A 288358-nucleotide genomic window follows, 5' to 3' on the forward strand; every position below is an offset into this window, starting at 1 on the left:
GTCTTTTTCACGATCGAATGAATTTGTTCTAGCAGACCCATATGACTGTCATTGCAGGAATGGATGATCTTTCTATTGTGTTCGGCCAGAGACTTCAACACATTTCAGGTACATCATTCACATTCAAACATTGACCCTTGATTGTCCCTACACTAATATTAACCTTCGAATTCCTGAGCCAAAGGTAGTTGCAGTTTATCAGTACAGATTATCTCTGATTCCTGATTCGTTTTTGACTGGTTGGTTTCGTTTACAGTGAAACTCCGTAGAGCCATACCGTCCTACACTTCTGAAACAGGAGTCAATCAATTTTCATCATGTGTTTTTTTTTTCCTTCTCTCTGGGTGCGATCAGAATTATTTTCCAACTCCGTCAATCTATGCATCAGGTCTGCTCCTCAGTACGAGTTTGGGTCGTTCTGGCCATGAGTCATTTGGACTGTAAGCACCCTTCCAGGTTTGGCAACTTAACAGTTTATGTGTAAATGGGTGCCGTGTTTAGTACCAACCCCTTGGGGATGTACATAAAACATAAATAATGTTTAGGCAATAAGACATTTCTGCCATTTGCCAGTTTGGAGGTTGGGGCACAGGTGACTTGCGGCTGAGGCAACCAGGACCAGGTACAACAGCCTCTGTGTTCTTTTCTGCAATAATCTTCTTAGCACAAGGATGGAGATTAAATCTTGAAGATGGAAAGTGGAGTCCTGGTCTTCGACAAGGTCAAACCATTCCTTCTCATCCTCCCTCAGAGAGGTGAGAGGACTTAGCCCAATGGTGAGATGACTTCTATCCCCTTAGGGGGTTGTACACTCTTCCCATCCAGAGACACTCCGTGCCACAAAGCATCAACCAAAGGTCATTCACATACACTTCAAGAGGTTAGGTTAAGTTGGGTACCTCACCTAACTTTGCCTAGACTAACTAGTTCTATTCTAACCTTACCAGTCCTGCATTTCAATACTGAACTCCTTGTCTAATGGCATCAACCAGGAGGTAGTCTCCTGCTCTACAATGGACTAGGTTCGGTACTTTGCCTAGCCTAACTAGTTCTATCCTAACCTTACCAAACCTGCACTTCAATATCCTGGTCTTCTTATTTCATGGCACCATCCAGAGGGTAGTTACCTGTTCTTCAAATGTCTAGGTTGAGTTGGGCCTAGGTTGGATACTTAACCATACCTATCCTAGCCTAGACTAGACTAAACCTAGCCTATCCTGTCTTAATCTGCACCTCAAAAATGTGGATCTTTACTCTCCAAGCATCAGGATCCGAGGATAGGCTTTCCGTAGTGTTGTTAAGGAACAGTACCATGGTAGTTCCTTAGTCGACAAAAGGGGGAGGTTAGTGTCCTATCATCTCCTCTATTGGCAATGCGCATTCCTTTGAAGTGTGCATTCCAATGAAGTGTGCACTCCAATGAAGTGTGCATTCCACTGACAGTGAGGGGTGCACAGGTTTGCAGCAGCACACTCAGCACAGCGGTCAACCCAACACATCCCAGGATGATGGATGTATGACAGGCAACTTTGGTCACTAGGGTCAGTGTTAGCAACAATTAAGTCTTAATACCTTGCATTTAGAAGAACTGTTAGATCTAAAAGACGTTCAATTACTCCTTCAGGCTAGACACTCTGAAGATGTTACTATTCGGCTTGGTCTCTACGGACCGTGGGCCTAACAGCCATTGACAATGCTACATTGAAAATATCGCTTCTCATCCGATCAGTGAAGTTAGCAATGATTGGGTCAGGTTGGTACTTGGATAGGTGACCCCCGGGAGCATCAGATTCTGTTGACTTCCAGGAGACGTCTTTCGCATACCTGGTCAGAAACATTGGGATTAGTCAGTACTTGGATAAGTGACCTCCTGGAAACATCAGATGCTGTTGGCGTCTGAGACGTCTTTCTCATCCATGATTCAAGTCTTGGGCTTACAACTTCCCTTCTCATCCATGATTCAAGTCTTGGGCTTACAACTTCCCTTCATTTTACATGATTCATTGGGAGATCAACAACACCTCCAAACCAAGTTCCGACAACTTATTCTGGGTTCTTACTAAGTCAAGAAGTGGTGTCTAGGAGCTCCATTTCTTTTGACGTGATGTAGTTACATTCCTCCTGTGAGGAGAGGGAGATGTAAGCAGTAGCTACTGTTGCGGCATTTACCAATTGATTCACAGCTCAAGGAGAAAATATTGTGTGGATCTTAAGACAGTTTCAGGAGTCTGTGTTCAATTAGGCACTCCTTTGATAACGACGACACCAAGGTAGTAGTAACATGATTACACCATCCTCCTCCAGAGAATTTTCATTCTTCGGAACATTGACCAGGGTGGCAGGCTCCTACACTTCCTTTCTTGGAACTTGAACACGGCTCTTTTTAGACTTTCAAGTCTCAAGATCCAAGACACACTCTCCTCAGTGTAATAGCAATAACCCCACGGTAGTGCCATGGTCACCAAAAGGTCATAGTGCCCTTTCTCCACTCTATGGCAATACAAGTACACAAGCAGACAGAAGAACATACAGGACAGTACCCACCTAGCCATCCCAAGCAAGAAGGATGTAATTACTGTACAACAATTATTCACTGACGTCAAGAGCTAATGACAGCTCATCTTGGCACCTTGACTTCCGGAAATTCGTTAAACCTCTGAAGAAGCTTGAACACAGTCTTTCTTTTCTTGTCTTCCTGAAGTTGGCACTATTCTAATCTGCCTTCTCGCATCTTTGAATAAAGTATGATGTCTTTGGTATCAATTTACTTTTGAAAGCTCCAACCTTTTGTCATTCTACATATTTCGAAGGTGATCAGTGAGATGGATCATTCCCCTTATATGGCCCTGTGGAGCTAATGACAGTATGACATCTGTGTTGCCTCCGTAAAGACTAGACTTTCAACCCAATGCCAACGACTCGTTCGTTGGCTTCGAGTTGCCTGAGAAACATGTCCGAATTGCCTGACTAGTTAGATGATAAAATGAGCGTACCCTGCAACTTCCTGGTGTACACCAGTGCGTTTCAGGCCAGATGTCTTGAGACCAGGGTCATGGGTCTGTCCATTACATTCAGGAAGAACTTGTTGGTTGAATACTACGATGGAATGTAATCATGCAGATCAAATTCATCTCCTTTTACCTTGGGACAGTGCCCATAGGTCCTTGGATCCTATGGTGGATGCTCGACAAGTCATGTAGTTCACCCAGCTCTTGAGGGACAGGTTGCATCTTGTCTAAGGTATGCGGCTGCAAGGATAAGGTGTGTGTTGGACTGGCCTCATCCCTTCTCCTGGCTTCCTTCCTCTTCCAGTCGACAGAGGAACAGTGAACGAGCCGTCACGTGCTGGACTGGCGAAATCTTAGTTTTATAGTCTCAGACGTGGGTTCATCCAAACCTTTCCAAATCTATATATTCCTTGGGTAGTTTATCCTTTATCCAGGTAACCGCGCAACAACCACTCCGCACAGGTAAGTAGTTCGACCCCGACCCAGTGACGACCCAACCCAGCGCAACCATTCTAGCACAGAATTCAAACTGTTAACATGGTGTCTGCTCATCCCTCTCACGTTCAATTTGCCGCTGCAAACCCGGTGACTATTATTGATTTGGTGAAATTATGTGACAATGAAAATGAATTGCGTTTGTTTCTGATGAAAAGTGGCATTTTAGGCGTTTTTAGTGGTCTGTGTGAACAGTGTAAGGAACGAACAGTTAGGGGTACAATCCCCCCCCCCCCCCGTAAACCCTGTGGTTAGTGCACACAGCGCGATATTACCACTTGCCAGAATATACGTGCTTGTCAGGAATCAGTCAAAAAGCGGATAAGGCGTGCAGCGCTGTTCCGCTGCGCCGAAACTGAAAGCAGAAACATGTAAAAATTACCACTAACAAGCACAGGCTCCACAGTTTTTGTCTGTCCGCCACTTTTGTTGTGTATCGTTCCGCCAGTTTTCTTGTCAGAGCTTACCGCCATCTAGTGGTAGGTTCTGACTAGAGAACTGGCTGAACGTAGGGTTGCCCGGGTAAACCATAGCCACTCCCTTTCCTTTAATTTGAAATGCCCAGAAGTCTGATAATTGAACATCTCTCTTGTTCAATAGATCAGAAGTATGGTCTCCTTCCTTTGCTCTTTCATGACCAGGAAGATAGTACCCAGTCAGTCCAGAGAATTACTCAGAATCCTACCTCCAAAAGTAAGTCTCCCATATGTAAAGACCAAGGTTTGTATTAATGTAGGAACAAATGACAAATTTTTAAAATAATATTTTTCGTAACATGCAAACCTGAGGTCTTTACATAAAAGGACCTACCTCTTACCATCCCTCATTCTCCAACCTCGGCCAAAAAGGTAAACTGGGCAGAATTGAGTGCAGACTGACTTGGTGGGCAGTACTTCCGCCCGTACCATCGGTAACTGTTACCATAACCACCTTGAAAAAGTTTTAACAGCCGGATTTCCAGCTCCCTGAAAGGTATCCCGTATGTGAAGACCTCAGGCTTGTATGTTAAGAAAAATACAAATTATTTTAAAAATTTGTCAAATTATACCCATACCTTTTGAGAAATCAAGCCAATTATAACAACACTAACTCGTAGTATATTGACCATACTGACAACAATCTCCATACATCACAATGTTTCTTGGATAAGGGAAAATCACTTTTTAAAATGAATTTCAATGATAATCATTACTTTATGATTACCTCTCTTTTCTAAGGAAATTTTACAGTAATATATAATTGAAAACCATCCACATGAGAGCCCCTGGTCTCAATCCTAGGTGCAATCACTTTTCACTTGCAAGACAACGCAAAGGCTTGTCAATCAGTGCAGATGAAGGATGAAAATAACCGTCAAGAAATTATATTTGTGTGGTACTGTACCTAGGAAACAAAATTTTAAAAATCTATACTTTAAATACTTTTAAAATATTACAAATTACTGCTTTGCAACACCAAGTCTCAAGTCACTAATCTTTAGGGATTACTCCACGCCATAATTGTATCAAAGGAGTAAGTTACCCGCTGCTTCTAGTATTACAGTACACATTGTCTCAGCTCCTTGTTCTGTTCTTATTCCCCTTGTTTCCATTTCTAGTTATACTGCCTCTGCTTTGTATCTCATGTTCTTACAATTTTGTGGCATGACAGTACAGCCTCATAATCTATACAACCTCCATGCACAGTACTTCTTCGACTTACAGCGGGGACCCATTCCAGCACCGCACTGTAAGTTGATTTCTGCCATAAATCAGTGTTTTGCCTTTAACGGCGTCATAACTTGATGTTGCATCAAGTTACAGTGCTGTAATATGATGCTGCATCAAGTTACAGCACAGCTAACTTGATGGCTATTCTTGCTGTTATTGCCGTCAAGGGAGCTTACAGCGCCGTAACAATGCAACATCAAGCTATGGTGGTGTAAAACGGTGATAACAGCACTGAAAAAGCACCATAAGATCAAATCCTCTATAAGTCGTTGATGCACTGTATCGGGGGGAGGAGGGGGGTGGTCTTCAACTGCTCCCATGTACTCGGCTTTTCCAGCTTTTATGTCCCACCTTGTAACTTCAAGCAAAACTTCCTTCTGTGCCACTCTCTTTTGGCATTCCCAGCATCGACCATTCCTTCCACTCCATTGTATCCAGCATCAGTACCCTTACAGACTAGCAGTAATTCCTCTGCACTTCTCTTTCAAAGAGAATCAGTGTCACTGATATCTATGGTAACCATTAATTTCAACCTCCTTGTCAACAGCTGTTCCTCCTCCTCCTGCTGTGGCCCTTGGCTTTCCTGTGATACCTCCATCTGCAGTCTCTACCTGTGCTTCCCAGTGCAGAGGATTCTCAGGGGTCTGCTGTCTAACGTTTATGAGATCGCTTTGCCTAGTGATCATCCTTTGGTGCCTGTGAGGCCCAAGAGCAAAAGTATTCTCAAGCCAGGATGTGTTTTCTTTATTCCCTGAGCCTGCAAATAGTCATTACTGATAAGAATCTTCCTTTCTCTGCATGGGCTTCTTACTCCCAAAGGTGCCCACGTTGATCACAATCTCACTCTAGTTTTTGGTACACCTTCTCCTAGCCAATCTTTCTCTCCAACCAATCCCTTGCTCTCTGCTCATGCCACAAGTTACACACATCCTTTTCACATCCTCAACTGAATCTTCAAATGAATCAGTCCTCAGTACCAAGGTTGTTACTCCACTAGCTGTGTCTGGAACATCTGTTCCCTCTGTGAGGGTTAGGTTTGATTCCTCTCAGGACCTCATTATGGTGATCAAAGATACAGATGAGAATAATGCTAAAGAATTGCAAGCCCTGCAGGACGTTATTTTGTTTGCTGAGGTCCTTCATTGGGTCTGCAGCTTCAATACTGTCTGTTCCTGCTTGACCACCCTTCATCATGGTTAAGCTTCAGGGTCCAAAATATTCAAATTCCCTCTGGGAAAGTCTTTTGAACAACAACCTCAAGGTTGTCATGATGCATGTGGCTCATAAGGGCGTGGGCTGTGGTTACCATAACCCCATGAGCTTGGGGGTCACCTGTCTCTTCTGGGTGAAGTTTAAAAAGTTTAACAGGCTGAAAAGTTATCCTCCTTAGGTTCTACTTCCTTTGCTAGCAATGGAGTCAGTTGCAAAGGAAGCCCTGTCAAGAGTGGGTCATCAGTGCTGTCAGTTGCAGTCTGTCTTTGGGTGGTCCCGCTGAGGACATGACCGGAATTCATGATCTTGTTCTTTCTTTAGGTCATTTCTCAGTGCTTAACAGGCTGTACGCATTGTTTACTCACCAATGTTGTGAAGAAGTAAAAGGACAGCCTAATACAGTATAATCTTTCTACATGAATGTCTTTGGTGGAGTTACACTGTGTCTGGCCTTATGGTTCCCAGCCTGGAGGCCACTGCCATCTCATTAAAATAGTCTACCATAGTGCAATCTGACCAATATCTACTTAATGCCGGCAATCATTTATTTTCCAATCAGCAACATTGTTCTGTGATACCATACTTGCAGCAGGCGTCTTTGCTCCTTAAAGGTCTTGCCCTTTCTCTCTATATTTGCACCCTTCCATTTACAGATCCTAGTTGTCAATCACTTGTTCAAGAAGTCATGTAACGTCTTCCACCACTGCCCTCTCTTCAGGTCAGGGGGATGACTTCAGAATTGGAAGACTTAGGAATCTGTCATACAGAGCCTTGGGTTCTAGAGGTTCAGTGCTTCTGCTACAATTTGCTGTTTCTCAACATTGGTCTTCCAGCACTGAAATGACTTACCCGTGCCTTCCAATCCTGTCGACAAACAAGTTCTCTATACTGTAGAAGAGTGCCACTGGGAAATACAAAGTTGCTGCTTTTCTTCAGTCGACTCTAACTTTGTCCCAAAGTCTTCAAGGGGATAGATACCAATCACTGACTTCAGCCAGATCAATAAATTGATTATCACATGAGTATGTATGGTAATATCAATTTTGTACACTACAGTTGTACTGACAAATGAAGAAAATCTACCAAATTCTTAAATATACAATGGAATGAACGCTAAATAAAACAGCTATATACGAGTAAAAATTTACACTTCAAATAAGAATTAGAATGAAAGCTATTACAGGTGCGTGTACTGTGAATAAAAGTATGAAATTAAAATGCTTCACGCATTAGCTAATAATGTACAATACATATTACACAACCTTGTACAGAAATAATAAAAAATGGTGCATACACTTTATAAAATAGGGTGCATACTCTTTCTACAATAGACTCAAATACCCATAAAAGATAATGCTCATGCAAGCTATTGAAAGATAATTTAATACGTCACATCTGCCTTTATAGGGATACTAAACTAATCACAAACTTTCAAAGACAATGTACCAAATGTGCAGTATACATGCATGTCTCAGAATAACTATGGACTTGCCTTAATAAAAACCAAACTTCTGTTGTATTTCACTGGCAGTTCTTCAAATTACCTTGACTTACAATTACTCCTCAACAGGTTACATACTTGAAGCTTGATGAAGGAAAAGGGGAAAAAAATATGAAAGTTATTATCAATGAAGAGTATACTGATCATGTCATCTTTCTCCCTTCTACAAAGCAAGGACAATGAATGAGTAATCCTGCTTGAAAAGGAAAAAGGATTCAAAAAACTTTACCACAAATACTGTACTTACTGTAATATGCTTGCACTGAAACATATCCCACATGTATCCAAAGGGTAATCAGTGTGCCATACCTACATATTGTTCCTACCTTTATATTCATCTGTCAGGTTCCACAGAAAATAAGAAAAGTCACTGTTATTTTTATCTTTTAACTGGATACCTCATTCACTTATACAGAATGTTCAGCAGCAACATACCAAACCAATGAATGCTGTACTTCTCACAATCAGGGGTTTTGTGTTTTGTCACTTTATTTTAACATTAACCAAAATCAATTATGAAATGAGCTATGTAAGATTCTTTAAAAACAGCAACCCCACCTAGGGATTAAGCAGAAAGAAAAATGAAGTTTTCATAATAAAACTAATATTGTAATACTTACCTGAACACCTGAATTAGTCCTGGTCACCTACCAGCCAGAACTACATCCCCATAGCTTTTACCCACTAAGCGGGTAATTAACTGTCAGCGTTACCAACGCTTACAGGAAAATCTTGTCAAATGAGTTACCTGAAGTACCGTTGGCAACAATGTGGCTCATCGCAGCCTCCCATGACTAGTGGAGAATGACGAACCTCCCATGTGGCTAATCAAAGCACTCTCATTTATGGAGGGTCTGAGTCCAGCTACCTCTCATGTGGTATTCAAACCTCCTCATGGATATAGAGTAGCAAAATATAAAAACCAACCTACCATGTGGCTAATCACAGCCACCCATGATTAGTGGAGAACGACGAACCTCCCATGTGGCTAATCAAAGCACTCTCATGTACGGAGGGGTACGATGAACCTCCCATGTGGCTAATCAAAGCACTCTCATGTATGGAGGGGTACGAAGAAACTCCCATGAGGCTATTGTAGCCTCTCATGTATGGAGGAAAAGTTGAGTGTGCAGGATCTTCGAGTTCTTCGCCGTCCGTTGCCACCGATGTCTGCGCAGAAGAGGTTGAAGAAACCAAACCTGTCCACTGGATCTGCCTATCTTCACAGTACTAACGTCAAACTTAATATTCTCACTATGAACCCCGACTAACAGAGAATCCAAAATTCCAAATTTCCTCAGACTACATTCGTTACCTAGAGTTCCCCCCCCCCCCTTTAACATTACTACATAATTATAAGGTCGAGTTGGTCGTCACAAAGGGACCAAGCAAGAAATTCTTCTTCAAGAAAACTGAATGTCTTTCTGGTAGTCATGAAAACCGACACTGACTTCCAAGTGGCCGCCAATAAGAACCTCCTCCCCTAGCTAAAAGAACGCACCCACGATAGAAGGGTTAGCGGCTACACACGGACTAAGAGAATAACTTTCATGTAAAAAGGAGAACGATGCATCTCCCAAGTGGCTATTCAGAGCCTACCCATTAAGGAGGGAATGAGGCAGTGTGCCAAGCCGATGACCCTCCGCCCTGCAGGTTGCGGCAAAGGCTGATGAGCACAGAAGTATCCCAGCGCCGATGAAACAACCTAGGCTAGCGTACGAGAGCACCTCTTTGGACTCTCGTAGGGAAACTATCGAAGACTAGGATACTTAAGACGTACTAAACTTAAGTTCATGTGATTATACTATCACTGTTGCTTAAGATTCTAAAGCCTAGAAGGAATTTCTCTATCTGGTTAACCTAATAATCACCGCACTACGCGAATACTACCTTAGCTAAATGAGCGCACCCTAGATAATAGACTGCGCCGTTAAACATGGACTACGTGAATAACATTCCAAGTCTTCGCACTAAGAGAATACCACCTCAACTAACTGAACACACCCTAGATAGGAGAATTCGCCACTATACGCGGTGGGGCAAATTGAACGTCTCTTAAGTAAAGGAAGAAAACACAGACTGACTCGCAAGTAAACTACCTCCAGAACAGAAGACTCTGAACCATTCCTTAGAAAGGAAGATGAAGTGGACATACTCCGAATACTGTGCGGTAATAAAAAAAAAAAACTGTTAAATATACTAAATATAATGTCGCGTCAAATTAAAATGTGTTCAAGGGTATGAACCTCGCACAACACGAGAATTGTTAAAGTGTGCCCGCAACTGTGTTTGTGCAGTAAGTGCTTATGAACCCGGAACCCTAACTGTGTTTGTGTAGTGAGCGCTTATAAACCAAAAACCAAGAACACTTTCTCCGAAAGTAACTAATCGCATCCTTGACAGCAGACAGGAAGGATTCCGCGGTGAGACAAGGAGTGTACACAGAAGCGGATGGAGTTTCTCAACCTTTGATAAATATTCGCATCGGACATAAAGACATCCCCGCTGATGCCGGAACCCAAACACTTGCTGATAGAGAACCTTAAACGAACGAAACAGTTTTAGCCTCAGCCACGACTTCCGGAAGAAGAGAAATACTTATCATTTCCTGCCTAGGAAACCAGTCTAGCCTAGGAAACCAGTCTAGCCTAGGAAACTTTCCGAAGCTCACTCACTTTTTATCTGCAGCTACAGCCGAAAGAAAGACACCTAACCAATTATCTTAACATTAGAACTTCCGACATATTTCACGAGGGAGCCCGAGGGAACGTAATAAATCAAAGAAGATCTTACTACTAGAAATTTTCTGGTAGCAAAATGTACTGCAAAGTGCTGAGCGGTAGCCAGCAATAGCCGAAAATGGAAGAATCTTGACTTTCCGAAGGAATATGAGAAAATTCAATTCCCCGGCCGGCTGATGAAGAGTTAGAGGAATTTATTTCTGGTGATAGAAATTCATTTCTCGCTATAATGTGGTTCAGATTCCACAATAAGCTGTAGGTCCCATTGCTAAGTAACCAATTGGTTCTTAGCCACGTACAATAAGTCTAATCCTTCAGGCCAGCCCTAGGAGAGCTGTTAATCAGCTCAGTGGTCTGGTAAAACTAAGGTATACTTAACTTTTTGAAAGAAACAATGTCTAGACATAGCTTTACTGTGTCTGGACTGTCTAGCTGTTAGCTCGGCAGTCACCCGCAACTAGGTTCACCACGCAAGAGTTTGGATGATAATGGTGAAAATGCGATTGTCTAAAAGATCTTCCGCACGAGGAGGAACATCGGAACTTCAGTAAGGAGCATTAGGAATTCCGGAACCGAGGGCGTTAGAGCCAGCAAGGAGCTAGAGTCATAGATGTCTTGACACTACCGCAATTCCTGATTACCTGATGAATGAGACCGAATGGCGGAAAGTATACACCTCTAAGTTCTAATGATCTTGTTCCCCACGAGTTCTCAGATACTACACGGCAGTTATGATGTCGCAAAGCAGACCCACTACTGTGTTGCGCACTAGGACTGAGAAACACCTGAGAGCTTCCTTTACAGCCCTGAGGTTCCCGAAGGTTATGACTCCTCTCGTTCCCGATCCCTCCAGAGGCCCGAAGCCTGGGTTCCTCCAAGGTTGCTCCCCAACCTTGATATGAGGCATCTGAGTACAGATGAACGTCGGGAAGAGGGGGGACTACAGACCTTCCGAATGTCAGATGCGCCTCTTCTGACTATCACAGACGATCCGAAAAGCGAGAATCGTTCCAGATTATACCTGCATTCTCGATGTGGAAGTCCCAGCGATTCCTGAGACATACCTGAACAGAAAGCATGTGGACACAAGACCCTGATATGAGAGAGAGAGAGAGAGAGAGAGAGAGAGAGAGAGAGAGAGAGAGAGAGAGAGAGAGAGAGAGAGAGAGAGAGAGAAGCATGCGGACACAAGACCCTGATATGAGAGAGAGAGAGAGAGAGAGAGAGAGAGAGAGAGAGAGATGCACCCTCAACGATGCATAATTGCGGACACTGGAGACATGAGTTAGAAGCAACAAGTTCGTTATACTGGCCACATCCCTTGAACCCAGAGCAGCCACACTAATCATAGCTTGCTGTGACGCTACTGCTGATGACAGCTACACGAAATTGACCATGGAGGAGATATCCTCCTCCCTAACGGACTGTTGCAGAGTGCAAAAGGCACCCTCAACAGAACCCTCTCCGAATGTACGGAAAGTGAGGCGGAAGCTTTAAAAGAAGTCCCTCCTCTTCTGCCAAAAAACGTTGTACAGTCAGGCGACATGTTAACCTGGTATGCCAGCCCTATTGACACCAAAGTGATGAGGTGTCAGGCAGTACCAGACCGGAGGGAGTATATCCATCTTGTTTGAGAGAACCTTATCAACCCGGACACATCCACATAGAGTGGGACAAGGCCTCCGAATGGCTGCAAAGGTGTCCTCCAAGATACAAGCCTCCCTAGATGAAACTGAGACCAAACAATTGACGAAGGAACCCGAGAGAGAAGAGCCTCAACAGATACGTTGAGAGGAACCCTGACACCCGCAGAAGGGTTAACCGCTACCTTGTTAAAACCCCTCCTGAATACGAAGCAAGGTTGAATCCTGCTCACTCGACCCTATCAAAGCCACTAACCTACGTCTGCCTCCCTCAATGCCTGCCAGACACGGCCAAAGCAGACCAGATTCTTTGATGATTGAGCAACTACCAGTTCTGTCGCATATAGCGACTCAAACATCGTTTGATTCGGTAGTGTAGGCTCCTCCGGAACCTTGGATTGAGGATAAGTGAGGATGAAGTCTACCACCCGCTTATACTCATTCTCATTGGCTGAAGGAGAACTAATATCCAGTACCGGATCCTCTTCTTCGAATAAACAATCCAGTCGGACTGGTCCGACCGAGCCGGAGGATTATCGGACTGGTCCGACCGAGCCGGAACAGGAAAGAGGCAGGCCGACCCCTAGAAAACGCCGAACTCGAAACCCCGGAACTTGCTACACCTGGGTGCGTGAGACGGACACCTGACGTATCAATCACGAACATACTGGAGGCACCCATTAGGGATGGTTCTGGAATAGGCGGGGGCTGAAAAAGAACGATTAGTATCTACAACACTATTACTACTATCCTTATCTCTAGTTTCCGTTAATTTAGTCATAAAGCTAGAAAAATAGACTAGACATACTCAGCTAGTAACTTGTCCTCTAACTTTTTGAATAATTCTTCCATCTGAGCTACCGACCAAGACTCGCCGCCTATCTGACTGATACTACACTGTATCTTCCAACATAAAACCCAAACAGAATATCAATCGTGTTTGAGGGTACTCATCCTACGCTTGCAGGACGTGTTGGGCCGATGAGCGTCAGCATCTCCAGCAGACGAAGGCTCTGTCGTCGAAGATGTAAACAAAGTGGAAGCATCGGCGCTGGCAGACGGCGACGTCCTCTTGTTTGACTTATCCAAACGAGTCCAAAGTCAAAATCGGGAGAGAAGTTCCAAATCCTATCAATAAAGTATCCATCCAGGAGAAAATGTGTTGAAAACAGTCCAAATCGTGATCTGATGTCCAAATTCTCAAATGGGGGTCGGGCTAAATGACCAAAAGTTCACCTGATGTGGGACACACCCACACAGCATGGCGGACAAAAAGCAATTGGGGATCTCGGCCTCACTCGGCCGGGACTTGCAGCATTGTTGCCAACGGTACTGTGGGTAACTCACTTGACTAAGATTTTCCTGTAAGCGTTGGTAACGCTGACAGTTAATTACCCACTTAGTGGGTAAAAGCTATGGGGATGTAGTTCAGGCTGGTAGGTGACCAGGGCTAATTCAGGTGTTCAGTGAGTGTACTGCAATAATGTTTTTTAAGTCTCAGTTAGTACACCTTTTTACTGGCTTGTCCATTTGTTTAGAATACTTTCTTACATTTTGGGAGGTTCTTTCATGTCTTCTCAAACCAGAATGTAGTCAACCAATACTAGGCCTCATAAATTACCTTATCCTTCCTTATTTTAATCATCCTTTTCTCCCCTTTATGGTGATTCTGCTCTTTCTTTCACTAAAGTACTATTTCAGCCACTTCTTCTCTGGCAGCTTCACAGTGATGCAGGTGCCACTTCTTCCCACATTTACTACTGAAGTTTAGCAATCCTTGGACTATGCAATTCTATGGATTCTCCAATATACCATCATAGAATTATGTAATTTTTAGCAGTTCTTGAAGTGATATGGAAAAGCTTCAAAATTATGATCCAAAAATACCCTTGCACAACAAATTAAATTTTTAATTCATAAATTGTGTAGATGATAAAAATGTAGAAGTAAGTTGGATTCCTGCTGATGTAGGCATTAAAGGAAATGAAGAAGCCAATAAATTAACCAAAGCTGCAACAACTGTCAAGATCACAGTGCAGATACAGTACCCCTATTAGAGATTATGTAATATCTTTGGAATCCATTATAATCAATAAATGGCAGAATATCTGAAATAATGAGCATGACAGTAACAAATTACAACAGATCAAACCCAACACTAGAATATGGAATCCATTATGCCAGAAGAAAAGATTCACAAAAGCAATTCTGACTCATCTACTAACTGACCCATAGATATTTGATGAATACCCCACTTGATTTGGAAACAAAATCCGTTGAAGATATTTTGTCAGATTTCTCCACTATTTTCAATCATTGCAATTACAAAAATTGTATTTAAGCAGGATGATAAAGCTAAATCCTTTAGCCCTGCCCCATAAGGGCTAAATACACTGGCTCAGAGGTCTGGTTAAACTACTGTATAGTGCCTAATAATAATGATAATCTCCTGCTCTCCCAGATTCCTAAACTAAATATCATTTACGACAAACTGCCTGTTTTCATCAAGGCTAAACCCACATTCTTCCTTCAGTTTATTTCCATGAACCTTCAGACGAACAGGGCATCTAGTTTATGCATTTTACCAACTTTTGGAAAAAACTAAAAAGTCACCAGACAGTGCGGTAGCAGAACACAATACAGATTCTTCATGACACCAATGGAGAGTGATATATATGCCTGACAATAAAACATTAATGATTAATCAAGACTGCCTTGATCAACAAGAGCAGAACTACTAGAGGCCACAGGAAAGCAAGTACACCTTGGAGGTCTGAGGAACCAGGAACTGACAAGTTTCTATAAGATCACAAGCACAAAACTGGACAAGAGCAACCTGTCACACACGAACCCCATCTGCACATGTGCAACCAAGAGACTGCATGTGCCAAACAAGAAGGTAGCACCGACTCTGTCACACACAGCCTGACACACAGCCTGGGACAGTCATCCTGTCCAAGAAATCAAAAGAACATTTAGTGTATCAAGCACACTTAAGAAACCCTTTGTCAACTCTGCCTATAACATAAGCTCCACATGCAGGCGAGCGAATACAGGCGTCATACCTAGAAGGGGGAGGTGCTCACTTGAAGTCAGTGGGACTGCTTGTGTGAGGGGCTCCTGGAATACCACTACTACTTCCTGCACAAAGAAGTGGGAGGCAGAAGATGAGGAAGTCCACTTGTGCTTCTTTACCTTATTTATACCTTACATGTGTCTTACTCTCCTTTAACAGTGCAGAACAGGTTGAGGTAAGGAAAGCAGATGTTGGCAGAGCAACAGCCAAGGTTGCTATGAGGGTATAACTCAAGTTTTTGTATATACCCATAACCAAAAACTCAAGTGCCCTCCTCCCTTCCCTTTTCTCCTTGGGTCAAGAAGCAGTACTCAGGGTAACAAGATCATGTGTGTAATTTGGGATGCCAGAAAAAACCAAGATGAACAGAAATGGGTAGCACTTGCAGGAACAGCCTGACTAGCACAGCAGGGAACAAACTTCAAAAGGGACATTCAACTCCAGATGATGAACAAGAGTAAGTTACCCAACACAAACAGGAGAATCCCAGGAAGTGGTGGGAGCAGAAGGCGGCATCAAGGCCAAGGGTAAGGTGGCAAAATAGAAAAGCTGGATGAAGGGGTCCTAAAAAAAGGGGGGGGGGTGAACAATAGCAATGACGTGTTGCAAACAACCAGTGTAGACTACAAAATCCCTTCAATTTCCTCTACAGGAGAAGAACACAAGATCTAGCAAAACGCACATCCCAACATTACAGTGATCACAGTCATACAAGACAAGGGGCAAATGTAGAGGACCCAGAAACATCTGAGAGGAAAGGCTTGATGACCCACATCATAACCATGGCTGAAGGTGAGGAAAAAAAAAAAAAAACGATGCAAAGTTCCAAAGTCCCATTCTCCAGCTACTCCAATCATGGTGATATCTCAGTACAGGAAGAGCATAGGCTATCCACACAACAGATGTGGGACCATACAGGTGGGGCAACCAAAAAGAACCTTCATGGTCAGGGGAGTGTGAATTTGGAGATATTTTTTAACCTGAAAACTTCTTGAAACAAGGGCAGGAAGGGGAAGTAGTATCCAGTGCCCACTGAAAACTCCAGCTACAAGAAGAAAGTAATATGACCTGAGATTGCTACAGAAAGATCAACACAACCAATTATACTCAGTAAACTGAGGCGGATTTGCACTCACTTGCAGGGATGTCCTTTTAGCTCAGAAAAGTTTCCTGCTAGCACATTGGTTGCAAGTATTTTGTCCGAATAGCATCATTGTTTTCAAATAATTACCAAGTAATGTGAATCGAAACTTATTTACTAACCTAAATTTCTCCCTCAGATATATGTTTTGTCAATAAATAATGTTAATGAATAAAGAGATTATAAAGTATTGTGATGGTAAGTCTAAATTTAATAACAACACCCGCCGAAGTCAACGACAGGAGCTTGTTTGCGGATGCACGCTGCATAATTTTTTTACTTTTCACATATTTTAACACCAATTGGGATAAATTACACTAAGCATAAGAAAAACATGTTATTATAAACTTTCTTTGAATACCAGAATCTATTAAAAACATGGAATTAATAAAACTTGCTATTGGTGAAAACTTCCGGGGAGATAAAAGGAAGAGCCTGTGGCTTTAGATAAGATTTAGATAAAATTACCTAAATAGGTAGGCCTCGTTATTCATATGGTATCCACTTGCCAGCAAATGTTGATGGGCAAGAAAATTTTTCAGATACATATCATCTTTTATAGGCTTTTGTGCTGAAGCCTTTTGTTATTATGATAAATGTGAAGAGGTTCTTTTTTCTTTTACATAATAATAATGTACTTCCCTTATTATGGCTTTATTTCTTGCTCACATTTCAAACTAGGCTAGCCTATGTCTATGTGTCTTACACCATTTTTTGACAATTGCAATAAATTTTGCTTAACTCTTTAAGGTAAGGAGTAACAGTAAACAGTAGCTGATGCTTGATATAAGTTAGGGTAGGTGTATGTAGGCCTATGATGTAAGTCCGTATAGAAAGGGTTTGCTAATTTTGTTGTAAAGGTATAGATTCTATTAACAGCACTATTTTCGGTTTGAGGATACTGTAGTGTTCCATAAATAGCATAAAAATCACAATTAAACGAATTCATAATTTCACAGGGTTACAAATGTTATAACCCTCCCTCTCCCTTCCAACCCCGCCTCGGTATTTGACAGTAGACGCCTATAGCCTACCAATCCTTAAAATGTATGTGTATAGTACATTTTCTACTCAGTCACATTTTTTATTTTCATTTTCTCGCATTGTCTGCTGTACCTTACATGGAAGAGTAAGTTGTTAATTTCTGCGAAATATATTTTTATTAGTGTGCACCTACAAAAAGAAGCATAGAAACTATTTAATTGCAGAGATAGCCATTAAAGTAGTCTCAATAACATACCACTGATTTCAACACTTAAATAAATCAGGAAAAAGCTGCAATGACATAAATCAGGAAAATGCTGCTATGACAGTCAGCTGTGATAGTTTTCCCGCCAGGCCGCTGCAAGCTGTTCCTTTTACCTCGCCGGAAGTTTTCACCAATAGCGAATTTTATTAATTCCATGTTTTTAGTAGATTCTGGTATTCAAAGAAGGTATTCAAAGAAAGTTTATAATACAGTAACATGTTTTTCTTATGCTTAGTGTAATTTATCCCAATTGGTGTTAAAATATATGAAAAGTAAAAAAATTATGCACCGTGCATCCGAAAACAAGCTCCTGTCGTTGACTTCGGCGGGTGTTGTTATTAAATTTAGACTTACCATCACAATACTTTACAATCTCTTTATTCATTACCATTATTTATTGACAAAACATATATCTGAGGGAGAAATTTAAGTTTGTAAATAAGTTTCGTTTCACATTACTTGGTAATTATTTGAAGACAATGATGCTATTCGGACATAATACTTGCAACCAATCAGCTAGCAGGAAACTTTTCTGAGCTAAAAGGGCATCCCTGCGAGTGAGTGCAAATGAGCCTCGGTGAAAAAAACCCTCGGTAAAAATAACAGTTTACATACTGTACCCTTGTCAAACCAAAGGAGCATGAAAAGCAACTATAGCTGACTACTGGATAACTAAGGATTTAATATGCATATGTGCACTTCTACCTGAGTGTACCTATCTTTCAACTACCTGAGTGTACCTATCTTTCAACTCACATTTTATTTTAAAGGGACTGGGTAGAATATCTAGGAGCAATCATTGACCATAAATTTAGGCTTAAGGGTCATGGGGTTATATAAAATATTTACTTTCCTTTTAAATAATAACATTATTCTAGGTAAATTTGTTTGCTTGGTTATAAAAAGTTTATTATAACTTATCTGTAATTTTCAAATTTTTATTTATTGCATGATTATCTATTTTCAGAAATTATTATACGTGAATCTACCACTGAAGAAAGAGTGCCCATGAAGAACTTTCCTGCAATCAACAAAGTATAATTAAAAAAATGGATTAAAAGTGCATCCTCTTCTCTATATAAGGCATAATGGCTTACTGAAATCTATGCATAAAACAAAAAATTTTCTCATAAAAAGAGAAAAAAATATCTTGAAATTGCATGCCTGACACAGCTATGCTTTAAGCGCAACACAATCTGAACATCATTCAATAGTTGGTGACAAAAGAGTATGGAAGCATCAACAGCTCATAATCAAACACAAATCATTTCACCGACTCATTCACTCATCTCTTTCTCAATTCTTCATCAGTAGCACAGAACTTGACTTATGTTTTTCACTGATCACAGTTCCCATGAATAATGCAGCAATAAATGAGATGTAAATGTCATTATCTAAATTAGATGTTTTCACATACATTAGATATTTTGTTTTCGTATAATATGCTACCACAATAGTAAAAGATTAATTGGGTCATGCCTACTCTGCACTGCAAAATGGCTAGACATAACATCGGGTTACCATCAAAACATTAAAGCTATCATTAGCAAGAGCTTTTAACATGTAATGCAAAAGGGAAAATTATGTAAAAGTAAAATATTTTGTAAATAATTTTATGAAGTAATTAAAAAACTCAAAAAAGCAATCGTAAGAGAAAAAACCAATTAATTTATAGGTCAAATGTATAGATGCACAGTAAAACATACTAGCAAAATACAAGGACAAAGACTTGTATCTTGGGCAGAATTGTGTTTCTGAAGAAAGGAGCAGTCAGTTAATGAAGGACATAAAGACAACTGGAACTTCCCTGATATTATCCTTCAGGGCTCCAAAAAGTTCTAGACAATCCAGAGAAAGGGCATTAAGAGGGACATTAAAAGAATTAATGAGGTCATAAATGCTGTTATAGAAAGCATCAAGCTTCCATAAGCTTTTGGGAGAATAAAAAACTGGCTACCTTCACGGGAGTGTAAAGGCCCATAAAAAAAATTAACTATTTAAGCCCCATATTTAGCCAGATTTTCTACCCTGACACACTACATTGCCAAGGACCTCAACAGGATTTCAACACACCAGTCACTCATCAACCCCGTTCTCCAAAAGGCTGACGTCCCCTTGAATGGGCTCATTACCTCTATGGATCTTTAAAGCTTATTCTCCAGTTTCCCTTTCCCTGAAACCATCGACCCTCAATAGCATATACAGAGATAAGAGTACCCAACAACTGGACATCCCTGAGCAAACTCTGCAAGAATTGCTGGACATCTGTATGATGAGGGGGCCCTATAAGGACCAGAGGGGCAACATGTATGTCCAGGACAATGGTAGGGCAATGGAATCCCTTCCACAGGTCCTACTTCCTAACTTTTACATGGGCGTCATGGAGTAGTCTTCAACCAGTACCTGAAGCATGTCAGTATACTGATGACACCTCCCTAAAAGTGGAAGATGAAACAACTCCAAACGAGGTGGAATCCTTTAAAGCAGCAGTCGGCAACCTTTTGGAGAGAGTGGGCTAGACAGCTATGAAGTGTCTCAGAGGGGTTGCCATGATATCAAGTGTACTATAAGGATCACTTAATGCCTTAAAACTAGGTAACAACTGTTAGATAATTAGGAGTCCAGGTTTTAAGTTGGCAGGCCAGACTGAAATCCCTCGAGGGCTGGAGGTTGCCAACCCCTGCTTTAACGGATCCCCCTTTGATACCTGATGAACATGATTTGGTCTTATATCAGGGGGCCCTTCTCCCATTTGTCCACCACAAAAGTCATTCACTTCATACTAAACAATAGTTTCACCAACAACGATGTCAACCTGTAAGCAAGGCAAAGAGACTATGAACCCATGACTTGAGCAGCAGCAAATAAGCCATGTGCAATTTACTGCAGGATTTTCATTTCTAGTCATTACTGGTGCAGTGGTATTATCAAATTCAAAAGATTCCAAATTTAAAAATATTTAGTAGCCTTTAATGAGAAACATCTTTTATACCATTAACCCAAATACCCCAAAGTGTATGGGTATCATTTTTGAGTCAGAACTTGTAATCCTAAAGGTAAAAAATTGTGTGGCACCTCCCAAGAAGCTTTTAGTAGTGGAATGCTGTAGGTGTATTTTAGGGTAACTTGATTTGTCTTATGAGGTTATGCATTTAAATTTTGTACACTTTTTTGAGCATCTGGAGTACCACTCAATTTCAGCGTTGACAAATGGCCCCAAATCTAGTGCAAGCATTGGATTTGTTGTAGTTTTCAAATTTCATTTGAAAGGGGAGATTTCCCTATCACTTTAATTTTTATTAATGCTAAACAATATGCAATTCTAATACCATTGAAGGAAATTCTGTTACTCTCCAACAGAAATCACCTGTGACTCATGTGTTTTACAGGCAATTGGACAATTCAATCAAACACTTCCAGGAATACAAGAATATTAGTTATGCTTCATTAAAAATCGTGGCCAAGATAAAATTTTGCCAGGGTCATATTTGTGCTGATAAGGCAGGAAATAAACAAGCGGACTTTACAGCTACAGAACCATTCATTACCATAATGAAAAATAACATAACTCACAATGGAAAACAGATGTGGCCCTTAACTCACTCAGTAGTGGCAGATACACTAAACTTTTGTTGGAAACTAGAAATCAGCTTATGGCCAAGATCACACAGAAAGGAAAGTATTAAAAAATTCCTCACATCCTTAGAAATATCTAGATGTGAAAAGATCAAGATGAGTAGTACTTTGCAGAATAGGAATTGGCCACAATAGAGTAACATATTAATTCTGTAACTTGTAACACTGTTAAAAATATTGAATTGATTGGAATTACTGTATGATAAATGAATCCCTCATCCTTAAAATAAAAACAAATTAGATCTCATCAAGATATGAATTTCAGTAAATATGTGGCCATCTTAAACATCAGGGTATGTACACATCATTATACAGTATTATTCTTAAAGATCCAGAAATTCAAATGGTATATAACAAATATTTCATGCCTAATTTATAAAAAAAAAAAAAAAACTGGCTTTTTCTCACTGATTATATTGCAAATGTTGTTGAAGAAGATCAGTATGATGATAATTTCAAGCCCCGCTCAGACTTATAGTAATTTGCTTCCTAAGTCATGACACTGAACAGACTAAAAATGCAAGTATTTTTGCAGGAGACATGGCTTTCCACTTTTAACTACTTCACCACTTTGCTAATTACTGTTTATCTATAACTACAACTAGAAATTAAACTTTCAAATTTATCCTTTGACAAAGAGTAGAGAAATTCATGAAAGCGATGTTTGCAATTCATGCATACTTCAATCTTACAATTTATTTTGTATAGTCATAAGATCCCTGCAAAATGTAATACTGTACAGTACAATTCACAAAAAATGTCCAAACATGGTGCAACTTCAAAATACATTACTGTAAATCTGGAGATACCTATTGGTACCTTCAATAACTGACAGTATTAAGCTTTTTTTCTTTTTTTGCAGCATTCTTTCAGCCTATAGCTGCCTTGCTCTCTGCCTTTTACCTTCCATCCACTCGCCTTAGTCTGGTACCACCTAGCTGTCCAACTACTTTACCTTCACTTGCACTTACTCTTCACCACTTACGAAGCTTCTGGGGGAGACACAGGTGTCTACAATGTGATTCCCTAGTCTTTTCAAGCTTCTATTCCTATACTACTAAATACAAAACTGGTGTCACAAAAAAAAACACTTAAAACAGATATCTTGATACAGCAATCCATTTACCAAATATGTATCTACAGGACAAATTCATATAGAAAAGAAAGCAAAATCATTTTAATTATGTTATAAAATCTATATTGATACAGTATATTCAACTTACTTTCATCATTCTCCATTCTTAGCAAAATTTTAAAACAAATCTGACACGGATGGTATAATGTTGTACAGTACTATTCACACTAGCTAACAATGAATGCCGTAAAAAAAAAAGAAATCACTATCATTAACCATTCTGATAGCATCTGGCAACTATTATTTTGCACTATCTATGTTTCTATTGTACCAGACTTATCATTTTCACATGTAAACTGACACTTTTGGGAAATCATCATCATACAGTTTAATCTACCATTGGCAAATGATAAGATAACCCACTGAGATAAAAAGATGTCATGAAATTCATACCTGGTTTCAAAATCTTCAAGTACTGCTGTAGGTTCTGTATAGTCTTGCACATAAAAATAAATATTTATTTTCAATGGTTCTGCCACCAACCTCTTCTGTTAAGAATGTTAAATGACAAAAATGTCATTCAATTTTTTTCCATCAAGATGAAAAAATTGGCGGTGAAAGTATTTGAAACATGTCTTTATTTCCATATGGGGGTTTAATTTTACAATAGACCAAAAATTGGTGTTATCTAGTTCCCAACTATTTTTTACTCTTGTTACTACATTTTACAAAGGAGCTGGCCATCTCAATGATTAATTAAACATCTTTGCACTTTACTCTATACTGGTACAGTAATAACAATATTTCACAAATTTCAGACAAGTAAATAGATAACGACTATCTAATAAAAAACTGAAACCACCTTGTTTACCTATTACTCAACGCCCTAAAAATCAATCTAATGGAGCTGTCACATTTCTAACTTTAAAACACTATCTGCAAAGGTTTGTTATCAGAGTGGAATAACAGAGCTGTTAACTCACGTTACTGCTGTTTCTATGAAAGAAAACTATACCCGATATCATAAACAACCAACAATTACCTAGGGGATAGATAACATTATCTGTATATAAAATAGGAAAACAGTACTTATTTTATTAACTGTGCACTCCACAGGTTAATTCCTTTCACTCACTGCTTGGTTTGCATTCTTTTTCTAACAAGTTTACACATTTGGTAATAAATGGACAGGCAACTATATGTACTTCAAATTCATTATAGACAATTTTAAATAGGCATTATAAAATATCAGGATACATAAAAGGTTTTAGTTTTATGTGAAAGAAAACTATTGAGATGGCTTTTCATCTGTCCGTTCCCCCTCAGATCTTAAAAACTACTGAGGCTAGAGGGCTGCAAATTGGTATGTTGATCATCCACCCTCCAATCATCAAACATACGAAACTGCAGCCTTTTAGCCTCAGTAGTTTTTATTTTATGTAAGGTTAAATTTAGTCATGACTGTACGCCTGGCACCACTGTAAGTGCCAACAACAAGCCACCACTGGGCTGTGGCTGAAAGTTTCATGGGCCGCAGCTGAGAGTTTCATGGGCCGTGGCCGAGTTTCATACAGCATTATACGCTGTACAGATAACTTAATTTTTACTTGTTAATGTTTAACTTTAATGGTCAGTTTGTATTTCAGGATATATGACAAATTAGTTTTTAAATCTTTCATTCTTGGACAATTCACTTTGTCCACATTTTTAATTTCTTATTTTCCATGATGAAAAAGTACAGAAGCAGCTCATTATATACTCATCTTTGACCTGAGTTAAGCAATCAGAGATGTGGCAATGCATATGCCGTGTTTATTTTTTACGATGACTGAATAATAATCTACAGCAATAACCATCAAAAACTGTATTTATCACAAATTGGCTACTTTCAGTCATTTGACTGAATCTGATCATCAAATAGCTTCATTTTCAAATTTCATTTTCCACTAGAAATATTATGGCACTGCTCATGTATGCCAGTAATCAAGCTCTGACCCTCATGCTACAGCAACCAAAGTACAGACATTGTTTTTTACTTCTTTTTGATATTCTTGGAGGTAAAAAATTAACTACATGCCACTCTATCTATAGAACTGCACTACTGTACTGTACTTTATGGGATACAGCGGGACATTTGCCTGATAAATTTTTCCCTAAAAATGCAAGGTAACCATTTCAAAACAGATAGATCATGATAGTGTGTTAATCACTCTAATTTAACTTTGTGCTGTACTATCTAAAGCCTAAGCTGGTCACAATATGGCTTATCTTATATGACAAAGCTCCCATAGTAGTCAGTGTTGAAACTATATTTCTAGTTGGTTTCCATCTGCAAAATCTAGTTTGGTTACTACTTGGGGTAGACAGATTCATGTAGTCTGTTACTTACATCTTTGAGTATCTAAATGTTTCTATTAACTGACACCTAAATCAAACTGACCCTTCCTAGCCTCCTCTAACAAACAAGATGTCTCATTTTTCATTTTATTGCTCTTATTTTGCTTCTAATCTTTTTATGTGCTTACTCTGGGATGATGATCAGACCTGAGCAGCAAACATGATGTTGGGGTCTAAATTATACATTATACAAGAAGAGTACTACGTTTTTCCTTGTGTATCTTTGCCATTTTAAGTTTTTTTTTTTTTTCATTCTAAACACTATTTAGAAATTGAACTTACTAGTGATAATCAATTTAAGAATCAGCTAACTTACTAGTGATAATGAATTTTAGATCTTTCTCTTGACAAAACCTCTCTATTTCCTTACAAAGCAGGTCAAACTTGGCATTCTTGCTCTTATTACCTATATGCATGACTTTGCACTTATCTAAATTGAAAGGCATCTGCTATTTTACTAACCAGTCACCTACTATGTCCAGGTCTTCATGCAATTGTTTTATTGTATTATCAGTACTGATACCCATTCATGGATTATCAGTAAACCTGCTTATTTTGCAAGCACTATATAGGTAATGAACATTGTCATCATTGAAGTAGATAATGATCAGCATGGGATCAAGCACAAAATGCCAAAATCCTTTAGTGGCATTTTGCCTGATTATGTTAAACCACCGAGTTTGAAATAATTTCCTCAATAAGAAACATTGTACACTGAAATTGATTAAGTTCTGTATTCCATGCTGATAAAAACCCTGTTCAGGTGACATTTTTAAGTCACAACAACTTAAAACATCACACCACCCAAAGGGTAGAAAAAATAAAATAATCAAACTGATCATGAGTGTCTATTACTATCTAATCTAGAGAGAGAGAGAGATTGCTGGACTTCCAGTAAAAAAAAAGTATTCTATATATGGAACTGGGCAAAAAATTGTGACATGTATGACAACTAACACTTAGAAGGAAAATGAAATGCTGAGATTCATGGCTTGCGTATACTGAGGAGCAATATCACAAATGAAGATAGAGCAACAAGCATTGAGTCTGAAATGTAGTGTTAAGTTCTCATAAACACGGAGAGGGAAAAAGCGCAACTACTGTAATTATAGATATATATATATATAAAGTTTGCTGGATGCTAACAAGCAAGAAGGCCCAGAAGATCATTGGTCAAGGACACTAACTGACCTAAAGAGGAATTTAAAAAAAGAATGTGTAAGATGCACAAGTAAAAGGAACTCATACATTGTCTAAACTTGTGAACTGATAACCTGATATTTAAACAGTAATGATGATGATCAACATATTGTCACTGATCCATCAATTTTCTCTCAATTCAAACCAGTCTAGGTTTGGGCCGTGGAAGACGTAAAAAATGGATTTAAAATTAAAAACCAAACTTGAAAGAAAATTTTGCCAGGTATGCTGAGCATGCTTTTTGCAGTACAGGGTAACTTTTATACCTTTACCAAGGGAAACAAAACATCAGAAAATTTGGACATTTCAGATTCCAAAGGTAGACTAAAAACACTAATTCGATATTGGAAACCTGCAAAAGCTATATATGAAAAGAGACAGCTAAATTGATATAAAAGCCCAAATTGGACCCCATCACCCAGCAGTCTTTAAACAGGCTGGGGTTTGAGGTATCTCTACAGAAGGGAAGACAGAAACATGTCAAGTTCATTAAAAATAAGATATATACAGGTTGTCCATCACTAATCCGGCATCATTGGGACCTGGAGGGTGCCAGATTAGCCATTTATTAGGCTAGAATACACGAAACCCAGTAGCTAAGCACCTCATCTTAGAATTAAAATACCCCCTAAATCAGTACCAGCTGGTTGATAAAGAAAAGACAATTATCAAATAAATTCAAGTGAACTTTTATTGAAATAGAGGTACAGGTACAGTAAAATAATTGGTAGAGGTACACTACAAATTAATTGTTTCATATATTTTGGCCTTTCTTTGATTAGTTTATCTTGCAGCATGTAAAGATTCATTATTTCTTGTTCAGTTATAAAACTGCGCTGCTCTAAACCTTTCAGCAGTTCACCTGTCAGCTGAATTAACTGATCAATAGAAACTCTTTCTGCTACCTGTATATCATCCTCACTTTTATCATTACTTTCTCCTTCACTGTCAAGTTTTTTCAAGAGTTCAACATTTTCCGATATGGACAATGTTCAGTGTTTGCGCTTTACACCACGAGAAGCACTTCCATTATTCACTGGAGCCATGGCTGGGGCTAAAATATGGCCAAAAGACAATAATAAACGTAAAAAATGAAACAGCAAAAGCATGCCTGTGTTTACAAACACCTCCAGTTTGTTGATGCAGCACACTGCGCCACCAAATCGAAGTGGCCGGCGAGCGAGTTAGCGCAGCAACCCAAGAAATTTGAAAATTAGTGCGGAAACATTAGAAATTACTCTAGCCGAAATTTGTGCCAGATTACAGATTGTTCCGGACTACTAATTGCCGGATTAGTGATGGACAACCTGTACTGCATGTGAGAGTAATGGTGAGAAAGCCTAGTTAATTTAGTTTAGAGAAAATACAAAGGGCCAAGATATAAGTTGGATCTAGGTTCTTTTCTCTGATGCTCACCACCCAAAGGCAACATGCTAGGTGTACTGTGGGACATTTACCATCAAATACCACAAAGATCTACAATTCTGTTTTGAAAAACACAAGAAACTAAGAGAAATTAAAATAATGTACAGAAACACTATAGTGCAAAGCCTAACATAATAAAAATTCCGTAAAATTTTATAATTCTAAGTTGGCATTTCAAGTAAAATATTTAGGATGTAACATGATAAAAATCATGTTAAAAACTCTTAGAGGAAAAAAAGTTGGCTTAAAATGGAGTGGATAACAAACATTTAAATATATTGCCTGTTCCAAGAAATCAACAGAAAAGGAAAAGCAGAGGTCTTGACAAAAGATAACACAAGAGTAGGTGGAACTTAAGTACATACTTTTTTCCCTCTCTCATGAACAAAAAAATGTTGATTTAAAAAAAAATGTACTGCATCACTTTCATATCAATTTTATCATTTTTAATAACCTCACTGAGGCACCAAAGCAAAAATAATGTTTTGTCTTTTACACAAGTACTGTACAGGTATGCACCACCTCACATCCGTCGGTTCAACATCCTAGTCCCAGAAGTGTACAAGACACTTAAAATAATCTCATTTGGTTGGCAGCTTTCCAACACCTTCCCATTCAGAGACAATAAGAATTAAATCAGTACAATATATATATATGACATGATTATATTGCACATTTCACATTAACCCTTAAACGCCGACTGGACGTATCATATGTCGACTAAAATTGTCTGTTGGGTGCCGAGTATACGTACCATACGTCGACTACAAAAAATTTAAACCTTCGGTCAACTTTGACTCGACCGATATGGTCGAAAAATGCAATTGTAAGCTAAAACTCTTACATTCTAGTAATATTCAATCATTTACCTTCATTTTGCAACAAATTGGAAGTCTCTGGCACAATATTTCGATTTATGGTGAATTTTTGAAAAACTTTTTTCTTACGCCCGCGCGGTAACTCTGCCGAAAATTTCAGAAATTCTTTCGTCATTTTGTCGTAAGTTTTGCACTGTTTTATATTAGCCGTTACATTAAGTTTTATAATTGAAAATGTGCGCAATTTCATGTAAAATACAGCAAAATACAACCCATGGTTGTAGCTTTTATCAGTTTGGAAATATTTTCATATAAACCACGATAACTGCCAAAATTTCAACCTTCGGTCAACTTTGACTCCACCGAAATGGTCGAAAAATGCAATTGTAAGCTAAAACTCTTACATTCTAGTAATATTCAATCATTTACCTTCATTTTGCAACAAATTGGAAGTCTCTAGCATAATATTTCGATTTATGGTGAATTTTTGAAAAAAACTTTTTCCTTATGTCCGCGCCAGAAATTCTTTCGTCACGTTTTCGTAATGTTTGCACCGTTTTATATTAGTCGTTACATTAAGTTTTATATATGGAAATGTGCGCAATTTCATGTAGAATACAACAGAAAATAACTCATGGTTGTAGCTTTTATCAGTTTTGAAATACTTTCATATAAATCACGCTAACTGCCAAAATTTCAACCTTCGGTCAACTTTAACTCGACTGAAATGGTAAAATAACGCAATTGTAAGCTAAAACTCTTACATTCTAGTAATATTCAATCATGTACCTTCCTTCTGTAACAAACTGGAAGTCTCTAGCACAATATTTCGATTTATGGTGAATTTCTGAAAAAAAAAAAACTTTCCTTACGTCTGCGCACGGTAACTCGGCCGAACATCTCGGAAATTCTTTCGTCACGTTGTCGTAATGTTTGCATCGTTTTACATTAAGTCGTTACATAAACTTTTATATATGAAAATGTGTGCAATTTCATGTAGAATACAACAGAAAATAGCTCATGGCTGTAGCTTTTATCAGTTTTGAAATATTTTCACATAAATCACGATAACTGCCAAAATTTCAACCTTCGGTCAACTTCAACTCGACCGAAATGGTCGAAAAATGCAATTGTAAGCTAAAACTCTTACATTCTAGTAATATTCAATCATTTACCTTCATTTTGCAATAAATTGGAAGTCTCTAGCACAATATTTCGATTTATGGTGAATTTTGAAAAGACATTTTCCTTACGTCCGGCGTGGTAACTCGACCAACATCTCAGAAATTCTTTCAATCACGTTGTCGTAATGTTTGCACCGTTTTATATTAGTCATTACATAAAGTTTTATACATGAAAACGTGTGCAATTTCATGTAAAATACAACAGAAAATAACTCATGGTTGTAGCTTTTATCAGTTTTGAAATATTTTCATATAAATCACGATAAATAGAAAAAATTCGACTTTCGGTCAACTTTAACTCGACCGAAATGGTCGAAAACTGCAATTGTAAGCTAAAACACTTAGTCTAGTAATATTTAATCAATTAGCTTCATTTTTCAACAAACGGGAAGTCTCTAGCACAATATTTCGATTTATGGTGAATTTTTTAAAAAAACATTTTTTTACGTCCACGCTGTTACGAATTCATGCATCATTTTGTGATAATATTTTCTCTGTGTTGCTTTGATCGTTTTACAATTTGTTATATACCAAAATCATCGCAATTTAGTGTACAATACAAAGAAAAAAAAATAACCCGTTAGCTTTAACCATTTTGCTCACAGCGCGATTTGTATAAAATCATATATGAAAATATTTTTTTGCGCTGTCATATATTTCAATATTTATATATGATAGATATTTTTTTCATTTCTGATGGTTGCATACTAAACTTCAGGCAATGACAAAAAAAGGAGCCAAAAATGAACTCTTATCTTAAAAACTAAGCGTGCTGTGATTTTTTTGAAAAAAACTTTTTTTCCGCTTCGGCGCTAACTCCCGAACGCCGCCAGCATACGGGAGACGTTTTTGTAAATAGAGGCTCGGCGTTTAAGGGTTAAACAATTGTAAATTTCTGTACCTTTTGAGTTATTGCCAGCACAAAATACATCTTATTTACTTAATATCCTTTGTATCACTCCCTTCTTTTACAACACAATAGGACCGAGTAGGAGAGCGAAGACTTGACCTACTATAAAATATTCGATCCCACAAAACCAACAGCAAACCACAATTCCAATTAAAATGATACTGAGGTTCAAAATAGAAAGACTGAAAAATAATTCCAAGAGAAGCTATGAAGAAAGGACCCTGCCTGAATGAGATCAAGCAGTGAAATTAGAGAGACTGAAGCATATGATAATGATAAGGAGAGACAATCTTACAACCACTTTCCTAGTTTGGAATTAGTTTCCCGAGCTAAGCCTATCCACACAATAAGCAATTATCGTAATACTCAAATAATGTTTGTTCTTTATCGTAATACTCAAATAATGTTTGTTCTTAGACAAATTCATCCCATTTATATACACATTTTCTATACCTTAGCATTACTTAAGAAATGCTAAGGGTCCCCCTTTAACAAATAAATTTTCATACACATACCATGAAAAAGGTTTCTCCAGCATAATTCATGCACCACAATTGTCTCTTGATATTTAATTACAACAATGTGGTACCGGATAATTCAAAGTTTAACAAACTCAAAGTTTTATTTTGGAACATACTGTCATTAACACCAGATAAACAAAAGACTAAGGTGATATAAATCAGTGATTCCACAATAATTACCACCTAAAGCATCAATGCTGTTATTTCTCAACTGAGTAATCAATGTTTTTACACTTTCATTGTACTAGGGTATGACAAAAAAAAATTCTGCTAAAAACAGAAAATTAAACAGAACATACCTTTTACTCTTTCAAGCTCCTCTCCACAACTTGCAAAACCTTTTTTGAATTCCTCATTTCCTGGTTCAAGTTCAACAGCTTTCTTAAAATCACTCATGGCTCTTTCAAGCGATTCTGCAAATAGTAATGGGCAAATTTTGTTAGTATTTACAGATTACAGGATACCAAAACAAATTTGTGTATAAGTATACAGTATTCCTTTTCTTACATTTCAATAATGCATGAAAAATCTACATAAAAAAGCACAGTAAACCATTTAAAAAAAAAGACAGCAAAAGACTTGGTTTACCTAGATGTATACTATAAAAACAGAGTAAATTAAATTTTATTATACAAACACTTAACTCGGTGCCATTTTCTTTATTCAGAAGTGTTTACCAAACAAAAGTCTACATGAAGAAAGACATGCCTCTGACAGATGAGTAGTGTGCTTGCACCACAAGGTCTACAGCTCATTTTTCATGTCATAAACCTTCGATAATTGGAAGTTCTCAAAACCTCAGACTGCTAAATTAAGATACCTGGACCTGACAAGCACATGTGTTAAAGAGCAGCAAACCATGTGTACACCTTGTATACCACTAGTAGTGCTCAAAGTTTATACAACAGTGTAGTACTATCACATCTCCATATGGTTTGAGTGCATTCAGGGATATCAATTAGCCCATCTGCAGAGGCCTGGCAGAGGAATTAGGATGGGCAAAATAAGCACTGGATGGCACTGATAAAGATCTGGATAAAACTGAAGCAAAAGGCATCACTGTATCTTCAGGTAACCTCGACATAGACCCCTCTTCGGACAATGACACTTTCGCAGTATCTTTCACTGCTATAAAATGACCACAGAGCCTAGGACCAATATCTAAACACCTAGCACAAAAGCTCTGGAGAACACACTTGACCTCTGCAAGTACTACACATCATTTGAGGGGTCTTTCTTAACTCTCCATAAAACTATGCCACTGCTAGCCAGGGTTACCAATGCACAAAACTGAGATTTCTCAGAAAATTTCACCAGTAGAAATAAATGAAATCAGTATACTCTGGTCCAACACATCTGTCCCCAAAAAGTTAACATTCACTGACATCACTTCATGGCAACACTGTAGGATGTACTGCCCGTAAACAGGAGAGAGAGAGAGAGAGAGAGAGAGAGAGAGAGAGAGAGAGAGAGAGAGAGAGAGAGAGAGAGAGAGAGAGAGAGAGAGAGAGAGAGAGAGAATAACAAACTAATGGCAAGGGAGAGAGAGAAAAATAACAGCGATCGAAATGTCTTAAAGCATCGTATTATAGGACGAGGCCTAGATTTTTTCAAACTCGATTAACTGAATTCAGTACTTTTTATATGAAAATATTAACATTAAATGATATACCCTACCCATTTACAAGTTAATGCTCATTTGTCGAAAAATGTGTAATATTTTCCATTAGGTTCAGTTTTTCCATATCAATTACTGTATTATCTAACCTACATTACTGTTATCCTAAAATTGGCACACAGTAGAAACATATCTCGACATGCACCTCTAATAATAATTTTTTAATTTCCCTAATTTGGATTAACAAAGACTTTTCAATTATGTTAAGCTTTTGCTGTATTTAGTAACAAAGGAGTAATGCATTCTTGTGCATAGGCCTATGCTGATTTTACCTCACACCAGCCTTGCCCACTCATAATGTCTATCAATGTCAACACAATAATAGACCGATACTCAAAGTCAGAGCCCAACAATGTTGTAAAGCTTTCTGTGTTAGCAGCCAATAAATTGCTGGATGTGACGAAAGGCAGAAACATAGTGCTTCTTTTGGCATCACTGGGAAAGCATTTTGAATGCTTAGCTTCTTAAGCCTCAAATCAGATAAGCACACTGACAATAAATTTTTTACTTTAAAATGATATTTTCATAATAAAATAAATTTTTTAACATACTTACCAGGTAGTTATATATATAGCTTAAGCCATGACGTCACGGCAGAATTTCAAAACTCGCGGCAATCGCCGATGGGTAGTCAGGTGTACCACCTGTGTGCCCTCTACCCAGGTACCTGTAACCATTCCAACTATTCCTCAGATCTTCCACGCCCCTAGTCTCTAGAGGGGAGGAGGGTGGGAATTTAATTGTATATAACTACCAGGTATGTTCAAAAATTTATTTTATTATGAAAATATCATTTTTAAACATCTGACTTACCTGGTAGTTATATATATAGCTGACTGACACCTTTGGTGGAGGGTCAGAGACAGCCAACATCGTTGGAATTTGCTTAAGGATTAATAAACCAACTTAAGGTCCTTACCTGGAATAAGGAAGCTGACTTCAATGAACTCCCCCTCATTATGTCTGTTTTCCTTAAGAGGTCCAGCGATCCACCCAGGGGGCTGACGACCTCTAGGAGCTGCCAACCGGTGTACCAACCTCTATGTGACAGACAACCTATAATACCCTTGTTCCGGGCGCCACCAAGGAACAAAATGACCACCAGACTAAAATCAATGGTTGTGGAAGACTGTGTCCAATCTCCACAAACCACCATAAAATTTCAACCATTCCAAGGCAAGAAAAAAGGGTATTGTTTTATGGGACTGCAGGGGTAGTCCCTTCTCCCACTACTGAGTTAGCTGCTATAAATGGTCCCAGCGTATAGCAGTCGTCATAAAGCGTTTGTACTTGCTTCAAGTAGTGTGAGGCAAACACTGACTTGCTTCTCCAGAAGGTAGAGTCCATGATACTCTGTGGGGACCTATTCTGTCTAAAGGCTACAGAGGTTGCAACTGCCCTGACCTCATGGGTTTTAACCTTTAGAAGCTTGAGGTCCGCCTCACTACATTCTGAATGAGCTTCCCTTATCAACTGTCTTATGAAAAAGGATAACGCATTTTTTGACATTGGCAGAAAGGGCTTCTTAACTGAACACCAAAGCGCCTCTGACTTGCCTCGTAAATCTTTCGTCCTTTGCAGGTAAGATCTCAGAGCTCTTACCGGACACAGGACTCTCTCTAGCTCCTCACCTGCGATATCTGCCAGATTCGTAATCTCGAACGCCTTGGGCCAGGGTTGTGAAGGACGTTCATTCTTAGCTAAAAACCCAAGTTGTAGAGAGCAGATAGCTTTGCCGTTCCTAAAACCGACAGTTTTATTGAAGGCATGTACTTCACTGACTCTTTTCGCTGTTGCTAAACTAACCAAAAACAGAGTCTTCATGGTGAGATCTTTAAACGAAATCTCTTGCAAAGGTTCGAACCTATCAGACATGAGAAACTTTAGAACCACGTCTAGGTTCCACGCTGGTGAGTTCTGCCTTTTCTCCTTAGTGGTCTCAAATGATCTGAGAAGATCTTGGAGATCTTTATTGGCAGATAAATCCAAGTTCCTGTGTCTGAAGACAGCTGCCAACATGCTCCTGTATCCCTTAATGGTCGAGGCTGAAAAGTTACGTCTCCTCTTAAGATAAAGAAGAAAATCCGCTATCTGGGTGACAGAGGTACTGGAAGAGGAAACAGAGTTGTCCTTACACCATCCTCTAAAAATATCCCACTTGGATTGGTACACCTTGATGGTAGATAACCTCCTTGCTCTTGCGATCGCTCTAGCTGCCTCTTTCGAAAAACCTCTAGCTCTTGTGAGTTTTTCGATAGTCTGAAGGCAGTTAGCTGTAGACCTTGGAGGTTTTGGTGATACCTTTCCAAGTGGGGTTGTTTGAGTAGATCTGGTCTTAGAGGCAGACTTCTCGGTGTGTCCACCGTCCATTCCCGTACCTCTGTGAACCATTCTCTTGTCGACCAAAAAGGGACCACTAGAGTCATCCTGGTGCTCTCGTGGGACACGAACGTCTGAATAACTTTGTTTATAATCTTGAACAGGGGAAAAGCGTAAACATCTAGACTGGACCAATCCAAGAGGAACGCATCTATGTACGTTGCCTCGGGATCTGGTACGGGAGAACAGTACGTCTCCATCCTCTTCGTTTGTGCTGTAGTGAAGAGGTCTATGCATGGATGTCCCCAAATCCGCCACAAATCTTTGCAGACGTCTTGATGAAGAGTCCATTCTGTTGCCAGGACTTGACCTTCCCTGCTCAGACTGTCTGCTCTCACATTCCTTTCCCCTTGAATGAATCGTGTCAATAAAATCACATTCTTCTCTTTCGCCCAGAGAAGGAGTTTCCTCGACGTCTCGTACAACGACCTGGAGTGGGTTCCGCCTTGCTTGTTGATGTAGGCCAACGCCGTCGTGTTGTCAGAGTTGACCTGCACGACTTTGTCCTGAACTGAGTGCTTGAACTCTTTGAGGGCTAAAAAGATTGCAGTCAGCTCCTTTTGATTTATGTGGAGCTTCTCTTGCCCTCTGGTCCAGGATCCCGATACCTCCATCTTTCCCAGTGTTGCTCCCACCCGAGTCCGACGCTAGCGTGGAGAACAACACTAGGTCTGGGTTCCTCTGTTTTAATGAAAGGCCTACCTGAAGCTTGACGGGGTCATTCCACCACTGAAGGCATTGTTTCATCGTCTCTGAAATGGGGATACACTCTGTCTCTAACCCCTCTTCTCTGCTCCAATACCGATTGAGGTGGAATTGAAGTGGGCGAAGGTTTAGTTTTCCTAAGGAAACAAACTGTTCTAGCGAGGAAGGGTCCCCAGCAGACTCATCCATTCCCTCGCTGAGCACGTCTCTTTCCTTAGAAAGTCCTGTAGTTTTACCAAGGCCTGTTCCATCCTTGATGGTGACGGAAAAGCCCGAAAATCCCGACACTGAATCCTCATCCCAAGGTACAGGATCTCTTGGGATGGGGTTAGTTGCGACTTCTGTCTGTTTACCAGAAGTCCTAGTTCCTCTGATAAACAGATTGTCGTTTGAAGATCCTCCAGACAGCGATTGAAGGAAGGAGCTCTGAGGAGCCAGTCGTCCAGATACAGAGAGGCCCTGATGCCTCTCGTGTGCAGCATTCCCGCTACATTTGACATCAGTCTCGTGAATATTTGGGGCGCAGTGCTTAGGTAGAAGCAAAGAGCCCGAAACTGGAACACCTCTTCCTTGAAGACGAACCTCAGGTATTTCTTGGAGCCTGGGTGGATAGGGATGTGAAAGTATGCATCCTGAAGATCCATGGAGACCATCCAGTCGTGTTGTCTGACTGCTGCTAACACTGATTTCGTTTGTCTCCAAGGTGAACTTCGTCTTTTACAAAGACGTTGAGGGCACTCACGTCCAGTACTGGTCTCCACCCCCCCGAGCTCTTGGGAACCAGAAAAAGTCGGTTGTATAACCCTGGTGAATCCAGATTTCGTACTCTCTCTATTGCGTTCTTCTGCAATAACATAGACACTTGCTGTTGAATCGCCTGTGCCTTGGATTCGTCTCTGTATCTGGGTGACAGATCTGTCGGTTTGTCTGCTAAAGGGGGCTTTCTTAGGAAAGCGATTTTGTACCCCTCCTTAAGCACTTTAATGGACCAAAGGTCCGCTCCTCTTTTCTCCCACACCTGCCAGAAGTTGGACAGCCTCAGTTTGATACCAAACGCTAGACCTTGAAGCTAGTTTGGCTGGAGGAAAAGCAAAGGCTGTCTTTCCTTGTTCCTTCTTCGAAAGCATCCACTCATTCATAATTTTCAGCGCTCTCTTGGACGAGCGGGACAAAACCATCTTCGTAAATGCTGCCCTCTTAGACGCCTTCCCAAAAGTAAATTCTGAAGGCGGGGAACGAGGGGCAGCTGGGATAAAGTTCTCTGGAAAAACTTCCGAAAATAACTTCATAAGTCTTTTCAGGTCCGATGAAAGGTGATGGCCTTTAAGATTGTCTTCGTCGGAAATCTCTTCAATCGGATCCACAGGAGACTGAGGGATATCATCATTCTCTTCTTCCGATTGTCCGAAGACCGAAGTAGCGACGTCTTTCAAAGTATCATCCTGACGCTCGGCGTCCTGGCGTCCAATCTCTTGACGCCTGGCGTCTTGGCGTCCATCTTCTTGAAGCTTAACGTCTTGGCGTCCAACCTCATGACGCCTGACGTCCTGGCGTCCAACTTCTTGACGCCTGGCATCTTGGCGTCCAAAGTCTTGATGAATTACGTCCTGGCGTCCAGCAACTCGGGCGTCCTGGCGTCCAGACTTCTGACGTTCGCTGTCCCGCCAAACCTTGAGGTCACTTGAGAACTGGCCGCCTGTGCGACATCGGTCAAAAGCTTCCTCAGGCTGACGTACAACGATCGGAACCTCTTGAGCTGGACAAACATTCTTCCTACGTTCGCTGTCCCGCTGAACCCTGAAGTCACTTGCGAACTGGCCGCCTGTGCGACATCGGTCAAAAGCTTCCTCAGGGTGACGTACAGCGATCGGTGGACGAAAATCTGTATCTGTCTTTTCTGCAGGCTGCAAGACTTGTATCAGGGAAGAGAGTTTCTGTTGCATATCTTGAATTAAACTGATTTGCGGAGCTTCCTGCTGTTGAGGTTCGACAGGGGGAACCGCAATATCAGCTAGTAATTTTTTCTCTACGTTGTGATGTTGGAAATGACGTTCCGAGGACGCTTCCGATCTCATTTCGTCTTCAGCGGAAGCAGACAGCCGCCCGTGCGACAATATACGTCTGCTTTTCACCGGAGAGCTATCGTCAGAGCTAAGAGGGGAACGCTCTGGACTGCTCCAATGGCTACATCCTGGAGTAGGAAGCGTCACTTCCCAACGCCGCTCCACAGAAGAAAGTTTCCTCTTGAGGGGTCTTGACTCGGACGTACGACGCCAGCCCCGTCTGGGAACTGCGTCTTCCGACGAGGACGAAAACACTTTAACCTTGCCTTTCCTATGGTGAGGGCGAGGGTCCTGGGAAGCGTCAACAGGTACGCTCGAGGGGACGACTGCTCGGTAGCTAAAGCCTCTCGCCTTCCTTCGTCTGTCGACATTCCTTCTCAGAGGGGTTGGTGAGCTTGGAAGAGGTCTCGGACTAGGAGCACGACAGGACCGAGCAATCGCACCCTCCACAACACTTACACTTTTATTTTTCTCACTAACACTTGAGTTTTTAAGATCTCTCACATTCGACCATAAATCCTCTCTGTCTCTTGCGAGGGATTCTACCCTTTGTCCAAGGGCTTGAATGGCCGTCATCATATCCTTCTTAGTTGGCTTATTATCAGTATCAGTGGGGGGATCTGGAACTACCACTACTGGGGAAGGAATAATAGGATTATTAACAAGAAGAGAATTGTCAACTCCCTGACTATCTCTCGAAGAGCGAGACCTACTACTCCCGGCTCTTCTGATCCTATCCCTTTCAAGCTTAGAAACATAGCGATAGTAATCCATCCACTCTTTCTCTGATAAACCCAAACATTCATCACATCTGTCCTTCAACTCACAACTCTTACCTCTGCAATTCACACAAATTGAGTGGGGATCTAACGCGGCTTTAGCAAGCCAGGTTTTACATCCCCTCACACACATTCTCACACTTGAAGTAGAGTCAGACATCTTGGAAAAAGGAAAATCGTAAAGAGAGATCAAAACAAGCAAGGGTCAAAGCCAACAATATCTAAAAGAGTCAGAAAATCCAAAGCAAATCCAAAAACAAGCAAAAGCCAAAGCCAAAGTGTACTTCACCAAAAACACTGCGAAAACACGGGCCAAACGAGCGAAATTCCTAACGATGCAACTGGTACGGCGGCAGGGAAGCTCTGAGGAATAGTTGGAATGGTTACAGGTACCTGGGTAGAGGGCGCACAGGTGGTACACCTGACTACCCATCGGCGATTGCCGCGAGTTTTGAAATTCTGCCGTGACGTCAGGGCTTAAGCTATATATATAACTACCAGGTAAGTCAGATGTTTAAAATCAGTCTTTTGGCAATGTTTTATGCATCGATAAACTCATGCTCTCCATAAAATACAGCCCGGCTTTGTAGATCCTCGACTTACGCAGGGGGATCCGTTCCAGCGCTGCACTGTAAGTTGATTTCCACCGTAGGTGGTGTTTCGCCATTATCGGTGCTTATGACGCCATAACTTGATGTTGCATCAAGTTACAGTGCCATAAGCACCGTAACTTGATGCAATAAGTTACAGCGCTGCAAAACACCGTTAACGGCACTGAAAAAGTGCCAAAAGATCGAATCCGCCATAAGTCGGTGATGCACTGTAGCCAGTTCTCTAATGTTCTCCCGCCAGAATTTTAAAGAGCTACTGTGACATTACCCTTCCCTCTCAGTGCACTATACGTCTAGCCCACTGTACTCTCATGACTTAATTCCTACTTCATTTTAAACAAAAAGCAATTATGGAAGTTAGTACTGAGATCAGCATAATTGCCAACAACAGGTATGCAAAATTCAGACTAGAAAGGAAATTTGTGAGTTCTGACTGAGCCTGTCATGTATTTTTTAAAATTCTATTCAAGACTTAATGACTTTTACTGATTAAAGAAAAATTTATGAAGAAAAAGACTGAAACAAGTTACACACTATTAGAAATCATAACAAACCTATGCAGTGACTGAGTCTGTAGTACTGTTTCCTATCATATGGGCTGTCAGTTATAAAACAGGTTTTGATGAAGGAAAAACTTATTTTTGGTAGCCACTGTTCATCCTCAAAGGCATTACATAATCCCCCCACAAGGGTTCCATAAGGGAGACCAACCAATTACAAGGAATTAATTCTCTTATAGTTGTCTTGGCCAGAATAGTGCTTGTTGGCATAGTGATAAAATATAAAGGACTCATGACAGGAGGGCTCTAACTTCTGTTCTACAACTACTACCTAGGTTCCACGTCTTACTTGCACAGTTGTGGCAGCAGCCTGTTCCAGCCAACTTCATTACACTCTAGTTTGTCCAAGAGTTCACTAGTCCCCAGGTTGTGCCCCGGAAATTGTGTTCGACCGCGTTTTTTTTTTTTTTTTTTACTCTCATGACATGAGCCCAGCAAGTACTTTCACTATCGAAAAATATAAAATATATATTGTGCAGTCAGGTTGTTTGGCATATTTACAATAGTTTCACATTTTAAAGGATGCTTTCACAATATATATTATTTATTAAAAATAAGAACTTTTACATTAGACAAGTACAGACTGCCACATACTGTACGGATAAAAGTGACAGCAGTTCAGTTTCAGCTGAAGCTCTGAATCTGAAAGTCAGGTTAGAGAACTTCCCATGACCCTCCTCCTTCTCTGGTTATTCGCATAATTTACCAGTATTGCTTCCAGGTACTTTGTTTTTATATCATTATGGCCCTGGTGTATCTGCAGTTTGTTTTTATATCATTATGGCCCTGGTGTATCTGCAGTAACTCATAAGGACATTTTTATCATTTAGGTTATTGTTGCACCTTTTGCATATAATCCTGTGACTTCCACATAAGTGCTTTGGTAGGAATTCAGTCAATTTGTTTAAATTTGAACAAGATGGACTTATGCCAATCACCAGCCGATATCATGAGCAGTGTTACCATAAGAAATTGTACATGAAGACTATATTCTGAAGACAGATCAGCTGACACCGAATACTGTACATTAATGATTACAAGCAAAGAGTAACAATAATAACAACAGTACATAACAAGCACACAAAAGTAACCAAAATCTCAACAATCACAAGTCTTAAAACACATTAAATATCCCATGGCAATAATATGGTGAAAATATTTATAAATCAAAGAATGTAAAAAACAGGAACTAACCATGATAAGCCCAGGAAATAAAATGGCCAACAAATCAACACTGGTAATCCTAAACAAAGTAGCAGTTATAACTAATCCAGAACTTTGTACAAGGAAAAGACCACATTTAATGAACACTGGACCATTTAAAAACACTGAAAGCACATGACTTTAGTACAAAATGGACAATAACAACTCACCAAAATAATCATAATTACAATAAGCACCAGAAACAGTACCAACAAAAGTCAACATAAAAAATGGACAAAACACGTGTCAAAATAAAAACTTAACTTACAGTTGCAAAGAAATGAAGCACACCAGCTCTTGCAGAACCATCCAAACTTCTCAAGTGATAACAAAGGAAGCTATCATACAACTGAACCTAAAAATGAACTTAAAAGTCATAGACATTCAAGCACTGAAAATGAAAAAATTACAAAAATAAGTGGTACTGAAGTACATAAAATTTACGAAAATCAGTGGTTCTTCACCCCTGAAAATTATAGAAATTTTTAAAATATGAGGTAAGTCACAAAATTCTGGGAGCACAATTGCATATTGTGCAAAAGAGGTTACGTGAAACCTGGATGCATACTCAAGGTGCAGTTAAGGGCACTCTTTTCTATTCTGTAGAGCGTCTGGGGATTGTGCGGATACACACAAGGCTACCATACAAAAAATGAGTTTGTAATAAAACTAATTCCTGGATGATGATGACAAGTGAGTCACTAGTGACAGGAGAAAATACCTGCTTACAGCAAATTAAAAAAAAAAAAAAAAAAAATGGTGAATGGACCGGCTATTCAGAAAGATACTACTTAGGTGATGGAATGCTAAACAGCGTTTAGGCCGATAGCCAAGCACTGGGACCTATGAGGTCATTCAGCTCTAGAAATGAAATTGAGAGTAGGTAGGTTTGAAAGGCGTAAAAGTAGGAAAACTTCGCAGTAGCACTATGAAATAATTGTTAGGAGAAGGTGGATAGCAAGGCGGAAGAAATAATAGGAATGGAGGTACAGGAAAAGGAATGAAAAGGGGTTGCAGCTAAGTGCCAAAGAGATGCTGCAAAGAACATTAGTAATACCTACAGTGCAACCCATGAGGTGCACTGAAGGCACTTTCCAACGGGGAAAACTAAGGTGATGAAACATCAAACTATTTAAGGCTAGTAAAGAATTCCTCATTTGACATTAAAGGTAGGCTTGTATACAAGAGCCTCAAAGTGCTTAAATAATCATGTGAATAGTGTAGTAAGCCAAACTTTTTAAGAACAAAATTGTCCAGTGTACAGGACACCAAGCACAAAAAATGACTCACTACAGACCCTTTGTAACCAATATACACACCCAGCCAGACAGAACTGAACTTCTTGTGGAGTTTCTACGAGATTGTACAGAAGTACAATAAGCCTAGTGTAAACTAAGGACATGAGAGGAGCCCCCTTTAATCTAAAGTTTCCTGTGCATATTTTACTGACTGGTTATATATGTTGATAATTGACCAATGGTAAAGGTATTGTGACTATGGTCTTGAGACTTTTGACCAAGTTATCTTGCTTCCTAAAGTATATATAGTAAAATATGAAAGGATGTAGGTCAAGTAAAAAATGTATTTCCTGAACTGAATTTATACAATAGTGTAAAACTGTTCTTTATTGATTCTAGAGTTTTACTAACAATGTGTCACAAGTTAAGGTTACGGTTTGAGTTCAGGCATAGTCAATTTCCGATTTTCTTTCATAAATGATACACATAGCTCTCCCTGATCAGATATGTAGATGTACTGAAAATGTATCACAGCTGAGCAAACATTTGTTGCTAATTCAAGGGCTAGGAGGTCACTTTAAGGCTCTTGCCTGCTTGCTTCCATCACTGTACATCATCACAACAACTGAAACACCTATCAGCTTTTGAACTGGAACCTTCAGTACCAGCCTCACCCTCCACAAGCTCCAACAGTATTGTATAATTACAGTTTGCACTTAAACCATTACAGAGAGACACTAAAAGTACAACTGTACGGTACTCATATTATATCTAAAAACTCTTGAGAGATTTATCAACAAAAATCAAACAAGGATGATTAGAAATCACCTCCAAACATAAGAGAAAAATTAATGACTGCACATTCTTAAACCTACTACAATAGGAAAAGGGGATAACAAGGAAATTATAATAAAAAATTATGTTGCACCATATTTAGAAGGCCTCTAATCTGTCACTTAAGACACTACTAAAAGGGAAGAAGAGGAAGCATAATTGAATTTTCAAGCAGATTTGCAATAAACACATATATGTTAAACCTCATTTCCCAACTTTTCAAACAATGGTCCTCATTCATAAACACCACTTACCTATTTTTTCACATAATTCATAAGCTTGACAAAGTCTGTAGTAAATGGTTCCCCTGTTGTAATATGCACTGGCAAGCTCAGTAAAATACTTTATGGCAATATTATAATCTTCCAGGGCCTCATCAAAAGTTACTTGCTTATACTTGCTGTGTCCCCTATTGTTGTAAGCAGCAGCCAGGAACTTGTTCCTGAAAAGCAGAATAAATATATCAATTTTATGATAAAATAAATTTTACATACTCTTACCAGGTAATTACATAGTTATTAGTTCGACTTAACTGCAGCAGTTCTAAATTTGAAATTCGCGGTAACACGCTACTGTTTTAGTGTAGGCAACTAGACACCCGGCCACTACCGGGGAAGAATAGGTACAACAGTGCTGAAGAGCTCAATTCGTTTGTGCCCAATGTCCATAAGAGGGGAGGTAGGAGGGCTTTGATCATGTAGCTACTTGGTAAGTATATATAAAACTTTATTTTATCATAAAAATGTAATTTTTATATAAATAACTTACCAAGTAACTACACAGCTGAATCCCACATTGACATGAGGTGGGAAGCATGGACATTTTCCATCCAAAAACACTCCATAAAGGAGACGAATTTGAAACAGAAAGGCAGCTAACATTGGTGCAATGCTTGTTGTTACCTTACCTGGTGAGAGAGCTGCAACAGGAAGATACTGCCTCTGGTTGGCGCTCAACTCAACCTGTAGTGACGCGGCAGTAAAGCCAGGAGTCGTCTCTACTTCAGTGGGAGAACCTTGCAGTCGAGGAGTACTCCGAAGACTGACAAGGCCTTACAAAACAAGTGCCCTTGCCCTGGGCACAGTACAATAAATACAACCAGAAATTCGTTTCCACACAATATTAAAACTATCACCCAACCTTTAATATTAAAAACCAACGGATGTAGGTTTAATAAGAAATGTAGGTACATGCATCCTGTAGCCATGAAAAACCAAAATCAAAATCAAATACATATAAAAAATCAAGATAAAAATGAAACAAATAAAGAAAGGAACAAAGATCATGTGATGAAGGCAAAAAGCAAGCCAACAACACATTACGAAATGTCAGCACCACGATATGAGGCATCAGCACCTAGATATAGCACAAGGAACAAGCAATGTATCTATGATGCTAGGGGATAGTGCAGATATGGAGATAAATGTAGGTTCATGCACAAAATGAATACGTATGAAGCTGGAAGATCAAATATAATGGAAAAGTTGGATTTTTTAATGTACGAATTTCTGGAAATGAAAAAAAGATCAACATATCAGAACAGGAAAGAGACATGGGAAAATCCTTATTATTACCAATATTAGATAGTGGAGATAATACGCAAACCATCATAGTGATGAACGCACAGGGTTTAGTTTCGAGTAACTCAAAAAGAAAGATAGAGTTCTTAGAAGAACTAACCCAAAATGAAAAAATAGAAATATTGAATATAGGTGAAACCTGGTATTCCCAAGAGACTGGTAATGATGACCAGATAAAGGGTTTCCAAACTTATAGATCAGATAGAAAAAATAGAAATCAAGGGGAAACCGCAATATATGGGAGATGCCAATCAAGGAAAAATCTGTGAGAAATATAGTAACACAGAATGTGAATTAATAGCGGTAGAATTTGAATCTGAAAAATTAGTGAACATTGTAATATACTAAAGAGTTTGACATAATAATTGACAAATTGGATGAAATATGTAGAAATCACAAGTACTGGACTATACTCCTATCTGGAGACTTTAACTTTCCTTTTGTAGAATGGAAAGAAGAATAGGAGACTGTGGTTGTATTTATACATATAAAAAAAGAGAGCAATAATAGCGCAGAAGATAAGAGGCAATTTGAAAAGCTATTAGATATGCTACTAGATCATAACATCCAGCAAATAAATCACCTGCCAACAAGAAAGGATAATATTTTAGACCTAGTATTTGTGAACGAGGTGAACTATGTTAAAGAAATAATAGTATATAACACGAGTATTTCGGACCAAAATGTCACAGAACTAACAGTCCATTCCAAAACACATGAAAACAGAGAAAAGCAAGAGACGAAAAAATGGGAAGGATATGGAAAATACAATTTCTATAGCAAGAATATAAATTGGTCAAAAATAAATGAAGAATTAAACAAAGAATGGGAAAACATATTTGTAAGTGATAATATACAGGTAAATACCGATATATTATATAAAATATTAGAGGAAATAGTGGAAAAATATATACCGAAGAAAAAAAGTAAACATCAGTCATGAATTCCAAGAGACAGAAGGATCTTGTTCCGGAAAATTAGAAAGTGGAAAAAAGGTCTTGCAAAAGAAAAGAATGCATGGAAAGTGATGGAACTAAAAAGTAAGATAGAAAATGCAGAACAGAAGATTATACAATCAAAAGAAAATGAAAAATGGAACCTAGAAGAAAGGACCCTACAAAATATCAAGCAAAACCCTAAAATATTTTATTCATATGCAAAAAAGATGAATAAAATAAGAGTAGAAATAGGCCCTCTAAGAATTGAAGGGCGATTAACGAATGAAAAATGATATTTTTATAATAAAATAAAGTTTGTTCATACTTACCTGGCAGATATATATATAGCTGTATTCTCCGAAGGTCCGACAGAATTTCAAATTTCGCGGCACACGCAGTGGCCGGTCAGGTGGTTAGTACACATTCCCGCCGCTGGGGCGCGGGCATCAGGAACCATTCCCATTTTCTATTCAGATTTTCTAACGCCACTGTCTAATGAGGGGAGGAGGGAGGGCAATAAGAATATATATATCTGCCAGGTAAGTATGAACAAACTTTATTTTATTATAAAAATATCATTTTGTTCATGAGACTTACCTGCCAGATATATATATAGCTGAATACCACCTTTGGAGGGGGGTAGAGACAGCTAAGAATAATGGAAAACAATTTTAGAGATAAAATATTTTGGTTCCTTACCTGATAGCATAGCTGACTGAGTGGTTACTGTCACCCTAGCCTGCTTCTGCTTTACTAGAGACCCCAGCAAGGTAGTGACCTATAAAGCTGGCGACTGCTAGATGATCTGTCAACGGGGGCGTGACCACAATGTGACTAGACCATAGATCATAATACCAGGACAAACGAGTATACCAACCACCTAACCAGCACTTTAAGATTTATGAAAAGATTGGGAAGACTGACTCCATCAATCGACCCAACAACCATAAAAAACACAACAAAACACAATTAAAAACCCCTCCTAAACAGGATTAAAGGATAGGAGCAGAGCTACCCCCTGACCCCAAGGTTGTAGCAGCAGCAACGTATGGTCCCAGAGAAAAGCAATTTTCGTATGCTACCTTGACATCTCTTAAGTAGTGTGAGGCAAACACCGATTCACTTCTCCAAAAGGTGGCACTGATAATATCACTGAGCGCCATATTTCTCTGGAACGCCATGGAGGTAGCGACTGCCCTAACTTCATGGGCGTTGACTCTCAACAACTTAAAGTTGGAGTCGTCGCAACAAGAATGTGCCTCCTTAATGACATTCCTAATGAAGAATGCTAGCGCGTTCTTCGACATGGGATTAACAGGATGTTTCACCGAACACCATAAATTGTCCGAGGGACCTCGCAGGTCCTGAGTCCTTCTAAGGCAATACCTTAGAGCTCTAACAGGACAAAGAACTCTCTCAGGATTCTGTCCAGCAAGGTCAGTCAAACCTTTAATTTCAAAAGATCTAGGCCAAGGATTAGAAGGCCTTTCATTCTTAGCCAAGAATGTAGGGGACAACGAGCAGACAGCATTGTGTCCCTTGAAGCCCACATGACGGCTGAAAGCCTGAACTTCGCTCACTCTCTTCGCCGTCGCCAGAGCAATGAGGAAGACCGTCTTTCTAGTAACATCCCTTAGAGATGCTGAATGAAGAGGCTCAAAAGGACTGGACATTAAAAACTTGAGGACAACATCCAAATTCCAAGTAGGGGGAATAGGCCGGGGAACCTTGGACGTTTCGAAAGATCTCAAGAGATCGTGAAGGTCCTTATTATTAGACAAATCCAGTCCTCTGTGTCGGAAAACAGAGGAAAGCATGCTCCGATATCCTTTGATAGTTGGGACTGCCAACTTGAGCTTTTCTCTCAAAAAGAGAAGGAAATCAGCTATTTGGCTCAAAGAGGTCGAGGAAGAGGAAAACCCCTTCTTTCTGCACCAACCTCTGAAGGTTGCCCACTTCGCTTGATACACTTTGATAGAGGAAGCTCTTCTGGCTCTAGCGATGGCCCGTGCCACTCGGCCAGAAAACCCCCTCGCTCTGACCAATTTCTCGATAGTCTGAATGCAGTCAGGTTCAGAGCGGGGAGGTTTTGATGGTATCTCGCGAAGTGGGGTTGTTTGAGCAGATCTGTTCTCATAGGTAGTGACCTGGGAACGTCCACTAACCAGAAGAGAATCTCCGAGAACCATTGGTTCGAAGGCCAAAACGGGGCGATGAGCGTCATCCTTGTTCCTTGAGAGGCCGAGAACTTGCGAAGCACTTCTCCCATTATTTTGAACGGAGGGAAGGCATAAACGTCCAGACCCGTCCAATCCCAGAGAAGAGCATCTATCGCCACTGCGCCTGGGTCTAGAACAGGGGAGCAGTAGATGGGAAGCCTCGCCGTTCTTGAGGTCGCGAAGAGATCCACGAGAGGGCGACCCCAAAGATTCCAGAGGTCTCGGCAAACCTCCTGATGAAGAGTCCACTCCGTCGGAAGAAGTTGGTGGCGCCGACTGAGCAGGTCCGCTCGAACATTCTCTACCCCTGCAACAAATCTTGTGAGGATTGTAATGTTGCGAGCTTGAGCCCAGAGGAGAATTTCCCTCGCAAGGCCGAACAGGGAACGAGAGTGTGTTCCGCCCTGTTTTTTGAGGTACGCCAATGCCGTAGTGTTGTCCGAGTTCACTTGAACAACGTGATTGGCAACTTGAGACTCGAAGAATTGGAGGGCTAGGAAGATTGCTGCCAACTCTTTGATGTTGATGTGCCAGGAAATCTGTTGCCCTTTCCAGGTTCCTGACACTTCCTTTCCCCCCAGTGTTGCTCCCCAACCCGCCAATGATGCGTCGGAAAACAACACTAGGTCGGGGCTCAGAAGCTTGAGAGAGATCCCTTTTCCCAACTTCACAGGATCGAGCCACCACTTGAGGGAGTCTTTTATGGAAGGAAGGATCCTTAATTCTTCTTCCAAGTCTTCCTTGTTCTTCCAGTTCTCCAGCAGAAAGAACTGAAGAGGTCTGAGATGTAGCCTTCCTAGAGAAACAAACTTCTCCAGCGAGGAAATGGTCCCCAGCAGACTCATCCATTCCCTCACCGAGCATGTTTCCTTCTCCAAGAAGACCGCTACTTTTTCGCAACAATGAACTTGCCTTTCTAACGACGGAGACGCTAGAAAAGCCGCTGAATTCATCTGAATCCCCAGATAAACGATGGACTGGGAGGGGATCAGTTGCGATTTCTCTACATTGATCAGAAGTCCCAGGGACTTCATGAGATCCAGAGTAAAATGAAGGTCCTCCAGACACCTTCGTGCCGAAGAAGCACGGATCAACCAATCGTCCAGGTAGAGAGAGATCCTGACTCCCGAGAGGTGCAACCACATCGCTATATTCTTCATGAGAAGAGTAAACACCCTCGGGGCTGTGCTGAGTCCAAAGCAGAGAGCCCTGAATTGATAAGTCTTGCCCCCCAAGACAAAGCGGAGATACTTCATCGAGCGCGGATGAAGCGGGACGTGGAAGTACGCATCTTGAAGGTCTAAAGACACCATCCAATCCCCGGGACGAAGAGCTCCTAAAATTGACTGAGACGTTTCCATCTTGAACTTGTCCTTCTGGACAAAGTCGTTCAGCCTGCTGACGTCCAAGACAGGTCTCCAACCTTCTGGATGTTTCGGAACCAGAAACAGTCTGTTGTAAAATCCCAGGGATTTTGTGTCTAAGACTGGCTCCACTGCTCTCTTCTCGAGCATTTGTTCGAGAAGGTCGAACAGTATCTTCTGCTTGGCAGGGTGGTACTTGGGAGATAAATCTCTGGGGGTCGAAGACAAAGGCGGAAGAGTCAGGAAAGGAATTAGGTAGCCTCTCTCTACTACTTGGAGGGACCAAGAGTCTGCCCCTCTCTCTCTCCAGGCTTGAGCAAAATGAAGAAGCCTGGCTCCTACTGGCATCTGGAGGAGAAACGAGTCACTTGCCGCCCCTCTTGGGGACGACCTTGCCTCTAGGGAAACCTCTGCCTCGAGGTGCGGGTTTAGAAAAACTTCCCGTGGAAGACCCTCCACGAAAGGGCTGCTTCTTTTTAGCCTGCTGAGGCAAAGAAGACGACGAAGAAGGCGCTGAGGGACGCTTAGAGGACCTGGAAAGGAGGTCTTGAGTGGCCTTCTCCTGAAGGCTGGAAGCGATATCCTTAACCAAGGTCTGGGGGAAGAGATGGCTAGAGAAAGGCGCGAATTGAAGGTCTCCCTTCTGAGATGGAGAAACAGACTTTGCCAAAAAGGAGCAGAACAATGCTCTCTTCTTTAAAAGAGCTGACGAAAACTGCGAAGTCAGATCTTCAGAGCCATCTCTGACGGCCTTGTCCATGCACCGCAGTACGCTGGACAGCTCCCCCAGACTAATAGAACTAGGGCTATTAGCCTTAGTGTGCAGAACGCCCAGACACCAGTCCAAAAAGTTAAAGACTTCCACCGTCTTGAAAAGTCCTTTGAGGTGGTGGTCCATTTCAGTGAGAGTCCAGGAAACCTTAGAAGAGGACAAGTGGGATCTCCTAGAGGCATCCACAAGACTAGCAAAGTCCCCTTTAGAAGTAGAGGGAACTGTCAAACCCATATCTTCCCCTGTGTCGTACCAAATTCCGGATTTACCCGACAACCGAGAAGGAGGCAAAGCAAAAGAAGTCTTCCCTTGGTTCTTTCTAGTCGACATCCAGTCTTGAACTTTCTTAAAAGCTCTCTTGGTAGAGAAGGATTTCTTCATTTTAAGAAAGCCAGGAGATTTCCTCGCCTGAGACGAAGCCAACTGCGACAGGGGGGAGCGAGGAGCTGAAGCTTGAAAGGTTTCAGGAAATAAATCCTTAAACAGACAAGTCAGAGTCTGATAATCGGAAGAAGCAGAAGGAACATGTTTCTCTTCGTCCGAGGGTTCTGACGGAAGGGGTTCTTCTTCCTCAACTGGAGGGTCAGGAGAGCAAGGAGGAAGGAGTCCGGAATCGCCGATACGCCAGCGGGACCTAACGTGCTTGGAAGTAGTGGCTACATCCTGAAGAGCCTGAACAGAAGAAACGGGAAGTTGATCATCAAGAAAAACTGCAGGCGTGGAAGCAACATTCGCAGGGTGAGAAGAGAGAACACGAGGAGAGCGAGGAGCGTCCTGGCGGGAAGCGCGCGCAGCTCCGTGAACTGACACGGAAGGAGCTTCACGATGGAGAGCGCGAGAAGCGTCCTGGGTGGAAGCGCGCCGAGACTCAAGGTGAGGCGCGCGAGAAGCGTGAGGAGCGCGCGAAGCGCTAGAAACTCGAACCTGGCGCGCATCGGGAGAGACGTCAAAATCTTCAAAGAGAGAAGGAATCTCTTTAAAACCTTCCTTAGGCGCAAGACGAGAAGCTTCAGGAGAAGCAGCAGACGAAGACGACGAAGCGGGAGAGTGGGAAGGCCTAGACTTCTTCACAGGCAGATGCAAATCTTTACGACGCGGCCTGGCCTTTCTACGATCCATAAGAGAATCCAGCTGCTGTTGCATGCCTAACAAAATCTGGCAAGTAGGGGACACAGCTCTCTTAGAAGACGGACTGAATTTGCGAGAAGGCGAGCGGTGAGAAGTCTTCTTCTTTCCCAATGGGGAAAGCGCTCCCGTCTTAGCGCGAGCAGCGTCAACCTCCGTGAACGAAACTTCTTCCGTTGAGGACTTCCTCGAAACTTTCAGGGGACGAGCGTGAAACGTCTAGAGGAAGAGGACGTGGCGTCCTCTCCTCTCAGGCTTCTCTTGAGGGGTCGAGAGTCCAACCGGCGCTCCAACCCCGACAAGGGGGAGGACGTGTCGGAGGACGAGAAGCATTCCTTATGGATGCGTGCCCGAGCACGATCCCTGGCAGCCTGGGTGGAGTCAACAGGACCTGCCGAAGGGACGCCAGATCGGAGGGGAGTCCCCGTAACCTTCATGCGACTTTCAACATGCCCTCTCCCGGGTCTTGGGAGTTCGGCAGAGGTCCAGGCCTAGAAGCATTATAGGGTCGATCTGACGCCCCCTCCACAACACTAGGGGGATTAACACACACTACACTTTGCGCTTGCAGGGCATTCACTTTTCAAGAGCGCGAATAGACTCAAGAACGAGAGTCAGAGCATTACTTTCTGCAACAACCTCAGGGCCCGAAGGCAACACTAAAGGGTTAGGACTACAAGCTACAGGGTTACTAACGTGAGAAATCCCTGACCGACCGTCCACAGAAACACTCCTGGAGGAAGACGACCTCACCCTATCACGCTCCAATTTACGCATATAGGATTCGTACTTCTTCCATTCTCCCTCAGATAATCCCTCACATTCATTGCAACGATTGTCCACAGAACATTCCATACCCCTACATTTCATACATAAAGTGTGAGGGTCTACCGAAGCCTTCGATAGCCTCACCTTACAACCACCCAAGCTACAAACACGATAGCTAGAGGAAGACATTATATAAAGAAAAGTCAAAGGCAAAATTCAAAAACGGTCCAGAAAAGCGTATGCCAAGCCACAGATCCAAGTCGATACCAAAAACAACCAAAATACTCAAGTGACAAAATATTGAAATCCAAAAAGCGGAGGAACTGACAACAGGTGTTGACAGTCCGGCGACAGAGAAAATCTGAATAGAAAATGGGAATGGTTCCTGATGCCCGCGCCCCAGCGGCGGGAATGTGTACTAACCACCTGACCGGCCACTGCGTGTGCCGCGAAATTTGAAATTCTGTCGGACCTTCAGAGAATACAGCTATATATATATCTGGCAGGTAAGTCTCATGAACAAAAAAGGAAACATGTAACATATTAGCAGAAAGATATGAGTGAATTTACACCTAGAATTGACAATGAAGATAATGATACAGAAATAAGAGATGAAAATATAGAATACTTACCAGATATAGATATTACAGAAGCCAATATTGTGCAGGCTATTAATGAAATTAAAAATGGATCAGCAGCAGGACCAGATGGCATACCTGCCATATTGTTAAAGAAAGTGGTTCATTCAATCGCAAAGCTGCTAGCAATATTATTAAGACAAAGTATAGATACAGGCAAAATTTATGATGAGCATAAATTAGCATATATTACTCCTACTTTCAAAAGTGGTTCAAGACTAGAGGCAAGCAATTATAGGCCTGTGAGTCTGACATCTCATATTATGAAAGATTATGAAAGGGTAGTGAAAAAAAATATAATGAAACATTTAATGAAAAATAGATTGTTCAATATAGGACAACATGGTTTTGTACCTGGAAAAAGCACACAAACCCAACTGTTAGTCCACCATGAAAGCATATATAAAAATATGATAAATGAAAAAGATACAGATGTGGTTTACCTAGACTTTGCAAAAGCTTTTGACAAGGTAGATCATAATATATTAGCGAAAAAAATTAGAAAACATAACATTGTTGACAAAGTAAGAAGATGGATAAAAGAATTTTTGCAAAACAGAAAACAGATAGTGATTGCAAACGATGAGAAATCGGATGAAGCTACAGTAATATCCGGTGTACCACAAGGTACGGTGTTAGCTGTTGCTGTTTGTGATTATGATTGCAGACATAGACAGTAATGTTAAGGACTCAGTAGTAAGAAGTTTCGCAGATGACACAAGAATAAGTAGAGAAATTGCTTGTGATGAAGATAGGAACTCGCTACAAAGAGACCTAAACAAAATATATAAATGGGCAGAGATAAATAGGATGGTATTTAACTGATAAATTTGAATCAATGAACTATGGTGATAAAGTAGGAATGCTATAAGCATATAAAGGACCTAATAATGAAACAATCACAAACAAGGAAGCAGTTAAAGACCTTGGTGTGATGTTGAATAGGAGTATGTTATGCAATGACCAAATAGCAATTCTATTGGCAAAATGCAAAGCAAAAATGGGAATGTTGTTCCGGCACTTCAAAACAAGAAAAGCTGAACACATGATTATGCTTTATAAAACGTTCGCACGTAGTCCACTTGAATATTGCAATATAATATGGTACCCACACTACCAAAAGGATATCGCACAAATAGTGTACAAAGGTCATTTACAGCTAGAATAGAAGTTAAGGACCTTGACCACTGGGAAAGACTACAATTCTTAAATTTATATAGTCTTGAAAGGAGAAGAGAACGCTACATGGTAATCCAAGCATGGAAACAGTTAGAAGGAATTACCGAAAACATCACAGAGCTAAAAATATCAAAAAGAGCAAGCAGAGGTAGATTAATAGTGCCAAAAACTATACCAGGAACAATAAGGAAAGCACACAGGACATTAATCCACCACGCACCAGCATCAATAATGCAGCGTCTATTCAATGCGCTACCAGCTCATCTGAGGAACATAACAGGAGTGAGCGTAGATGTGTTTAAGAATAAGCTCGACAAATATCTAAGATACATCCCAGACCATCCAAGACTGGAAGATGCAAAATATACCGGAAGATGCGTTAGCAAGTCTCTGGAATTCTCTGGTAGACATCAAAGGTGCCTCACACTGAGGGACCTGGGGCAACCCGAACGAACTGTAAGGTCTGTAAGGTAAGGTAAGGTAAGGTCTGGTACACGGCACCACCAGGCATCCAAGAACTCGGCATCCTTTAACAAGGCAAGGAGATAGAGGATTGGAAGGTATATCCCATATCCTTCTTCCCTCAATGCCATGCCAGCCACAGCCAACAGGCCTAACATACTGCAATTATTACAGACTGTCTCCATGTTGCGCACACAATGGGAGGCCAACACTGATTTTGACTTCCAGTAAGTTGACTGGAGAATCGTGGAGAGCGACAAGTTCTTCTTAAAAGCCGACAAAGTGGCAGCTGCTCTAATCTCATGAGCATTTACTTTAAAAACTGAGAGATCATCTTCTTGAATCTTCAAGTGTGACTCGGAAATAACACTTTAAAAAGAAGGCCAAGGCATTCTTAGATAATAGTTGTGAGGGGGTTTTTTACCGAACACACAGATTCTGGGAGGGACCTCGAACACACAGATTCTGGGAGGGACCTCTAATCCTTTTGGTCCTACCCAAGTAGTACTTAAGAGCTCTAACTGGGCAAAGAGTTCTCTCCTGGTTTGCTGCCCAAGAATATCTAACAGGCTCTTGATCGTAAACGAACAAGGCCAAGGGTTGGACTGGGTTTCAATCTTTGCCAGGAATCCAAGTGTGAATGAGTAGACTACATCTCCTTGCAAAATACCCACTCGCTTACTGAAGGCGTGTAATTCGCTGATCCTCTTTGTGGTAGCTAAAGCCACTAAAAACAGTTTCTGGTTAAATTTCTTAGCGATAATGCATGAACAAACTCAAATGTAGGGCCAGAGAGCCATTTGAGGACAACTTCTAGATTCCAGGCAACTGACGTAGACTTCTCTTGCTTGGCAATATGTAGGGACTTAATTAGATTGCTTATGTCTTGACTTGCAGACAAATCAAGACCTCTATGTATAAACACAGAGCTTAGCATAGATCTATAACCTCTGATTCTAGAGGTAGCCATGCCTCAAGAGGACCTCAGAAATATTAAAAAATCAGCTATCTTTGCTACAGAGGTTTTAGAAGACGATACGCCGTGTCTTTGGCACCAGTTATGAATGATAGTCCACTTCGCCTGGTAGACATTAGCAGAACACTGACGTCTGCACTTGGCGATTGCTTCTGCAGCTTTTCTTGAAAAGCCCTTCGGTCTGACAAGCTCCCCGACAGTCTGAAGCCTGTCAGATTGAGAGCGGACAAACCTAGATGGAAGCAATGGAAGTGAGGCTGCTTTAGAAGGCTTCTCTTCTGAGGAAGAAGTCTGGGGAAGTCTATTAAGAGACTTAGAAGGTCTGGGAACCACTCCTTCTGTGGCCAAACGGAGCTATAAGTGTCATAGACACGGTGTAGGTTATGAACTTGTTTAGGACTTCCCTCACCATGCTGAACAGTGGGAAGGCATAGGCATCTAAGTCCAACTAGTCCTGGAGCATGGCATCTGTCGCCCATGCCCAAGGGTCTGGGGCTGGAGAACAGTAGACGGGGAGGCGATGATTCCTCAAAGTCGCAAACAGGTCTACAGACGGTTTTCCCCACCGTTTCCACAGGCCGGTGCACACCTGTGGATTCAGTGTCCATTCCGTCAGAAGGTTCTATTTGCAGCAACTTAACTCGTCCACCAGAAGGTTTAACTTTCCCTGGATGAAGTGAGTTATCATCTTGGTATGGTTGATCTCTGCCCAAAGAATAAGATCCCTGACCGCTTTGTAAAAGAAGGAATGAGTCCCTCTCCGATTTCTGATGTAGGCCACTGCAGTCGTGTTGTCTGAGTGCGCTGTGATTGTCTTGCGCAAGCCTCTGTTGCAAAATGCTGAAGGGCCAAGTGAATCGTTTTCAATTCCCTTACATTTATATGCAATTTCTTCTCATCTGACAACCACTCCCTGGATATTTCCATGTCGTTCAAAAGCGCCAGCCAACTCAGATCCGACGCGTCTGGGTACAATGTTAGGTCAGGGTTCAGCGGGTGCAATGACTTTCCTACTGAGAACCTCTCCTCTGCAAGCCACCACCAAAGATCCTCCTTGATCTCGGGAGTGATGCGGAACATGAAGGTGTCTGGGAGAGTTTTCCTCTGCCAACTAGCCCACAGGAAGAATTGTAGGACTCTTGTCTGTAACCTTCCTAAAGGCACGAACTTCTCGACGGACGAGAGAGTACCCAACAGACTCATCCACTCGTTGGCTGTGCACAATGGGTGAGAAATGAACTTTCTGACTTTCTTCAGGCAGTCTTGAATCCTTTTGTGGGACGGAAAAGCCCAAAAAGTCAGAGCATCTATCCTCATCCCCAAACAGAGGATTGACTGTGTCAGAGTAAATTGGGATTTCTGAACATTGATTAAATGACCCAACTCTTGGGCCAGTAGTAGTCTTTTGAAGGTCCTCCATGCATCTTTTCTTCAATGGGGAGCGTAGTAGCCAATCGTCCAGATATAAAAAGACGTTGATCCCCATGAGATGGAGCCATCTCACTACAAGGGCGAGAACACAGATGAATACTTGTGGAGCTGTAGAGAGGCCGAATGAGAGAGCCCTGAACTGAAGGACCATGTCCTGGAATACAAACTGCAGATACTTCCTCAAGTCCGGATGTACTGGGACATGGAAGTATGCATCCTCCATGTTGACTGTTACCATCCAGTCTCCCTGATGAATGGCTGACAGGACTGAATGGTTCATTTCCAGTTTGAACCTGGTGGTCTGCACAACAAAATTCAGTGCACTGACATCTAGGACTGCTCTCCAACCTCCTGACACCTTCGGGACGACAGACGGTTGTAAAACCCCTCTGTGCTTACGTCTTCAACCAACTCCACAGCTCTTTTCCTAAGTAGCAACGATATTTCTTCCTTCAGGGCCTAAAACCTCTCTGAGCCTTCCAAGTAGGGTGTTAAACTTATGGGCAAGGATGTCAAAGGAGGTTTATCCCTGAACAGAATGGCATAGCCCTCTTGTAGGACTTTTACTACCCAGGATTCTGCGTTCATGGCTTCCCATTTGTCCCAATATTGGAGAAGCCTAGCTCGTACAGCGACAAGGAGGACCAGAACCTCACTTGTGAGAGGCCGGATTGGAGGACGACCTCTTGGTTGGCTGGACTGATCGCAGATTCAAGTGCAGGCAGGACTGGAATTTGGTGTTTCAGCCTCAAAACGGCTGCTATTGCAACGGAGAGGCAGTTATCATACTGAACAAGACCAAAGTACCACGGGTTGGTTCCTTGGCACACCTTGTTGACTGCAACAAAAGGTACTGTATCGACATCTTCTGTAAGTCCGACGCGATCTGTTCTATTGTTCTTGGGAATAAAGCTGACCAATCTAAAGACACAACCAGGAGAGCCAGTCTTTGAGAGAGCGCAACACCTTTGGAGTTAAAGGTATGCCATAGTTGGCTTTTCTTAAGAACCCCCATGGAGAATAAGGCAGCCAGCTCCTGATAGTCATCCCTAATGGCCTTATCCGCGCACAAGAGTGCTCCCAGCCAGTCTGCAGCAAAGTCATTTTGAAGTGAACTACAGTCTTCTATTTTCTTGCCCAACGCTCTGATTGTCCAGTCTAGGAAGCTGAAAACTTCGAAGACTTTAAAAACATCTTTCACAAAACGGTCAAATTCTGAAGATGTGAACATAATCTTACCGGAGTTAAGAGCCAATCTCCACGTTGTGTCCACAAGGCTGGGGAAGTCCCCTTGGGAGGAGGCAGACTCTCCCAGCATAGGTGCTTCCCCAATGGAGTAGGACAAGTACCTCCTTGGCGACAGGCAGGAGGGAGGTGCAGTGAAAACCACTTTACCCAGCTCCCTTTCCTGCTAACCAACTGTCAATGCCTGCTAATGCCTTCCTAGAAGAAGAGAGGGCCATCTTTGGTGGTCTGGAGGCCTCTACTGGCTGTCTCATCATGAAGGCTGAACCAAGTGATGACAGGGCTCTTGGAGAGAAGAAAGTTGGATAGCAGAAGAGGAAGCACTTCAAGAGGGCCGAATACGTTGACGTAGGATGATCTTGATCAACAGTTTCTACGTCAGCTTCCTCATTTGATGTAATGGGAGAAGGAGCTAAGTCCGCCTGATCCTGCGTAGCAGCAAGTTGCTTTTGAAAAGCCCAAGGATGTTATCCACCTGTCATTGATAGGTCCCAACAAAGGACCCTGACAGCAGGCACTGGCGCCTAACGTTTGGCTTCTGGTGCCAAGCATACTGAAGGCGAGAATTCTGGCACATCATGCAGGAGGGAAGAGGACTGTGCTCTTGTTCCCTGGGAATCTTATGTGGGAGAGGGGAAGCGCACTCAGCGGAAGAAGCATGCCTTTTCAATGGCCTTGACACTTGAAAATCGTTTACACCCCGTCCGCACTGGTGTCCGAATCACTAGATGACAGAGCATGCACATCCGTATGAACACCTTTCCAATGGTGATTCACTGAGTCCCAGGTTCGAACAACAGGCTCGGTTGAGGGGGCAACTACCCGTGGGCAAAATCCACCAATCTCCCTTGGGCTTCCAGCTTGCTTCCTCCCAGGTTTTGGGGGAGTCTAACACTGACCTTTGTCTAGGAGCATTGGTGGGACAAGTCATCACCTCCTCCAGTTGCACTGCACTGGCACCAACACTAATTACGCTTACCTGATCTATAAGGACTTTAACCGAAGACCTGATTTGGGCTACGGTACTGACAAGCAGACCAAACTTTTGGTCAATTCTAGCTTCTAGACTGGCAATGGCATTAGGTTTGGAAGAATGGGAGCCAAGTAATGGCGTCCAAGGAAAAGTCGGAGGGTTGGTGATCGGGAGAACACAGGTAGAGGTGTAGAAGGCACAGGTTGAGAAGCAATATCCGATTTCTGAGTAGAAACCTGACTAGCTAAACCTTTAGCCTCAGCTCTAGCAGCCGCCTTTCTCTGTCTGTCTCTTTGAAGTCTATCTAGATGTGCTTACAAAACTTTCCCTGATACCAGTCTTTGCATTCGTCACATTCAAGTTTAAATGAGCAAATTTTCCTTCTACAATGGCAACACAAAGTGTGCAAGTCATGCTTAGCAGAAGTAAGTCTGGTATTACAGCCTTTGCTGTAATACCTAATACCAGACACGCTAGAATCTGACACACTAAGTCACAAGTCTGAATAATAAACTAGCAAAGCTAATAAATAACTCACTGCCAACACAAATGAATACTTCACCAGAGCCGAAAGATACAACCATCCGGCAAAATTCAATTCAGAGCTGCTCAACCAACCATGAACAGTTGTTGACCAGCAGAAACGAATTGGACTCTTCAGCACTGTTGTACCTATTCTTCCCCAGTAGTGGGCGGGGTCTAGTTACCTACATTAGAACAATAGCACATTACCGTGAATTTAAAATTTAGAACTGCTGTGGTTAAGTGAAACTAATAGCTATGTAGTTACTTGGTAAGTTACTTATATAAAACTATAATGTAATAATTTATGCAAGACACTTTATATATTTATTACATCCATTGTTTTCTTCTTATTTACCAGTCTTTAAACCTGAGACTCCTGGAGGACCAAATTTCAGTTACAGCTTACTACTTGAGAATTTGCCGATAATTTGTTGTATCGCTCACTGTAAATTTATGTCATATTTATACTGGTTTTGGTCTCACTTTGGAAGCTGAATAATTGAACGTTGTTTTAATCTGATAATGAATGAAAAACAAAAATGTGAAAATGACACAACATAGCTTGCTGTGAATGACAGTTTCTTTAGTTTTCAAGCAATTATTACTACTGAGCGAAGTTGATTAGCTCTCACATGCCTGGCCTCTATTTTTCATAAATATATCTACAAGGCAGAGCATTTAATTTTCTACATATGACATCATTTGACATCATCAGAATCTAAAGGGATCAAAGAGTTAACAGGCACAGGAAAAGTACTCTATGCTTGCCCTACCGTTTACATTCAAAGATACTACAATATTTATGGAGCAATACTGTAAATACCTGTAGAATAAAAAGATAAGATGTGCTATAATGTCAAAACAGCAATGTATTTAATATACTCTGTAACAGGCCCCAAAAAGATGGAAAATTATATAAGAAAAATTCTGACTCAATCAAGTGTAATCATAATCAAGTTTGAGGATAATGCTGCCATGAACCAGATAAAAATTACAAAGGCTATAATATAGCAAAATTTTTCAAGTTATTTGTACTTAGGTATACATACTGAAGCATTTTAAGTATTCCCGTTTAAACTTGGTATCAAGGTAGGTGGGCGAGTGCAGGGAACACCCCACACTTGCCATCACCAAACCCTTTTTCCTTCAGCATCAAGGACTGAGTAGAGTACAGTAGCTGAAGCGGGATTATGATAAAACGTCATGGTTTGTATACCTAGGTTAAATACAAATTACTTTGAAAATCTGTGATTTGTCCAAAAAGAACAAAATACATCACATTTTATATAGGAGGTTCATTTCTTAGATGGGAAATTAATCTCTCAACTGACTGGAAAGTTGAATCTCCATCAGAAAATGTTATATTTTCAGTCGCATAGTCCAAAATGATCTGGCATAAGGATGCCAGATTAAGAGAGCCCAAAAGAGATAACTCCACCACCTCAAGAAAAAGAAGAGCAAAGGAAGTCATGACTTATGAGAAGAAACTCAAGGTAGAGTGCCTGATTAGGTAGCTCACCTGCAACAAGGATTGGTCCAGCACTTACTCGGCCTGACTAATGCCTCATGCAGAGGAAAAGAAAGAAGGGTGAAAGTAACCAGTCACTTAGCTATTCAACCTACAGCCTTATGTCCTCTCTCTAACTTATGCAAGATGCTTTTCACCCAGGAGAAAATTAGATGAGTACACAAGTCCTAGAGCGACGGTATCCAGCGACTTCTGGGTAGCATGAGGTGGTGGTCCAGTATCCCCAAAAACCTTTCCATTTCTCCAAAATGCCTAAGATAGGCCACTGCCCTCACTTAGTGACCTCTAACCTGAACTATACAGCTGTACTCTTTACCACATGAGGGGTAAGCCAGTTTAAATCCGTCACAAAGCCAGAAAGAATGGGGGTTCCCGGGCAACCTTCTCTTCCTTTGTATGCCTGCAGGTACTAACAAGGAGGTGCCAACACCCCAGCTAAAGAGGTTAGGTCCATCTTAGGTACTGCACAGGCCAAACCATGCAAAAAAGCACCTTGTCCAGATCACCACTAGCATAGTAGAAGAGGGAGGAACACAAATTTCTCAAATCTCCCATCAAGCACTGATGGGTTCATTGTTTTTGCCACAAATATCAGACAAAAGAGAATGACTACCCCCAAACCTTTCTTATCAGATGAGACAGGAAAGACCATGTAACTTGCCAACACAAGAAAGACTGCATTGAGTGTGAGATCTTGGTCAGAGGCCTCCCACAAGGACTCAAATGATGCCTGAGTTGGACAGCAGTTAGGATGAAGGTCAAGTCACACTCTGGAGGCCTAAGCTTCTGCGGAGGTCAAAGAAGCTCCTCATGAGCATAAGCTAGATAATTACTCCAATTTTGTTAGCGGAAGACTAACAAACAGCTATATTTCAACTTGTGAAACAATTGCCCTAACTGCTTATTCCCATTCTAAGTCATTATTCTTGTGAACAGAGCCGAATAGGCTAGGGCTAATTAACTTTAAAATATTTCCCTCCTACATCCAGCAATTCAAGATAAATGCACCCATTGTGTCCTATTGCCACACTATTTTGTCAAGCACAGCTAAGATATTCTAGGCTACGAAACCAATTATCAGATTCCAGGTTTGACTAGCCTATGAACTTTTCACACAAAGCCTACAAATACTTGGCTAATTTAAATTAAACAATATGAACTATCATTTATTCTGATTAACTTATAATTGATAAGTGCTTAGCAATGCAGTTTTATGTGACAATAATCTCCTCCAGTCATCTTGCTGAAGGCTAACCTAGGCTATGAAACCTATTATAGTGCTCTTGGCTCAAAATAGGTTATACAGGCATCTACTCACTTAGGCAGTGTTAAGTAGGCAGCTTGTTTTTGTTTTCCCACAAAAATGCTGGTTTTCTTCTTGATTCCCTCACAGCCTAATACGGTGCATAAATCCTGTTTAACCACAGCATTAGTGTTCATAATATCATAAAAGCACAAGAAAACACCATCGGTGGCTACTTACAGCAATTCCCAGCCCGAGAAGAACCCTAAAAGAGTTCAGAGGTCTGGTTAAACAAATCATTTATAACTAACTACTTACAGCAATGGTATCTCTCATAATTGTGTTAAAAGAAACATTCTAAGGCACACTTTTTAGTACAGTATGTAATACTGCACAATCATATTAAGAGTATATTTTACTTTAAACCTTCACTCAAATTTGGAGTTTTGTTTATTGAGATTTTAAGTTTTCTTAGCAAGTGAAATTCATGCTCATATCCTTCACAAATTTACTGTTACCAAAATTTTACTGACTGAATGTTGTTACCAACTTGGATTTTTTCCAAGCTGTTTGTTTATGTTAACATTGTCATGACAGTGGAGCTCTTAATTAGATTCTGTCTTGCCGGAATGCATTATGAGTTAGGATGGGTTATGCTACATGTCTGTTAAGTCTCTTTCACTCGGAATTGAGTGCCTGGGAAAATGCTGAAACACGATTGGTTTCTATATTATATGTTTCACTTACAGCCTAGCTTCTGTAGATTTCAGAAATCTGGCATTGCTTGAAAAAGCAAGCTTCAGTTTGTAGTTGTGGCACCTTTGTTGTGTGTGTTCTTGCCATGTGGTTTGCTTTGGCTGAATTGCTAAAATTCCTCCTCCTCACACAGACGCTCCTAATTACCTTCGGGAACATATTTTACCTAATTCTTTGCAGTGTCCCAAGTGCTTTTCCTCCATAAATTATTGGGAAGAACAAAACTTACAGTATTACAGCGCTACAGTAAAACTTACAAAGACAAAGCAAAGACAGCAATTTTGTTTCACAGTCAGTTATTTCACAAGTACCTTCATCGAAGGTTCTTGCCTTTCACCATGGAAGTTAATTCTGTTTGTGAAGCACTGGATAACCTTCGACAGTCTGACACCCAGCTACCTTCAACATGAAGGGGAGAGTGATCCTGACAAGTCTGAGGACATCAGTCCTACTGCAAGTTCTAATTCCGATTAGAGTAAGTTTGTGGAATGTGTTCAAACTAATATCATGCACTTGGATAGGGTTAGGTTAGGAAGCCTTGTCATTTGCAGTATAGGTTAGGTAGTGGGCCTAGCCTAGGGCTACGTGACAAACTGGCAGCCCTAGGTTGGGTTGAGATGTCCAGGGGGGGGGTGTGAAGCCCCCTGGCTAGGTTAGGACTTGGCCCCCTAGGTTAGGTTGGGTAGGTCTGGATAAGGACCCAGTATCCCAAGTTAGGTTGTTAATTATCCCACTACACATGATTAACTGTCCCATTATATACAACCCGATTCATAGGCTAATCCCATTACATATGATTAATCACCCCATTACATTCAATTAATTATACTAAGTGATTAAATATCCAATGAAATTAATTAGTAACCCATATGATTACCACATTGCACACGATCAATTACCCTACTAGCCTATGTATGACTAAGTATCCCATTACATAAAATTAATAATCCCATTACATACAATTATCTCATTTCATCAGATTACGTATCGCATAAGACACGAGTATCTCATCTGTACAAGCGACTAATGATTCCATTTCATACAATTCTCTCATTACATAGGCCTACGATTAATTATCCCAGTAGATACGATTAATTATACCATATACCTCCAAAATATGAGGAACCTCAGTGAGAATCCATACTTTTAGGGTCAGGTCAAGAGTTGACGCAATAAACAATAAACATCAATTTACGTGCAAAATGGGGGCCGTGCTTAGTACCATCCCCTGGTGGGGGGGGGGGGTTAAAGTAAAAACCTGAACAGAAGCCTGTAAATATCATAAACACAAAGAAAAGGCATAAACATATACAAACGCAAAAGGCGGTAAATATTCCTGTCGCCGACGGGCAGAAACGTGGCCGCGGTTCCAGTAGACTTCAGTTTTTCCTAAAATCTATTAGATATACTTACCCCTCGGGCGACTGGGCACATATTTCGGTGAGCTTTGGTATTATTGTATCGTAGAGTTCTTCCGCTTCCTTAAACTTTCCTTCTGCGTATAGTGTGGCTGCAGATTTTTCACTCCGGCCGAGTAGTTCTTTCGCGTCTTGCGGCGCATCCATACTTGAAGACGTTTCAGAAGCGACTGTCAACTACGGGCTTAGTAAGGGGCTGCAAAGGCAACGTTTCACGTTTATAAAACACGATGGCGTGACGTCACGTGCGTATCCGTCTGTCTCTCAGCAACTGCAGAACAACGTCCTGAAACATTCCTTTGACCTTATATAGAAAAGACGATACGTACTTGCACCGTACATAGCACGTACCTTTGTTCAACAGCTGAGACCAGACGTCGGCAGAAGAAGAAGACGACGTAGACCGGATTCCATTTACCAAATTCCCAAGTTATGTCGTAACATGTTGACATAAGTTCGGGTTATGAGCGGTGGGCCGGTGGCCTTACCAAAGAACAAAATATTAATTTTCAAGTGCTGTTACGCGGAAACATTTCTATTATATTTTTACATCCTTGTTAAAATATTCATATTTTTGCATCCTTGTTAAAATCTGGCTAAACAGCAGACAGCAGTGGCCCCAAAGTGAAGATGAACATATTAGTTCTCTGGCAACACGTTTAGATCTTTTCGCGGGATTCCAGTTTGGTCCTGATCATATCCAACACCGCCTATATAGTTTACCTCGGAGTAAAATGAGCATGATTAACTAATCCCAAGAAGTTATATTCTACAAAGTATTCTTACAACGAATTATTTATTTATTTACGTTGCTGTAAAACGACAGATATCAATATTTGGCATTTACATATAAGACGTGCGTGGCAAACTGTAAACAGGAAACGAGGTAGCCTATTACTTTACTGTTTACTCGGGATCACATTCTGTACAGACATGCGTGACAAACTGTAAACAGGAAACGAGGTATTACAAGCAAAAGTGTTTTTCTTACTGTACTCGGGATCACAGTCTGTACCAACATGCAGACGCATTAATTAGTGCCTGCAGCGTTATATAGTATAACATTAACGCCGCAGGCATTAATTAATCTTGATTTATGATAGTATTATTCTAGGACCAAATTTTTACTCTAATAACTTTAAGACATTAACTGGCGTAGTAGTTTTAGCAACCTACTATGCCTATTGCAAAAATGATGTACAGTATTAATCTTTTGTGACCAAAACATGCATCGTGTTCTGATGTACCATGGGTCACATTTTTTCCCTTCATTGTGTCACCATTTTGAACGTGCGGGATGGCAAGAAAGCCAACTTGGACCATGACCCACACCAGTTGGTGTTCAGTTTTATTATTTCTTTTGAAGACATAGGAATATGGTAATTCTGTATGAATAAAGAAAAAGACAAGGCATACTTCACGTCTCTCCCTCTTTACAAGAACTTTAATAAAATTTAAGATTTTCCGTTAACAAAATAATTCATCAGTATCCTGTTGGTCGATTTTAAATTGTTCATAAAAGAATTGGCTTGTCCCAACTGAACAGTAAAGTGAGCACTCAATCATAAAAAAAACAATTTTTTTCCTAGCATTATCCAGCAGAGAATGCCTGAACCCTTCTTGAAGCATAATTTTCTTTTGTAGAAAACAGTAGCAACTAAGATTTTAGAGTAACTGCTATATTCCATGCAGAAAAAATATATACATGACTTTAAAGACAAGGCAGCCTGAGTTGCTGCTCATAACAGCAAGAGATTTTAATACCTCGTTTGTTCAGGTATGGACACAGAAACGTTGCCTTTATTACACAATGTCCTAATCATCTGGTTATTGTGAACAATGGCATGCAAACATCGGTTTCTACATAATGAAGAAAAATGCAAATGAACCTGAACTTTAAAAGCAAGGTGGAATTGTAACTTCTGACCTCCCTCATTATAATCAAAGAGAGAGAGAAGGAGAGAGCAATAAAAAAATGAACAGGAAAATCCTGTAACAAAATTTCCACTGAAATTTGTTCACAGCACTTATTTCAGCCAGTTATACGACTGTTCTTATGATGATACTTGAAAGCAGAATAACAATGAGTAAACTGTTACGTTCTCTGAAAACAAGCTGAACAAATTGCATGAAACACTGAAGCATTGTCAAGACCGTAGCAATAATGACAATTAGCCTACACCGCATCATTATTACAATCCAAATGACTATTTATTATTTACAAGCCAACTGACCTTTCTACTGTTACATGTCATTACTTAGCCACTTTAAAGAGCCTCACTCAGAACTTACAGTTGTATCTGTTTAAAGCACATGAGTTGCTGAAAAAGGAGTTTTGTTCTAACTGCCATCTGATTTTGATCTTGGCCTGTTTATTTTGCTACAAGCTGTGGATAAGTTTCATGCAGTGTGGAGCCTATTCTCAATTGAGAGAGACCTGTCCTGTCAGTTTGGTCAAGAATATGAACAGAAAAAGAAGATACCCAGCAATGGGCAAAAGACACTGCCTACGTGAGCATAAGTTGAAAAAACTGAGTGCAGTACTGTACTACATTTCTCGCAGTATTACATCTGTACCTGCAAAAATTTTACTCAAGGCAATAATATGGGTAAATTTCACGTAGCTTTCAAGTAAAAAATGGTTCAGTAACTAAATTAGTTGCTGATGAAGAGGATTTAAAATTATATTTCCTGTGAAAACACATCATACAGTAAAAACACTTTCAAATATGTGAACCATTTTTTAGTCAAGACTGGGGGTTGTTTTGATTTGTTCAGAAAACAATGTCCGAGACTTCTGTCACATTTGATTAAGAAAGCCTCTTTGGTGTTTTTTTTTTCTGCATTTACACAATGTGATAGCAATGACATGTCCCATTAATATTTCAGTACTGTGTTTTTTCTTCCTCAAAACATTTAATGTCACCATCAACACTACACTCAGGTATTCATTACAATTACTATTGCTGCAATTGACAATCATTAAAACAATATCTTTTACTATTCACTCAGGCACGCAAATACAGTGTGCAGTCTCACCTTGGTTTGTTACAAGAAAAATCAATACAAGTGCATACAGTAGGTAGAAATGCAATGAGGTGCTTGAATTTTTAAATATCAAAAAGTAAATTTTTCACATTCTAGAGAAACTCATAGAAACTATTGTACCTCCTTACCAGAAGAGATATATTGTTTGTTGAGTAAATCACTTTAATTGGCATGAAGAAAACACTCATTTTTTAAAAGCTACACTTGAGCTTTTTTTTTTTTTACCATGAACAAAATTGATTCAGTTAAAAACTAACCCTTAACTCTGATAGACTGAACGTAGATCATAACATCCATTGTCTCCTGACCACTGGATTATGTTGTACTTATCTATGATACCATTACCAACATGATTTTGCAACTCTAACTCTTAATAAAGTAAAATGTTCAGTGCATATGGCATGAAATGTTAAATGAATATTTACTTTAAATTCACTTGATTTGCTTAATACTCTTCACAACTACATATAGCATAGATCTACAGGTTAAAGAAAATTCTATTAACTCATAAAAATATTAGTCCCATGCATACATCAGTTGACAATAAGACCTACCCCCATCCCACACAAACTGAACATTCTTGGCTGTGCCTCTAGATTCAGCTTGTTTTGATACTGGTATTTAATTCCTTGATATTCAATTAAATTTTGGTTATTTTAGATATATTCCATTCTTTTTTCCGGTACTGTAGTTATGGATTTCATTATCATGGATGTTTTGTCTTTTATTCTTTGAAGGATCAAAATTACATCTCTAACCAGATATGCACCCACTTCCTTATAATCAAGTAATATTACTGTTCTTAACCTAATCTGTCTTGATTGATAGCTAAAACAACGGGTTTTTATTTTGATTCTCTGTTTCGTAATCTTTAAAAGTTCAAAAGCCATTACATATTTTGAACACTTATGATAACGTATTCTCAGGTTTTAATGAAGGTATGGTCAATTCCCATGTCTGCATTAAAAACCAAGAATAATTTTCCTTTTTGAAAAAGTAATCAAAAGGTACTAGGGTTTAATCACACTTACCCAGTAAATACTTAAAACAATATCCATTCCTGAAAAGGAAATCAAAAGGTATTAAAGTTGGATCATACCTATTAAATACAAAAACAATTTCCATTTCCGACATGGAAATCAATATAGGTATTAAGATTGGACCATACTTACATTGTGAAGTTTCTTCAGCATTTGGTTTCATGTGCTGGTGTTTAGATAAGACTTGCTTAATATATAGGTTTAATGCAAGGAAAGAGTAAGCAGTTGAATCTTAAGTTCTCCTTCCTCAATCCAGTCAACATTTGCATTACACCGTAAACTATCAAAACAGCCTTGGGTTCTGGACATAATGTTGAAATTGATGCTGGACAGGAAGGTATATTGAACTTGTCAATCAGACCACCACAGTTCCAGTTGTCTTTCATTTTGCAGGGGGTTACATGGCTGTATGTGCATAATAAATTATTTACTGCTTGTAGCTGGAAGGTTGCTTAAAGTGCCTCTACTCCAAATGTTTGGGAACTTAGCATGTAATGATAATGGGAAGTTACAGATGAGGGTTAAAAGAAGTTTTGCTGTGAAGAAATCTGGTAACTGTTGTCAACTCCTATACTTCTCCTAGATCAAGGGTACTTCTAGTTATGGATGTGCTGATGGCAAATCAGGATCCAATGACCAGAACTGACAAACAGTTAAAAGACTACGTTGTTCAGAAGTTAAAGCAGCTTACATCAACCACCTGGAAAAAAATAGTTTTCTAGTGGTGGAACGCATCTGAAAACAATTCATAGTATCACGTGGCGTAGCTCTGCATATAATGCACTTTTTTGGGCTTCAAACTGCAACCATTCTAACTCCAAGTTTCACCACTAAAGAATCCTGAGCAGTTTTAAGCATATCGCATGAATTGGGCAATAAAATGCTGCTGTGTATATGAGGGGTCTTCCACTGTACATCCATCCATCTATTTTATCTGTAAGTGTACATGTCACAGCACTCCCTTTTTATTTGTAAGTGTTCATATGTTAGCCCTCCTATTTTGAATGTTTGTTCGCCATGCTACCAGAACAGAGTACTCTCATGACTGTAATATTTATAAATAGTTAAAAAAGACAATCATGGGCATCATTATACCATACAAAACATGAGGTACATTACCATAAAGTTCCATCTCTTGATATCTGACATCTCATTTAAAAGGTTCATGTTGCTTATACTGTTTTAAGAGCAAAAGTCCCTTCAATTTACTAGAAACAATTGACATTATTGCATAGGGCTACTGTTCTATCAATTAACCATATAGCTAAAACACAGGGTTCTGTTGCTAACTCAAGGCTTAAAATCTTTAGATCCACTTTATAATGAAGCACCCAGAATGGTTCACTCTAACAAAATCTATTGACTGTGAGTGGCGAGATAACTATGCTTGGTAACCCCAAAATTACTTGAGTAGAGAGGACTTAGAGGACATTACTAACTGGTTAACACCTCAACATCAAAATCAAGTATATAAACACAAAAGAAACGTACAGTGAAACATTTCCAATATGGATTTTGCTACATCTGCATGCAAATACATGTACCTCAATTCTCCTGACCTAATGTGGCTTGTGCTTTTCACAGAATTCTTTGAAATTTTATCTTCCATTAAGATTAGAAATACAAAGAGAAATAAGACTTTGTGGTCTCATTTAAACTAATTAATAATAATACTGTAATACTGTATTCTCAAAAAATCATACAAAAGCTAGCATATCTGTTAGATCATGCTGCATCATTCATCAACTAGGCAACCGAGTACAAATGTCATGACTATATGGAAACGTTAAAATCTTGTTACCAACAATGTGACACCATTCAAGTTCCTTGTAATAAAATAGCAGGATTTGGGAATAATAAAATTGATAAAGCAGATCAAATATACCACCTCATTTTTGTAATTTTCAATGTATAAAGAACAATATAGAAGTGGCACCATCCCTCTGAGACCTGCAAAGCGGCACTAACACAGTTAGATGGCAACCCATCATCACCCAGTTCTTGTCTGTGGAATATTTAGTATTTCAATCTATAGCTAAATGAGAAGTACTGGTCACAGAGCCATTTGATGAAATTTTGTCAGAATCTCATTTCTGGTTATAGAGTTTTGACAAAGCAGCACCTTACTACAAAAGGAATTCATTGTCACTTTGACTGTTTCCCAAGATAAAACCCTGAGCTAACCTTGTAAGAAAACTTGACTTAGTGTTCTTAATAAACTATCTTCTAAAACTTGCCTAATGTTATACAATGTGCCCGTGAAATCAACTTTCTTCAGAGTGGAACCAACATCACAAGGTTTAACATAAACAACATAAACTTGCATATTGTTTATTAATAACTCATTTCCCATAAATAAGCTGCTCACTTACAGTATTTTACTCAAAAGCAGCTGTTTATCTTTAGCTATTCATATATATCCACAGCTTTTCTATAAGCCAACAAAGCAGCAGCAATCCTTCGGCATTACAGAGGTTTCAAATTCAAATTTGTAATACTTTAACTACATTAAGATATATATATGTTCTCATTACAGCACATAAATTATAGGTTAGAATATCACATTTTTAATCTGAACTTCAATACTAGTTACAGCAACAGTACATAATAATTTAAAGTCAATTTTCCTTTATCTTAAAGGTGACGATGACAAGGAAGTGAGTGATGAAAATGTTGATTCATAATGTCTGGTTGACTGATCATCATCTGCTTGATTGTTCTTTAACTCACCCATAGTATGTACCAGCCTAGCCCAATCATCTGCTCGGGGTGCAGCAAGTTGCTGTGGGAGAAATGATTGAATAATGAACTCATATGGTGATGATGACACTGATGATGATCATTATTATTATTTGCTGGTAGAAGACCCTATTTTATGCATGCAGTTTTCAAAGTGATGGCTGTATCAGCTGCACTCAATTCGTATAGTTTTTTCTACCTTTCTAATTGCTTTTCCAGGGTTACTGCATTCTGTCAGTACCTGGCCCATGTTCGCCATTCTTAGTAGAGGAAAATAGTTGCAAAATGGGTTGGTTTTATTGGGGAAGAAAATACTGTGCCAGTTACATAGTAACTGTGCTGGTATGTGAAATATGGAATTCATCCTCTGCGGTGTTTTCCTTCACGAGAAAATCATCGGTAGTATTGTTCTAGGCCACGTTCTGCTCAAGCCCTACTGAGCATCTTCACGCCAAATGAAGAGTAGATTTTCATATCCTGCCCGTTACACTGACCCTTGACTGACTGAAGACAAATCTTGTGCCATGAGTGGCTGGCAAGATGTCCTTATAAGCTGAAAATTTACAAGCGATGGTCAAGATGATGCAGCCTTGCTAAGTGACAGGGCTGGTGCGGGTTGTCATTAGTGGATTATACCCAACAAATATTTTGATTGGTCATCAGCCCGCTTGCAGAATCTCGGGCATTATTTTGTGTTTCCTGCTCAGGAATGCCATTTCCTTCAGGGTTTGGCGCAGGTCTATTTGTTTCATGGATAATGGGCTGCCTGGTGTTGGTAGGCCGGAGGAACACTTCTTGGGTGGTATTTGAAGAAGGCTTCTCCTGCTGTACTAGGAGTGCCTCTAGCAGCTGTGGGTGCTTTGGGTCAGGGGCCTTTCTAAATACTTTCGTGTTCCCCACTATTATGTTACTTGCAATGCTTGTATGGTGTGTCTCTCTCATATGGTTTTTTATGGTCCCTTCTTCACATGACAGGATTATATATAGAATTTAGGCCACAGGTCAAGCATCAGGACCTACGAGGTCACTCAGTGCAGAGGTGGATATTGACAGTATAAAGGTTTGAAAGGTGTAACAGGAGGAAAAACTCACAGCTGCACTATGAATCAATTCTTAAGCGGGGGGTGGAAAGGAAGATGGAAGAAAGAGAATATGAACAGAGATACAGTAAAAGGAATGAAAGGGGTTAAAGTTAGGGGCTGAAAGGATGCTGCAAAGATCATTAATGCCTAAAGTGCACTGCATGTGGTGCACTGACAGTACTAACCCCCTACGGGTGTGCATGACAGATCCTATTTGCTAGTTTCACAGTGGTCATACAACACAGGAGCCGAGACATCTATGGAGTGGGCATTTGAAACAGCATACCACACTGGTCAGTTTAAGAGGATTTCTCGATGGTGAGGCTGGGCTGTTTTCCATTATCAGGTTTTAATGCTCCTGTTTTGACAAAGTCTACGCTTGTCATTGGGTGTGAACATGCTCAATACGGCCTGAGTGGAACACGGCCTAGAACAATACTAATGGCAATTTTCTCCTGAGGAAGGAAAACTCCACAGAAGATGAACTCCTAAATTCAGTTATCAGTGTAGTTACAACGTTAACTCTTACGGTGTATTCCTCTTAAATAATACCTACCCAGTTTGCAAATACTTTCCTCTCCAAAGAAGACAGACATCAGAGTTATTGGCAGATTGCAGTAACCCTTACAAAGGAATTATTAGAAATATAGAGAAAACTCTCCATGAACTGAATCCAGCTATTATTATTATTATTATTATTATTATTATTATTATTAGGTAGCTGGCCAGACAACTGAGTCTTGGTGCTCGACTCTCATTGGACTGGACATAATTAACTCAAATAAGTCCTGGGATTTACCACTAGAAAAATCAATCTATAAATTACATAAATTAATCATTCAGGATATTTATACTCAATAATAGTCATGAATCTGATCATAAACAACTATCTGCATGATTCCCAATAAATTGGGAAATCTGTTATTAGATCCTACATTTCAAGAAAACCACTGTGAGAAAAAGCAACATAAGAAATTGACAACAGCAATTTGAGAAAAAAACAATTATAACAGCAACACCTGATTTTTCTGGACCCCATTTACATTTTTTTAATATTCACTCATAGAACCTCTTGCAAAATATACTTACATCACCGATACTTTAATTTTCTTTCCTTACATCTTGATGTTCATACGAATGGTACAGTGTAAAATCATCCCCTAACTGTTTTGGTTTTCATATATTTTCAGTCTTACTGGTACATTTGGCTTATCAATATCAATTTTCCACTGTGAAGCACTGTCTAGAGACCTTTTCTGATGTTTTATCAACGCTTTCTTCCAAGCCCATCTCTTCAATTTATCAGACTTGCAAAATTCTTTGATTGTAAAGTATTAAAGAATACATAATATGTATATATACTCAGCTATTTTCTCATCTAAATTTTTAAGTTTGGTTTATTTTCCTTGTAATTATCAGTGGACTTCATTGTTGTTCCTTATTTGCTATGCCACTTCTTTCAAAGTTTTGGCTGGCCGCCATTTTGCATGATAATTTTTTGGTATTTTTTGGACAAAATGTCTAACTTGAGGGCTTAATACCACATGAAATGGCATACAAATTGGGAAGTATATACACGTCTGTGCATGTGAAGTGGCTAAACAGGTAATTTGGCATGAACTGATATTTACAGAAACTAAGAACAAGGGATTCTGAAATTTACTCATTACACCAGAACCTGTGTGAGGGATTCTGGAGATATGGATCACCTAGTCTCAGAAATACGTTTTAAGTGGCTTGTGAAGGCATGAAAGGCATAACACATGAAAGTGGATACACGCTTTGCCAACATGCAGACAACAGCAAATAAAGATTACTTATATTTGTGTGGTTGTAAAAAGAAAAAAATTTCAATATGGCATAATATGAACATTTTTATGAAGCAAACAGTTTTAATATTAATACTATAGGTTTCAATATTTCTAATTTTAAATTTCCATTGAGAAATTTAGGATTCTAGAATCATAAAATAGAATTTTCCTGGAAGAAATACTTCACTCCAATTAAAAATGGGATTCCTAAGGTACTACATAGAATTTCTTTTTAAACTACTAAATTTCAATCCATTTTTCATTTAACTGAAGAACTTTTGAATTATAAAGACTAATTATAGGTTGCACACTAACCTCATGAGTACCTTTCTACAAATTTACAATTCACAGGGCAAAAAATACTCACCTCTCCAACATCATATATCCAAATCTTGCCCAGGTCGTCACCAACGGTAATCTGCGTCCCTGAATTCGTCCATGAAACCCTATTCAGAGCCGGATTGCCTTCAACATATGTGCTTGCTGTTGGAACCTGTAGAAACCAAAGCATTTCATTTCCTGTGTTTGTGATGGGAAAACTTATACTGTATAGAGTTTCATCACACTCTTCAGTCACCTCAGTAAAGATCACAACACGAAAAGCACACAAAATATAGAAAACACATCAGCAATAGCAATAAATGTAAAATAACCCTGCACTATGAATACAGTATACAGTAAAATATGAGATATATCCGATTACCCAATCTTTCATTTCTTGGAAATATATCAAGAACTCATAAATTGTCAGTTCAACAGCTAACACAGAACTAATTTTCCTTTACAAACAGTAAAAGTTTTGACAGTTTTAGAATTTAAAATGTTAAGATACAATTTCTCATAAAAGGTCAAACATGCACAAGTATCTATTTATTCTTATAGTGAAGACTTCACACTTCTTAGCACCCAATTCATTTTCATTCTTATTCCTTGGCACATAATCAGTCTAAACATTACTGATCTAAATATTAAATATACAAAGATTTAGCCAGGCAGTCTTAGACATGTTGATTAATAGGATTCAAATAGTTTATTTCCAATATTTAAAATGTAAATGCATTTCAAAACAAAACACACATTAAATCTTTATATGTCTAGTCTCAAATTATCAGGAAACAAAACAGCACACTCAACAAAGAGTATAACACTAATTTTCCAAAAATAGCAATAAACAATACAGAAAGCTGTTTTAGCCTAAAGCACTGTAAGTGCTGGCATATAAGATGCACTCGAATTTGGGAAGTATATTCTTGAAAAAATAAAAATACCCACCTTACCTACTAGCATCCAAATATTACTATCTATCAGTGGTTCTAAACTCATTTCAGCTCATGGACCACAAGCCCAATGGAAAAAGAATATCATGGGCCATTTCACTTTTCAGTAACAATAAAGCATAGACAGTAAACATTTGGGTTTTGAAATACCTTTCTTACAAAAGAATTATATATTGAATATTGACAAAATAAAAAAATTGTCAAGTTATGCAGACGGTTACCATTTTGGTCTAATTTTTCTTTGTAATCAGACTTTTGGACTCTCTTTTCTATGAAAAGCCTTTCACTGTTAGGTGTGGAAATATATTTTTGAAATTAGGGGAAAACTAATAACTATTGGCAATAGTTCAGTGAGGTGGCAATAAATTTCTAAAGATAATGGCAAACTATAATTACTGGCATGTTTCAGTGAGGTGCCAAGCATTTTGAAACTTCAAAAAGGCCTGGATACTAATTTTAGATCATGAGTGAACTAATCTTGGGGCTGGTGTGATAAACTGAAAGATTGTCATTATATTTCTCAAATACTAATCATACATTAATATGAATGGTCAATTATTTATTTGGATAAAATCTTTTGTACATCATTTTCTATAAATTTAAAAATATACGTAACAAATTCCAGGGTATTACCGTAAATCGTGAATGTCCTGTTGACCACCCAGAAAGTCATCAAGGACCACTAGTGGTCCATGGACCACTCTGAGAACCACTGCTATAAATGAAAAGCAACAATGCTATTTGCATCTTGACACATTAGGGTGTCTACCCTTCATAAAGTAACTGCCTTTACCCAAGAACATTTTATAGAACATTTCGTTTCGTGTCTCGCTCTGTACTCCAACCCAAGATAGAAAATCATTCCCTTTCTTCTGCCAAACATCATTAGCCTCTTATCCAGTGACTGTACAAATTTCATTAATTTTCTTGTTTTATGTAATGTCTAATTAGTTACTTTTTCTAATGCTACGGTGATCAACCTAAAAATACAAATATGTTATGTACTAATATAATTCTTGCAGGCTGTCTGATACCTTTTGATAACTTAAGTTTTTATAAATTTAGCCATAAAGCATCTGGTACACTCTATTTAATTCTAGCATGTATGAAACAAACTGAAGTACATAAGGACTATTAATGAGGAAATTAGCAATTCCTGATTGTACATTATCATTAAAGTATTAACAGTTCAGTGTCCTAACGATGATGATTAAGATTGCCCAAAAAGATCATATACATTATTAATATAATTCTTTATGAGAAATAGCATACCTCAGTATCCTGGTTCAAGTTCCACAAATCAATTCGACCTGTGCCATCAACTGACGTAAACAATGCTGGATGTATGGGTGACCATGCAACATCATAAACATAATCCCCGTTATCCTCAAATGAATACAAGGGTTTTGTTTCCTGCAAACAAGATAATAATGTTTAAATCTTCTACAATAATAATTTAAATATTTAAAATTAAAATAATACTAATAACAGAAAAATTGTTGTTCACACTTTTTTTAAATGATACACAATTCTAACGCACGCAAGACCACATGTTAATTCCACTAAAATCAGTTTTTACTTACTAAAAAATGAGGACTGTAAATCACCTACCCAAAGGACAACCTAACCCTCACCGAAGTTTCACAAACAAGGAAAATGAACTACACATAATTCCAATGAAACTGTTTCATCTCAATTCTTAATACCTCTTTAAGAGTATTATAAATATAATTTAACATAACTAAATTCTCAAGAGCTTGAGATTATCCCATGGCCTCTAAAAATATTTGAGTCCAAGGAATACAAAAAAATCTAACAGTTCTCCCTATATTACAAAAACCAAAGCTGAACTGCTAAATTTAAAATATATTGCTAGAAGCTGAATTAAATGGCTTGCAGTCATATTCCACTTCGAACATATTTTAGTAACTGTTCAAAAGTATTCTGGTTAACTTTTCTAAGCTTTACAAGACTTTACAACAAATTAATTAATGACTATTCTATCTCAATCAAAAATTTTCCTTTTATATATTAATCTATCATGAGTAGCAACAAATATCCATCCCATCTTGGCACTGTCAGGAGCACTAAAACATCTTCACATACAGTTTCGAAGCTACACTTACTTTACGATACCATGACCTTCAGTTACTACTGAATACCAATACAGGTGAATGAGAAATATTTTAAGGGTCATCATGTAAATATATTCTGTATTTCTTACCCAATGAAATATTGGATCCTGTTTCCCCATCTCTGAGGTAGAACTCTCAAACATTCGAGTAATTTTTCAAAATCACTGTTAAATCTAATTCTATGGGAGACGGCAAGAATTAAAATAAGTTTCCAAACAAAGTGAGCTGACCAAATACTGCTTTGAACACTGCCATTATAAAAGTTTTCTAAAATTCACCAGTTTTTATAAGAGAGCTTCCTTTTGGATACTCCAAATGCTTCTGAAGTAATTGCCTTAAACACCCTCTACAAAGCCAAGGCAATCACAAGAAATAAACATATTGTTTAAAATACTTGAGGCCAGGCTGCAACTGGATAATCATGGTGCCCTTTGGGAGGTTTTCAACTTGATTGTTTACCCACACAAAACTTCAACACAATTTGTGTTAAAACGAATTTTTAACCATTATAAACCTATCATAAAATCATTTTTACCAAACTCCATAACATCCTTTTCACAATTCCACATAAATGCCCTTCAAAACATAAATCTGAAGACCTACCTATTTCAAGTGCAAAAAAAAATGAAATAATTAAATTTTAGTTTCAGACTTGATACAGAACTAAGCACAATAAAAAAAAAATGAGTCCAAACAGTAATTAAGTTTTAGCTGAAGATAAATTTTAAATCTGACTATACTCAAGAAGTGGATCTCAAATTTAAAAATAAATATTCAAAATGCACAACAAATTGTAAACTAATACTCTTTCTGGATGTGTCAAAAGTGGGGAAAATAATAATAACTATTCTATAAAAAATGCCAAGGGGCCCGAAAAGTTTTATGAGTGGAAAAACATGAATAAAAGATGTGAAATGGCTGTTGTGGAAGACTAAAATAAAAAAGTGCTAAGAAAACCAAGGCCCCTTATTATGCTTATATTAGATGCATGTGATTCCATGAATTTTCAAATTTGTTAAATGATTGTTCCACAACACACGTGAAGTCCTTTCAAATTTATACTTGAAAAGGGGTTAATAACTACACACAAATCTGAAAGATAATATCTATGTTTAACATCAAATGCACAACTTACAAATCATGGGGGATCATTATACAGTAATTAGAAAAGCTAACAATTACTAAAGGTAATTATAAATTTAACAATTAAAAAAAACTGTCAGAGCCAAAGAAATTAAAATGGCTAACATTAAGGGTAAGCATTTAATACCTGACGGTAACTACCAAGAGCTATATCTATTGAGAGATCATGGAATAAATGGTCAAGGGTGCAGGAACAAGAGACAAACTGGAATTAGTTAGGTAAACATCTTACACAACTGTAGCCAAAATTTTCATAAGAAAACCTATTTAGGCACCAAAATTTCAATGTTAATGTCTTTGAATCCATTACTCCCTTGCATCTGTTCTTGACCAAGCAGTGAAAAGCAACAAAACTAAAAAAAAAATTTAAAAAAACACATAAAGGACGACCCCTTCGTTTTTCTCACTTGTTAGAAGAACGATGGTGCCTTCTTCACCGAACAGTCAAGTTATGGAGTTTGACAGAGTAAACTGAACTAATAAAAATAATCCAAAACTGCTTAAATGAGTCTGGAGAACTAAAATCATGCTCATCACACAATAATAAAAAAAAACTGTTGGTAGAAAATCTACACTAATGATATCCATAAAAAGCAACACAAAAGCTTATAAATATATACATATCATGTATATAAATATAAAAAAATTCCTTGTCAACTCCCTCTCTTGCGCTAAATTTTGATTTCATAGTATTTTTGCTTCCATTTTCTTTAGAATGATTTATAGAAGGCTTTCCAGGAATTAGTGTAGATATATATCCCTTTCTCTCCAGGCAAAGAAATGTGAATTTCAAGTCACTTCATTGATGTTGCACATGGAGGCAGAGGGAGTGTTACGTGTAAAACCAAGGTAGAGAGTGAACTTTATGGTGGAGCATCTGATAACATAGTTCATCATTGAACAGCATTTCAAATAAAAACCAAAACTTACCTTTATTGACCAATGCTATCATATCCAACATGAACATGGCAAGAGAAAAATGTATCGTGAATTCATATACTGTACCTACGTGATAGTAATTTCATCTGACGTAAAACTAAAATAGGGTTAAGATTAAAATCAGATTACAATACTTAAATACTATACTTTAAAAACTATATTAATAAAACTACATGCATATGTCCTTGTATTTAAGAGAAAAATCTTGTACCCAAAAGGATGCATTTTTCAAAGCTTATGAACATATAAATTAAACTATCATGTGTCTCACGATGTTATTAAATACTTGGCTAATAAATTTGGTTTGAAGATGCTCCTTAGAACCTGTGAATATCTTATGCCTGGGTAAAGAGATTTCCACGCAATACTTATGAACTAAATAGAACTTCCTATCTGACAAGGGTACCATGATATTTACTTTAACTCACATGAACAAAATAATATATTGTAATTGATTAACTAACAGGACTGGAAACACCCTGTGGGTTAAACTACTTAAGTTTTACAAATTCTCCTTCTGTATCAAGATAAAAAATATAATTACCAACTCCTACTAATAACTGTCAGTTAATCTTGACTGTTACTCCAGTAATGCATAACCTAGCTCAAAAATCCCAGTTAAGCCTATCCCAGGAACTATTCTTGTTGTTCCAATGCCATTTCACTTTGATATCTATCCATATAAAAAAACACAAGCTCCAAGTATCACACCTACATACTAAGATTTGTCTCATAACCAATCCAAAATTTCCCCTGGCTATGCTGTCTTGGAACTGGAAAATTAATAAAACATGGGCCATTATTTAAAATATCCTCACTGTCTCCCATTTAAACAACTCTTGACTATATAGCAGGTGATAACTATAGACTTAGTAATTATGCAACAAGGATGAATCAACTTGCAGGACTCTTACAAATCTCATAAGCTATATGGTGACCTATTCCTACCAAAAAACTTTCCCTACAAGCTAAAACTTTGAAGTTTAATAAATGCAAAAATGATTCCATAGACTTGTAGCACTCAATTAGGTATTTAGCTTCTTTTCAACTGAACACCAGAATGGTAATATCCAACTACTAAGACATTATTGGGCTGAGCTTCAGTTGAACAAAACATTTCAACTGACAATATAAAACAAGTACTGCTAAAAATATTGAGCTAACCAAAGATAAATTTGATAAAGTCTACTTTTTTCCTTTTCAATGAGGATTTGCCTTAGCACTACCAAATATCAACAAAATGCACAGATAAACATTAGGGATTCTTACTGTCGAGGATACTCACCTTCACAGACCAAAGTTTAACTGTCCAATCAATGGAAGAGGTAAGGAAAAGATGAGAGAAATCAATAGGACCTGGGGTAGAATGCGTGCTAACACCAGTTACTGGTCCTTGATGGCCTTCATAAGCATCAACGATACCAGCCTTACTACCATGACGACATGCTGAAGAGCAGGGAAAATTCTGTCATTTTACATTATGTGACCAGTTAATAGAAAAAAAAAATCAGAATGATTCTTTTGGCAAATACTGTCCTCAATTTTTATAAAACTACATTTTTCATACACATCAATCATATATTAACAAACAATTCAATCTATGAATGGCCCTAGACTACATTCTACCAACAGAAAAAGTTGAATAAATGTCTCATGGTGCATGCGCACCCTGCAAGCACAGGTTATCATTCAATCACCTGCCTCACTTTTCATGTCTTGAAGTGCAGCTGGAATATCACTGAGTCTCAGAATTCAATATAAAAATGACATTTTTATAATAAAATAAAGTTTTATATATACTTACCAAGTAATTACATAGCTATTAGTTTCTCTTAACCGGCAGCTCAAATTTTTGAAATTGCAGGTCTGCTAGTTCGTTATGGTTATGGCAACATGCCCCTCCCACTTTCGGGTGTAAGAGAAGGTACAACATAGCAAAGAGCTTCAATTTGTTTATGCCCTAATGTCCAAGTGAGGGGAGGCGGGTGGGCTCCGATTATGTAATTACTGGGTAAGTATATATAAGACTTTATTTTATTATAAAAATGTCATTTTTATATAAGTAACTTACCCAGTAATTACATAGCTGATTCCCACATTGAATGGAGGTGGGAATGTTGGACATATCTACCCCAAAACATTATTAATAGTAATGAGTTTGAGAACAGAAATTTGCTAACATTGAATCAATGTTGTTGAACCTTTCCTGATAAGAGAGCTGCTACAATAAGATACTGCCTCTGGTTGGCGCTCATCTTATCCAGTAGAGGCGGGTGGTAAAGCCTTCAGGGCCTACTACTACATTTGGTGCTTTGTAGCGATGGACTAAATTCCGATGGCTAGCAAAGTACAAGATGCCCCTGCCCAGGGTGCAGTACCACACGAAATAACCAGAGTAAATAGTCACCATAACCACCAAATTCAAATTAAAAACACCAATACCCAACCATAAAGCCAAAAGAATGGAGGGCACTCCAAGTACATAGTACTCCCAGGCTCACCAAAACTCAACACCGTAGGCAAGGTGAAGAGATTGAAGAAAGGACATTGCTTTCTACGTTTCCTTCCCAAACATCACTCCAGCTGCGTAAAATGGACCCAAGGTACTGCATTAATCTTAAGTCGTTTTGATATTCCTTAACTAATGCGATGCAAACACCGACTTCACTTCCATAACGTCGCTTGTACAATTGACGTAAGGGATAGATTGCGCTTAAATGCCAAAGACTTAGCAACTGCTCTTATCTCGTGGGTTTCATCTTTAAAGATGAGAGTGAGTTTTTGTTCACCATGGAATGTGCTTCGGAAATCAGATTCCTCAGAAAAATGCCAGGGCATTCTTAGACAGGGATCTAGAGGGATATTTCACAGAACACCAAAGGTTTCTTGACGTACCACAATTGTCCTTTGTTCTGTGAAGATAAAACTTAAGGGCTCTTACTGGACAGAGAGTTCTTTCTTCTTCAGACGGACCCACTATCTCGGACAAGTTCTTGATCATAAAAGAACGAGGCCATGGATTCAACGGCGATTCGTTCTTCGCCAGAAAGACTAGGGAAAAGAGAAAATTCTGTTTCTGTCTAAAGCATGGATTTCACTAGACCTCTTAGTGGTGGCCAAGGCAACCAGAAAAGAGTCTTCTTAGTTAGATCCCTTAAAGAGATAGATTGCATCGGCTCAAAACGTGACTGGAAAGCCACTTAAGGACCATGTCTAAGTTCCAGGACAGCAAATTTTTTTTTTTTTTTTTTTTTTTCAGGCTTTGCGGTGTCAACGGACTTAATCAGGCCAATTCTCAAAACCTAACAAATACATAATGGTACAGCCTAGTGCCTTCATCTAAAACAGAAGAAACACTCATGTAACCTTAAAACAGAGCAGAATAAATTTATTATTATTAATTATTATTATTGTTGTTGTTGTTGTTATATCCAGATCACAAAATTAACACTACCTCTCGTAGGCCTGTTGCAAAAGGTTTGTTCTCACTGACTGTATTACTTCTTCATTTGAAATATCGCAGCTTTTTAAAAAATTTACTAATTGGATAAACTTAAAATGAGAAGGATTCTGACAATATTTCTTTCAAGAATTTGTTTCCAATACAGTACTGGATTTATGTTCTTGGTTGAAAGCTGGACAATCACGAAATATGCTTGGTTCTAAGTAAGGATATGGCTTCTCTGTATTCATGGAATGGGTCAAGTAGGTTTTCATCGATATTACTTTAATTTGGAATACTTTTAGGAGTGAGCACCATAATCCAACAGTTGGTTTAAGCTGTTTTCATTTGTTATTGTCTACTTCATTATTCCACAATGCCTACCATTTACTGATGATGATAGGTCTAAGAGATAACAGCAAATTACTAATAGGAACCAGTATATTTAATGTACTAGCAGAATTTCTCTAATTTCCATAGAGAAATTTAAAATTTCTTATTACAACTTTAAAACCTTTGTCAACTTTAGATTATCTGATAAATCCCACTCTTTTTAAATGAGTGTGTGTCAAATACTATGCATAAGAACTTCACTGTTTGGCTGAAGTCACTTTTTTTCCCACTAAAAATTAGTTCAACTTCACACACACACACTTAATTCTAAATGTAATTATATTTCATTCAATTGGAATTAATAAATCATGGCTTTAAAATAAAGGCCATTGGTTACCTTATACCATCTGTTAACTAAAAATTAAGGTGAAAAAATAAAAAATGCACTGAAAACTCAAGGCTGAAAAAAAGCTACTTGAACATGAGAAAAATAATTCATCAACACAACCATAGGGAAGACAAAAATGGAACTGGTAAAAATTGAAAAAAACAAATAATGCCAATTAATGAAAAGACAACAAAGGTGCTAACTTAGCAATCAATTTACTACACACTAAAGACAACATATCAAACAACAATAAATGAGCAAATGTGTGAATGGAAACAAATGAATGGCAAATCACAACACTAATGGGATACACCAGTGGTAATTCTTTGGAGTAATGTAGCACAATGAATTGTCAAGTAGCTACCACTGGGGGATAACACTTTGCCTTCCTGACCAGTGAAGCATGAGTTGGGCATGTGCTTTTTCTTCTTTCCAGATCTATCAAGTTGGTATGACTGCATACCATTCACTCAGAATGACACTCATTATGATTTATGGGTTCGTATACATAACTGACTATTACACACAATATATTTTAATTTTTTTGAAACATCACCTTCATAATATACATACCAGTGAAAACAGCGCCTTCTTCTGACCCTACTATGAAGTTGTTTACATCACCGTGAGGGAATGCAAGACATGTCACAGCAACAGCTCTCGACTGCTTGTGCTGTAACTCCATAGATTCCTGTATTGAACAACATAACAAATATTATAGCATGAGCCGAAACAATATGAAAAACTATGGAAATTAAGTAGACTGTGAAAAGACAAAGGAAACCAAAGCAAAACCTTTTTTACATTTGCACATACAGGAGAAAAAGAGAATATAGCTGAATATGAAATATTTATTACAACTAGATACAAGTTTATCAACGGTTATATAATTATATAAAAGAGAAAGGTTTGGAGTGAACACTGCTACTTCAAATGCATTCTGACCTGGACTTATGAACTGGTTGTGGGTAAAGGCCTTTAATGAGCTCTACCTTCACTATATGGTAACGCATAGGTTCATACTATTACTTTGCCATAGTAATGCTTCTTTTTATAGCTCAAGACCCAGTATTAGAAGATTCTAATATAGTAAAGGCAGTCCCTGGGTATTGGTGGGCTTGGTTATTGGTGATCCAGTTTTTCAACGCTTGTCTAGCAACGAAAATCGGCAATTTTTGGCACTGCCATGTGCCAACTTTCGCGTATTGGCACCAATGTATACCTAACAGAGGAGCCGATAACGGAATCGCCAAAAATGCACTGAAAATTGCAGATTTTCAATTATTGGCAATTTTCACTTATCGTCACGCAATCTGAAAGGAACCTCCCCCGATAACCGGGGACTGCCTGTAACTGAATACAACAGTGTGATGCATATACATTGGTATAAATCACCCATCATCATCATCCGAAGCAAAATCATGAACTATTACCACTTTTTGTACAAAACATGACTAATATAATTAATAATTAAAAGAATATAAAGGCATTCCCTAGGAACACTATTCAACCATATTTACATATTTAAATTTGTTACTACTCCAGGTAAAAGACCCTTCATGAACATTTAAATACCTTAAGGTAAAGCTAAAACCTTCTAATTATAAAAATGCAGTAATTCTATATATGCTACAAACAACCCAAGTTGTTCAAAAGCTTTAATTCCCTATCAAAATCTAAATTGAGCTAATGAATGCATTTCTCTGTGATCAAATTTATTAATAAATTTCCCTACAACCAACAGGAAAACATATTAGGAGAATTCAAGGACTAAAGTCATCTCAAGTCACTTCAATACAATCTACCAAAAAATCTACATAACTGTGAAATGTGAAAAACAAAGCTTTACTATTTCAAATATAAAAATCTTGTCAAATACTTTATAATTTAACTTTATAATTTAACTTTATAATTTATAATTTAACTTTATAATTTATAATTTAATTAATACTTTATAATATAACTTGAATAATGATGTATATTAAGAACGATACTTTATGTGGGTCCTACTAGTATTAAAAGTCCTCAAAAGACTGCGCCCAGAATTAGACATAAAAAAGGCATCCCTCATCTTCATAGATAGCAGATCTATCAATAAATATAAAATTGAGACTTTATATCAATCTCTTATCCTTATGGTTAATGGTTTAAAAATTTTGATTCATAAGCATGTAAACAAAATTTCGCAATACTAGGACTAAATTTGCACCCACAGAAGAATGCCTATGTTTTGTCTACAGTATATATCTTGCCATAAAAACTATTGCAGTGTACCAAAATCAAATGTTGCCTGAACACACCAGAGTTTTCAGTGTATGGAGAAACAAGGCTTTACTTTACATGATTCCCCTGCCTGCCTTTGGTAAAATTACTTAATAATGGATTTCTCCCTTGGTTAGTATTGCAACAGAGTTACATATCTTAAACACTGTATATACAAAATAAATATGCTCCGATAAAGCAGATTTATATTCGATCACTGTCATAACATCACCATATTAACGTATTTTGGAGAAATATAACATTCAATTCAATCATTCGTTGTCATAAATAATAATACAATAATATTAATATACTTTGGATAATCATAACATTCAATTTCTTCATTCCCAATGAAGAACAGGCATAATTTACAACAATATCTACTAATTACAATTATTAGTATATTTAATTACCAACACCTTCCAATACTAGATAAAGAGCTTTATCATAAAAATGACATTTTTATGATAAAATGATGTTTCATTATACTTACCAAAACACTGTAAAAGCTTTTATCTCTTAAAATTCGACAAGTCCGAGATATAAATTTTCAAACTTTGTTTGGAACGTTGATATAATTGGCGGGAGACCCGACCCCACCGGATGCCGGTGGGGGTGGCGTGGAAGGCAACATACCCAGTATCCCAGGTCAGTTTCAATCTCGGCATACACAATTAGTGAAAGCCTGAGATAACGTCTCCCCCTGCGGGGAGGAGGAGGCCTTTAAGTCACAGTGTTTTGGTAAGTATAATGAAACATCATTTTATCATAAAAATGTCATTTTCATTATAATGACTTACCAAAACACTAAAAGCTGATTCCTCATTTAAGGTGGAAGGGCAGGGGATGAGGTATCAGTTATCGAAAGGTTACACATTATAAAAAAAGGGACAAACTCTAAACATGGGCATCCTATGGATCCCTACCAACAAAAAGGTAGGAGTCACCTTACCTGGTAGATGGGCTTTTGCAGGGAGGTACTGCCGCTGGTTGAAGCTCCACTACCTGCAGAGGCATTGGGCGTAAGCACTGCTAGCTACTCTGCTCCATAACAACCCAAGTAGTCAGGGAAGTACACCGCTGACTAAGACAAGGGGGAACTTTCCTTTGCTCTTGCCCTGAGCAATTGGAAAGCAACCAGACTGAAAACGGGCCTCACCGCCTAACATAAAACTAGCTAAATACATCCCCCTTCTCTATACCCTCAGCAGCTCAACTAGAATGGAGGGTACTCCAGGTGAACTGAGCACCCCCAGCTTCCCTTTAACTCAGCAACCATAAAACCACAAGGGGAAGGCAAGATAAAAAACCTACCCCCCTAGTGTGTTCCCCCTAAAACCAAGCCAGCTGCAGATACGGGACCTAACGCAAACAGGTCCTGATACGCAACTTCGATCTCCCTAAGGTAGTGAGACGCAAACACTGATTTCAACCTCCAGAAGGTGTTCTGTGTGATCTGCGAAAGTGACTTATTATGACGGAAAGCCACTGAAGTTGCTATTGAGCGCACTCCGTGAATGTGAGACTTGACTAGGCATGCGTCCTCTTCGTTAATGTGTCTGTGCACCTCTAAAATGAGTTCCTTGACGAAGAAAGCAAGGGCATTTGTGGATAAAGGTCTGGTTGGGTCTTTCACTGAACACCAAAGGTTAGAGGAACCTCCTCTGATGTTGGCCGTTCTGGCTAAGTAAGCGTTGATAGCTCTAACAGGGCACAAAGAAGTCTCCAATTCTTGAGGGCCAGCCACTTCGGAGAGGTTCTGAATGGTAAAGGACTGAGGCCACGGGTTGGAAGGAGACTTGTTCTTGGCCAGAAAATTCAAGGTGAAAGAACGAACAGCATTACCTTGTGAAAAACCCACTTCCTTGTCAATGGCCTGTATTTCACTAACCCTCTTTGCCGTTGCTAAGGTAACCAGAAAAAGGGATTTCTTAGTGGTCTCTAAGAGAAAGATCTTGTAAAGGTTCGTACCCTGGAGACATCAACCACCTCAAAACTACATCTAAATTCCAGGCAAGGGAAGGTTTTGGGGTTTTAGCTGTGTCTAAGGACTTGAGGAGGTCTGACAAGTCTCGGTTATTTGATAGGTCTAACCCCCTATGGTAGAAGACGGAGGACAGCATGGCTCTGTAACCTTTGATGGTTGATGGCATCAATTTTCTTGAATCCCTTAAGTAAACGAAAAATTCGGCAAGTTGAGTTATAGACGTCGAAGAAAAGGAGATACTATTTTTTCTACACCAATTCCTGAAGACTGTCCACTTGGACTGGTATAATTTGCTAGAGGAGTCCATTCTGTACCTCGCAATAGCCTCTGCAGCCTTGCTTGAAAAACCTCGCGCTCTGATGAGCTTCCTGACAGTCTGAAGCCTGTCAGAGCAAGAGTGGACAATCCCTGGTGGAACTTCATTAGGTGGGGTTGTCTGAGAAGCGACTTCCTTTGAGGAGGAAGCCTTGGGAAGTCTATCAGGAGATCTAGCAGGTCCGGGAACCACTCCTTCCTTGGCCAGAACGGGGCAACGAGGATTAGTTCGACACTCTGATGGAATTTCACTTTATCACTTGCCTGATGAGCCCGAAAGGAGGAAAGGCATAGGCAAACAGGTTCGTCCAGTCTAGGAGCATGGTGTCCACCAAGTGAGTCAGTGGGTCTGGGACTGGCGAGCAGAACACTGGGAGATGATGGTTCTTGGAGGTAGCGAAAAGATCTATTATGGGAGTGCCCCACAAATTCCACAGATCTAGGCACACTCGTGGGTGCAGGGTCCACTCCGTAGGGAGAGTCTGGTTCCGACGGCTGAGTTGGTCCGCCAGAACGTTCAGCTTTCCCTGCACAAACCGAGGGAACAGGACCACCCTGTTGCTGACCGCCCACAGAAGAAGGTCCCTCGCAGTTTTGAACAGGGAGAAGGAATGGGTACCTCCCTGTTTCAGAATGTAAGCTAGAGCCATCGAGTTGTCGGCGTGAACAGCGACTGCTTGGCCTGAGACGTGGGTCGAAAAGTCCTGGAGAGCGAGGTGAATGGCCAACAGTTCCTTGGCGTTGATGTGGAGCTGCTTCTGTTCGTTCGACCAAACTCCTGACATCCTGAGGTTGCCTAGATGTGCTCCCCACCCAACACTGGACGCGTCTGAGAACATCTGTAGAGATGGTTGTCTTGGGAGGAGATCTAGACCCTCCGAAAGCCTTTCCGGTGATTTCCACCAGAGAAGATGCCTCTTGACGTCGGGGGGAATTTTGAAGACTGTGGAGTCCATTTGAGTCCTTCTGTCCCAAGAGACCCTGAGGAAAAACTGTAAGGGTCTCATGTGCAGACGGCCTAACTTGACGAATTGCTCCACTGACGACAGAGTTCCCAGGAGAGCCATCCACTGCCAGGCGGAGCAACTGTCCAAGAGGAGAAACTTCTCCACCGTCTGAAGGCAGGAGGAAACCCTTTTGGGGGACAGAAAAGCCCGAAAAGCTAGACTGTCCAGAGTCATCCCCAAATAAAGAATCCTCAGCGAAGGAATTAAGCTCGACTTTTCCGTGTTTATCAGAATCCCTAAGTCTCGAGCTAACCTTAGGGTTCTGTGAAGGTCTTCCATGCAGCGGTCCCTTGATGATGAACGGAGTAGCCAGTCGTCAAGGTACAAGGAGATCCGAACTCCCTCCAGGTGGAGCCAATGACCTATCGGGGCGAGAATCCTGGTGAACACCTGCGGGGCTGTCGACAGGCCGAAGCAGAGGGCCCAGAACTGGTAAACTCTGTCCTTGAAAACAAACCGAAGATACCTCCTGGAGTCTTGATGTACTGGAATGTGGAAATAGGCATCTTCCATGTCAAGGGTCACCATCCAATCCCCTCGAGTTAGAGCTTGAAGAACGGAGCGGTTCGTTTCCATGGAAAACTTGGTTTTCACTAAGTACAGATTGAGAGCGCTTACGTCGAGAACTGGCCTCCAACCCCCTGATGACTTGGGGACTACAAACAGGCGGTTGTAGAAACCTGGGGTTGACACGTCCTGTACTTCTTCGATGACCGTTTTCCCTAAGAGAGACTGGACTTCTGTCTCTAGGACTGAAAACTTGACTGAGCCTCCTGAGTATGCTGTCAAGGAAATGGGAGAAGTGGAGAGAGGAGGAGGTTGGGCGAACGGAAGGCGGTAGCCTAGCTGGAGCACTTGCACCACCCACTGATCTGCACCTCTGTCTCTCCATTCCTCCCAAAAGAGGCTGAGTCTGGCCCCCACCGGCGCATGGAGGACAGGGTTCCTACTTACTGGCAGGACGACCTTGTGGCTTCGAGGAGAACTTGTGACCCCTGGAGTTGGAGCGGGACCTTGAGTAAGGTTTGGGCCTGGAGTTACGAAACGGATGTCTGTTAAGAGGAGATACCATCTTGGTCAAAGAAGCGGGAGCAGGCCTCGGTTTGGTGGAAGACATAGACAGGATGTGTGACGACGCCCTCTTATCCATGGCTGAAAGGACGTCTTTCACTACTGCTTCTGGGAAAAGGCCCTCCTTGTCAAAAGGTGCGAACATCAACGCCGTTTTCTGCGAAGAAGTCACAGCCTTAGATAAGAAAGAGCACCAAGTCTCCTTCTTCTTCAGAGTGGCCATGGCGAAGAGGGAGGAAAGTTCGCCTGCCGCATAATGGATAGCAATGTCGGTGCAGGAAAGGAATCCCGTGATTCTCTCCAAGACGTCTTCTGCGACATTAGCCTGCTCAACCTGTTTAAAAATAGCTCCCATTGACCAATCGAGAAAGCTGACAATCTCTAGGAGCTTGTAGAGGTTCTTGGAAAAAGGTTCTACATCTAGGGCAGAAAAGGTCTTGGCTGCCTCAAAGGAAATGCGCCTTGAAGGGTCCACAAGGGAGCCAAAGTCCCCTCGTGCTGAAATTGCCGAGCCCAGTGAAGGAGAAGTTTCTGTACTGTAATAATTTTGCCTCCTTTTCGACAGCTTTGAAGGAGGGTACGCAAACGACGATTTACCCGAGGATCTCTTAGCTTCCAACCAAGCCTCTACTTCCTTTAATGCTTTCTTGGAGGCGGTGGAGAGTACTAATTTGGGAAGGGAACTGGCAGGACATTGTTTTCCCAGACGCAACGTGGAAGTCGGGAAGGAGAGGGCTGTCGGCTGAAAATGTTGAGGGTACGACTGCAGCAGAAAGCTGAGTAGAGAAGCGTAATGAGAGGAAGGCACTGATTCAACGGGACCTTCCTCTTCACCAGAAAGAATCGGTTCCGTGCCCAGATCGTCCAGGAGTTGAGGAGGAACAACTTCTTGACTCCCGGGAATACCAAGGACTTTGCGGACTACCTTTTCTAGCTTCTCTTCCAGCAGAATAGACTCCTGGGAAGGTGAGAATGAAGCCAAAGGAGCCGACGCTTCCTGTGTAGGAGGAGGAGGAAGAGGCCCGGGAACTTGAGGCCAACCTTTCTGGAGAGGGCTAGGCATCTTGACTGCCCTAGGTGACCTGGGAGGGAGCGTGTGAAATGTATCTTCTTGATCAGAACCCCACACTGAGTAACCAGGTATAGGGCTAGCTGTCCTTTTCTTAAAGAGTTTAGTAACCCTAGGGCAGGAATTATCAGAAGATTGCCTCTTTAAGGGTCGAGAGGCACGATCCCACTTGCAATGACGAGGAGGGGGAGGATCTGAAGAGCTGGAAGATGAAGAGACTGAAGATGAACTGCTGCTACTCTCACCTGAAGAACTTAACCTTTGGTAGTGCTGCTTCGACGACGACCGTCTTGACGAAGATTCTGGGGACACGATCCTGCGATGTCGGCGATGGCAAGAAGATCGACGCGTCAATGGAGAAACACTACGCGAACTTGCGTGCCCACGACCCTCCGGGGCCTTGCAAGATTCACTTTTGCGGCTCCCCAAAGCTTTTCGACACTTCGACGACGAGTCAAGCTTACTACTTTCACCACCAGGGCTAAGGCTTTCCTGTATCTTAGAGGATGAGCCTGCTCATGGGCAAGAATTTCTGACCTTTTCGCCAGCGCCGGACTGTCTTCTAGCCTCAGAAGGCGAGCGGGACAGCTGCCTTTGCTCAAAAGATTCAGAAAAACGAGCAGACTCGCCTGAAACACGATCACGAACAACCACATTGTTATCACTAACACTGATGTCATCACCAGCGCTAATGCCCGGACTATGGCGCGAGCGCACTAAACTTACGACCAACTCCATGAAACCGTTCATTTGCGCTTCCATTTGATTTCTAAAAAGAACAAATTCTGATTTATCAGCCTCGAGGCTGGGCTTGGCTTTAGGGAAAACATACTGGGAAACTGGTGAAGAAGAGGGGGGAATATAAGGAGGGGAAAGAGCAGCAGTAGAGGTGGGGGTAGGAGAGGAGGAAGGAACAGCCGGTAAAGTAGATGACGCCGATGCCACCAGCGAAGAAGATAGCCTAGCTTCCTTACGCTTAAAAGCTTTCCTATCCCTATCCTTAACCAGCTTTACCTGATGGGAACTGTACGTTTGCCAAAACTCCTGACTCCATTCCATACACTCACTGCATGTGTTCTCCTGGGAACACTCCTGACCCCTACATGCCATACACAAAGAATGGCGGTCGTACTTAAGTTTGACCAGTTTGGAAGAGCACAAATTCCCTGCGCAAACTCTGGATCCAGAGAAACTGGAATCCGACATAGCTACCAAATTCACAGAGCTACGCTAGCTAGATTAATAAACAGGATATTGAGTACTTCACCAAGGAGAGACGCCAGAAAGAAGCGCAACGAGATGCAAGAAACCAAACAGTTTGAGACGGACGGATGCACGAGATGCGTTAACAATACGCCCGAGATTGAAACTGACCTGGGATACTGGGTATGTCGCCTTCCACGCCACCCCCACCGGCATCCGGTGGGATCGGGTCTCCCGCCAATTATATCAGCGTTCCAAACAAAGTTTGAAAATTTATATCTCGGACGTGTCGAATTTTAAGAGATAAAAGCTTTTACTGTGTTTTGGCAAGTCATTATAATGAAACCAAGCATTACTATGGTAGGGTTATACGCAAACCATTACAGTCCTTGCCTAAACTGTTTCCTTCCCATTCTCTCAGCACATAAGAAAATGATGGAGCTGCTATGGTTAAAGTGGCGAAGACAGACCTCACTCAAAAGCCTTAAACCAAGACCTGTCATAAGCCCAGGCCTCCATGTATTCTTAGCAATCTTTCTATTTGCTATTGTATGAACCTTGATGAACTTGGCCCTTTTTGTAATACATGTGAAATTTCATTTGCAATTGTACTGATCATTTTTACTTTCCTGTCCTTGAAAATTCTGCTAGAATTTCTCTTGTCTTTATACAGTCTTTATTTATACAGCTTACTTATATACTTTGCATCATTTTATCCTTAACTATTCTGTTCTCTCACTTTTCTCATTTATTCTTTTTTCCTAAATCAGCTTTCTTTAATGTATTACTGTTATGATATCTATTACCATCATCATCGTCTAAGGATCACTAAGGAACTGGAGTACAAACTATTCAATAAAAATAATGGTAGAGTTATTAGCTTTGAAACAGAGTTATGGTACATAATCCTCATAAAAACATCTATGTTTTCTAAGAAAAAGAAATGCCTTATGAATGAAACAACTTCATACAGTTACAAACCTGCGGCTGTGACAGCATATCCAGCGACCAGGAACACATCTTGCCATCCGTACTGACACTAATCAAATTATGAGCATTCTGTGTGCCAACTACTTTCATACAATATACGGGATGCTGAAAAACAAAGAGGAATAAATCATTTTACTCATCTTTGAAATTCACTGTATTGAAATAAAATAAAATTACTTGAAGAATGGACATATTATTGTACATGGAATATTCCAATTCAGTACTTGAACTTCTGTTGCTTACTGTATGTGCTGCAGCCGAAAGTGGACTACGCTGAACTGGTGTTCTCTTTTGACTTCTGTTATCCCACAACACAATTTGCCCAGAGTACGTGCCGCCAATTATAAGGTTAGGATGGAACCTATAAAAAAGAAGAGGGTATTTTAAAAACACAATAAAAAGGATGCAAGAGTAAATAACAGCATATTCCTTCCAACCATAACACAGCACAACGAAGCAATGTAACTCTAATCTGGCAAGCATGAAGGATGTGTTCTTAGACAATGGCAAAACTTGGAAGAAAAACAAGTTGAAAAAACTGAACAGAGGCAAAAACAACCAAGGAGAATTGATGGAAATTACCTTCTTTAATTGTGGAACACTTAATCCTTTAATTCAAACTTACATCAATAGCAAAGCCTTGAATAGGGTTAAATAATTCTTTCCCAACTTCTGAGTTTTTAATATTATAACTGGCTTAAATGCATCATCCATTTCTATGTTATAAGACTAACCATTTTCTATAACACTCATGACAAGATGCACTAAAATTTTTTATACTTCCCAAAGGCATGAACTGGGTTAAAACCCATCTTAAAAGGGAAATTCAGATGCAAAACAAATTGGTTGCAGAACATCATATGCAAAGAAAATTAGCACAACCTTATTAAAAATTACAATAACACATTTCAAGATATCAAGATGGAAATTGTCACTGTGGAAACTGGATAGCTGTGCATAATCTCACTCGAGTTACGTACCCTGATGACAGAATGGAAAATTTAAAAACACCATCATATCATTGCATTTTCAAACATTCAAAATAACAGACAGAACATGCAGTCACTACTCAACTGACTATGAGATTGCTGACCTCTGCCAACACAATTAACAGTTACCGTAATGCACTGCATAACTTTAAATTTCTTTCATAAATAGTAGTAAGCTGTCATTTTATTTAAATGTACATCAGTGACAATAACAAGAAGCAAGCCAATAATAAAATCCAGAATTCTAGTCCAAGTTTAGGAAATATCCACCTAAAAATCTAATAAACTTCTTGTAACATGGAGTTAGTAAAGCTCTGATAGCTTTCCTTTACTCCTCCTAGTATACACAGAAAGTCAAACAGAGCCTATCTTCCTTTGCAGAGATAATATAATCCAATAGGCGCATAAGTTACACCTTAAAAATTATAATGATTCTATTCTATTAAGAAAAATATTTTGTGGGTCCATAAAAATTAACAAAGTACTGTATTACCAAAAGAATCCAAGAAGAACTTAATCTTATCTTTTAACATTAGCTGAAAACTTCTTATCCATGAACAATTAAAAAATAACTTCCAACTAGATACCCCATTTCATCATGATGACCAAGTGCAACACAGACCCCACTAAAATATATCAAAAAGCTCATGTCCATCCTCCTGTTGTTACATAATATAAATCTCTTGCAGTTCTCAACCTATACAAATTTTAACTGAATGAGCTTATTTCTCACAGATAATTTGCTAATATAAACCAAAAACAGCTAAAATTCTCTCAACAAGAGTATTTTTTTGCTTCAATTGTTCAAGGTTATCACACTGGTACACATAAATATTTACAATCTGAACAATCAAAGCATGAAGTCTTGATTGGTTTACCTGCATAAGTAAAATAAAGGAAAATTATTCATAACACTATACATGCTCGTAAGAAACACAAGGCTTTCCATTATTCTAAAAGCACATCTACAGAACTAAGAATCTTGATATACAGAGTGTAAAAACTTACTTCCTCAGCCACATTATCCAAGTCATCCTTATTTGAAGAAATAAACAGTAGTGACCATCAAAGAATGATAACCTATAGAAAAATACAACAGGATGCAAAATCTCACAACTTTACCTGGCAAATGTAGCTGACATCACAGGTGACTGGCAATGGAAGATGTACTCTGGGGTATCTTTCTTAAACTTAGTGTTCCAAACTAGTGCTACACCATCTGGATCATGTGGTGAATCCTCATTATTGTTGTAACTGTAATGTAAATCAATTTTTATTAATGTTGTTACTGCCATCATTGCTGATCCTAAAATTACCATTCTCCTAAAACTAGTAACATGAGCAGTAATGTGAGCAGACCAGTGATTTAACATAAAAGCTTCCCATAAGATGTGACCGTTATAAGAAAAGGTAATAAGCTAAGAGAATTACATAAAATAAAATTACTGATAAACCTAACAAAAATTTAATCTTAAAAAAAAAAAAAGATATACTATTCATACAAACTCATCACTATAATCAGCTCACATTTACAGTCTCTGAATGCTCCAAAGACATCAGTTTATGTTCAACAGAAAAAAAGAAGAGTGGCAGTCACCATGTCCATGCGCTTATGGAACCCTAGGTCCCAGAACCTAATAGCCTCAGCCTTTGTGTAGTCTGGGACTTGGAGATAAGAACTCAGTATCATAAAAAATTGGTTTTCAAGAAATATTTTATAAAAAGCAGAAGTTTCATCATCAACCAACTACAGTACTTACAATCATCCTAACATAATTTATATGGGATGAACATGCTGCTGAATAACCCAAGAGCTACCTGACAGGAACCTATAAGATACAAATGAGTCCTTGAGCATGATGTACCATATGAGCTCATGACTGAAAGAAACGGAGTCACATTTGATGGGAATACAGCCCGGTTACAACAATAAAATTAAGTACAATACCTGTATTTCTAATATAACTGTGTGCTCTTGGACAGGACTAAGTACTTACTAATAATGTGAGGCAAAATGATAAGTAATCCATATATACCTTAAAGTATGTTATAAAAGAGGAATGAGAGAAAGATTAAAGTGAAGATGATGATAAGTCTAAAAACTCCAAAACCTAAACTGAAACTGGTACTAATTGCCCAACTGCTATTAACAGACCTGGTGAGAATACTGTGAATATGTCCCTAGCATAGAAGTTTGTGAAGATAGTATGGCACCTCATGTGTCTGCCAGGATTCCATTTAAAAAATAAAGTAGCAAAGAGAGCTGTGATCTTGTGGACAAGCACTATTTGTGGTGCTTCACCATCCATCACATGACCATTTGCCCTCAGGATAACTAGCTTGAGTGAGTAAGAAATAATTTTCCTCAACACTTTGTTTCCTGAAACTCCCTGAGAGAACATTTGAATGTACTTTCCTTGATGTGAAAGTGGTATCTACTGAGAGAAAGGCACTGAGGCAAACTTAACCCTTTGAAATTTCAATGACATCAAAACCTACTCCAAACCATTCAGATTACAATAATATCAAAATGATGACAGTGCATTCCTTTCAAGAAGCCAGAAAACTTACATTAACCCTTAAACGCCTGTTGGACGTTTTAAACGTCGTCCAAAATTGTCTGTCGAATGCCGAGTGGACATTGCAAACGTCGACTGAAAATGCTTTTTTAAATATTCGCGGAAAAATAATTGTAGGCCTAGTTTGCGGAAGATTTCAAATCCCGCGCCTCGGCGGATGCTGGGAGTTCACGGATCCAGCTGTTGTTTTGTTTCTGAGCGTCACCCAGACGCCGCATGCATAAATTTCCCCATCTCGCATCAGAGAGCATCAGAGCAGCACCTTGCGGGAGCGATATTTTGACGCAGACGTGTTTTGTTGAACTTTTTGCGAGTGTTAGCGTATTCGTGCTGCAACAGAACGCTTGCAGAGATGTCACAAAGGCATCAGGACCGTGAAAGGCGATACTGCCTGTCGGAAGTGAGCGTGTGAGGCAAGTTTTAGACTGGGATGCTGGAGAAGGACCCAGCAACCAAAGTGAATTTTAACATTCGGTCAACTTTGACTCTACCAAAATGATCGAAAAACGCATCCGTAAGCCATAATTATTACATTCGAGTAACAATCAATCATTTACCTTCATTTTGCAACAAATGGAAAGTCTCTAGCACAATATTTAGAATTTTGGTGAATTTTTGACAAAAAAATTTTCCTCCGCTCCGCACGCACATACTCCGCTGAAAATCCAGTCATTTCTTGCGTCAGCTTGCCGAAATTTTTTTGCCGTTTCATATTATTCGTTACATAAAGTGTTATACATCAAAATGTGCGCAATTTCATGTAGAATACAACAAAAAATATATATCATTCCTTTAGCTCTTCACAGTGTTTTAATATTTACATCGAAATCACGATAACTGACAAAATTTTAACATTCGGTCAACTTTGACTCGACCGAAATGATCGAAAAACGCATCCGTTTCCATAATTATTACATTCGAGTAACAATCAATCATTTACCTTCATTTTGCAACAAACGGAAAGTCTCTAGCACAATATTTAGAATTTTGGTGAATTTTTGAAAAAAAATTTTCCTCCGCTCCGCGCGCGCGAACTCCGCTGAAAATCCTGTCATTTCTTGCGTCAGCTTGCCATAATTTTTTCATCGTTTCATATTATTCGTTACATAAAGTGTTATACATCAAAATGTGCGTAATTTCATGTAGAATACAACAAAAAATATATCATTCCTTTAGCTCTTCACAGTTTTTTAATATTTACATCAAAATCACGATAACTGACAAAATTTTAACATTCGGTCAACTTTGATTCGACCGAAATGATCGAAAAACACATCCGTAAGCCATAATTATTACATTCTAGTAACAATCAATCATTTACCTTCATTTTGCAACAAATGGAAAGTCTCTAGCACATTATTTAGATTTTTGGTGAATTTAAAAAAAAAAATTTTCTTAAACTCGGCGCTCAGATACTCCGCTGAAAATCCTGTCATTTCTTGCGCAGCTTGCCGTAATTTTTTCGCCGTTTCATATTATTCGTTACATAAAGTGTTATACATCAAAATGTGCGCAACTTCATGTAGAATACAACAAAAAATATGTCATTCCTTTAGCTCTTCACAGTTTTTTAATATTTTCGCCGAAATCATGATAACTGACAAAATTTTAACATTCGGTCAACTTTGACTCGACCGAAATGATCGAAAAACGCATCCGTAAGCCACAATTATTACATTCGAGTAACAATCAATCATTTACCTTCATTTTGCAACAAACGGAAAGTTTCTAGCACATTATTTAGATTTTTGGTGAATTTTTTATAAAAAAATTTTCCTCCGCTCCGCACGCGTGTACTCCGTTGAAAATCCTGTCATTTCTTGCGTCAGCTTGCCGTAATTTTTTCGCCTTTTCATATTATTCGTCACATAAAGTGTTATACATCAAAATGTGCAAAATTTCATTTAGAATACAACAAAAAAAATATGTCATTCCTTTAGCTCTTCACAGTTTTTTTATATTTTCGCCGAAATCACGATAACTGACAAAATTTTAACATTCGGTCAACTTTGACTCGACCGAAATGATAGAAAAACGCATCCATAAGCCATAATTATTACATTCGAGTAACAATCAATCATTTACCTTCATTTTGCAACAAACGGAAAGTCTCTAGCACAATATGTAGATTTTTGGTGAATTTTTAAAAAATTTTTCCTTCGCTCATGTGACTCCGCTGAAAATCCTGTCATTTCTTGCGTCAGCTTGCCGTAATATTTTCGCCGTTTCATATTATTCGTTACATAAAGTGTTATACATCAAAATGTGCGCAATTTCATGTAGAATACAACAAAAAATATATCATTCCTTTAGCTCTTCACAGTTTTTTTATATTTACATCGAAATAACGATAAATAGCAAAAAATCAACCTTCGGTCAACTTTAACTCGATGGAAATGGTTCAAAAATGCAATTGTAAGCTAAACAACTTACAGCCTAGTAACATTCAATCAATTTCCTTCATTTTGGCACAATTGGAAAGTCTCTAGCACAATATTTTGATTTTTGGTGAATTTTTGAAAAAAAACTTTTTTTTACGTCCATGGCGTTTAATTCATGCATCATTTTGTGATAATATTTTCTCTGTGTTGCTTTAATCATTTTACAATCTGTTATATACCAAAATCATCGCTATTTAGTGTACAATACAACTAAAAAAAATTAACTCATTAGCTTCAACCGTTTTCCTTACAGCGCGATTTGTATACAATTATATACGAGTTTTTTTTTCGCTGTCATATATTCCAATATTTATATATGATGATATTTTTTTTTATTTCTGATGGTTGCATACTAAACTTCAGGCAATGAGAAAAAAAGGAGCCAAAAATGAACTCTTAATCTTGAAAACTAAGCGCGCTGTGATTTTTTGAAAAAAACTTTTTTTCCGCTTCGGCGCTACCTCTCGGAGGCCGCCAGCATACGGGAGATGTTTTTGAAAATAGGGCTTCGGCGTTAAAGGGTTAATCATAATAACTTAATGCTAACTGCCCCTTCAAAATGGGCAATGAAAACACAAAAGCTAGCAAAGAATATTCTATCTAACACGACTATTAATAACTCTCAACACCCAGGATATAAGAAAGCCAATGGATGAAATAAGTAAACTGGGCAAATCTAACGAACATGATAACTGGAATGCTTCTGGCAATCCTGAAATCACCAAGAGTTCTTGGAAATTCTGAGCTGTGTACAGTGCTACAGATGAAGATGAAAAAAAGTGAACCAGTCAACCTTCAACCTTGCATCCATCATGCATCTGAAAGTCCTGTCTGTCCCAGAGCCCAGGCTATGAATAGCAATCATTTACCTTTGCTCACTGTCTGAGAAGTTACTATGCACACTATGATACTTATTCTGGTATCAAATAAAAAATCAAATTATTCAGTTGAAATATGCCAAAAATTAAGCATCAGAGCATCTAAGTGGCTCATGGGTTATATTTTTTATGATATATCAGTATACAGGCAGTCCCAGAGCTATGATGGAGATCCGTTCCTAAAGCTTGTTGTAAGTTGAAATTTGCGTAAGTTGGAACAATCAGTAATCAGCGGCATAAAGTTGGGTTTTCGGGTTTATGTCACAACCGCGGTAAGTTGGGTTTTCGGGTTCATGTCAGAACCGCGTCGTAACTTCGGAATTTTCAGTGTACGTCAGAACCAGATTTTTTATGAATGTTTTTGAATAACGTTGTAAGATCGGAACAGTGTAGGTTGAGACAGTCTAAATCGGGACTGCCTGTATAGCAAAAGTAACCAAAAGGGTTTACTGACAGGTACCAAGGGACCCACAGAAGTAAGCAGAGGGCTACCACTGCTCAACTTTTGTCTGTTAAACAAAAGAGCATAAAAGGTTAACCCCCACCCTCTTATTTTGTTCAACTATAGGTTGAAGAGCCTGGAGCATTTGAAGACCACCAAATGTGGACTAATTAAGACTAAATGGCCGTTTTGAAACCAAGACATATGAACTCATAATAAATAAATACAGTAAGATAAATAAGACGTAGCATTTTGCATTTGATAGCCCAATACAATACTGTAGCAATGTAACAAAAGAATCCATTTCTAAAATCAGAGTTGTGCTACTCACTTGAAAAAATGCTCAAAAATTACAAATTTTAAATCAATTCGTATTTTTCATAACTAACAACCCTGCGGTCTTAACACAAGGGAAGAAGTTCTCCAGCACAGCTGGAGTCCTGTTAACGAAAGTTACAATGTGTCGATCCTAATGTTAAGACCCAGGTTTGTTCTGCGTATGAACACATAAAAATTTATTTAAAATTTGTCATCCTAACCACTACTTATGGGCATATTTCTTTCTTATAAACAAATCTATTACTGCATCCATAAATTACCTTGCTACTAAAAGCTCAGGATACTGGGGTGACCAGTCCATGCAAGTAATGCATCTGTTGCGGGACCAGCGCTCATCATAAAACCATCGGTTGAGGGAGAGCTTCACTCCTCCATTCTCGCTTCTGTTGATTTGAAAATAAATAATACAGTATAGAATATACGATTTATCTCCTCTGTAGCTTTTGACTTTGTTAACATTTCCTCTGTAGCTTTGATGACATTTACAGTACTTCCCAAGGTAAAATATCTAAACGTTATTCGATCCTACAACTCTTTACCATCTTAATTTTTTTTCATGATTCATTTTTCAAAATACAATAAACTTTCTTGTATTTTCAAAAATAATGACTGATATCCACAATAAATAAGTGTCTATGACAAATCTAACGACAATCTGGAATACATTATTATACTGTACCCTTTCAAACCTCTTGTAAACAAGTAATACTCAACAATCACAGACCTTAAATCCAAGGACGAGTCCGCAAAGAACATATCAAAATCATATAACACATCTTACTCTCTACTTAAATACATACGCTTCGCCGTCTTCTTCGTGGTCATGAGAATAGTCAACAAAAATGTTGGCATCTTCACAAAGAGCACGTTCAACAATGCGTGTCGACCGATCGAAGAAGGTATGGAACTCTTCGGTCATCATAAGCATTTGCTTTTCTTCATCAGAGAGTTCTCGTGCTAATGGCAATAACACAAGTTACATTTTAGTGGGCTATCAAATCTAGGATCAGGTAGCTATTGTTAACTTAATGAACTTAAAACCAGTATGGACAATTAAATCAATTTTAACCTTTTGTAGTCAACGAACCATACATTTTACATATGCCTACTGCTGATGCTATAATTTCTTGAAACTTTAAATTACAATGTAACTCAATACAAAAACTATCATCTAAGCATAATAATATGACATTTGGGCTATCTGTGTCTTCAGCCATCTACGAAGTCACCTCTTAATTGCTCTTTCAATTCAAAATTTATTATTTTGGTATGATAGGCAAGTGTAGAACCATGGTTTGTTTACACACTTATTAGAATATAACTGGAAATTTAATTAATCATGATGATTTATAAATTGTATTTCACTTCATACATATGAGAGAGAGAGAGAGAGAGAGAGAGAGAGAGAGAGAGAGAGAGAGAGAGAGAGAGAGAGAGAGAGAGAGAGAGAGAGAGAGAGAGAGAGAGAGAGAGAGAGAGAGAGAAGAAATGCATTTCCTTACCTGGCTGAGGTTTCTCCTCCTCTATCTTCTTCTCAGCTTCTGTGGCCAAAGCTGGCTTGACATCTTGCACTTGTGGCATTCCGGTAGGAAGAATACCAGGGGGAAGGTGGCGGTTGTGGCCCCTTCCATACATAGGTGGAGTGTCAAGCATTGTTAAGGAGTTGTCCTCCTCCTCGGCTTGCGGATCATCGTAGGTGAGAACTACATGGTAAATAAGACTGTCCCCACACCCTCTACCTTTGCTAATCTCAAGTGAACTCTATGATAACCCACAAAACTTGAATGACTTTTCAAGATAAAACAACAATACATACTTAAAACTGTCTAAGGAACTCAGTTTTTTCTACTTCTTACAGATAATTACATTTCTAAAACTTGGACAACCTTATGGGTTACTTTAAATCCAATTTACCTCTGAGCATAAATTAACCACTGGGAGATGGCAATACCAAAGACAAATGGAATATATCTATTCTTCCCCACCCAATCTAACAAAAAATATATATGTACTGAAATTTCTTTTCATCGCAAATTGAATACTTTGGGGGTACTAATACATTTAGCTAGATAATTAACATGTACTTTTTAGGGGGCAATGAGATCATGAAACACAAGAGAAAGAATGTAAAATAGTATAGTATTCAAGACTAATAAAAAGGCATGCTATACAACACCAGAAGGTGCTCTGTCTACAAGTCATGTGAAACTTAATATAAAAAGTGGTTTCTATAAAATACAACAGATTTGTATTGTATAAAGGGACTACGTAGTGTTGTTTCCATTTTGTAAAGGTGCACGCTTAAGAATAAAGGAAACAAAAAATACAACTTACCATACAAGAAGAAACCTACGAATTTTACCCACAACACAAACCCATTGGACAAAATGGTCAACCCACAATTTCTAAGATAATTTCAACTGAAAGAGCAGCAGTCTTATCCTCAACAACACAGCTTCTACCCTAAACACCCAAACAAAGACCTATCAAAACCAAATTTGCAACAAACAACAAGATCAGATGTTCTTTCTACTTTTCTTAAGGTATGTCAGATATACACAAAAAATTACAGTTTTCACCTAAAATTAGATTGGTATACTTTTCCTACTTTCCCTAAAGTATGTCAGATATACATAAAAAAATTAAACTACAAAGAAACCAACCCAACTTCAGTCTTGCTTTGCAAAGCAAAATATAACAGAGTTGTACTAAGCCCAAAAAAGAATTAATGGAAATTATACCCAAACTGACCCTTAAGACTGGTGGCATTTGAATCATATACTGCACTTTGTTTTATTCAAATCTGGACTCTGGTGATACTTAAGCATCTATTATTGACCTTTGCCCGATTAATAAACTTGACATAAAAAGATGAAGGCCAAACCTAGACATAAAAAGACAGCCTAAACATCTGAAGAAAATATCTGAATGCAAGTTATCTGAATAAAAATGCAAACATAGCCATAAACATGTCATAATCAATAAGTAAAACTAGGCAAATGAATATTAGAATAATCATTCTCATGGTGAACGTACACGAGACCTAGACTAGGAATTTTCTAGTGGTAGTGGTGTAGCAACTAGGCTGGTATTTTTTGCAAAAAATTTAATATTTAATGCACATCATTTACGATAACCTCAAGTTACTATAACGACAACCTATTAAACTACGTAAAGTTAATGGTGTATTTCATTATGATTAAATCTGATAATGAAAGTTTGAGTTATCTGCGATTCTGAATTTCAAGTCTTATTTGAGCTAAGAGCTTATATAAACAGAGTCTGTCAAGGCCACTCGAAAGTGAACAAACAAATTTGTATAAACAAAAGCGTGGTAAAACTATAATTAAATTTGGTTATTCAATCTACAGCACAAGCCTGCTGATTTTAATTTCTTTTCACTGTTTGGATAGAACTAAAATAATTGGCAAGTGGGTTTCCATGGCAAAAAATTATCATCGATTCTTCATCAATGTTCATCCAATGTTAATCACCCGGAGATGGCCATCCAGTGGATATTTCCACCCACAATTCATATCACAATGCATTCACTGCTAAAAAATGTCTTGACACACACACAATCAGACGAGACAAGAACATTTTTTAAATCAAAACTGTGGATCTGAAGCTTACAATTGCTGTTCTATACACATTTAAAATGCTCTCTTTTAACAAAAAGACAATCATTTTCAAAAACAACAAAACTGTAACTAACCTGGACATTTGCAAAACGATTCTTTCTTAAATTTTCTACACAGGAAAAAAAGCTTCACAGACAGTTTTTGTCAAAACTTTGAATAACTGTAATTTTACAAGAAAATACTTCTCTCTGTGATATGGTACAGTTTCTATAACAGACTAGTACTGTACTTACTTTTGTAAGCCTTTCACAGATTCTGATGTGTTATCATCACTATATATGCTAAGACATTTTGAGTTTATTCCAAACTCTTAAGGATGCTTAAAATTACTTTACCAAAGCCTACAACAAATGCATCACTATGGAAAGCAATTTGATAAAGTAAATCCAAATACTAAATTTGATCTCCTACTTCTGAATGTCCTTTATTTCAAATTGTACTTTACTCATCATCGTAGCAACACCCTTATTAAACGTAAACTTTGATATTTTCCTTGTTAATGATTAAGTAAGACTCTGCTATCATTTGGATATATCTGACATTTTTCCTATAAATACCCTACAGTAAAGTGCATTCAATTAAATAAAAATCCCATATTATTTCTGTCACAGAAAAATCCCACTTCAAAAACAGCACAATCAATGATAAAAAAAATTATCTACAGTTCCATATAAAAGACACTAATTATCACAATGCAAATAACTTAAAAATGCTCCTCATATACTAAAAGCTATCCAAACTAATCTAACTGAATCTAAAAAGTAAAGTAATAATAAGTAAAGAAATAACTACATTAAAACACATACCCATAGCTTTGCAGTCTAATATATTTCTATCACTACCAACCTAGTTTTGATAAACTCATACAATCTGACAACACACCATACAGATACTGCATATGCAATGTGATACTTGCTATAAGAAGTGACTACTGTACGTACTGTTCTTACTAGCATGCAAGTATATCTACAAAGTGAGCAAACATAAAATCTGACATGGCCACTAAAAATTAAAAGGGGCACAACACTTAAATAAACTCAAATTCAAGTTCACATGATATGGGGAAGTCAATGAATGTAAAGGTCATTTGAACATAAAGAGTAGACAGGTGTATGTTTTATTCCAAATAAATGCCAAACTTTGTTTTCCAATTATATTTAAAGAATGGCACTTTCCATATGATACACTACAACTCTTGCATTTTGCATCTAAATCTAAAACTGGACAATGTTCAAGTTCCCCGCTCAACCAACATTTCAAATTAAGGTTTTGAAACATATCAAGACTGACAATTCACACTCTTCTGTATCAGCTTAAATTTTCTGAATTACTTCAAGACTTCGACACAAAACCATAGACTGTTGAGCTCTATTATTCAGGAACCTTTCACTTTTGACACAGTACACAGAGTAGAGCTCAGTCTAGAGACAATCTCTACACAAACTCGAATTACTTTTGTAGTCCACCTAACTGCACTGATAGCAGTGATATAGAGTACTTATTTTTGTAGTATACTATCACCACCATAAAGAATAAAGTCTACACCTTCTTCCACCTACTTCCCATTGTTTTAAAGATTTACCATGTTTCTATTTTTTGATACTGTCTACCAACGCTTCCAAAATCTAACTAAAAATGAAAGAAATTCACAGTTGTAAGTAAGCATAAAAATAAAAAAATAAAATCCCCATGGTAACTTCTAATCTGACTGTAAATCACCAGAAAATCTTATTCTCCATTACAAAGTATACCTAATGAAAATTTCTCAATAGACAAAATATTTTATTTTATGAAAATACAATACATTCATGTACTGCACAACTATACATGATACTTTTTTTTTTTATTGAACATTCCTTTTTTAGTAGTGTTTGCCTGCCAGTCCATCAAGTTCTTTGTGTTCTGTCCATTTCTGTTAGTCTTCATGTCAATGTCTTGCAAACAAAAAGAGTGGAATTTCCAAAAAGATAGTATTCAGTTGAAGAGTAAGACAGAAGTGTACATAAATATATTTCATTATCTTAGGTGTAGTTAAACCACTCTTTTTCACATGATCAGCAAATATCAAGTACAGTTTCCTCCAATAAAAGGAAGGCATTATCTTTATATGAAAAAAAAGTAATTTTCAAACTTGGGAAAAAATTTAAAGAAACCTCTGGCTACTGTTTTCGTGCATTTGAAAAGAACTAGCTCAATAAAGACAACCTACAAATAAAATAAAACTTATAAACAAAAACACATATCCTTGCAAATTCACTTGACACATTCATTATAGCATTTTCATTTAGTGGAACTATGAATTACAATCTGCATTCATAACAATTATATTTAAAAGATATAAAGTTTAATTGCCTCTTTCTTGTAAAAGATAAACCGCCCATCTTACATACAACTGAAAATGAGATAAAGCAAGTACTACAGAAAAATTATAAAACAGGGTGTAACTTGGGAACGCTAAATCTTAAATTCTGTGCTACCATCCTTTCCAATGTAACATAGCTTTCGATATTAAATATGGGTCAAGTTGATCAGAGAAAAAGTGCAATCTTCAAGTGATACCTTGATCACCTTCAATCAAAAATGAGCTACAGTCATTATTTAAAATATTAATCGTCTAGAGACTGCCATCAAGCTAGATAAGATTATAAAACTTCTGTCACTCCTATGCATGTTGGAAGCCAACACAGCCACTGTGATTGTGTGGGGTAGTGAAAGTAGGATCAGTGTAAGCCTTAAACCACTGCCTGGTCCTGAGTGCTGGTCCTCATTTATTCACAGTACAGTATACTGTATCTGTTGACTTCACTTCTTGCTACTTGTCCATGTAATACTAAGTAGTTGTTCTCCTCTGCAGTCCTTATGATAAGTTAATATTAAGTAACTGTTCTCCTCTACAGTCCTCATGATAAGTCATCTTGAACCTTTTATTTTGCACAGCATTCATGTATCACGTATTATTAACTTCATATTTTACTTCCATACTTGGCAATTTAGATTTTAAGTATAACCAATATTCTCTTTTATGATATTAAGCAGAATGTATAACCAATATTCTCTTTTATGATATTAAGCAGAATGTCTTTAAGCTTCCACCCTAACAGTGATTAACCAAACAGAAGCCTAGCTGTGGCTGGTTTACAAATTTCTGAACCAAGCTAACAATATATATATATATATTTTTTTGGTAAAGTTGAAGGTATTGACTACATTAGTTCACCCTGACTACTAAATGAGAAGAGAACAAAGGAAATGGAAGAAAAGAACAAGGCAGAAAACAAAGCATCTGGTGCTGAAGCGACACTGCAAAGAACCTTCAGTACAATCCAACAAAAAGGAATCTTATGGACCAGCCCTAGTAAGTATTCTGACTTGGTGGTCTGATTAAACTAACTAATAAGAACAATACCACACTGAACCATAAAAGTAACAATTATACAGAAGCCCCCATTGGGGACCATATGAATGTTAGATTGGTTTCAGTGAGGCTGGAAGAATACTCATTATCCTTACAACCTTCTGTAAATCTGACATTTCAAGGGTACTACCCATATCAATGCCTTCTTGGGAGTTAATCTACATTAGGAAGATAACCAGAAACCAGTAAATTGACTGTGCCTTTAAATCTTGTCTCAAGAAGAGGATAAGATGACCAGCTTTGGTGTGTTACCACTATGTTTATCACACATCTCATTACATCACTCCACATACAAGAACAGAATATAATTGTAACTGTACTTGATGAAGATATAAGCACCTGGAACTGCTTTGCTCTTCTTGCTTGAAGCACTCTTCCACATTTCCCAAGTACTAGAGGGGAGGAAGGTGAACAGATGAGAAATCATTAAAATCTGGATGCTGTCATTACCTTAAGGAATGAGAAAGGAGGCTGAAAGGAAACGAAAAAGCAAAAATGGATGACGCCATATGAAAACCTGAGAGAAATTTCAAGCAGATACAAGAACAAAAATTAGGGTAACGTAAGTAGGGAGAAAACAACTTTGCTAGCATGGAGTGAGAAGGGAGAGATTACTCCACTCTCAAGGTCCCATGGAGAATCTCAAGGTCCCATGGAGAAGACTTCCAAGGTTGAAAACTTGGAATGATAGGCGAGAGCAAAAACTCGAAGCTTGAGAGGATAGGAACAAGAGTAGGCAAGATTTAACTAACCATAAACAGAGAAAAAGATTGTTCATAGGACATTTCCCCAAACAGACCTTGATCCTTCGAGTTTAACATGCAAGGGATTTACCAGCCTTATTTCCTGCACTTGTAATAAAAAATTTCAAGAACACAAACCTATATAAGACAAACATACTTCATGTATTTGTAAGGTGAATTGCTTATCTAAACATCAAAACACGATTAACCTAACTAGGAAAAAATACCTGTCTGAACCATTCCTATCAATACATCCCCAGTTTCAAATTTGGAAACCCTAAAATCAACAAATATCAAAAGTGAAATTTGAGAATGGATCAAGTAAAAAAGCAAATCTCAAACAATCAAACCAATAACATCCAAGGGTTCTTCCTATTACTCAAAAGTAGAATAAAAAAATTCTTGTGCTTTAGAACTATTTTTACGTAACACCAATCAAGAATGTTGACAGCAAATGTAACTTCATCTGCTAACAAGCACCTAGCGACGGGATGAGTAATTCTGATCCAGAACCAACATATACATTATGAGGCCTTTTGCTTTAATAAGAAAGCAAAGAAAAAACTTCATCCAAAGGTACAGTACTGAGAAAGGAACACTAACCCTAAGTATAAATATACACAACAAATCAAAACTTGACAAATCTGGCGTATATCATTAGACATCTTCCATTACCAAGGTCAGCCTCTTACTATCTCCCTAACGTGACTGGTCATAATAGAATCTTGCGCACGTAAACAATACCACTTCTGACTAAAAAAGTTAAATAATGTAATTTTAGCTGTGAGTTATTGTGAATCAAGTCCTCACCCTATCTCCAGACGGAAAAACTTCTGTTATTTATTAATTTTTGTTCAATATTGGAAAGGTTCTCTTTTCACCTGTTGGGCAATGTTACTCCATTAAGTAGATCTATCCTTGCCAATTACCACCCATTTTCTATAACTTCCATATTACCTAGTTTTTGAGCATCAGTTGGCAAAACATCTGAATACCTATGCTGAAAGTAACCAACTATTCCCTAGTCTGCAGGTACCTTGCAGGTGTCTTTAGCGAAGGACTGGGTACTGGTGACACTTCTTTCAATTTCAGGTGTCATACAGAAAACTACAGATACTTGTTATGGGCTTCATATGACTGGTCATATAAGTACTACTCTTTGACCATGTTAATCACAAGGACCTAGGCAGTGACTACAGGATTGCGCTATGTGTTCCTCAGGATAGTGTTCTTGGTTCCTTGCTTTACATGTTACATGTGTATGATATGAGGTCTGGCCTTGAAAACAAGTTGACTTTAATACAGGTGATGCCCACCTCTAAGCACAGACTCCATCCGAGTATAGACGTGGTTGCTGAGTCTCTTAAGATATTTAGCTGAAATCAGTGCATAGTGCAAATTAAATATTTATTATCTCCATCTTGGTCAAGCATTAACATATAGTATATGGCACTGTGGTTCAATTGCCTAGAGATTTTCAGACTTTATACTCTTTTCATGTACTGTAGTTGTATCGCTGGAACCTCGGTACTTCAAAAGTTGGTGTAAATTTTTTTCTTTTTAATACGCAGACTGATGTCTCATTACATAATATGTCAACTTATTTCTTTTATTTTACTTATAATTATCTTATTGTCTTGCTTTGCTATTTCTCTTTTACAGCCTATTCTTTACTTCTCAATTCCTTTTCCCCACTGGGCTGTTTTCCCAATTAGAGGCTCTGAGGCCTGGTAGCTTTCTGCTTTTCCAGCTATGGTTGCAGCTTGGCTACTGATGATGATAGCAATATCCTTGAAATAAACTGCCTAGAAATTTTCAGTCCTTTCACTTTACAACAGGCTACCAAAGAATTAGTTACAATAAAAATTTAATGTTAGCAAATTTTCATAAGTATTATCTCTTAAAATTATAGTAACTTATCAATCCCTTGTACTGTAGCCAATGTTTCTTCTTACATCAAAATGCAGGTTACGCAGCTTAAAATTAAGCAAAGAAAACAAACGACTGCCCTGTTCTGCTTTTCTGGTTTACCCATCGGGGAGTTTTTCAACTTATACAACTCACTGTATTAAAGTGTTATGTCACTGAATACATAAATAGGTATATATAATTCTAAAAATCCTAATTAACTTTTAAACCTCCATTACTTCAAAAATAGCCAATTCATGCATCATGAGTAATTCAAGACACATCAATCCACTTGTAGAAGTAAAAGATCAGATGGCACAAGTAGGACGGGGCATGCACATATGGCCCCTTAGGTCTCCTTAAGATAACTGAATCATCTCTGTGCAGTCTTATCTGGTTATAGCATACATAAAGGATTTGTGCTGAAAAACTTTTTTGAAATACACTTGTTTCATAAGAAACCCAATGATTTAGGAAAACCTAAACAGCAATTTACGCAGTAGGCAAGCCAGCTGCTGACACACTGGCAATCACTTAAGATACATGAAACTTGTTTGCATTGACCTGCATTCCGAGCATACAGGTACTGGGTCACATGAGTTATTCATCTGATATCCAAAAAGGCCATGTGACCACTTAGGATATACAATATAAAATGACTTCAGTCTAGCATTTTTTTTTTTTTTTGGCTCTAAGACTACAGCGATCCAACAATGGACTTATTCTACTGCCTGAATAGGAGTTAAAAAAAAAAAGTCCATGGAATCTCAGTCTTATAAAGAACCCTGACTGAAAAGGCCACACGATTCTAGATGTGGTTCATCAAATTCCAACAATTGTTCTACAGCACAGACCATGAAGCTTAGTTTTTATTACTATTAATAGTAATCAAGTTATTACAATCTCAGTCTGTTCTCAAAAGATATCAATTCTAGTAACACCTTTGGTCATCTACGCATCATCAACACTATAATTTTACTGCTAAATTGGCTCCTCATAACTCTATAGTGTGGCTGCATCAAGAAAGCATTTTTCATTGTTAACAACAAAAAGACAGCATACAATGTCATGTATTATATAAGGCCATTTTCTAGCAATTAGCAAAAATAAGACTCAGCATTATATTGGCTTTCCTTTAGCATTACTTCTGCGATACTGTGCCACTATTTATGCATTGAAAAACGTAATTCAGAGTCACCAACTCACCGTATCTAGCGCAACCACTGTATCTCGATTCTGCTGAGTCTGTGAAAATTGTTTCCAGAGAGCATAGCCAATTAAGAGTGATTAAGAAGACAAAAGTCCTTAAACTATAATATTTTAAACCCTCTGGTACCCAATGTCAGTGCAATACCAGAATACCGTTGTTCCTGTAAAGCTGCATGTGGCATTACATCCAGGAATATCACCAAAAGCTTGCTTACATGGAACATTTTTTATAAATTTATCCAAGACTAGTCTGGATACTTTGCATTTTTATACATTATTTATATACGAATATAGACCATATTGTATGAAATTTATGGTGTTTACTCAGAACTATAATTTCCCTCTAATCCTCTTTGGCTTCTTAAATATTTAAAGCTCTTCTCCAGCAACCTCTTCAAACTTCACCAATGTGATATCTGACTCAAAATACTTAACACACATGAATTCAATTAAAATTTTTGTTATTATTATTATTATTATTATTATTACCATTATTATTATTATTATTATATTCAAACTTACTCTGCAAAATGCTCATCATCTTTCTTGTCAATGGAAACTTCATATCACTAAAAATTATAGTCCACTACAACCACCACACAGTTATGCTTTGGCATAACAACAGCCCAGTATATCTCAATCTGTCATTCTTGTGGCAAATTTTTTTTCTATGCTATGAACAACATTCATTATCCCTTACTGTCTCAATTGCTCTCTAGTGAATTTTTTCTAAATATTAAATCATCTGACTCCCTTTCTTACTAAATTTCCTTTAGAACCACTGTAACACCTTTGGCTTAACAAGCCAGTTATTGTACCTATAAGATTTTTCCGTAATCAAAATTATGCATTCTGCTCTGTTAGAAACTACAATCCCAGTTTTTAGTTAACAAGATGTATAGTTCATTTACTATTAATCATCTGCACTGCAGGCAATAAACAGCTGCCTTGTTGTAGTCATTCAACCATTTCTCAAGCTGCTCTGATCCGTAAGAGCTTCAAACACCTACAGTACAAAGCCTTATAAAAATAACGAATGCAACCTGCGCAGAATGTTTATGCTACAGTACTTTTGAAATTATCCACTGAAAATGTAGCACAATACAAAAAACAGTACATACTTCAATCCATTGCCCTTTCACTTCCTTGTGTGAGGTTCAGACCTGGTCAAAGGCATTCTTATGCTTACTTCTATTCTACCAACCATCATAAAATCACCTAACAGCTATTATAGAAACAACTATCTACTGTATGCAGATGCAGTACAATTCCACTTAGTCTGCACTGAAATAATACAAAATGGCATTGATTCCAAAGTCAATTTTATCCATAAATAAATCTCTCCTACAGTGGAAAAAAAATTACTGCAATCTCCGAAGTTAAACTAACAAATATCCTACTCCATCGTATTCAACATCAGCTATCAAAGTAATGGCTACCAGTTTCCCTGGAAAAAATCTTTTGCTCATGGAATTTGTCCTGAATAAAGCACATTTACCCCCCTTTCTATTACAGTATACTACACCTTAATGAATTCTCTGTATGTGAGAGCATAACTTATCTCACCAAATTCCAACTACGTAATTCTGAGCTTAATTTGTGTCAATTCACATGTCCATTCTGACCTGTTACAGATATCTTTAGTTCATTACACTTCCTACTGCTATGCTTTTGTACTCTAGTTCTGAATAAATAGCCTAAGTAACAAACAAAATAAATAGCCTAAGTAACAAACAAACAGTGTATAAGTAACAAAAGAACAGCATTTCAAAATTTTGAGAACATAGAAGCTTCCATCAAAAAAGAAAACATAGATTAAACAATACATCAAAACACTTCTTAAAACTTTTATTTCTGTTTCACTGAATTTGTTGATCAATAAAAACCATAATTATCAGCCTATCTGTATGAGCACAGAAATTAAAATCAATGGTGAGCTGAAACATTAGTGTTGTTATTGAAGACTACCCAAACACATGATATACAGTATCGATCAAAACAATCATGTTATCAATTTGTCTGTTAAATACTAATTGTAACTATATAACAAAAGTTCTTTTCCATGGACCGCCCACAAAGTCCTTCCCAAATATAAAGTAAAAAAAAAAAAATAAAAGTATTAATAAAAATGACTGAAGAAACTTATTCTGTTTCCAAGCCCTAGAACTGATATAAGTGGAAGAAGTGATGCATTAAGTTCATAGTCACACTCTGCCTAATGTAACTAAGAGAGTATGCAGTCCAGTTTTCGTAATTCAGTGTCAGTCAAGTCAACCAAGAAGAAGCAAGATTCTGTCAAAAATTTTGCAAGAAGCAATAGTAGTAGCTAACAAATGGAAGCAGCTGTGAGAAACTGATTTAATTGGTGACACTTTCACAATGTTATAAGAAATACAGAAGTTTGGCAATATCTACTCATTCCTTTCTATAATTTGCATCATTTTCAATAAAAAAAAAAATGCACAGATATGAGACAAGTTCCAATTCCTAATGAACACTTGAAAATAAAACAAAAAACAAGAAGGAATGAGTATCCAAAGCTTGTGCAACAATCCAAAAAATTAGGACAATCAAAATAATTATGGGAGTAATAATGTATGATGCTATTTGTAACCAAAGCAGAAGGAAAAGACATATCATTAATAATAGACAAAAGCAAAGGCATGGCAACTCTTCAGCTTGGTAAAAGCAGCCAGGAGCACGGGACCTACCTGTGAACTCATCATCCCATTCTAGCGCTGGGTTTAGATTATATTCGTCTGGGTATAGGAGAAGGGGGGGGAAAGAAAAAAGACCAAGTCAGTCTACCTCCGTGGTGGGCTGATATAGCCAACATCCACACAGCCACATCAGTTTACAATCAACTTTCATTAGTTAAAAATTCTTTGAAAAATCTCTTTAGTGTTAATTAGTACTTCTAACATAGAAAAACAGCAGTAAAATAGAATATCAAGTGTTAATTTATTCTACATATACCTCTAGACTCTTAATCAACACAAACACATTGCAGTGAGATTGAGGAACATTTTTTTTCTTTTTGAATACGCTAATCTGTAGCACAACTATGACGTGCAGAAGACGACAGCATTTCACCTTAAAGGATAAGCCTACAGTGGACAACGTTTGATTACCAATTTCATTATGATGATGTTAGCGATATGATTCTCTCTCTTTCATGCCTCATGCACTAACAAGATAAAAAGTGATGACACTCAAAGAGGCTGTAATAATGACATACACAAGCGACAGCAGTCGTTAGGATACAGAACCTTGTGGGCTGGAACAGTCTACTTGTTGAGAATCAACAAGCAGCAGTTAATTCCAAATACCTCTTAATATTGGGGAATTATCTACAAAAACTAAAAACCAAGATTTTTATTTCATGACAAGCAGTCATTAACCCAATTAGTATATAATACTAGCAATGCACTGACGCATCCATTAGATATACTGTATATATATATATATATATATATGAAATATATATATAATGTAAGTTATATAATTATGTATAACTGAAAATATGGAAAACTACAGCTGTGACAAACCAACTTGTAATGAACGTTGATGATTTGACACAAGCATCTGTGTGTTCATTCCTTGACAGCCAAAGCTACATATGTTGATGGCTTCACCACCTTTCTACCTCAACATAGGTTATCAAGCAACTAAGCAATACATTAAAAGGATTAACAGTCAAGAGAATTGACAAACCATACTTTTACTTACGCATATTGTGGTATTTAGATCGAATTTGAGCTAAGATTCCATCTCCTAGAATTGGAAAAAGAAAAAAAATCAAATTTAGACCAAAACCTACACAAACGATTGTTGCGAACGAATCCAAAAACAAAAAATTGAGAAAAAGCTCACTCATCAGAACTGATATTGCTGCTATAGTGATAAAAAAGCCATAACTATCCCGGAATACTAGGAGGTTCGACTGACATCAAACGCGTTCAGGAAAGAAGCAAAAGGTTCTGTATCCATCATCATGAATCCCATACTAAATTCTGTCGCTACTTCGTCTTTTATATCTGTCAGAGGACATTAAAACACGAGGGTGCAGACCCAAACTCTGATATCCTTTATGAAAAAAAATGATAAATGAAGGATTGAATTTGGAATAAATTTGGATTTTATACTTCTACCCATTGCTAGTATGACTGCACTTCACACAAATCAAAACTACTTATTTTTCTAATCTTTAAAATCCACTATGATGAGCTGTACCTGAAAATCAGAATAAATAAGAGCTCAGTATATCTGCTAGCACCAATACTGATACTCTGAACACCTTATCAGCAAAGATTCAAAATTTGGGTCTTCATCATAATCATCATCATCATCATCATATTCAATGGGCAAAGAGGCTGTAATTAGTGCACTAGCCCAAGATGATTTACTCCTGCCATTAACATACAGATCTCTTAAGATTTGAAAAAAATCCATGCACATCACTTTAACCATAAAGAAGACGTCTACAAATGGCATCGACTTGTTATCCATAAAACAGCCATGCAAATAATAAGGCACTGCATTACCATGAAAATAATAAGAGGTGTGGATAACTATTCAGGCATAGGGCAGAGATGTACAGGCAAATATATATATAAAAAAATCACTGGAAAATCTTACGGCAACAAAATTGTCACACATTAACCACATAAGGCAGGAAATGCTCTCAGATGTTACGGTTGTTTTCTAAACTCTTGTACCTCGAGGTAAACTACATATAATGCATGAGGCAAAACAAAGACAGGAAAAAACTAAAACAGCTTTTAGTATTTCTTTCAAATACCAAACAGGGTTAACATAGCTTTGATATCAAAATAGAAAAAAAAATGTACATATATAATGCACAGGCAATTTCAGCTACACAGTGAGTTTACACTGACATGGCTATGGAGATGTAAGACTAAAATCTACTCGTCTCAACTACTGGGTGTTACATGAAATCAGCCATCAAAAATGTCCTCTTCTAAGCGCCATTAATTAATCTGTTCTGATGAAGTGAACAGACAAAATGGACCCTTGAAGAAGCTTTCAATTCTGGCTGCCTTTCACCTAAGCATTCACTAATAGGGAAGGGCGTCAAAGCTTGTCATGTCTTGCGCTGACATACGGGCTCTTGCAAAGATTATGGTTTGCATTTTGTTTATATAGCAGCAAAGCAATATGCTTAAAACATTTACTAGTCAAATAAAGAATCATAATTATATTTCAAGGATAACAGCAAGAGCCCAGCAAAATTTTCCATGGTCTTTCACAGGGCAGCAGTTATCTCATCAGAGGCATATTCCTCAACTTTACTTATGTGATGAAATCTTGTCTGCTTTCTCCAAAGAACTGGTGCATTTTGAATGTACAGAACCTAGTAATTAGGGATGTACTTTTATGTCTCATATTGCTCAAGATAACTATAGCTTCATTAAAATGTTTAGGTTAAGTTTTATTGAACTACATACAAGGATAAATGATTTGACACTGGAACCCACTGAATGTCCTCAAGAAATCAATCTGCAAAATATGGACCCTGTAACAATCATTTTCATTGTTCAACACATTTAATGAATATCGAACACTAGTATTACCACCCAAACATCTGGTACACATCAGTTTATTTGCAATATACAGCAACTAATTTTTTTCTTTAGGGTATTAATAAGTATACAGTATATTATACTGTACTTCTTATCCTAGCCAACAGATTTTCACTACAAATCTTTCATTTACTTTTCACAGAAGTAAGGTTTTATCGACTGTCTTCAGCCCAGTACTGTATGACTTCTTGTCATTCATCTACAATTGTTACCACTTTATTTTTTCAACATTTACCTCTGTATGAAATTTATCCACTGCCATGTACTATACGGTTTTAATTTTGTCCCTGGTACTTCTACCAATAATGTATACAAGCTAAGTGCTCATGATCCTTCCTAATACCCACATCCCAGCACTCTTTTCATCTCATTATATTCTCAATGTGCTTTTTACAAATGCATTTTCTAGGTTGCAAGGGATTACAAAAGACTGCATTATTAAAGTACAGTATTAGTTACTCTATATGGTTCTCTTTACAAAATTTCTTGTGTGGACTTTTCTGCATGCAACTGCTGGCCACTTATTTGCAGTGGGAGATTCATTCCAATTTCTGAATCTATATTTGCCTTGTTTTTCTTATCTATCCATAAACAGAGAACAGTATAATGATTTTTGTGGTTTCATTTTTCTCTACGTGGCTTCAAATTACCTAGCTAACTCATTTCATTGATGAAAAGAATATTCAAGAATGACATTGTAGCTTCAATTTTCCTCAATAAATTTTACTGCTTACGCACACAATTTATTTCAAGATGTCAAGTACACTATTTATTCATCCTATCTCAGGAGTTAATAATGTTTCACATTTTTCACGTTGTCTTTGGGGTTCTCTTTTGATCAAATTCATTGACCTTTGTTCATCAGCATTTGTTTTAGATTGTAAATCTCTTCAGACACTCTCAGATATCTTTGCCATATGTTAACAGTCCTTTGACATTTTGGGATACACAATGGTGAGAGATGCAGCTTTCTTAGTAGGGAAAGTCTCTATTCCTTGATAGTCTCATCATCACTATCATTAGGAGGACATCTCTCTTCTCCTTAAGAGGAGTGATGTATTTATTTCAATTTTTTCCTAATGTTGAATAATGTTTAGTTGGAGAAATTATTATTATTATTCTTATCAAGTAGTTGATATAATTTGCTCACTACTTGATGCAATTTGCTCACTGGTATAAATACAATATCTACGTTGCAATGCTTAGCATATGCCAAACTAGTTCAATACATACTGCACTTCAATATTAGCAATTCTTCCTAGAGTTTCATTTTTTCGCTTCTCAAGGGAATAAAACATGAAGCAGCACAAAACCCCAACTAGCTCCAAAAATTTAACACTATTTTCATGAATGTGACCAAAGAAGACAAAGGAGGATGAACGATAAGAGCAATGTGGACAAACAAAAATAATTTCAAAACTTCCATGAACCATGACACCTAAAAAAACAAAATTTAAGCTGTGTAACGGCAGTGCGGTGATAGCATACTGAAAAAAATGACAAAGTTTATGCATCTGCTGTGAAGTAGCCATTGAATAACAATATGAGAATAGGGGTCAGAACAATGTGTAGCTATTTTGCTTCAGTTCTAGATGGTTGAAGACAAACTACTAAACCAAAACAAAGCAAGAGAATTTAACTGTTAATCTGACACAATTACAAAATTCTAGTCAATATCAGGTCACATTCTTAAGCACATGGTCTATTTTAGTACAAAACAGATTTCTCTTATTATTATGAAACCAAGCCTAGCTTTACACCAAGAAAAGCCTTATGCACAACAGCTAATGTGCTGCTAAACTGAATATAGCGTGATAACTTTAAAAAACAGAAATAAGGTTCTTCAAGAAAAACATTCTGGGTCAATCTCAGTTATTACTTTAAAGTGACAGAAGTTGACATTCAATAACCTTCTGAAAGAAAAAGTGACAAGATTTCATCATCACAGCCTGGGTCTGTAGGTCAATATGCCTCTGTCATCATCTTATAATAATTTGGTTTCTGTCTATGCATCATTTTCTCACAGGCTGAAAGTAACAATTTTTTTTACCATAGGTAAAATCAAACCAATGGAATAATTAATATTCACCTCATAACATGAAAGGCCAAGGTATCATAAGCAGTCCAAAACAAGTCAAAACATAAGAAGAAAGGAAGTCTTTAAACAGAATCTTTTGTCTCTGTATAATCCTTCGTGGAGTCAAGTTCCTTAGGATTGTCCAGGTAGTCACAGGTCCCCCCCAAACATACATAAATCATCTAAATAAATTCAAAACTCAAAAAGCAAGCAAACACACAAAAAAGGAATACTGTACTATAATTTTACCATTCCATCTCTTATGTACAGTCTTGGCAAAACATCTAGTTCATAAACAGCTGATCACTGTTGAGTATATTGATCTTTTACAGCCAATTGTAGGGTCCAAACAAGCAATAATGCATAAGCACTAGCCCAATCTTCATATTACAATGACCAATACAAGCTTAGCATTCAGGAAATAATAACCATTACAAACAATAAAAAAGAATAAAGATGAATTTCATATAGCTACTACAGTTGGAACCATCTAGTCCGTACATAACGCAAGAAGCAAGATATGAAATCAATGCAACTAAAACAATAGCAAACAACAACAGGCTGAAATCTATAACTAAAAATTGAGAAAAAACAAACCTTTAAAAGCTAAGAATAAAAATAGAGGATATAAGCACAGACAATGTGAAAGAGAAACATGGGGAGGAGGAAGAGATGAAGATGGTCTTTTAAATGATTTCTTTGCCTTGTTGTTGCCTCATTTTTTGGGTGGGGGGGACAGAATTCCACATAGAAATCCAACACTTACCGTAATAGTCGAAGGCATGGGCTGGGGTGAGGGAAAAGATGGGGTACAAGTAAGTTATTTTCTTCCATATATGAAAATTTCATGAAACCTCTTTTTTTATTATCTTTGTAAAAATCTTATCTAAAAGTAATACACACCTAAGAAAAAACAGCAAATCTAATAGTATGTACAAAGCCTAAATCAATTTCCTTAGAACATCTTCCTATTGATGTATAATGTGTATTTCAAATCTTGGCACATAATGAGAATAAGGATTCACCAAACCGAGAACATTACATCCTTTGCGCTTTCTGCCGCAAGTACAAACAGAAAATTCCCAACTACCAGGCAAGGTCTTTACCACCCAGTAGGAGAAGAATCTTATGTTCTGCTGGACACCGTATTATGCAAAGAACACAATATCGATTATGGAAGTCCTTAATATATTCTAATTAAAAGCTATCATGCATTACAGTTTCACCATATCTACAATATTTTAAAACTTATTGAATCTAAATGTTAGTTGAGGTTAGTTGTAAAATATAATTAAAAAACAACTGCAACCATGAAATGCATTTCTTGCCCACTGTTATGTGTGTCTCCATACTAATTTCAAGTTTACATCTTAAAACATACCTGAAATCCTATATACAGTACAGAAAACCTTGAAATTTTCATCTTCATATAAACTCCTTTACTTTCTAGCAATACTTTTTTGCTAAGTGACACTAACACTGAAATACATGTAGCATTACTTTGGATATCAATGAACGAAATGTGACCAAAATCAATGTGTAAAGTGAGGAATAATCATATAGTATTCACATATGTGAACTGCAAAATTGAGACCATATTCTAGCTGCCTTGCCTTCAGCATACCAAACATCCTCATGAGTAACAATTTATCTAAACTGTTACGATTTTCATACCCAAACAGCAAGGCTTTTTCTCAGAATATGACCTCACACTGTGCTAGTGATAGTATCAAGATACAGTACTAAAGACATGAGTAACACTAAAAGACACGAGTAATACTATAGACATGAGTAGATAAGAAACTGCAATTTAAAATACGAGTAAAAAAGCTCCTCCTGAGATACTGCTCTTATTCTTTTAAAGCATTTTTTAAGAAAAGCCTGTTAGGGGAGGGGAGAATGTTTTTGGTGACTAAATCAAGCAAACTGCGCAAGATTACAAGATCATTGTAGAACACTTTGCAAATGAACAGGGTGCTATGTTAATGAAAATAGTTGAAGGCTAGCCACCAGGCAAGAGCTAGTTAAACAAAAGGGGAACATATGTTTGCCTTGCAGCAATGGTGCCATTTTTCCATTTACAATGAAACTGCTGTTTCTTGCAATGTGTAACAAATTTATATAAGCAATTTCCTTAACAGAAATTTTAATCTTAACATTCACATTGACAGCATCTCTTCATGAAGGAAGAAACATTTAAAATACACTATGCACAAATAGTATGCCTTACAAACTGGGACTATTTACTGCACCTTACCTAAGAATTAACTGTAATTCATCTTTGCTTAGAAACTTGTTTAAAAAGGGAGCTCCACGGCCATGCATTCAGTGAGAAGTTTATAGGGTAAAAAACCTTTCGAAGCACGGAACCCCACAGTTTATGACAACAGTAACAATAACCCATACTCTTCTGCAGTATTTAGTAGTAAGGAGAAAATTACTAACCAAGACCCTTAAATACGATAAAACACCAATACCACAGAAAGAATAGCAGGTGCCTTGACTGATATGAAAAAATTTAAGAATTTGGAGAAAAAAAAAGGATTATCAGGATGAAATGTACCACTCAACCCCATTATAGAAACCTGTATATCCTAAATGATGATTCCAATAACTGATGAAAACATTAAAAATTATGGGAAATAAGACATCCTCATTTTCCTACTTTCTCATACTTTTTTTCTGACCCTGAGAGACATCAGTTCTACTAGAACCTACAAACTTATTACAAAGTATGGCCATTTTCGGTAAAATATAAAATAATAACCAGTTTCCAAATTCAATGTGCTAAAATTTTCCAAAAACAAGTTACTGAGCAGCATAAAAATGTACCAGGCCAGCAAAGGATTACACTACATGCTTAGCTAAATCAGGGCAAGGTAACTGTCCTCTGTGCAACTTTAGCTGAAGATATAAACTTACTTTATAGGAGCAACTTTAGCTCAAAGTAGAAATTACTTGACTTTGTCAAGACTGTTTCATTAAGTTCAATTGAAAACAATCAGTCTGATGGTTATATACATCCACTTCAATCTACGATTTTCTTCAATATTTTATTAGTCATCTATAGGGAAGCTTACAATTCTCTGTTCGGACATTTCTCATCACCTTTAATTCTAAAATTCAGACTAATCCCCCTTCTGTTCTCATTTCCAAATCCCACAGTTTCTACTTCAGGTGCTGTTGTGTAATTAGCTAAGGCAGTCTCTACCAAATAAATTGTCTCCCTTGGAAACAAGCTTCATTAACAACAACACTTAATAGCCCTTCCAGTTTAAAATGGTTTGGAAATTTTATTCTGTTTCTTCTGGCTTTGGTACTTCACAACGCTACTGAAATTGTGTGTATACAGTAACTGCAATCTTAACAATATCTCATGATAATTCAAAAACAATTTTCTTTGGACAAAAATTGTAAATATTCTCCAATAATAGTGTTGATACAGTTTCTCTTTTTTATATGATTACATGGTGATATCATTTGATTAGGGCCCTAGGCTTTACATAAGGTATTGTGATGGAAGGGCAATCGTATTCACCCTTTCCCCCATACTTTTATCTATCTTTGTCCCTATTTAACTACACAGGATTTCTCTCACTTCCATCCAATATTGATTTTGATGCTAACAATGATGTTGTGAATGTGAAGGGTGATGAAGGTGAGCTTACTGAAAGCCATAGGCCATTATTATTTGGTCCAAACCTCTAGTTCTTATCTATTCATACCACTTCCGTCAACTTCAACCTTTTCTTGAGTCACAATGTAACTTGTTATAATGCAGTGTTTTATGAATTAATTAGATTATTACAGTGCTCTATTCTTCTTCTCCTGTAATGCTATTCTTCTATTCCCTTTACAATTCTATTTTATAATACCGTTTTACTTTCTTGTACCTGTACATTACATTATTTACCTCATATTCTACTTTTATATTTAAAATATTACCTACTTGGCCTGCCTTCCTCTAGAACTTCAGTAACCACCTGGTCATCGCCTAATATCTCTAAGACACTAAACCGTGTGCATGAAGATCTTTGATAACCTGCCAGCTTCTACCTTGCTTCCTTCTCTAAGAGAACTGCATCTGACATTTACATTGTAAGGACTCAACCCTCTTTTTACCAACAAGCTTTGGCAATCTCTCCAAGATACACTTTCCTTGACCTCCATACTTCTCTCATTTATGGTGGGGGAAAAATATAATCAGAGTTAAGGTTCCACATTTTTAGTGACTGATAAGATATTCGGAAAACAATATTCCTCAGTCCTTCAAATCAGTGTAGATCAAGAAAAAATAAAACTTTGGCCACCCTCTTCTATCCAATTAAAAACTTATTTAAAAATAAAGAGCAAAACCAACCATCTCCGTCATTTATGTAGTAATGGCTTATTAAAAAAAACATTAAGCTGCCTGATCAAAAATAAAAATCTAATCTCTGATAGGCCTAGCAATGTGAATGCTTATTTCTACACCTCAAGAAATTTAAAAGCAACAATTTATTGTAAAAGGAGAGTAACTCCAATCTTCCATGCAACAAATATTCCTACAATTGAAAGCTTGTCTAAACTTTGCTAAGGAAAAAGTCCCCTCTTTCGGCAGAACTGTCACTGACACAGATAATCTTGGAATTCAATTCACCATGGAAAATATTTAAAGTTCAAAATGGCATATACTTAACAACTCAATACATTTTAATGCTTATATCTAACTGCAATTATATCAAATCACATCCTTGAAACAGAAAATGTTTAGAAATATGTTTTCTTAAACCCATTATTATAAAATAACCTTACTCTGTGTCAAAGTTCCTATCACACCATACCAACCTGAAAGACTCAATACAGTTGCCCTGCTTGTGACTCCAATGGCAAGGAAGGAAAGGACGGCACCATTCCTATGCCAATCTCAATCTCAAAGAGTGTGGGGAAGGCAGAAAGGCACTGACGATGATTAATGAGTTTACAAAAAATGTGTTATACTGTATTGTGCAAAATTGTAAAAAAAAATAATTTGTTCTTATGAAACCATTGACCATTAAATAACCTGACTTGCAATTTAAGAGGTAGGACCATTTAGAGGGGGCCATGGAAGTGAACAGACCTAGGTGCAAGAAATACAATTTCTCATAGGGATGGCCTCTTCAGGTCTATGAGCAGCATAAGTCAAAAATGTAAGTCCCAATGAGGAGCAGAATTCGAGAAGAAGCTGCAGGTGTTCCCCAAACTCCTCCCTTGAAGAAGCCAAAGCATTCTGTAGAAGACATCTATAACATCAAGAACTAGAACACAAAAAGAATGCTAAACACAGCAGAGAAACTTTATGGAAGTGTGTGAATCAGAATGTTTAAGAAAACTTCCCTCAGGTCTATTGAAGCCTCCTCTGCAAATATATCTTCAGACAGACTCCCCCCATCTCCATCTGAAAGTCAGAAAATAACTCGTTGAGATGGTGAGATCTATAGATGGCCTCTAACCTCCTTAAGACTCTAGAATAAGGAATCATCTTCAGTTATGGCTAAAACAGCAAGCTCCATTTCTCCTTATCATCACATTCACCAGCATACAACACGTAGTAAACATGAAGAACCGAGGCTTGTGCCCATGAGAGAATGAGATGACAAACTCTGGCTGAATCCTCGACCAAGGGTGAATTGCCTGCAAGAGCAGAGCTGGCACCACCAATACAGGCAGCCCCTGGTTATCGGCGGGCTCAGTTATTGGCGATCCGCTTTTACAGGGCTTGTCTAGCAACAAAGATCGGCAATGTTCAGCGCCGAAAATCGCTGATTTCCGCTTATCAGTGCCAATAATTGGGTACTGGTGCCAATACATACATAACAGAGGCGGCAATAAGCCCCAGAAATCACCGAAAAAGTGCCGAAAATCGCCAATTTTCGGTTATCATCACACTGTCAGAAAGGAAGACCCGCCAATAACCGGGGACTGCCTGTATACCTATCCTGGCAGTTCACAGGGCAATTATAACCCTTCCTGGAGCTGGCATCCTTCATTTGCCACAGAATAACTTTCTATCCAGAAAGTCATGGGCATTTCCAACATCTTCATGCCCAATACCTCAGCCATCTTGAAAAGCAGCCCCTGAACATCTTCTCATGTCAGGGTGTGGAGTCAACACTGAAAAGGTCACAGACCCAGTTGAGGCTCTTCATGAAGGAAGTACATTCTGGAGCACAAGAAAATCCTCCAAAATTTCATCACACAAGTTTTAAATAGTAATCAGCTACTGGAGGCATCCCAACTTCCATGAGTTTTCAGGATACTCTTGGGCAAGGGAGCTTTGCCACAACACTGGGGGCCAGGCCACTTGGCAACAGAACATCTTACAAGATGCCCCATGAAAGAAGTGGCAGGTTCTTTAGATAACAAAATCAAAGGAACTGCCAACAACACGTCAAGGCAACAAAGCGATCAATTGCACAGGATTAGTTGTTTATGCCAAAGCAGTAAAGTATCAATAAGAGTGCACTGAAACTGTCATCAATTGCCCTATACAGTTGAGAACATGATACCAGTATCATAAAAGGGAACAAAGTTAAACAGCAGTAAAATACACTGACAGTGTACAAGGAGATGGTCTCATACAAGGGGGCATCCAATTATATGGGAGCTGTCATATACATGGAAGCAACTATGACCACAGGTGCAGTTGAGCACGTGGAGACAGTCAGTATATGAAGACAGTCACACACACATAGGAGCCGTTGAGACAGAAACTGTTGCATACACGGGACCAGTGTCCTGTGCAAGAGTATTCATGTACATAGATTAGCTAATGAAGTAAGGAACAGCCGGCGCTCAACAGACATCACAGGGGCAGCTATACACACAGGCACTGAGAGAGCAGAGCCAATGACGCAGAGGAGCACAAGGCTGCAGTCAATTCTTCCTGTGCTGTCTTTCAAGTTGGTGTGACTGAAGAAATTTCACACAGCTTATGGCTATTACAAGACTGATGGGTTCATAAAAATAAAATATTTTAGGGTAAATCCTATGATCTGAACATTTTATAAAAATTACCTTCACTTCTACCATCTAAACATTTCTGTAGAAACTATCCTCACTCCTGTTGTCTAAACATTTCTATCAAGATTAAGCTTACAAAATAAATTCAGAAAAAACTAGAGCATTATCCAATTTTGTTGCCCTGTGTCACTTCCTTTAAGGAAAACTGAAATTTCACCTGACTGTTATGAAAGATACCAAGAGACTTCTTTCTGGTTAGCGATCTTGAAAAGCAATCGTATCTGCATACCTAAAGTTTCTATTTAAGCCTAATATGCGATGTAGCTCTCCAAATTTACGACATGAGTTTATCTCTTTAAAAAATGTTGTGTGTACTGTGCTGAGGCATCATCTTTAATTCTACTGTTGCAATCTTTGCTCCTCTTCTTGCTACATTCTTGCAGATGACTACAATTAACTTATAATATAAATTCCATCTTATAAGTAACATATAATGAAAACGTACTATCATGCCAGCATTCCATTCTCAATATTAAGAACTGCATCAAAGATGCGTAGATTGTCATGGAAAGACTGCAATTCCAATTTCTACATGCAAAAAAAAAAAAAAAAAAACCACACTATGGCAAGTTGGCATAAATTTCTGAAACAAAATTTTGGTAAAGTAATTTTGCAATACTTGAAGAGTTTCAAGTGTGAACTAAATTTTGTCATCTACGTAGCACTTATACTGTACTTATAAACCTATTCAACGAGCTTCATTTTGCTTAATTCTAACAATACTAATAAAAAAGCCAAACAAAAAAATAAAAGCAATCGTGAATAGTGAGCAAAAAGCTTAAAACGTGGCCAAAGCATCAAAACTTTGTAAAAGTTTAATCAACAATACCTCATTAAATTTGCTAAGTCACAATAGTTCCGTACAAATTTTACTTGCTTGAGCTTTTTGTCAGCTTATGTCTAAGTCACCAAACTAGAAAGTATATTCTAAACTATCTCTACAAACATAAAAAAAAATCAATACAGAAGATACTGATACATCATGATCTGGTTCTTTAGGAAAAAAAGTCACCGTGATAATTGTACCTACAACAAAAACAGCCAAATCTGAGTCCCGAGTATTAACATTAACTTTCAAAGACTGCATCATTCCTGACATTCTTTTATGAGCCAACAAAATCATACAAGAAAACAAAAGTGGATCTCTCAAGTCAAAGTAGCCATAAAGGAACAATATCCAACAAAGCCAGTCCATTTTTAATGCAATATCTCTTAAGCTGATATAGCCACCAACGGACAATGTCCAAACAAGTCAGTCCATTTCTAATGCAATATCGTGCAAGTCGATGTAGCTATTAAGGAACAACGTCCAGTCATGTCAGTCCATCTCTAATGAAATGTATCACCCCAATCAACCGTGGAAACACCAAAGGAAAAGATTTTACTAGCTAAGATAAGTGTAACAAAGATTCCTATGATTGAATATCACTAAAGTTTACAGTATTGACAGCGAAAATCTCAAGTAATATCAACCTAATACTGTACCATAAGCAAAACACACACCAGATAATCTACAACCATTCTTTTTAGATCTATGGACGCAACAATCAACTGTTCACCAATTTTGGGGAGCACGGTACAGTATCCATTTTCTAAATACTGTACTGTACTGTCCTGACATGGACAATTAACTACAGCAACCAACATGGGCAGTTGCCTAATGTTCAAAAGGCAGTAGTAGCATTTCAAGTACTGGTTATCTGAATGTTCTTTGTTAACCTGAATTCATCTTTTATATTTTAAGCAAAAAGAAATTAAAGTAATTTCACTTTCCCATAAGTGTTAACAAGAAACTCATCAAGCCCCTATGGCCAAAACCTACTAAATTTAAAGAAGTATTTGAAATACAACTTTAATTTTATTGAGAAAGTTCTGCATTAAAATATGGCGCGTCAAGTTTCAATTCCCTAAAAACAGCATTCATTCTGATTCTAAACCTTTACTGCATTCCTATAGTAACAAGCCTGACCTATTATTTTCTATTTCAGAACTCATATAAATGTCAAACTGTCATCACTACTTTGCTATTTGCCTTTTAAATTAGTCTGTCCTCATTAGGAAAGTCTGTTGTGAAATTACACAAAAAACAATGAAATATTCTAAAATTATTCACATCTGTTTTTATATGCTTACAATCCATTTTAAGTACCAGTATTCAGTGATACTTCAGTATTAACATTTGAAACCAAGGCCATGTTCTCAGAGAATGGAAGAGCTTTAACATGTTCTTTTCTCTAGGTGCAGTACAGTAGTATTACTTATAAACGTTATATCCCCAAGAAAGAGCATCAGATTTGCAGTACCTTCAAACACAGTAGTTTTTAAACCTGCTTTTATATATTATTTTTCGGGGTGGATCCACAAAAAACTAGCATAATATTAAGGACTATGAGTTTCATGAATGTATGAATGATCTGTCTCATTACAAACTTAGCATTTACAATGCTATTTCACTGTTCATTCCAACGTTGATAATGATTCCAGCATTAATAGCATAACTAATAGTATAACTCCTCTATAAGAAAAAATGTACTCAACACTTCTTAGCTGACCTCAGTTTCTCTGAATGTATTCTGCAATTCCTTTTTATTTTCAGGGTAAAAATCTATGCTAAAAACCAGTTACCTTGAAAATGATAAAAAACTGCAATGCTATTGATTATGAATAGATAAAGCTACAAATGCTAATTACCCTGCTTCTCTAATAAAAACTGCAATGCCATGGATAGTGACCAAATAAACAAGTGAAAACAGTTGATCCCCTTCAAATAAACCTACTAAAAACTGATGCATAACCTTTATCTTCCAACTACTAGCAGATGATTCCCAAAATTACCATCAATGTGGAGGTCAAAACTGAAAACAACTTAGCAGTATTTGTCAATAAATGCTTGAACTGTATGATCTATACAGAAATTAACTACACTCTACTGGCTGAGCAACATACATTAGGTAACGAACTTGAGAAATTTCCCAATGAAACTAAAATGTTCAGAGAATTAAACTTTAATACCCAACCATGACAGATTCTAAATAGAGCTATTGCTGTATACAGGCAATCCCCAGTTATCGGCAGCCTCGGTTACCGGTGATCCGGTTTTACAGCACTTGTCTGGCGATGACGATAACCAGATTTTCGTTGTTGATAACCGGTTATCGGCGCTGATTGCCTCTTATCGGCGGCACTGATCACCAGTTATCGGCACCGCTAACCAGGTATCAGTGCTATTATTGCCGATTTTCAGTTAGCAGCGATTTTCGGTTGTCGTCACGCCGTCGGGAACGGAACCCCGCCGATAACTGGGGACTGCCTGCATTCATATTCTCATCTGAAGATTACCATCATAAAAGCCTTACAAGTGCTGTACAACTGAGCAGGAAAACTGCATACAGATTAATCTAATACCCTAAATTATTTAGGGTACTACCAATGAAACTGACTCTCCCTCTTGAAAAATACACTAATGTTGTATACCACTCAACTTAGAAATTCATCTTTCTTAATTGATAAGTCTCGATACGCGCATCAACTACATAAAAAAAGGATCTCCTATTTGGCAAGAGGATTATTACTCGTTACTGATTACCTTATTACATTCGCATGCATTATTCAATAATAATACTTTTACTACGAACTCTTCTTACAAAATATCAATTAACACGATTCAGAAAATAATAGCTGCCTTGTTGTAGGTGCCTTTTACTTTTTTTATTGATCAATTACCAGTATTTATAAACATTTGGGATTTACCCAGTGGCATGGAAAACCATGTTCCAAACAGCGGCAATTTAAGTGCAGCTGCTTAGGTATATAAACTAAAGGTAATTTATCTTCCAATCATTTTTGTTCACACTGGTTGGAACCCCAGAGTTCTGAAGAGCCATATTAAGTATCTACTGTTAGGATGAATGGAGGTATTTATAGGCAATGACCAAGCACTAAGACCCTACATGTCATTCATTACTGGCTTACGCCAATAAGTGATCATTTAGCCAATGTTCCAAATCTTGGGCTGTGTCATAGCTACTGTATCAAGACTTACATTGGTCTTGGATTACAGGTAACTTATTAAGGTACACTCAAGGACACCTACCTTACACTTGAGTTTCAACACTTAATTTTTTATTTTAAATTTTTAGGAATTAATTATTAATTGAATTCTTATAATCACATCTCCATTCGACTTTATTGCCATCTTCAATGATGTTTCCTCATTTCTCATATGGTCAACCTGTTCTGTAGAGACCAGTAAGTTTGGGACACATCATGACTAGAAGTAACTTCAACAGACCAATGACAGAATTTGCACTTTACCTTAATTGCAAGAATATTTAAGAGCGAAGACTCATCGAGTACGTAAGTACTACTAACAATGTTTTGCTGACTAGTTTTGCACGAGAGATTAATATAACCATATTTTCAAGTAAAGTATTGCGTGCTGGATAAAATACATAAACAAATATGTTATTCCCTACAGCCTAAAAACATCAACTAAAAAAAAAAGTACCATACCCCTGATTATTACAGGTTGTTCAACACTAACTGCTGATAAAGACACGGCTCTTCATAAAACATGATGTCAACTGAAAAAACTGAAAAGCACTGCTACTCATTCTTCCGATACATTTTGTTCATTCACGATTTGAATAAATAGTGAGACATATAAAACAAGTAAAAATATTGGAAGCAATGGTACACTATCAACCACTTAAATATTTCTGAAAGTACTGTGCTCATTACAATAAGTTTTCATTTGGCAAAGATGAATACACAGTTCTTAGGTAATTAACAAGGCTTACTAAGAGTAACTTCAGTCCTATTACCTGCCAAAGTATTACTTCCTGAAAATTCATTCTATCAATAGTGAAATAAAAGTTTATCAGTAGTGAAATAAAGTTATGAAGTGAATTCTATTAGACAAAGGGACAAGTGCAAGTTTATGGACAATGGAAAATAAGAGAGAGAGAGAGAGAGAGAGAGAGAGAGAGAGAGAGAGAGAGAGAGAGAGAGAGAGAGAGAAATGTGGTGAAGCTAAGAGGGGAATCAACCAACCTTTGCGGGGCCTCCACCAGTCCTCATAGTAACCTTTTGTGGTGGTGGTAGTGGTGATGAGGGGGGAAGGGGGAGGAATAACACATTAGTGGACAAGGCTTTAAACACCTTCACATTGAGAATCTACATACTCAAGTAGCTCAGAGCCTACATTAATGAAAGACAAATTAAAATATAAAAGCCTATGTGTGGTAAATTATTTTATCCCCTACAGAGATATTTCCTTTGGTAATACAAGGAGCAAGAGCTACTGAGTATGTGCACAATATATCTTTATCCCCTGAGAGATGGCATGAGGTCATCTTAAATCAAAAAGTATGGGTAGACTTCACTTCAGTATGGGATTCAATAATGCTAGAATAATGAAACCATATAAAATCTTCAGCATATCTCATAATTCCCCATTGATAGATTGAAGAGTTGTTGTGAAAAAGTCAAATATTCTTGGAAAAAGTGAAATAACTTCAGTCCCCTGTTTTTTTTACAGAGTTCAGCTGTGCATTCCTCAGAAAAATTACCGAAAGGCCACCAACAGCAAAATAATTAAAAAGATTACCATTACAGTACTGTATACAACAAATGCAATCATCAGAGACCACAAAAATCAGTCTAGATACAATACTAAAACTTTTCTCTTTCAAGGATACCTACGCATTAATTAATTGAGTTGTCTTGTCATGAATGATTTTAGTACACTGGTATGCATAAACTACAGATCACTTACGTCAAGCTGACGATCACTTTATCCTTAAATATAAACCATTTTACATGTTCAAAATAATCAATTTTAAACTTACAGGTATATAACTGACTAATATTCCTTAACAGGGTCTCCACCATAATGACAAGTTTATAACTCTCAACCCCTGATAAGATTGAAACTCTATGAGCCTATCAAGTCTCTGAATACAGTGTAACTTTTCAGTGGAACTATCCAACAACAGTTCTAAATCTTATCTCAGAAATGCACAACTTTAAGTAGGAAAATGGAAATACATGCATTAGAAGAACATAGGGATTCACACATAATTACTTCACCTTTCAATTTCATACCCCTATCCTTTCAATTTATGCCTACCTAAAACCTATTACCGGAGGCAAAAATCTTACAAGTTATTCTGAATACATGTGTTGTAAAAGCACTGTAATGAAAATATTGGAATTCGTAAATCCTTCAATGAACGTCGCAACTTTTGTCCACAATAATAGTGGATATCCATGGAATAACCAGTGGTACACCTTTTATATACAGCATAGGAAATATGGAGTCAACACAATTTACATTCTACGGGAACGGAAGGAAGAAGATATTCTAATGGGTACAGTTGATGCTTACCTTACACACAAGGGATCAAAACACTTTCAAGAATAATAAAGGCACCAGACTGTTATGTCCCTCTCAGTTATGTGATAGGCAGATATATTACTCAGCACATTCTGGGGAATATGTGTCAAGACTAATTTTCTACGGGTAAGCAATTTATGACAGCATATGTACTCTAAGAAAATAAGCATGTGGCTCACCATCTTCAAAATATCAAGACTGAACTTCCCTTAATTAGCCCCAACCTAAACAGCTGTCTACATATGCCAACCTCTAGATCATTTTGTGGAATTTTGCTTACAATCAAAAGCATTGCTATGCTACAAAAATATCAATGTACTTAACAATTTTAATGAATTATGCAAATAATTTGCAGGTTACTATCCCCATAAAAACTGAGGAAAAACAAAGAATTGCAATTAAAAAAACAAAAGGTAAACCCAGGTAAAATAATCTTTAAAAAGTCAGCTCTAGCTAATGAAGATATAGAATACAAAACTATTCTTTGTACATGTGCTGGTAATGTTTTAAATTTCTAACCATCAGACAACTAGAAAGGTACCTCTTCCTTACTTTAAATGGTTCCAACTACAAGGGAAATTATTCAGATCACAACAAATTAATCTAGAGAAGGAACTTAAATAACACTAAGACAAAACTAAAATTGCTATACACATGAAAAAGTACTACTGTCCTTGAAAGTACCAACAGACATTGTGAATATGTAAAACATGCTCAAATGTCCTTGATCTCTGAAAATTTTCTTCACATGTAAACAAAATGACATTCAATAAGGCTACTTAAGCCAAAAACAATTTTTTAATTAACTTGTATTCCTTCACAATTACATGCCTAGACAATGACGTCAAACTAAAATTACACTCAAGATTACAAATTTGTAATTTAGGACATAAAAATTAATTCATAAACTATTGAGTGATCTAATCACTTACAGAGTGCACTTATCTTAAATTATATATTCAATTAATTAGGAGCAATAGACAGTAGTACCATACTCAATAACAATGAGTCTTACTTATAAACTATACAAGGCTGAAATATTTACCTAAACTGTATTTCACCAGAGCTGAAAAATGATTAAGAGATCTACATAGCCTTCTTTATCAACAAAAGACTGTAACTGCAAGTCTGATTGAAATTTTTCATAATAAAGCCAATGAAATTAACAATACACTCGATAAACGTATTCAACCTACAGATGCGCATGAATTTTTCCACTTGAGTCAAATAAACTCTTAAGATTACACAGGAAGCAGTCATTATCTTATTCAAGGAAAGTGTGGTATAATGGAATTACTACAGCACAAGGAAACTCCAAGATGACTGCAGCCCCAACTGAACCAAGGTCAAAGGATTTTCATATTCATAGCAGCATATCTTTGCTATCTCAGGACTGCCAAAACTATGTTTCAACTCTTGATCTCCAGTTTTCAGCTCCTTTTACAGCCAAAAATAAAAGAATACATGTCATGCTCTCTTTTCTTCTCTTGGGAATACAGTACGTCAAAACATGGGACATGTCATCAGCTACCTTACATCAATCATGAGTATCAGGGCATCTAAAGATGGAAAAAAAAAAAAAAAAAAAAAAAAAAAAACTAAGTTGTAATATAAATAAAAACACTTGGCTCAACAGGAGACGATTATCCCTGCATGATGATAAATCATGTTAAAATGAATGCAATATAAGTAATAACATACAGGTAAGTGAAATAGATAAAGCAAGTGAGCAAGATCATGCATTTCATGGTGACGATTATCATAGAACCACAATTATATCTACCATGCAGGTAAAAATAAGGAGTGGTACCTAATACAAACATGCTTTACAAGGGAGGTCAGTTTTTTGGATAAGTGGGTGAAAAAGTCTGAAGGCTGTGCAGCACTGAAGAGCCATGCAATAAAATCAAGACGTACAGAAAGTCATTCAACGCAGCCCATAAGTGCATGCACAATTCATGTTAATACTTTCGAAGAGCATTAAAGAGCATTTCCAAATTAACTCCATTCCATGTGTTCTACTAAAACACTGAAAACCATAAGAACTAGTGAACATATAACCATAAAGCTTTTGAAAAATTCATTCTACCAAGAGCAATTAAGTGAATGCCATGCACTAGTTTAATAACACAAAACCCATGACCCTTTCTTGAATGCACCCCCAAAAGCTTATGCAAGAAATATAGCAATCTTCCCTAAACTAAGCTTATTATTATCCTTTTTTTTTTTAAAGATTCAAATAACTTGAAAAATAGAACTCAGATAAAAACTATTACCGGGAAGGCATATTAAACACACCCTCTGACTCTGGAACATGCACTACCTTCACTGGAGAACATATGCTAAACGTATTGCATATTCAGCTCCAAAGCCCAAAACGCTGATGCTTGGTAAGAAGTAGAGTCATTAAAAAGTAAATGACCTGTACATAAATAGATGATATAAACCTCCCAACGATCGACCCCAACCACCAAATTATCAATAAAGTTTCCAAATCTAACCACATCTAGCAACAATATTAATTCAAAACTGACAAAATAAGAGCTAATGAGCTTTAAAATGAAAGAATCTATAAGCTTATATTTTACTGACATGTCTATATACGGTATAAGGTATGGAGTACATATTGTACACCTCATTAAATATCAACAATTGTTCAAATAATGGAGAGAATAAAATACATACTGTTTTGGCCCAAAACCTACATTCAGAGATTAGTCTGAAATGAATTCAAAACTAACAAACGACCACACACCCTGTTCCATAATTCTTGGCATGGAAGAGCCACTTTCTCCCTTTCCCCTCTCCTCTACAAAAAAAATTCCCAAGTCTCAGTGAAACTACAAGTTATCTGACAGACAAACATTTATCCTGATATGGTAGGATAATGGTATTTGAATACAGCATACCTCCATAATACTGAAATAATATTGACTCATAAACCACCACCATTTTTATTATTAAGAGTAGTTTAATTAAATAGACTTCATAAAAAATTCAACCTTCATGTTCTGGCCACAAACTATAACACTAAATTATGCTAAGGAGCATGGTAACTGACAGCAACAGAGTGACAGAGAGAGCTTTTGGGTCAATGCCAACAGCAAAAATAATAGCAGCTACACACTGGCCAAACCTCAAGTTAAAAAGTTCAGCATTACATGAGAGGAATTCAAGGAAATGTAGCTTTGCTAAAAAGTAAACTACTGTAATTTGGAGCTGGGCCAATTCAGGGCCATGGATGAAATTCCAGTAATATTTACTGTCCAACAAGAATAAGTGTCGAAACTCTCACTATTAACATTGAAAAGAAAATTGGCCCAAAAAAAACATGCTAAGTGGTGTGCTTGTTAATGTTCATCCAAAAACCTAGATGGTCAAAATGGAATGATTTCATGGTCACAGTCAATAAGAAGGCACTCTGATGGAAACTTATGAAAACACACAAATGAAACTCTTAAAAGCTGTTGGAGAAATGACATCCCAGCTGGCTGTCATTCCTGGTAGTGTAACGTGCCAACTGCAACCTACATATGAGAATTTACGCTAACTATTTATAAACAGTTCATATGAATACTGGATCAAATAAGTGACTCACACCAAAAGGAAGTGCGAAAAGCCCCATCATTGTCTGTGGATAAACAATTCTTGAGAAAATGCAAGAACCAAAGTTATTTTGACGACTTGCAAAGAAGTGTGAACTTCATAATGCCTTGGATGGCACAATGCAATGCTTAGGCAAACTGATACCAACATTAATGTATTGGTGATGATGAGTTTTTGGGTTTCTGTAACGACAATGTTGATTTTGTAAAGTCCACAGTGCTTTTACTTAAGCTGACGTTTTTTTATTTGTTTTATTACTATACTTATGTATGGGATGACATTTTCAATGTATCAGACTCTTGTTCTATTCTGACTTCATGTTACTGGTGTTTTCCTTCCTGCAGGTACCTTCTTTCCAAATAATTATTTCTAGTACAGTTAAGCTGCTTTTGGTTTTTTCCTAATTACAGCAGTAATAATATTACATATTTCCTGCTGACCTACTTGCATTTTTCATCAAAGTTTTTCCTGCAAAACTATATCTGTATAAATCAACAACAAAGCCTTCCCTGTAAATACACAAAAAATAAATTTTCTTTGTACCCCATTCCCCGTACTAATTAGGAAAGGGGTCTTAAATTCCAGTGGACCTTAAATGCCATTAAATATGGTAGCTCACCTCATTTTCAATGCAATTATTTACATCAATTTATATAAAAGATTTCTAAAATGGGTAAAAACTGATCTAACTTTATCTAGAGTAAAATCTATATCTACATTCAGCACCACACAAACTATATCAAAATATCAAATCTAACACTACTCACATGAAATATAACGCTAAATTTCTTACAAGTACCTTTGTAACTGGCAATGAAACCACATATACACTGATTCTAATTGATGCAAATCTAACAAACGACCACTAAACTCGACATACACATAAGAATACCACCCTAAGCCCCTGCTAATGCAGCTTGAACTACATAAAAGTGTAGTCAACTTTCTGTAAACAAAGCCTTAGGAAACAATTCTGCAATTTCTTTAACAACTTATCTGAAGCTTTGATTTACCTTGACCAACAAGCCTTTATAACAGAATTGAAATGTTTCCTGAAATACAAATGTTTCTTCACGATCCTATTTCTGTCAGTAACCGAGCACACAGGATCACAATGGCAAAACACATGTCAATAACAGATAACACCTTAAGCAGGGATAAAATTCCCTTACCCAACTGGCTTAGTTCTTGATGTAGATGAAGACCAACCTAGGAGCTGGGGGGAAGGCCCATTTTAAAGACCCATGATGATTTAATTCACGAAATACTAAAATCGTTGAGAAAACTTCAGGGATTAGCCAAAATATGTGCATATGTGGTAAATAAAAAAAATGCTTTGCTTCCAGCTGTTAATTGAAATTGTTTGTTAACAGAAAGTACAATGAGTACAGAAGCACTCCATAACTATGAATATTGCAGATGACAGCCCTATCACTTTGTCTACAATTTACCAGTTCCTGAGTACTGTTACTCCCTCAGCAAGATAAGATTTGTAAGTGTCTGACCACTGTTATGAATGACAAACCATTTGTTATTTAGAAGACTGCAGTTGGCCTGCTTCCTAGGTAGTGTATTGTAATTCTCACCACACCCAATTATCATAATCCCAATACCTAAATAAGAATAGATTCTGATCTTTTGGTAGCAGTGAGGCTGCTAAAACAACATGGGCTGTCTAGGATACAGCATGAAATCAGTCATAAGTTCTGGGAGATCAACAAATAGGAACAATGCAATGTTGGAAAGAGGGTCACTGCCCAGAAAACAAAGCATAGTTTATTCTATGAACTAACATCAGGGTTGTCATGTTCATGGAACACCATGTCCCCAGCCTGGTCGGTCACTATCACTGTAAGTTGAGACAAAAGAATAAAAGTATCACCAAGCTTAGTTTACTCTTTTGATAGCCTGGTAGGCTAAATAATTGCCTGGTAACTGGTATGAGCACTACAGACTTTCAATAAACACATTTTGATGGTACTCAGCACAGTAGTTCTTTACACTGTTCCTTCAGCCCCAGTCATATTGCTTTCTGCCTTCTAGTTTCCCTCTGTGTTTCCACATAAATCCCTTCCTAATTGGCTGTCACCTACTACAGCTTTACAATGCCCCAGTTTTAGGGTAAGCCCTATGAGTCTCTAGAAATGTGACTTAGCAGTCTTGATATAAACATATTTGATTATCCCTTTGAATTTTTCAGCTTTTGTAAAACAAGTCATTAATCTTGTGTGTTCTTAATTATGTATAAGGGGAATAAATTACCTTAAACCCTGTTAAGTCAATCCATGAAGTTAGGAAAGAAGGAGAACACCTCCAACTGAAAATAAGAACATTAATTTTGTTTGTTTCCCCAATAATAAATATTAAAAAGGTTTTAAAATTTTAGGGTACAGCATAATCAAATGTGTACCTGTTTTTGCTTGCAATTGCAAAATCTGGGTATTCAGAATTTGCTTTCTTTTCACTATGGCCTCAAGAAACTTAGTTTGTTGATTAACACTTCACAATGCTCAAGTTATCAATTTGACATATTTTAAATTAGTGGTATCGGAATCCTGACGAAAGCCATTTCACTCACAGATATAAATGATTAACTTAGACTATGTTTCCATATATGCTATAAGGAAACAACCCCTGCTGGGAACTGAAATTCTAAATAATAAAGTTTTATTCAGGCAATTGTAGTTTATTTCGCCCTACAGTCACTCGCAACCAAATCTCACAAAGTAAGATATTTCCAAAAATGCTTCCTGCTTTCTAAATTCAAGGGAGAATTTTTGAAATATGGGAACAGACTGATAAGCTAAAATTTAAGCTCCTTTTTTATTTCTTCTCGATAAAGATCCCTATCTTTTCTGTCACCCTGGTCGAAACAGAAATTTTTACGGCACTCATGTGTGAGTGTGTAAGGTCTGGGCTGTGAATCAATGGTTTAAGTTTCCCCAAAAGAGCTCTTATAAATGGCAAACTCCCAAAGCTCCTGTAAATGTGTCATCAGGTCTCCTGGATTGGTGACTGATCACTGCAATTTGTTCTCCATCCATTAAGGGCAAGGAGCAAATGCAATTGGACAGTGGATCACTGTAAGAGGCACCTATGTCCACAAAGTAGGCTGCACCTCATGACACATAACAGCAAGGTTGCAGTCATATGGCTTAGCTGCTAACAATGTCTTTACCAACTGATTCTTCACCAAGGGGACAAAAGTCAGACCAGCCTCCCAAAGCATTAACCTTCACATAGAAATGTGAAAATTCTGTCATTTGTGTGTCTCGGCAATGCAGCCTTGCCATTTGTGCTGCCAATCCTACTCCTTTGATCTAGGGCTTCTCCCCAGACTATGCTGTAGCTTCCCATCACCACTACCATTCACTCTTGCCTTCTAGATCTCCCAATGAAACATTACGTCTGTCAGAAGATATGCTGCCTCCTCAAGTCCTTGACCTCTCCTTCACATAGCAAATTCAATGACACTATCTATCAGCAGTGCAAAGCACCTGTCCGGGTCAGCTCCATCAAGTCACTTTGTTACCTCAGTTGGGGTAGTCACAATTCTTTTCATGGCCTCTGATAGGCCTCCAGCAAACCCAGCAAAGTCACTGACACATTCTAGCCAGGGTTTTTTTTAGAACAAATTTATTGTCTCAGACTTGACAGCTTTCACAGCTCTTTCAATATTTATGGCATCAGCAGCTTTTTAAAATTTCCCTATCTTCATTGCTTCTATTTGTTAGTATGATCATTTTCCATAGTCTGGACAATTCTCTCCACACACACTACAGTACAATTTTATGAGCCTTAAATATCTATGTTATCCCCAGAATCTAGAGGTTGGATTTTGTTAGGGATCAAGTACACACGTTCAATTGTCCAGTTTCAATAAGACTTTAAAAGGTAATCCCATATTAAAGAAGTATTTTCTTTCTTCTGAGCAAAGTAGCAATGAAACACTCAAGGAAAAGTGTTCTAGTTATCAATGCCTTCTTGTTACGCATCCAAAAGACTAGCACTTGAAATCTACCTTACCTCCTTTAGGTTCAGGAATTAGAAGTTTTAAAAATCAGGGATGCCTTAATCTTAAATCCAATGATGTTAGTGCAACCTGGCAGCATCAGTCTCTCCTTTTCTGCTTAACTCTTTTCTGTGCCTAATAAATGTCCTTTGATGCCTTTTTTCCAGAAAAGAGTGGTCTTATAGGCACTGAATACATAGCAAGGCAAAAGTTCTTACTCCTCTACCAGTTTTTTTTTATGAGGTCTGGACACTCCATGGCTGCTTCTTGGTTAGCTGAAGCTGCTTTTCCTATAACCTTTATATTTCACAGCCTAACCATCTTCCTGAAATCATTAAACCTGCCTTTGGTAGCTCTGACGTCTACAGAGTTGGATCCTTCACCTTTGGTAGCTCTGAGGTCAACAGAGTTGGATCCTTCATCTAAGTGAAAAATCACGTGGAAGTGATTGGGCCCATGGTAGAATAACAAGATGCAATTGTGCATTTTCTAAAAACCTTTTAGGGTCTGCATCAACATAGGTAACAAATGAAAATAATATTGTTTTACGTCCAGGTCCTTATAACCTAGACCCTATTCTAACCATGATGTTTGAAGGAGGTTTAAAAGAGAAACTAATGATTTCATGGCATCCTCAGCCTCTCCTTCGTTAACCAGTGCCTAGGTTAATCTAGGACAACTGCTTCTCAATATAAGATCAACTTCAAATGACCTTGTATGTATTATATGGTTTTATACTCTTTAAACTAACTGATTTTTGTAAAACGCAATTCTCTGTTCACTACTCCCCAATTTCCATATAAAGTTCCTTGATGACAGAATACAGTCTGTGTAAGCGCATAACTGTGAATTCCTCTCTAACCTGAGGCAGATGAATAATTTAAGCTAATCAACAAAGTTTATTACTTGAAAAACGTGAAATAAACAGTATGACTGTAAAAAAAAGTTATTATATGGCTATAAAAAAAATCAAGACCCTTTTCACTTTTAATTCCATTCAGCATAAAGTTACCCACAACTATTAGGGAACAACTTTCATACACCAAAAAACACTTCTATACAACTTGCATTTTTGTTTGTAATTTAACTCTCATAGCTAAAAGCTACCTAACTACATGATAATTAATGCCTACTATTTGGACAACATTAATCTAATTTTTATAAATACTGAAACAGTTATGAATGATACAACAATGTCAAACATCAAGAGAAAATGACCAACTAGTTTCCTACCAATAAAAACTATTGGCCATCCAAAGAAAACACCAAGGAAATGAAGTTCTGTATTCTTCCCATTACAATCCACACCATCAAAAGAACATAAATTCAGATTAAAATTGTCATCAAAACCAAAGTGCAAGTGCATCAAATGAATGAGACCCCTTCAACGCAGCGAGGTGGACAAATATTTGTGGTGCTCCAGTGAGATTTTGAGTCATAATACTGCAAAACTACACAACAGTGTAGGCAATAACAAACAAAGTCTAACCTCCAGTTCTAAAAACATACTGACTAAGTCTTACCTTTTGGGGACCTCAAAACTAAGATAAATTAGTAAAACTGTTCAGATTAGGGTTCCTTATTTAACGTGAATCATTTAATTAGTCAGAGTCATTTCCGTGTATTAGTAACAGAAAATAACTTGGCTTACTGCTTGCCAATATACTGCACATATAGGAATTCCAATCTTGCACTGCATAAACTGTCTCAAAAGTAGCTAAGCTATCAAAAAGGTGTACACAACATTGTAACCATCATCACTGCTACCTAAGTACAGGAGTATTATCATTAGCATCATGGCTACCATTTCAAAATTAAGACTATTCTGAGGTGACCATACAGTCCAATAATGATTGCACTAAACTACAGGAGTATCTAAATGAAAAGGTAGAGAGTCATGCTAAATGAGAACTATCAAAGAACTATGTATTGTTAATAAAAAGAGCTTGTTAGTAGGTTATTACTATTACAGACCTGATTGCAATACATTACAAGATGTGAGCCATCCATATCCAGAACTGACCCAGACAAGAGAAAAATGTTTAACTGCTGTTTAATGCAACTGAATAAATAATGACTCTCAAGACAGCTACAGGCACACAAAACATCCCTGTAAGCTACTACTGAAATTCTGATTGTCAACATTCAAATCACAGTATTTCAAAACAGAAAAACTGCCTTGATTTTAGATATATTACAAATACTGCAACAGCAATTAGACATTTACTCAGGTGAATTCCCATACTTGGCTGTTCAAAATGAAATACCTGTTTCAAGAACCGAGGCATAACGTACTCATGCAGTTCAACCGAGGATTTACTTTTTGAAAACCTCACCCCCAACCCAAGAAACTATTTTTCTTACCATGCAAAAATTATACAATATACTGTACACAGTATATATTTTCAATATTCCATGGCCAACATATACAGCAACTAAAATCCTTAAAACATTTCATTAATACATTCATAACTATTTAAAACACTATACTGTATTACCATTTCAGTCAATGAATAATATATACACCTAAACAGTCCATCTGAGTATCTACAAGATCTAATTTCAAAGCATACTCTAAACATTCTGTGTTTAACATTAAAAATGATAATTCTGCATCATTCACGAACTAATACTGTCTAAAAAACCAACAACTGTTTTCCACACATAGCTAAAAAAAGTTATTTAAAAAACTTAATGAAATTTTTCTAACACAAAAAACATTGAAATTTCTTAATTCAAATATACCATTAGCCATGCTGGACATTATCACAAAAATTAACCAGTATCATAATGTTCTATTCAATGCTCAAATTTAAGAACATATTAGTTTCCCTTACTGTGATGGAATATGGAAATTTCATGAAGCTTTTATTTACAACAAATTCTCCTTATACAGTACACAGATAAAAAGTTTGTAGCAAAAATAAAGAAACTGAACATGTGGAAAGTTCCAAACATTATTGAAAATTTACTTGACCTTCAAGTATATGTACTGTAATTCATATAAAAGCAAAAAGAACAACTCTTTGCTTCCAGCCTCCCAAATTTTCCCAAGACCAAAGGAGTCCAACCTTCTTCAAAGTCTTGAAACAAACAATTCTTTCACTGTTTTTAGTCTTATCAAATTATACTGTAGCCAGTACCATAATCACTATCAGTTAGAAAAGAGACTCAGCATCTACCAGGTTTTTGTTTGCGAACGTGAGGAGAAGTATGGAAGTTATTTCTTATGTTGAAAACCTAAAATGACTCATTCCAATCATGATGCCAAAGAATAAAATTTAAAATTTACTTCTTAAAATGAATCATTAATGAACAGTACATTTTACAAATTTCCGGTTAAGTCAAGTAATGGTCTGTGTCAGGAGAAAATATCAAAGCAGAATCTTTATTAAACTTATCAAAGTTCCATGAAATATACATTCCCACCTGCAATACATAAGGGTTGCTTAAACAATGTCTGATCTATTTGTATTGGTGAATATTGCATGAACTTTTTGAATGCTTCTTTACCTTATACTGTATTACTGTAATTCATAAATACATTAACCAATCACCAATATACACCAAATGTATACTACAGTATACATAAACTATATGAAGAGAAAATGCAGATTTTACTATTCCCCCTTTATTGAAGAGATAATAAAAAGTTACCCTAATATCAACTATACTAACTTAATTCATGTCACTGTTTTGACTTCAATGGCTTTAATGCTAAACACAGAAGATAACCCACTTCTTTTCAGATACAGAAGTCCCAAAACATTCTTAGTATGTTAGTTGTGAGTGTATTAATATCAATAATGAGATATTAACAAACTTTCCTTCTTGTCTAAATACTTATGACACTAACTTTACCTGAGTCATTTTCAAATGTTTTATGCCTACATACAGACCTCAAGTCATGTATTATCTTTAGCTATAGAAATATGTACGCTTAAATATGCAAACCACAACATTGGCTTCAGTGCCAGATTTGAAATTAATACAAGACAAAATGTTACACTTGTTACATAATGCATATGTATTCTCACAATATAATCATCTTCAACTTTTCATAATTTAATTGACAATACAACATAAACCTGGGAGGTTGAAGCATATTCAAGGTACTGTACTGATTAGCAATCTATAGTTCATCTTGCCAGCCTATTGTCTTGGCCAACAGCCATCTAGCTAAGAAAACATGAAAGTAAATCAGAACTAACCGGGGCCATCACCAGAAGTGGAAGTCTGGACGCCCTTCGTGTAGACAACAGTTTCCCGAGGTGGAATGTTTGTAGCCTGAACACTCACGACCGAAAGCTGAGGTGGCCGTTTGCTGAAAAGAACACATAATACATAATCACACAATACTGTACTGCTTTGTAAGAAAAACAAAAATATTCATAGTATTCATTCTAACAAGAGCATCATCACCATACCTAACATTTTTACATTTGCATTTTTACACTTTACGAGGCTGGATGTGACATACGTTCTCTCAATTCTCTTGGCAAAAGACAAAGTCTATGTTATGAGTAATCATTTGTTCCCTAGTCTACCATCTGGCAATTTTTACAGGACTCTTCAGTTCTACAGAGGAATTTTAATAAAAAATGAAGGCTATAAGCAAACTATGTAATACATTTAATGCTACCACAGAATTAAACAAATCCCAAACCTGAGCAGCAAAACAATGGCAATATGCTTACTTTAGCTGAGAACAGTAACCAGTAGATAAAAGGAAATAAGAGTACTGAAATATGTCAAAGATTTATCTATCACTGAACCCTAATCATATTAATCATCTTTACCACAGAGCATCAATATACACTATGTAGTGCAATGCTTCCTCATACTTTTCCATAAAAATGCAATGAAACTGTATGAAAGTGGTAGAATTCTCATTATCAATCCATTCCAATTATGTCAGCATACTACAAAGTAATGTTAACACAACAGTGTACAGTAATTCGGTTATGTGAAACACATCTTAAATTTATCAACCTACCTAGGTGTACGGGGAGATGCCGAGGCGTTAGCTTCCAAACTTTTGTCCGGAGAAGCAGTCTGATCTCCACCCGCTTCAGATGACATGCTGGACATGCTCGACAACACTTCTGCAACAGGAATATAAAGGTCTATCTAGAAATCTGCAGTAAAAACATATGTACCTAGTCAGGAGAGAGAGAGAGAGAGAGAGAGAGAGAGAGAGAGAGAGAGAGAGAGAGAGAGAGAGAACCTGATATCATTAGTGAAAATGGTATTTTACTGGTAATATATATGCAAGTGGCAGGATGAAGAACAGCTAGAGGGCCCAAGAAAATGATCGGGAAAACTAAAAAAAAAAAATAAATAAATAAAAAAAACTGGAGCAAGATAGCAGTTCAGTACAAAAATAAGGTGGAGAGAATTCAATTCACCCCTAATTCCTAAAACCTGATAGAAAAACAGAAGCTCCTACTCTTGAATATTTAAAGGATGAAAACGAAATGGAGAGAGCGCTGAAGAGTTCCGTAAAAAAAATTTCTGGTGACCTGAAAGAAAGGGAAAAGTACAACAAGGAAAGTATCCAAGCAGGTGTTGTAAAGTGGTGTGGGCTTAGATAAGTACCTCATATTGAATTAAATACTTTCACAAAAGAAGCTAAGAAAAACAAATTATATGATAAATAGTACAGTGGGAACATCATTTTACAAATAGGAAAGTTGCATAGTGATGTGGTATATATCCCACATACGGAAAAAGAGACTGAGATCACCAAGAATGAGCTGGTTGGACAAATAGGTGGAACAGATAAATCTGAATATCAGATATGGAAATAGCATGATGAAGACGAGCAGGAAGGTACAGATGACCATGGAGAAAGACATACTTAAAGACTTAGACCAGATGGGGATTATGGCTCATGTGGACAAGACAGAAGATAGTGGAATGAACTCATTGCAACTCTGTTCCAATAATGTTAACCTACAGTTATTTCTACCCCAGTAAATATTAACATATACTGACATTGGTGAATTCATACATTAAAAACTCTCCTCAAGCTGATAATCTGCATCAGGTATTAAAAACTGAGTAGAGAGCTGAGTATTTACTAATTAATATTATAGAACTGTAAAACTGAACAGGCAAAGGAATTTAGAACAGGATGAGCTACTGCATCATGCAAAAACCCCAAAAATTGCAATAAATACCAAGACAGAACCTGAATCAACAAAGGCTACCAATACCATGCATAGCAATACAATAATCTCAAATGTCTGAATCAATTTGGCTACTAATATACTGTACACAGAAACACACTGAATTCATAATACAAAAAATCTCTCAGATACTTTATTTACAATGGAAAATTCCTAAAGTTTCAACTTTTAATACATTTACATTCAACCAAGCACACACACTGTACCTGAATCTGATAACTTTCATAAACCAACCAAAATTGCAAATCACAACAAATGTCACATTAATCTGAAAACAATAAGCTAGAGGTTACCACCTACAAATCACCAGAAAACTGTTCATTTTGAAATACCCCTCATAGTTCGTTATGTTAGTTTTAGCTCAATTTACGACTGCTAAAGGACCAGCAAGATGGTGAAGCAAAAAAAAAAGGGGGGGGGAGGGCAACTTGCATTCCCAAATTACTGAAAAATTCAAGGGAGTTAAAATAAATCACAATGCACATGTGAAGCATAAAAGGATGACAAACAATGCACCAACAAGTATTTACGGCACAACCTTCATTACAAACTGGAATTTAAATAATAAAACCTCAAGGAAAACAAAACATGTTTTGACCTTATATCCAAAGCAATATAGCATGCAACAACTCACATTCACAAACTTTCAACCATTTATCTGAGCACTAGGAACAAAAGCACACACAAAAGGATCAAGGTGGCAGACTTTTCAAAACAAAACTACATACAAGTAAGCCATGAGATTCATGAAAGAAGCAGAATAATTATATATATATATATATATAATATATATATATATATATATATATATATATATATATATATATATATATATATATATATATATATATATATATATATATATATATATATATATATATATATATATATATATATATATATATATATATATATATATATATATATATAGTGCTACTTTGATTTTTTTCTACGTAAAAGAGAGTAGTGCTGCTCTTCCACTGAACCTGACCTGTAAAATCTGAAGGAAATGAAGTTCAACAAAAAAGGGATATTTCAGTCAATGAATTTTCCAAAAATCCCTCAAAACTGACTTAAAGGGGAGCGTAACATTCCTGAGTAGTTTATATTAGTGGTTGTGAAACCCCTTCTCCTCACATAAATTTCAAAGCTGAGATCTTGTGTGCAGCATGCAACACTGCACAAGAGTCCCTACATTCTTTTAGGAAATATGCTCTGGGGATACAAAATGTTAGTACAGTATAGGTATGCACTGCAAATATGCTTTATGCCAATTCACTCTTAAACACACACAACATTCCATCTGACCAGTCTTCTCCTCTGCCTGCTGTGGTTCAGAAGGGGTGTTGATTTGGTCTTTTGGTTCTTCCACTGAGGGTGGAGTTATCGTGAGGTTTTTCGCAATGTCTTGTTTCACTTTGTCCTTATCTGTCAACACGGATCAAATAGGCAATGAAGCGTGATTCTAAGGCAAGCAAATATTAAACAGCATACTCACAATTTAAAGTACAATAAGGAAAACCTAAATCAGCATAAATTATCAACAAACCAAGTGCTCTACCTAACAACTACAAAGAAACATAGGCCATCAATATGCATGCATGGCACCATGCACTTTATTAACTCTGCAATTTACAGTATGCATTAAAGCAATTATTAAATCATCCATACACCATGTCTGTGCATATACAGTATATGCATTCTACTTAGTATTATCACAATGAAAGGTTTCTTTGAAGTGTTTACACACAAAGTATTCAAATTAATCAAGACAGCTTGTACCTTTACACCTTTCTATAAGTTACCATCCCTACATCTACAAGTTACAGGACTAATAAAGAATAATGATAAGACTCTAGAACTACATGCAACGGATTTACCTTAAACCTACTCTGGCTCTTACACTGAACAAAAACTTACAAGGTAAAACTCTTTTAGGACAAAGGCTAGATCCCAATAAAGCCAGGTTATAAAATGTGGCTACAATGTATTGTTAATAATTATATTTAACCTTAAAATGGCAAGTGGCATGACAGTGCACTCCCTTCAGTACTAGGGTCTGGACTCTGCTATTACCAGGGTGTACCAGAGAGGTTTTCGAGGTCATTTAGTTCTTTAATTTCCTCATAAAACTATCATATACCAGGGAGATTATTTACTGGTCCAAGTCAAGGAACTTTGCCTCCTGCCTAGTTCCCAAGTTCTTTATATATTCAAGTGCCTGCTGTAACAGCCCAATAAGGAATGAAAGGCAGGCAATATAGCCACCCTAAATTGAACAACGTTCATTCTTTCATCAACTCAAGAGTTTGTGAACACTACCAAATGAAAAATGTGAAATTTCAATTTCATTCATATATGAAAATGTTTGCCTTTTTGTCTCGAATTCAAAAAATTCCTTGCAAGATTTTAAGTTTAGATTTCTTTTATTGTGACTGCAGATTAAATATTTGACTTTGGCAACTTGGGAAGTAAGTTTTTTCATAAAACAAGTTCTTAAGTGAGATGTTTTAAATAGTGGCACTGAAAGGAACGGGTTACATTACCAGCAAAACCATTAACGCCCACGAAAGGACGAAAATTTGAAGTTTTTTAATACTGTACTTAGTTTCTAAAGTCAGAGCACTGTGATATTAAATGGAACCAGAGGCAATGAAAAAATAAAACTATATACAGTACAAGATATCTGTGCAACAAACTATTTACTAAGCTACACAACACTCTAGGTAGAATACAGCACATACCAGAGACAGGTGCCACTCCCAGAGAGGAGAGCATTTTGTCCAGGTCTTGCTGATCATCGCGGGGCTGATTGCTTGCTCTTAAAGCTGCTTCCTGGGCCTGAAAGAAAATACAAACTCAAATCAGTTTTAAATGCTTATAATGCCTTGTAACATGAAAAAAAAAATGTAGGTGCCCCTAGAAACAGTTTAAATTCTAGGCATAATTACGCTTGCATTTTATGGACAACAATGAACTGATGTCTGTCAAAGATTTATATACTGTCTTTCTATAGCAATATTTCATCTGCAACTGGTATGAATTTGTACCACGCATAGGAAATGGTCAGAGCAACCTGTGTCTAGTGTCTAATGTTACTAAATGTCACTGAAACCTGCTGTGGAGTAAGTTATCTCTACACCCTACATTTCCTATTTCTGTTTTACCAAAATACTTTCAGAAAGACTTACAGTATCTGTAACTTCAAACTTATTTGTGCCAACAGTTGATGTTTAGGGTTAGGTCAGATTTTTCAAAAAAGTTGACTAAAGAAAAGGCTTTTGACCCAAGCCAAGAAAATTAAAAACTGGTCAAGTTGTTTTTCAAGTTGCTGCAATATAGTCTAATAAAGGCAAGTCCTATATTAACCAATCTGTCACTACTGTCATGTCAGTAAACTTACACCTAAGACTGATAAATTTCTATCTTTTATAAAAATCTGATGTTTCTCGCTATGTGAAATCACACCATTTTGCCAAAATAATAGCAGCAAGTAATCTTTCCAAGTACTGTAAGAAAAGAGTATTATAAAAAAAAAAGAGCTAAATTTGAAGTCATCCTTCCTGAAATATGACCAATGCACAAGACGGCAGCAAAGAAATTTATCAGAAATTCACACACCAAAATATACCAATTTGACTTCAAAAGAAAAGGATATCTGAGATATTTCACCACACTTAAATACACTGAAGTATTACATAAATAATGAACATTACAATGAATGAACTAACTGTAGGTATGATTTAGATATTAAATATTTTTGGACAAAATAAACTGTAAGGTACGACTGTGATATACTGTATACTTAAATATTCTTGGACAAAATAAACTCAAGTGCTGAGTATAAATTCTGCTCATTTCGGCATTTGAGTCTATTAGCTCTTCTTATCACATATTCAACTTCATAAAGCGGGCTCTTAAATTCCCTACACTGCTACTTGGCCATTAAAATCTAACATTCCAAATCCAATACACAGTCTAAAACAGTGAACTATTCAAAACAATATGAGATATGCCTCATGCACATATAAAACACTGCTGCAATGATATAACTTATCATATGCACAAAATACGACATTGCGAAATTCTTGAATGGAAAGATTTTCAAACCGTATAAAACGTATTTCATACTCCAAGTTCTTCCAGAAATATCTTGTTCCTTGGTTTAAACTTTTCAGTAACAAAATAATTTCAGTGATGCATAGTATCTGATACTTGTATTTACTTTTAATTTCATACAATAATGAGAGAGAGAGAGAGAGAGAGAATGTGTGGTTAGCAATGTTAAGAGTGAAGAGAGGGAATTTTCCTGAGAAAACGAAGGGAAGAGACATTCTTATGAGTGATTTTGCAACAATTCTTATCAAGGCCAAGTAAAATGTCAGTAGCCTTGGAATTCTTGTTAGTACACACTACTATGTACAATGCATACAGCACTGTATTAAGGAGGCTAATAATAGCAACTTTTATGAAACCCAGACTAAATAAAGTAAAATATGCATAATATGAATAACCATACATGCTTCTAACTTCTCATGCACCAAGATTAAACATGGAGGTTGAGAATTATTGTGCTAAAGGCCATATAGTCCATTCACAAGAATGATCATAATTGTAAAATCTCTTTTCATATGTTGTACCTTCCTTATAAATGCTGAATTACACAGTAATACCACATGAAATATCTATGGCCCTTTAATCTAACATTAGTTGACCACACTATAATTACAGTACTGAAAGATAAAAAAGAAAATACAATACTATTTATGTTTCACATGACAAAGGAAGATAAGATAAGTTACTTCATTCCCAGCACTATCTACACAATCTGCACATTTGTACAGCCAATAAACTGGAGTGAAATCTCTCAACAAAACAACCTTGGTGACTGAAGCTGAAGGTACTTCATGACCCAAAAAATATAATGGCGCTGGCTAATTACCAATTACATGCTATGGAAATACTGTAATTAAATGTAAATCATACAAAAAAATTAATCATCATTCATCTATAGAGTGCATTTATGAGCTTAAGACTTTGCAAATCATTAAAATTTATGTGAAATGAACCATCAGCATGAAACTTCTATTCAATCCTTCAAGGAAAAGTACTTCATGGCCCAAAAAAATATACTGGTGCTGGTTAATTACCAATTACATACTACGGAAATAATTAAATGCAAAACATAAAAAAGAAAAATTATCCATCATTCGGCTACAGAGTGGATTTATGAACTTACAACTTTGCAAAGTATTAAAATTTATGTGAAATGAACCATCTGCATGAAACTTCAATATAATCCTTCAAGAAAAATAAGATGGTATTCTGAAACTTTCCCAAAAACAGCCACTACCAACTGACCATAACATTGTATTTTTTTTAACAGAATTTATACTCTGGATGTACCTTATTTCAGTCAACTTTACATCTTGGGTTTTTCATAAAGATATAATCAGACTTTTAAACCTATTATACAAGGCCCTTTTTTCCTTACACTGTTGGACTATGGAACAGTCTCCCTGAGGATGTTGTGCAATTGGAACCTCAAAAGTTCAAGCGAAGATGCAATGCATTACTACCCTAAAACCGTCCTCCTTGTATTTTAATAGTTTACTTACATTTTTATTTATTTTCTTTTCTAATAACTGATCTCATCTTTCTGTATTTCCTATTACCTTCTGTTTCTTCTTTCAAATGAACACCAAATTCGTTGGAAGCTTGAAGTTCAAGTTGATGGCCCCTGTGGGCTTGTTCCAAATGAATAAGGTTCATCTTCTGAATAATAATAATAATAATAATAATAATAATAATAATAATAATAATAATAATAATAATAATAATAATAATAATATTATTCTAACCCATGCCAAAGTTTGAAGTTTCTTTTTTTATAGTTTTCACTTGAAAATTCATTTATCTTTGGCCAAGAAGAGACTTTTTACCCGTTAAAAGTCCTATACCACTAAAATGTTTCATGACAAATAAAGACAATTAATATCAACCATACAGGTACATATCATGACTGCTACAAACAAGCATTGGACAAAAACAAAAAACAGGAAAAGCAAGCACCTCTTTGGCCAACTGCTCCCTGCGTCTTTTTTCTCGCTCGGCACGTAGTTGCTTGAGCTTTGCCAGCTTGCGCTCCTTCTCTTCTTTCCAGACATTTTTGCGATCGGGCGAATTAACCCGAAGGCTATCCATGACACTCAGCCCAACACCACGAGACATCGTGATAATATTTGCGCAAAGTTACTTCCAACAAAAGTATACCAATAACAACACAATTTCCAAAGAGATACAGAACTTCACAGCCACTAACTGTCGATGGAAGACTACAGTACTTTATAGTATTTCACATTTTGACTGTAAGAGCAATACAAAGATAAATACTTGTACTGTACAAAACATACACAGAAATTATGCATATTGCCAGTTTGTATTTCCACGCATTGGAGAAAAAGACAGCCTTGTAAGTGTTTTAAGCACAGTTACATCACTGTAGTAATATTGTATGAAATAATCAAATAATAAACTACTATATGAAATAACCAAATAATCAAATAATAAACTACTATATGAAATAACCAAATAATCAAATAATAAACTACTATATGAAATAACCAAATAATAAACTAATTAAGACAATAAATAAAATAACCCCTTCACACCATATTCATCTGTAATAATACTACCTTATATGGTACCAAACTTCTCAATAAGAGAGTTGCAATGCCACATTCCATTTACAACAGTTGCAGAACTTGAAAGTCATGCTTTTTTTTATTATCACAGAGCTGGAAACTATTACAATTCTCGTAACTCACAGCTTCTTGGCTGTCAAGTCAGATATGCCTGCAATACAATTTTTGACTCTACCAATATACAGTATAAGGTACTTGCATAACAGTCTACTGTACACTTTTTTGGGGTGTAAAATAACTGCAAAAATACTGCTTTCATGGTCATACTTTTTTTTACAAATGTCTAGAAAATTTTACACAAAGCAAACACTGTACAGTGGTAATACCCAAGTACTCTAAGGCAGAAATGAATGGTCACAGCACTTACAACTATCAACCCACTAACAATAATGCACTTGAGAATAGTCAGTGTCAAGCTAAAGCTATCATACTTTGAGTAAGTTTTAATACTTTAGATAATTTTGTTTTATAAAATATTCCAGTGACTGCAAATGGCAAATAAGAGCATTAAATATATGACATAAAAAATAATCAATGCACAGACTGAGGAGAAAAATTTGCAATGCTTGCCAGTTGAAACTGATGTGAAATTGCAACTCACTTCTGAAACCACAATAACCTCGACATTTATTGCAGAACCACAAAACTCCATTCAGGCAACGCATTATCGCTGGATATCATTCCCTGCTTGCTGGCAAAATCAAAGTTCCTAACTGTATTAAATGCAAATTCCCTGATTGAAATACTGGAAATATTAAAAAGTAAAGGATCGTGGCTCAACGTTCGTTCATTCCACCCTGATACGGTTGGGCTAAAAAAAAAAAAACACTACCATACTGACACCTTTACTGCTGAACTATGATGAGGCCACAAGTCAAAACAGACAATAGATACAATTTGCATACAAATACGAGTATATGTACATGTGTGTATGTATGTATGTGAATATATATTGATATATATATATATAAAATACATTGTTTCTATATAGGCCTACACATACATAAGTTAAATGCATGGTGTGCGTAAAAGATTTGGATGAAACTAAAGAAGCCAAGTTCAAATGGATGAAGGTAGTGTTGAGCCAAATCCTATATGGGAGTAGAGGGAGACACTGGGACTGGAATAAAAAAATTTAGACCAAAGTCCAAGTTGGGGCATATGAGGTCAGTCTTCACTGAAAGGGAAATTGAGAGTAAAATGGCTTTAAAAGGTGTTACACAAGAAAAATCTTGCAGCTGTATCATGGAACAATGACAAATAACATTATTGCTAGGGAGAGGGTGGAAAGATGGAAGAACGAGAATATGATCAGAGGTGCAGTAAAAGGAATGAAAATGGTTGCAGCTAGGGGCCGAGGGGACAATGCGAAGAACCTTAAGTATGACTAAGTGTATTGCACGAGATGCACTGACAGCCGTACACCCCCAATGGGAGATGTGGGAATACTGAATGTGAAAAAAAAATGGCTGAAGTTATTGAAATAAACTGTATGCAAAGTGTATGTGACTTTAAATTAATTAAAAAAGGAAGTAATATGGAGCTATGAAATTGGTTAAAAGGTTAGTTGTGGTGCAACAATTGATGAGTGTTTTGTTGAGAAGGGTTGGTAATATGGAAAGAATGGGGAACTGGAAGATGATGTAACATTTATAATTCAGCACGGGCAAGGAAAACCTACAACATCCTTGTTTGCATGCAAGATACAGAGGTGAATGGCACACTGCATGTACTGGGTTCGATAGCAAGTTGATGAGCCCATTATGTGTATGAAGATGGTAATATTATCGTAGTTTTCTAACCGAGTTCATTCACGATTCAACAGTTAACAGTGTGAAAGCGGTGCCGGCCATTTTTTTTTTTTATTTTAACTCTGAAGCCACACCGCTGGGGAGACTATATGTTTTATATATGTATGTATATATTTAATGATATCAAGAACACATACAAGAGGAAGTAGCGGGCAGGTACTTTTAGTAACAAAATATACAAGTCGCTAAGCAACTGAAAAACAAACGTAGGGAAACAAAAGGGAAAACCGAAATAAAACTCGTGGTGGGGAGGGGAGAAAGGGAGAGGAACGGTCCTGAAACGTTTATACACTCGAAGGAGAAAAAAAATGCCGAAAAATATCCGAGATTAAAGATGCAATATCACGTCGGCGGTCGGCAGTTCGCCGTTGCAACAATGCCTTTTCCCAGGATCACGTTTCCCGTGCGAGTCGCGATCCCTATCCAAGCAAGGAGGGAAACTTCTGGATGATCATGTTGATAACCTCGCCTCTTCAGTGTCACACATCAAATGAGCTTATGAAGATTACTCTCATAATTTTATATCCGCGGTTAAACATGAACAATTTACGACGAATAAAACTGAAAGGAGTGGGTCAATTTTTAAGTCATTATGGATCCTCGTTTTCATTTACCAGTCTAATCCACTGTTGTTTTTCATTTTTCACTGACACCATCGGCACAAGCACTAAACCTAGAGGGTTATGAGTTGAGGACATCCCCGTCAATATGGGTATACTATACCCATCCCCCCTCCACCACGGTTTGGGAAGGGAGGAGGGGAGGGACGGGAATTCGACGCACAACGAGTACACTCACGCACGTCGCCCCATCACCCCTAAATCCACCCGACTGACTGACAGCATGGCAGTCGTCTACGATCTCGGGATACGAGTTGCTAATGCTCCTTTATCTACGCAAGCCTCGGGGCCCAAAGTTATGCCCGTAATGCCCTGGATCGAATGTCTCAATCCACCTCCAATGAAAGAAAAACGTTCAGCAACGTTGGAAGAAATATTGGGGAAAGATTTAGCTACGCAGATGGAAGCGAAAGATCCTTCTGGCAACTCGTTGCATGACAGCGGCTGCGCAGTTGCCCGATGTAGCAACATTTAGGAATTCTTTCCCTCCACTTGAGAAGCCATGGACCACAGGTGTACTTCAACGTTAGCATGATCTGAGTTTTACATATGTCCATCTTTCCACTGGAAAATGAACATCTTTCTCTCTCCCGTTCCTCTGGCATCAAGAGCAAAAAAGGGTATTCATAATTTGCCGCCGAAAAGAAACTGGGAGCAGACAGTGAGACTACCAAGCTCACAATAATTGTTATATAATAAATGCCATGTAACTTCCATATCGCTGGCATATTATAAAGCAAAATTTTCAGGCAACTTGAAAATCAACGCAAGGTGAATGCGCAAGACGGAGGACCCTCCGGGCTACCTCCATTAAAGCCCCCAAGCGTCATCATTCCCAGCCCCCCATACCTTCCCCAGCCTTAGTCGGCCCGTCCAATCAATACTTCACCTCGTTATAACAGTCATGAAGCAAGCACAACGGTTATGCCTGCATGACTTTTTTCTAATGTGGAGGAGAGAACATCCCGAGAGCTTACACTCCGACTAAGCCAGATACGCTTTGGCAGAGAGGAGATAAAAGCCAGAACAACCTCTGGGCCATAAACAAGATCTCTCTCTCTCTCTCTCTCTCTCTCTCTCTCTCTCTCTCTCTCTCTCTCAAATGCAACAGACGAAAGGCTTGCACAAAAGGTGAGGGGTCGTTGCTGGAAAGGCCTTAGGCATAACAGTCTAAATTTTAAAAAACCTATCACGTACGAAATCTGTCATGAGGAAAGCGCGCAACAGAGGTTATTAATAAAGAAAAAACTAAACCTTCAGTGGCAGAGGGTAGACTACCACCTCCTTCCCCGACCCCCACCCCCACCAAAAACAATGGCCATAATGGTACCGGTTCCAGACCGGAAATGAATTACGGGGGAGGGAAAAGCAGTGAAATGAAGGTAAGTAGTGGACCGCTTCGGTAGGTGTAGCAACACGGGGAATACAACTTCTAGTTGGATTTCGTGCATTCGGTGTACTTCACATAAACCGGTTCCGTGCCCTTCATTTGCGACCTATTTCAAGGTCACCGTTCCTTCATAAATTTATCAAAATACTTCCTAATATTTTATTGTCTTGTATTTTATTTCCCTAAACCCACCTCTTTTTCTCGGTGTAGACCTCTGACGAAAACATGTTTCTTATAGACAAATGCATCCGAAAACATGGCTCTTCTAGGCTAATGCATCCGTGTTTATGATAATGACATGGGAAAAATATAAATGAAAGATGGACTCCTGATTTAATACAAAAAAAGTACTGCTACTACTAATGTACCAACAATAAAATACATTCTACAACACAAAACAGGTCAGTGTAGCCGCATTATGTTTAAAAAAAAGTATTGTTGTGAAGGTCCCTTCAGCGATTCTTCGATTAATTCTCTGGCTCACGGGAGCTTAAACTAGCCCCCCTCCCACCCCCCAACAAAATCCAGCCCCGAGAGAGAGAGACAGAGAGAATGAGAGAGAGAGACAGAGAGAGAGAGAGAGAGAGAGAGAGATGCAAATCTCGATACTGGGGTCATGTGCAAATATCATAACAGAGCCGTCTCGACACATTTGTCCCTCGCATCACTTATTAAAAACCAGGGGGGAGGGTGTGAGTCTAGATCAACCCATCCCGTTTCTCTCTCTCTCTCTCTCTCTCTCATTAACTCTAGTATCCCTGAAGTACATTCATCAATTTCTTTGTTATTTTCTTTTTCGCGTATCCCACTGAAGAGGAAATCATGATTCACGCTGGCATCAAGAGAAGAAATTCATCTGCCAATCAGAGGTCATTTCCTCTCCAAAGGATCCACAACCCTTTATTTGGCGTTCATTCCTTTGACCGCCGCAGTAGCAGTCCTCATTGAATAGAATGACAGTAGGTGGAGTATAACTGTGACAGTGACTGTAGTCTTTTGTTGTTTTTTTTTCTATGGAGCCTGCCCCCCACCCCCCCTCTCTCTCTCTCTCTCAAGATTAAATTTTTTAAGCCTCAGGCGTGACTTTAAATAAGCATTTCCACCAATCCGCCTTACAAACTAAACAACTTGCTACAGAAACAAAACATCTATTCTTCAGTCTGTTTCCATAATCCTAAAAGAACCCTAAGTAAAAAAAAAATCCTAAAAGAATTTTTAAGTAAAAAAAAAAAAAAGAAGAACATGACTAAATTCATGAATAATCCCACACTGCTTCTCGGTGGGATTTAAAATCGTAAACAGCACTGTTTACATTCTAAAGGCCTAAGTATTGTTTACCAAACAATACTTGGTCATTCCCAGGGTAAAATATGTCAGGCTCAAGTGTCGTGCTTCAGTTGTAGGTAAAAAATGAAAAGAAATAAGTTAGCTTTCTCGAGTTACGAATATTTTAAGAGGAACTGTCAACCAAGATCTTTAGACCTAGCTGTCAACGCTATGATCTGCTCTCAAGTTTTAGTTCAGCTTTAAAATAAAAATGCCTGTATTCCACTGTACTGGACTTAGCCATTTACTGATCGATGTTCAATTTCACTGCGCACACATGAATAATAATAAGGATCAAGAGTTGATCGACTGGTTTATGGTTACTAAAACTGGCGTCACTATGTCTAGGTTATTGACGGCGTATCAAGAGGAATGTGAGGGCATTTGTGACTGAAACATCACAATAAAACAATCACACTTTGAATTAACCTGCTCCCTTTAACATAAGAGCAACGCACTCAAACACACACACATTTTCTCTCTCTCTCTCTCTCTCTCACATACGCACTCACTTTCTCACACACACAAACACACACACACACAAGTGCGATATGAGGCAAGCAACTATGAGTCATAATGATGCCCTTGGGATGTTGGATTGACAACATAGTGGACTACGATTTTGTTTTCTTTTTTATTACCTTTCTATGTTCATAAATTTGGATGGCTTTTCTTAATCTTTTGAAGTTGACATAATCAGTTTTTTCAGAGGACTTCCATAGACAACTCTTACTACCCTGTACATCTCTCAGAAGAGAAAAGAACGGAATGTAAAATTTAGGCCTAAGCCCAAGCGCTGTGACCTATGAGGTCATTCAGCGGTGAAACGGAAATTGAGAGTAAAAATGCTTTCAAGGGGTAACCAGAGGAAAACCTCGCAGTTGCACTGTGAGTCAATTATTAGCAGAGGGCGGAAAGTAAGACAATCAATTATTAGCCGAGGGCGGAAAGTAAGACAGAAGGGAATATGAACGTAGGTACAGTAAGAGGAATGAAAGGGGTTGCAGCTAGAGGCCCGAAGGGACGCCGCAAAGAACCTTAAATAATGCCTACCACATGAGTTGCACAATAGATTGCTGTGTTGTGCTCACAGTAATGATATCCTTCTTCTTCTTCTAAGCTTAATCCCTAGTCGGGATCACTGTTTTTAATGAACCCCGTCCAGCTGAATAAAGCACTGCATGTATGAGTGGCATCCATCTATCAGTAGAAAGCAATCTACCTTCATTCTCTCATATTATTATCCCCCCCTAATCACTGGTCTAGTTTGATTTTAATCTCTCTCATTTCATGTGTTTAAAAAGAGGAAAAAGTGGAAAAAAATTATCAAAAATTACTACAGCTAAGTGTTGAATCGTAATTAAGGAGGATTTGTTAAATTTCAAATCTAACACTGTACTCCCCTCCAAGACAATTGTATTCAAGTCTCCAATCACTACCGAGGAAGTTCCCTCTCTCCTCTCTCTCTCCTTCTTCTTCTTCTTCACAGTAATGAAGTTGAATATACAAGACAAAATAAAAATGTAAATTCTGACACTCATATTAATTCTACAAATGAAGCATCTAGTATTATTTATTGCAAGCGAGGTAATTGCATTGCTGATTTAATACCTTCAATAACCAATAATATTTTATGACCTCAGTATTAATGTGCTCTTCCCCTACGTTCTGCGCGTAACACTCCATTTTTCATAAACGAACTCGATTTTTCATAAACTATTTCTGCATTTGCACCTTCGTTTGCAATAAAACAATACAATACTCCATCGTTTGTCATCGTTAAGGTTTACCATTTGTATTTCTGGGAAATTGTAAAGTAACCATATACATAAAATGTCCTGTTAAATATTTAAACCAACCTGGTTTGATATACACTTTATGTTTGTGAGAAAATACACACACAATCTATTCGTGTTTATACCAATTCCTCTCTTAGAGAAATCCATGCTACAATGCACAATTTCCTATGTATTATCGGTTGGAGAGAGAGAGAGAGAGAAACTGGTTGACTGTGACGTACACGACAGTCACGAAGGAGCTAAAGGAGGAGGAACAGAAGCATGAATTTAACCGGTAATCGTTGAAGCATCCAGGAGGAGTCAACCACCATGACAAGCCACCGCTACGTCACAGCCCCACCCGACTCCAAACCTAACAACCGGCCCCCGCCCCCCCCTCTCCAACTCCCCACCACCGTAAACCATCAACACCAGTTAGATCCAGCGCTCGGAATCTCTCTCTCTCTCTCTCTCTCTCTCTCTCTCTCTCTCTCTCTCTCTCCTCTCTCTCTCTCTCTCTGACTATCTACATCGTACATGAAACTAAGCCATTAAAGATGATATATCAATACGTGCGTGAAATTTTACGTTCCAAGTCCGAATACAGAACCAATTTTGCGAGCGGTCGAGCGCGCGCCAGCACTCGGGAGATTTGTGCGAGCTGTGACTGGTTCACAGCAATCATGCAAGGAGGGAAGGAAATCCTACGAAATCATCCTGTAGGCTGTAGCTTGAAATAACTAATTTCGATGGAAGCTGTCAGAGAGAGAGAGAGAGAGAGAGAGAGAGAGAGAGAGAGAGAGAGAGAGAGAGAGAGAGCGCAGCGACTATGTCATGTGTGAATGCATGTGCGTGCAGTCAATAACGAATGCGAGAATAGCAGGGTAGAGAGGTAATGGCGGAGGGGAAGGGAGAGGGATTTCATGACAAATAAACAAAGCACATCCACTCTCTCTCTCTCTCTCTCCCTCTCTCTCTTTTTAAGCAAACTGTAACAAAGGAGGCCTGTCTGTTGATCATCCAACAGTGAATAAAGGCCGAACCTGTATTTAATGCTACCCCTCAACGTAAGCAATAATATTTTCCCCTCTAGTTCTTGCTAATGTACCTTCTGTGATACTGAGTGCCACATACATTACGCTCTCGCAACAAAAGCACAAATAACTAATATTAATGTTAGAATAATTTTATTTTTTTTAGACATCAATATAGCTAAAATTCCTTTGCAGTGTAAAGTTCAAAGTTCGGCCTAAGGCGACGCGAACATATTGTATTTTTCCCGGTTTAATTCACAGGTCAGAATATTTTCATGATTTGCTACCGGACAGATATTGAGGGCACTGGAGATTATCCCCGGCCGCCATTTCAGAATTAATCATATATCACTTGATATTTTTATAGTAAAGAGTAATCTTAACTGTAGTCCAATCACTGTACAGGTAATCCACGTTCTCAAATGATATTCCAATTCGCCTTCTGTCTCCGGAAGACTAATGTTCGTATTGAATTTCTTACATTGCTGTCTGACACTCGCCACCTCGCTCCTACTCCGCTCCAAATGTTCGCTGGATACCGATAAAATACTAATGTTCGCTGGATGCCGAGAAGCTCCAAATGTTCGCTGGTTGCCGAGAAGACAATGTTAAAAATATCGATATCGATTCTTTAACGCTTCTCGTTTTGTTAATGCTTTTATATATATATATATATATATATATATATATATATATATATATATATATATATATATATATATATATATATATTTTTTTTTTTTTTTTTTTTTTTTTTTTTTTACAATATAATTTATGCCTCTTCCGTATTGTACTTCTGACATCAAATTTATATCTCTAGTTTGAGTTAGTTTGTTATAAGGATTTATGAAAGAAAATGATGTGGATTTTTACAAAAATGTTGCTAAAGGCTGGATATAAGACTATAGGGGTTGAGTTGAATATAGAATTTAGGCCAAAGGCCAAGCACTGAGACCTATGAGGTCATTCAGCGCTGAAATGGAAATTGAAAGTCAAAGGTTTGAACTCTGAAAGGGGTAACATGAGGAAAACCTCGCAGTTGCACTATGAATTAACTGTTAGGAGAGGGTGGAAAGCAAGATGAAGAGAGAGAATGTGACTTGCTGTATTTCAGTTTTCTTGCATCATTGGTCCAACATTCACGAAAGTGGGTGGTACTGTAATAATTTTCTTGAAATATTAAAGTACAATAAAAGCATCTTTTACCCGTCTAACTGCAGTTATAGTTAGTGAAAAATACCATGGCTATGGTAACTTAATTCGCAAATAATGTTATTATTTGTGTTCATCCTTTTCAAATTGGAAAATACGTTTATGTGAGGCTTGTAAGGATTGCGCTGCCCAGTCTTATTAGTCACCCACACACACAAGTATTTGTCAAAAAATATCCGCTCATCGTAGCAAATAGAACTTTTCTTGATAAAATGTTGGTCAGTGCCACTATTCTGCCGTAAAATGGAAAACTGCAGTACCTGCTGAACTTTCGAAATTGAGATATGCCACCTATTGGACTCGTGAAACACAAAACACACAAGTTACTTCAGTTCCAGAATGAGTCTTCAATGCTTTCCACGAGTATTTAGGAGGTCCCATTTGCAGTATCTGTAAAATCAGTAGTAAGGCAAGGGAAAACTGCAGCATCTACCATTTTTCTGTTTTGTATTTTTGCAGTGTTCCATTTTGGGGCAGTATTGGTCTATCAGGCATTAGCATTTGTTCACATATTTCAAAGATGGAATAACTGTAACATCTTACAACCATTACTGACTTACAGATTCTTTTTTTTATTGATGCACTTGAGTAGTTTATACAGTTTCTCATAGTGCAACGATGTTGGGCATGGTTCACTTACTACGCTTTCGTTATGCGCAGGGACTTGCAGTGAATGCGATATCCATACTAATTTCCCTTCAAGGATGACAGTGTGCGCACTTTAACCATTATTACAAATACTTCCTCTACGAAATATTTTCATTGACGATAAAACTACGAAAACTATCATCCCTTGAAGAAACAATGAGGTTACATTAATGTTGATTCATTTATAATTGCCACAGGACGGATGCTCTACCAAAGTTTTAGTTTTCTGAAAAGAAAACTATTGTGCCGGCTTTGTCTGTCAATCCGCACTTTTTTCTTTCCGCACTTTGTCTGTCCGCCCTCAGATCTTAAAAACTACTGAAGCTAGAGGGCTGCAAATTGGTATGTTGATCATTCACCCTCCAATCATCAAACATACCAAATTGAAGCTCTCTAACCTCAGTAGTTTTTTTTATTCCATTTAAGGTTAAAGTTAGCCAAAATCGTGCGTCTGGCAACGATATAGGCTAGGCCACCACCCAGCCGTGGTTAAAGTTTCATGGGCCAGGGCTCATACAGCATTATACCGAGACGACCGAAAGATAGATATATTTTCTGTGGCCTTGATTATACGATGTACAGAAAACTCGATTGCGCGAAGAAATTTCGGCGCATTTTTTACTTGTTTATTCTAGGATTTAGACACTCGATTTAATGGAAGCGTTGACATTTCTTGTATATATCTGTGTGGAAAGACATATCTAATGGGGCATTATACTCAACAACAGATATTCACGAAAGGTGCGCAGATTCTCCAGGAGTGATTGCTGCTTTGCGAGGTAGAATCATCGAGTTGTGGGAAGAATCTCATCGAACTGGGGGGGACCGCCACCAAAGTCGTCAGGAAGTGGATTCATCGGTGGAAGGAGGAATGGGGCTCTGTGAAGCAAGTTGAGCTTCGAGGTGGGAAGCCCCCACCTGCAACTTTGCCCAGGACAGAAGCCCATAACAGCGCATGCCATGAGAACATCGGTCTAGCATATAAGAAATCTGGTGTTCAACAGCCATCCAATGACCTCTAGACGCAGACTCAACAAAGCCTGGATTGCAGCATACTTAAGACTGCTCACACATGGCCAAGACTGTTGCCTTGGGTTTGCTCAGGAACACCTTTTGCATGACGAAAACCATTAAGAAATGGCAGCCCAAGCCGTTCTATCAGGAGAGGCAGCACCATTCTGTGTGGACGTGGCCATTATGGTCCGGGAAAGCTTAGGATCGATGGCCTCTTAACAGGGGACAATTGTCGAGCAAAACAGAATATAGAATTTAGGCCAAAGGCCAAGCACTGGGACCCATGAGGTCATTCTGCGCTGAAACGGAGAGTGACAGTAAGAAGGTTTGAAAGGTGTAACAGGAGGAAAACCTCGCAGTTGCAATATGAACAACTGGGTTGCAACATACCCATCTGGTAGTATAAATTAACCCCACATTATATAGCAGGTGAGCGTCCGTCAACGACCCCAACTGTAAATGAATCTTGAACCAGATCATGTTGTTTGCGGATTTTATTTGGATACCAATTAATGCAACCGTCTCCAAAGATCATGCATAATTTAAACGTGATAAAATGAAAACCACTTTTAAAATTTTACATTAAATTGACATAGCAGACCATTAGTTGAATTGGAAAGTTTAATCTATTTATGATAATGCTTAACATTTTTCTATTTTTATTTGCTCTTTGACTTGTAGTTCTGGTTTATCATTGGCTGATAAGAGTGCACTCAATGTCATGCTGAAGATCTATAAATAAATCTTATAAATTTTATTATCTTATCTTTATTTTTATTTATATATTTATTCATTTATTTATTTGTCTTACGATTTAGATAAAGAATGACTATCAGGTCCAAAAGGTCCACAACAACGTAAATAATGGACGATGGACCGAACAATATAAATCTTTTTTTTTTTTAACAGATTTATGATGGAAGCGGGGACGTTATATATAACAGTTTGTGGCAACCAACCCAGTGACGTAAGCAAACTGAAAATTTTGCCAATATGCTGCCATAAATAGGAAATCTGCAGATTACAAGGCACAACTGCAATCAGTGGTTTAGTCAGCCGAGATGCCTCACGCTCACATGATATACAAAACTGTAGTAGGTTTCAACTTATCTTTCCACCCATGCATGGGTACCGATGTGGCACCTGCGCGTGTAGAACTAATTTGAATATTTATATACACAAGAACCCTCACGCCTTCTCTTACAAATCTTAAACAAGTCGATTTGTACTGATAATATACCTGTACACGAACAAGAAAGACGGGCTCGTATCAGTCTACCAATGTCAAACACAAATGAATGATAGGCTTTCATTAATTATGTTTCGTCTCACTGGTATAGAATTTATTATATGAACAATTTCATTGCACGAACAAAAGAATAGCTTTATTATGACGCCAGTGTCATAATAAAAGAAGTAGTACAGTAGCTTTCGTGCGGGTCGGACGTGTCTTTGAAGTGCTCTGCGTAAAAGTGCCTGACTTGCGCGATGTTCCAAGTGAAAAACGAAGAAGGAAAAAAGACAAAATAAGTACTATAGAAATTAAGTCAAGTAAAGGGAATATCAGTCTATCATACGAACATTTTCTCATAAGTATCAGTGCAGCACGTAGTAACGATGCAACTCTAAAGAAAGTACTGGAGAAAGCTGAGTCAACCCCAATCGAGAGAGTCAGCAACCTGCGGACTTTGCTCTGGAGAAGTTGTTGATGAAGGAACTTGCTGTGATACTCTTGTGTGACACTTGGTTTCATTATAGATGCTCCGGTATAGAGCCCAGATACACACCCATACTTTGGTAGTGATAACATATTGTACATCTGTAACAATTGCAAGAGGCCTGAACAAAGAACACACAAAAAACTCATCGAAGATGAACTTGAAGAAATAAAACACAGACACATTAACAAAGTTGATTCAAGATTCGGTTCAGAAAACTAGTAAGGTAATGATCAACATAGATGAGATCCAAAACAAAATTGACATGATCAACATAGATGAAATCCAAAACAAAATTGACAATGTTGATAAAGATGTTAAAGACCATGACAAACATGGATAAAACGTATCCTGAATCATTAAAGACAAGAAAGGTGCGTCTGACCAAATCTACAAACGAAGAGAGCACAGCAGCAAATGAAAAGAGACAAATTATGAGTCAAATGACGGCCCCAGTTGAACAGGTTAAAAACAACAAGAGATGGACACTTATTTGTACGATTTCCAGACAGGAAAAACTTAGACATGGCAAAAATGGAGATTCGGGAAATCAGCAATATATCAGTAAAAATGAGAAAGGCAAACTTAAACCAAAAATAAAAGTAGTCTGTCCCGAAGGACGAAGATGACATTGTTGCTACCACTGTAGAGAAAAATCCATGGATAAATAACCTCGTCTCTGAAAGCGACGACCTAAAAATTGTAAAGGAAATGACAGCCAAAGACGACAAATATATTCGTCTCTGAAAGCGACGACCTAAAAATTGTAAAGGAAATGACAGCCAAAGACGACAAATACAAACACTATATCATCAAAAGCACACCAAAAATACGAAAGGCTATATATGATAGAGGTGCAATTTAATAAACATACAGTCCGTAGGAAATAAAACTAACACTATTAGAAATCTGACAAATGATAAGAAGTGAAGAGCATACAAGAAGAATGCAAATTTAAAAAGGAACCAAAGACTCTCTTATTCTGCAGGAGCTACGATACTGACGAGAAAACACTGAAAGACAATTATAAAATATACGAAGCTCCTTATTTCGAAAACGTACATGGGCCCGCCAGAGAGGGAATCATCCCTGTGGAGGGCTGTACATAAAACCAAACAAAGTGAACAAAGTGAACCCACGTCCGTGAATTAGAAAAATAATCAATAATGACACTGAAGCTGGAACTCGAAGCACTGACAAGCGAACGACAGGCCTATGCCAGATGTTTGAATATACTGGCCTTCTTTGAGCACATTTTCATTTCAAATCAAAATTATTATCTACGAGTCATTCCAACGACTTACATTTATAAAACAGTCTCTGGTCTAACCTTTTATGCCGTATACGTCATCAATACACAAAATTATTTGGCTTTTAAAAATAGTTCTGAAATTGCCCAATCACTGAGCTATTATAAAGATTTTTATGTTCCAGAAAAAGTATGCAAATATACAACGTATTCTGAAAAGAAAACTGCAACTATTGCCCAGCATTAACTGAAATTTCCTACTTTCCATCCAATGTTGCAGTCGCTGTTCCTTGCATCTACCCCAGACCGTGGTCAAAGACCATGGCCCTAACAACCTCATGCCTCAAAAACAACAATATCCACGCTATTCCGAATATTACCCTACTCATTTAATTTGCAAGTAAGGAATTATAAAAATACCTTTTATTCGCACTTACACAGCCAAGCGTCTATTCATTTACCTAGAATGAGATCAAACAATCGTTCGTCTGTGCTTAATCTGAGTAGACTATGTGATAAAAGTTCGTCTTCCGTGTGCTTATATTGCTATATTATCGATATAATCAGAATGTTAATGATTTATAAAGAAAGTGCAAAGGTTCTTTGTACATATAAGCAATCAGATACATTACTGAAGAAAGGGTTTGAATCTTTATCACAGTAATCCTACGACATCTACCTAAAACCCACGATGGAGAGTGTACTCAGAAAGTTCAGAAATACTGGGTGAAATGTTTTGTGTATCGCTGTCCTGAACTTACAAATGTTGATATAACGTATGGGGAGTAGGAAATCATAAATACTAATATTCTACCTACTTCCATTCTCGTATCTGCTTAGAATAAGCTTAATATTTTGTTAGGTATGAGCAAAAATATATAAATGTGGTTTTCCCTTCCGGTCTTATTCGCGCTACATGCACGCCGTCTATTGAAAGCCCCTTTAGTTACTTCGTTCATCTGCTTCAGGGCGAGATCTAAAGATCTTGCTTCAGGGCTGCGTTCATATTCGGGCGATTCCTGTTTACTGCGGCTAAATATGGGAACGGGCTACTGCGCTCGATAGTACTTTGGGGGTTGGTGAGTAGTCTTCCTAAATAGTCTGATACTGGCCTATTTTTCAGGTCTTGAAGACCAAAATATTCTTCTACTTTCTGGTTTTACTTAGTTTTTATGGAACTCATTAGACAGTACTAAAGGAATTGGTCATTACATTCGTCAAAATATTCAACAATTGACCTATTTTTCAAGTCGATGTTCATCTAAAGGCCGATATTTAATATCTGTTTTGATTCAGTACTATGGAGGTTAATATATTTTTCCCAGTGTTTAACCTCTTCAAAACCCACGTGGTTACCACTGTTTTGTTTAATTATTTTGAAAATAACAAATATCTCAAAACCTGAGAATTAATGCGGCATTTGTTGTAATGATAACTGACTTCTACCTAAACGACCAACTTTTTCCTTGTATAATAGGAAAGATATAAATTACTTTAAAAACCTGTATTGTTTGTCCTTCAAAGATATAAGAAAATGGAATTGAAAGGCCCATAAAATAAATAATTAATACAATAAACAAAAAAGAGTATATATTTTGACTGACAGTGCTCCAGTCCTGATCACTGGTGAATGTGGACAGAGGGTAGGTGACAGGAGAATTTATATGGAGTATGCATGTGTAAAATAACGACTACTGTACGATTAGAAATTGTGGGGCTACTATGATGAAAGGTGTTAATTTGTTGTTATTTTAGTCCCTGATAGCTCCCAATGTAAGGCAACAATGTAGGCAACTGGTGGATATGGGAGGTGAGTAGAGCATATCCATTACTCATCTGCTTTCACCAATTACTTTTCCTATGGCCTCAAGAACAAAGTGAGGTGATTGAGATGGCTTCTGGTTTGTATACCTAAGGAAAAATACAAATCACTGGCAGAGCGAGAGCCTTTCAGTAGAGACTGAAAGAAGCTTTTCTCAGCTTTCAGTAGAGACTGAAAGGAGCTTGTCTCAGCTTTCATTAGAGACTGTAAGGAGCTTGTCCCAGCTAAGGTAAAGTATGAGGTCTGCGATCAGTTGAACAGAAGGTCCAAATGGACCAACCACATATGATGGCCCACTTTCCCTGGTACATGTTCGAAGAAGAAACGTGGATACCCAGACATCTCCAGGTCAGTTTTGCAAGAAAAGCCTCTCTCTCACAGGATCTGCTGAATAACCTCTACATGTGAAGCTTGAGGGAGTGAATTCTGAACTCTCTGGTAGCGCCTACGAACATGTGGCTGACAAGGTGGCACCTTAACCAGGAGAGTCAGCAGATCAGGATACCACTCAGAATATGGCCAATGGAGCACAAAGATGGTCATCCTAAGACTCAGAATGATCTAGACCCTGTTGATCACTTGACAAGTAAGGCTGAACAACAAAAGGGCCAAGACACCCAGCTTGTCCCAGGGGTGTTGGAAGGTGTCTTCCATCAGTCCATAGGTGTGGAAAGGGAGAGCAGAACACCAGGAGTCTTGTTTTGCTGTGCGACAAACAGATCTAACATTGGTGTTCCCAAAAGCTTGAAAAGCCTTCCTGCTATCCAAAGTTGTAGACTACTGCTATCCTTACCAGTGGACCCTGGTGCCTGAGCTGGTCTGCCACCACATTCCACCTTCCCACAATGTACCTTGTGACAGCTCAACAGTATAGTAAACCACCATCTTGTGCATTTCCCTTGTCAACTGACTAAGGAGAAAGGAAACAATTCCTCTCTGTGTTTTGACATATGACACTACAGTTGTGTTGTCACTCATCACAATAAATGAGCAGCCTATCACGTTCCTGGAATGCTTTAAGGGCTAGCAACGCTGCCTGTACAGTATTTCCAATATATTTGACATGCAGATGACATTCATCCTTTGCCCCCACAACTGCTGCAAATGAGCTGTTCCTCTGATTCATCTGTGATTGGCTGCACCTCAGAAAGGAGAGATTTTAGTGGACTCCCACCATGAAGTTCCTACTGTCCAACCACCAAAAGTGGTCCCCTCTGATCTCCTTGCTCAGGGACACAAGCAGGGAGGGAGGATCGTTTGGTGCTTACTAGTTGCCAGTGAAGCAAGCTCAGGTGGAGGCACTCACTGAACAAGCTGCTTCTGAGACAACAGCTGTTTGCCCTGATGAGTGCCATCTGATCATGAAAACAGAACATTCGAATCTAGCACTATGGACTGCTGAATAAAGCAATCACTCAAAATCATGGTGCACATTCCCATACTCTTTCATATGATTGATCAGAACCAAACTGGAAGCTATGGATGAGCACTCACATGCACTTTTGTGTTAACGCATATCAGGAGCCGTGGATGGTTCAAGAAGACTCCAAGTTTCTACAAAATCACCTGCATACAGTATAGCTCACTCTGACACTCATCTTCCACACATGAATCTCGTGCTGCAAATGCACAATCCAGTGATCAGGTACACTCACATCAGAAATTCTGGACAAACCAAACACTACCCACCCAAAAATTCTAACAATCTTGCACAAACAGATCAACATGATACCCAACATTATACTTTTTGTCTGCAAGTGAACAACCTGGGGATCTTAGTGTACTGAGCGAGAAGGCAGCACCAACTCTTCTGCATATTTTGGCAGTAGTGAAAACAAAGGAAGAGTTTGAGACAGCCCTCATGTTTTGGATGTAAATGGGGAAGACACTGCTTAACCAGCACACACTGAGAAACTTATCTCAACCCTGCCAACTGAAGATGTCCCATTGGCCCCAAAAGGAAGGAAGGCACTACCTCAAAGTCCTGCGGAAATTCTTGCGAGGTGTTCCGAGATGTATTCTTCTTTCCATGGAAGGAAGAAGAGACATAAGACAAGGAGGAAGAGCAGGAGGCATTTAATGAGAAGGAGGGAGATATGCTCTTGCATTTCTTTACCTTACTATGTCCATGAGTCATACTCTACTCAGGAAGCTCCATTGGAGGGGTTCAACCTGTACTCGATAACAAACACAGACACCCAAGTCAGCACTGTTAGAGAGAGAGAGAGAGAGAGAGAGAGAGAGAGAGAGAGAGAGAGAGAGAGAGAGAGAGAGAGAGAGAGATTAGCATAAAAGACCTGAAGGAAGTTAAAACCCTTTAAAAGAAACTAGTGACCATCTTTTGGCTTTCCTCCACAGCTGCTGAATCCATCTGGTGCAAAGGAGACTAACCAGCAGAGTCTCAGTACCAAGTTCTTTTGTTTTTGTTGTTCACCTTGTTTAGAATCCATTCTGAAAAAACAATAACGACCATAGATACAATAAAACAGATGAAAGCACTTTCAATTTGATGATCAGCCAGAACAGCAAAACATCAAAACTCAACCACAGCCGACTTACAAGTATTTAACCACCTTGTTAAGATTCATCAACAGATTCCAGGTGTTGCTGAGATATACTCTGACTTAAAAGGAATACTAACCATTGCCTTTCATGTCTTTTCTTTCCAGAGGAAAGAAATGATTGGCCAAGATCAAACAGCCACACCCCTTTCCCAGGCTAAGTACGACTTTCTGTCCTAGGTCATGTTAGTATGGACTACGGTAATCACTGACATACTGATTATACACATGAATCATGAATTTGTCAGCCTCCTTCATTTGTTCTTTTTGCATAAATAACCATTCATGTTCAGGCAATGTACTCATTTGGCGTCCCACTGTAGTTTCCCACAAAAATGAATGTTTTATACCAAAAATTATGATAATAAATACATCAAACACTTAATACAGGATAGCTTCTCAAAAACATGTCAACAATGGCACAATTTTGATATCTGAACCTTATGGAATGTGAAGGACAAATCTACTTACGATGTTCTTTGTGAAGTTTTGGTCACAGATCATGCTCTAGGCTTTTTTCCTTATTACATTTTCTGGAACTTATGATATTCTGATATAATTAAGCAAGTTCTTACCCCTAGGTTCCCTAAATATTTTCGCACTCCACCCACCTTTCATCCTTGTATAACTAAGTGTTAGTGAAAATAATGAAATCTTAAATACTGTAATTCAGTTTCAAATAGAAGAAAAATAAAAATCTTAACAACTGCCATTAATGTTTCAAGTAAAAATGACAAAATCTTAAATGTTTTAAATGGGGCTTTTGATAAAAAAAATTTAGAAAACGCCAAATGTAATTTTAGAGGAGAATGAATAAATTCTGAACATTTCTAACTTATTCATACTTTTATCCAATTACTTTGTGACCAAAGGCAGTCACTGCAATCTATACAGCTCTACATTCAACTTTACTGGATACAAAACCTCAGTCTTACATTACAAATGATCAGCAAATCCTTCAATCAGTTTGCAAACATCACTGAACCACAAATCCAGAGGTCTAATTGCAATCTGTCAAAACCAGGAAGCCATGAAGGTGAGAAGTCAGCCCCATTCCCTTATTTCTCTTAGTAATATTACTATTATTATTATTATTATTATTCTGAAGATGAACCCTATTCATATGGAACAAGCCCACAGGGGCCATTGACTAGAAATTTAAGCTTCGAAAGAATATGATATTCGTTGGGAAGAAGTAGGAAATACAGAAAGAAGAGATCTCGCTTATTAAAAAAGAAGTAGAGAAGAGATCTCGCTTATTAAAAAAGAAGTAGAGAAGAGACCTCGCTTATTAAAAAAGAAGTTAATAAATTAATAAACAGATAAAAATGTATTAAAGTGCAAGGAGAATAGTACTAAAGTAGTAATGTATTGCATCTTCACTTGAACTTTTCAAGTTCCAATTGCATGACATCCTCTGGGAGACTGTTCCACAGTCCAACGGTGTAAGGAATAAAGGACCTCTGGAACTGAGAACTTCGACAAAGAGGTACATTTACTGCATACTGGTGCAACTGTTCAACAAATCTGGTTGCTCCCAGCAGATAAAGGGGATCAGATATCAATTGTGAATGTAAAAGATCTGTTAAAATACAACTTATGAAACACGGACAAACAAAGAGACCATCCGTTAATGATCTAAGTTGCAAACAAGGTACTGTACTGATATCAGCTATTGGTGTAAGTTAAAGGGGTGTATGTCTGCCAACGGTCACCAGCCAAGTAAGACCTAGCATCCTAGGTTAGGTTAGATTAGGTTATGACGGATTCCATTTCACTATACTGTATTATTCTACTAAACAATTTACTTAACATTCAAGCCTGAACTGGTTGGAGGTCAAACAAGGTCAATGAGCCTAAATTAACCTTCCCTCAGCCTATCCTATCCTAGGGCATCTTGCCCTACCCTGGCATGGGGGTTCGGCCCCCACTAAACTCACCCAATGTGACAGCATGCATAGCAGAATGACATATGCGCAATTACTCTATGATATCACACATATGAAAAGCTGGAAAAGATAATGATCAATGTCTTTGGCAAGATATTAACTTATCACATATCCTATTCACCTAAAATCATGTTAAGCTGGTAAAAATGTTTCAAATATTTGGTAATAAATTAATACATCATAGCATTACCAAAGCTACTTACTCATCCTTTACCTAAATTCAAACTAATAAAACTCGGTAAAATAAATAGGTTGGTTATGACTCACTCTATGCGAACAGGCTACACTGAGGTTATTGGCTTTTCCAGGCTAAATTCTTATTTAAAAATATATTTCGAACAAAAATATGTCAAACGGATTCAATTTAATATAATCCTGATGATACGTGGCGTTTACAAGCGACAGAAAACCGGTTAGGTTGACCCTACCCTGTAATGCGCTTCCGGTAACCTACCTACGCCAGGTCTGCCTACCGTAGGTTAGCAATGACCTAGGGCATCAACCTATGACCTGCAAAGACTACGTAGGCCTAAGGAAAAGGCCTAAAGTCACTCGTAAAAACCCAATCTATGCGGCACTCCGCCAATAACCATCAAAATCGACAGCAGGAAGCGAAACGAAACGACCAAAAGCCTCAAAAATCTGATCGGTTTCGTACCAATAAGAGGCGTAGGCCTAACAGCTGTTCGCCGCGTCGGTCGCCCCGCTTTTTTAAATCCGAAACGTCGATGATCATGACATAAAGCGGAACTGGTGTCGACCAAACTGCGAAAATAACGCGTTAAAGGTCGAAGCCGATGATCGAACGATAGGAAAAACAGGGTCTTGAGGGAAAGAAACCTTACCTCCTTCTGTTCCTTTTCTCTCTTTCTCCTCTCTTTTTCCTCCCGCAGGGCCATCAATTTGGCCTTTTTCCTCTCCAGCTCAGCCTTCCGGTCAGCCATCATGACGGCAATTGAAAATCACTCACTAAAAGAAACGAGACGAATAAATTTATATACATAAGAACGAGGTAGTTGGAGGTGAAGCCTCTACCATGACATTTGCCCGTGACTCATCGTCAACTCCGGCCGCGTTCAATATCTTAAAGACAACACATGACAATAGTGCGTTCAATCTCCTCTGGTGTAACTTTGAAAGTTTTTTATATGAATTTGTTATTCATGTGAAAAATCTTATCAGATATAATAACAATAATATAAAATTCTGTATATGGTACTATTTATTCTTACTTCAATATTATTTCGAGTGATATAATATTCGCAGAATGTGATTCATTCCGTGTTTCGCGTTGTTTAGATATTAATGAACACACCTCAACTAACCCACCCATGTCAATATAAAGAGGTTCAGTTTCGGTTAATATTATGAATCAACTTCTTTCATAAAACTATGTTCAGTTATTTCCAAATATCGGTGTTGGTAATAAATCTGCAAACTGTTTCCATTAAAGTATTCTATACAAAACATTATGTCTGTGTTTTCTATTTTTAGAAGGACTTCAAACGTAATGAGAATGTGCGAAAACCGGGATAATCAAATTGTTTTCACCGGCATATGTTATTTATATAGATTATCTGTTTAGTTATGTGATAGTTTTGCATGTCTGTGGAAAATTGGGGCCGTGGGTTTCCTTAGAGTCCCTTTCTACTTATGATTATGTTATCATAGTCATTAAATCTGTCTGGAAAGGATAGTTATAAGTGTATAACTAATAAAGTTATAAAGACGTTTAAACTAAATCGATATTCGTTTTATGGAAAGAAAAAAGCTGACAAGTATTCATTAATTCTACGTGCGTTTAAAATATAACTTATTCACAAAAAACCATGAGGTACTTTTAGTTTTTATTAAAATAATTGCTGGAAGCGGAAATAATTTATGATGGCATGGATGTAAACATACTCGTTTGCAGCACTTGCCCATAGGCCTAGTATTCGTTACCTTTAATACAAAATATGATAGCTACAGACTCATCGGAGACACAAAATAATGATCTCCTTCTTCATGCGTGTTGAAAAAAATTACTTAGACCATCGCTCCAATATTTCGTTTGGTTTTCTACCATAACACGCTCTTCAGCCAATGTATAATCAGCATCCCACGAAAATCTTGGGACGACACGATGTCAAATTTCCCAGCGCCTGATACATTTTACCGATAGGCCTATACCTTTATAATATAATATGACGACTAGCAGCTCACTCAGTCATTCAGTATAACAAATGACCTCAACCCCCCACCCCCATGTAGGCTTCTTAAGTTGTATTGATCTTGTACAGGGCACGAATTTCCTTTTTTTTTCTGGTTGAATGAGGCATTTGAAGTTCACAGCTATTCACTTGAGAATTTATTATAACATACTCTCACATTTCGCATTGACGTCTGAACAAGTAGACAGAAAAGCAGGTAATGTTTAAATTATGATAAGCCACAGTATATCCAATTAAAATGCAGGTTTGTCCAGATGGTGCTTTTGACTATTCTGGGTTGTGATTGGCTGGAGCTGTGCTTGAAGGTCACTGCTGTCATGTTGACCTCCTCCTCCGCTATTGTGTGTTGATGTTTCTGGTATGACAGGTCAGGCATAGCTTCTCGTGACAATGCTATGATAGCAGGTTAGAGATTTTGGAGGGAGGTAGGCGCCATCTATGTAGGCTACTTTCTGGCGCCAGCCTCCTTCTCAAAAGTTTCATAAGGAATTGGTTGGTATCTTTGACTGACTTGGCAACAGTCTCCCTGCCGAAAGTTTCTTAAAAGAATTTGCATCGTACTCCGGATTTGGTGCCGTTCTCTCCATCTTAAGCAATGTGTATCCACGACTTGCCTTCCACTCAAAAGTTTGAGGCTTCTGTATCCATGACTTGGCGCCAATCTTTCCATCGAAAGTTCCTTTCAGGAATTACTATTCACACATTGGCACCGGCATCTCCATCAAAAATTCCTTTCAGGAAGGAACTTATTCCTGAAGCATGGTGACAGTCTCCCTGTCAAAAGTTTTAGTAAAATTTTACTAGATATGCAGGCTGATAGAGAGAAAGGCCCCCACCCCCACAAAAAAAGCTAAAATGCGAAGGAAAAACAATGTAACGTGTCGTCCAAGTTAAGCTGACATCTTTAACGTTATTCTTCAAATTCTTCCATTTATGTTTTGTAAGACCTCATCATGTTGAACCTAATCAGGGCAGCTGTAATCTTGGTTGCTTTTTTTCCTTTAATACCTTCACGAGCAGGCATCTAACATAGCTCTTTTATACCATTCTTACAATTAAGGAAAAGAGAATTTAAATCTGCTGGACAAGAGGTGCATAAAAATATTCCAGTGCTTTTGCTGGTACGTTTAATTATCCAGTAAATATGGATGAGCACTTTATTGAGTTTTGGTTTTTCTGCCTTCCGTTAAGCAGAAAAATACAGTTGTCATGAAAATTCAAAACTCAGGTTCAACATTTACAGAATGGAATGGAATGTAGAATTAGGCCAAAGGCCAAGCGCTGGGACCTAGATGTTATTCAGCACTGAACAGGAAATTGAGAGCAGAGGGGTTTAGAAGATGTAGCAGGAGGAAAACCTCGCAGTTGTAATGCGAAAGAATGTTAGGAAAGGGTGGATAGCAAGATGGAAAGAAATTGATGCACTCATTGTGATATCCAACACCCAAAGGAAACTGCTAAATTAGTTGAATATTTTAATTTTTACCTGATTCCTCACACCACAATGCCAGAGAGAACTCTGACAATACTGTGGAACAGTCTTCCCCATGATGTCGTGCAATTGGAACTTCAGAGGTTCAAGCGAAGATGCAATGCAGTACTTAGTTAATAGGTGATCACTTCTTTCTGTTTCCCTTTACCTTCTGTTACTTGTTTCTAATGAACACCAAATTCTTTGGGAGATTATTTCTAGTGGCCTCTTTAGGCTTGTTTCATGAAAAGGTTTCAGGTTCTGAATAACAGACAATAACATTTTCCATTTACATAAAATTCTATAAATTATTAGTGTATGTGGAAGTTAAGAAAATAAACTCAGCAAAAAGAAGTGGTGCTGTACTGTAAACACAAAATGGAAAGAGCTAAACCCTTACCACTCATTTAACAAATCTGCAAAGCAGACAAACGAACATTAAGAAAGCAAGGGGCACAAGATTAAAGTAACAGTGGAACTCTCACGAACACTCATATACCCGAAGAGCAATTAAATTTACCAAGCCATATTTGTTTTTGTCATCTTACAACAGATATGGCAGTCAGAAGACAGTAAAAAGTAAAAAGGAATATGATGGCCTACCATAATTGATGAGCAAAGTTTATGCAGTTACCTTCCATCAGTGCCAACCTTCGTGCGTCGTAGCAAAATATTCAGGTAATTGGAAAAAGTCCTACCCAGATGTAATCACCGACCAAGATTTAAGTAAAAATTTGTGATATACACATACCTACTCAAGACAAAGTACATTTTTTATCTCTTCTTTCTGTTTCCTATTACCTTCTGCTACTTATTTCAAATGAACACCACATTTTTTGGAAACATGAATTCAAATCAACGGCCTTTGTGGGTTTGTTCCATATGAATAAGGTTCATTTTCTGAATAAAATGAACTCTTCAAATTCTACCTTTCAGGTCATAGACACAGTAAAATATCTGACCACAAAGTCACCGGCTTCGTAATCATTATGTATATCTATAGCCAACAACTAGATTCCCTTTGCAATAAAGAGGAAATCCCTTGTGATGCAACTCCTTCACAAAAACCCTGGACGAGTAGTCTTTCTCTCTCTCCAAAAGCAAGCATTTTCGAATCTGGAGAACTCTGGCCCAAGAGAACATGTACTACCAGCTGGTACAAAAGGAAAAAGCTGTTGGCCTTATCAAAAGTAAAATTTGTCAAATCTAAATTTCCTTTTTATAATTACTCAATATAGTTATCTTATCATTGAAGAAATTTCATAACCTGCATATATTATGGGGTGACAAAACAACAGTAAAAGTTATTGTAAAGTTCTACCCTATTGCTTACTTCAATAATTGCTAGTCTCCAATATGGTCATGTATTTTTCTCATTTATAATGAGTCATGCTCTTTAGGTCCATTCAGTTTTATTGTACGTCAGTGATTACTGACCAGTTTTTCATTTTGTCCTATTTCAGCTTCTGTATTGATTTCCATTAAATTTCCATTTCAAATTTTGAACTTAAAGGTTACTGCATTACTCCACCTTCATTCTATTGACAATAACCATGCGAAATTCATTGAGCGAGTTCAAGAAGTATGCTTTTATAAGCAGGCAGACTTCTACATATCTGACCATAAAACTACCTTTATTACTTTTTAAGGTGCAAGGTTTTCTTTCTCAACAGGAACTCTACAAAGTGCCTGCCATCTGATAAAAGTGCCTTCATGATAATTTATCAGCAAGTATTTATTACAGGTCAAGTAAAGAAACGTGTACATTTGTCAGTGTATTTAGAACTTCAACAAATGTGGATACATGTTGCTTCTCAGGCCGAAACATGTGCCTAAGTATCCAAACAGCATTTTCTTATCTTCCCGCTTTTTGATGGCCTCAATAATCTGTTTATCGACCAATGCCTGATCCCTTTTTCTCTCATCACTGCAGACGTATTTCTGAAAAAAAAAAAACAAAAAACAAAGCGCGTAAAAAACAGCTACATCGATTTCTCACCTTAGGAGAGTTACACAATGAAATATATTGCAAGTGTTTTATTATTTTTGCTAAATGAAAGTCTGTCACAGAATGAGGTTCTGTGGATTTTAAACATTGTTAGCTGGTCCAATTTACTAAGGCTGGAGCCATGGAATGTTTTGAAAAGGCTATACTAGCGGATACTGGATAAACAACCATAAAAGACTCAACACAAGTTTTGCCAGATTAAACTGCATGAAACCAATTTTGTCATACATTAGAACATGATCATTTACATAGCTTTTCAACTTATCTTTTTCAAGATATTGTATATTTGAAAAATTTTTTAACCTAACACTAATTCAAGTAATAAATTAAGCAAAAAAAATTGGGGGAGAAAACATCTACATATGTATAAATACTATGGATAGAAGAACAAGGACAAATAATGAATTAATACAAGAAAAATGAACAAATGACAAGAGGAGTGACTGATCAACAAAGTATTTGCTAACATATATACTATTATACAAAACAAAATCTCAGAGGAAATGGCCAATGCTGACAAATATGCAGTGAGATTGTAAGAACCTGAACTGCCAAGTTGGAACTGGAATATTAAATCTGAGCCAAAGGTCAAGCGCTGAAAGGGAAATATAGAGTAAAAAGGTTTTTACAGTGTAACTATAGGAAAACCTTGCAGTTGAACTATGAAGCAACTGTTACGAGCAGGTGGAAGGTAAGGTGGGAGATAAAATGAACAGAGGTACAGTAAAAGGAATGAAAGGGTGGCAGCTAAGGGCCAAAGGGTTGCTGCAAAGAACCTTAATTACAGCCTACAGTGCATGAGGAGCACTGATGGCACTACCATAAAGGTATGGTAAAAGAGAAAAGTAAAATACATACATCAGTCTTCTTCTCAAAGATGTCTCCCTCCTCCTTCTTTGACTTGGAGGGCTTCTTGGATCGTCTGAAGTACTTATCGTTGATATACTTGGGAATCTCTAATCCACTGATGTCAAGCTTGGTAGCAGTTGCAATGAGATAAATTTGATTGACACGACGCAGTGGGCAGGCATTGATCTTGAATGGTCCTAAAAAAATATATATATAATATATAAAAAACAAAAAATAAAAAATAAAAAGTTTCACGAGTCCTTAGAAACCTTTTGCTACATTAGTTGTTAAAATACCTAATCATTACATATATAACAAGGAAAATATCTCAGACAAAGGAGTTACTGAAACTGTCAAACAAGCTCGAACTGAATGGCCATCCAAGTTATATCTAAGCTCCATATTTTCTAAATTAAAAAATTATGCACTAAATAAAAACAGAGGCATGACCCATCCATCACACTCAAGGGTAATATGTCACTTTCAAAGTATACCCAAGCTGATGGCCTGAACTTCAGTAATTTCCTAAGACCCACATAACCTTGAATGTTGCTACTGTTACTTAAACTGAAACTGTACTTACCTGTAATCAAACATAAGCCTTGAGTCAAACGCTTCAAGAAAACAACCCTTTTGCCTTTGTGAAGACCGGCAAGAACAATGCAGACTGTTCCTGGGGTTAAAGACTTGCGGAGAGGAGCAACTCTTGTCCTGAAATACAAATATTTTACAAATATAGAACGTTCAACAAGATTTCATAATCGTCAAATTGCTGGTGATTAAATCTCTGGGTAACTGTGGTCACAAAAGAGATTTCCTTTATCCAGATAAGTAATTTTTGGTTACTTCAGAACCTTGATAAAATCCCTGCAAAAAAACACTTTAAACATCTTACTCAACCACAGTTAAGGACTAAAGGAAAATGTCATTCAAAAAACTTTATCCTATTCCAGATATAAAAGAGGAACCTGGCTGCAGGCCTAACAAGGATTAAGAAAGGAGGCCTTTAAAAACAAGGTCATGATACTTACTTAGGACCAGAAACCTTCCTCTTCTTCCTGTTAAGCTGAGTAGCATAGTAAGCAGGACGCTTCTTCGTGCGTACTTGACGTGTGCCACCGTTTTTCTCTCCTCCAATGGGTTTGGTAATATAGAGGGGTGGTCTTGGCATCAGTTTCTGACAGAGTAAAAAATATTACCACAAGTGTTGTGTTTAACAAAAGGTTCTATTCTTTAGCTTTCCAACCTTAATTATTTCACTGTGGAAATCAATGCAAGTTGCTAGAGTACATTACAGTACATTATATTATCAACACTTTCTAGGTATATATTGGGGTGAACTCTTGGACAAAATTACTCTCAGCTGAATATCCTATTAATCAAGCATGCAAATGACAATTTTTATTGCATGTAACATTAGAAAAATAAATTTACTGGAACGTTACAATACCAGATATTCCTAGCTTTCAGTTCAGTCTCCTTTCTTATCAACAATAACATATTACAGAGCTTCCACTGAGTTGTTTTCATTTACAAATCAAAGCCTAAGATCTTTATTACAATGCAGCTGAAGAAAACATGGTAGCAAAGTCATACATAAAATATCAAGGCCTGAATTAAAAAAAAAAAAAAAAAAAAAAAAAAATATATATATATATATATATATATATATATATATATATATATATATATATATATATATATATATTACTCTCACAAATTTAAGTCAGGGCTTACCTTTTTGCCCCCTGCCAAGCAGATAATGCCACCCTTCAAGGGCCTCTTCTCCTTCACCTTCGTGTCACTCATCTCTGCAAAAAGAACCACTTCATCAAAATCCATAAGACTACCAAAATTACAGTACACTCAATCCTATACATATACACACTAAGTACTGGTAGAAAGAATAATCTACTAAGGATCTGTCCTAATACGTTCCAAGTTTTGAGAAAAAGTTCCCCACAATAGAACCACAATAAAATCACTAACATGTACAGGTACTCGAACTGGGTATACACCATGCACTCCCCCAGACAGGGTAAACTAAGTTTGACAGGGAAAAAAAAAAAAAAAAAAAAAAAAAAAAAAACACACACACACCATTGGAAACCGTTAGACATGCAAATGGACATAGTGTAAGACAAATTGAAAAAATTTTCCCTATCTTCCACATGAAGTTGAAAGTGACTATTTACAACCCAGTGTGGGGCCTTTTACAAACTCATAGTTTACCAAATTGTACATTTTTCTTCTAATTTTTTTTTTTATTTCATTTTGTTAAATTATAATTACAGCTCACCAATATCATAACAGATAATAACTAAAGCCAGTATAAAATTCTGAGTATATTTGTACAATATTTACATAAATTTACTGAGATCAGGAGATGCAGTAACTTTTTTGGAGGTACACATGTTTTTTCTAATATTTCTTTGCAAAATTACAATTATAACTGACACCATACCATAAAATATAAGAACTAAAACCAACAGCAATCCCTGGGTATATTCAAGAGCAAATAAATAAAAAGACATTGTGGGAGAGAGAGGAGCAAGACATCCTTCCATCAAGTCAAGAACAATACTGAGCTCACTAAAACGCTCACTGACTGAACTGAGCCGTCTAAATTTACCACAAGTCATTTATCGGCCATTGAAGTGATGGAAAATCTTTCCCGCTGTATGAAGTGATGGAGAGTCTTTCCCGCTCAATACAGCCAAATCGTATTGCACGTAATGTTAATACTCATGTGAGGATTCCCGTCCATCCCCTAAAACCCGTTATATGAGGATTCCTGTCCATCAAGGGTTAATGGACAGGAATCCTCATACGAGCATAAATATTACGCGCCATACTGTTTTGAATGAATTTAGCAGGAAAGATGTTCATAGCACTTCATTGGTCCTTAAATGACTTACGGCCAACTATAACACCTCGGCACGGGAGAGACATCGACCAGTATGCATTGAGATTTCAGAGTGGGATGTACTGCCTCTTTGCAGCTCCAGGACATCTTTTTATTTATTTGCTCATAAATATACCCAGGGATTGTTGCTGGTTTTTAGTTCTATCTTTTATGACAGTACGTCAGCTATGATTGTAGTTGTGCAAAGAAAAGTGGAAGGAAATATTAGAAAAAACATATCTCACAAAAAGTACTGCATCTCCCCAACTCAATCTGGTAAATATTTTGCAACAAATATACTCATAATTTGTTACTGATATTCGTTCTTATGTGTTATGATACTGTGCGAGTTGTAATTGTAATTTTACAAAATAAAAGAGAAAAAAAGGCATAACTTGATAAAATTAACATGTTTTTACTAGTGTCTTGTAAAAGAGGTCCCACACAGGGTTGTAGCTAGTCACTTTCAACTTCCTGTGGAAGGTATGGAAAATTTAAAGCATTTTTTTCTTACACCATGTGCATTTCCGTATCTCCCTTTTTCCAGCGATTTTTTTCTTTTTCTTGAACTGACCAACCTTAAAGTTTGCCCAGTTTGGGGGTGTGCTTGATATATATTTAGCCTGTCCCTCAAGTTAAAAAATGGATAATCCACTTACCAATTTCTATATACATACAGTAATGTACTGTATTTGAATTTCAGGATATTTATTGCCAATTTACCTAGCCCAGAAATTATCTTCCAACTCTCATTATAAAAACATTTTGCAGTGAAGTTTTTTCTCCTAGCAGTTTCTTACAATGGATGCAACTTGATATGCATAAATACGACTGTAAGGGTGCATCCCCACGATGACAAAATGTCACAACAATCATGTCAATGATCTTAAGTGGAGAACGAACCTTTGACAAATGCTGGATAATCATATGAAGCACTGGTTAGATTTATGTCAGCAACTTGTATTCCACTTGTTTGTGATGTATCAAGTCCCCACGTATGCTTATAAAATGCTTTATGGTAGTGTGGACAATTATTGACTTTTTTTTTTTTTTCCTCTGATGGTTTTAGTGCATTTCCTGATATATAATATGAGGTTGAAAGTAAATCCATTTTCCTAGGGTGTTTCCTATATATAAAAAAAATAAGACTTCAGTCCTATATTTTAGAATTTGAATCATTATTTCTTAATCTGGACAGTATTATTTCCTGTGTTTAGCAGACTTAGCAGATAACCTAACAATTCTGGTGTGGATAAAATCTCAGCTGACCAACAATTCATTGATTTTTCATCTTTTTCACAACTACCAAACATTTGGGAAAAATGGACATGTGCACCAGGGGTAATACCCATCCAAAGATGGTTTGTTCCTTACAACATCTTCATTGTATTTGATTCATTACCATGGCATACTACTGGTGGTCTAAGCAAGAGCTCAATGTAGCCATATCTGGAGCATGACACAGTTGGTGATAATGCCATGGTATATAATCTTAAGTACTGTCACACAATTTATTACTATCTGATTTGCTGGCAGAATGTATAATACCATTTTACATCAATAAAATCTAAACACTTGCACAGCCTTAGGATAACCCATTTCACCATGTACACACGTAAGAGAGAGAAGAAAGAGAGACAGAAAAAAAAACCAATTGCAGCTATAACTGCAAATAAGAGAAAACAAGAGCTTGATAGTACTTGTAATACTATAATTCTGCAACTGTACCTTTACTATAGATAGATTCCCAGAGGAAAATGGAATTTTCGATTTCAACTTTTTACTCAACAATGACAAGTCATTTGTTATTGCTTGCAGTTGGCATTGTAATTGAAACACAGATGTATGTGTTGTACAAATGCTATACTGCACAACAAAATTGTCACAATATAAATACGAACAAAAGAAAAATTGACCAGGAAAATTCTGGTAGGTAGCAAGAACTATCATGTTAATTGAGAAACAGAAAACAAAAGTAAAGTTCCCTACGTATGAATTTACGATGCACTGTATTTTTTATTGGGGTTCTGGATGTGTCTGTGCATTGAATGGCTAGTCTATTAGGCCAGTTCTGTATTTTGACTCACTGAACTGGCATAGCATTTAATAATAGAATAACAACAACGAGGGTCCACATGGAGCTTGAGAAACCTACAACACAATAAATTACTTCTCCGAGTGAGCCGGACAAACTAAATAACTGAAAACGAGAAAGGCCTACTGAAGACGAGCGAATGCAAAGTGATTCACATGGAACAAGGCCACAGGAGCTATTGACTTGAAATTCAAGCTTCCAAAGAATATTGTGTTCGTTACGAAGAGGTGGTGGTAAAGGTAAATATAGAGCTCCCATTTAAAAAAGAAAAAAGAAAAGTATAAATTAATAGAAATAAAAAAATGTACTTAAATGCAAGAGGAATAGTATTAGGGTAGTAATGGATTGCATCTTCACTTGAACCTATAGGGTAGCTCCCGCGACGCCGACGGCACTATAACTTGACTTTCTCTACAGTTTTTTGGTTGCTAATTATGAATTTACCTTTCATTTTTGGCGCTCGAGTCTAATTAACCTGTAATTAACCCCCAAAGTCCAACCAACAAGTGGTTTCCATACGCGATCTTCACAAGACAGAGCACGGGTACGTCTGTTTCTAACAGTTCATATCCCATCCGGCAAGTGCAATAACCTGTTAACGTATGGGTACCCCCCCCGGTTCCCAGTACTAAACACGGCGAAGGGGCATTCCATTTGGCCACCAATATCAGAACCCCTAAAAGTGTAGAAAAAACCAGTTGAAAAAGTAAAAACAGGCGCGGAGCTAATATATAGAATTACCGAACCTCTAAAGTTCCAACTGCACGACATCCCCTATAAGGCCATTTCACAGTTCAACAGTGTGAGGAATAAAAGACCTCTGGAACTGAGAAGTTCGACTGCAAGGCACATTTACTTCATATTGGTGCAGCTGTCCAACATATCAGGTTGCTCTCGGCATATAAAGGGTTTTGGGGATCAATTGTAAATGTGATGCTTTGATAAGTCTATTGGTAGGTAGGTGAAAAAAAAATTCTTTCCAAATATAAGAAACAGGGGCAATTGTAGAACATGTCAAGTTCCGCAGACGTAAACAAACCTAATCTTTCCTAGAATCCCAGGTCCTGACCTACTTAACCTTACTTGGGGTGCCATGCCCTGACCTGGCCAGGATGGACCACCCCCAAACTAACACTAACCATCCAAAACAATGGACTTGGGGCCCTAGCTTCCGTGCGGAGGTTGTCCCGTGGTTTTGCAAACTACCCGAAAAAACAAAACTGCTCTTCTTATATAGCCTAGCCTATCGCCCAACTGAAGTTTTCACAGACTTCAATCAATCTTTAGCATGGTGATGTTTTAGGGCTGACCTCTATAGCAGACTGCAACTTACAGGAATAGGCTGGGCAAAACTTATGCAAAAATACTACACTGAACAGTATGAAACTTTCTACCAAAAATAGGCTAGCCTATAGACTAGGGTATTGGAGTAAAGAGCTATTGGCTTTCAACAAAAGCCGTACATCAGCGAAAAATGAAGGTTGGCTTAGAATGTCGAAGGCACAGTTCTTTAACGGGCATCTTCAACGTTTTAATAAGGCTAGAAGGAACTTGGCTAGAGCGACTCACAAAATCCTAACCTAGCCTATGTTACACTGATTGGAATTATGTACAATCCAGGCAAAAGGCCAAGTGCTGGGACCTATTAGGTCATTCAGCGGTGAAAGGGAAGTTGAGAATAAAATGGGTTAACAATCGTTTGGTAGGAAAGTAAGATGGAAGAAAGAGAACATGAACGGAGGTAGAGTAAAAGGAATGGAAGGGGTGGCAGCTTCGGGCTGAAGGGACGTAGCAAAAAAACAAACCTAAGGTGGTATTATTACAGTTTCGGTCAAATTCGGTTATGTCATATTTTTTTACTATTCATTTTTGAGATGATTCATACGAAAAACTTACTCAAATCTTGCACAAATTAATGGTTACAGAGATATTTGCCGATGAATATTGTTCCTTATTGTTATCTCATCAAAGTACGAGTTATAAGGTAAGACAATACCCAATCCCCCATAGCTAACACGGCAAAATTGTAACCAGTCAACACCAAACCTGTAATTTTACCTAAAGAAATAACACCACGTAACCTAGGGGTGCTGAGTGGTTACAATTTTGCCGTGTTAGGTATGGGGGGGGGGTATTGTCTTACCTTGTAACTCGTACTTTGATGGGATAACAATATAAAGAACAATATTTATCGGCAAATATCTCCGTAACCATTAATTTCCTCAAGATTCGAGTAAGATTTTCGTATGAATCATCTCAAATATGAATGATCAGTAAAAAAAAAAGTATCCGAATTTGACCGAAACTGTAATAATACCTCTAAGATAATGATTACGGTGCACCACATGAAGCGCACTGATGGCTGAAAGGCCATATTATGGCCTGGCCTCTACCCTAACGAGAAAAATACGAAATGCAAAGGCCATTCCTAATTTCGGTTCGTCTAAAGACCATGAAATTAACCAGCCTGTAACTCCATGTTAAATTACGTTGAATTTAAGCAGAAATTACCAACAAGGAACAGTATTTAATATCGCAAACACAAAATACAATATATCAAAACCTTCTATGTACATATGCATATATCCGTACCCGATAACTACTGATACAAAATATAACTTGATTCTCTTAATTTAATCATTAACAACACACATCAACATTACAACTTTCGCCGATTATATCAGAATTCACATTACGTCAAATATTCCCGATTTATAAAAATGGAAACCTGATCATACACATTGCCTCGGTATATCGGCAAGAACCTGGCAAACAAACCTTTTATACACATATAATAATCACTAACTACTACCATTTTGGTGCTTCGCAAGCTTCATAGTTAAAATAGTATCTAAATATACCGTTAAAGATGCACAAAAATAAAAGATGACGAAGATATTACAAGATAAATACCGTTCTGAAACCAGACCAACACTCACCAACAATGGTAAGACTGAAAGGAACCACCGCTAGATGTCTCTGCAACAATAACAAAGCTGGAAAATAAATCACACTCAAAAATATATAATGTACTTATTTATATATTAAATTTGCCTTTATCTTATCTCATAAAAATACATATTTTTATTTTGATTGTGAATTTAGAATGTAGTAAGATATATTACAAAGTGATAAGAAATAATCTCTATAACGGCTCTCTATCTCTTCCGAATTTTCTCGAGCCTGTGCTCCGGTAATCTCAAAGTTCACTTGTTTTTGTTCTTCCATTCCAGTTTGCTACGTTCTAAAAAACAAAATGCAATGAACTAGTAATATTTGCGTTTGGGATAAGTTACTGGACAACACTGAAGTTATATTTTAGTAATAAAGTTGCAAGTAGCTGTATGTTCATGCTCCTGTACAATTTTTACCATTGCTTTGTCACTTTTCTAAAATTTTGATACCATTTTTTAAAATTCGGTGTCTTTGTTAAGTCTGGAAATACAAGGATATCTGAAATTATTTGCTTTTTATCTTCAGGGTATTTAGCTTGTAATGTCTGTAAATAAATAAATGTGATTTTTCTGCTACCTCATTTTCCACTTTGAGTTATATTCACGAGTATACATAAGCCTTTTGATTTATATTTTCCAGCTGCTTTATTCTATTGATTCCTCCATGCATATTTTTACTTTATTTATCCATTTTTTCTTATAAAATTTGCCCATTGGTACCTGATAGAGAAAACATTTTTCCTCATCTCTCGTAAACTAACGTGATTTTTCTATCTTCGAAATCACAGTTGCTCTGTATTCTTGATTGTCAAAGTTGTGAATCTTTCTTTTTTTTCTTTGACTCAGAGGCATTACTTTTTTTCAAATCAACATTCTGCTATAACGTTTACTTATCACTGAATGTTACATTTTCCATCAGTCTTCTTCAGTGGCGCAGCTAGCATTCCATCAGTGGGGGAGTCCTAGGTGGGGCCAAGATACATTTTGGGGGAGCCAAAGAAAATTACACAAAACTAATGTACCAATTCTGTAATTAGTAAAATATACTATTCTCGAATGTATATATCCATGTGAATGAAGGACAATGGTAATATTAGTAATTAGTAAACCTGGATTTGAAATTATAGAGTTCAATTTTCAATTAATTTTCAACTCTTACTATGTGCAAATATATCAAATACTTTAATGTAAATTTCATCACAACCTTATATTCAACACTGGCCTAATTTTTGTTATTAAGTTTTAATTTTCAACTATAACATAATATCCTTGTCATGTAATTATATCAAAATAGTGCATATCATCAATAACACAAAAGGCTTATGACCCTCTAAAATCTCTTCAGAATTTCAGCCTATCCAATTCCCTCCTCTTCATCTCCTCTCCTGGAAATTAACTTTAAGCAGCAGTAGCAAAATGCATTGCACTTATTCAAAACAATAACTAGTTTCAATAATTTCATACATAAGTTGATAACACTAAGTTGGATCAAAATATCATGAACAAATTGTCATTTGTATTAAGAACCTATAACTATAATTCTGGTTTTGACCACCAAACGGTTAAAGTTTAGCTACAAAGGGAATTTCAACTGGAGGATCCAGTGGGGGACTAAGCATCTGCATGGGGGAGCCCAGGCTCCCCCATAACGATACCACTGTCAGTCTTGCTTGAAGAAGGACATTTTCAAATGTTTTTGAGATCGGTTTTGGTCAAATGATTGATAATTACTCCTATTTATGCTTTTTTTTCAATTACCTTTATCATTTACGTATATCTTAGACATATATTAGCGTATAGCTTTTGTTTTTATCACTGTTACGACCACATTCATTAGCTGTTTCTCAGTGTTCCTACAATCTGACCTGTTCCGGAGTTGTCCTGTGAGAGGGTGCGAAAGAAAGAGCAGGTAGACAAGAACTGCTAGTTTATTGATGTTGTTTGTTGTTTCAGATTTAGCTAGCCTTGTGCCAGCACGGGCTCTTACTCCTCGAGCAGCCCGTAACAAGTTTATTGATGTTGTTGTTTTAGATTTAGCTGGCCTTGTGCCAGCACGGGCTCTTGCTCCTAGAGCAGCCCGTAAAGTTTATTGAGGCAGCGGCCCGCTTATAAAGCGGCGTGCGGACGTCAGCACAAAGACTTACAAGTGACCCGAGGTCAATTATTCTCTATACAAAACAGGACAGGTACATACAGATAACGTGACAATTGCCGATAGTAGATTAGACACAAAAATACTCTGACACATACACTGTGTATAAGGGCAAAAAATGAATAGGTAATAAATGTACAATTACATAATGAAAAATAGGGCTGAGCACCATGACCTAGGGTCAGGTGTGAAGGCACCATAGAAAACGGGAGGTTTTTCACAGAAACCCCGTTGAGCGGAGACTTTACAGTCCTCCCACTACAAATATCAACAGCGTCACACCCAGTGAAGCAGCAGATGACTAGCTCAATTCTGAGCTGTAATTATCCCTATTACATTTAGTGGAGGAAGTATCTTTATGGCTGAATGCCCATTTAAGATAACACCATAAAGATCTTCTAAAGATTCTATTTTTGTCACCCAGGAGGATTTTCAAGAGTTTGTGCGTGAACAGGAACTTCACAAAGGACAGTAGTGTCATCACAGCAAAAGTTGCTCAAAATTACAGCTGCATAGGGTATCTTTGTTTTAAAAAGATACAATTTCGTTGCGAGTAATCTCTCATAGATTGCATTTCCTTTCAGAAAGTTATCATTTGCTCTGATCTTTGAAGATTTATTCCTCTCATCCGAACTGAGGAGTATAGGCCTAACAGAGTATGTGCACGAACTGGAACTTTGCACAGGACTGAAGAGTATGCAACTGCATAGGGTAGCTTTATCTTAAAAAGGTACACTTTCGGTTCGATAAATCTCTCATAGATTGCGTTTCCTTTCAGAAAGTTATTCTCTGCTCTGGCATTCGAAGATTTATTCCTCAGTAACTGTCTTGGCATCCGGACTGAGGAGTATAGGCCTAATGGAGCTTCCTACAAACTCTAAGGGAATGGGAAATCCTGTTCCCTCCTGTCACAATTCTGGCTCTGATTAAATTTGTGTACTTGTTTGGAAAGGATGCACTTCTTTTCCTTGCTTGAGTTTCTCAGATGTAAATTAATTAGACAGTTGAATATTCCTTAAGCTATGAGCGCAGTACAAGCTGTTATGCTCGAAGGAGCCAGTCGGAGATAGGGAGGAAATACAAAAAACAAGTAAAAAATGCGCCGAAGTTTCGTCGGCGCAATCGAGTTTTCTGTACAGCGTAAATGCTGTATGAAACTCTCAGCCACGGCCCATGACACTCAGCCGCGGCCCATGAAATTTTCAGCACGGGCCAGTGTTGTTAATAGTTTTCTTTTACCGAAAACTAAAAACTACTTAAGTAAATCCACACATTCCATTCAGTAAAAATGTGTAATCCTTAGTCATTTTTACTAGTCATATCTTTTTAAACGATGACACCTTGCATGAACAACATACTGTGAAAGGGAGTAACTAAACTTTTGCTAAATTTGTCTATTCTTGAAATATCGGATTCCACCATCTGGACAAGCCTAATACCAAAAAAAGGTCTTTCCTATATCACTCAAAAATTATTTGAACTCGTGAAGGCTTTAAACAACTTTTCATTTCATTAAAACTGTTTCATGGATTTTAGCTTAATATGAATGTTAAACAAATGATTATGATATGTAAGAACTTACTGGTAATGTTGCAACATGATGAAAAAGCTGGTAATTCTGTATAAATATATTAAGCTTTTTTTACAGATTTATAAATATTTCACATGTGCAACATTTGTAAACATGGCTGTTTATAATTATATTTACTCAAGCAAATTCTCATAATTTTGCATATTTGACCGGAAAAGGGACGTTTTATTTTTCTTCCTGTTAGCGAATATCCAAGTAATGGCAACAGGCTTCTTTGGAGTAGCAAAGTATATGCAATGACTGTGAGATATAAAAATGATATTTTTTGCACACATATTGCAGGACTACATGCTCAAACTGGAAATGTACTTTTATTATAAATCAAAATGAAGTGATGGGTTGTGTATTAACAATTAAAGATGGTGATCTTAATTGTTGTATTGTATTGAATTATATATAATGAATTATTGGCTTCAATTTTCAACTTAACGAAAAGGGTTTGACATACTTTTGTTTTGTAGTAAATGTCCAATTTCTCCTACCACATCCATGTGAATATGTCTAAAAAACGCCAACCAAAGTTTTGTCAGCATGCTAAAATACAGCAGTTATTTTTACAATTACTAATACTTCACTGTATGTGTACCACATTTGCAACATACATTGAAATTCAAATTTTAATTTATACTCCTTTTTCCAATTTCACGTGAAAACTTAAACGAACAAGATTTGGGCAATGTGTCAATCAAATCTTTTAACACATTCATTACAAAGAAGTAAGTTTTACTTCTCAGCTAACTATCCTAAAATCCCAGTGTACCGATGTTGCAGACTTCATAGCATTTCGATCACAAGTAAACAAGTTTGTCTCTATTGTTTTGTCATGCAACTCTGTTAAATCTATTCCAACTCACGCGCCACAGCATTTGAGTATCTGGTTACTTTCATTGTAAATTACCTGACACGGGCACAAACAGTTGGTTGAGTTTCTTATAACACTTAATACAAACACAGATAAGTCACTGGTATTATTCTAATGAAAACTTTAAATTTGTATATTAAAGTATTTTTTTATACTATAAAATAGTTTCAAATTATTTTAAAAATAATTTATATATATAAATAACGAAATAATTGGTAAGTTGTTATTTAAAGGCTTACCGATACGTAGAAAACAAGCCACCCAAACGTCAACAGACGATCTGATTCAGTAGCGATCCAGGAGTGACGATAGACAGCGCTCCTTCGCTCCTCAAGTTAAACAAGTCAAGTGCCAGCGGCGGCCAGATTCCTCCACCGATAATGTCTTGGCTGCGAAACGTTAGCCGCTTGAGCGTCGTCGCTGCAGCGGCGGGAGGTGTCGTCACGGGATATATCGTCGGAACGAACAACAAGAACGACGCCTTCGCCTCCTGGACGACGGGCGTCACTCCTTCGGTGAAGTGGGACTGGAACTGGGATAGGTCAGTAACCCAGATTGACTCGTGTCTTCTCTGCCCGGACAATGCGGCCTTTTTTTAAAGTGTGCCGGTATAATGACATAATATAATGACATATTAATTCGCGGGTAAACGCTATGGGTATGTTTTTTTAATGGTAATGGCATGTCAAGCTTGTTTCTTGTCAAATCATGCATTCCCAACTTCGCCTGTCTTGTGTTTTGATGCATTTCTGTCCATTTTGGGAAGTTGTGGGGCCCGTAGATGGGGCGCAAATCACTCGACCAATTATTACGCGGACCACAGAGGGAAACGAGTTTTTGGTAGAGAAGTAAAAAAAATAGGCCTAGGCCTGCTTGGAAGCATTAGCCTAACACAAATGTAGAATGAGGGGTCAGGCCTACTGTAGCAGTCATTTTATTGTTATTATTATTGTTATTATTATTATTATTCAGTAGATGAAGCCTATTTTTGTAGTAGGCCTAGGTAAGCTATTTCAGAGTAAATGTGACCTAGCCTGACGTACACTTACCTAACCCAACCTTGGACGCTGTGCCCTAACGTGGCTTTTGGGGGTGGAGAAGGGGCCCTTGTCTCCCGGAACTGTCCTCCCCTGCCCCCCAAAGTAAGCATGATCCTCATTTAGGCTACATCACAAATCCTTGGTTAATCCATTACAAACTCCCCCCTCCCCCACCTACCACACTATTGTCCCATGTTTAACCCTAATGGGGTGTCACTGAAGGGAAATTAGGGTTTCTGGGTAAGGGGAATTGATCAAAATAAATGATGCCTTATTTGTCAGTTGATGTAGCTTCAGATAGCAGGCAAGTCTCACATCAGGTATTGTAGTATAGAGTACTGTAATATCTTTTCCTTGAATCAGTTATACTACATTTTTATCTATGTATTTATTAATTTTTTTTCAATAAGTGGGATCTCTTCTTTCTGTATTTCACTTTACTTCCTCTTACTTCTTCGTAAAGAACACCATATTCTTTGGAAGCTTGAATTTCAAGTCAGTGGCCCCTGTGGGCTTGTTCCACGTGAATAGGTTTCATATACTGAATAATAATAATGATGTTTATATAGCCGTCTGTCATACTTGATTGTTAAGTCAGTGTTCCTAAGCTTGAGTTGTCTTCTCATTTTGCAGTATGCCTCCCTGTGTAACCAGGCTGAAGGGCAGAAAATTTGTTGTTTTTGTTGTGTTCAGTCTTTCAGTCTTTGATGTTAATACAATAGTCAGTAGGTACAGCATGCAGCAAAAGTTGTGTAACCCAATTTCAGTGATTTTTGTTCAAAATTCACTAACTGGCAACTCTTACCATCACATTTCTAATGACGCTAAGGTGCAGCGACGCAACATTTTGCAACTTCACTCGAAAAAAGCTACAGTTCACCAAGCATGGTTTTAAAGTATCGATGATATATTTTTTATCAAAATAGCAGCTAGATCATTGTAAAAACATTAACACAGTAATTTTTAATTATGGTAAATATGAAAAGATGTAAATACTTAATGAATTTGACTTTTTAGCCACCATATAGTCATGTAATGAACATATTGGAGATGTAGTTGTGGGGGTGGTCTAACCAAACATCAGCTGTTTAAATGGCTCAGTTTGCCTCCCCTCACATCACCTGTAGGCCAAGTGCACTCCTCACTTCTCTATTATATCATTTTTATTAAGCCTATAGGCCTGTGAAGAAAATAATGACGGAAGTATACCGCACCAAGAACGTGGGGGAATTTCACAAATCCTGCATTATGGTCTTATAGACACCCTTTATAAGTTACAAAGATTTGACGCAACTATATTGTATATTGTTGCTATCTGAAATATAGCCTAGTATGTTGTACAGCCAATATTATTATTATTATTATTATTATTATTATTATTATTATTATTGTTATTATTATTTATAATACGTTGTTGTTGTCATCCTGCAGAATCTACACACAGTAGGTGTGGCTGATAATACCCGACCTGGTTATAGTCTTCCATTCCTAAAGTAAAAGTAAAATCATAAAAAGTTAGAATTACTTGTATTTTTAATAGTGATTATTACTCTCCACCTCGCTTATTTATTTATTTATTTATTTATTATTTTTTTCTTCAAACTAAAGCAGCCCCTTGGGAGACTAGACTTATGTAGCCTTGGATATAGCCTAAGCTATGACTTGTAATAATTTATTGCAAGTATTGAAGTCATGATCCTGACTACTAACATTTGCTTTTTAAACAAACTACAAAAGCGACATCCTCTTTTACAGTTTCATTGTATCCAGACTGACCGTTCCACGACTCACTGGAGTCACGGTGAGGCGAGGGGTTCATGCTACAGTAACGTATTCAGTTTTCGTTTTGAAATATTATTGTTGCATGAAATATTTTTGTTTTTCACGATCCAATATATTTCAATGTTAAGAATCTACATGGTAAGTGACTAATTTTTCCTCATACATACACATGTTTACAAAGTGAAATATAAGATTTAGTACTCGTGGAAACTTGAGAACAACACTTGTCCAGTACAAAAATAAAAAAGCCGCATAACTTTTGCTGCATAGTGTACATTTGATTGATGGTGTTATTAGCAGCTTTAAAATCAGTTAGTGCTTCCTTTATGTTTGCTAGTATTGGTCCAGGTGCAGTTGTATTTGGTGTAGATGTATGGTAATGTTGCCAATGCTGGTGTCAGGCAATAGGATATGAGAGTTCAGGTTAGTGGAACCACTTTTTGTGCAAACAGTTTTATTTCAGTAACAGCTGAAATCAAGAGTAACTGTAATCCAGATATAACTAATGGTACATTATTTTGCGTTATCAGCAAGTTTGTTCCTGTTTTTTCTGTTACTTCCGTATAGCTGTGTGCGTTTGTAATTATGGATGAACTATTACAAACCGATGATTTGGATAAGCCTGTGCGCCGGGTATGTCCTGGTAAGGATAGAAAATGTGGCACCTTTATTGCTGTAGTGCGGATTCAGATCCCCACTCCCTTTGCTTAAAATGTAGGAAAGGGAGCAAGGACCCTCCTGATTGTACTGTTGATGAACCTTGCGATGAGTGCCGGCTTTGGTCCCCCGAGCAGTGGGATAGGTATTCTCGGAGGCCTAGATACAAGCGTAAGGAGACTAAGGCGTCGGAGGTGCTGTCTTCGGCACCTTCGACTCTGATGGTTGCTAATCCTTCGCAGTCGTATCTGAGCCCTGAAGGCCTTCCCTTGCTGCCAATTCACAGTGCTGAGTCTGTCTCGCTGTCCCCTGTGTCTGCACCCGCAGTCATAGAGGAGGCGAGATCGGTGGACCTAGCCTACACTCCTCTCAGTTCTCCCCCTCACCCAGCGTGCCCTACCCTCCTTTGTCTTCCACAGGGTTGTCATCTGTGCCGGGTTTAAGTCAGGCATGGGAATCGCTCAGGATGGTTGGCAGCCCTGATCTATCATTACTCCTCGAGCACATCAACACTGCACCGCGGGCGGGAGTACTGCTCCCTCCCCCCACTACCCACATAGTCAACGCTCTCACAACCACTACTGTCACCGCTGTGTTGCTGGGGAGCGTGATGACCACGGTAGGAACGCACCATGCATATAGTGCGGTTCCGACTCCAGCTGTCTGTGTTGACGGTAGCCGGGCCGGTCTGCTCGGTCACCCCACCCCCGCCTGGCTACAGTCCCGCGCCTCCCACCATGCTTCCACCGTTGCCCGTGCCTGTTATCCAGACGTTCCATCCAACGTTACCTGTCTGCCCCAGTTGTGCCTACCACCACTATACGTTCATGGCATGAGTCGCCTGCTGGTTCTCGGATTCTTGTGTCATCTGCTGTTGCTGCCCCCGCCCCCGTCGACCCCTGGTGTGTCTTCGGTAAGCTGGGGGATGTGGTGTTATTGCTGATCGAGAAGAAGAAGAAGAAGCGAGCATGCCAGCCGTCCCCGTCTTCGTCTTCCACCTCATCCTTGTCGTCCTCATCTTCATCTTTGTCTTCGTCTGCCTCTTCACCCCCCTCTTCTAAGTCCCTAAGAAGACTCACTCTTCTAAGGGGGTGCAGTCCTCCCCTCAGGGGGAAGACCGCTGGGAAGGTTACCTCAGTACCCTCCTCAGACGGTTTGGAAGCTTTGTCCTCTCGAACTGGTTCCATTTCGGCACCTCGTGAGTGTTGCCGAAGGCACGGTCGCCTAGGGGAGACTGTGCAGACTCAAGCCGCTCCTCTCCTGTAGCGAGCTCGAGCACGGAACGCAAGAAGGGAAGAGCCTTCGGGCTTCTCCTCCACCTAAACCGTCATCCTTGCCCAAGTCGGACAAAGGATTATCGGGGAAGGTGCCCAATGACATCTCGGCTCCCAAGACGTCGGGAGGAACCAGGAAGGGGTCCCTGCAGCCTTCTTCGTCTGTTTCAGCATCGAAGAAAGCTGGAACATGCCCGGACGATAGGGACGGCGGTCTCCAATCGGTAGTCCACGCCCGTGTTGGTCTCCTCTACACGCTCCAGTGTGGAGGATTGTCCAGCGTCGGAGCGTGGATCGGCTGAGAGGAGGCCGTCCCCTGATCGTCAAGACGGTCGCTCGCCCAGACAGCTAAGTCCGTCTAGGCCCTCTCACAACGCTCCACTGCGGGTTGGAGATTGTGAGGGGTCCGTGGCTTCCACTGGTTATACCAGTGGACGCGACGGTAGTGTTTGCTGAGGCCCTTGTGCAATCAACATCAGGGGTGTCTGGTCCTTCCTCACTCCAACTGAGTGAGAGGTCGTACGCCTCTGTTGTATGGGGCAGAGAATCGGGGTCTGTCTCGGGCTCTCATGCGGGAGGGGCCTTTCTAGATGACCGTCTCTCGGAAGGTCCTCTTCCAAAAGATCCGGACACTCCGGAAACGCAGAGGGCATTTGTTGAGGTCGTTGCGCTGATCCGTCAGCACAACGGTCTGGAGGAACCACTTCCGACTCCCTCGGAAGAACGGTCGTCCAGGCTGGAGGCATTTTAAGCTTCCAAGAGGGAGCCGAAACCCTCCCTAGGTCTACACTGGTCTCCCTTGGCGGATAGCCTGAACGACTTGGTCTCTGGACCAGCGTCTTTGCTTTGCTCGACTCGCTCCACCAAGCTGTTGCCTCCCCCTCTCCCAAGACAGAAGAAATACTACGTACCCTCGGAGGGAGCACTGCAGCAGAAGGTAGTGGAACCGGGGCTAACTCGTCTACCTACTGTTGCCACTTCAGCTCAGCTAACTGGGGGCTTGCGCTTCTCACACAAGCTGAGTTGAACGCCTTGGAGGAGACAGCTCTGTCTGCCCTCCAAGCGATCTCCTGGCTCGACAACTGGGCCTTCGTGTTGTCAAGGATCGCGTCTTTGTCTGGCGCTCAGAGCAAAGACCCGACCTTCAGGAGTCTGCCAGTCTGGTGGGAAAGCCATTTCATTTATAACCCACCAGATGGCAAACCTCTGAGCAAACCTGGTACTAAGGAGACGGGATGCAGTGTTGTCCCGAATCCACAGATTAGTGGGCGCCAAAGCTGCAGTCTCCCTGCGCAATGGACCAATTCTGGATGCCACCTCCCTCTTCCCCAGAGGAGAGGTGGATGCTGCGGTGGACAAGAGGAAGGCCGATGAGCATGACCATCTTGTCCACCAGGCAGCGACGAAAGGTGTCGTGCACCCTTCTTGTCCTGCTGCCCAGACTGAGCCAGGCTAGCACCTCAGCCCGAAGAAGTCTGGTGCTTTGACGAGCGCTCGAGGGAAAGTCCAGACCTCTTCTTCTTCTTTGCCTCCATGGAAGGAACTGCAGGGTCCCTTTTGCCAACCTGTTCCCTCCGAAGAGGAAAGGTAAGGCAAAAAAGAAGAGAGGAGAAGCTCACTAGGGACAGCGAGCCCCCTCAGATGCTGCCGTTGGTGGGGAGGTGCCTATCATGCCACTGGGCAACTTGGCAGCGATACGCAGCGGAAACCTGGGTAGTGGATGTCCTCGGGGAGGGCTATTCTCTTCCCTTCGAGTCACCGCCTCCCCTCACTGACACACCGTTCCAGTTCCCCTCTTACCTTCAAGACCCCCAGAAGAGACAGGCCCTACTTCGGGAGGTCAAAACTATGTTGAGCAAGGGAGTCATCGAAGTCGGGCTTCTATAGCAGGATCTTTCTCGTGGAGAAAGCTTCCAGCGGGTGGAGGCCAGTAGTCGACCTCTCCCCCCTGAATCGTTTCGTTCGCCAGACTCAGTTCAAGATGGAGATGGTGCGAACGGTACTGTCAGCCATTAGGGAGGATGACTTCATGCTGACGATGGACTTGATGGATGCGTACTTCCAGGTACCTGTTCATCCATCATCTCATCGGTGCCTTCGCTTTGTCCTCAAGGGAGTGGTCTACCAATTCAGGGTACTGTGTTTCGGGCTCGACCGCGCCGCAGGTATTCACGCGAGTGTTCACCTTGGTGTCAGTTTGGGCCCATTCACATGGGATACGTCTTCTGAGGTATCTCGACGATTGGTTAGTCCTGGCAAGCTCCCGCTTGCAGTTCCTACAGGACAGAGATCACCTCCTCGGGTTGTGTTGCGAACTAGGTATCGTGATCAACTTCAGGAAGTCGGATCTCATTTCCAAACAGAGGACTCGGTATCTGGGCATGCTGATCGATACGGCAGCAGGCAGAGTCTTTCCCTCACAGGCTCGAATCAGCACGTTCAGGAAGGTGGCAAGGCAGTTCCTGTCAAGGCAGGAACAGCCAGCTCAACAGTGGCAAGTCGTGATCGGTCACCTGTCGTCATTGGAGAAGCTCGTACCGCATGGTCGACTCCACCTTCGGTCTCTCCAGTGGAGACTGAGGGACTTCTAGGATCAGTCTCGGGAGCCCCAGTCAGTTCTCGTACCCATCTCTCAGGAGGTGAGGAACGATCTCGACTGGTGGATGGACGGCAGGAACCTCTGCATAGGGACACTTCTGTCCTCTCGGCCTCCGGACATGCTACTCTTCTCAGACGCATTGATCAGACGCATCGAAGGAGGGCTGGGATGCACACCTGGAGGAGTTGCTGACTTCAGGCGTGTGGGACCATCACGACAAGCACCTTCACATCAACGTCCTGGAGATGAAAGCAGCGTTCGTAGGTCTTCAGTGCTTCCAGGACCATCTGATGGGACACTCGATGGTGTTGATGAGCGACAACACGACCGTAGTGGCATATGTCAACAAGCAAGGGGGACTTGTCTCCCATGCTCTCCACGCGTTGACGGTGCAGGTGCACCAGTGGGCAGTAACCCACTCCATGGAGCTGTCGGCCAGATACATTCCAGGCAAGAGGAACGTTCTGGCGGACATGCTCAGCCTTCAGGATCAGATGGTGGGATCCGAGTAGTCCCTTCACCAGAGTGTGGCAGACAGGCTCTTCGACCTGTGGGGGCGTCCAGTAGTGGATCTGTTCACCACCCTGTACAACAGGAAGCTTCCAACCTTCTTCTCCGTCGTACCGGACCCATGGGCAGCTGCAGAAGATGCCTTCCAGCACTCGTGGGACAACCTCGAGGTGTATGCCTTTCCCCCCATTCTGTCTGACTCGTCCAGTTCTCAGTCGAGTCCTGGCGTCAATGAATCTACGAATGATCCTGGTGGCTCCCAAGCGTCCCGAGGCTGCTTGGTATCCGGACCTGCTGGCCCTGCTCTCAGAGGCACTGAGAGAGCTTCCCCTCTGGAACAACCTTCTACGTCAGCCGCATGTTGAACGGTACCACCAGGCCGTGGCCTCCCTGTCATTTCTCTCCCAGAGGTTATCCACCATCTCTTGCGAGCGAGAGGCCTTTCTCTACGAGCAGCGACAGAGATGGCAGGATACCTCAGGAAGTCTTCTGCAGCGGTTTACCAGGGAAAGTGGGCTGTCCTCTGTGGTTGGTGTCGTAGATGGGGTTACTCTCCAGTCGGAGCCACTCTTCAGCAGATAGCGGACTTTCTCGTCTAACTTCGTCGGGAGAAGCTCCTGTCAGTTTCAGCGGTAAAGGGATACAGAGCTGCGTTAGCCTTGGTCCTGAAGTTGAAAGGCATCGATATCTCGTCTTCCCTAGAGATATCGTTGCTGATGAGGAGCTTCGAACGGTCTTACCCTCCCAGGGAACTCAGTCCCCCTGAGTGGATGTGTCTCTCGTTTTGTGGAGCCTGACTCGTGCCCCAAACGAGCCACTGCGAGAAGCCACAGACAGGGATCTTATTCTCAAGACTGTCTTCTTGCTTGCCCTGGCATCGGCGAAGAGTATTAGTGAATTACAGGGACTTTCCTTTGCAGGTAAACACTCAAGGGGGTGGGCATCAGTGATGCTTGAGTTCATCCCGGAGTTCGTAGCGAAGAAACAGAATCCAGCAGTCCTCGATGCTTGATTTGAGTCTTCCACGATCCTACCCCGGGGTGACTTCGTTAATAATGACCCTGTCGAGATGCTGCGCTATCTGAAGAGAACTTGGCGTCTCAGGCACCGGGATCCCTAAGAAGGTGTCCAAGAACATGATCTCCTTCTGGCTTTGTGAGGTTATCAAGAAATTGTTCGCAGCAGCTGGAGAGGACGTTGCCAGCAGTCTACGCCTCCGTGCTCATGAAATCAGAGGGATTGCGCCTACTTTGGCATTCAAGAAGAACCTGTCGGTTCAGCAGGTACTGGGAGCGGGGTGTGGTCACGCCAGACCATATTCACGTCTTTTTACCTACGGGATGTTACCCATAGGTCCTTGGATACCTTCTCCTTGGGTCCAGTGGTGGCTGCTCAACAAGTTGTGTAACTTACCCAGCTCCTGTACAGGGCAGTGTTGTGTCTCATCTGTTGTGCGTGCATGATTGGGCGTGAAAGGTGAGTGACTGGCTCTCCCTTCCTGTCATCCAGCTTCTTTCCTTCAGGCAGAGAGTTTGGGCTGTACAAGCTGAACCAGACGTCAGACGCAGGTGATTTTCATGTCTTGAGTATCCTAATCTTTGTTGCCTTTCAGGTACACATTCAATGTAATGTTCCCTCTTTCCCCTACAAGGAGGGGAAGGGGTTGCGGGCTAATTACCAGACCCATTCTTCATTTTGGTCCTTAGTCCCCAACATCCTCGGGTCACCTCTTCTGTGGCTGGGGAAGGTTCTCTCTGTCTTTCACCTTGCTGTGTGTTTGCTTACCTACCGTAACCTCGTCGTAGCAAGAACGGTCTAGTAGACTGGTTCGTGACACTCCAGTTCTTATAACAGTGATCACTGTCCAGTGGCTATGTCCTCCTGGTTGCTGGCTCTTACCCCAGGAGAACATAAGGTGTAGTTGAACTTCCAGTCGTTCAGAGACCTACACTCAGATTCCTCCTACCGAATCATGAGTCCCCATATAAGTAAAGGACCAAGGGTTTGTATTTGTGTAGGAACAAATTGCAATTTTTATTTAAAAGCAAAATGCATTTTTCCTAACATACAAACCCGAGGGCCTTTACTCAGGTTACCCACCTCAGGCCTCCCCACAATCTGCCATAGACCGGAAAGTAAAGTGAATGCGTGATGCCGGGAGGGCAGTAGCGTGGGTTCCCCACTGCCACCACCCAACTACCCGGCCAGTAGTTATACCACCGCACTGCCTTGTAAATATCTAACTTCCCTGGTAGTTACATATATATAGCTTTATCCCGCCGATTAGTCATGCGCAACGGCAGAAATTCAAAATTCGCGGCAATCGCCGATAGATGGTCAGGTGGCCATACCTGAGCGCCCTCTACCAGGTAACTGGAACCATTCCCAATTGTCCTCAGAAATTCCCTGCCGTCGTTCTATCAACACGTTGGAAATTCGCTCTACTTTGGTTTGCTTTACTACAATTGGTGAAGTACCCATTACTTGTTTGGTTTTTGTTGATGGCTTTCGCTGATTTTGGATCTTCCTGGATTTTTCGTTTCTCATTGTTAGCCTATCTTTTGTTCGTTTCTGACTGTTACAATTGTTTTTGTACTTGCTTTTCAAGATGGCTGACCCTGTTGTTAGAATGTGTGTTAGGGGATGCAAGAACCGGCTTCCAAAGGCTGCTCTTGATCCCCACACAGTTTGTAAGAAATGCAGAGATCATGTGTGTGCATTTGATGATAGATGCAAGGAGTGTGAAAGTTTGTCCGAGAAAGAGTGGAGAGAGTATGATCGCTATGTGAGGCGATTGGAAAAGGACAGAATTAGGAGAGCTAGATCTTCCAGTGTTCTTTCAGCTAGGTCTTCTGATAGTCAAGTCCTTTCTAACTTGTCTGATACTAATATTCCTGATCCTAACCCTAAGGCTTTAGTACCCGATCCTCCTGCGGAGTCGGGAGTAAGTAATCCGTCTTTAAAGGATATAATGGCTGCTATTTCTGCCATAGGAGTTTCTGTACAATCCCTTTCTTCGGATAGGGAAGTGATGTGGGGGCAGTGCATAGTTTGCAACAAAAGTTCGGTGACAGTGTTAGTGCAGTGGAGGGTGCGTCCATTCGTGTCTGTCACGCTCCTAGCCCTAGACCTCTTCCATGCTCCCCAACCCCTGGGAGAAGGAACGCCGACAGGCTAAGGGAGGTGAGAGACGTTGAACAACGAGCGGACGTCCCCGAGCGATCCTGTTGACGCATCCCAGGACGCTCCCCTCGCCGCAGGAAAGGCGAGATGAGGACGTGTTCGTCTTCCTCGGATGACGCAAGACCCAGACGTGGTTGGCGTCAGTCACAAGAGTCTAGACCTATCAAGAGACGCAGGTCCCCTTCCCGCTCCAACAACCCTCTTGCAGCAAATGGAGCTCTCCAGAGAGATTCCTGTCGGAAGAAGACGGCGTTTCTGCGCCTAAACAGAGGCGTAAGACGATAGCTCGTCGGAGGAAGAAGACGTATACATGACTTCAGTTCACGCTTCTCCCCGCCCCAGAATGGGACGTGTCGCAAGCTGCGTCACCACCTCTTCATCAAAAGATCCCAGCTAGAGTCTCCGAAGTTGTGGAAGCTAGTGCAGTGCCATCTCCAGTTGTTTCCCAGCAGCAAGCGGCACCTCAAGTAAAGTTCTTGTCGGAAGTCAGCAGTCCCTTGCGTCTCTTTTGACTCTTACAAGTCGCAAGGACTAAGAGAAGAAACACACAAGAAGGAATCTAAGGACGTCAACAGACCCAAGAAGAGGGTAAGGCAAGAATCAGAACAACAAGACGCTAACAACCAGCAAGACGCAAACTCGCGGCAAGTTGCAGCGCTCATAGACGCTTCCCGCAACAAGCCGCACGAGTGACGGGGAGGGAACAAGGATCGTGAAGCTCCTCGCAGCAAGTTGGACGCATGCGTGACGCACGCAAGCAGCACGATTCACACGTTTCCCCCACTCGTTCGACATCGGAAATAGCGGATCCTTTGGAAGAGATCTCGGAAGAGGAAACTCAAGAAACTCTTCATGCTGCTGATCTGAAAAGACTTCTTACTCTTTTGGCGGACTTATTTCCCAATGATTTTCATCAGGCCGTACCTCGGAGTCCTCCCTCCCAATTTTGATGGGTAGACCCCAGAAGTCTTCCTCATTCAAGAAGACAGTGTTGGCCAAATCAGTGAAGAGAGCTTTTTCGACACTGAATGATTGGATTTTGAAGAAGAAGAAACAAGGAAAGACAACTTTTTCCTTTCCCCGACAAGATTGGCTTCTAGATCCAGCGTGTGGTACGAGACTGGGGAAGCTCTCGGTTTGGGAGTTCCTGCCTCCTCCCAAGGGGACTTCTCCAGACTCGTTGACTCTTCACGGAGAACAGCCATGACTAAAGCCAAGGTTCTGTGGTCCACTTCGGAGTTGGATCATTTGCTGAAAGGCGTCTTCAGAACTATTGAAGTCTTCAGCTTGATGGACTGGACTCTTGCAGCTCTTGCAGAGGTTTCAGATCAGAAGAATGACACGCAAATGCACCTTATTGCCTGTCTCGATAAAGCTGTGAGGGACGGGTCGGTCGAACTTTCTGCCCTTTTCACAGCAGGTGTTATCAAGAAACGAGCTATGTTGTGTTCGTTCATGTCTTCTGGAGTGACTTTAGCTCAGAAATCTGAACTGTTGTATGCTCCTTATCTAAACAGCTCTTCCCTTCAGAGCTGGTTAAGGACTTATCAGCAGCCCTTGCGCAACAATCAACGCAAGATCTGATCACAAGGACTGCTAGGAAAGTTCTTCCGGCAAACTTTTTAGCCAGGAAGGACAAGGAAGCTCCTCCTACGCGCGTCAGCCCTTTCGTGGGAGAGCCCTTTCGAGAGGAAGTCAGAGAATGGCTGCTGGAGGACAACCTCGTAAGAACCCCAAGCAGCAACCCAAATCCAAGAAATGATCACAACAACCTCCAGACACAAGTGGGAGCCAGGTTATCCCACTTTTGGCAAGAGTGGAGCCAAAGGGGGAGCGGACGATGGACAGTCGAAGTTTTGAAGGAAGGATACAAGATTCCCTTCCTAAGGAAGCCCCTCTTTCACAAGAACCGTTAGAGTTGACAGCTACTTACTCGGGGAGCAAAGCAGCAGCTCTTCAAGAACAGGTGACCCAGATGCTATCAAAAGCAGCAATAGAAGAGGTAAAGGACCTCTCATCAGAGGGTTTTTACAACAGACTTTTTCTGGTACCCAAGAACTCGGGGGGTTGGAGACCAGTTCTGGACGTAAGTCCACTGAACAAGTACGTAAGCAAAGTCAAGTTTGCCATGGAGACATCTGCGTCAGTCCTAGCAGGCACCAAACAGGAAGACTGGATGGTTTCAATAGACCTACAGGACGCCAGATTTTCACGTACCAATTCACCCGAACTACAGAAAATATCTGAGGTTTGTGCATCTCGGGACAACCTATCAGTTCAGAGCACTTTGTTTTGGACTAAGCACGGCTCCTTACGTTTTCTCTCGAGTGGCATCGAACGTAGCTCACTGGTTACATCTAAAAGGGATACGGATTTCGATGTACCTGGACGACATGGCTAATCAGAGCCAGATCGCAAGCAAAGTGTCTGGAGGATCTACAAGTTACAATGAATTTGACGCAACAATTAGGTCTGGTAGTAAATCTAGCCAAATCACAGCTAACGCCTTCACAGGACATCATCTACCTGGGGATGAGGATTCAGTCAGTGGTTTTTCGGGCTTTTCCAGCCCCGAAACGCATTCTGGATTGCTTAGAAAAGGTGAAGCTCTTTCTAGGGAGATGGACCTGTTCGGCGAGGGAGTGGATGAGTCTGCTGGGGACCCTCTCCTCGATCGAACAATTCGTCTCCCTGGGAAGACTACATCTACGTCCACTTCAGTTCCATCTGTCAAGCTATTGGAAAAGAGGCCAAGATCTGGAGACGTGGATTCCGATCCTCTGGGAATCAAAAAACATTTGAGTTGGTGGAACGACCCCAAAAACTTCAAGTAGGCCTCGAACTTCAACAAAAGAACCCCGACCTAGTGTTGTATTCAGACGCATCGGACATGGGATGGGGTGCAACGCTGGGGAAGGGCGAGATCTCAGGTCTATGGGAAAACCATCAGAAGAAATGGCATATAAATGTCAAGGAACTGGTGGCCATTCATCTTGCACTAGTCCACTTTCAGGAGAAGGTCCAGAACAAGATTGTACAGGTCAACGCAGACAACACCACAGCGTTGGCCTACATCAGGAAACAGGGTGGCACTCGTTCGGTTTCCCTTTACGAGGCAGCAAAAGATCTCCTGCTGTGGGCAGAAACGAACAACATAACTCTGATCACCCGCTTCATAGAGGGAGAGAAGAACGTCAGAGCGGATCTTCTCAGCAGAGGAAGACAGGTTCTCACGACAGAATGGACCTTACATCACGATGTGTGCAACAGGCTTTGGAATCTGTGGGGAGAACCGTCAATAGACCTCTTTGCGACACAGAGAAACAAAGAGGTTACCAGTCTACTGCTCTCCAGTCCCAGACCAGGAAGCAGTGGCAGTGGACGCCTTCCTCATGAATTGGGAGGGACTAGACATGTACGCTTTTCCTCCATTCAAGATCCTAGACAGAGTCATGAAGAAGTTCAGAGAGTCGAACGACGCCCGCATGACCCTGATAGCTCCATTTTGGCCCATGAGACCATGGATCACGGAGGTGATGGAGTGGCTAGTAGACACCCCCAGATCGTTACCTTGTCGGAACGATCTACTCAGACAGCCACATATAGAGAGATACCATCAAAATCTCCTCGCTCTCAACCTAACTGCCTTTCGACTATCGAAAAACTGGCAAGAGCGAAGGGTTTTCAAGGGAAGCTGCAAGAGCCATCGCGAGAGCGAGGAGAACGTCCACACTCAAGGTGTACCAATCAAAGTGGGACGTATTCAGGGAATGGTGCAGGAAAAACAACATTTCCTCTTCCAGTACCTCTCTAACTCAACTGGCAGATTTTCTTCTGCATTTGAAAACCCAAGGAAACCTAGCAGTATCTACCATCAAGGGATACCGCAGCATGCTTGCTTCCGTCTTCCGTCACAGAAATATTGACGTGTCGGGAGACAAGGACCTCACGGATCTCATAAGGTCCTTTGAGACAGTTAAGAGGAAGGACAACCCGACCCCTCTTGGAATTTGGACGTAGTCCTAAAATTTTTAACCTCGAATAGGTTTGAACCTCTCGACAAGGCTTCATGGAAGGATCTCACTAAGAAGACCCTTTTCCTGGTCGTTGGCTACAGCCAAGAGGGTAGGAGAACTACAAGCCTTTAGCAAGAAAGTAGGCTTCAATGGGGAAAATGCAGTCTGCTCACTTCAACTTGGTTTTCTCGCTAAAAACGAGAACCCTTCTCAACCATGGCCCAGATCTTTTTCCATACCAGGGCTGTCTCATTTAGTAGGACAGGAAAAAGAGAGAGGCCTTTGTCCAGTTAGGGCCCTAAAATTTTATCTACAAAGGACCAGAAACATGAGAGGTCAGACAGATCACCTCTGGTGCTCAGTGAAGAAACCTTCGTTACCCTTATCAAAGAATGCACTGGCGTTCTTTATCAAGGACTTAATAAGGGAAGCTCACCAAGAATGTGACGAGAAAAGCTTTCCAATCCTCAAAGTCAAAGCGCACGAGTAAGAGCTGTGGCAACTTCGATGGCTTATAGACACAACAGGTCTATGAAATCGATTTTGGAAGCGACTTTTTGGCGAAGCAAATCTATCTTCGCAGATTGTTACCTGAAAGAAGTACAGACCCAATATGAGGATTGCTGTTCCCTGGGTCCGTACGTTGCCTCCGGCGCCGTAGTTGGAGAGGGTACTACTGCCTCTACCCTATAACCTTTTTTTTTTTTTTTTGTATTATACCCTTGCCTTTTCTTGATTTTGAACTCACAGGTTGTCTGTGAAGGTTGTTGCAACCTTCCACAGTCTGGGGTTGCAAGTCTAAGTTAGGTTTTATGGAGTGTGTTATTTAGTGATTTTAGTGGGTCAGGTGGTCAGCTCTTTGTCCATGGCTATGCCAGGATAGCAAGGGTGGTGGTCTAGTCATGTTAAGGTTGAGGACCGTGTGACAGCCCCATAGAGACTTTCTACAGCCCCCTGGATGGGTCGCTGGGTCTCTCAAGGAATGCAGGCGAATGAGGCAGGATAATTATGAAGCCAGCTTCCTTATCAGGTAAGAACCAGAGTATGGTTTACAGCTAATATATAGTTTTAGTGTTTAGGATAATTTTATTCAAAATCCGCCCAATCCGTGAGCTCATTATGCATCAGGTAAGAACCAGAGTTTTACAGTGTTTAGTAATTATACGAATTCCCAACGGTGTTTTGGTTCTCTAACCCACCACCAATGGTGTCAATCAGCTATATATATGTAACTACCAGGAAGTTAGATATTTAAAAATGGTATTTTCATTATAAAATAAGTTTTTAAATATACTTACCTGGTAGTTACATATATAAAAGGTCCCTCCCTCCTCCCCTCTGAGAACAGGGGCATGGAATTTCTGAGGACAATTGGGAATGGTTCTAGTTACCTGGTAGAGGGCGCTCAGGTATGGCCACCTGACCATCTATCGGCGATTGCCGCGAATTTTGAATTTCTGCCGTGCGCACGACGAATCGGCGGGATAAAGCTATATATATGTAACTACCAGGTAAGTATATTTAAAAACTTATTTTATAATGAAAATACCATTCAGACTTTTACTTTCAGGGAGGGAGCAGGCAGCCTTAACAGGTGAACGTCTCAAAACGCTTGGATTCCCATATACAAAACTTGTTTTTTCCACAATGACCCGAGCAACAGAAACAGCAAGAATTATTCTGGAAAAGTTGGGCGAAACAAAAGAAATTGATCACTGTGATTTGTTACGGGAGGGTGCGCCGATTCCTCCAGAACCACCTATAGGAAGCTGGAAGCCAGAAGTGCACGTATGTCGGTTGCCGTTTCAAGTTTTTGTTGATGTAGTTTGGCCCGTAATGGGTTCTTTGATATGATATTTTCAGTTTGGTCTTGGTATATTGCAGATTTGGTTTATACTCCAGAGTATGTTATTTCAATATTCTTGAGTGTACTTCAGTCAGGTTAATTTGTAAGATAAAGTATTGTCTATTACTATTTAATGCTGTAGAATTTCAGTTTACTTTCATGATTCTCAGGGATACAGTGTTGATTGGAATCTCAAAAATATGAATATTAATGAATATTTTTGAAATGAACCTTACCTCTCCATTATATAGCTTTCACTTCTGCACCAGTGGTAGTTAAAGCTATATAATGGAGAGGTAAGTATTTAAAAAATAAATCTTAAATTAAGTATTTATATTAAAGATGGAATGCTGCAGTAAACATTTTGAATGACAAGAGAAATAGATGATGAATGATGTGGGCACGAATAGATTGGAAAGTTGACAGAAACTAGTTAAGAATACCAGGATGCTATTAAAGAGCAATGAATCTGAGAGTTGAATTGATACTTTTCAAAGTTACCAAGTGCTACGACTGAATCTCAGATATGAAAGATTTGATAGTCACGTAAAATGTTACAGTATTTTCATGCTATTGTTTCCTAGTTGTAATTTGCCATCTGATATGATATGTAATCACCTTTACATGCATTCCTCAGAAGTTTTTCACTGACGGGGCACGCATAGAAGCAGCCTTTAGAAAATATGTTCACCGTGCTCCGTATACCCAGGAGAAAGATAGCTACGAAATTTTTGTCTGTCATGCAAATGTTATTAGATATATTGTTTGCAGGTAAGTTTTCATTTTTTTTTTTTACTCAGATCCCAATGTAGTTTTCATTGTTGTAGGGTGATGGATAATCTTAAAAAGACATAAAAGGGAAGTAAGAATAAAATGTATTACAAGCCAAACAGCTTTTAGGTAGCCATAAAATCTCTTGTAGTATTATACAGTATTTAAATATGCAGTAAATGAGTGGGAAAGGTTAAAGGCCTAATTAAGGATCTGTACTGTGTACAGTATTGCTTATGTACGAGACCTTGTGCTGGAACTTTGAACTAGTTCGAGTATCAGGATCTTGTGTCTCATGTACAGCAATGTGAAATACTACAAACTCTCCTTTAATGTTTTTCTCATGTACTTATGTGACTCCATCTTTTTCTTTGAGCTTTTGTTCTTCTCCATTTTTTCTTATACTGTATCATATTGTATACAGTGTATATAGTTTGTATATGAGTGTTGCATTACAAAGAACTGTTCAAGTATTTCTCATAAATTCTTTAGTGTGAGAATCTTGAACTAAAAGAGGAGGTAAGAGATGTAATTTCACACTACAGTGTCCACTCTGTTTCAAATCGGGCATCGTGGAAGCACTGTATAACCTGAGTACATGATAGTGGAATGACATAACGAAAGAAAATTAATTGCCATTAATAGGATTACTAAAAGTCCTTTAGATCTCCCTCTCAGTTCTTGCTGCAGTTTCTTTTGCTTTTTACTTTAAATCCAGTTACTTTAGTCTTCTCCCTTATGTGTTCAGCCTTCTGAACTTTACTGTTGTGTGAATTGGTTGTCTCATTTAGCTACTTCATAATCTAGAGTAATCACAAACCCAGAGGCAGAGCAAAATAGATCATATGGTACACCCATCCAGTCTCAAACTGTTAAATGAGATGTGAACAAAATTTCATGATGTTTTATAAACTTTTATCATCAAAGTCTTTATATTTGACTTGTTTGAGGGAAAACATTATCATTAGAGTACCTTATCAGTACAAGAGTTATGTTGTCAGTGGACTTTCCTCAGCATTTGTCAGTTTTTGAGAGTGATTCTCACCTCTTGGCCAACTGAAATGTAAAGTTATACGAGGGAACATTGGAATCATTGTACATTACATTGGTTGCAGTAGACATGTCGTAAGGGAGTTTCCTTTCCTGTTATTCAGTTTATTCTGTGCCTTTAGAAAAGACATCCTCCCATCCATAAAAGTACTTTGTTCCGATGGGAATACGAACCTGTGCTTTCCTCGGCGCAGAGCATGCTGCAGCTGTCATTGACTTTACTAGAAAACAAAAGCCGATTGGGTAGGCCTACGAGTCACTCGTGACCTGAACTGGGTTAGCTCTCATTTTGTTCTCAGCTGTCTTAGCTTGTGGTTCGTCACTGCATTTGCCTCGCTTTAGTTGAGATTAGCCAGAAAAGTACCATTTACATATATTATGTTTGAGGAAAGTAACTTTTTATCTCTTTTCCACTCCTTTTGAAAGTCTTTTGAATTTTTTTTTTTTAAACTCTGCAACCATTTGTTTGGTCTGCAGTGGCTTGGGCATGAGATGCAATGCATTGGTGCATTATTGATTATGGGTGTGGTTTCGTGAATATGAAATGAAATATTGATTTACTATACAGTCATAATCTGTTGACCAAGGGTGTAAAGTTATGTAAATTTCTATCAGTAATTTTTTTAAGTAAAAAATATATAGTCGGTGACTTTCAGTGGATGCTATTACGTATTTGTAGATATATTACGAATGATTATGTGTGACTGTCCAAGTTTCAACCAACAAAATGTTAGGACTAGGAAATAATTCCCTTAGGAAAGTTTGGTCTGAATCATTAGTTTATTCAATCATTAGATTTTGAAAAGTCAGTTTGTGACAAAAATATAGTTTTATGTAGATAAAAGCAAACCTTTTTGTATAGTCCTTTAAAATATAAGAATTTTTTATTTATTTAATGTTGAATCAACCTGGTAACGTTCCTGTAGAAGGGGTGCTACCTTAATTATGTATTGTGCAGCAAATTGTAAGCAGTACAGTACTAAAGGTCTTTTGCCACATCCCTTCTGGCCTAGCTACATTACTTTATGTCCTTTTGACCTGCACTTTGAAAGTCAAGGATATAAGGTTTCTCCTGAATGCTATGTAATATTATTATAGTACCCTTATTATAATACTGCCTTTTTTTTTCCATGAAATTGAAGTACTGTATAGTATAGTAATCTTTGTAATTTCATTTTGCACTTGTCAGTCTTTTATTAATGAATACCCATCCAGAATCTCGACTTTGTTGTGTGCATCATGTACGGTAGCCCACCACTGAAAACTAGCAACTCTCATTATTTCTTCTCTGTTACTCTTACAGAGCTCTTCAGTTACCCCCGGAAGCATGGTTAAGAATGACTCTACACAATGGCAGCATGACACACATTGTTATCCGGCCTGATGGCAGAGTTGGTCTTTGGCACCTTGGAGAATGTGGATACATGCCCCCAGAGAAGCTGTCTAGGACTTAAAATTTGTGTTGATTAGTTCTGTTGAAAAGTATGCTTTTAGGGCTATAAGTTATATTGGGATTCAGAAGTTTTGTTTTTACAATAAATAAATAAATAGGGTCCATTTATAGATTGTATAACAATAATGATATTTACATGTACTACATTTTTAGATGATTATTAATCCTTGCTTTTTCTTGCAATATGTATGATTTTAATGGACTTGTTTGTTTTTATTTTTTTCTCCACTTGTGTTTTATGGAATTATATTCTGCCTCAAACATTATTTCAAAGAAAGTCTACAAATTTATGTTTTTATTAATAAACTTGGTATATTTGTTGATGTGTTTTACTTTTGACCATTTAACTACCTTTGATTTATTGAAAATGTTTGCACCCTGCCCATGTTCTGAAAGGCTTTTAAATGAACTTCTTCACCATCTCCCATATAATTATTATTGCTTTTAAATCAGATTTTAAATTTTGTAAAGACATGAATGAGTCTTCATTGTCTTATGTTGTGTGCTCTTTCAACCTGAATATCCATCTGGTCTAGGTCTGCATCCTTTCTCCATGATTTTGTGGCCTTCCTACCGCTCTTTGTCCTGTGACTTACATATCTTTTACTTTTCTGACTAACTTTTCCTCTTCTCATCTCTACACTTGCCCAAACCATCTCTGTCTTTGAGATCTTGACCCCTTTACCAGCTTCTTGGTTTCACATTCTATCACCTTCCTGGTTTTATTATGAATATATGATGACAATGTGGCATACTGAGAGGAAGAGGTAATTTCTTGCTATTATCAAAGAACTCGTGCGCCAATTGCTGTCTGGGAGTAGCTTGTAAAGGGTAACCACTTGCAGTGTGCCCCTCGACACTAGTTTGCCCTAAAAGTTGTCAGTGTTCTTTTGTTGCTAGTCATATTGCTCTCTACCATTTACATTTTTTTAGCAATCTTTGACCTCTTTCCATCAAGATGGCCATCTTCTAATGTTATTTTTCCCAATTTTCACCTTTTATGAACAACCATGCCAGTAAAGAACCTCTCCATAGGGGGTAGTGCCTTCAGTGCTCCTTGTGCGGTGCACTGTAGGCATTACTTAAGGTTCTTTGCAACATCCCTTGGGCCCCTAGCAGCAACTCCTTGTACTGTACTCCCATTCATATTCTTCCATCTTACTTTCCACCCTCTCTGACAAATGTTTCATACTGCAACTGCTGGTTTTTTCCTCCTGTTACATTTTTCAAACCTTCTAACTGTCGATTTCCGTTTCAGTGCTGAATGACCACCTAGGTCCCAGTGCTTGGCCTTTGACCTAAATTCTATCTATTCTCTGTGACTTACTGGTCTGGTTAAACTGCTGTTACAGAACTATGTAGTTGGCCTCCTTTCTGTCTATCAAGGTGGTGAATATCCAAAAACGATTCTGCAAGTGCCCTGGAAGCTATTAAGGGCAACAGATAGTCCAGTAGATCGGAAAAATAATGAACTAGAAGTTATTGGTTTGGTACCCCAGTTGGATCAGCGTAGGAGTGAGACAGGTGATCCTAACAGCAAGAGATTAACTACTTGACTGAACTTTCATACCCTCTCAGATCAAATTATACTGAATAATGAGCCAGGCTGAAGCAGTTATAAGACCTTGAAGATTACTAGCAGAGCTAGGTAAAGAACTTCAGACAGAGGACAGCTAAGGAAAGGCAACCTTTTTTCCCACCACATGGTTCTTGAGTCTGACTAAAGAGTCTGTTTTGTCGAATTTTAGACGTGTTAAGTTGTTGGTTTTGATTGCCGCCTTTATCTGAGTCTGGGTTCAACTACGGTACTGTACTTTTGTCCTCCATGGGGGTTAACGCCATCAGTTTAACTCACGCAGCGCTCTTCAAGCACTTTGCAGCGTCCCCTAGCTGCAACCCCGTTCATTCCTTTTACTATGCTATATTTGGAGCACATAATTTGTTGCCTCCTGACAGTGATGATTAACAACTTGGTTTAAAATTTTTGCAAATCATTCGTTTCGAGAATCATGGTCTGATGCACGAGCATTTGAACATACGAACGAACACTATGTTAAACAAAGAGTGAATTTGTTGTGTAGGCCTACATGTAATTTCTTTGGATTTTATGGGCTTTTCAAAGGAGTGATATGTCACTTAATCTCAACGTAACATAGACTGATGGAGAAAAATTCACTAATGCAACATTAACGCCATTCGAATAATTTTTATTTTATCCGGGTATATAAAGGATACGCATGAGCGCACTGCATTGGTCATAAACTCCGGGAAGCTATTAGGATCCGATGTAGCTTACTCCCAAAAGGATTCAGATAATTGCATTAAAATGCTGGTGAGAAAATTCGCGAGCTTTTCAACTTTCGAACCTGTAGCCTACTCATTTGCTGATGATACGGAGATAATTGTAATATGAGTTTTTCGAACAAGCAAGTCAAACCATTTCTGAATAATTTTAGATCGAAAAAAATGTGCTTATATGATTAATTCCTAAAGATTAAAGAAGTAATATTCAAAACAATTGGAACTGAAGAAGCAGTAATTCAAAACAATGAGAAAAGGACCTCGATTTCGTCGAGAGCAAGTTTTCTTACAACAGAAGTTTTTTTTTCTTTTATTTAAAAGTAGGCCTATAAATGGCCATTGTCCTATACATTCTTCATATAAAATTAAGTAATTTATGATAATTCCAGGAAAAAATAATGCACTTAAAAAGTTTCATATGTAGACTAGGCAATGATTTAAGGGATGTGGAGATGGCTTAGATATTTCCTTGGCACAACCCTTGAAAGAATAATTCGCAAGCGTCAACTTGGCTGCAGGTATCTCAGAACAGGGAGACTGGATTAAGTTGATGTTTGTGGAAGACAAAGCACTGGAGAGATAAGGAAAGCTTTGTTTTTGTTGCAATTCATAGGCGTGAGCTTCAAGAATATGTATGTAGATTTTTATAAGAGCCAAGATTCCCCCCTCCCCCCGCCTCTATCTCGTATAGGCCTATGAGTCACAGACTTATGGTTGCCCTACTCTAGGAGAGAGACTCAAAGGTGTAGTAGAATTCTTTTCGTCTTATTTTCTTACAAGAAAACAAAAAAAGCTTTAAGAAAATATGCTTTGGGAAAACAGAGAGAGAGAGAGAGAGAGAGAGAGAGAGAGAGAGAGAGAGAGAAAGTATTGCGTGTTTGTTTATTCAGGGAATAACAGCACGCGCGAGCCTTCTCGGTAATAAAGTTAGCCAGCCGCTTTTCCGTGACGTGCCACACCCGAAAGACATTACATTAGAACTACTCATGAGAACCCAGCAATCCCCACCCCGTCTATCCCTACCCTGACAATATCCCCAGTAAACGATTAACAATATACCGTACTTAACGGGAGTTTCCTTACTACTGGGTCACCTCACATGCCGTAGTTAGCCTCAGGGGTTTAAAGACCGATTGACCAGTATTCTCAGACTATCCTGTGTTGTTGATGTTTAAACTCATAAATATTAGTCTAAATTTTAATTTCTAAACCATCAAAAGAACTGTTTATATAAATCCAGGGACAACTTAAGTGTAAGGCAATATTATCGACGAGTATCTGCTTAGGGGTTATTGATACATACATACATTTATATATATATATATATATATATATATATATATATATATATATATATATATATATATATAGACAGACAGATAGATAGATAGATAGATATATAGATCGTTGCTGTAACAATTAAATACCGTAACTACAATCTACCGTCTTGAAAACTGATTTATAAAGCAAAGCAAAGTCTTGAAAATTACTTTCATAAAGCAAAAAAAAAAAAGCGATGATGTTCTTAAATTAAAAGCTCAGTTAATATGCCACTGAATTGAATTTGTTGTCCATGGCAATTAATAATCAGCTTGGAAGATTCAGTAATGATTGGACTAGCACGTATATGTAAACTCTCATGGGAGCCTCGGAAATAGATGGAGAATTGATGCATAAGAGAACTAAATAATGCAGTCTTATGATATCATCTAGTGTGTGGTGAAACTTTAAAGTTTTAGGCCCACATTCGGTACGATTTCATTCAACCTTAAGCCCTCCTGCCCTAGCTTTGAATGAGACCAAGTTACAGTGCTGAGGAGTTTACTAACTTACTTAAATGTACCATGAAGTCAAGAAACATTATATTCTTTCCAACAAAGTGCAGTTGAGAAACAATCAACTATATTTCCTGCACCAATTCTTTTTGGGTGATGCCACACGGGTTCACAAATACGCATTTAAAAAGTTTAACACATATAATTAATATTTAAAGGACACAACAATCATCCAAGTTACATTAAGAAGCAAGAAAACATTAACATATTACTGCAAAAATTGACAAAACGTTACGTTACTTCGATAGAGGAAAACATAAATGGCAAGAAAAAGGGGATTTCAGAATATTCTTATGAAGAAATTACTGCAATCACGACGACAGTTCACGAGGTGATGGGGCTGGATTTTACGAGAATTTCTTCTACAACTTGCCTTTCTGGAGTTTGCTGCGAAACAGGCAGAGCTTCATGTTCCCACCCTGGAAGAAAACTCGGGAGCAGTACATTGGATAGCACAGTTGTCACATCTACAAAACTACAGGGTTACGTAACAAACCATCAACTAAAACACAAACATTAAGTTGTTTAATCGTAACCCAACATACAAAAAAAAAAAAAGGTTTCGTCCAGAAGGCAAGCTTAATCCACTGGCATGTGCCCTTACAACAAGAAAACAACATATACATTCTCCACAAGAAGTTTGACAACACTGCAATCAGACGTCATTTAATTTTATAGAGATGGATAAAATTTGCGAAAAAGGTGTTTTACTACTTTAAATATCAATGTACTAATTTATACAAACTCATTGCTATAGTTAATATAATAAAAAGCTTCTTCTGTGGAGCAAAACAATCACATCAACGTATTTTTCACAGAAACTGGGAAATACATCAAAATAAGTATTCAAGAAAACTAGGAAATTTTATTCAAGGGAATAAATGGCAATTTTTGACATTCTCCCCAAGAAAGAATCATAATTAGAAGTAATCACAACTGCACCCAGGAGCGAATTCAATTGAATAACGCTATGCAGCTGTGACCATCTTAACACATCAAAAATTTAAATCAAATATACATTTTAGAGTACATCCATAGAAATTAAATCCTTTCTCTCTTGATCACAGCGGATTGCTGCTGCACGCCGAGGTCTAGTACCACTCAGAGGCACACTATCTGGCTCCTGAGTTACGACACTATCAAATTCCCTCTCAGGTAATTCCAGAAGTACGAGCTTTGTGATTGATCTCATGTATAGTTTATTATTCACTCTCACTTCTACAGACCTAATCACACCATCAGACGATGGAAACAGCTGGGTAACCTTACCCAATGAGAGGAGGGATCTATAGCCTTTCCCCAGATGATCTTCTAAGTCTACCATCACTATGTCCCCAACTTTCACATTTGCAGAGAGATAATCACTAGAATTAAAATGTCTTTCTCTCAAGGACACTAAATAGTCTCTTTTCCAAGAGTTCTCAAATTTTCTTAGCACTGATGATAATCTAAAATATTGTTCTCTAAGATCACTTGAACTCATGAAATCTGGGTCATCAGTTGCTGAATTGTTAAGAGGAGGGGAAATACAAATATTTCGCCCATAAAGTAACATGGAGGGAGTCAAAGCCTCACAATCTCGATCAGAGGAGAGATAAGTCAGTGGTCATAATTTATCACAGCTTGAAACTCAACAAGTAGAGTTCTCAACTCTTCAAAGGATACACGTTTGTGATATAAGGCTTTGGACAAACATCCCTTTAGAACACCAATAAGGCGTTCATAAAAGCCTCCAGACCAGGGGCTCGCGGTGTAATGAATTTCCAATTAACACAATTTCCTTCAAGGTATGACTTTACCTCTGGTTCATCCATAATTTCCTTCAGGAAATTATTAAATCAACAAAATTCCTACCATTGTCAGATATAATCAGACTCGGCAGAGAATGATATGCTACAAAGCGTCGAAAAGCCAGTAGGAAATCGGAAGCAGTCATGGAATGAGTCAATTCAAAATGAACTGCCCTGCTCGTAGTACAGGTAAATAGACATATAAAGACCTTCTCCTTCAAGCCAGTCTCATGATCAAAAAACATTAATAGCACCAGTATAATCAACTCCTACTGATTGGAAAGATCTATCATATCTCACTCTTTCTGTGGGTAATGGTGGAGGAGGCGGCAAACACAACCGTTTCTTGGTTAACTTCTGACACAAAACACACTTTGACAGAATCGATTTGATAACTTGTCGTGCTTTCGGTACCCAAAAGTTTCTCTCAACAATACCAGTACAGAATTGACACCACAATGGTGATGATGTCTATGCAAATGTTCAACTATCAACACTGTTAAATAACTTCTGGAAGGCAATAACATTGGGCACTGAGTATCATAAGACATGGAAGCGTTTTTCATGCGACCCTGAGACCTAATTAGATTTTCCTCATCAACAAATAAGTTCAACTGATTACAGAAATTCTTAATATCCATGGACACTCCATGTGAATTCTTATCACAGAGGTACATTCTGGTAGTAGAAAAATGTTGCTTCTGTTCAAGGAGGACAAGTGCTTTCATTTCGTTAACAACAAACTTAGAACCTTTACTGCATTTATTAAGAAAAAGCAATATTGACCTCATGATACGTTTAAGCTTACTTAAATTACTGTAACGTGGGATGTCAATTAATGGGGTTGGAGGTTAACAAACTTAGGTTCTGAAAGAATTTCATTAACATGCACAGTTTCTGTAGCTAAAGATTGGGGATAATCACCAGTTAAAAGCCATTTAGGGCCATTCCACCATAAGGAATTTTTGCGCTAAATCTTTACTAGTACTACCTCTGGATAGAATATCAGCTGGATTATCCTTAGAGGGTATACCGTAGAGGAAACTTGAATTCATTAATTTCAGTGACTCTGTTTCGTACATAGGGAATTTTACTATTATTATTCTTCACCCAACAAATAGAAACCATGGAGTCACTCCAGAGAGTGCAAGAACTCAATCTCAAATCATCATTCTGCATTAATCTTCCAGCAAGTTTCACACCCAAGGACAAGGCTGTCAATTCCAAACGCGGAATAGTCTGTTTAGGGTTTGGTGCAACTTTACACTTACTGACCAGTAAATTGCTTACACTTCTCTTGAAATCAATCACATAGGCAGCAGCTCCATATGCCTTGTTAGAGGCATCACAAAATACATGTAAGTGGGAACCTTCAGGATGTACAACAAACCTAGGAAACTTTAAACTTTCTACATTTCTAATACACTTGCAAATTTCATCAAACCTTGAACATAATGATTCTGGCAAAGGGTCATCCCACCCGTAGTTACTCCACAAACATTTAAGAAAATATTTACCTCTCACCTGTATTGGTGACAATAATCCTAGAGGATCAAACATTCGAGCTATTACTGATAAGACCTTTCGCTTGGTTAAAGGTCCTTTATACTCACAACTTACTTCCTTCAGTGACATCTCATCTTGTGTTAGATACCACTCTAAACCCAAAACGTTCACTCTTTCTTTGATAACATCTATGGTTCTGTTAAACTCTGAATCATTACTGACCCATTCTTGTAGAGGCATATTAGCATCTTCAAGAATCTCATTTATTACTGGATACTCATCCATCAAGACTGACACATCCTTGTAAGTTTTACTAAAATTGTCTACATAGAAATTCTTCATCAGAGATGATGCAAGGGGATTATCATGTAAAGATAAATGATGCAAAAGGGTTTGCTGCAAGAGAAAGGGGAGCATGTAGCTCCAAAACAAACTACACAAAACCGGTAAGTTACAGTAGACTTCAAATCGGAGGGATCAGTTATCCATAGAAATCTGCAATAATCACGACAGTCAGGTGAAATGCCTATCCTTAAAAGGCTTTACTGATATCTGAAATCACAGCTACTGGGTTTGTACGGAAACTCAACAGGGCATCAAAAAGTTTAGTAGTTAATGAGGGACCAGTTAATAAACAATCATTTAAGGAAAGTTCTCCTTTAGCCTTGGAAGAAGCATTAAAAACTATTCGAATGGGAGTTGTTTCTGAATCCTTCAATACAGCATGGTGGGGTAAATAATGCCCTATAATAGGGGAGCCTGAGGGAATTAATTCTATAAACCCAGACTGAACGTAATCTTGGATAATCTTATCATAATGAGCATACAAGGAGGGGTCAGATTCGAATCTATGTAGCGAGGAATTTAATTGACCAATGGCTATTCTATAGTTAACAGGCGGTCTACTTTCATCTTTAAATGGCAAGGACACTTCATACTTATTGTCAACCCTTTTTACTTTATCCTTAAAACACTTAACTGATTCTCTTTCTTCAGGACTAATTTCAGATTGACGGATACCAACACTTTCTAAATCCCATAATTTTCTAACTTCACAACAAGAATTAATAGGATTTCCTCTACTTCTATTCTTGAACAACATACATTTGATGTAGTAATCTCATTAGATTCTACATTGTCATAAGACCAACTAGGAAGAGGTCAAAAATTAGTGCACCACCAGAACTATTCAATATCTGTATTCCAGAGCAAATTTGACTGTTGTGAATGAATTTTCCATAGTAATCAGCTCAAATGACTAATTCTATACCATTCACTTCATCTGAATTTAAATCATTATCTGCTAATTTTATGCCTTTACTCGTCAAGAACGCAGCTGACTTACTTAAACCTGGAGAATAAATTCTGGAATTAACTCTATCGAATGCAATGGCATTAATGACAGTACGAATCTTACCTAGTCTCACCACAACTCTTACTATATTACAATTAACTTCCATGGCATCACTGCCAAATGGTTTTACCTTTAAGGCTACTGTTGCTACGGACGGTAGACTAAGCTTATGAACTAATTCCGTTGCAATAAACGTTCTTTGTGCACCAGAATCAAAGAGTGCTCTCCCAAAGGAACGATGTCCATTCCCTGACACAATTACATTAGCAGTAGGAAGAGCAGTCGAAACAGAACTCTTATTAGTCTGAGAATGATCAATACCCAAAGAAGCAGTCATAACTACTGGGGAATCGCCTTTACTTACAGCACCTTTAGAATCATTATGAGATTTCCCAGAACTAACATTTGACTTACTAACATTAGTACTATTTACACTCAACTTTGGTGGAGCAGGATTAACAGGGTTTTCTGTTTTCTTACAAATCATCGGGTAATGAGGCCCATCACATATATTACATTTCGGTTTATTTCTACATTCAGAGAATAAATGACCTCCTTTGAGGCAAGCAAAGCACAATCTTAAATATTTAACTCTGTCCCTTCTACTATCAATGGTTTTGAAAGTCTTACAATCATGAGAGGCATGGTTCGACGAGCAAAACACACAATTATGGTAAGAACTACTATTACTAGGCTTACTGTTACTTTGTTGTGCTCTCTGCACGTTTTGCACATTTGAGGAATCACTTTAGAATAGTTACCCTGATCACGTTTTCTCTTATTAGAATTCTCACCTTCGTAACAAAATTCCATTAATTCACAAACATATTTCAAACCTGAGGAAATTTGCTTTAAATCAAGAGACATACTATTATGTTTATTAGCTATAGCCTTACGTGTTTCAGGTGATAATTTCTCGCATATTATACTAGAGAAGATGGGGTTCATGGCCTCTACATCTAAATTCAATGTGTTCATTTGTAAGATAATCTTCTCATATTCCAATTTGAACGTGTTCAAATCCTCTATTGTATGACTGGGAGGGACTAAATGCGTTAACTTGGACATAAGTCTACGTTTCAATTTGTCCTTATTATCATACTTCTCTTTAAGGGTCTGAATAGCTACTGAATAATTGGCATTAGTGACAGGCAAACCTTCTATGGCTTTAAAGGCGTTATCCTTTAAACTAGCTCTGAGGGTAGAAAACTTAATCACATTGGAAATATCCATACGATCGTGAACTAAACTGTTAAATATATCCCAAAATGCAAGCCATTGTTCTTCCCCACCGCTAAATTCAGGTATCTTAATTGCTGGGAGTTTAGGGGAGGAGAGGGTTAATGGGAGCCGAAGGAGGAGGCAAAGCGGGCTGTTGATTTATATCTCCCGTGTCAATCTCGCTCATAGTTTTCTGTGCAGTAGCAATAGCTTTCCTTACACATCTAGTTATTGCTCTATAACTTCTACATAAACTATCATATTCACTATCCTGTGAAATAATCGTCACATTCTGTGACCAACTATCTTCAAAACGTCGTAGACCCTCAATAAGACAACGTTCATACATTACAAGGGTCGATTTTGGTGTATCAGTATCACCAATGCAGTTATCTGTCTCATCAAGCAAATCTTGTAAGGAAATAATTTCCCTTTCAATAACTACCTAATCTTGGAATCCATTTTCTTGTTAATGGATCAATAAAAACTTGCTCAAATATCAAAAATGTATGGCAAATTATCTAAACCCGATTGAAAATATAACTAATCTTATTCATAGGTCGAATAACATTCACTGAATGATAGATAATTTGACCACGTGCTCTTCATCACTTCACAAAATACATCTGGTCACGAAAACCTAAGTTCAAAATAGCTACGAAATTCAACAAGAATTTCTTCACAGAGTAATCACTAAATACGAACAATAATGTTCCATAAACAATAGATTACTTGGTAAAACACTCCAAGTAATTCAATACCTTACCCTGCTCACCAAATAACTTTGGACACGTGCCAGCTACACTAAAATGACTTTATAGCCATCCATCACCAACGTGAACTTTATCGTAAATTATCTTTAACATCCAAAAAAATCCTTTGTGAATCGTTATGGCATCCGGTTCGTTCGAAGGACCAAAGCAAAGTACTACTATAACTAGCAAAGAATGTGGTGAAACTTTAAAGTTTTAGGCCCACATTCGGTACGATTTCATTCAACCTTAAGCCCTCCTGCCCTAGCTTTGAATGAGACCAAGTTACAGTGCTGAGGAGTTTACTAACTTACTTAAATGTACCATGAAGTCAAGAAACATTATATTCTTTCCAACAAAGTGCAGTTGAGAAACAATCAACTATATTTCCTGCACCAATTCTTTTTGGGTGATGCCACACGGGTTCACAAATACGCATTTAAAAAGTTTAACACATATAATTAATATTTAAAGGACACAACAATCATCAAGTTACATTAAGAAGCAAGAAAACATTAACATATTACTGCAAAAATTGACAAAACGTTACGTTACTTCGATAGAGGAAAACATAAATGGCAAGAAAAAGGGGATTTCAGAATATTCTTATGAAGAAATTACTGCAATCACGACGACAGTTCACGAGGTGATGGGGCTGGATTTTACGAGAATTTCTTCTACAACTTGCCTTTCTGGAGTTTGCTGCGAAACAGGCAGAGCTTCATGTTCCCACCCTGGAAGAAAACTCGGGAGCAGTACATTGGATAGCACAGTTGTCACATCTACAAAACTACAGGGTTACGTAACAAACCATCAACTAAAACACAAACATTAAGTTGTTTAATCGTAACCCAACATACAAAAAAAAAAAGGTTTCGTCCAGAAGGCAAGCTTAATCCACTGGCATGTGCCCTTACAACAAGAAAACAACATATACATTCTCCACAAGAAGAAGTTTGACAACACTGCAATCAGACGTCATTTAATTTTATAGAGATGGATAAAATTTGCGAAAAAGGTGTTTTACTACTTTAAATATCAATGTACTAATTTATACAAACTCATTGCTATAGTTAATATAATAAAAAGCTTCTTCTGTGGAGCAAAACAATCACATCAACGTATTTTTTCACAGAAACTGGGAAATACATCAAAATAAGTATTCAAGAAAACTAGGAAATTTTATTCAAGGGGAATAAATGGCAATTTTTTTGACATAGTGCACTAAATGCGTTGATAACTATTCATAAACATGACTCTTCTTCCTGATTAGGAGGTAGGAAGGCGGACAGGGCTCTTGTACGCCCTCATCCAGTTCAGGAACTTCAGGGCAAGCTGTTGGTCTTACATGCAATACGAATATCTGGTTGCACCGAATACTAAGGTCTGTTGCAAGCTTCACTAATAATATTCTTTATAAGGTCAGGCCCCAGTCTTTTATCCATTGTTTAACACGAGGCTAAGCGGCTCATCATTCTGCCTCTCAAATTGAAATTTAGAAATGACCAGTCACTGAAGATGTTCTTTTTCTCTCGGCGTCAATAACCTAGATGTTGTGACGCCAGTTTTAATAGATATAGTTAATCAAATCAATCAATTCCTTTTCTCTTTGGAGTTCTGTTCAGAGAAAAACGGTATCACAGTTGCGAGCGCTCTGACACTGATTGCGTTTGTTTACAGTGTAGCTTGTGGGGTGCGTGTCGTATGTCCTTGCCGTGGTTCGTGTTATCGTATCTATTACTTCTTTACATTTGCCTCAGCAAAGCAGGAACAGAAAGAGAGAGACTGAGAAAAAGAGGAAGATTTGCCAGCCCTTCAGGGGGCAACAACACCGTGTCTTCTTTGCAACTTGATTGAAACCCGAGTGTAGGTCTATAGGCCTAGCGTAGCGTTGCATTTTTATTTTTGAAACTTCAGAATAATGGCCGGTTTGGAAAGTGAAACAAGTGATAAAACTTCATAAAGAAAAAAAAAATCATAGAATAGGCCACGGTGCAAAGTTGATTTCATGACTTTCTGTTGTTTGAGAAAGTGAATCGTTGGTATCGTTATCCCAACACTTATAAACGGTTGGTTGAAAGTTTACAGCGTAATTAGGCTTTGATGTTTCCTTCTTGTATTTGTATAATGAAACATGTTTTGTGCCCATAGACCCAGTTCGTCAGGGTTTCTCTATTTAGGCTGTTTGTTGAATAATCAGTGCATGAAATTGACTGCATTAAGCTACTTGGAAGAGTGCACGCACCTCGGGAATTGAGTAAGTATAGGTGAATATTTCAAACCGAATCTATGAAACTTATACACATTTTTACCCCCAAACACGAGAAAAGCAGCATGAAAGGCTCCAAATGAGGTAATGGCAATACTGGTGATGCATCCTAACATACCTAGTCTAGTGCTCAGAACGCTGGCCTGAAATGTAAATCAGAGGGAAATTCAGGGATATAATTTAATCTAACCTAATCTAGGATGCTGGGTCATTACCTGGTGGATTGTAACTCGCCCCCCCTCCGCAGCCTAATGTAGTTTTCATGGTGACAGAGTGCATTGCAGGGGATACATCATTATGTAACCAAAGGCGCCAAGTCTTAACTGGCTAGGGTCTTGGTCTTTGGGCCCCTAGAAACCCCCCAAACCCCCTCCCCTTCCTTACCTAACCTGACCTAGGCTGATGTAATTCATGAAGTGAAGTAAAGGATATTATAGTTTAACCCAAACTAACCTAGCATCCTGGGTTCCTACTTAACGCTGCCCATATTAAGCATATTTATTACCCCAAGTTTGAGGTCAGAAGGTTCTGTAGTTCTCCTGTAGGAGGAGGGCGTACTGTACTTGCAATACTTGGGGGTGAGAATACTATTGTATCATCCAGGAAAAATTTACGCTGTATTCACAACATAGCCTGGATATTGCCCGAAAACAACGTCTGCAATTTCGTACCACTTGTTTATGTACCCCTGCATAGGCAAACGTCAGCTTCTGCTACAAATTATCCAATAAATTACATAATCCATCAGTGGTTGTGAAGGTTATGTTATATAAAATTAAATAAGTAGGCCTATTTTTACTTCTTGTAGATGTGCTTTCAAATGTACAAATACAGAAGCATTACGTTCTGATGAAATTATAATAAAAGTGTTACTTAAATACTGTGATGAACCTGTGCATAATTGATGCAATGTAAATATACAGTCTACAAAGTAATCGTTAGGACATAGGTAAGGTTGCATATTTAAGATGTAATAGCATAGGCTAATCAGTTTAGAGGCAACTGATATTTCTGGTAGAACCGCACATAACTCTTGGAATGACAACAGAACTCGCCACGTTGTGGACTCCTGGGTTATTATGATTCACGGGTGAAAACTTCTCTTCTCATGCATATTCGTGGTCACACCTTTTATTGATGAGGACGAACGAGTATGAAGATATTCTTCTTCTTTTAACGTGCTTTTTTCCCCATTTGTATGGGGTAAGCACGATGCCTTATGTGTACGTATTTGTCGCAGTTTCAAGTGAATTATAAGTGTTGTAGATTTTTTCTCATTTTTTCTTGAAGAAATCGTAAAATGATTGGTTTCCAGCTTTTGGGAACGTTAATTATTAATTTTGTGTGTGTGTGTGTGTGTGTGTAAATTAAACCAGTCGTCAACCGAAAAAGCCTTTTCTTTTTTGTTCTTGCTTCTAGTGAAGTATTTTTTTTTATTTAATCGTACACTTTATACCACTAACTCTTAATTATTTCTCTTAACACCTGAGTATTTTTTTTTACTAAATTACTTTCTGCTTAGTGTTAGTAGCTTGTTTTGTTTCGCCATGAAGCGATGGCGAGCTCTCTGTGTAAACGAAAAGGATTTTTTGTTTTTATTGTGGCTTAGCATAGTTATGGCGCGCGATATTTCTGTATTGTTTTCTCTTTCGATTTCGTCAATCCTGACAACTTTTGTTTTATGACAGAATCATTGCAAATGCATTCAAGCGATTTAGATTTTAGATTAAATTGATGCATACTTGCGTTGCTCCTTGGCTGTCTTTGTTAATGAGTTATTTAGGAAATCCACAGTTAAACTAAGATTTAACAGAATGGCTTCACAAATTATTGACCACGCACAAAACTGTAAGTAACGGTGCATAGAGCACTACGATAAACAAAGTTATATAAAATTAATTTCAAGGAACATGTAAACAAATCAGTAATTTAAAGATATAAAAGTAATTTGAAGGAACATGTAAACAAATCAGTAATTTAAAGATATAAAAGTAATTTCAAGGAACATGTAAACAAATCAGTAATTTAAAGAAAAAAAATGTGTAAATAGAGGAAACTCAAAGGAGATAAAACCAAGAATGTAGAAGATTGTGGTACAGGTGTTTTGGCGCCGAGTAAGGCAGCCTGCATTGCTGAAATCTGAATTAACTTGTCGCATGGGTGGAATTTCTCTTGCCGATTGTGTGTCCATTTCCACCACAATGACTCTGTTTTGGCTTCTATTATAAAATGTTTCATTTGCATGAGTTTTGTTGTTCGGGTAAGAAGCATTCATCGAATTTACGTAAGTCCTGTTGTAAATCATCATTCACTTCACCTAAAAGCAAGTTTTATTCCCTTTCATTCATATACTCTCAGTAGGATGTTTTAACTGGAGAGAGGCAAAATGGTAGCGTGAGCAAAGGTATGACATTGCCATCTTGATGAGACTATCAAGAACCAGTTCATACTTGTTTTGAGTCACTGTCGGTCAGATCAAAAAGTGATGCAGTGTGTATTAAAACTGAACTCTGGCTATTACTCATGCATGAGGTATGGCATTAACTCTTCGAATCTCAATTCAGTCATTAGTCGTGCCGATCTCATCACCCCAGATAAAATCAAAGGCGCCATTGAGTACTTTCCTTCTTGAGGAAGCTCCAAATTTTACCACCCAATAATAGACGTTTAACGGTATTCGGTACATGCGTATTTGTCCCTGAATCCCCGTCCTTCGTTCACCTATCACCCCAAATAAGATAAAAAGCTAGAGATGCAGTTGGCTTAGGTAACTATGCCTATCGTCCGAGTGCAGTCACTACAGTTTGGACTTTTAGAGCTAACCGCTCAAAGATGCAGCGCGCTAAAAATGTACGAAACCCTTCTCGAAACTTCATAAAAGAGGTTATATCTTTTTAACTTTTGCACATTATTATTTTTCTGAATTAGCCTGTTTGAACATGCTGGGTATTTGTTTAATGTATCTGATCTTTTACTTGTGACTTCTGATCGTAATACACCCTATTTTGCTATCGTTGAACTCTCTCACTCTCTCGCTGCCCACTGTTAATAACTGCCCTTGGTTCGATTTCATCACGAAATTCAAGGGAAGTTAGGATAGAGGTCAAGGAAGGGATATCATCTGTTTAGGAGTCAGTGAGTACAGTACTCGTACACCAAAGTTAATATGGTTCAGCTGGTAAATATTATCTAAAAAGAGAGTTCAGCGACTCCCTCCCCCTCTCTCTCTCTCTCTCTCTCTCTCTCTCTCTCTCGTTATATTGAGGACTTGCTTTGCAAAACGATGAACAAAATTGGGAATTTTTTATGGGCACACATACATAGGCGACCGTTTAAGGCATTTTTTTGTTGTTTTAAATGAAAAAAAGTAAATGGTATTAGCCTTTATTTTCGCTTAGAGATGAAATCAGAATGCTTGTATGCATGTTGTATGAACTGACGCACTGTTATCGAAGCGTGTACCAATATGTTATGGAAACAGGCTACACGATGCCGTCAGCAATCTCGATTTGACAAAACATTGTCAAATGTTCTGGCCAATTCGTGATGTTTATGAAAACAAAAGTGTCCCTGCCGGTACTAAGATCATCCGTAAATTTGGACGTTGCTTTCAGGAACTGCTGCAGGAATGATTACAGTTATCACGTGGTGAAACTTTCAATTCAGGGGACGTCCTGAAACTCATTGAGAAACCGACATTCGCGGCCGGAAAGCCAACGCATTATCATGGAAGCAAGGAAGTTGAGAATATGGCTGCTCGTATTTTAGCCCCATGACGTCAGCTGAAAGGTACTCGGTCTGTAGTAAAACCCTGACCCAGCCACCTCTAGTGACTCTATCTAGACCCTCGACTCATACACACACACACACACACACACACACACACACACACACACACACACACACACACACACACACAGTCACATGTGGGAGGGAGAGGAGCGAGGAACGTGGTGGAACCTCCACTGGACAGCTCTCTGAAATCGGTACATAGGAACTCGAACTTCCATTGCGGTCAGCAGTGTATAATTAAGCTTTCAAGTGGATTCGGAGGAGTTTCGTTCATTGCGACTAGGATTTGAATGGGTCCTGTTTATTACCTCGGGATGAGAGATGGTTGGACTTCGAAAGTGATAATAATGTGTCGGTTGTGACATTGCTGTTCAACCGTATCCAGCGATATTGTATGAAAGGTAAGGAGATTCTTTCTAGAAGTTTTTTCTTATGCTAGTGGGTGCTGCAGCTGTCTGTTCATAACAGCGAACTAACAAGTAGGCCTATTTATAGAGCGCATTTTGGAAAGTGTCAGCTTGGCACACCGCTTTATCCAAACAGTGTGAGGAAATCGAAAGTTCTGGGTTCCTTGTGACTTTTTCTTACACACACACACACACACACACACACACACACACACACACACACACACACACACACACACACACACATATATATATATATATATATATTAATGTTGTCGGACCCCGTTTCTTTTCCTTCAACGGGCCCAACACTAAGGTAGCGCAACCGGGGTAGCGGCGTGAGAGTTATTTGTACCAGGAACAAGTGGTTCTTTAGAAACAGTTATTAAATTATAAATTACTAAGGTTAAAGGCAAAATGATTAATTGTTCCCGTTTCTTCTTTATTTGCACTTCTTGTCTTACAGTTCCACCTATAGTTTCTTAACTGGTTCTTAATTGGTTCAAGACTTTAAAATAATGGTTTCGAGAGACTTAACGAATTAGATGAAGGGGACTATTGTTTTGAGGGTCTACCCTTCACTAACACACTTCTTCTCTTTCTGTCCTTCGGTTTCTTTTCTGCTTCCCCTCACTTCGGAATAGTTCTCTCTCTCTATCTTCCCACTCTGCTTAGACTCTGCTCTTTTCCCCCTTTAGACTCTCTCTGACTCTTCCCTTTTTTCCTGTCTGCCTGTCCTTATATCTCCCATTTTCCCTTGTGTCAACCATGACGTCATATTCTGGGCAGGTACTGCTTTCCTGAGGCACCTCCTCCACTTGCTTCATTCCAACTCTTGGAGGTGTGTTTTAAGGAATTCCTGTTGATTATTGGGTATTTGCTCCTTGTAGGACGTCTCTAGGTCTCTGGCATTGATGGCATTTGATTGGCCAAAACATCTAGGCTTTACCTGTGGGAGTGGCTTATTTCCTCGGGCTCTCCTTCGAAGTCAAGGGGGGTGAGGGTGTTTTCCCACACCTTACTAACCATATGTTCCCGGGCGTTTCCTTCGCAGGACCCTCGTGGATTTCGAAGGCACGGCCAGATGCAATTTCTCTTAGCGCCTCGTTCATGCTTGTGTATTCTTGGAGTTATGGTTGGCGACTTGTTGTGACAGGCAGGGAGATTTATGAGTTTATGGTCCTTTCCTACTGACCCAAATGGAAATAGGATATTTCCACTTCAAGAAAATACGTTTTTCCCTGTTCTCTCGATACATACATACATATATATATATATATTATATATATATATATATATATATATATATATATATATATATATATATATATATATATATATATATTGTATTAAGGCACATATATCACTTAAACATCAAATGTTCTTTACCTTGGGAGCACCTTATGCCCAAGGGAAATTATAATTGATATATATATATATATATATATATATATATATATATATATATATATATATATATATATATATATATATATATATATATATATATATATATTATATATAAAATTTTTATCACACCGTGATTTAAATACAATCATGAAGCTACAAATGTCGCAATATCAAATTCACGCTACCTCGGGAATATCTCCGATGGGGAATTATCACCAAAGAGGAATCTATATAAGTGATAAATGGATTGGTACCGCCGGGACACGAACCCTCGACACGGACCTATTCAGCGACTCCAGTTGACGTTACCACTGGGCTATCAAGAGAGGTATAAGTCATTGCTGAGTCTGCTGTACTGTTTTTTCCCGTCGTGAGCGGGGAAATTGCATTTAGCCTCGGCAATGACCCACCTCCGCCATGGTAGTTCCTTGGTACGTTTGGAACATGCGGCTCTTATTATGAAATTTTTTTATCACACCGTGATTTATATACAATCATGAAGCTACAAATGTCGCTTAATATCAAATTCACACTACCTCGGGAATATCTCCGATGGAGAATTATCACCGAAGGGGAATTTATATAAGTGATAAATGGATTGGTACCGTTGGGACACGGACCCTCGACACGGACCTATTCAGCGACTCCAGTTGACGTTATCACTGCGCTATCAAGAGAGGTATAAGTCATTGCCGAGTCTGCTGTACTGTTTTTTCCTGTCTTGAGCGGGGAAATTGTACTTAATCTTGGCAGTGACCCACCTCCGCCATGATAGTTCATTGGTACGTTTGGAACACGCAGCTCTTATTATGAAATTTTTTATCACACCGTGATTTATATGCAATCATGAAGCTACAAATGTCGCTTAATATCAAATTCACGCTACCTCGGGAATATCTCTGATGGAGAATTATCACCGAAGGGGAATTTATATAAGTGATAAATGGATTGGTACCACCGGGACACGAACCCTCGACATGGACCTATTCAGCGACTCCAGTTGACATTACCAGCTGCGTGTTCCAAATGTGCCAATGAACTATCATGGCGGAGGTGGGTCATTGCCGAGGCTAAGTACAATTTCCCCGCTCACGACGGGAAAAAACAGTACAGCAGACTCGGCAATGACTTATACCTCTCTTGATAGCGCAGTGGTAACGTCAACTGGAGTCGCTGAATAGGTCCATATCGAGGGTTCGTGTCCCAGTGGTACCAATCCATTTATCACTTATATAAATTCCCCGTCAGTGATAATTCTCCATCGGAGATATTCCCGAGGTAGCATGAATTTGATATTAAGCGACATTTGTAGCTTCATGATTATATATATATATATATATATATATACAGTATATATATTATAAGGTGTTATAATATATATAACCATTCTACAAGTGTTAAATGTGTGTCTGTGAAAATTTTGATGTTTTGCTTGCAGATTTGTCATTTGTTGTAATGATATAATTTTAAAATGTCTTTTTCTTGCAGATAAATTGTGTATCATGTAATCTTAAAATGTTTTTCTATTTGTTTAATATATTAATACGTATACTGAGTGTTATGAACTCGAATTTTTGGTGCTGAACACAGAGAGAGGTTGAGATTCTTATCAGGTCATTACATCTTGTTTACTCATGTGTGTGAAGGTAGTCATGTCTTATTGTAATGAGCTGTCAACCAATTGACGAATTCTCTGTTATACATTCATCATGTGTGTCTAACCCATGTTTATTAGCTGTGTCTGTGCCTATTATCTTTTCATAATCTGAAAAAGAGAGAATGAGTGAAAGAGGTAGTTGAAGTTGACATGTTGACAGCTGACTAAGAATTTGGTCTAAAATATCTTTTTCTGCTTAACCCTGAACAGGGTATGTATTCCATACACGTGTATACTTATATGTATAATGTATGTATACTTTATGTATCATGTATTCTGGGAGGGCTTTGGAGTTATAAGTGTAGTGCTGAATGAGAAGCACTCAGTCAGGAACAGAGCCTGCTGGAAATAGGTTCTCCCTCCCTCTCTCTCTCTCTCTCTCTCTCTCTCTCTCTCTCTCTCTCTCTCTCTCTCTCTCTCTCTCTCAGTAATCCCATTCATGTATATAAGGGTTACTAATTGCGTACTGTTTGTAACAGTTCTGTTAAAACTCACCCCAGGAGTGTGTTCATTTTGTAGGAGGTGATCTGAAATATTATTTTGTGCAAGCATTGTGGAAGGTGTGCAGTGGTGTAATAATTACAAAAGGTAAAGTGAAGTTTACTGGTTTTGTTATGTTAAGATTTAAAGTGATGTTCTAGGTGAAAGAGAATTATTTTGATAAGAGATGAACATATCTCTTATTGTGAGTTCTAATGTGTCTTGCTGCTAATTGTATATAGGCTATTTGTATAGGTCTTTGTGACTTGGCAGTGTTATCTATGAGAAAGTCTTAGAAAGACGTGAGTTTAACCTTTTTTTAAAAGTGAAGGTAATCTTTTGAAAGATTGATATAATCTTTAAGCATATTTTTTGGTGGTTGGTGTATTTCCATTTTTGCATATTTCATTCTTATATGTCTGTGTTATCATATTACTATAATTTTATAATTACTGTGTTTCAAAGGTTTGTGATGGTGATTACTTAGCATTTTGTTAGCGCATATTTATTATTGAGATTTCAGAGAATATTTATGTGGATTCCAGTCAGTAATATCTTGGTGAATGTTGGTGTTTAATTAATCAGGTATATGTTTAAAACTTGAGTGATAGTTAATGGTTTGAATCTTACCTAACCAAATTGCTTTCTTAATAAATTAAAGTTTTGTGAATTAAACTTGATTAAGAAATACTTAAATTTTACATTGTTGTCAATTAATAGTAAATATTTTTTGAGATTGTGAACTCTGCATATAACTTTTGAACTTAGAAATAAATTTGTTAGTTTAGAGTTTAAAAAACACAGCGTTTCATTTTGACCACCAGTAATTAGAGACATTAATGAATGTGTACAAGGTAAGCAATGTATCTGTTTTTCACCTGAGACTTATCTAGGTAAAATAGAACCAGAGAGACAGCTACAGTGTTTGTTGAAGTGATACCCATTTTCCACTAGTCTGGATATAACTTATTAATTGTTACCTCACCCATAACTTGATGAAGTTACATTGATTTTCTCAAGTGATAAGTAAGTTTTATGGGATCACTGTACCTTTAGAGATTCAGTCAGACATCTTTGTTATGAGGTTTCAAGTATCTGGTTGATGTGAGGTAACTTTTTGGTATTATTATTTGTGTAGCACGTCTGTCACCTTGAGAACTCCCCCATCACCAATGCGTTCATGAAGCCATGTCTGATTATTATTATAATTTGGCAGCAGACCCTCTTTTAAACAGGTTCTATTGAATATTATTGCTGCTTCAGCTGCATTTATTTTGTAGAAGACTTTTTCTATTTTCCTTATTGCGGACTTCTCTTCAGTGGAGGTGCGTGCTAACAGCTCGCCTATATTTGTCATTTCATGGGGGAAAAGTCAAAATCTGGATTCTGCTTCTTTATATATTTTATACAGTTGGTTCTATACAATTGTTGCCGCGACGCGTTTCGACAGACTCTTCTGTCATTCTCCAGCGGGGGCTAGTAGGGGACTGGCAGATTGCATAGGTCCTTCTGAATTTATACACGGGCTTCAGCGGGGGTCATGGATGGCGAATTCTGATTGGTTGTAGTCAGCGAACTTCAAGCCAAATTTCTGCGGCGAAGCTCGATCCTGACAGATCTTCGCAACCTGGGAATGTCATTCATTCCAGCGTTCCCATTGGCCTGCCGTTGCGTGATGTCATGCCGGCTGACATCATCGGTAGTTTGGCTGCTATTGGGCTGCGGATGAATGATGTCATTATCTACTCTTTCTGTCGTAGTCGGGGATTGTCTCGAAGGGCGCCTCGCTCATCAGGGGCGTCTCCATTCTCAGGGTTGTCGTTTTCAGGTATTCGTTGGATTTGGCGGGTGTTCTGCATTATTCTTCTTAAATTCGTGGGTAGGAGCGATGCCTCCTGCGTCGTATTCATTGTTGGTTTTCTCTCGGCAATGAGGCGCCTCTAGCAGCGCAGACGTCGAGGTCGGCGGCTCTACCGATTATACTTATATTTTGTATAATACTGTCGCGGGAGATGGAAATATTGTGAGTAGCACGGGCGTGGTTCATGATGGCACCCTCCTGGGCGTGGCAGGAGATCGCTTTTGACAGACGCATCGTGGTCATTCCAATATAAGCGCCGGGGCATCCTCGGACAGGACATACAAATTGGTAGACCACGTTCTTCTGCTTGAGGGTTCTCTTGCTGGCGGAGAGGGGTTATTTTTCATCACCAGATCACAGGTGCGGCGGTTCTTATAATAAATTATAAGATTTATTCTCTTACTGTCTTCGGTCGGGGTGACGTTTTCCATGAGAACTCCATGAAGAAAATCGTCATGGAAAACGTCACCCCGACCGAAGACAGTAAGAGAATAAATCTTATAATTTATTATAAGAACCGCCGCACTCGTGATCTGGTGATGAAAATAACCCTCTCCGCCAGCAAGAGAACCCTCAAGCAGAAGAACGGGTCTACCAATTTGTATGTCCTGTCCGAGGATGCCCCGGCGCTTATATTGGAATGACCACGATGCGTCTGTCTAAAAGGATCTCCTGCCACGCCCAGGAGGGTGCCATCATGAACCACGCCCGTGCTACTCACAATATTTCCATCTCCCGCGACAGTATTATACAAAATATAAGTATAATCGGGAGAGCCGCCGACCCTCGACGTCTGCGCCTGCTAGAGGCGCTCCTCATTGCCGAGAGAAAACCAACAATGAATACGACGCAGGAGGCATCGCTCCTACCCACGAATTTAAGAAGAATAATGCAGAACACCCGCCAAATCCAACGAATACCTGAAAACGACAACCCTGAGAATGGAGACGCCCCGATGAGCGAGGCGCCCTTCGAGACAATCCCCGACTACGACAGAAAGAGTAGATAATGACATCATTCATCCGCAGCCCAATAGCAGCCAAACTACCGATGATGTCAGCCGGCATGACATCACGCAACGGCAGGCCAATGGGAACGCTGGAATGAATGACATTCCCAGGTTGCGAAGATCTGTCAGGATCGAGCTTCGCCGTAGAAATTTGGCTTGAAGTTCGCTGACTACAACCAATCAGAATTCGCCATCCATGACCCCCCCGCTGAAGCCCGTGTATAAATTCAGAAGGACCTATGCAATCTGCCAGTCCCCTACTAGCCCCCGCTGGAGAATGACAGAAGAGTCTGTCGAAACGCGTCGCGGCAACAATTGTATGGAACCAACTGTATAAAATATATAAAGAAGCAGAATCCAGATTTTGACTTTTCCCTCATGAAATGACAAATATAGGCGAGCTGTTAGCACGCACCTCCACTGAAGAGAAGTCCGCAATAAGGAAAATAGAAAAAGTCTTCTACAAAATAAATGCAGCTGAAGCAGCAATAATATTCAATAGAACCTATTATTATTATGGATATAAACCTAGGCATCTATACGGGACTTTGCAACAGCTGCGTTTTAGACGCCGTGAAAACGCTACGATGATCGTTCTCTCGACATTTTCCCCCCACTCAGTCGCAAGTTTTGGAATTCTTAAACTACTTTTGTTTTCCCTGATTCCCCCCCCTCCCCTCATCTTCCGCCTTTCCCTAAAGTAGGTCAGATCGTCACCACTAGAGAGTTATCAAGTCCGGCTCACTGTGGTTTAGAGGCGTTATGTATATTGTGTAGTATGCATAATTCATTTGTTCGACAAGACCATCTTAGGCCTATCTTTTATGGCCTAGCTGCTGCGTCAATACTGCACTATGCCCCCTTGTCTTTTACTTCATATTTTAGTACGAGTAATATCATTTTACTCTATATTTTAGTACGAGTGATATTTCTTTACTCTAAATTTTCGTACGAGTAATATTACCTTACTCCGTATTTTAGTAAGAGTAATATTCTTTACTCCATATTTTAGTATGAGTAATATTCTTTTACTCAGTATTTTAGTAAGAGTAATATTCCTTTACGCCATATTTCAGTAAGAGTAATACTTCTTTACTTCATATTTCAGTAAGAGTAATGTTCTTTTTACTCCATATTTTAGTACGAGTATTATTCCTTTGGTCCATATTTTAGTACGAGTAATATTCCTGTACTCCATATTTTAGCACGAGTAATATTCCTTTACTCAGTATTGTAGTAAAAGTAATATTCCTTTATTCCATATTTGATTACGAGTAATATTCCTTTGCTCTATAATTTAGTACGAGTAATATTCTTTTACCCCATATTTTAATACGAGTAATATTCCTTTGCTCCATATTTTAGTACGAGCAATATTCCTAACCATATTTTAATACAAGTAATATTCCCTTGCTCCATATTTTAGTACGAGTAATATTCCTTTACATATTTTAGTACGAGTAATATTCCCCTACTCCATATTTTAATATAAGCAATATTCCTCTACTCTATATTTTAATAAGAGTAATATTCATTTTACAAGCAGCATCATTTGTAATTGGAAGTATTATAAAAAGCAGATTGAATATAATAAATAGCCTAATTCTTTAGGAGCTGAATCTTTCATTTTTTATGTTAATATTTTGTTTTAACTAGGAAAGTGTCATTTGCAAAACATATTTTCCCTCAGAATTTCCTAGACATTTATTTAACTTTAAGCATCTAAGACTAGCCTTGTTAAGCAGATAGCCGAGTGTAGTTTTAGAGCAAGATGTTTTGTATTTGATGTAAATGATTGATTATGATTTTTGTCGTGGTTACAGTGAAAATATTGTTATCGTTTTCTCAGTGCTGTTAATCGTAATTTCATTTCTGCCGATCGCCCGAATCAATAAATGCAATAAATTTTATTGACTGGCGTTACAACAAGTGAATGTCAGATCACATGTTTTTTGTTTATTTGATTTCATATAATGGTTTATTTGCTTCCTACTTCAGTTAGGAAAGAACCTACTGAGAAGAGTATCGCGAATAAAACGTGTTTTTTGTGGGGGAGGGGGGGGGGGGGGAGCGGGTTGGATTGCCCTGGTCCAAATTTTTGAATGACAGGCGAGAGGGAAATATTCTGACCTGGCCAGTTCAGCCTCTCCCAGTCAGATTTTGGGAGTGTCTTGTGTTCGTCTGTGTTGGGAAGATTCTGTACCTTGACATTTCATTTGTCACGTGACAAATGGCTGGAAAGCATCCTCTCAATTTTTTTACTCGTTGAGTGTAAGGTTAAACTATCAGGCGTACAGTATTTACACAGAGTGGCCTTGAAGAACCGCAGAAAACGGCTTATTATTGTTAGAGTTAATAACTGTGCTTGTTACTTTGCATCACGAATAGTTCAGACCGACGTATAGGTCTATGCTCTGGTAGTGCCTCTAGAAGACGTGCAGCGCGGTCATTTGATACGATCAGGAAATAAACATTTTATTTTTCCATTTCTATGGGAAAAGGCGAAGAGCGAGAGGCAAGGCTAATCAATTGGCGCTGTCTGCCTGGTGGCTAGTGGCGCCAAGTTTTCATGACTATGGTGGGGGTGTTCTCAGCATGCGCAGTTAGACATTCGCTTTTATTTCCCCCTCTAAAGATTGCTTCCAAGCTGCTGTGCTCTTTGCATTCGGCGTAAACAAAACAACCGAGAAATGAATTAGCAAAGCAGATGATAAAGCACTCATGCATTTGTCTGAGAAACAAATAAGTATGTCATTCATGTTATGTAAGTTTTTTTTTTCTTATCCTTTTTTTTCGGGAACTCTACTGCCTAGTTCTGGCAGCTCATGCCTCCAAAAGGCGCCAGAACGCTTAGGTTAGAGACGCGAGGGAAACCGTTTTCTCCTTCCTCAAAAGGAATGCAGGAATGGGCGGTCACTAAAAAAAAAAAAACTCTTTACTCGCTAATGTCGAATTAAAAAGCATTCTTATTAGTGGTGAATGAAGAAAAGCCTTTTCCTTATCAGGCCTAGTGTTGAATGAAGAAAAGACCTTTACTTATTAGTGCTGAATGAAGGAAAGCCTTTTGTTAGTGCTGAATGAAGGAAAGCCTTTTATTAGTGCTGAATGTAGGAAAACGTTTTACTTATTAGTGTTGAATGAAGAAAAGCCTTTACTTATTAGTTTGGAATGAAGAAAAGCCTTGACTAATTAGTGTTGAATGAAGGAAAGCCTTTTAATAGTGCTGAATGTAGGAAAACCTTTTACTTATTAGTGTTGAATGAAGAAAAGCCGTTTACTTAGTGTGGAATGAATGAAAGGCTTTTACTTCGTAGTGTTTAGTGAGAAAACACTATGTATTAGTGTTGAATAAAAATAGGCCTATAACTCAGTGGTGTTGAACGAAAGACTTATGGATTCGTGCTGAATAAAAGGAGCCTTTGAAAGACTAGCGTTGAAAAAAAAAACCGTTTTAAGCATTAGTACTCTCAAAAGCCTTTTACACATTACTGCGATAAACAAAAAATCTAGTGACGTAAAGGAAGTTAATGTATTATAACAGCTAGGCCTAAGCAGTATTTATATAGTCGAATTTCAAAGTAGCCACGAGGTATGTTAAAATATTTTCCAAAGAAAGGTGAGTGCCAAAAGTGATTCTTGCATTTTTTCTATGCATTCTTTTTCAGGGAAATTATTTACAGTTACTGTTTGAATGAATTTATTTTTATTTGTTTATTTATTCCATAAATTCTGCATTATTCATAGGCCTTTTTTAAAATTTTCAATATACCGTAACAATTAGATATTTGATATTCCAGACGTGTTTAAATCACTTAATCCAACTTGGAAGGTTTAGAATGCATAATTTCAGGTCTCAAGGTGACCCATTGCCGCTTGAACCCAGACGGCTGCCGTTTGTTGCAAGTTTCCGTAACGCACAATCCTCTTTTATCTGGGTTACATAGTATACGTTAACTCTAACGGAATGGAATTTTCCATATATATATATATATTATATATATATATATATATATATATATATATATATATATATATATATATATATATATATATATATATATATATATATTATCGATTATCGAGATGTAGGTCTGTTTCCATGTGTCTGTTTCATGCGAGACCTTTTTAGAGAGAGAGAGAGAGAGAGAGAGAGAGAGAGAGAGAGAGAGAGAGAGAGAGTGGTACAATGTTCATGAATGAGTGGGACCAGACTGTGTCGTGTCCGTTATTGCAACGCCAGTACACTTTGCTAATCAGACAGTGAGGCCTAAGTGTTATTACGTTCTTTTACATTTGCATTTTGGCCTAGCGTAATTATGCATTGCTGCAAATGTATGAGAACATATTTTTCATCAATCAAAGTTCAATGGTGCGTATGCACGGTTGCAAGTGTGTGAGCATATGCCTGGTTTCGTAAATGTATGGGAGTTTGTGAGATGTGTATTCAGGGTTACAGGTGTCAGGTAGGCCTACGTAGGCCTACACTTGCGCATAAAAATGTTAGAGCACATGCCAGTGTTTCCAAATATTTCATCCCCGTATAGGAGGTTAGTGCCATCAGCGCACTGTAGGCATTGCTTAAGGTCCTTTGCAGCGTCCCTACGGCCTCTAACTGCAACCCCTTTCATTCCTTTTGCTCTACCTCCATTCGTATTATCTTTCTTCCATCTCCCAACAATTGTTTCATAGAGCAACTGCGAGGTCGTCCTCCTGTTACACCTTTCAAACCTTCTTTGCTCTCAATTTTCGTTTTAGCGCTGAAGGACCTCATAGGTCCCAGTGCTTGGCCTTTGCCCTAAATTTTATATTCCAATTCCAAATACTTTTTAAGTCTGTGTCGACTTTGGTGTTAATAGATGTTTTGGGTAATTAATTACAGCCTCTAATTTATTATGTAAGTGCTGTGTATGGTTATATCATGGCTGTAATTGCATATTTTGAAAGTATATGAGTGCGGATGCCGTTGTTTGGGAGCCTTTAAAGTTGCGTAGAACCTCTGGAATTGAATGTGTTTGCGCGGTGTTACCTGGAGTCATAATAAAGGTTTTGATATTTGTCATTATTCCATTTATCGACAGAAAACAAGATGCTATTGCTCTTTTCATGCATATGTAAGGGATGCGGATGTGTATGTAGGCTTATGTGTACCTGTGTACTTCAAAAAGTTAAAACTTTCTCTGTCCTCTTGACCACAGGTCGTGGGATGTCGAAGGCGCTCGTATTCCTTGGGGTGTTCGCTATTGCCAGCATAATGCTCAGTTATAAGTATCTCCCCTTGAGAAGGTTTCCCCCCGAAGATCAGTTCGACTTTGAGGTAAGAAGGCGGGTGGCGCCACAAAGGCACACTCTTAGCCTAGTCTTTCGGGGTGAGAATGCTGGCCCCATGGCCTGAGATAAGATTTAGATGCATGTCTCTTTGTATAGAGGAGCCTGACTTATAGAAGTGAAATGTCTATCTGTTTCTGCAAGTATGGCCCCTACTGTCCATTTCAGGGACCGCGAGTCATTGTTTTTCTCAAATATCTCTCAAACTAATTATTTGATCGAAATGGTACTTTGCCACAGTGTGCAAGACACCCCCCGCTAATTTTTGGTAATATAGTGCATCGTCAAATGGCGTTAGTTAAGGCGTTTACTCTTGAATTTTAAAGGCAAAGTCGCATGAGTAACAGGACTAATCTACGCAATCGAACGTCTTCTATCCCCATAGACAGAAAAGGAGGGTGGGGGCGGAGACGGGGAAGCCAGGAAAGCTGGTTGAGAGAGGGATTAGGAAGGGAAGGGAGAGGGAGGGACGAGATGGGGATAAAGGACGTTCGAGTGCATAGTTTGGCGATGCTTGGCAACACCATGTAAGTCAAGAGTAAACGCCTTAACTAAAACCATTTGACAGTGCACTATATTACCAAAAATTAGCGTGGGGTGTCTTGTACACTGTGTCAAAGTACCATTTCGATCAAATAATTAGTTTGAAAGATATTTGGGAAAAACGATGACTTGCAGTACCTGAAATGAATAGTGGTAGACATTCGGAGAGCTAGAGGGTCTGATCCTTATTCTTATAGTACGGTTTATTTTCTCTCTTACTTCCTTGAAACTTTCGATAAGAAAGGCCATTGGTTCTATTCTATCCCATTTGTAAATGAAGTAGACATGATTACACGCTCTATGCAGTGTTTTTATTGGCAGTTTGATATTTAAAAGTAATTATCACTCCCAGATGACAGTAATGATTTGAGCTAGCAACAAAGTATCAGAAATTAGTTGTCTTAGGATAGGTAGGTATGGTAATAGACATTGACCGTTTTAAGATAGATGACGGAATATCATAAAGTGGCGTCACAGGACGTATGGTCGTAGAACCCGTAGTATCTCAAGAATGATGATAGTGGATCTTTAGGGATGACAGTTCAGGAAGGGAGTGGTTTGTTGTCGCGAGACTGGGATCTTTCAGAAAACTGATGGCCGAATTTCGCAAGTAAGAAAGAAAGAGAGACCGGACGTTATTTGCCCTTCCTTCATAAATCTGGCTTACCTTTTGCTTGCTTAGCTGCAGTCTCTTTCATTCCTTTTACTATACCTCCGTTCATATTCTCTTTCTTCCATCTTACTTTCCACCTTCTCCCTAACAATCGTTTCATAGTGCAACTGCTAGGTTTTCCTGACGTTACACCTTTAAAACCTTTCAGCGCTGAATGACCTCGTATGTCGTCGCTTGGCCTTTGGTCTAAATTTTATATTCCAATTCCAGTCTTGGAATGTAAGCCTCAATCCCAGTTGTGACACCTTTTCATATTGATCATGAAAGAAATTTTTGCGTAAGGGGAAAACTCACCGTCAATTAAACCAAGACCAAAAATGTGTTTTGCACATGAACTTGAACTCAAGAAGTAATTCCAGGTTTTCAAGAGTCCATTCTGTCCAGAAGGGGCATTCCATACTTTTAGAACGTGATAAGGCATGGTTACAACATTGTTGAATAACTACATAGGCATAGTAATTTAACCAAACTGAATTCATTCATAATGACACAATTTTCTTTAAAAGATTTCAACTTAACCCTTTTGTATAATTTTACTGTCTGCTCAGTTGGGTAATGACAGAAGGAATGGTAAATAATATAAGTGGGTTTAATGTAGGAAATTATTTAACTTCATCATCAAGTGATTAAAGATACACATTAACCAAATTTTGGTGAAATTTCTTTCACTTAGGTGTAAACCTCTTTGCATCAGCCGCCTCACTGAGCTCACAGAACAGTTACTGCTCTGCTCTGTGTTGTTTTCAAGGGAAAATATAAATGTTAATATTCCCCATAACTGCACAGTACCTTTAGTTTTAACAGTTTACTGTTTTGTAGACGTGGTTCGAAATCTGACATTTACTCAAACAGGCTGCATCGGTGCGAAATAGTCCTTTTAAGACCAACTGATTCAACCTGTGATCTTTTCAGTTACTGTCTAGGGACGATCTCCATGCCAGTCTTGATGTGCTTCACAGGATGCATATTTCTAGCGGAATCTGCCTCTCGCTTATCATATCTGAACACTTGTCTCCGCCCCCACAGAACGTGACAATCAGAAACCCACTACCTCCTCCCGTTCTGCCGGAGACGTACACGATCTCGGAGTCCGATTTCTGCAGCCGGCATCCCGACCTGCAAATCATCGCTTACGTCCACTCCTCCGTCAGCGAGACGGAGAAGCGGAGGATCACCAGAGAGACCTGGGCCAGAGCTAGCGAATTCGACAGCGGGGTCAGAGTGGGAGTCGTCTTCATGGTAGGCTCTGCCAAAACGCCCCGGGAAGCAGCCATCGTCAGGGAGGAGAGTCAGGCACACCGTGATATAGTGCAGGTCAGTGATAATAATAATAATAATTAGTGTTTGCGCGGACAAGATGGCGGAATGGTTAGGTGAGTGTGCTAGTAAATGTATTGTTTTTCTCGGGAGGAATTGGGCTATTGATGAATGAAGCACAGATTTGTTGGACTCGATAGAAAACTTACTTGTTATTTTAAACAACATAGAACAGGAAAGATGTGTAGAGGACTGTTGCGTGGTAATAGAATTTTATTTTGCTCTTGTGTGCCACGATGGAAGCACATTACAAGAGAACGTACAACAGGTTGAAAACAGATGACGGCAAGAGAGAGAGAGAGAGAGAGAGAGAGAGAGAGAGAGAGAGAGAGAGAGAGAGAGAGAGAGAACCTTTATCATACCGGAGAAAGTTTGTTGTTTACAAATCTTTTGTATATATTATTTTTTTGAGTTACGCCTGACCTAACTCGAGGATGGTGTCGTAATGGAAAAGAACAGACGTGTAATGTATAACTACACACCTTGAAATCCACACATTTTGCATATTTTGTAATGTAGGGATCAAGTTCATACATTCTTTCTTAGGCTGCTATTCTTATTCTCACCAAAACTTTCTTATATATGACTAGGATCAGTTATGTTTATTTCCAACATACAATTAAAATAAACAAACTTTCTAGTGCCTGTTCGGTCAGCAGCATGACTTTTATCTCAAGGATTCAAACTGCACCGTTACCGTGTGCATATCTTACAAATCTTTTGTAGAGTTCTCTTCTTGTTTTCTGTAAAGGAAAACTGTTGTGCCGGCTTTGACTGTCCATCCGCACTTTATTCCGTCCGCCCTCAGATCTCAAAACTACTGAGGCTACAGGGCTGCAAATTGGTACGTTGATCATCCACAGTCCATTCATCAGACATACCAAATTACAGCCATCAAGCCTCAGTAGTTATTACCTTTTTAAGATTAAAGTTAGCCATAATCGTGCTTCTGGCAACGATATAGGATAGGCTACCACCGAGCCGTGGTTAAAGTTTCTTGGGGCGCGGCTCTTACAGCATTATACCGAGACCACCAAAAGATAGATCTATTTTCGGTGGCCTTGATTATACGCTGTAGCGGCTATACAGAAAACTCAATTGCGCCGAAAAAGTTCGGCGCCTTTTTACATGTTTTCAGTAAGTACCAGCTTCGTTACATCGACGATAATTCCAGAGATTTCATTTATAGGTTTTGTTGAATTGTGTCTCTGTTCTTAAACGTCAAATTTACCGAAAACATTTGACATGAACTGGAAATATCTTGACATGTACATTTTAATTTTTTGTTTTTCGTTTGTTTGTTATTATTAGCTGCCCGTAGGGGAGGCGGTGGGGGCAGTGCCCTCAGTGCACCTCTCACGGTGCACTGTAGGCAGTACTTAAGGTTCTTTGCAGCGTCCTTCGACCCCTAGCTGCAATCCCTTTCATTCGTTTACTGTAAATTCGTTCATATTGTCTAAATGTTTATCTTTACATTCAGTTCAATCTATAACAGGTGATTGTAAAGAGGTCACCTACCTGATGGAACAAAGGAAGGCTATTAGGGGTGGCAACAAACCCCCTTTCCCCCCCAAAAAAAAAAATAAATAAACAATTCATCATACCTCACTCGGCTGCCGTCACACCTGTCACCTACAAAGTTGTACAGTTAAGGATCATTTTAGAAGCATATCAGAAGTCTTCGGCGCCTTATGGAGGATGGTACTGCCAAGGACCTTGGGTACTACAGTCTTGGTACACTAGAGGGACACCCGGCGATCGTCAATTGTAGAGGGTCTTTGCACACTAAGTAAGCAAGCGGTCGTCTGTCATTGCTCAGACCACCGACTCACAAACCCTCTTGTCGTCGAGAGTTCCAACCCATACTCCAGCCAAGGAACGAGAGGTCAGCTGCATCAACGAACGAACTCACAGTATGAACTTCGGATTGCCATTAGGGTTTCCCCATATCTGGGTTTACGCCCTGCTCGTGCTAGAAAGAGCCCTTGCTGACCCATTTCGACCTCGAGTTTATTTCTCGACTACTGTCCGTGCCAAGTCGAATTGAGAAAGTCACATGAGATGGTGACACGCACGTATGAAACCGGAGGGCATAAGAAGGTCCTTCAAAAAAGGCTCTACAACAAAGCCAAATGGAAATTCGATTCTTTCTCCTTAAATCAACTCTCAGACGTTATTTCTCCCGTTCTGTATATTGCAGCATCCACTCATATTCAAAGCCCAGGCACTTTTGATATTTTTAATTAGATGATATTTAACCCACGAATTATATACCATGAAGTAAGCAAAGAGGTAAAACCTATTTCTTTTGCAGGGAGAATATGACGACAGTTACCACACGCTGAGTTACAAAGCCCTGGCATCTCTGAGGTGGGTGTCCATCTACTGCCCTCGCGTCCCGTGGACGCTACACGCCGACGACGACGTCCTGCTCGACCTCTTCCTGCTAACGAGGTTCCTGAAGGAGGTCCACAGAGAGGACAGCTTCATCTGCCATAACTGGAAGGGGTCGGAGGTGAAACGCTCCGGCAGATGGGAAGTCAGTCTCGGGCACTTCCCCTGGAAGGCTTACCCGCCATACTGCTCCGGAGCCGTGTGGATTCTGGCCACCCGCCTGATTCACAAGTTACTAACCGCCACTCGCCAAGCGCCTTTCCTGTGGGTGGACGACGCCTACGTCACGGGCGTCCTGGCGAAGAGAGCGGGCATAGGACATTTCGAACACTCCAAAGAGTTTCTGAAAAAGGACGAGATCACGGAGAGTGATTTTGGGGAGGTTATAGCCTGGGTCCACATACTAGACAGAGGTCACTGGTGGAGAACAATGCTTTCTCATTATAGGTATATATCGTGAAAATAAATATTATTATATATTCGAAGTGCCGTCAGGGACGTGATGTGCCAGTATAGAAAACATGAAGTGCCAATACGAAAAGGAAGTGCCAACATGATAATAAAGTGCCAATGCCGAAGTGCGTTTTTATAAACCTAAGGATTATGATATGCAGCTTATCATATGCAACATTGAGTTTAATAAAGGAATGACGAGTTTATTTTTGATTGCAGGTAAATAAAGCTTAAATGCAGAGAGGATAATTATAGCTTTGCTTTGGGGATAGTAGGATATGACCCATAATATTTTAAGAAGACAAATAATTGAAATTTCCGATTACAATTTGGTCATGTGAAATCTCTGTTTAGTGGTAGTCATGACTCATGGATTATTAATCGTGATTAATAAATGATCAAGGCAAAAGTGGGAGTTCACAGAATCAAAACAAGAAGGAATTTTTCTGGTTGAAATTTTCTCTTTCAAGGAGGTCATTTTTGAAGCAATTTTTAAAATTTAACTTTACGTAAAAAGGAGGCCGAATCTTTTCAAGGCACAGCTCACGGGAAACAAGAAAGACTGTATTTATCAGAATGCAAAAATGATTAGAAATAGGAGCTTTTGCCGACCGTTTGCACGGCGGTTATCTTTCGTCAACTGAAGAGGACCGTCGTGCAAACGGTCGAGAAAAAGCTGCCATTTTAATAATTTTTTGTATTTTGATAAATACAACTTTACTCATGTACATAACTGTGGATTTTTACTTACAAGTTCTGGTCACAGTATGGTGATGCACCATAGACAAAAGCGTTTCAAGTTTGCGTCAGATCATAAAGAAACCATTTTGCAAAATTTCATACTTTCCTCGCCATTATACCTTTCTGAGTTCAACCAAGGGCATGCTTTTCAATTTCCGTTTCACCGCTGAATGACCACATAGGTTCCAGAGCTTGGCCTTTGGTCTAAATTTCATATTTAATTCCATTCCGTAATCTAAGCCAAATTGTGGGGCCTTTACTTACCTGAATGTAAGGGTTCATCTTTGGCATGGAATTATTACAGGTTAGGGAAAGGAAGTATATATATATATATATATATATATATATATATATATATATATAATATAATATATATATAATATATATATGTATGAGGAAATATAAATATATATAATTATATACATATATATGTATATATATAATATACATATATATATACATACATACATATATATATATATATAATATATATATATATATATATATATATATATATATATATATATATATATATATATATATATATATATATATATATATATATATATATTTACTAGCTGACAATCAGCGCTGCCCGGGAAAACTGAATGACAACCGATAAAGTTCTCTCTCTCTCTCTCTCTCTCTCTCTCTCTCTCTCTCTCTCTCTCTCTCTCTCTCTCTCTCACTTTGGTGCCATTGATGTCTTAGCCGCACAGTATTCTTTTCCAGACAGTAAGTCATATGTATACCGAAATCAAGGTGACTGAAAATTAGGTATGATACATTCGTAAAGTTTCTAAGTCTACGGCCACAACCAGCCCCGTTTCAGGAAAGCCCTTTCACCACCACACCCTTTGGTGGCCTTTGGTGCTAATGATGTCTTACATCCGCAGTGTTCTTTTCGAGATAGTAAGTCATATGTATACCAAGTTTGGGTGAAATTGCTCAATGCGTTTCAGAGTGTATGTGGAAAGTACACACACACACACACACACACATATGCATACATCCATATATATATATTAATATATATATAGTACATGTATATAACATTTGAAAATAAGTCTGGGCAGTCCCGAGTCCCGAATGAGCTAACAAATGAGTATAGTATAAGGCAGCATACGGAGGTTGGATCTGCTCATGCGCCCGATTACTGTTTGCTATACTCGTATTATCTCGTATGCTGAAACTAGCCATACCGTCGAAAGCTCTCTATTAAAAATGAACGAGAAAAGCAAATATTTCTACTGGTTTTTATGTATGAGGTATAAATCACCAAAAAATGCTGGCCTTGGGTTTTTTTAAACTAAGCATGTTGAAATTTCTTGGGATCGCTTACAATTAAACAAATTTTCTAATGCTTACGTAATGTGTGTGCCCCCGTAGGGCGCTAGTGCCGTCAGTGCAACTCATGCAGTGCACTGTAGGCATTACTTAAGGTTCTTTGCAGCGTCCCTTCGGCCCTTAGCTGCAGCCCCTTTCATTCAGTTGACTGTACCTCGGTTCATAGTCTCTTTATTCCATCTTAATTTCCTCTTACTTTACAATTGTTTGATAGTGCAACTGCTTTGAGGTTACACCTTTCAAACCTTTTTACTACTCCCAGTTTCTCTTTCGGCGCTGAAGGACCACATCATAGATCCCAGCGACTGGCCTTTGGTCTAAATTTTGTATTCCATTCCATAATGCATTTGTCATTTAGAATGGAAAGAAAAGTGTCGCGCCCGTAGTAACTATGCAAGCGCGTTTTGAGCCAAATGCTGCATTATACGAAACGCCTTTTTGGTCTTCACTGATAAAAAAGTATGGCTCTTGGAGCAACAGACCTTAAGCGTCACTTTGATGTCTAAAAACACGCAGTAATGGTATGTTTATCAACAGACAGTTTCTGGAATGAAGTCATTGTCCAGATCGGAAACTTTCATCAGTTAGTAATGAAACAGCTTGCTTGCTTTATTTAAAGACTTATGCCTAGAAATGATGGAATTTACACCCAAACATTCGTGGCAAACGATTTTGAAAAGGGTTCATCTGCTTTTGAAGAGGAACTGGCTTTGAAGTAAAGTCAGGATCACAGTGAAGTGGGAAATTATATTCAATTGCAGGGGAAGTTAGATGCTCAGAAGGAAAATGATTGTCAACCCCGTAGGGGGGGCGGGGGCTAGTGCCGTCAGTGGACCTCAAGCACAGTGCACTGTAGGCATTACTGAAGAAGGTTCTTTGCAGCGTCCCTTCAGCCCCAGGCCGCAACCCTTTTCATTCCTTTTACTCTACCTCCGTTCATATTCTTTCTTACATCATTATTTCCACCTTTTATCAGTTGTTCCATAGTGCAGCTGCGAGGTTTTCCTCCTGTTACACCTTTCAGACCTTTCTACTCCCAATTCCCGTCTGAGCGCTAAATGACCTCATAGGTCCCAGCGCTTGGCCCTTGCCTTAAATTCTGTCTTCCACTCCATTCTACAGTAAATACTCTTCTGGGAAATGGGTCACCTGCTTTAGAGGAGAAACAACGGGACTTGAAGTCAAATCAGGTCATCATGAGGGGGAAATCATAAAAAAAACTATTCAGTTGCTTGTGAGGTTAGGTGCTCTGAAGAAAAAGATGTCTCAAAACGCCTTTGGCGTGACAGCTGAGACAAAGCTTCCTAAGAAGTAGTAGGAAAGATAAGGATTTGAGAGCTGTCAGTAGACTTTGTAATTTCTACTATAGAATCAATAGCTGATGCCAGAAAATACATAAATCACAATCGAAATAGGGGTTTATTTATTTATCTATTTTTGAGTATTGGGAAGTTTATAGTTATCATGTAAATGCACGGAGATATGTTGAATGGGATATCATGAACTTATTTTCTGTAGCTAAACATTTATTCCGAGGGTAGTTTAGTCTAGATATATATATATATATATATATATATATATATATATATATATATATATATATATATATATATATATATATATATATATATATATATATATATATATATACACGTAATTATTGTGCTTTGAGATAAATTTACAGTATACCCTAAAATGAACGTTCTCAAAGAAAACGTAACTGAAGTTGGTTTTCTTTAGTGACACATCTCCAAAAAGAATGAGAAATTAACATTCCTTTCATTTTGTTCCAATAATTCATAATATGTCTTTTAAGTCAGTATTTTCACCCCAGAGTGAAAGGAGTTAGAAGCTGAAGAACATAGGCAAATAATAGAAGGCCGAGAGTATGTTACATATACATAAAAAAAAAAAAAACAATGGAACGGTATAATGGGTAGCTAAATTCATTTAGTGATTCAGTAATGAAATTCTTCGTGTTTGCCTTGAATGGTTAAGAAAAAGCCACGGTATACAACCAGTTTTAAGTGATTAAATGTAGAACAGGGCTGACTGAAATGATATTTGTGCATTCGTATGAGCCTTTCCCCAAAGCAATTTTTGCTAAACGTAAAAAGTTTAACTTGCTTTTCTTTCTTATGTTCTAGGTAATGGCGTTCGTTCTCAAGCAAAGATCGGGTACAGAGACCTGCCAGCTGTGGTCAACGATTTAATCCATATTGAAGTATATTCTTCATCTTTACAATGACATCATTAATTTGAAGTAAGTAGTATATCGGTATTTTGTTAACAGAATATTTAAAAAAAACTCTTAAGATTATAGTACATTTCGGAAAGTAGGCTACATTTTTTAATAGTGAAAAGGTTTTTCCGTGGAACACTCGATTGATGAAAGTGCGACGACTTTTGAAGTATCTCACGTTGCAGAAACTGTCTAAGCTTCTGAGTCCTCAACTATATATACAGTATATATATATATATATATATATATATATATATATATATATATGTAAATATGTAATATATATATATATATATATATATATATATGTATATATTATTTAAATTATATACATATTGATATATTTAAATATATATTTATATATATATATATATATATATATATATATATATATATATATATATATATATATATATATATATATATATATATATATATATATATATATATATATATGAATATAAGAAGGCCCATAAAACACTAGTTAAAATATATATATATATATATATATATATATATATATATATATATATATATATATATATGAATATAAGAATGCCCATAAAACACTAGTTAAACGTTGAAACCATATATTTCGGGCACTTGCTTCTGTGCCCCTGTTCACTGGTAGAATATGGACAGAGAAATGTTACAAGGGTATATATACAAACATAAAGGTGTGGCCTTAAGGCTCCGATGGTATGACGGTGACCGTTTCCTAAGAAGGAGGAGAGAGACCAATTCCCTAGTGGTTTTTGGCCTCATTAGCTCCCGTTTGGCGATGGATCTGGAGGTCGCGTTTCTTGGGTCATCTTCTTCAGGAGGGGTCTGAGGATTAAGGCGTCGATGTCGTCCGATTTCCAATGTCCTCCTGACAGGTTCATATTGTTGGTTTGATTGACAATAGCAGATTCCAGCATCTTTCTTTTGTACGGACAGCTACTTTTGAAAACCAACTCCGCCCCACTCCAGTTTATGACATGTCCTGTATTTCTGATATGTAGGAAAATCCCCGAACTCTCCGAAGCGTAACGTACTGATCTTTTGTGCTCTGTTATTCTTTGCGAGAGCGATCTACCTGTCTCGCCTATGTAAATGTCCTTACAATTGCTACACGGTATCTTGTAAACTCCGGCTTCTTCCCCTTTGTTATTTAAGTATACGTTAATGAGCGAACTCCTGATGGATTTGGGATAATGAAAAATGAAGGGATTGTTAGACCTGAGTTTTTCGGGGCTTTTTGGATGTTTTCGTCGTACGGAAGCTTTATTTTGTTGAAATCTATTTGTCTCTCTAACCATCCCCTCACTGCAGAAGAACAGACCTTTTTAAATCTTGGAGTTTCATTCGCTCGAAAACCTGGTCCCGAGAGTAATCTTAATTTCCTAGTTGCTTTTGATAAACATTTTGCAAAAAACAATTATCTGGAACAAAATAACAAAAATTCGCTCCCGAAAAGATTCCGAAATGCGTTAGTTAGTTTAAGGAAAAGGGGGAATATCATCATCACAAAATCTGACAAAGACGGGAAAATAGTTCTCTTAGACAAGGAGACATACATCAATAAAGTTCAAGAACTTCTAAACGATGCGGAGACCTATGACAAATTAACGAAAGATCCCACAACAAATATTGCTGCTCAATTTAATAAATCAGTCAGAACCATAGGGGGCAATAAGAAGGACATAGAACTACTAGATACATTCAAGGTAATCAACCCCTCTCTCCCCTATTTTTACGGCCTCCCGAAAACACATAAAAATGGGATTCCTTTACGCCCCATAATATCTAGCAGGGGCTCTTTCATGTACAAATTATCAAAATGGCTCGCAGACCTGTTATCACCCTTTCTAGGAACCTTCTCATCCTCCCATGTCAAACATGCTGAGGATTTTATACAAAAATTTAATAGTTTAAACATCCCCTCAAAGAACATCAAATTGCTCAGCCTAGACGTCGAGTCATTATTTACTAAAGTCCCGATTGCCGACGTGTTGTCTTTCTTAGAGAGGAAGTTACAACCATATGAGGACTCCTCTTGGGATAGATAAAACTTTAAAACTTATCAACCTCTGTGTAACTAACAACGTGTTTTCTTTCAATGGTAATTTTTACAAACAAAAATTTGGCTGTAGCATGGGAAGTCCCCTATCACCCCTTCTAGCAAACTTGTACATGGAACATTTCGAGACAGAACTTTTGTCGTCTATCAAACCCCGTAATATGATCTGGCTTAGATACGTAGATGATATCTCTACTTTCTGGGACAATAGCTGGGGGGACTTTAATGAATTTTTTAATAGGCTAAATTCGCTAGTTCCGACCATAAAATTTAAAACGGAATGGGAAAAGGACGGAAAACTGCCGTTCCTAGATGTACTGATCATAAGAAAACAACAGATATGCATTTACAGAATGTAGAAAACCCACCTTCGCTGTTTCCTACATTCATTTCTTAAGCTACCACGACGTCTCCGTAAAAATCATGGTAGGGTGTAACTTATTCCTCAGAGGACTTAGGATATGTTCAAATGAGTACCTAGATAAAGAATTCAACACGATCCGCCAACACCTAACGCAACTGCTCTATCCACCACACATTATCGAGAGGGCTATTAACAAAGCGAATAAAATATACTATAGAGGTCCCACTCACAACAGACAAATAGATTTCAACAACAAAATAAAGCTTCCATACGACGAAAACATCCAAAAAGCCACAGAAAAACTCAGGTCTAACAATCCCTTCATTTTTCATTATCCCAAATCCATCGGGAGTTCGCTCATTAATGTATACTTAAATAACAAAGGGGAAGAAGCCGGAGTTTACAAGATACCGTGTAGCAATTGTAAGGACATTTACATAGGCGAGACAGGTAGATCACTCTCACAAAGAATAACAGAGCACAAAAGATCAGTACGTTACGCTTCGGAGAGTTCGGGGATTTTCCTACATGTCAGAATACATGTCATAAACTGGAGTTGGGCGGAGTTGGTTTTCAAAAGTAGCTGTCCGTACAAAAGAAAGATGCTGGAATCTGCTATCATCAATCAAACCAACAATATGAACCTGTCAGGAGGACATTGGAAATCGGACGACATCGACGCCTTAATCCTCAGACCCCTCCTGAAGAAGATGACCCAAGAAACGCGACCTCCAGATCCATCGCCAAACGGGAGCTAATGAGGCCAAAAACCACTAGGGAATTGGTCTCTCTCCTCCTTCTTAGGAAACGGTCACCGTCATACCATCGGAGCCTTAAGGCCAAACCTTTATGTTTGTATATATACCCTTGTAACATTTCTCTGTCCATATTCTACCAGTGAACAGGGGCACAGAAGCAAGTGCCCGAAATATATGGTTTCAACGTTTAACTAGTGTTTTATGGGCCTTCTTATATTCATATTACACTGTAGTATTACACGAAAAGACATTCATATATATATATATATATATATATATATATATATATATATATATATATATATATATATATATAATAATCATGAAACTACAAATGTCGCAATATCGAAATTCACGCTACCTCGGTATATCTCCGTTGGAGAATTTGTCGCCGAAGAGGAATTTATATAAGTGATAAATGAATTGGAATCGTGGGGACACGAACCCGCGACGAAAGCCTATTCAGCGACTCCAGTTGACGTAAACCATTGAGCCATCAAGAGAGTATAAGTCTTTTGCCGAGATGTCGTACTGCTTTTACCCGTCGTGGCGGGGAAAGTGTACTAGCCTCGACAATGACCCACCTCCGCCATGACAGTTCATTGGTACGTTTGGAACACGCAGCTCTTGTTATGAAATTTTTATCACACCGTGATTTATATACAATCATGAAGCTACAAATGTCGCAATATATCGAAATTCACGCTACCTCGGTATATCTGCGTTGGAGAATTGTCGCGAAGGGGAATTTATATAAGTGATAAATGAATTGGAATCGTGGGGACACGAACCCGCGACGAAAGCCTATTCAGCAACTCCAGTTGACGTAAACCATTGAGCCATCAAGAGAGGTATAAGTCTTTTGCCGAGATGTCGTACTGCTTTTACCGTCGTGAGCGGGGAAAGTGTACTAGCCTCGACAATGACCCACCTCCCGCCATGACAGTTCATTGGTACGTTTGGAACACGCAGCTCTTGTTATGAAATTTTTATCACACCGTGATTTATATACAATCATGAAGCTACAAATGTCGCTTAATATCGAAATTCACGCTACCTCGGTATATCTCCGTTGGAGAATTGTCGCCAAACGTACCAATGAACTGTCATGGCGGAGGTGGGTCATTGTCGAGGCTAGTACACTTTCCCCGCTCACGACGGGTAAAAGCAGTACGACATCTCGGCAAAAGACTTATACCTCTCTTGATGGCTCAATGGTTTACGTCAACTGGAGTCGCTGAATAGGCTTTCGTCGCGGGTTCGTGTCCCCACGATTCCAATTCATTTATCACTTATATAAATTCCCCTTCGGCGACAATTCTCCAACGGAGATATACCGAGGTAGCGTGAATTTCGATATTAAGCGACATTTTTAGCTTCATGATTGTATATACATCACGGTGTGATAAAAATTTCATAACAAGAGCTGCGTGTTCCAAACGTACCAATGAACTGTCATGGCGGAGGTGGGTCATTGTCGAGGCTAGTACACTTTCCCCGCTCACGACGGGTAAAAGCAGTACGACATCTCGGCAAAAGACTTATACCTCTCTTGATGGCTCAATGGTTTACGCCAACTGGAGTCGCTGAATAGGCTTTCGTCGCCAATCGTGTCCCCACGATTCCAATTCATTTATCACTTATATAAATTCCCCTTCAAGCGACAATTCTCCAACGGAGATATACCGAGGTAATCGTGAATTTCGATATTAAAACATTTGTAGCTTCATGATTGTATATAAATCACGGTGTGATAAAAATTTCATAACAAGAGCTGCGTGTTCCAAATGTACCAATGAACTGTCATGGCGGAGGTGGGTCATTGTCAAGGCTAGTACACTTTCCCGCTCACAACGGGTAAAAGCAGTACGACATCTCGGCAAAAGACTTATACCTCTCTTGATGGCTCAATGGTTTACGTCAACTGGAGTCGCTGAATAGGCTTTCGCCGCGGTTCATGTCCCCACGATTCCAATTCATTTATCACTTATACAAATTCCCCTTCGGCGACAATTCTCCAACGGAGATATACCGAGTAGCGTGAATTTCGATATTAAGCGACATTTGTAGCTTCATGATTGTATATAAATCACGGTGTGATAAAATTTCATAACAAGAGCTGCGTGTTCCAAACGTACCAATGAACTGTCATGGCGGAGGTGGGTCATTGTCGAGGCTAGTACACTTTCCCCGCTCACGACGGGTAAAAGCAGTACGACATCTCGGCAAAAGACTTATACCTCTCTTGATGGCTCAATGGTTTACGTCAACTGGAGTCGCTGAATAGGCTTTCGTCGCGGGTTCGTGTCCCTACGATTCCAATTCATTTATCACTTATATAAATTCCCCTTCGGCGACAATTCTCCAACGGAGATATACCGAGGTAGCGTGAATTTCGATATTAAGCGACATTTGTAGCTTCATGATTGTATATAAATCACGGTGTGATAAAAATTTCATAACAAGAGCTGCGTGTTCCAAATGTACCAATGAACTGTCATGGCGGAGGTGGGTCATTGTCGAGGCTAGTACACTTTCCCCGCTCACAACGGGTAAAAGCAGTACGACATCTCGGCAAAAGACTTATACCTCTCTTGATGGCTCAATGGTTTACGTCAACTGGAGTCGCTGAATAGGCTTTCGTCGCGGGTTCGTGTCCCCACGATTCCAATTCATTTATCACTTATATAAATTCCCCTTCGGCGACAATTCTCCAATGGAGATTTACCGAGGTAGCGTGAATTTCGATATTAAGCGACATTTGTAGTTTCATGATTGTATATAAATCACGATGTGATAAAAATTTCATATATATATATATATATATATATATATATATATATATATATTTGCATGTGTCTGTGTAGTGTTTCACTTTCCCTCGGGGACTTGAAACATTATAGAGTCTAACTTTATAAAAGAGTGATTTTATGAGTACATTAATTCAAAGTATGTTTAAAATCGATTCAGTAATTTCAGAAGAAATATGTAAAATGTATAGATTCTAAGAAAAGTACTTGGCATGGACAGAGGAAAAAAAGTTAGTCAGCGACCCGCATAAATGAAAAGATTCGTCGATAGAGTACAGCTATGCTCAAGTCTGTATCACCTAAGAGCACAGCTGTACTGGACCTCAGACACTAATGCATTTATAGCTCCAACCCCTGACACCTGTCAGGTGTGAATATTTGATTACCAACGGGCTTCTCGTTCGTTTGCATCGTCCCTCTAGCATAGATGTTCTTAATTTCTACCAGTATGCGTCAGTCCTCTGACAATGTGTGAGGTGTAGAGCGAAATTAGTTAGGATTTATATAATCCTTGAATCACCTAACCGCAAGTAACAGGTTGCTATGAAACAAAGGCGAGTGCTGGCATAGGGCCAGTTTTATCTAACAACGTCAACAACCATATCTGGAACTGACGACAGAAACAGGAACGAAATATTAAAAGAATGAGAAAATAAAAAAAAATTCTTTTGCTGACGTTCGTAGCATTATAACAGTTGCAGCCAAAATTATATTATTATTAGTATTACTATTATTATTATTGTGAAAAACAACCTGTGTGATAAAAATCCATAATTACATGGTAGGCTATATTGCTAAGTAAGATAAACAAGCAAAGACTTGGAACACTTGAACGTTGTTCCTGTTAAAAAAACACCCGCTCAGGTGTTCGAAAGTCTTTGCTTGTTTATTTTACTTAGTAATGTAGTTTACTATATAATTATGGATTTTTATTACACCTATTATTATTATTATTATTATTATTATTATTATTATTATTATTATTATTATTATTATTATTATTATTATTATTATTATTATTCAGGCGATGAACCCTACTCATTTGGAACAAGCCAACCAAAGTGGCCACTGACTTGAAATTCAAGCTTCCAAAGAATATTAGGGTGTTCATTCGAAAGAAATAACAGAAGGTAATGGGAAATACAGAAAAAAAAAGAGGCCAGGTATTAGAAAAACTGGTAAATTAACAAATTAATAAATTAGTGAATAAAAATTTAAGCTGTCCTGTTTATTAATGGTTTTATATTGGCCGGCCTTACAGTCCCTTCAGCTACAGGTAATGACATTCTCGTCATTATAATTATAATTTGTTTTTATAATTCACATTCAGTTAGATGTCATTTTATACACAATTACCATTACCTTTACCAGTTTATTTTTTCAGTCATCGTTATCATTACCTGTATCTGCATTACTGTGGAACAGTCTCCCTGAGGATGCAGTGCAACTGGAGCTTCAGAGGTCCCAGCGAAGGTGCAGTGCATTACTGCCCGAATACAGTTCTCCTTGCATTTTAATAATTTAGTTGCATTTTTATCTGTTTATTAATTTGTTAATTTTTTTTCTTTTTTAATAAGTGAGATCTCTTCTTTTGTGTATTTCCCTTTGCCTCCTCTTACTTCCTTTTAATGAACACCTTAATATTCTTTGGAAGCTGGAATTTCAAGACAGTGGTCCGTGTGGGCTCGTTCCATATGAGTAGGGTTCATCTTCTGAATAATAATAATAATAATAATAATAATAATAATAATAATAATAATAATAATAATAATAATAATAATAATAATAATAATAATAATAATAATAATAATAATCATAGAAACTTGTTACTTCTTTCAAATGAAATAGGGTTCATCTTCTGAATAATAATAATAATAATAATAATAATAATAATAATAATAATAATAATAATAATAATAATAAAACTTGTTACTTCTTTCAAATGAACACCAGAGAGAGAGAGAGAGAGAGAGAGAGAGAGAGAGAGAGAGAGAGAGAGAGAGAGAGAGACTAACACTACTACGTCGTCCTTTTAGATAATACGTAAATGATATATTGAATATAATATGAATAAGTATATTTATCCGTACGCAACAATATTTTTACGATCTATTCAAAACTTTTCACATAGACCTATACGTTTCTCATAAGAAAAAAATGTAAACGAATAAATATATAAAAAAGCAAATGATTGCAGTGCACAGTCAAACCATTACTACATAAAACTGCTTATATATAGTAGAATTTCAAGATGATGAAGAAGAAAAAATTAGCATAAATCCTAGGCTTACTCCCTATCTCTGTGTAGACAAAGGTATTCAAATAATAATTTACATTTAACATCTGTGTGAAGTATAGCTGGATCATTATCAAAGGCAGGCAAACAAGAATACAGCAAAATATCCCTAAAATATGCACTGAATAGAATAGCTCCAGAATGAAATAAAGCCTTGATTCATATAATGGGCCTATACTGACACAAATACTCAATTCATGTGATAGGTATGTAGTGACAATCCTTATTATAGACATAATGATATAGTGTAGGTCTTTTTTTTTAATAAAAGACCTATAATAATATGAATGCCCAGTTTAATAAAGCCTTCATTCCTATGAACGGAACATGAAATGAAGCAATATGATTGATATAAGACTCAAAATTAACAAGCTGAAATTCTTCTTGAGGTACACCTTTTTAATAGGACTGTTAGTCCTGCTCTTTTCAAATTCTACGTATTAGTTTTTTTTATTCCAACTTTTACCCACATCATCCTATCTTCCAGGTTTGGAATATTTGTAGTTGTAATTTAATTGAAATGTAATTAATTTTAGAATTTCGTGTAATTGTAATTTTGTAATTAATTATAGAATTTCGTGTAATTGTAATTGAAAATGAAATCATAGTAAGTAATTTGATTTAATTAATTACAGGATGATGTAATTTGTATTTAATTGTAATTATAAAATTGAAGTGGTAGAGGTCAGGCTCCATTAGGAGTGATGGGGTGCTTTCAATATGCTTATAAGATTTAAATTTGCTGGTGCTCCGCCACTAATGCTAATAAATACTGTTTTAATATGACCTCTGCTCTTCTATCACTTACACTTATGGAAATAAATTATGAAATCCTATTAGCACGATTTGCTCGCCTCAATGCACTTTTTCATGTGCCAAAGATTAGCGTTTACTCTTGCACCCAAACCCCTTGTAATTGTAACTGTAAATTGTAATTGAATTTGTTGTTAAGTGATTGTAATTGTAATGTAATTGCTATATCCAAATGTAATTCTAATTGTAATTGTTCTTCACGTGATTTAAGTAAAGCTTGCCGTGTTTTCCTGTGACGCCAACAGTGAAGGTCCGCCTCGATAAAGTTAAGTCTAGTGATTTGTGTTAATCGTATGTTTTCCCGCCCACACGATGAGTGATGACGTCATGACGAACAACACTTCAGTTGTATAATTTCACCGAACGATAGTTTTGGGTTTCAAAATGTTTCGTTAAATTTTGCTAAATATTTTTTTCTGCAAATTTTATTTATTATATTGTCTGTATGCATATTAACTTATTCTGACTGTAAAGTTCAGTTTCTGTGTGATTTTAAAATAGGAAAAAAAAAAGTCTTTCGGTGAACGAAATTCACTGAAAAATGTGCCAGAACTTTCCAGAGTGGCACCATTAGACTATTTCCAATCCTTCTCGTCGTTTTAGGCGTTTCCTTCCACGCTGCCAAATGTAGCCTACTTGGTTGGAACTTTGGAAGTGACTGTGACTGAGTTTATTCGTTTTTAAGCGAAATCACCAGTCGGTGCCCGGTGGCACTTTCCCGAGATGTAATCGAATATTGCACCAGCCTGGGACCTTTCCTTGAAAAAAGCGGGACGCCATAATATCTTAAAAACATAGAACTTTCTTGAAAATAATCTCATTGCTTTTCCCACACCCATAGTTAGGGTTGAGTAATTTACCCAACCTCACCTTACTCAACCCAGCCTAACCTAAGGGCATGGCAAAAAACCGGGGCTGGTGCAATACTAGTATACACCTCGGAGATATATAGCTCTTCCTTGGGCGAGTCGGTAGAGTTGTGGCCTTGCACTCGCTAGGCCCGAGTTGGACTCTCCGGCCGGCTAATGAAGAGTTAGAGGAATTTATCTCTGGTGATAGAAATTCATTTCTCGCTATAATGTGATTCGGATTCCACAGTAAGCTGTAGGTCCCGTTGCTAAGTAACCAATTGGTTCTTAGTCACGTTAAATAAGTCTAATCCTTCGGGTCAGCCCAAGGAGAGCTGTTGTGGTCTGGTAAAACTAAGGTATACTTACTTACCTCGGAGATATGCTGTGATCTTAGGCAAGTACTGGAGGTACGATATGCCAGACTTACAGTACGTTATCAAAGGGGCCCATAGAATAAAAAAAAAGGGACTATTTTATAACAGATCATCTTAATTTGAGCATACCTTGGCATTTAGTACGCAAGCAAATAATTCAAAGCCCATAGATTAGGTAACAGGATCTTACAGGAATAAGCTAATTAACGAAAGCAAATGCCTTATCAATTTGAATATCATATATATATATATATATATATATATATATATATATATATATATATATATATATATATATATATATATATATATATATATATATAAGATTTAGAGTTTTTTAAACAATCGTTCGCAGATTGTTTCCCCTGTTGTGGGTGTTGTCTCCTTACCTGGTGGTGCTTGTTTTTCTGTAGGTTTAGTTGACGTCTGTCACTTTTGTTTTCATAGCGTCAGTCAGGTTTAGAATAGCAGCGAGTCAGGTTCTGGACAGCATAGCAGCTTGGAGTTTTAGAAACTGCAGGTATTAGTTATCTGTTGTCCTCTGCAGCTTGAGGATGGTTTGATGGCCTAACCATGGATATGAGTGGAGCGGAGTCGTTTCTGCTGGGCAGCAGATCTACTGTCACATTGACTCTTGCCGTCATCATCTGTTTATGGATCTGTTCCTGTTAACAGTCATGGACTGTTTCGATGATTGCACGGCGGTAGTCTAATGGCGTTCATCCTCTTTGACCTTTGATTTTTTGGTCTTGACATCTCTACGAAGATTGTCTGTTGTGTTTTTGTGCTGCACGAGGTTGCACTGGTATTATTTACACTGTTGTATTGGTATTGTTTATGCTATTGTATTGGCATCATTTATGCTGCTTTATTATTCCTCATGATCATGTTGTGCGTTACTTAGTTATTTATACTATTACTTTTGTACTACGTATGTACGTATAACTGAATCACGAAAATATGGAACGTGCTGAATGTATAAATAAAGACAAAATCAACGAAGGAAAGAGAAACACTGGAGTGCTGCGAGGCCTTTTGACTGGCGTCCTTTACTTAGCAGACTGAAGAAATATAAGAGTAATTTTACAAAGAAAGCTCATATAAATGACAGATGGGGATTATAAAGGAAAAAATATGTGGAAATATGTTTTAGAACATATTTCCACAGAGCGTAAAGCTTGTTTCAACTGGGCTTTGAATTAGGGTTTCATTGGTCAGTACGGAGCATGCCCTTGGTTGAACTCAGAAAGGTATAATGGCGAGGAAAGTTTGAAATTTTGCAAATTGGTTTCTTTATGATCTGACGCAAACTTGAAACGCTTTTGTCTATGGTGCATCATTATACTATGACCAGAACTTATAAGTAAAAATCCACAGTTATGTATATGAGTAAGGTTGTATTTATCAGAATACAAAAAATGATTAAAATGGGAGTTTTTTTTCTACCGTTTGCACGACGGTCCTCCCCAGTTGTCGAAAGATAACCGCCGTGCAAACGGTCGAAAAAAGCTCCCATTTCTAATCAATTTTGTATTCTGATAAATACAGTCTTACTCACATACTCAGCTGTGGATTTCCACTTACTGAAACGCTTTCTTCCAAGGAAAAAAATCCCACTTATTTAAGGGTGTTACTCTTGCCTCTCCCCCCCCCTTCTTCTCTTTCTTGATTCCCGTGAGCTGTGCCTTGAAAAGATTCGGCCTCCTTTTCACGTAAAATGAAATTTTAAAAATTGCTTCAAAAATGACCTCCTTGAAAGAGAAAATTTCAACCAGAAATATTCCTTCTTGTTTTGTTCTGTGAATTCCCACATTTGCCTTGATCATTTGGTAATCACGTCTAATAATTCATGAGTCATGGCTACCACTAAGCAGAGATTTCCCATGACTAAATGGTAATGGGATATTTCAATTATATGTCTTCTTAAAACATTATGGGTCATATCTTACTATCCAAAGGCAAAGGCGTTATGATCCTCTCTACATTTATACACTATTTACCTGCAGTTCAAAAGAACTCGTCCTTCATTTATTAAACTCAATGTTGCATATCATAATTCTTAGGTTTATAAAAACGCACCTAGCACTTCATTATCACGTTGGCGTTTGATTTTCCTATCGACACCTCATGTTTTCTATGCTGGCACTTTTGCACTTAACCGTCGGATCACATTTGTAGTACTCATTTTCATATATCCATAATAAGAAAGCATTGTTCTCCACCAGCGACCTCTGTCGGGTATGTGGACCCAGGCTACAAACTTCCCCAAATCACTTGGTGTGATCTTTTCAATTCTCAGAAACTCTTTGAGGTGTCCGAAATGCCCTATGCCCGCTCTCTTCGCCAGGATGCCTGTGATGTAGACGTCGTCGACCCACAGGAAAGGCTCCTGGCGAGTGGCGTTTAGTAGCCTGTAAACCAGGTGGGTGGCCAGAATCCACACGGCTCCGGAGCAGTATGGCGGGTAGTTCTTCTCGAGGAACTCCGTGCGACTGACTTGCCATTTGCCGAAGCGTTTCACCTCCGATCCCTTCCAGTTAAAGCAGAAGAAGCTGTCCTCTTTGTGGACCTCCTTCAGGAACCTCGTTAGCAGGAAGAGGTCGAGCAGGACGTCGTCGTCGGCGTGTAGCGTCCACGGGACGCGAGGGCAGTAGATGGACACCCACCTCAGAGATGCCAGGGCTTTGTAACTCAGCGTGTGGTAACTGTCGTCATATTCTCCCTGCAAAAGAAATAGGTTTTACCTCTTTGTTTACTTCATGGCATACATTTCGTGGGTAAATATCATATGATTAAAAATATCTCAAGTGCCTGGGCTTTGAATATAAGTGGATGCTGTATCATACAAAAAAGTGAGAAATGTCTGAGAGTTGATTTAAGGAGAAAGAATCGAATTTCCATTTGGCTTTGTTGTAGAGCCTTTTTTAAAGGACCTTCTCAAGGTCTATAGATCTTGGACCTTCTGATGCCCTCCGATTTCATACGTGCGTGTCACCATCTCATATGGCTTTGTCAGTTCGTCTTGGCGCGGACATTAGTCGAGAAATAAACTCGAGGTCGAAATGGGTCAGCACGGGCTCTTTCTAGCACGAGCAGTGCGTAAACCCAGATATGGGAAACCCTAATGGCAATCCGAAGTTCATACTGTGAGTTCGTTCGTTGATGCAGCTGACCTCTCGTTCCTTGGCTGGAGTATGGGTTGGAACTCTCGACGACAGGAGGGTTTGTGAGTCGTTGGTCTGAGCAATGACAGACGACCGCTTGCTTACTTAGTATGCAAAGACCCTCTACAATTGACGATCGCCGGGTGTCCCTCTAGTGTACCAAGATTGTAGTGCCCAAGGTCCTTGGCAGTACCATCCTCCATAAGGCGCCGAAGGCCCCTGATATGCTTCTAAAATGATCCTTAACTGTACAACTTTGTAGGTGACAGGTGTGACGGCAGCTGAGTGAGGTATGATGAATTGTTTATTTATTTATTTATTTTTTTTTTTTGGGGGGGGAAAGGGGGTTTGTTGCCACCCCTAATAGCCTTCCTTTGTTCCATCAGGTAGGTGACCTCTTTACAATCACCTGTTATAGATTGCACTGAATGTAAAGATAAACATTTAGACAATATGAACGAATTTACAGTAAACGAATGAAAGGGATTGCAGCTAGGGGTCGAAGGGACGCTGCAAAGAACCTTAAGTACTGCCTACAGTGCACCGTGAGAGGTGCACTGAGGGCACTGCCCCCACCGCTCCCCCTACGGGCAGCTAATAATAACAAACAAACGAAAAACAAAAAATTAAAATGTACATGTCAAGATATTTCCAGTTCATGTCAAATGTTTTCGGTAAATTTGACGTTTAAGAACAGACACACAATTCAACAAAACCTATAAATGAAATCTCTGGAATTATCGTCGATGTAACGAAGCTGGTACTTACTGAAAACATGTAAAAAAGGCGCCGAACTTTTTTCGGCGCAATTGAGTTTTCTGTATAGCCGCTACAGCGTATAATCAAGGCCACCGAAAACAGATCTATCTTTTGGTGGTCTCGGTATAATGCTGTAAGAGCCGCGCCCCAAGAAACTTTAACCACGGCTCGGTGGTAGCCTATCCTATATCGTTGCCAGAAGCACGATTATGGCTAACTTTAACCTTAAAAAAGGTAATAACTACTGAGGCTTGATGGCTGTAATTTGGTATGTCTGATGAATGGACTGTGGATGATCAACGTACCAATTTGCAGCCCTGTAGCCTCAGTAGTTTTTGAGATCTGAGGGCGGACGGAATAAAGTGCGGATGGACAGTCAAAGCCGGCACAACAGTTTTCCTTTACAGAAAACAAGAAGAGAACTCTACAAAAGATTTGTAAGATATGCACACGGTAACGGTGCAGTTTGAATCCTTGAGATAAAAGTCATGCTGCTGACCGAACAGGCACTAGAAAGTTTGTTTATTTAATTGTATGTTGGAAATAAACATAACTGATCCTAGTCATATATAAGAAAGTTTTGGTAAGAATAAGAATAGCAGCTTAAGAAAGAATGTATGAACTTGATCCCTACATTACAAAATATGCAAAATGTGTGGATTTCAAAGTGTGTAGTTATAGATTACACGTCTGTTCTTTTCCATTACGAGACCATCCTCGAGTCAGGTCAGGCGTAACTCAAAAAAATAATATATACAAAAGATTTGTAAACAACAAACTTTCTCCGGTATGATAAAGGTTCTCTCTCTCTCTCTCTCTCTCTCTCTCTCTCTCTCTCTCTCTCTCTCTCTCTCTCTTGCCGTCATCTGTTTTCAACCTGTTGTACGTTCTCTTGTAATGTGCTTCCATCGTGGCACACAAGAGCAAAATAAAATTCTATTACCACGCAACAGTCCTCTACACATCTTTCCTGTTCTATGTTGTTTAAAATAACAAGTAAGTTTTCTATCGAGTCCAACAAATCTGTGCTTCATTCATCAATAGCCCAATTCCTCCCGAGAAAAACAATACATTTACTAGCACACTCACCTAACCATTCCGCCATCTTGTCCACGCAAACACTAATTATTATTATTATTATTACTGACCTGCACTATATCACGGTGTGCCTGACTCTCCTCCCTGACGATGGCTGCTTCCCGGGGCGTTTTGGCAGAGCCTACCATGAAGACGACTCCTACTTTGACCCCGCTGTCGAATTCGCTAGCTCTGGCCCAGGTCTCTCTGGTGATCCTCCGCTTCTCCGTCTCGCTGACGGAGGAGTGGACGTAAGCGATGATTTGCAGGTCGGGATGCCGGCTGCAGAAATCGGACTCCGAGATCGTGTACGTCTCCGGCAGAAGGGCTGTAGCAAGGTCTACTAGACCTTCGGTAGCAGGCAGTGGGTTCCTGGTTGTCACAAGGTCTATTAGACCTTGGGTAGCAGGTCGTGGGCTCCTGGTTGTCACAAGGTCTACTAGATCTTGGGTAGCAGGTAGTGGGTTCCTGGTTGTCCCATTCTGTGGGGGCGAACACGAGTGTTCAGGTGTGACAAACGAGAGGCAGCTTCCGCTAGAAATATGAATCCTACGAAGCAGATCAAGACTGGTATGGAGATCGTTCATATCAAGTGTATGCTCCCTAGACCAGTGGTTCTCAACCAGGGGTATTCCCCCCTAGGCGGGAATTTCAGATTTTGGGGGGATGGGGGAATTGCGACCACAGATTGGCAGCCTCAAACTGGCTCTAGGACCACACAAAACGCAGTATGTATCCGTCCGCACTACTGAGAGGTCACGCTGGACTTCCTCTCTGCTAGCTTGTGTGTTTGTGTTAGTATTTTGTTGCATGTTATTCGGAATGCACCTTTTGAGGCAGACTAATTTTGGAAAGGGGGTGGGGGGGGGATGACATTCTGACATTTGGTGAAAGAGTGCATGGGCCAAAAAAGGTTGAGAATCACTGTAGACAGTAACTGAAAAGATCACAGGTTGAATCAGTTGGTCTTAAAAGGACTATTTCTTTCACACAGATGCAGCCTGCTTGAGTAAATGTCAGATTTCGAACCACGTCTGTAAAACAGTAAACTGTTAAAACTAAAGCTACTGTGCAGTTATGGGGAATATTAACATTTATTTTCCCTTGAAAACAACGCAAAACAGAGCAGTAGCTGTTCTGTGAGCTCAGTGAGGCGGCTGATGCAAAGAGGTTTACTCTCAAGTGCAACAAATTTCACCAAAATTTGGTTAATGTGTATCTTTAATCACTTGATAATGAAGGTAAATAATTTCCTACATTAAACCCAGTTATATTATTTACATTCCTCCTGCCATTACCCAACTAAGCAGACAGTAAGAATATGCAAAAGGGTTGTTAAAATCTTTTCAAGAAAATTGTGTAACGATGAATGAACTGAAGTTTAGTTGGGTTATATTACTGTGCCTATGTAGTTACTCACCAGTGCTGTAACTGTGCCTTCTCCCTTTCCCTCTGGAAGTATGGAATGCCTTGCTGGACCGAATGAGCGGTTGAAAACCTGGAATTAGTTCGTGAGTACAAGTTCATATTCTTGGTTTAATATTCATATTCTTGGTTTAATTGATGGTGATTTTTCCCCTTTCACAAAAAATGTCTTTCATGGTCAATATGAAAAGGTACCATAGCTGGGATTGAGGGTCACATTCACAGACTGGACGTGGAATAGGAAATTTAGGCCAAAGGCCAAGAGCTGGGACATATGAGGTCATTCAGCGCTGCAAGGGAAATTCATTAATTTATTTTCTCCTTTTTTAATGAATAGGATCACTTTTCTCTGTATTTTCCTTAACTCCTCCGACTAATTCCTAATGAACACGATATTCTTTGGAAGCTTGAATTTCAAGTCAGTGGCCCCTCTGGTGGGCTTGTTCCATATGAATAGATTTCATCTTTTGAATAATAATAATAATAATAATAATAATAATAATAATAATAATAATAATAATAATAATAACAACAACCACATTTTGACTTGGCAAGCAAACGATATGCCAGAATTATGAATGAAAGAGCAAATAACGTCCGCTCTCTTTCTTTCTCACCTGCGAAATTCGGCCTTCCGGTTAATGTCTATCAATAACCTATCCTAAGACAACTAATTTCTGATACTTTGTTGTTAACTCAAATCATTACTGTCATCAGAGAGTGACAAATATCAGTGAAGTTTAAAAATTACTTTTAAATATCAACCTGCCATTAAAAACCCTGCATAGAGCTCGTAGTCATGTCTATTTCATTTACAAATGGGATAGAATAGAACCAATAGCCCTTTTTATCGAAAGTTTCAAGGAAATAAGGGAGGGGGAGAACACAGCTAAATGAACGCTTGATCGTGTGTTTTGGAAGGGGGATGGAAAAGGGAAAAGGAAAGGGGATGGAAGAGGGAGGGGGGAGGGGTTATATAGAAAATAGACTCTACCGAATCAAAGAAGTTGTGAAAAATCCGAAGAGTTTCCTATAAATCCTGAGATACTGGGAGAGGTCACTGTAGGGTCACTAGAGGTCACTGCTGACATACTGCTCATGTAAGGTTGTATTGTCACCGGGATTGAGTAACCATGCAAAATTTGAAGTCCATCGGACGAAGGGAACCGGTCAAAAATTGAGTGACAAGATTTGACTCAAACAGACAGACAGACAGGCGTAGGAGTCAAGTTAAATAAAAGCATGTGAAAAAAGGGGTATGTTGAAATCTATTTAAGAAAACTGTGTAACATTACTATGCCCATGTACTGTAGTTACTCACCGATGCTGTAACCGTCCCCTCTGGAAGTATGGAATGCCTTGCTGGACCGAATGAGCGGTTGAAAACCTGGAATTAGTTCGTGAGTTCAGGTTCATATTCTTGGTTTGATATTCATACTCATATTCTTGGTTTAACTGATGGTGATTTTTCCCCTTTCACAAAAAATTTCTTTCATGGTCAATATGAAAAGGTACCATAGCTGAGATTGACGCTCACATTCAAAGACTGGAATTGGAATAGAAAATTTAGGCCAAAGGCCAAGCGCTGGGACATATGAGGTCACTCAGCGCTGAAAGGGAAATTCATTAATTTTTTTTTTTTTTTAATAAGTGTGATCACTTCTTTCTGTATTTCCCTTTACCTCCTCTTACTTCTTCCTAATCGATATTCGTTGGAAGCATGAATTTCAAGCCAGTGGCCCCTTTGGTGGGCTTGTTCCATATGAATGGGTTTCATCTTTTGAATAATAATAATAATAATAATAATAATAATAATAATAATAATAATAATAATAATAATAATAATAATAATAATAGCCGCATCTTGACTTGGCAAGCAAAAGGTATGCCAGAATTATGAATGGAAGGGCAAACAACGTCCGCTTTCTTTCTTTCTCACCTGCGAAATTCGGCCTTCCGGTTAATATGTCTCTCATCATACCTACCTATCCTAAGACAACTAATTTCTGATACTTTGTTGTTAACTCAAATCATTACTGTCATCAGGGAGTGACAAATATCAGTGAAGTTTAAGAATTACTTTTAAATATCAAGCTGCCATGAAAAACCCTGCATAGAGCTCGTAGTCATGTCTGTTTCATTCACAGATGGGTAGAATAGAACCAGTAGCCTTTTTTATCGAAAGTTTCAAGAAGTAAGAGAGAAAATAAATCGTACTAGAAGAAAGAGTGTCAGACCTTCTAGCTATCCGAATGTCTACTAGGGGCCATACTTGCAGTAACAGATAAAATTTTTACTTAATTATGAGTCAGATTCCTCAGTACAAAGAGACATGCATCTAAATCTTATCTCAGGGCATGGTGCCAGCATTCTCACCCCTAAAGACTATAGGCCAAGGAACCAGAGAGCCTGGAATTATTACAATAGAACAGTAGCTGTGCCTTTCCGGCGCCAACCGCCCCTCTTACCTCAGAGTCGAACTGATCCTCGGGGGAAAACCCTCTCGTTTTGAAGGGAAGATACTGATAACTGACCATTATGCTGGCAGTAACGAACAGCACAAGGTACAGGAGCGTGTTCCACATCTCGTGACCTGTGGTCAAGAGGACAGCGAAAGTTTTAACCTTCTTTTAGAGCAGGGGTTCCAAAACTGGGGGTCACGACCCCCAAAGGGGTCGTGAGCCCTTTTCTGGGGGTCATGGAGGGTCTAACAACTGTATGCACTACATTCAGCTTGCCGGAATGGGGATAAACTTTTTAGAAGGCTTATAAATGTGGGGGTCATGACAGGTTTGGTACTGCTGTAAGGGGTCACGTACTAAAAAAGTTTGGAAAACACTGTTTTAGAGCATACATGTATTGTACACATAGGCCTACATACGCATCCGCATCCCTTACATATGCATGGAAAGACCGATTGCATCTTGTCTTGTTTTCTGTAGATAAATGCTTATATCAAATGACTTACACACAATTTTCTATTTATGCATGACGCATTTGTATGTTGCAACTTATATCAAATGACTTACAAACTATTTTCTATTTATGCATAACGTATTTGTATGTTACAACCTATATCAAATGACTTACACACTATTTTCTATTTATACATAACGTATTTGTATGTCACAACCTATATCAAATGACTTACACACTATTTTCTATTTATACATAGCGCATTTGTGTGTTGAACATATACATTTATGTAAATTACGTATGTATTTATGTTGACCCTTGCTGTAGCGGATGTGTTACCAACATTAAAAGTACTAAACATTATGTTCAGTGTATACGTGGAAAGGTTACAAATATAAAAACTTTTATTGTGACGTCAGATAACACCTCATAAATACATTCAGTTCCAGATGTTTTGCGCACACTGTCACGATATACAAGCAAGGACATTACTTACTCATAATATAACTATACACGTACTGAATTAGCAGCTGTAACTGTGTATTGATACATTAATTAACATCCACGTCAACACAGACTTTACAAATATAACAGATTTAAATATATATATATATATATATATATATATATATATATATATATATATATATATATATATATATATATATATATATATATATATATGTGTGTGTGTGTGTGTGTGTGTGTGTTTATATTTGGAATTAGAATATAAAATTTAGGCCAAACGCCGAGGTCATTCAGCGCTGAAACGAAAATTGAGAGCAAAGGAGGTTTGAAAGGTGTAACAGGAGGAAGACCTCGGAGTTGCACTATGAAACAATTATTGTTAGGAGATGGTGGAAAATGAGATGGAAGAAAGATAATACGAAAGGAGGTACAGTAAAAGGAATGAAATGGGTTGCATCTAGGGGCCCCTAGGGACGCTGCAAAGAACCTTAAGTAATGGCTACAGTGCACCGGGTGAGGTGTAAGCTACTGATGGCGTTACCCTCCTACGGGGATAAAATATTTGGAAACACTGGCATGTGTTCAAATTAGGCATATACACATACACTTGCAACCGTGTGTATACACCCTTAAACTGAATAATGTAAATATGTTCTCTTACATTTGGAACAATGCACAATTAAGTTAGGCCAATATGCAACTGTAAGAACGAAATAGCACTTAGGATTCACTGAATGATTAGCATAAGTGTACTGTACTGGCTTTCCAATAACGGACATGACAGTCACTGGTCCCACTCATTCATGAACACTGGACCATTTACTCTCTCTCTCTTTCTCTCCAGCTTAATAGGTGAACGAAGGGCCTGGATTCTGGGACAAATATGTATATACTGAATACCGTTAAGCGTCTGTTATTGGGTGGTAAAATTTGGAGCTTCAGCAAGGAGGAAAATTCTCAATGGCGCCTCTGATTTTATGTGGGGTGATGAGATCGGCACGACTTATGGCTGATATTGAGGTTGGAAGATTTAATGCCATATCCCATGCATGAGTAATAACCGGAGTTCAGTTTTAATACACACTGCATCACCTTTTGATCTGACCGACAGTGACTCAAAACAAGTATGAACTGGTTCATGATAGTCTCATCAAGTCATCAGGATGGCAATGTCATACCTTTGCTCACGCTACCATTTTGCCTCCCAAGTCAAAACATCCTACTGAGAGTATATGAATGATAGGGAATAAAACTTGCTTTTAGGTGAAGAGAATGATAATTTACAACAGGACTTACGTAAATTTGATGAATGCTTCTTACCAGAGCAACAAAACTCATGAAAATGAAACATTTTATAATAGAAGCCAAAACAGAGTCATTGTGGTGGCAATGGACACATAATCGGCAAGAAATTCCACCCATGCAACATGTTGATTCAGATTTCAGCAATGTAGGCTGCCTTACACGGGGACGGGGAAGGGGAAGGGTAACCATATCACATGTTCTCAAACCATGGACGGCGCCAAAACACCTGTACCATAATCTTCTACGTTCTTGGTTTTAGCTCCCTTGAGTTTCCTCTATTCACACATTTTTTTTTCAAATGACTGATTTGTTTATATGTTCCTTGAAATTAATTTGATATAACTTTGTTTGTCGTAGTTTTCTATGTATCGTTATTTAACAGTTTTATGCGTGGTTAATAATTTGTGAAGGCATTCTGTTTATTCTCAAGGTACGTCGAGACGATGCGTTTTTTCGTTCGATTTTCTGCATGCCTTTGACGCACTCGACAGCGCACATAGCGGTGATGGGAGTCACGTGCATTTCTTTGTGCGAATTTTTTTTTTACCCTGAAAGAAATTGTGTAGTCAAATCTAATTACCATGTCACTTGACAGGAAAGAATTAACTCTTAATTTTATTGAAAACTACCAAAGATACGGGGTGCTTTGGAAGACCGATGTGAAAGTAAGTTAAGTATATCTTAGTTTAACCAGACCACGGAGCTGATTAACAGCTCTCCTAGGGCTGGCCCGAAGGATTAGATTTATTTTACGTGGCTAAGAACCAGTTGGTTACCTAGCAACGGGACCTACAGCTTATTGTGGAATCCGAACCACATTATAGCGAGAAATGAATTTCTACCATCAGAAATAAATTCCTCTTTTTCTTCATTGACCGGTCGGAGATTCGAACTCGCGGCCAGCAGAGTGCTAGCTGAGAACGGAACCCACTTACCCAACGAGGAACTCCGATGTGAAAGGCTATTCTAACAAGTTACTGAGAAAAATCTGCAACAGATGTCACATTGTAAATCTTGCAAAATGGTGTTTTTGTTCTGTCTAAAATATTCCTTCGCCCATAATCTTTTTTGCTGTTGCCTTCGTCTGTGCTTAAAAACATTATTAATAATCAAGCAACCGGCGCAAACTCCCGCACAAACAAGTGTGGTTCCACCGACATCACTGCAGATAAAACTAGCATCGTGTGGATGCGTTTGCGTTCCTCGTTCGTCTTTCAACTTTCGCATTCGCTAGCAGATGGGGGAGTTGGGGGATGGCACCTGGCCACGTGACCCCCCATGAAAAATAATGACAAATCCTAATATTGCAGATTTAGATAATAATGACATAAATGAGAAATATAGAAATGTGTGTATGAAAATTGGTGGCCCTCCCATGAAATTTCTCCGGATCCGCTAGTGTTCGCACTCGATTTTAATCCAAAAGGCGTGCGCTTAGCGCATGGAAAAACACATCGTCTGGACGTGCCTTAGTTTAGCTGTGGATTTCCTAAATAACTCACTGACAAAGACAGCCGAGGAGTAACGTAAGTATGCTTAAATTTAATCTAAAATCTAAATCGTTTGAATACATTTGTGATGATTCTGTCATAAAAGTTGTCAGGATTGACGAAATCGAAAGAAAAACAATACAGAAATATCGCGCGCCATAACTGTGCTAAGCCACAATAAAAACAAAAATTCCTCTTCTTTTCGTTTTCACAGAGAGTTCGCCATCGTTTCATGGCGAAACAAAACAAGCTGGGTCGAAAGTAACGGTAAGCTCAAAGTCAGTTAGCAGAAAAAAAAACTCGGGTGTTAGGAGAAATAATTAAGAATTAGCCATATAAAGTGTACGATTAAAAAAAAAAAAACTTCACTAAAAGGAAGAACAAAATAAGAAAAGGCTTCTTCGGTTGACGACTGGTTTCATTTATAAAAAAAAAATCAACGTCCCCAAAAACTGGAAATTAATTACTTTACGATTTCCAGATGAAAATTAGAATAATATACACATCAGTTGTAATTCACATGAAACTGAGACACTTACGTACACGTGTATCTTCATACTTTTCGTTCGGCATTAGTAAGGTGTGGCCACTTATTGTTTGAGAACAGATGTTTTCACAAGTGGAAGAAATCTACGTTAGATTTTACCGATGGCTGAATCAACCAAAAATATATAAAAACAAAAAAAAAATTTAGCCGAGCATGGGAGTCAGGGGTGTGGAAATGTGGCAACACTGTTAACGACCCTCGTTGTCTGAGAAAAGATGCTTCCACTTGTGCAGAATAATAAGCCCGGAGTACACAACGTGGCAAGTTACGGAGGGAATAGGAATATAAAATTTAGGCCAAAGGCCAAGCGGTGGGACCTATGAGGTCATTCAGCGCTGAAAGGGAAACTGACGGTAAGAAGGTGGTAAGTTGTAACAGGAGGAAAACTGCGCAGTTGCACTATGAAGCAATTGTTAGAGAGTGTGGGAAGTCTTATGGAAGAAAGACAATGATGAATAGAGGTACAGTAAAAGGAATGAAATAGGTTGCAGCTAGGGGCCGAGAGACCCTGCAAAGACCCTCAAGTAATGCCTACAGTGCACCTCGTGAGGTGCACTGATGGCGCTATCCCCCTACGGGGGTGGTGAGTTCTGTTGTCATTCTAGGAGTTGTGTGCGGCTTAGCTGAACAGATTATGCTATCACACTTTGAATGTGCAACCTTATCTATATTCCTAACGAATACTTGTGAACGGTATATTTATTTTGCATCAGTTAAGCATAGGTTCATCACAGTATTTAAGTAACATTTTTATTATAATTTCATCAGAACGTAAATGCTTCTATATTTATACATTTGAAAGCGCATCTGCAATGAGTGAAATAGGCCTACTTATTTAATTTTATATAAGGTAATCGCCACAACTGATGGATTATGCAGTTTATAGGATAATTTGTAGCAGAAGCTGACGTTTGCCAATGCAGGGGTACATAAACAAGTGGTACGAAATTGCATACCTTGTTTTCGTGCAATATCCAGGCTATGTTGTGATTTGTGAATATCAGTATACACTACATTCCCCTCCATCGGATAAAAGGAAATTCTGTTCTGAGTCATCCAAGTGACGCAGGGACACAGAGTGTTTTCCTAATTCCAATTGAAATTCAGATTTATATATACCGTATAAAAAAGTAGGCAGAATAGTCTTAACAGACTCCAAGTAGCCCAATGCAGTCATTTTCATACACTGATTAACAGCCTAAATAGAGAAACCCCGACGAAGTAGGCCTTTGGGCACAAAACATGTTTAATTATATAAATACATGAAGGAAACATTAAAGCCTAATTACGTTGTAAACTTTATTGGTTATGTTATCGACGATTCATTTCCTCAAACAACAGAAGAATCACTTGGTCTAATGACAAGCTTCTCATGAAATCAAGGTTTGCAACGTGGCCAATTCTTCGAAATTTTTTTTTCACAGTTTTATCGCCTGTTTCATTTTCCAAATCGGCCATTGTTCTGAAGTTAAAAAAAAAAAAGATGCAACGCTAGGCTATATAGGCCTACACTCGGGTTTCAATCAAGTTGCAAAGAAGGCACGGTGTTGTTACTGCCTGAAGGGGAAGAGTAGCTGGCAAAACTTCTTTTCTCACTCTTTCTACTTTTCTTATCCCTGCTGAGGCAAAGACATATGACACAGGGGTCCTTGGTCGTTTCGGCCGTAAGTCATATAGGCCGTAACATCCAACCTGGCAAACGGCCGAAAATCCGAAATGGGTGTATATAATACTTTGATCCCCGAGAGGCTAGTAATAAATACGGCGTCCCAAGGAGCTTCCGCCATGCCTTACGGCGCAAACTTCTTGTTACTTGCTACTTGTTGACGGCTTTCCCAGGTCCCCCACCACTTCCATTATCAAATTAATAGTTTATTCATCAGATGTATTTGCTCACACTGCATATTCCTCATTCAGTGTTTGATATTCCATATCATAGCATCGATTAAACTAAGAAGTTTCAGGTTTCTTTTTGAAAGACTTCAAATCAAACAGTCCTTCAAAAGCTCAAGCGCATCATCTACGACTCCGATGGATTGGAGGTAATCTAAAAGAGTAAATCATGTACAACTGTGTCATTTACCACTGAACATAAGTTAAAAGAAGAAAAAGAAGATGATAAGGAATATAACAGGATTCTTCTACTTTTAACGTGCTTTTTCCCATTTTATTATGGGGTAAGCACGATGCCTTCTTTTGAAGGACTTTGATTTGGCTTTGGGGTAGATAATAGAGATTAATCCTGGATATAACTGCCTGCATGCAGAGTGGCAATCGGGAAAAACGCCTGCACTAACTAGACAAGCCACTTGTTGTTCGAGGATCGCATATTCCATAAATTTAGATATAAAAGGCAAGTTTGATAAATGGCCTAAATCTGTGACGGCCTAACAGGTTCACTGCCGAAAATAATACGGCCTAATCGTCTCGAATACTGACACAGCACCCACAAGCGTTTGACTGTAGAAAGACTGGGGCCTGACCTTATAAAGAATATGACTAGTTGAGCTTTCAACAGACCTTAGTATTCGGTGGAAGCGGAGATTCGTGTACGCGTAAGACCAACAGCTGGCCGGTATTAACCCTGGATGCAGCCACTTGCCTCTCAGCTCCAGCTGCGAAATGTTCAGACTATCCTCTGATTAGCGGCGTTGACACGTTTCCCATTTTGCCGAAGGAGGCGTTTAACCTTAATCGAAAAAGGTACACTTGCAGGATTAACTTCGAGGATAAGGTCAATCCTGAGAATGGACGTATTCGAGAGAACAATCAAGCTGTTTGTTTTGACTTACAAGTGACTTCGTTTTAAAGTAATGTATAACGTAAGTGCCTACATTGAGCAAAATGAAAAATGCTCAGCAGGGTCCAAGTATAATGTTTTGGTCTTTGTTTTGCCTTTGCACTGACGAATGGAGAAGAGATCACTTCACTCTATCATCTATGCAATGGGAAATGGCACTGCCGCTAAAAAAAAATACTAAATCTACCAAGTTGTCACCCTTTTTCCTGAAAAGTTTGAATAGGTTTCAGAAAATGTGGCAACAGTGCTAATCACCTTCGCGTTTCAGCCTTTTGTAGCGAGAGTTTTTTTTTATGTCTCGGTTGGGAAGCGGCGCTGCCATATAAAAAACGCTCTCAATCAATTTGTCCAGTGTTTGAATGCACTACAGACCTAAATTGAACATGCTAAAATAATCAGTGCTAGACTTTCGTTTGATCATACTAAGACCCTTCATAACGTTTTACACTGAGTAACGATTTAAACAATTCTTTTTTTCTAAAACGTGGCAAGTGCATCTGCTTTTGTGTGAGTTTATCTCTCTGGAGAGAGAGAGAGAGAGAGAATGTATAAATGGTCTCAAGATCAGTATAGAAGATGTCGATTATATGGCTTATGAAAAAGCAAACAACTGAGGTCTCGCAGTTTTATACTGCACTAATTCATAATTTTCTTTCTCAGACGTATATTATACAAATTTTCTTTCTCAGTTGTATATTATACAAATTTTCTTTCTCAGTTGTATATTATACAAATTTTCTTTCTCAGTCGTATATCATATAAATTTTCTTTCTCAGTCGTATATTATATAAATTTTCTTTCTCAGTCGTATATTATACAAATTTTCTTTCTCAGTCGTATATTATAAAAATGTTCTTTCTCAGTCATATATTATACAAATTTTCTTTCTCAGTCGTATATTATACAAATTTTCTTTGTCAGTCATATATTATACAAATTTTCTCTCTCAGTCGTATATTATACAAATTTTCTTTCTCAGTCGTATATTATACAAATTTTCTTTCTCATTCGTATATTATACAAATTTTCTTTCTCAGTCATATATCATATAAATTTTCTTTCTCAGTCGTATATTATACAAATTTTCTTTCTCAGCCGTATATTATAGAAATTTTCTTTGTCAGTCGTATATTATACAAATTTTCTTTCTCAGTCATATATTATACAAATTTTCTTTCTCAGTCATATATCATACAAATTTTCTTTCTCGGCCAGCCCTAGGAGAGCTGTTAATCAGCTCAGTGGTCTGGTAAAACTAAGGTATACTTAACTTTAGTCGTATATTATACAAATTTTCTTTCTCAGTTGTATATTATACAAATTTTCTTTCTCAGCCGTATATTATACAAATTTTCTTTCTCAGTCGTATATTATTCAAATTTTCTTTCTCAGTCGTATATTATACAAATTTTCTTTCTCAGTCGTATATTATACAAATTTTCTTTCTCAGTCGTATATTATTCAAATTTTCTTTCTCAGTCGTATATTATTCAAATTTTCTTTCTCAGTCGTATATTATACAAATTTTCTTTCTCAGTCGTATATTATACAAATTTTCTTTCTCAGTCGTATATTATACAAATTTTCTCTCTCAGTCGTATATTATACAAATTATCTTTCTCAGTCGTATATTATTCAAATTTTCTTTCTCAGTCGTACATTATACAAATTTTCTTTCTCAGTCGTACATTATACAAATTTTCTTTCTCAGTCGTATATTATTCAAATTTTCTTTCTCAGTCGTATATTATACAGATTTTCTTTCTCAGTCGTACATTATACAAATTTTCTTTCTCAGTCGTACATTATACAAATTTTCTTTCTCAGTCGTATAGTATACAAATTTTCTTTCTCAGTCGTATATTATACAAATTTTCTTTCTCAGTCGTATATTATACAAATTTTCTTTCTCAGTCGTATATTATACAAATTTTCTCTCTCAGTCGTATATTATACAAATTTTCTCTCTCAGTCGTATATTATACAAATTTTCTTTGTCAGTCGTATATTATTCAAATTTTCTTTCTCAGTCGTATACAAATTTTCTTTCTCAGTCGTATATTATACAAATTTTCTTTCTCAGTCATACATTATACAAATTTTCTTTCTCAGTCGTATATTATACAAATTTTCTTTCTCAGTCGTACATTATTCAAATTTTCTTTCTCAGTCATACATTATACAAATTTTCTTTCTCAGTCGTATATTATACAAATTTTCTTTCTCAGTCGTATATTATACAAATTTTCTTTCTCAGTCGTATATTATACAAATTTTCTTTCTCAGTCGTATATTATTCAAATTTTCTTTCTCAGTCGTATATTATACAAATTTTCTTTCTCAGTCGTATATTATTCAATTTTCTTTCTCAGTCGTATATTATACAAATTTTCTTTCTCAGTCGTATATTATTCAAATTTTCTTTCTCAGTCATATATTATTCAAATTTTCTTTCTCAGTCATATATTATACAAATTTTCTTTTTCAGTCGTACATTATACAAATTTTCTTTCTCAGTAGTATATTATACAAATTTTCTTTCTCAGTCGTATATTATACAAATTTCCTTTCTCAGTCGTATATTATAAAAATTTTCTTTCTCAGTCGTATATTATAGAAATTTTCTTTCTCAGTCGTATATTATACAAATTTTCTTTCTCAGTCGTATATTATTTAAATTTTCTTTCTCAGTCGTATATTATACAAATTTTCTTTCTCAGTCTTATATTATACAAATTTTCTTTCTCAGTCGTATATTATTCAAAATTTCTTTCTCAGTCGTATATTATACAAATTTTCTTTCTCAGTCGTATATTATACAAATTTTCTTTCTCAGTCGTATATTATTCAAATTTTCTTTCTCAGTCGTACATTATACAAATTTTCTTTCTCAGTCGTATATTATACAAATTTTCTTTTTCAGTCGTATATTATACAAATTTTCTTTCTCAGTCGTATATTATACAAATTGTCTTTCTCAGTTGTATATTATACAAATTGTCTTTCTAAGTCGTATATTATACAAATTTCCTTTCTCAGTCGTACATTATACAAATTTTCTTTCTCAGTCGTATATTATACAAATTTTCTTTCTCAGTCGTATATTATACAAATTTTCTTTCTCAGTCGTACATTATACAAATTTTCTTTCTCAGTCGTATATTATACAAATTTTCTTTCTCAGTCGTATATTATACAAATTTTCTTTCTCAGTCGTATATTATACAAATTTTCTTTCTCAGTCGTATATTATACAAATTTTCTTTCTCAGTCGTACATTATACAAATTTTCTTTCTCAGTCGTATATTATACAAATTTCCTTTCTCAGTCGTATATTATACAAATTTTCTTTCTCAGTCGTATATTATACAAATTTTCTTTCTCAGTCGTATATTATTCAAATTTTCTTTCTCAGCCGTATATTTTTCAAATTTTCTTTCTCAGTCGTATATTATACAAATTTACTTTCTCAGTCGTATATTATACAAATTTACTTTCTCAGTCGTATATTATACAAATTTTCTTTCTCAGTCATATATTATACAAATTTTCTTTCTCAGTCGTATATTATACAAATTTTATTTCTCAGTCATATATTATACAAATTTTCTTTCTCAGTCGTATATTATACAAATTTTCTTTCTCAGTCGTATATTATACAAGTTTTCTTTCTCAGTCGTATATTATACAAATTTTCTTTCTCAGTCGTATACTATGCAAATTTTCTTTCTCAGTCGTACATTATACAAATTTCCTTTCTCAGTCGTATATTATACAAATTTTCTCTCTCAGTCGTATATTATACAAATTTTCTTTCTCAGTCGTATATTATACAAATTTTCTTTCTCAGTCGTATATTATACAAATTTCCTTTCTCAGTCGTACATTATACAAATTTTCTTTCTCAGTCGTATATTATACAAATTGTCTTTCTCAGTCGTATATTATAGAAATTTTATTTCTCAGTTGTATATTATACAAATTTTCTTTCTCAGTCGTACATTATACAAATTTTCTTTCTCAGTGGTACATTATACAAATTTTCTTTCTCAGTCGTATATTATACAAATTTTCTTTCTCAGTCGTACATTATACAAATTTTCTTTCTCAGTCGTACATTATACAAATTTTCTTTCTCTGTCGTATATTATACAAATTTTCTTTCTCTGTCGTATATTATAGAAATTTTCTTTCTCAGTCATATATTATACAAATTTTCTTTCTCAGTCGTATATTATACAAATTTGCTTTCTCAGTCGTACATTATACAAATTTTCTTTCTCAGTCGTACATTATACAAATTTTCTTTCTCAGTCGTATATTATACAAATTTTCTTTCTCAGTCGTTTATTATACAGATTTTCTTTCTCAGCCGTATAATATACAAATTTTCTTTTTCAGTCGTATATTATACAAATTTTCTTTCTCAGTCGTATATTATACTAATTTTCTTTCTCAGTCGTTCATTATACAAATTTTCTTTCTCAGTCGTATATTATACAAATTTTCTTTCTCAGTCGTATATTATACAAATTTTCTTTCTCAGTCGTATATTATAAAAATTTTCTTTCAAGCGTTTATCATACAAATATTCTTTCTCAGTCGTATATTATACTTATTTACTTTCTCAGTCGTTTATTATACAAATTTTCTCTCTCAGTCGTTTATTATACAAATTTTCTTTCTCAGTCGTTTATTATACTAATTTTCTTTCTCAGTTGTAAGTTATACAGTACTAATTTTTCTTTCTATCTCCCACAGTAACTGCAAATGGAGTTATGAAAATATATTGTATAATAAAAGTTATAATGATATTTCAGCTTTTATTGATCGATCTTGTCGTATCAGTAATCGCATAGTCCAAACCCTTAATATAAGATTGACCTTGGGTGTATTGGAGAGCAGGCCCAAACGAGGATTATCAACATTGACCCTACGGCTAAGGATTAACAAGGAATAAACTCTTGGAAAGTTCTGGCACATTTTTCAGTGAATTTCGTTCACCAAAAGATATTTTTTTCTTGTTTGAAATCGCATAGTAACCAAACTTTACAGTCAGGATAAGATTAATTTGTATACAAACAATATAATGTATATAATTTGCAGAAAAATAACGTGAATTAGCAAAATTTAACGAAACATTCTGAAACCCAAAACTATCGATCGGTGAAATTAGAAAACTGAAGTGTTGTTCGTCATGACGTCACTCATCGTATGGGCGGGAAAACGTACGATTAACACAAATCACTAGACTTAACTTTATCGAGAAGGACCCTCACTGTTGGCGTCATAGGAAAACACGGCAAGCTTTACTTAAATTACGCGACGATAGGGTGATGTAGGTAAAAGCTGAAATAAGAAAAAACTAATATGTAGAATTTGAAGAGGGCAGGGCTAACAGTCCTATTAAAAAGTTGTACCTCAAGAAGAATTTTAGCATGTTTAATTGAGTCTTATATCAGTCATTGCTTCATTTCGTAATGTTCCGTTCATAGGAATGAATGCTTCATTGTCATAACTCCTTCAAAAGAATTGGGCATTCATATTATTATACGTCTTTTACAAAGAAATAGACCTACACTTCTCATTATAAGCCTGTTACAAAAATGAGACAATATCATTATAAGTCTATAATAAGGACTGTCACTACATACTTATCATATGAATTGGATATCTGTATCAGTATAGGCCTATTATATGAATCAAGGCTTTATTTCATTCTAGAGCTATTCTATTCAGTGCATATTTTAGGGATATTTTGCTGTATTCTTGTGTCTTGCCTTTGATAATGACCCATCTATATTTCGCACAGATGTTAAATGTAAATTATTATTTGAATACCTTCGTCTACACAGAGATGGGGAATAGGCCTAGGATTTAGGCTAATTTTTTCTTCTTCATCTTTAAATTCTACTGTATTTGTAGTTTTATGCACTGCATTCATTTGCTTTTTTATATACTTATTCATTTATATTTTTTTCTTATAAGAAACGTATAGGTCTATGTGAAAAATTTTGAATAGATCGTAAACACCACAAAGAGCTCTCTCTCTCTCTCTCTCTCTCTCTCTCTCTCTCTCTCTCTCTCTCTCTCTCTCTCTCTCTCTCTCTGGTGTTCATTTAAAAGAAGCAACAGGTTATTGTTATTATTATTATTATTATTATTATTATTATTATTATTATTATTATTATTATTATTATTATTATTAAATAATAATTATTATTCAGAGGCTGATCCCTATTCATATGGAACGAGCCCACACGGACCACTGACTTGAAATTCCAGCTTCCAAAGAATATTAAGGTGTTCATTAAAAGGAAGTAAGAGGAGGCAAAGGAAAATACACAAAAGAAGAGATCTCACTTATTAAAAAAGAAAAAAAAATTAACAAATTAATAAACAGATAAAAATGCAACTAAATTATTAAAATGCAAGGAGAACTGTATTAGGGCAGTAATGCACTGCACCTTCGCTGGGACCTCTGAAGCTCCAGTTGCACTGCATCCTCAGGGAGACTGTTCCACAGTAATGCAGATACAGGTAATGATAACAATGACTGAAAAAATAAACTGGTAAAGGTAATGGTAATTGTGTATCAAATGACATTTAACTGAATGTGTATTATAAAAGCAAATTATAATTATAATGATGAGAATGTCATTGCCCGTAGCTGAAAGGACTGTAGAGTCGGTCAGTAGAAAATCAACAACATACAGAACAACTTACATTTTTATTCACTTATTCATTAATTTGTTAATTTACCTGTTTTTCTAATACCTGGCCTCCTTTTTTCTGTATTTCCCATTACCTTCTGTTACTTCTTTCGATTGAGCACCTTAATATTCTTTGGAAGCTTGAATTTCAAGTCAGTGGCCCCTTTGGTGGGCTTGTTCATTACGAAGAAGGTTCGCCTTCTGAATAATAATAATAATAATAATAATAATAATAATAATAATAATAATAATAATAATAATAATAATAATAATACAATTTTGGCGATAACTTACAGCGGTACGAACGACAATACAGACATTTTTAAATTATCTCATCCTTTTAATTTTTCCGTTCCTGTTTCTGTCGTCAGTTCCCGATACAATTGTTGTTGTTAGATAAAACTGGCCTTTGCTCCATGGCAACCCGTTACTTGCGGTTAGGTGATTAAGGGGCATTAGAGGACAGGTGTGGACCTGTGAACTCAGGCCAAACAACCAGTTATCAAGACAAAACTCAACGCCAAAATGAATTATACCAGAAAGATGTTGGGCATACAGACATGGTAGTTAGGTTAATGCGCGTGCGCACACACATATACAGATACACACAGTTTCTTACAGTTTCGAAATATATGACAGATTGCACTCTTATGAAACATATTATGGCCTTGTTGTATGCAATAATCGTGTTTTGGCATTGAAATGATAGATAAATATGCAGCATGTTAGGTTGCCAGTTCGTGAGTTTTGATCAAAACCCTATGCAATCATGTCGCATCACTTAAGAGCATAGCTGTACGCTTGTAAACTAACCATACCATCAAAGACAGCATACGAACATATTTAGGTTTTTATTTACTGTCAAAGATTCCTGGGAAAAATCAGTGGGAAAAACAGTAATTTCAACCAGTTTTTAGTTTTCTGTAAAAGAAAATTATTGTGCAGGCTTTGTCTTCCGTCGGCACTTTATTCTGGCCGCCCTCAGATCTTAAAAACTACCGAGGCTTGAGGGCTGCAAGTTGGTATGTTGATCATCCACCCTCCAGTCGTCAAACATACCAAATTGCAGTCCTCTAGCCTCAATAGTTTTTGTTTTATTGAAGGTTAAATTGAGCCAAATCATGCATCTAGCAACGATATAGGACAGGCCACCACCAGGCCGTGCTTAAAGTAGTCGCGGCTCATACAGCATTATACCGAGACCACCGAAAGATAGAACTATTTTCGGTGGCCGTGGTTATGCTCTACAGAAAACTCGATTGCGCCTAAGAAACTTCGGCGCATCTTTTACTTGTTATGTATTACGTATAAATCAGCAGAAAATGCTTGTGCTGGGTTTTTGAAACTAAGCAGGTTGAAATTCCTTGGGATCGTATACAACTAACAAAATTTCTAATGCTTACATAACGTATGTGCCTCCTTAGGAGACTAGTAAGTAGCTTTCGTGCGGGTAGGACGTGTCTGTGGAGTGCTCTGTGAAAAGTGCCTGACTTGCGCGATGTTCAAAGTGAATATGAGGAAGGGGAAGGAAAAAGAGAAGATAAATACTGTAGAAATTAAATCAAGTAAAGGGAAGATCAAACTCATACGAATATTATCTCGTAATTATCGAAGCAGCACGCAAAGATGGAACACTAAATAAAATACTGGGGAAGGATGAGTCAACCCAAATCGAGGGAGAGTCGGCAACCTGCGGACATTGCTCTGGAGAAGTTGATGAGGAAGGAACTTGCTGTGAAATGTGTGACGCGTGGTTTCATTATGAATGTTCGGGCATCGAGGTCAGATACACACCCATACTTCGTAGTAATAACATATTTTACATCTGTAATAACTGCAAGAGGCCTGAACAAAGAACACACAAAAAACTCATTGAAGTTGAGCTTAAAGAAATAAAAGAAAACACTGAGATATTAACAAAGTTGATTCAGGATTCGGCTCAGAAAACTACTGGCGTAATGATCAATATAGATGAAATCCAAAACAAAATTGAAAGATGTAAAGACCATGACAAACATGGACAAAACTTATGCTGAATCACTAAAGACAAAAAAAGTGCTTCTGATTAGATCTACAAACGAAGAGAGCACAGCAGCTAATGAAAAGCGACAAATTATGAGTAAAATAACGGCGCCAGTTGAACAGGTTAAAACAACAAGAGATGGACACTTATTTGTAAGAGATTTCAAGACAGGAAAAACTTAGAAAAGGCAAAAATGGAGATTCAGAATATCGATAATATATCAGTAAACGAGAAGGGTAAACTTAAACCAAAAATAAAAGTAGTCTATGTCCCGAATGATGAAGATGGCATTGTCGATAACATTGTGAAGAAAAATCCGTGGATAGGTAGCCAAATTTCTGAAAATGACGACCTGAAAATTGTAAAGGAAATGGTAGCCAAAGAGGACAAATATAAACACTGTATCATCAAATGCACACCACAAATACGAAAGGTTCTCTATGACAGAGATGACAAATTGTGTACACTGTATAGCCGTTGCAAAGTATTCGACTGTCACAATCCCTATCAATGCTATAAATGTCAGGAATTTGGTCATAGCGCAGCAAATTGTAAAAATGACCAAGCTTGCCCGAGATGTGGTGAAAATCACAAATCAAACGAATGTGCTAGCAACATGTACAAGTGTAAAAATTGTGTAAAGAAAGGTCATAGTGATACTAAACATAAAACACTTAATGGCAATAAGTGCACTGTAAATAAAGAGTATGTGTCAAAGGTGAAAAATAATACGGATCATGGCTTTGACTAATAATCTTCTATGCAATTTAATACAAGAAGAAGGCAAATTTAAAAAGAACTAGACTCTCCTAGCCTGCAGGAGCTACGATACTGACGAGAAAACGCTGAAGGGCAATTATAAAATATAAGGAGCTAACGGCCTCATAGGTCCCAGCGCTTGGCCCTTGCCCCAGATTCTGTCCTCCATTCCATTCCAATAAACACTCTTTTGAAAAATGAGTCACGTGCTTGGAAACAAAATCCGGGTCACAGTAATGGCTTAAATCATTAAAAAATATATATTCAGTTGCATGTGAGGTTAGGTGCTCTGAAGGAAAATAACGGTAAAATAAATTCATCTCAGCCAGAAAGAGAAAAACTGCCATAACGTGTCTCAAAAAAAAAAAAAAAAAAAACACTTGCCTTTGAAATGACAGCCGTGTCAAAGCTTCCTATCAAGTATGAGGAAAGGCAAGTCTTTCACAAATTCTCATTAGACTGCATAAATCACAGTCGAAATAGGATTTTTAACGCAAAGGGAAACTTTATAGTTATAAAGTATATGCAGGGAGATATATTGAATGACATGTCATTAACTTATTTTCTATGGCTAAACTTTTATTCCGTGGGTAGCTTGGTCTGAAAGAAGCTAGAGTCAAGTAGTGTATACACACACACTATATATATATACGAGTATATATATATATATATATATATATATATATATACATATATATATATGTATATATATATATATATTTATATATATATATATATATATATATATATATATATATATATATATATATATATATAAAATATTTTGGGAAATGAAAGGAAAAGTCATTCTGAGTAGAAAATGTTCTATACCCACATATATTTCAAGGTGAATTTTAAAAT

General features: G+C 38.3%; 9 protein-coding genes across 76 annotated transcripts in view; 5 read left to right on the forward strand and 4 right to left on the reverse strand.

Annotated features, from left to right (window-relative positions):
* LOC136848579 (barH-like 2 homeobox protein) overlaps positions 1 to 18810 on the forward strand; it is a 421854-nt gene extending 403044 nt beyond the window's left edge. For both annotated transcript variants that reach the window (XR_010856053.1, XM_067120872.1), the window contains one exon: positions 18743 to 18810. The gene's annotated coding sequence lies outside the window, so the exon portion shown is untranslated. The remainder of the gene's footprint in view (positions 1 to 18742) is intronic.
* LOC136848578 (uncharacterized) overlaps positions 1 to 64637 on the reverse strand; it is an 85568-nt gene extending 20931 nt beyond the window's left edge. For 2 of the 5 annotated variants that reach the window (XM_067120869.1, XM_067120868.1), the window contains exons 1-3: positions 64483 to 64637; positions 43246 to 43433; positions 31241 to 31354 (exon numbers count right to left, since the gene is read on the reverse strand). In XM_067120869.1, the coding sequence (XP_066976970.1) occupies positions 31241 to 31354; positions 43246 to 43433; positions 64483 to 64583 (403 nt within the window). In that variant the 5' untranslated portion in view covers positions 64584 to 64637. Of the gene's footprint in view, positions 1 to 31240; positions 31355 to 41187; positions 41275 to 43245; positions 43434 to 64126 lie in introns of those variants that run through there. The other 3 variants (XM_067120867.1, XM_067120866.1, XM_067120870.1) reach the window with 2 other exon arrangements.
* Positions 64638 to 70536: 5899 nt separating this feature from the next.
* On the reverse strand, positions 70537 to 174896 carry LOC136848582 (cytoplasmic dynein 1 intermediate chain-like). Of its 50 annotated transcripts, XM_067120876.1 has the most exons (21): positions 152999 to 153292; positions 149671 to 149767; positions 148235 to 148354; positions 145732 to 145840; positions 144947 to 145059; positions 131773 to 131805; positions 120443 to 120463; positions 115726 to 115770; positions 114708 to 114755; positions 102583 to 102759; positions 101881 to 102037; positions 101341 to 101463; positions 95524 to 95655; positions 93656 to 93773; positions 93404 to 93517; positions 84082 to 84199; positions 80631 to 80791; positions 79337 to 79351; positions 76401 to 76541; positions 74219 to 74344; positions 70537 to 71001 (listed from the first exon to the last, which is right to left on the reverse strand). In XM_067120876.1, the coding sequence occupies exons 1-21, from the start codon at positions 153155 to 153157 to the stop codon at positions 70849 to 70851; spliced, it is 2280 nt and encodes a 759-aa protein (XP_066976977.1). In that variant the 5' UTR covers positions 153158 to 153292; the 3' UTR covers positions 70537 to 70848. The 50 variants fall into 50 exon arrangements, with proteins under 50 accessions (XP_066976977.1, XP_066976995.1, XP_066976994.1 ...); XM_067120894.1 differs by lacking the exons at positions 120443 to 120463; positions 148235 to 148354 and adding an exon at positions 156240 to 156294; XM_067120893.1 differs by lacking the exons at positions 79337 to 79351; positions 148235 to 148354 and adding an exon at positions 156240 to 156294.
* A 4312-nt stretch (positions 174897 to 179208) lies between these two features.
* On the reverse strand, positions 179209 to 188265 carry RpL6 (ribosomal protein L6). Of its 3 annotated transcripts, none has more exons than XM_067120932.1 (6): positions 188217 to 188265; positions 182041 to 182114; positions 181335 to 181480; positions 180887 to 181014; positions 180313 to 180500; positions 179209 to 179387 (listed from the first exon to the last, which is right to left on the reverse strand). In XM_067120932.1, exons 2-6 carry the CDS (start codon positions 182110 to 182112, stop codon positions 179226 to 179228), a joined length of 696 nt encoding a protein of 231 aa, XP_066977033.1. In that variant the 5' UTR covers positions 182113 to 182114; positions 188217 to 188265; the 3' UTR covers positions 179209 to 179225. The 3 variants fall into 3 exon arrangements, with proteins under 3 accessions (XP_066977033.1, XP_066977032.1, XP_066977031.1); XM_067120931.1 differs by lacking the exon at positions 188217 to 188265 and adding an exon at positions 188116 to 188155; XM_067120930.1 differs by lacking the exon at positions 188217 to 188265 and adding an exon at positions 184112 to 187130.
* An 11331-nt stretch (positions 188266 to 199596) lies between these two features.
* On the forward strand, positions 199597 to 200726 carry LOC136848400 (uncharacterized). Its single transcript, XM_067120696.1, has 2 exons — positions 199597 to 200254; positions 200362 to 200726. Exons 1-2 carry the CDS (start codon positions 199597 to 199599, stop codon positions 200724 to 200726), a joined length of 1023 nt encoding a protein of 340 aa, XP_066976797.1.
* Positions 200727 to 209479: 8753 nt separating this feature from the next.
* LOC136848587 (serine/threonine-protein phosphatase PGAM5, mitochondrial-like) lies at positions 209480 to 213363 on the forward strand. The gene is made up of 3 exons (XM_067120933.1): positions 209480 to 209711; positions 210407 to 210540; positions 212894 to 213363. Exons 1-3 carry the CDS (start codon positions 209571 to 209573, stop codon positions 213042 to 213044), a joined length of 426 nt encoding a protein of 141 aa, XP_066977034.1. The 5' UTR covers positions 209480 to 209570; the 3' UTR covers positions 213045 to 213363.
* An 11681-nt stretch (positions 213364 to 225044) lies between these two features.
* The window catches only part of LOC136848589 (protein phosphatase 1 regulatory subunit 16A-like), a 174776-nt gene continuing 111462 nt past the window's right edge, over positions 225045 to 288358 (forward strand). For 2 of the 12 annotated variants that reach the window (XM_067120942.1, XM_067120945.1), the window contains exons 1-2: positions 225232 to 226059; positions 251628 to 251743. The gene's annotated coding sequence lies outside the window, so the exon portion shown is untranslated. Of the gene's footprint in view, positions 225187 to 225231; positions 226060 to 229768; positions 230265 to 241882; positions 242002 to 244254; positions 244543 to 251627; positions 251744 to 288358 lie in introns of those variants that run through there. The other 10 variants (XM_067120947.1, XM_067120946.1, XM_067120948.1 and 7 more) reach the window with 8 other exon arrangements.
* Positions 244189 to 251728, forward strand: LOC136848401 (beta-1,3-galactosyltransferase 5-like). The gene is made up of 3 exons (XM_067120697.1): positions 244189 to 244542; positions 246860 to 247307; positions 251628 to 251728. The coding sequence occupies exons 1-3, from the start codon at positions 244189 to 244191 to the stop codon at positions 251726 to 251728; spliced, it is 903 nt and encodes a 300-aa protein (XP_066976798.1).
* On the reverse strand, positions 263009 to 267712 carry LOC136848588 (beta-1,3-galactosyltransferase 5-like). The gene is made up of 2 exons (XM_067120934.1): positions 267122 to 267712; positions 263009 to 264772 (listed from the first exon to the last, which is right to left on the reverse strand). The coding sequence occupies exons 1-2, from the start codon at positions 267635 to 267637 to the stop codon at positions 264185 to 264187; spliced, it is 1104 nt and encodes a 367-aa protein (XP_066977035.1). The 5' UTR covers positions 267638 to 267712; the 3' UTR covers positions 263009 to 264184.

This window comes from Macrobrachium rosenbergii, chromosome 19 (genome assembly GCF_040412425.1).
Source record: "Macrobrachium rosenbergii isolate ZJJX-2024 chromosome 19, ASM4041242v1, whole genome shotgun sequence".
Classification (NCBI taxonomy): Eukaryota; Metazoa; Arthropoda; class Malacostraca; order Decapoda; family Palaemonidae; genus Macrobrachium; species Macrobrachium rosenbergii.

What these genes read in the sequence shown, in the direction of transcription:
- LOC136848582 (XM_067120876.1), bottom strand. Translation starts at nt 153,157, where the DNA reads ATGTCTCGTGGTGTTGGGCTGAGTGTCATGGATAGCCTTCGGGTTAAT. An exon ending in CACTTCTGGTGATGGCCCCG is followed by an intron (nt 131,806 to 144,946) that starts GTTAGTTCTGAT and finishes CCACCACAAAAG; the next exon opens with GTTACTATGAGGACTGGTGG. An exon ending in CTGGTGGAGGCCCCGCAAAG is followed by an intron (nt 120,464 to 131,772) that starts GTTGGTTGATTC and finishes CCCTCACCCCAG; the next exon opens with CCCATGCCTTCGACTATTAC.
- RpL6 (XM_067120930.1), bottom strand. Translation starts at nt 184,319, where the DNA reads ATGGATTTACTTTCAACCTCATATTATATATCAGGAAATGCACTAAAA. An exon ending in GCTTGGCAGGGGGCAAAAAG is followed by an intron (nt 181,481 to 182,040) that starts GTAAGCCCTGAC and finishes TTACTCTGTCAG; the next exon opens with AAACTGATGCCAAGACCACC. An exon ending in AGGAAGGTTTCTGGTCCTAA is followed by an intron (nt 181,015 to 181,334) that starts GTAAGTATCATG and finishes TTTGTATTTCAG; the next exon opens with GACAAGAGTTGCTCCTCTCC.
- LOC136848400 (XM_067120696.1), top strand. Translation starts at nt 199,597, where the DNA reads ATGGAGATGGTGCGAACGGTACTGTCAGCCATTAGGGAGGATGACTTC. An exon ending in TCGTACCCATCTCTCAGGAG is followed by an intron (nt 200,255 to 200,361) that starts GTGAGGAACGAT and finishes CGCATTGATCAG; the next exon opens with ACGCATCGAAGGAGGGCTGG.
- LOC136848587 (XM_067120933.1), top strand. Translation starts at nt 209,571, where the DNA reads ATGACCCGAGCAACAGAAACAGCAAGAATTATTCTGGAAAAGTTGGGC. An exon ending in GCTGGAAGCCAGAAGTGCAC is followed by an intron (nt 209,712 to 210,406) that starts GTATGTCGGTTG and finishes TGCATTCCTCAG; the next exon opens with AAGTTTTTCACTGACGGGGC. An exon ending in ATTAGATATATTGTTTGCAG is followed by an intron (nt 210,541 to 212,893) that starts GTAAGTTTTCAT and finishes TTACTCTTACAG; the next exon opens with AGCTCTTCAGTTACCCCCGG.
- LOC136848401 (XM_067120697.1), top strand. Translation starts at nt 244,189, where the DNA reads ATGCATATTTCTAGCGGAATCTGCCTCTCGCTTATCATATCTGAACAC. An exon ending in CACACCGTGATATAGTGCAG is followed by an intron (nt 244,543 to 246,859) that starts GTCAGTGATAAT and finishes TTTCTTTTGCAG; the next exon opens with GGAGAATATGACGACAGTTA. An exon ending in AAAGGACGAGATCACGGAGA is followed by an intron (nt 247,308 to 251,627) that starts GTGATTTTGGGG and finishes CTTATGTTCTAG; the next exon opens with GTAATGGCGTTCGTTCTCAA.
- LOC136848588 (XM_067120934.1), bottom strand. Translation starts at nt 267,637, where the DNA reads ATGAACGATCTCCATACCAGTCTTGATCTGCTTCGTAGGATTCATATT. An exon ending in CACACCGTGATATAGTGCAG is followed by an intron (nt 264,773 to 267,121) that starts GTCAGTAATAAT and finishes TTTCTTTTGCAG; the next exon opens with GGAGAATATGACGACAGTTA.